Below are 203,446 nucleotides of genomic sequence, written 5' to 3' on the forward strand. Positions count from 1 at the left end.
GATTAGTTTTGATGTACTGATGGGGAAGGCAGATGATGGTTCTGGAGGGCAGAAGGGGTGGAGTGTGGGAGGACAAGTGAGTATTCCAGTGTGAGTACTGGACTGGAGAACTAGAAACCACTTACCAAACAAGTAATAAGGTTTGGAAACCTGAGAGGCAACGAGTGAATGTTTCAGCTGGGCTTTTATTCCAGAGTGGTGATGAGAAAATGGGAAGCAGATGTGCAGGCTGGACCAGAAAGTAGGGCAGCTCCACCCACGGGTGGTACAGTGAGCCAAGGCACTGCCCCTACTCCACCTGAGAGCAAGACAGAGAGAGAGGGGGGAGAGGAACAAGGGAGAACAAAGGAGAACAGCCTGCTGGAACCAGGACATGTTTTTTCTCTCAGGTCCTGTGTCCAAATGTTTCTGGCTAAATATGAAAAACTGGATATTGCCAGAGACTAGGGATGGGTATCGTTTAGGTTTTATCCGATACCAGTACCAAACTGGTACTTTTGAAACGGTGCCGGTGCTTAAACGGTGCTCGAATCGGTGCTTAAAGAATGGAGAACACAAAATTGGTCCAAAAACCTCTCATGTTCAGCTGTTTTTTTTGTAAAAAGATAACAATGTTAGCCTTTTCTGCAGCTATGGGGCATATATGGTATCACTCTTGGCTGGAAGCAGCTTAAACAATGGAAAAAACACAAACTTTGTCCAAAAACCTCTCATGTTTAACTGTTTTCCACTTTTTCTTTGGTCATTTTAGCCTTTTTGGCCAGGGTGAAGGGAGTATCTGCCATCAAACAAGAAGACAGCCGCATGTAGCTATGATGATGTTTGCTAGTTCACCTTACATACATTAATGTAATAACGTGGTTAGCCTACTCAACGTAAATTACACACGAACAACATTAAGCTACTCACGCAGAGAAGAACGGCTGCTGCATCATCATCATCCTCATCATTTCTGCTACACTGGCAGGGCTAGGGGCCAGGACTCTACTCTTCGGGTTTTTGGGGGATGTTGCAAACTCCGGGTCCAATAACAGGCCATAATGGCACCGGATACCCTACCAGAGACCATAAAAGACTTAAAGAACACCTAATATGGTGAAGATCTGTAGTCTCTGTGTGGGTATAGTGTTTGTTTGCTCTGCTGATGCATTTTAATGGAATCATCTACAACACTGTCTAAACATCTTTCTCAGAAGTTCTCTGCTGTGGTGATAACATGTTTTATTTCTTATGCATTTTGATTTGATGAATCCAAACATGACAAATAAAATAACTCACTGTCATTTCCAATATATTTAACTTTTTACACCAATGGACACTGTTTACATGATTTCTAAACCTAAATTGTAAATATATGTGTTCTCACTTGTGCCTCAGGTGGAGGTATTTGGCTCAGCTCACTTTGAAAAACAAGCTGAGACAATATTCATACTGTCAGTGATGTGCAGTTGGGCATGGGTTGCACTCACACAAGGTATGTCCACAGAAAAGAGGTTATCAACTAAACTGTTCAGTAAGACCCATTAGATTTAGATTTAAAATAATACTGTGTAATTCCACATCATTATTAAACCTGTATACTGGGCCACCTTTACAGGTCACACAACAAATTGAAACATAAACAATCTATTTTAAACCACACCATGAACCAGCAAGCATAAGTACAACCATAGACCCACAATACACTTAGAGAAATGTAGCCACAGCTATAAAAGTGCTAAAATATGTCTTAAAGTTGAAATTCTACAAAGCAGGAGAGACATTTTCTGTAGAAGTGCAAATAACAACACAAAAGCTGGGGTCACTTACTATGACCCCTCTGTATGGCCTCTCCATAACTGAAAACACCGCAGCTGTTTATGGCCATTTCTTCACCTTTCTTCATGATGTAATAATTTATAAATTTATAATTTATATAAAAAGAACCTGAGACGTTTCTGCAGGGAAAATAAATATTCAACACAATGATTTTAAAAACATACAAATCAGAATCAAATGTGTAAAGAGGAAGAGTTGGCTCCAGATCTTTGAGTTTGACACCTGTAATATAGGTAGTCTCAGTTTGTGAATGACTGACAGCTCACAGCATAAACAAATAACATCACAGAATAATCAGACATCATCTGAAGCAAAGCATCATAAATACCCACCATCCTGGGTAAGTTCTTTTTTTATTATAAACTTTAAAATACACACATAAAAAAGTTTACAAATACAGTGAAATCACGTACTTCTTACTGATACAGTTGCTGATTTTACAAGCATGGAAGTGCGGATTATTATGTGTGGATACGCATGTGTCTCTTTAGATTCCCCTGTCTCGTAAATCTTTCACCACAAACAGCACAGGAGAACGGTTTCTCCCCTGTGTGAACACCCGTGTGTCTTTTAAGTGTATACTGATGTCTAAATCTCTTCCCACAAACGTCACACCCGAATGGCTTCTCTCCCGTGTGAACTCTCCTGTGGCTCTTCAGAACCCCCTGCTCGGTAAATTTTTCACCACAAATGTCACAACCAAAAGGCCTCTCTCCCGTGTGGACCCGCATGTGTCTCTTAAGATGCGTATTTCGACTGAATGTTTTACCGCAGTCGTCACAGCAAAATGGTTTCTCTCCTGTGTGAACTCCGCTGTGCCGTTTAAGACTCCCCTGCTCTGTAAATCTTTCACCGCAAACATCACAGCCAAATGGTTTTTCTCCCGAGTGGACTCTCATGTGTCTTTTAAGGTTGTACTGAAGTCTAAATTTTTTTCCACAGTCATCACAACTGAAGGGCTTCTCTCCAGTGTGGACTCTGATGTGGATCTTAAAGTGTGTCTTCTGGCTAAACTTTTTACCACAAAATCCACAGTCAAATGGTTTTTCTCCCGTGTGGACGGTCATGTGTATATTAAAATGTGTCTTCCGGCTAAATGTTTTCCCACAAATGCCACATCCAAAGGGCTTCTGTCCTGTGTGGATTCCTCTGTGCCTCTTCAAACTCCCCTGTTCTGTAAAATGTTTACCACAAATGCTACAACTAAATGGTTTCTCTCCCGTGTGAACTCTGGTGTGTGACTTGAGATTTGACTGATGGATAAATCTTTTTCCGCAAACATCGCAAGCAAAGGGCTTTTCTCCAGTGTGAATTCTCATATGACTCTTAAGAACCCCCTGCTGTTTAAATCTTTTGCCACAAAAACTGCAATCAAATGGTTTCTCTCCCGTGTGGACTCTCAGGTGTCTCTTTAGATCCCCTTGTCGGGTGAATCTTTTACCACAAACGCCACAACAAAATGCCTTCTGTCCTGTATGATCTCTCCTGTGTCCCTTTAGATTTTCAGACTGGCTACATTTTCCACCACAAACTTCACTCCCGAGTGCACTGCTCTCCTTCCAGCTGTTATCACTGTCTTCAGCTTCAGGTGCATAATCTGACAAAGGTTCCTGCCAATCTTCATCGTCATTATTACTGACTTCTGTCTCAGAGGAGTCTGAAGTTTTTTCATCAGTTTTTGGTTGTAAATTACTTTTTAAGTCTGTGCCATTGGCTGATTCTGGTCCTCCACAGTCTTCTGCACCAGCTTCAGCTTTTATCTTTTCAGCTGAGCAGCTGGTCGGAGATTCTGCCTCTGTGCAGTTTCCAGTTTGGCTCTGATGACGATCTGAAGACTCGGGTTTCTCTTCATCATCTTCACTCTTCACAGGAACAGCAGTGAACAGGACACCTGTGATTTCAGCCTCTTCCTGTCCAGTATGCGGTCCTTCCTCATGACTGGTCCAGATTTCTTCCTCTTCCTCCTTTATGTGGAGCAGCTCTCGATCCTGCTGGTCCAAACTGGGAGACCATTCAGGAGGAATTTCTTCTTTAACTACAAACAGCTGCTGGACTTCGACAGGAGACACTGAAACAGACAAGTTCAACTGTCACCCCAAATTTTTATTTATTATTTTAAAAAAAGTCTACATTTTTCTAATAATACCAGAAAAACATGATGTGAATAAAACTGTAATGCTGCACGATTATTTATCAGAAAAAACTCAAATCAAATACAATTTTAAACCATTTTAATTAAAAAAAAATAAAAATAAAAAGTTATCAGAGGGCACAGATAAGGCAAGAGCATTGTTTGTTTGTAAAAGGTGTGCCACAGTTTTTTATGACTGCAGATTCGTCTACAGGACAAGAAGGACTTCAGGGAAATGTGACAGGAATGCTCATCCTTGGTGTCTGTAACCGAGTCTCCCTCAGCCATTCTTTTCTACTTGGACAGTTTCCCTTTCCTTCCCTCACTTTTTCTCTGCTGTGGTAGAAAAACATTAATAAATAAAGTGTAACCACAACAGCTCCAGATAATTCTTTGGTTTTATGTCTCACCAGCTGGTCTGTCAACCCAAGTCCACTATTTGACCTGGATTAGTGATTGACTCTCTTGAATTTACCTTCTTCTAAATGCCAACAAGACAAAGACCATGATTACAGCTCCTCCTGAATTATATCCTAAAATCTGTGGACTCTGTGGACTCTTTTAAAAAGCAGTTAAAACTTTTTCTGGTTTTTATACAATCTTCACTTCACATACATACATACATATTTGTTTGTTTGCTGTTTCAGCACTTCATTTTCTTATTTCTTTTACTTTATTTAGTTGTACATCACTTTGTGACCGCTAAACCCACATGACACACACTGGACAGGTTATGGTTATCGGCTGACTGGGGAACATCTCTGGGGAGAGGAGTGGTCTGGAAATCTGGGCTGCTGATGTTGTCCCAAAAAATGATCATCTGTCAGAATCGATGCCTGTATTTAAACTGCTGTAAATTACTTGTTGGCTTAAAATCTGAGACAAATTTGTCAAACATATACATATTTTTCATAATGATTAGGTACAGGATATAGGTATTTTGCAAAGTGACTTTTATATATTTTTTTCTTTATCCAGCTAAAAAGTCTCATTGACATTAAAAATTCCATTTTTAAGTTGCAATTTTATAGATAGATAGATAGATAGATGTCCCTTCATGAATCTCGTTGACTGCAGTCAGTTTACTAATAGCAGCAAAGCACTGCACATAAAATCACACAGAAACAACTCTGTTGTGTGCCCACTCTAAAACAGTCCGGGTTGCACTAAACCGTCTCTTTAAATTCAATCTTTTTCGGTCCGTCATTACAAAGTTATTATAATTATATAATAAGCGAGTCTATTCTTTGGACATACTGTATAAGAAGACCAACTTTTATTATGAGTCGGGGGTTTTCCAGCCACTCTTACCCCATCCTAGAAACACTGAATCTCATTAATGCGACTTCTCTTACCAGGTTGGTTTAAAGCATCATCATCCTGCTGCTGCAGCTGCTGCCCTCCAGTCTGCAGACTGTCTGTGTTTCGCTGCTGAACACAATCCACTTCCTTCATGATGCCCGTGTTTGTTCTCTAAAATCAACTGTAGGCTCCTTAAAGATGAACCGGGCCTGCGCAGAATCGATCACCGATCAGCGTGAAGGTCATGCTGATCGAACCTCCGTCAGCCTTCACCCATCCATGTATTACAGGAACCCGGAGAGACCCGAACAGGGCAGCAGCTGTCATCGGTGATTTTACGAAAGATTTGTTTACGTCTGCTCTGTTCTGAGCAGGCATCTACACGGACGCCCTTCTTCTTCTGCTTCTTTGGGAGTTTAAAGGCACCGGACATCAGTTAATATCGCTTTACTGCCTCTTACTGTCCTTCTCTAAATCTAAGTGTCCAAAATTACATTTCTAAAATAATTACCCTCTAATTCTGCAAACAATATGTTAAAATACTGTCACATATCTAAGACAGTCAGCATTACACCCAGTCAAAAGCCACCCTTTTCTCTTTTATACGTGGGGATTTCATTTTTTATTGTCACAAAATATTATGCAAACAACTTATTCCTCCAAGTTGTCCAAAAAATTCTGCTGCTCTTGTAAATAAGATAATTCTCAGTGGAATTACCTGCATGGAAGAAAAAATGAATTAAATAAAAACTTAAACTCCGAGTCATTTACTGTTGTAACAAGTCTGTCTGTAACATTAACCTGTTTGCTGGCAGGTTTTTTATTCTCTTTGATACTCATTCAATACCTCATTCATAAAATCGTCATCAAAGCAGCAGAGCAGAATGAATTTATCTGCAACTTTTAGTTTAATACTTTTGTGTGCGCTGCATGAAGTACGGTCAATCAAAAAGGATTTATAACACATAAATGTCCAATTTCAATAAAAGTATGTCTGTTTATATTTTACTATACCTTTATTGGGCTCCTTGAGGATGAATCACAGCATCAGTGTAGTGTGGCATAGAAGCAATCAGCTTGCAGCTGTCACAGTGTGCAAACTGTGTGTAATGTTTAGGTTTTCAAAGAACCCAGAATGGAAGACACAAGAGGCAGAATGTTTAAAAAGTAAGACATTTATTTTCAGCGCATTCAAAACCGAGTCCCAAAGGACAGGAAAAAATTAATCCAACACGCAGTGAAAGACATCAGTGTGAGCAGGCTACACAACAAAAAGGGGAGTGGACCCAGCAGCATAAGCAGCCCCTTTTCAAGATTGCACACATGAGCCTGATCTAAACCAGTTTTCTACCCTTAATTATTTCTGCCTTGCTCTTCTCTCTCTGCTCCATTCCACATCTAAAAACCTCTTCTTTATTTATTGGAACATAAGCAGAATAATACATAAACAAACTCAATATCAGGCAATTCCAGTTCACCACTGAAAGTATAATTACACATTGTTTGTAAATTAAAAACCATGAGTGTCCTCCCTCGTGGTTGGCCTAAAAAAAGTTACATTCATGTATATAGAATTATAGAATTTTGTGATTATGATTATCATATTGTTTATTAAAAGTGTATCTTCTATATTTGAGGATTACCCATTCGAGTATTTTGAAAAGACCAGAAATCTACATCTACTTCTGGAACTGTACATTTATTTATGATGATATTTCCAAACATTTGTGTAACGGTCTTACACTCATAAAACAAGTGTACTGTTGTTTCAGTGTTCCTTTTGCAAATACAATAATTCTCTACCATTAATTGAAGGAAATAAGCATTATTTCCTTAGATTTTAGAATTAGAAGCAAATCTTATTATGCCAACTAATCTTTAATATTGTTTTAAAATAATGTTTTTGTTTTAAAATAATGTTTATTACTTTACTGAATTTTTATAATTTTGATCAACTATTTGCTGATTAGAAACTAAATCCAATTAAAAAAAATAAAATACAAATCCAATATAATGAAAACCTACCCAGATAGAAAAACTGCCTCTAAGATTTCAGGATGTATTGAGGAATAAAGGCTGACCACCTTTATGATACCAAATATTAATTTCAAGCTCATTCTAATTTTACTAAATCTGTTTTTGCCTTATTTACTGTATCTATGTGTATGTTTGTATACGTTTTAAACAATTACTGCACCTGTTTTCCATTTTTCCAAGCAAGATATAATTACATGGGGTTTGGCTCGAGACTTTTGAACAATACTGTATTTAATGTAATCAGTGTTGTAGCTGCATTTCTTTTTATTTGTGGAAGCTTTCATTTTATTTTACATTGACTGTGACTTTGCAGTGACTTAAATCTTCAGGAGACTCATGACGACAGCTTTTCGTCACACACACGCAATGAAAACCAATCAAAATGTCCCACATAAAGAGGGACGCAACTTTTAAACACCTTGAGACATTTTTAACCGGTTCTACAAAAATGAAACCGTTTTTCCCTTTAAAAAAGGAATTTTTACAATTTAGGAAAAAAATGTCTCCTATCCTTAATAGAAAGGAAATAACCCTCCAAGGTCAATGGAAAAAAAAAAACATCATTACATCAATTTTAAAAAATAAATAAATACACAATATAGCAATTAAATGTATCATTAGTTAATTAAATGGAAAAACAATAGTAGATATTTTAATTATGTCATGGTTCATGTGTTGCTGTCCATCTTGAAATAATTGAAACTTTCACTGCGGCTGATCAACCGACCATAACCTGGTTAATCTAATCAATTAATAAAACATTTAATCATGTCATTTTTGCACTCTCGTCGCTCCACAGCGGTGGTCTCACCGCCGAGGACAGGAAAGGTGTCCGCGCAGATGCCTGTTCGAAACACAGCAGAGGGCAATAAATGTTGTGAGGAATCATTTGAGTGTCCCGTTTCAATCTGTATCTTCTCCGATGACGTATTCATGGATGAAGTCGGACAGAAACGTAAGCGGCGTGATTGTGAAAGGTGGTCGGCGGTGATCGATTCTGCCCAGGCCCGGTTTCAGCTCCGCCGAGCCTGCAGTTTATTTTAAAGAAGAGAGCAAAGACACGGACACCATCATGAACGAGGTGGATTATCTCCATCAGCTGAATGCCGACAGTCTGGCTGAGGAGAAGCCCGAGATTAAACGGCAGCAGGATGCTGAAACGAGCCAAAGCGCCGGTGAGAATAAAAACACATTTAATGTTTGATCGGGTTAACTGTTAGCTCGCTGTGGGGTTTGTGAAAAGGTGTTTCACATCGGAAACATCGGTTATCGTTGATCTGTATAAGTGCCCAAAAATAAACACATAAATAAAATCTCAGAGCTTTTTATTTCATCCGTGGATCTCAAATGTGAATATTAACGTTTAATAGAATTATTGTGGCGGATTTTTTTAAACGGCGGAACTTAAAGTTGAGGGTAAAGTGCGGCGTCCGGACGATTTGCCAGCGCGCACACAAGAGTTGTCTTTGTAGTTCGACCGTTTTTAAATGCTCATTAAGCGTTAATAACGTGTTAATTGGGTAAGGTCCTGTATATTGCAGCTAATCGTTCATATAGAGCATCATTAAAATTGCGTGTACTGGTGAAAGTAAAGCGCTTTTGGCTGAGTTTAAAACAGAAATCTGAACATAAGTTGCTCTGGACCAGAGTATGCAAACATCACGAGATGAGAAATGCGTTATTTGTCCCGTATTTAAGAAATGTTTTTGTTCTCAGCAGTTAAAATAATGATGAAATCTACTATTAATAATAATACCAATAAGCAGAGTTAGCTTTCCCATCGTCTGGTCTGCACCTTCCTCACTCTGCTAAATAATTTTACATCCCTGGTGGGGATCAAATTTTACCCCCCTCCCTGTAGAGATCACCCTGCGTGGTGATCAGAGTGTTCTCTAAATAAAAGAGAAATAAGGCAAATTCAGACCATCAGGAAACTCAGAAATCCCGTGTGCCAGACACTTTCTAGAGCGGTAACATCAGTCCTTACAGGGTGACGTGAGGTTGGTTGTTTCATCTTGTTGGAGTGCAGCTTTCCAGAAATCACACATGCAGTTTCTTAATGTTGCATGATGGTCCAGTTGCTGCAATAAGCTGACAGAGAGGAGCAGACACAATCCTGTGTAAGAATAGCATTTAATTGTTAATTGTTAGTGTTAGTAACAAACAGAGCACTCACAGTGAAAGATTGAACTGGTCATTGTGCGGAATCTAAAACTGACCTCACAGCTCCAGCAACAAAATAAGAAACACTTTTAATCCATTACTGTAAAAGTGGAAAGTAGCAGATGAGCCTGCCGCTCGTCCACACTGCTCCACCTCGGTCTGCAGGTCCTCACCGCTTGTTTCATATTAAATGTTGGTGCTATGGCACGGCTGGCCAACGTGGCACTAAGTGGAAGAGGGATTTTAGTCTTCCATATATTGTTACATTTGATTGGATCACCTTTGTTTGAAGAGGAAAACACGAGACAGAGAATATTAAGCTGTTAATTTCTTTAAAAATACACTTCAGTATTTTTGTAAAAGCTCTGCTTATGTTTCACAATTATGCTACAAACCTTACACTAACAGTGATAATAATCACTAATTATAATTATAATCACTAATAATAAATGATCCGTCAGGCTTCAGAGTGTGAAGGATTCCTATGGTCACAACTCGCACCTTGAGAATAATCATGCATACATTCATAATGCAATTTGAATCTGGCAAATGCCTTTTAGTCAGACACATGTATTGTATTATAAAGGGTGATATAATGTGGTATGAAAGATTTCCTATATCAGTCCTGCTTGGAGCTGAACCAGCCTGCTAAAGAAGATGCTCCACTGCATGTCCTTTCAGTGGTGCAGAGGGTCGTCAGGACTATCCATGATGGATAACCATTTGTCCGTGACGTCCGCTTCACCACAGTCTCAAGTGTCCACAGACTCAGCCTTCACAATACACTTTGATATCTTTAAAACATGATTGGATTTGGGAATTTGGGATTTAAAAGGCTAGTCAGTGCAGAGAAGCTAATCCTTTCTTTAAAGGATGAAGATGAAGAGTGCAGGAGGGGGACAGATGGAGGATCGCTAATCAGGAAGTGCAGAGGATTAGTAAGGAGGAAGTAAGAGCAGCTGTGAAGAGTATTGGTCCTGATGACAAGGGCTGCCACGATTAGCCAAATAGTCACGATTATGTCGACTATCAAAATCGTCAACAACTAATTTAATAGTCGCTGCGTCGTTTGAAGCTTTGTAAGATCCAGAAAGACCTGCTCGATCGCTGGCCGGATGGTCGATGATATACAAGTCACTTAGATAACTTAAAATGTTACTGTTTGCCTTTTTTCAGTGTTTAATTTGTTTCTGAGTAAATCTGTTTGACTGAGATTAAAGTTATAGTTTTCACACAGGTGAATAAACGCAAACAGAAAACTGATTAAACAGAAATGTGAGATGGTCGAGAATTTAATCTAGTGTCCTGTTATATTTTAGAGAGCAAGGAGCAGACGGCTGAGTTTATTAAAGTCCACTGAGACAATCTGCAAATTTCATTAAAAGTTTAATCTTGTCTAATTATCATCTTGTCTTTATTTTTAGTTAGCACATACCTTAAACACTTCAAGCTGTAAGCTAATGAGAGCTATATAAGAGCAGATGCTGCTGGTGCAATAAGCTGTACGCTTTATGTCCAATGGATCTGATTAGTCGACTAATCGCAAAAATAATCGGTGACTAGTCGACTATCAAAATAATCGTTTGTGGCAGCCCTACTGATGACACACCCGTGGAGGTATGGAGGTGCCTAAGAGGGAAGGCAGACTTTTTAACACAGTCCTGGAGAGTGAGAGGATGTCTGAGGAATGGAGAAGTGTATTGGAACTGATCTTCAAGAACAAGGAGACATGCAGAGCTGTAGAAACTACACAGGGATAAAGCTGATGGGCCACACCATGAGGATATTTGAAGATGTTTGCAGATGACATTGTGATCTGTAGTAAGGAGCAGGTGGAGGAGACCCTGGAGAGGTGGAGGTATGCTCTGGAGAGAAGAGGAATAAAATCAGTAGAAGAGAGAATACATGTGTTTGAATGGGAACAAGGCAGGTGTAACAGTGGGATGGAGACAGATGATCTGCTGTGGCAACCCCTAAAGGAAAAGAAGATAAATGTGAAGAAGATTGGCCCTTTCTGGTCCCTGTTGGTACTCCCATTGTGTCATTTTGCATCAGCTGAAGGTTTCTGATAATAACAAATTACTACAATTCAGCCCAGCATGATTTTTTTAGCATCACACTGAGTCAGGATATTTCTAAATTTGACAACGTCACACAGATTTTAAAAAACAATCCTACAGATTTGTTAAAAACGTGACTAAAAGGACCTACTGTAAAAAAATAACGGTAATGCAATCGAAAGGGAGTAAATAATTAGACACCAATGAATGAATATATATCTGTATATCAGGGTTTTTATGGGTGTGTTATGCTGCTGTAGAATTTTAATGTCAGTCTTTTCTGTCCATGTGTTTTTCAGTGTTACCTGAAGACATCCGGCAGCTGCTGGTGATTAAAGAAGTTCCTCAAGATTGGAGCCCCAGGCGGGACCTGCAAGCCGCCGAGTTCCTCCACATAAAGCAGGAGCAGGAGGAACCCTGGAGCAGTGAGGAGGGACAGCAGATCAATAGGCTGGAGGAGGCCGATTTCAGCAGGTTACCGTTCACTATTGTTACTGTGAAGACTGAAGATGATGACGATGAAGAGAAGCCTCAGTGCTCATATCGTCATCAAAGCCAAACAGAAGAATCCACACAGACAGAGCCGCCTATCAGCTGCTTAGCTAAACAGATCAAGACGGAAATTGAGGAAGATGCATATGGACGACTGGAATCAGCCTGGAGCCCAGATCTAAATTGTCATTTATTAGTAAATAATAAGAAAAAGGCTTTAGACTCTTCCGAGACTGAAGTCAGTTATGAAGATGAGGAGGAGGAGGAGGATGTTTGGCAGGAACCTCTGTCAGATTCTGGACCTGAAACTGAAGTGGGTGGTATAGCGTGGAAGGAGAGTGTTGCAACTGAGCCTCAGTTTGTCGGTGATGTTTGCGTTAAAACATTTACACAACCAGAATCTCAGAAGCGACAACGCCGAGGAGAGAAATCACTGGCTTGTGCTGTTTGCGGTAAAACCTTCAGCTGCAATACACATCTTAAGAGACACATGACCGTCCACACGGGAGAGAAACCCTTTAGCTGTGAAGCTTGTGGAAAAAGATTTGGACTTGAGTTTACTCTTAAAACGCACATGAGAGTCCACACAGGAGAGAAGCCATTTGGTTGTGAAGACTGTGGAAAAACATTTAGTCGTAACACTCATCTTAAGAATCACATGCGAGTACACACACAGGAGAAACCATTTAGTTGTGAATCTTGTGGGAAGACATTTAAATTTAAGTATAGTTTTAAAGTACACATGAGGGTCCACACAGGCGAGAGACCTTTTGGCTGTAGTGTTTGTGGTAAAGGGTTTACAGAACATGAAGGTCTGAAAAGACACATGAGAATCCACACAGGAGAGAAACCATTTGGTTGTGATATATGTGGGAAAAGATTTGGACACCAGAATGCTCTTAAAAGACACACCAGCGTCCACACAGGTGAGAAACCATTTGGATGCGATATATGTGGAAAACGATTTAACCGCAGCACACGATTTAAGGAGCACTTAAGAGGCCACACGGGAGAGAAACTGTTCGGCTGTGATGAGTGTGGGAAAACATTTAGTTCCAATACACGACTTAAGAGACACATGAGCATCCACAGGAGAGACAAACAGTTTTTGTGTGGCGTTTGTGGTGAAAAATGTTCAACATCTGAACAGCTGAAGCAGCATGAAAGTTCGCACATGTTACTGCAGATAGATACTGTAACGCTGTAGCTTTTGTTGTGAAGTGTATTTGTATTATTAACAAGCTTTACTTTTCCGTCCTCATGTTTGTCTTCATTGTACTTAAAAAATAAACCAAAAAATATCCCTGAATACAAAATTTGTGGTTTTGTCCTTGCCTATATAAATAATATATATATATATATGTTTCCATACATATATATAAAATATATGGAAACATATATGTAGAAAACTGAAGCTATCTCAAGTATGAAGTAATCTTTTTTAAAAACTGGGCAATAAATCTTTGTAACTATATTAAGTTACCCTTTTTACTGTTTTAACACGTTTTTGCTTTTACAGTAAAGTCATTCATCATTAAATGAATTATGATTTTTAATATCAATGAAACTTTAAACAACCTAAACAACAAAAAATGAGCCTAATTCCAAAAAATTAAAATGGTGCAAATTTGTCCAGTGAAATTACGCGATTGTTATGAGCAGGAGCATTACAAATCGGTGAGCCTCAAAAAACGTTTAAACCACAGCCAACAGGCTCACAGTGGTTGGCCCCTCTTGCCCCAGTGTAGAGCCAGCCCCACCTACCATACACCCAGGGGCGGTCCTAACCTGTTTGGTGCCCTCGGCGAACAGTCCCTCTGTCCCACTGTTTACTATCATAGCCAAGTGGCTAACAAAGGTAAACAGAAGTTTTCCCAATCTCTACTAATTAATGTTATCTTGATTCAGGATACATACTAAAATCCTTTAATTTTCTCAAAAATCGACAGTGTGCCTTATGTATAAGTTCTGGTTGTGCTTACTGGCCGCGAACCGATTTTATGTGGTACACAGCGCTCAGAAACCTTTCAAAAAATATTTTGGTACGACTTTGGTAAGCTACGAAACTGCACTGCTTGATGGATTGTTGGATCATTACGGCTACCGAGGAGCCTCGCGGAGTGATACGTACTCTGCTTCAACATAATATTACCGTACTGTGTGTGTATAAGGACCACAAATGGCACCTGTTAAGAGACACGGTTACAAAGAGGATTTCAAACTCCAAGCTGTCAGTCACGCAGTAGAACTTGGGAACAGAGCAGCTGCGAAATCTGTCTTTGTTATTATGCTCAGCGTCTTTTAGTTTACATTTTGACTGCACAATTGTGAGCTTTTTGTTATGCACAAAAACAACATTGTTTTATTTGCTGATAATTTATTTCTGAGTAATTTTTTCTTGTACATCTGTGCTGTATGTTAATAAAAGTGCTTATGTGAGATTTGGGACACAGCTTTGACTAAGAGCTCTCTTTTTGTTCTTACTTTATGCCTTTAAAAAATATCAAGATGTATATCATATATCGCCAACCAGCTAAAGAACATCGAGATATGAATTTTGGGTCATATCGCCCAGTCCTAGTATAGGGTCTCTGCCTTTCAATGTAAAGCGCCTCTGGACAACAGATGTGATTTGTTGCTATAGTTACTGTTAAATTTAATCATTGATGTCCATTCAGGACTGGAAGTTTTATATTTCTTAATATCCATCTATACTCAATGTGAATTCCATACGTTTAACAGAGCTGTTTGACTGATCACCTAATGTGTGACAAAAGAAGCCGCTGTGATGCTATTGACAGTCTGCGCTCTCTCACCTGTCTGTAAAAGTTGGCCTTGTCTCTCTCACTCGTTTCCCAGTCCAGTGACACCTCTCTCCTCTGTTGCAGAAGTTCCAGCCCGTGCTCTCCCTGTGTTCTGTGTGCCCGACCGTTTCTCCGTCCCCTGGTTTCCCACGGCACCTGTGCAGAGTTTCTGTTTATCACCGTGCTCTTGTTTAAGTTGACTCCTCTCATTGATAAATCTTGTAAATAATTGATAACCAGCATAGTAGGCGCTTCTCCAACGTATCAAAATATAATTTATTTTGGGGCGATCATGGCTCAAGAGTTGGGAGTTCGCCTTGTAATCGGAAGGTTGCCAGTTCAAGCCCCGGCTTGGACAGTCTCGGTCGTTGTGTCCTTGGTCAAGACACTTCACCCGTTGCCTACTGCTGGTGGTCAGAGGGCCCGGTGGCTCCAGTGTCCGGCAGCCTCGCCTCTGTCAGTGCGCCCCAGGGTGGCTGTGGCTACAATGTAGCTTGCCACCACCGGTGTGTGTGAATGGGTGGATGACAGGTTGTGTAAAGCGCTTTGGGGTCCTTAGGGACTAGTAAAGCGCTATACAAATACAGGCCATTTACCATTTATTCTCCCTCTGACAGTTAAAACCATACACATTGTCTAAAATATAGATAGAGTGTGCAGCCTCAACTATTAGAAAAATGTAATGACCATCTTTATCTATGTCAGAATTCAAAATTATACCATTAAATCTTCCAAAATCTGAGTTGAACTGCTTGCAAAACAAAAAAATAGCCTTATGTTTAACACTGTTTCTTAAACCTCTTGCATTTAAAGGAATAACAGACAGAGACATAAGAATAGTAACAAAAATTAAAAGTGACAAATAAGAAAAAGCTTAGACCAAGTAAATGAAGAAAAGTTGAAATGGGAACCTGGTCACTTAACCCTTTAAAGCCGGTCAGAGCAGGCACCCAGGTAGCACTGCATGAAACCGGAAGAGTTGTACTTACATCTTATGCCATCAGCTTGTCCTCGGTCACAGTTTCCTTCCACATATAGCTTTGCAAAAACTGCATAAAAACCACTTGCAGCAACAAAAACATAATATTCCAGAAACACGCGTTGCCGATCCGATCAGCTGTTCGTAACACTTCCTACGTCCATCAGCGCGAACTATCGCATGTCGGCCATGACCTGCCCGAAACCGGAAGTGACGTCATTTTGCGGAATTGTAGGGTTTTTTTTACCATCAAGGCCTCATGAGCCTATACTGATGTTTTTAAAAGTTATGTTTGACTTTATGACTTTCTGTGGCGTTTATGGGATGCTTAGGACTCATATTGCACTGCTGGAAATAGTTTATTTTGATGCATATGCTGGGGTTTTTTGGAAATCTGCATTATAATATTTATTTTCGTTTTTCCTGCAGTATATAAAAAATAAAACTATGAAGACACTTAAAATAAATTTCCTGTGGTGGGAAACTATTTTGTGCAACTTTTTTGTATTTACAGTTTTGAGGGATACGCCTCTTAAATTTCTCTAACTAGAAATATATGTTAAAAAACAAAAAAACAAAAACGATTTTAAATGTTTTTGTAGTTTATTGCACTTTTTTTGCAATTTGTGTAATTACTATGCACTTAATGCATACATATCATTAAAATTTGGGCTATAATGGTTGTATTGATGTAAATCAACTTGAAATGCTCCCAAAAATGGCACTACAACATGTAAAAATATAATATAAGCTCTGGCAGACTTGGTTCTATGGCAGGTCTTAAAGGGTTAAGAGAGTCCTATATAAGATGAGAACTGCAACCCCTGAGTAAGGAAATTGTGAACTTGAATAATAATAATAGGAATACAATAATCTAAGAAAATAGAACCAATGTGGTAAAAAAATTTTAAAAAATTAAACGCTTCTAAAAGCATTTAAAGGTAGCTTTTAGAAATTTTCTTGCTCCATTTAAATGTCAAAAGGGAGTTTTTCCTTCAACATTAACGCCGTCATCACGATTAGTTCAATTTTTAAGAAATTAAAGAAATATCAACAGAGCACCTATTTATAAAGACTTAAAGTTTCATTTTTAAAACTAATTGGCCCCTTTCTGTCGTGTTTTCTGCATTATAAGCCTTATAATAATAATATTAATAATAATTATCATTATTATTGTTGTTGTTGTTATTATGAGTATGACTATTATTATTATATACACTGTTTCTTATATTTTGTTATCATTCATATGTTCTTGTCTATAATTTCTGCATGAAAAATAATTAAACGTTTAAAAATACATTTTAAAAGTGGCTGTTATGTTTTTTTCCTATTAAAAAAAAAGGTGCCTCCGCAAATGCCTGCCCAAAACACCCCAATAAATACATTTCACAACAACACTGAAAAATGAGCGCCCTGTCCAACTATTGATGAGGTCGTATAGAAGTCATCGATCTTCTGATCGAGTCGCCTGGTTCAATTCAAACGAGCTTACAGTTGATTTTAAAGACGAGAACAATGAATGAAACGGATTATCGTCAACGTAACGGCACCGTGAGTCAGCCTTATGAACGAAAGCCGCAGATCAAACCGCATCAGCTGCAGGATGCTGATCCCAACCAAACTACCGGTGAGAAAATCACAGATTTAACGTGAGATGTTTCTCCGGAAGGAAACGGCTTCCTAGCTGCTAGCTCGTTGTACTGGTGGGCGAAATAAACTTTTCACCTACAAACCGGCCTTTTTAAATGATGTAAATGTGCCACAAATCGATGTTAAAACGACTTAAAAACGGCGGAACCCATCGGTGGTCCTGTGTAGTACCCGGGCGTTTTAGACGGGGCACACAACAACAGCGTTAATATTGTAGTTCAACGTAAGTAAAAGGGCGATTTGATTTGATTCAAGGTGTTTTAATGTCTAATATTTTTACTCGTCTTAATAAATATAGATTTTAGTGAGATGGTTTTATGCAGGATAAAGCCAGCTCACTTATATATCCATCTATCCATCCATTGGCTTCCGCTTATCCTTTTCAGGGTTGGGGGGGGGGGGGGGGGGGGGGGGGGTGCTGGAGCCTATCCCAGCTGTCATAGGGCGAGAGGCGGGGTACACCCTGGACAGGTCGCCAGTCTGTCTCAGGGCTAACACACAGGGACAGACAACCATTTGCACTCACACCTATGCAGTTTATTTGCTTAAACTGCCCTGTCCTGTTCTTAATAAACACCTATTACTGTACCTACATTGTATTCAATTTAGTGCTTTTTGGCCACTTAAATTATCTTTATAGAACTGTTTGGTTGTATTTGGTGAAATTTCTGCTTCCCTTTTGGTCAGGTTGCTCCTGAAAACACAAAAAACATAATAAGAAATCATAATAAAAAGTAAAATAGAAAGTCAGCTTGGTAAAAACTGATTCCAGTTTGTCCCTTCTGGCTCAAAATAACTTGATATTATTCACCAGAGACAGATTACACCCCAACAAGTCATTTGTTGCAACAGTGGCTCCTATTAAAAGCAGTAAGAGCAGCAAAAAGGTGGAAGAAGGGATCTTTATTTTAAACAAAAGAAACAACAAGCTCTTAAGATGAATTTAGAATTTTTTTTACTGACATCTAGCTGGTGATAAATTAGCAGATGATCACATGATTAGGGGCGGTGATGAAGGGGTTGCTGTATTTTTTTGTTGACCTCTATTTATTGTAATTGTTTCAAGGGCTTGTTTTGTTTTTGTTACTGTTTGCTGTTTTTTAATAACCTGTCTCATACAATAGTCATTATTCTAACCCTTTTTATTCACATTTTAATGACAGGTTATTCTTGTTCTTATCTGCTATTTTATTTATCTGTGTTTTATATGGTTATTGTGTTGTGATATTTGTAAAATAAATAATAATCCCCCAGAATGGAGCCCCTCTGATGACCAGTGGTCCCAAGAGCCCCTGCGCATAAAGGAGGAGCGTGAGGAACTGTGCACCACTCAAACAGCAGAACACTTTAAAGGGCAGGAGGATGCTGATACCAGCAGGCTCCCGTTCACTGCTGCTCCTGTGAAGAGTGAAGATGGTGAAGAGAAACCTAATTCTTCAGAGCTTCACTGTCATCAAACGAGTAAACAAATAAAAACTGAGACTGATGGAGACGACTGTGGAGGACCAGAATCAGCCAGAAACCTTGATACAAAAAGTACTTTACAACCTAATGAAGTGGAAAATGATTCGGACTCCTCTGAGACTGAACTCAGTAACGATGGTGATGAATGGCAGGGACCTTTGTCAGATTTTAGACCTGAAACTGAAGACAGTGACAATGACTGGGAGGCAAGCAGGTCACCTGAGTCAGGTGTAAATTGTCACGCGAGATGTGACACTACAAAAAAAACCTTTAGCTGCTCTGAGTGTGGAAAACGTTTTCTCCACAGGCAGTCTCTCCACAGACACATGAGAATCCACACTGGAGAGAAACCTTTTTGTTGTGCCGTTTGTGGCGAGAAATTTAGCAGGAAGACACATTTTAAGACGCACATGAGAGTTCACACAGGCGAAAAACCCTTTGATTGTGGTTTTTGTGGTAAAAGGTTCAGCCAGAAGTCAAATTTTAAGGAACACTTACGAGTCCACACAGGAGAGACTCCATTTGGCTGTGATGCTTGCGGGAAAAGATTTAGAGTTAATTTTACTCTTAAAAGACACATGCGAGTCCACACAGGAGAAAAACCGTTTGTTTGTGTTGACTGTGGAAAGACATTCAGTTCCAATACGCACCTTAAGACACACACGAGAGTCCACACGGGAGAGAAACCATTCAGCTGTGGTGTTTGCGGCGAGAGATTTGCACAGCAAGGGGTTCTGAAGAGTCACACACGAGTTCACACAGGAGAGAAACCTTTCGGATGTGGTCTGTGTGGAAAGAGATTTAGACAGCAGAATACTCTCAAGAGACACATGAGCGTCCACACGGGAGAGAAGCCGTTCTCCTGTGGCGTCTGCGGCGAAAGATATACCAGACAGGGAAGTTTGAAGAGACACATGAGTGTACACACAACTGCAGCTTCAACAACTGAATCACATGCCTGTCAGTTTGTGCCTGAACATCTCGAACCTTTTGGGTTATAAACACTTGACTTCTGTAGCTGTTTTCTGGCCTTTGATGGACCGGGCACCTTTCAGTCTGTCTCACTGATTTTTGATCGAATGTATAAACACTGCATGACAATCTGTCTGCTGGCTGCGCTAAATATGAAGTACTAATTTTACTGAACAGTTTTTATTACACATTTCTCATTACTAATGCATTATAAAGTAATACCTGCACAAAACCTAAAAAAAAGGACATGCAGAAATGATTATTTTTAGTAGATATTTTGAAGTATTTGCCCAAAACAACGAAAAGTAGGTGACTGACAGCCTGTAGAGCAGCGGTGTCCAACCTTTTTTGCGCCACGGACCGATTTATGCCCGACAATATTTTCACGGACCGGCCTTTAAGGTGTCGCGGATAAATACAACAAAATAAAACTAGTACCGGTACCGAAAAAAGTGATAAAAAGTTATTCATAACACACGTGAAAAGACCCAGGAAAACCGAGTAAACGATAAAAACAATAACAAAATAACACTGAAAACCGATAAAAACCCTGAAAACCATACATTTCACACCTGAGCCTCAACTCTCGCGGCCCGGTACCAAACAACTCACGGACCGGTACCGGTCCAAGGCCCGGGGGTTGGGGACCGCTGCTGTAGAGCACTTCACAGACGATGTTCTTGTGACTAGTATTTCTGATTTGTAGTTTGCTCTTCATGTGTAAAATATGCTGCTCTGTTGCCAGTAGACCTGTCTGTCTGTGCCTGGTGATATGCTGCCCACTGCCTCTTTATGTAAAAGTGCTCGTAGCTAGACTGGGCTGACTTATTGATCCTGATTGCAAATGTTAGTTTAATAAATCCTAAATATGCTGAGTTTTTTTTCCTCATAGTGCAGGCCTCTGGAATTTCAGTCTTGTTGCTTCCTTCACAATTAACTGTCTTAAAGATGGAATAAAAACTGTTTCTTCCTTATTTGCAGATTACCACACATTTAATTTTTTTTTACACTAATAATAATTGAACAATGTTTTTGGATTTGTTTGTGGTTATAGAGCATTAGCAGTATGAATAAGGAGTTTTTTTTAATTTGGATGATTTTTCATTGCACTTAAATGAGCACACTGGTTGTCTGACAGTGAATAGAAAATACAATATGTATTTTCTATTTCTCTTTTTTGCAGTTTATTTGCTTAAACTGTCCTCCACCCATGAGGTGTGTTTGTAATAAAGCCTGAAATTAAAGTTTAGTGAAATGCACGTCTATTACCAGGTCAACAGGGGTCACCATCAGCCCCAATAACAGTCCAGGAAAGGCAATAGAGTCCAAAGAAGACAGAAACTGTGGATCTACAAATGTGAACATCTAGATGTCTGAAACTGTACATATACAGTATTTTTCAAATAACATTGTTCTTGCAAATATAAGAGATGATGTTAAAATGGCTGGCTTTAAAGAATAATTCTGGTTGGATTTTAAATGTTATTAATTGTTAATTTTGTTTGTATGACAACAAACACATCTCTTCTTTCTGTTTACATTAATACTCATGTAAAACACCTACAGTGAATCTAGATATTGCCACACAAAGATTCAAGGAAAAAGATGAGAACTTGGCAGTGTGACATTACAGGGTGTGGTGGCTGACCACGTAGCACGTTGCCAACACACTTCTGACTAATAACTAATAATAGCAGACCTCCTCTGGCAGGAAAAACATCAGCAATGATCCTGGAGAATTTAGCTGTTGCTGTCCATCAAGCTGCGAAGGTTATGAGGTCATTTCCAAAGAAGGCTGTCATTGTACAATTAAAAATATTATTCTCTTATTCATAAGTGAAAAATATTCAAGGTAAATGTTAATGTTCGCAGCAGTTTCATCCCAAGTGCAGTGCTCAGAGAACAAAAAACTCTACAGGCCTCAGCATGTTAAATCTTCACACTGAACATGGTTGGTTTGGAAGTGTTGCCAGCAGAACATCTCAGCTGTCTGAAAAGAACATGTCAACATGGCTTAGGCATGCGATGCTGCCTCTGAACAAACAACAAGTGGAGATGTTTGTGTATAATGCAGTGTGATATTAGGTGAAAACCAGATATATCAGTACTAACAACTCATACCATCTGTCAGCTCACCGCGATGGGTGGGAGAAGATTTCGACTTGGACACCTTCCAGTCACTGAGTCAACCACAAACTCTATCCCGAAGTATTCCAGATTCAACTATGAGGACATCAGTCCAACAGCTAAAACTAAATGGTAAATAGTCTGCTTCTCATGTAGCACTTTTCTACGACGGACCAGTTGCACGAACCAAAACATGTATGTATATTCCAGATATCTGTATTAGAATCATATGATTACAACACATCTACCTCTCCTCCACTTCTTTGAAGTGTCTCCCAGTCCCAGCGCACTTGTTAGCATGTTTTGGTTCGTGCAACTGGTCCGTCGGGTTGTCTCCCCAGAAACATTTCCATTGTGTTTTTTCCTATTTCCGTTGTATTTTGTGTGCTTTTACAGCGTTTTTCTTTTTGCAGCATTTTCCTTTTTGCAAGTGTTTTCTGAAGTTGCAGTCCGTTTGGCCTCTCAGGGCCACCGTAAAAATTTCCACAAATCCAAATATTTCTTCCCTGCTCTGAAGACCGCTGTAATTATAGACACCTGTGCTACAAACCAAGTGCAGCTTTTATTCTGCTGAAGGCAGGATTTATCCATGCATTCATGTTTGCACTAAATTCCGACCCTATAGTCTGAATCTTGCAGCAGAGTTAAGACTCATCAGTGTTTCCCAGTCTTCAGTTTCCTGTTGTTAGCTCACAGGAGTGGCCCCCAATGTGGTCAAGGTTTAATGTGTTGTGCATTCAGAGATCTTCTTCAGCAAACGGTGGTTGTAACAAGTTTTTTTTTATTTATCTGCTGACTTCCTATCAGCTCAAAGCAGTCTGGTGCTTCTCCTCTGATCTCTAACACCTACAAAGATTTACAAACAACCACATTCAAAGTCACTTAAATCCTCTCCCCCAGCCTGATGCATCAACCTGAACTTCAGCAGGTCGTTTTGCCCATGTCAGCATGCCTAAATGGATCGAGCCGGTGCAATGTGACTGGCTGATTATTAGATATTTGTGTTTCAGAGCAGTTGAGCAAGTGTGCCTAATAAAGTGGCCTGTGAGTATATATGTGCCCCTTTGTTGTTCTCCTTTGAAGGACGCAGAGTATAAACGTGTCTGAAGGTCCGATCCACACTCCAGAGCAGTTAGTGGTGGTAATGCATCGGTTCCTTGTTTGCACACCACCAGTAAAAATCATAGATGGGGTGAAGGTGTCTGCGCAGGTGCCTGTTTAAAACACAGAAGACCTCTGTTTTGGTGATCCGTGGTGATCGATTCTGCGCATGCCTGGTTCATCTTTAAGGAGCCTGCAGCTTATTTAAGGAAGAAAACAAACATGAACGAAGTGGATTATCATCGAGAGCACAAGACCGAGAGTCTGGATTTAGAAGAAAAGTCCGAGGTTAAACTCCGTCAGCTGCAGGATGTGGATAGAAACCAAAGTAAGTAAAGAAGGAAAAATCTCAGCTTTCATGTGGAGGAGACGGATAACTGCGAGCTCCCTGCAGGGCTGGTGAACAGAACTCCTCAGCTTCTCTTAATATGAGTCGCTCCTTAAATCCCACACAGAAGACGAACTACAAAAAGCTCATCTTAAACACTTTGCCCCGCGTGTTTTATCCCCACTGTGTGTAAACACAGTCTGTGTAAACAGTATCTAAGTATCAAAGTTGGAAATATAAAGGTAAAAAATCTACACTGTCTACAATAAAATGTGGGTCACGTTGAGATTAGTTGCTCATCGGTGCCAAAAACATAGTCAAGAGGATTTATGCAGTGGTTATAAAAATAATAATAATTTAAAAATGACCTGTTCTGCAGTATCGTGTACTGCATACATCATAATCCACTCTTTTTAGCTACTTAAAATCTCACTGTAGAACTATTTTGCTCTTGAAAGAGAATTTCTTAAAAATATTAACTGGAAAAATAATTTAAAAATAATGTAAAGGTCACATTGCCAAAAACTGATTGCAGCTTCTTTTTGACTCAAAATGATTTGATACCATTTGTGAGAGATCTGTTTGACAGATGATAAGCCAACAAGTCACAACAGCTTTAATCCTACAGGCTGGGACGGCACTTCCTCTTTTTTCTTTGATAAAGGATGCTTCAATGTATGCTCTGCTATAGGAGATAATAAGGAAGTAATAAACTAAAGAATTGAGAGAATCCATCCAGGTGTTGACCTTGAAATATAATATTATAATTTAAACATCAAAATGTGAAATTACTCGAGTGCGAGGCAGTTTGCTGATATGTTGTTTTCCTTGTCATTGTATTTATATATGCTGATTAAGATACACTTCTGGGGCCTATACTACAAAACACCCTGAGTTTACCCAGGATGTCTTTTCCTTATCTGGCCTGCAGTCAGACTAAGAGGTCATACAAAAGCGGTTATCAGCTTGATAAGTAAGCACAGGGTTTCTTAATCTCGCTGAGTAGGTAAAAGAGGTAGCGTTGCTGCTTTTGACCAATCAGAAACCTGAAGAGGTCTAGTGTTTTTTTTAAATAAAGTAAATAGAATTATAATATTAGATGTTGTGACAAAGTGGCTAGGACACAATTCATTTGCCATTTGTCACTTGCATATATTGTTATTTTGTGTTCTGTTATCCTATAGTCTATCATAATGCTTTAATGTAAACACTTGGCTCTACATACTATCCCGGGTCGGTTTGTGGTAGCATTGGTTATATTCATTTCATCTGTGCAAATGTACTTAAAACTAAATGTCACTTTATCATTAATTGATTTGGATCTTTCATTTGTTTATGTAGTTTGGTTACACTTACCATTGTCTGTTCCTTTGAGCAGGTCCTATGTGTAAAACAGGTGTGTGGGAAGGGCCGCCCCAGTACTTCCTGATTTTATAGGATATGATGTCACTGATTATGTCAATTGGGTGTAACCAAATGAAGGGGTGTTTCTTTTGTGTAAAATTGTTTATTTCATTTAAAATAACCTCATGAGTCAGATTAAGTGAAGATTGACTTTTCAAACTGTTTAGTTGGGTGGATGAGTTTGTTAAGTGGAAAAACAAACTCATTCACCCAACTAACCCTGTTTCTTTGTCTAGACTGTGTTATTTAGTCTACCCTTTTTTTCCCAAAGGTTAATGAGATCCAGGTGTGAGTGGAATTCTATATAAAGCAGGTGAGAGGTTCTTATGTTTTTGTGATACAAATTGTTGAAAGGCGACACCAGAAAATAAAGAACATTTAAAAGAAACTTGAACAGTCTGCAGATGCTGTCTTACTATCACTTTCCATGCTGCTTATTTTACGCTACTTCACAGATGTATTAGGCGTATGTGTTTTGTCATTTGTGTTTTAATTATTAGTAAAGTGTGAGAAGAAAATCACTTTCCAGTAATAAAAGAAGTTATATGAAGTGAATTTGTCATTAGGACAAAATAGAGATTTCTTTTTAAAGGCAAGAAAAAATACAGCGTGTGTAATTTAACAAACGTGTCACTAAACGTGTTTTAGGAGCATGAAAAAAACCTGGAATAAAGAAGCTCTTAAGAGTCAGTGTGTTTGTAGATGCTCATCAGAGGAAGACGAAGACTTCAGATGCTCTTCAAAAAATCTTTAGAGCTTCTTACTGTCCCCTTGTTTTAATAAAAAAAAGAAGAAGAAGATACTTTTAACTGGAAACATAAAACACAAAAATCGAAAATACTTATTTAAAAACACCTCTGTATGCATTGCTTATCATGCCTATTAAAAACATAATATATTGGCTCTTTTAACCAAAGTTACAGTCCATAATGTGCATGCGTGTTTCATCGGTGCCTGCAGATGTTCAGCAGCTGCTGGTGATTAAAGAAGAGGTTCCATGGAGCCCGAGTCTGGACCAGCAGGAAGCAGAGCATCTCTACATAAAGGAGGAACAGCGGAAACTCTGCAGAAGTCAGGAGGAAGACCTGGAGGAGACCAATATCACCAACTTCCTTGTAAAGAGTGAAGATGATGAAAAGAAATATATGTCCTTGGAGCTTCAGCCAAGCCAAACTGAACACATCTCAGAGGCTGAAGCTCCAAACAGCAACTCAGCCAAAGGGAGGAATCCAGAAGAGGATGGAGGTATACAGCTGTCAGATGCTAAGTTACACACTGTGGAGAAACCATTTGGTTGTGACAGCTGTGATAAAGCATTTAGTTGCAACATGCATCTCATAAGGCACATGAGAGTCCACACAGGAGAGAGACCTTTTGTTTGTGACGTTTGTGGCGAAAGATTTCCACAACAGGAGGTTCTGAAGAGACACACGATAGTTCACACGGGAGAGAAACCGTTTGGTTGTGACATTTGTGGCAAAACATTTAGACATCAGAATACTCTTAAGAGACACACGAGTGTCCACACGGGACAGAAACCATTCGAGTGTTCTTTTTGTGGTCAAAAGTTTAGCCAAAAGACTCATCTCAAACAACACTTTAGAGTTCACACAGGAGAGAAACCATTTGGCTGTAACGACTGCAATAAAATGTTTCGTCGCCATGCGCATCTCAAGAGGCACACGAGCATCCACACTGGAGAGAAACCATTTAGCTGTGGAGTTTGTAGCGAAAGATTCACCAGACAGGGAAATCTGAAAAGACATATGAGGGTCCATACGTGATAGAATTTTGTTTGTTTATTTGTTTTTTAACAATAACATAGTATTTTTATACCTTTTTATTATTATTTTTTAATCTGTTGCTTCATTTCTTCTATATTTGTTACAAATTCAGAAATACAATGAGAGCTGGATTAGGTGTCAATGAATAGAACCACCTTAGAGAGAAAAAGGTGAAACTTCATCATCAAGGGTCAGACTTTTCTCGCCAGGATCAGCATTTAGGACCAGGTTTTTTTGAAATACTGTGCTTTAAAAAAAAACTAAGGTGGAGTTATTTGGCAACTGGAGTATTAAACATGTTGAAACACGCCAAAGACAGCTTTTCAGGAGAACCACCTCATACCACCTGTGAAGCATGGCGGTGGACATTTTATGATTCAGGGTCATCATCACTGTACGTGTTCAGAGGATGTGATTTCATCCAAGTTAGTTAGACAGGAGTTTAATGATGGTCCTGATCACACTATTAAACCCCACAGGTGATGCTTTAAAAATGCAGAAATTGTGGCTTCAAAGCCCAGATGCAGTTTGGAGAGTTTTGTGTAAGAGAGTGGTAAAATGCTTTTTTGCAGGCTGATGTAAGAGGATTGTGGATAATTATGCTAACAGCAACAAGAAAGAAATTACTTCTTTTAAAACTACTGTCTGAGAATAATTATGTCTTTATTTTTGCACAAACTGCTGTTTTGTGGCTGAATAAATGACCGGAAAAGCTGGTTGTGGTGTTGCACTCTTTGTCTGTAACAACAGAGTGCAGTGATTCATTGACATGTGTCAAGAGACATGAAAATGCAGTTTATAAGCAAGAACAGAGTTTGTACAATTCTAAAAAGCTTGAAAGTTGATATTTGGTGTGATGATGGGTGTGTTTGTTCTTCAGCACACTCTGAACTCTCTGAGGAAGCTTCCTGTTATTTTTAAGTAGTCTTCAGGAATCGTAAAACTAAAACTTTTGCGAGATCTCACAAAACAAACTCGGAATCTCGCAAGCCGCAGTCTTCGAAGCCGACCGGGAGGTCGAGGCACGATGTGCCGGGAGAGCGGTGTTTCTCCCGGCTGTAGTAGGTTTCAACCTCCCGTTAGCTTCGAGCTAGTGGGTGTTAGATCTCCGAAAACGTCGGAGCACTTTTGCAAATATGATGTCTTGTAAACCGAGCAGGTATCTGACGTTTACACAACTACATTCACGCCTCAAAATATCTTAAAAGTGTATTTTGTGACCCAGAAAGAGTAATATTACAACTAAGTAGCTGCCGCCATTGTTGGAATTCAACTTTTGCGAGATCTCGCAAAAGTTTTGCGAGATCTCGCAAAAGTCCGTCTTAATTTTTTTTCTCCCATGTCCCCTGCGGGGCTCCGTATGATTGGAACGTGATGAATGTAAAAGCAAAGAATTACCCGATTTTTTTTTTTATCTAATTTTTGTTTCTAAGAAAAATGAGAGCCACATATGAGGATATTCATTTAAAATTTTGATAGAACAGTAGCAGTATAATGTCCTCGTAAGTGGGTATCAGGCCCTTGTAGAGCAAAATTGAGTATTTTGCTCTAAATAACCCAAAATGTGATTACCTCATATGTGGACGCCAGGTCCTAGGAGGTTAACTCTTCTTTTGATAGTCATTTGTATAGTTGTATAGTTTTCCTTCCTCTTAACCGTTAGCTTAATTAATGTAAGCTGTTCCTTGGATTCCCTTCACTGGGCACGAATAGCCTGTTTCCTTTCGAGCATTTATAGTTTGAATTTTTGACCTAACTAAACTTTAGCTTTAGTTAGGTCAAAAGCTTCTTTTTGCCCACCCGTCCCATGTGGAACATGTATTCATCTTTATGTGTGGTTTTATAACTTTTAAGTGCTTTGCAAATATTTGATATTATTACATCCAATGAAGGTTATATGACTTGACCTCACATGCTGATAAACTTGTTAAAACAACATCCGGGTAGCGTTGGAAAATGTTAACAAGCTCCTCCGGTCTCTAGGCTACAGGATTTTGAGTTCTGCCAATATTTTGCACTTACCTTTAAGATCTAACTAGTCCTAATAACAGCTTTAATTAAAAAAAAAAAAACAACCCACCTGTTTTGTTGAGGACAGTCTCACCAAAACACTGAAAAACTGAAGAAGAAGAATCACATCCTGTTACTGTAACAAAAAGGTAAGTCTGAGAACATTCTGATGCGTTACAGGAACACACCTTTAATAAAACACTTTGAGAGACAACATGCAAATACAGCAGTACATGTAGTAGTGTTCTCGTCAACAGGCAGCTGAATCTGAAAGTCATTTACATTACAGTACATACATTTTACAAACAGGATTGGCTGAAATGTATATTATGTTACAAAGTAGTATTTTTCAGTGAACCTGCCAGTAGCACATAGTAAAAGAAGAAAAACATTCGTTTAGTGATGCTACATAGGAACTAGGGTTGGGCGATATGTAAAAATTTTCCAACCGGCAATCGTCAGTCCAACAATCGCCGATGGGCCATATATTCGTGCATGCGCAGCCGTCTTGATGGGCGGGGCTATGTAATCATGCACGTTTACAACACAGAAGAAGTTCAAACATGGATGAACTAATTTCCAAAAAAACAAAGCAAAAAAACGCTGTCAGCGTTAATGCGGCTTAAACGCCGTCATCACGATTAAACTTTTTAACGCTCTCGACCCATCTGGAGTGCAGAATGAACAAAATTAGGACAAACTGCCGAAATGCGTTGACAGAGACATTTCAGGGATTTTGACTCAGTCTGCGCCTCCAGATGGGTTAATTGTTAATCACGTTAGTTATGATGAAGGAGTGTTAACGTTGACAGCACTAAAAGTTGCCAATTTGGGATTTCTTTGGCTTTAAACCAGATGAAAGAGGTAAACCAAAGGATGTAACCAAAGCGGTGTGCCACTTGTGCAGACGTATAGTTCGAGCAAAATACTCAAACACGACTAACTTGCATGAGCATGCACGTGTCCACCATCCGGCTGAGTATGCTAGGCTATCAACAGCTTCTACAGCTCCATCAACAAGCACTTGGGCGTTCTCTGAGGTGGGGGCATTAACTCGCAGATGAAAGAGGGTGCTGTTAAAACAGCGCTATTATTTTTTTTTTCTGTTGACTGCTTCTATTAGCTCCGTCATTATTAGCAAACTTACTCATGGGCAAACAAATAAATAAAACTAGTCGATATATTCGTCCAATTGCCCAACCCTAATAGGGACTACCATAGTAATCGACCATAACAGTTTTTAAATGATGTTTTCTGTTCAGATTAGTTTCATTCAGACTCACTGCTTAAACATCAAAACACATTATAAAAAAGTCTTTGTACGAGCACAAGTATTGGTGTGGACTGACATACAACAGAGCCCAACAGAGAGTTAATACGTAGCGCAGGCTTAAATTAAGTGTTTTTAGTAACAGTACAGTTGTTTTCTACTTGAGTTCTTTAAATAACAAAACCTGAGGTTAGCTTAGGGAAACTAAAGAAGCCTCAGCATTAGTATTTCATTAAACATCCAGCAGATGAAGCAAATATAATTTTGTTTAAAATATTCTGAACTACGCACTAAAGAAAGCTTAAAAAACGTAAACGTTACAGGACAATAAAAAAAAATGCTGTGGTTCTTGCAGACTTGCCTCCACACGGCAAATAGTCTTTTACAACAAACCGAGCAGCCTTGACGTTTTCATTCTGCGTGGACTCTCATGTGTGAGTTAAGATGCGTCTTACGATTAAATCTCTTGCCGCATTTGTTGCAGTGAAAGGGTTTCTCTCCCGTGTGGAGCCTCATGTGCTCCTTAAGATGCGTCTTTTGGTTGAACCTCTGGCCGCACTCGTCGCATCCAAACGGTTTCTCTCCCGTGTGGACTCTCAAGTGAGTCTTAAGATCTGTGTTTCGGTAAAACCTTTTACCGCAGTCCTTGCAACCGAAAGGTTTCTCTCCAGTGTGGACTCTCATGTGGGTCTTAAGGTGCGTCTTTCGTTTAAACGTTTTATCACATTCACTACATTGAAAGGGTTTCTCTCCTGTGTGCACTCGCATGTGTGCCTTAAGATGCGTCTGCTGGTTAAACCTTTGCCCACAGTCTTCGCAGGCAAGCGGTTTCTCTCCGGTGTGGACTCGCATGTGAGTTGTCAGATTTCCCTGCTGGCTGAACCTTTTACCGCACTCCTCGCAAACAAACGGTTTCTCTCCGGTGTGAATTCTCATGTGCGTCTTAAGGTGTATCTTTTGGTTGAATCTCTGTCCACAGCTACTACAGCTAAAGGGTTTCTCACCTGTGTGGACCCTCATGTGTGTCCTGAGATCTGACGTTCGGTTAAATCCTTTACCGCAATAGTCGCAACTGAATGCCTTCCCCCCGTTGTGCATTTTCTTGTGCCTCTTAAATTCTGATTTTCGGTAAAATACTTCACTACACAACTCGCAGATAAACTGTTTCACACCTGTTGGGGCCACCACCTGGGAATCTACGTTTTGCTTTACCTCGCAGCTGTTATCAACCAAACAGCTGGAAGGAGTTTGTCCTGAATGGCATGTCAGCTGTTTCTGAAGACACTGCTTGTAGATAAACTGCTGACCCCACAAAGTGCAGCTTAAGAATTTTTTTGCCGCATTACAGTCCCCATCCATATTTAAGTCTGACTCCAGTGCACTGCCCTCCTTCCAGCCGCCATCGCTGTCTTCGTTTTCAGGTCCAGACTCATCAGTAGTCTCAGAATAGTCTGAAACCTTTTCATCAGTATCAGGTTTAAACTCACTTTGAAGATCCGGGTCACTGCTCGGTTCTGGTCCATCGCTCTCAGGCTCTGTATCTCTGTTGTCCTCAGCTTGGCTTTGATGAAAGGGTAAGAACTGAGGTTTTTCTTCATCATCTTCAGTTTTCACAGGAACTGCAGTGATTATGACCTTAATGATATCCGCCTCCTCCAGACCACTACTCTGCTGTTCCTCGTGGCTGGTCAAGATTTCCTCCTGTTCCTCCTTTATGTGGAGGGTCTCCGGGTTCATGCTGGTCCAGACTGGGGTTTCACTCATGAGGAACTTCTGTAATCACTGACAGCTATTAAACATCTGCAGGAAAAACAAAAACAAGTTAGGGATGTAACTGTGTCGACAGCTAAATCCAGCTGAAGAGCAGATTCTCAGCTTTAATTCAACAGGCTGAACAAAAATGTAGCATTAACCATAAAAAAGTAAAGCCAATTTTATGCAGAACGCTTTTATTCCTTTTGTTTTTCTTATTTTTTTAATGAATGGCCAATAGGCAAACTAAGGCTAGATTATCTATCTATATCTATCTACATTACGTCTTAAGAAACACCCCTGAATGCAATATGATGCTCATGCTTCTTTCCCTGCACATCAATTTTGAAGGCTTTTTGACTTTTCCTAACACTGATGATCAGGATAAACGGCAGCAGATTAGAATCAAGCATAACATTTGTACATTTTCTAAATCATCAAATTAATACACGCAGTTTCCTGTAACAAAGCAAGTCACAGTTTTCACTTTAGTCAGTGATTTTAGTAAAGCACGGCTTAACAAATTGCACACATAAAACATGCTGTAAAGAAAAGAATCAGTGAAAATGTGGTGATTCCAGCTGATTTAAATCAAACCTGCTCGCTCCTAGCAGTTTTCGTTTTTATTCTATCAGCTTCAGACTCATTTGAGAGTACAGATTAAATATAAAAACTGACTTCAAGCATAGGCTCAGTCTAAGTACAAATTTAATATGAGATCAGCAAGTACAGTTTACATGGCCTGTTTTAGGATCATGCCAGTAAAACAATGAAATTGTAAAACTGTTTGCTACCAACAGGAAAAAAACAGGCAAGAAATAAAATTGCATTTATTTCTTTAGAACCTTCTACTGTTCACACACAGAGATCCAAGGGATCTTCCAGGAATGATGATGCTATTTCATGGTGAATTGAGGCAGAGATTTCATACGTGCTGATCTCTAATCTGGAGGGTTAGGGGTATGAAATACAAAATCCTGCTTTGTGGTACCTGCTGCAGACCTCTGGGGAATCAGTGGGAGGGTCTAAAGATTTTCAGTAGCTTCTAAAGTCTTTGTGTTTCCCTGATGAGCACCAGTAATAAAAATAGATCCGCAACAGCAAACAATTTTATTGTTCTATAAGCATCATCTGATCTTAACCTACAATTTACTTGCTTGTACATAAGCCTATGTTTGAATTCTGTTTTTTATAAAGTAAGAAGAGTATAGAGTAAAGAATTATAATATTCTTTACTCTCAAACCCTAAACAGCACAAAATCTGCAGCCAGCAGAATAAAAACAAATTGTTGGGAGCAGGTTATGTTCAGATTTTCAGTTTAAAATAATGTGGAAGTGCCGTGTTTTTATACCTTTATAAAAAGATGAATATTTTACACTGCTGGAAACACATAGTACAAACTAGGAATAAACTAGGCTAAATCACCAGATTAATGACTTCTTGTCCTTTATAGAGAAGTTCTACAATATCCTTGGATATGTAATCATTTCTGAGGTGCCATTTTTCTTCATTTGTTTGTATTTTCATATGTTTATTAATAATCGTTAAAGTACGATAATACTGGATAATACTGGATTTGCTGCAGTCTAAAAAAAACAAACAAAATCATGATTTTTTGGGGGGGGGGGATCGGCCTCAACAGGATGTCAATGTTTCTGCACTTCCGGTTCAGACAAAGAGCTGGAAACCGTCCGACTCGCCAGCTGCTCTCTTCCCCCCCTGCGGCTGCGGCCTTCTGCGGCCCCCAATTCAGGCTCAGCTCATCTAATTCGGGCCTATATAATCCATAAAAGCGCCCAAATACTGCATTTCATCGCAGTTTTTGTCACAGACTGAATAAAAAAAGATTTTTTACTGTAAAAATAACTTGGCTGTGTGCGCGCTGTAAACCGTCCGGGTATCCGCTTCAATCCTCGCTATTGGGTTCCGCCTTTTTCATTCGCGTTAATACTTCATTATTAACTAATAAATAGCCAAACTATGGTCTTTTGTCATTTGTTTGCCGTTTGGGATTGACAAGAGATGAGATGCTCCGTTTTTGTGTAACTCGTTTCTTCATCCACCCCCTACGATGAGCTAGCAGCTAGCCGTTTCCTCCCGGAGAGTCACTGCGCGTTAAATCTGATTTTTCTTACCAGCGCTCTCGTTTTTAATCGATCTCCTGGTGCTGATAGACTTCGAGGGGTTTAATTTCTGGGTTTAATTCATAAGACCGTCTCTGTGTTGCGGTATTGAAGATCCACTTCGTTTATTGTCTCCTTTTTGCTGCTCTTCTTTGGTGAACAGTGCACGGGGAGCTGACTTCAGGTGCGTTAGCACCACCTTCTGGATTGGAGTATGAACTGAAACCTTTGGCGCCGGTTAAAAGGCGTACAAGTGGGATGGTATGTCACTCAGTATGACAAAACATATCTTGAAGTAAAAGTTCATTTAAAATAACGATAACCTCAAATATAAATGAGTGTAAATTTAAATAAAACATATTAAACAATTAACAACAAAGAAAACATTCTTTCATTTTTTTTAGCTGATGGCTTTGTGCCAAACTAATGCATTTACACATCATGTGTTGACACACAGCTATTCTCAATGCATATCAGCAAGGTGGCATAGCACGTTTAGAGGCCCTATGTCATATCAGATCTTAAGTTAAAGAATAGATAAGAGACATGTGTAATTTAGTTTAAAAGACTGGTTTCAAAAAGTTGGAAACAATCATTCAGTGCCTGTTGGGGCACAAATTTCTGGCTGTCATGCAGCCAAAATCAGCATAACTCTAATTTTATATTCCAAAAGATTTAGGATCAAAATAAACAAACCGTGCTCATTATGCAGAATCATGATATTATGCATTAATTAATATTTAATTTTGAATGTTTATAGAGCTAATATATTTTGGTACTTAGAATTTTGGAGATTTTAGGATAGAAGTAACTAAAGCTTTAAAATAAATATTACGGCGTACAAAATTTAGTGGAGAAAACAGAACAACATGGAAAAGGTGGTGCAAGACTCCTGATGAAGGTTTCTTCCTGTTAAAAGGAGTTTTTCCTTCCCACTGTCACCAGGTGTTTGCTCACAGGGGGTCATTTCATTGTTGTACTTTCTAGTTTTATTGTAGTGTCCTTACCTTAAAATAAAGCACCTCGAGGTGACTGTTGTTGTCATTTGGTGCTATATAAATAAAATTGGACTGCATGTTATTAAGTCATAGGCTATTCTGTGCAATCAGACATGATACTGACTTTATACAAGGGGGCGGGGCAGCTGAAGCCTGATTAATGTCTGAAAAGCTCTCAAATACTGTCTGGGTCACAGTGGAACAATGGTTGGCAGTGTTGCCTCACAGCAAACAGCTCCTGGGTTTGAATCTGCCTGCTGCTTGGGGAGTTTGCATGTTCTCCTTGTGCTTGCATGACTTCTTCCCACAGTCCAGAGACATGCTTGCTGGGTAAACTGGCTGTGAGTGTGAATAGTCTCTCTGTGTGAGGCTTGTGATAGACTGGTGACCAGTCCAGGCCTCTGGGATAAGCTCCAGAACTCCTCATGACCCGGGATTAGAAAATGCAGTTAAGAAAACAAACCGATAAATAAATTCTCCATTTTATAATTAGTAACAGTAAATGATCATTTCTAGAACCTTCCTCTTGATCTTTGGTAGAAAAAAAATTAATCAAAGCTATAAAATAAAGTGTGACCAAACTCTCAAGTTATGACAGAAAGACTCACAAACTCACTGAGATATGGATTTAATTTTTTTAAAAATCACAATCAATCATTGCACCGTATATAAACCAGAAGTCCCCTTCCCCTCGACAGTTTGCAGAAATGCTGGAAATATTGCATTGCCTTTTCTGCACTGATTCAATAACACAGAAGGCTAATTTTTAAATACACATGTTCCCTGATGTGACGGTTTTTGGTTTGGTTACCTTCCTTCCACTTCAAACTTGTAGCATTGTTAATAAAATACAATAAAATCCCCTTTAAGCTTGAAGACAGTACATCCATGTAGTCGAGGGCAGAGCCCCCCACGGTCAGTTCAGAGATAGAAGCTGATGAGTCAGAGATGAAGGAGTCTGGCAGTAAAGTTCAGTTCTTACAGTAATTAACTAAACTGCTGTTTCACATTGAAGGCACTGAAAGTCCAGTAGAGGCCACAAAGTGTAGTTAAGTGTTAAAAAAAAGAAATTAAAATATGTTTAAAACAAGAGAATAAATTACGTCCCTTAAACTAAATACTTAATTTGTTTGTGAGCTTTAAAGTCACAGTCAGTGAATTATTTCCCTTTTCATTCCACAGTAAACTCACACAGAAAAAAAGAAAACACATAAAAATGGGCCGTGGTCACTGCCAGCAGTGCTCTGGCCGCTCGCTTAGGGCGGGGACGGGATATTTTAAGCACGTTGCCAACTCGAGAGCGCTCTCGCTGCGTCAAACAATAATAACTTGAGCTTTGCCAGAGACCGATTGTATGATACGATCTAAAGTTCTCAGAGTAAACATTTGTTTTGGTGGTTTGCTGGTTTAAAAATAAATACATAACAAGACAGACGGGACAATTTCCAGTTCAGCTTGTAGCAGCAGCAGAAAGGTTCACAGGAAAGCCAAATTTACCATAAATCACCACAGATTGTCTGCAGAGATAATGAAATAATTTTAGAACAATCAGAAACTTTTACAATAGCAAATCAGTTCCCTCTTTAACTAGACAAGAATCTGTGCTCATCTATTCAAAGAGAGGAAATAACACTTAAAAAAATTAGCATATCTGGAGTGTTTCAACTCCAACTAAAGCTGATCAATTCTGCCGATTCCCAGATTTACAGTCATGATTTTGAACTCTACCAGAGGAGCACAGTTCAAAGTAAATCTCAGTTTATTCTCTGTTTGAAATGAACCACGTTAGCTTCCTTTCTTCTTATTGGTTGCCCCTCATAAACAGGTGGTTTAACCAGCAGGTAAGTGAAACACTGGAAGAGCCCGTGTATGACAGAAGATGAGGAGGAGGAGGAGGAGGAGGCGAAGAGCTCTCCTCTGAGGTTGTTGAAAGCATCTTAACAGTCTGACAGTATCTTAGAGATTGTGACTCACATCTTACACCGTTTGATTTACCGTCACAGGATTGCGTGGCCCAGACCAGCGGGCCCTTTAATCTTTTAAATTAACATAATAAGATCCATTTTCCTACCAGTCACCAAAATAATGCTTCCCAGGACAGAAAGGTTCCTTTAAAAAGAGGCAAAACAAATACTAGTCCCATAACTGTGACCTCTCTGCTGAACAATAACAGCAGCTGTCTTTTAGAAATCAAATTTATCATCATTTCCTTCATGAAAATAAATCATCTGCTGGTTTTTATTTCAGAAACTTGTGTCATTTCGAGACGGGCACAGTCCCACGTTTCTGCACATCCCGTCTCCGCTGGTGATCCGCGTGCAGGTGGAGCGATGAAATTTCCCATCATCCTCGTTTAGTTGCGCATGTAGAGCCGTATGAGGCTGGCTTTGTGCAGCTGCTGCCACAGATTCATCTCCATACGCAGGTCGTGGTTGGCGAAGAAGCCCACAGGGTGATAGTTTTTGTCGTAATAGTGGTCAGAGTATTTCTTGTAGTCTGGGGTCATGAAGCCGTACGCACTTACCTAGAATCAAAAGACAGATTAGGAATCTGGTGACTGTAAACTGCAAAATGCCAGTTTTGGTTCAATTTGACCCACTGGGCTCATTTTCATTTTCTCAGGCTGGAAAACAGGTTTAACGTGCAATTAACCGGATATGGAATCTGCATGTATAAGGCTCGCTGCCGCCACAGTAAAGATCAAAAACAGAACTGTGGAGGCTTTTTGACACACAGCAATTTAACAGAAATGCAGCGCATGCTTCTGCAGCTCAGCTGCTCAAAGTCAAAACATTCTCACGCTATCGGGCAAGTTCGGCCTTGTCTCGTGATAAGTAAACAACAGACTGTTGGAAACGTACCTGATCACAGGTGTGCAGCGCCGCCAGCAGCATCGTGGCACCGGTTGATGGACGGTAGATGTCTTTGAATCTGGTTTTCAGAGTGCTGGATCTGAGGAATCTGAAACAAAAAGATCACAAAACATGAGTAAGCCTGCGCTGTGAGCCTTTCAGGAACTGAAGCTTGAAGTTTCTCTCACACACACACACACACACACACACACACACACACACACACACGCACACGGTGACCTCTGTGGCCCAGCGTGGCTGCGTGGGGATCTTCCCTCAGCAGCTCTCTCTGGTTTCAGTCGCTGCTTCTCCTTTTGAAACACGAGCTCTGCTTTCACGAGTGAGAATTTGCTCACCTGTTTCTGAGGTAACGGATGAAATCAGGATGGTACATCTTCAACTTCTCCGCTGACACGTCCTCACCAAAGTACTTCACTGGACTGTGAAGGAAATACAGCATTACTATAAAAACACCACAACTGCTGGAGAGCACAAGTATTATTCAAAGATCACTGATGAGCAGTGACGCTTCTGACACATTTGATCTTGTGACATAAACAAATACAGACTAGTCAGGTTTAATCTGCTGGATTGTCTGCAGGAAATATCATCTGCTTCATCTCAGCAATCATATTTCTAAAAAGTAAGACTCCGTTTCTGCAGCTCTGCACAAACATAGCTGGTTGTGCAAGTCTTGAGTTGCAGACATGCAGGCAAAAAACAAGTTTGCACAATTTAAATGAGCTTGAAAGTCAATATTAGTTATGACCACACTTATTCTTCAACACAGTCTGAGCTCTGCGATTCAGCTTTTTTCTTTCAGTCGTCTTTAGGAATACTTCTCCAGGCTTCTTGACGGACATTCAAAGCTCTTCTTTGGATGTTTTCTGCCTTTGCTCTGCTCTCTGGTGAGATGACTGTTCCTCTAAACAAGGTCAGGGGCAACAATTGGACTGAAAATGAGTGAAAAAGCAGCTTGTGTCCAAAGAAAAACTTTGATAAAACTTCATAAAGTGTGGAGAACATCTGCTAGTGGCAGTGGACTAACCCAGACGCTTCCACTCCTCGGGCCTTGATGCTGATAATGATCAAATTAAAAACGGTTAACGCAGAAGAAAACAGGCCTGAAGCTGCAGTCTGTAAAGTGTCGCTTACTTTTTGCCCTTCTCACGCCCCCTGTCCACCAGGGTGTGCGTCGCCGCCGCTTTCATCAGCAGGTAATCTCGGTCGTGATCTGGCAGGAAAATGTACCGCGTTTCCTGTTTGAGAGGAGGGAGCAGCCGAGCGTGACAACACCGTTTTAACATCGTCACTTAATAAAGACGGATGTTTATTTCCGACCTCACCTTAGACACGGGGGGTCGTCTGTACCCGACACCTGCGTAGCTCAACATGGAATTCATCAGCGTGTTTGTGGAGAACGTGTAGTGGGTGGTCCGAGACCCCACGTCCTCCTCAAAGCCCTTGATGATTGCCCCGTTGGTCCTGAAGACCACAACAATCCAGAGACACATAGTAAATAGAATCAGCATTTATTTTATTTTCATTATTAATGAAAGGAAGCAGGAAGGACGGCGTCAGAACCTGAAGACATAGTGATGGCTGTCGATCTCCTTCCCTTTCTGGGAGTTCTTCAGTATCCCTCCATTCCCCACCACTGCACAGCGACTGCACGCCGACTTATTGCCAGGAGCCTTCCAGTTGTCCAACATCTGCCAGTTAGCAGGAGAGTTGAGGACAGAGAGTGTTTCCACCAGTGCTGTTGGCACAAAAGAACTGATTAGATCTGGTAAGATTTGTTTAATATAGGCGGCACGGTGGTTAGCACTGTTGCCGCACAGCAAGAAGGTCCTGAGTTCAATTCCACCATCAGTCCGGGGTCTTTCTGTGTGGATGTTCTCCCCGTGTTTGCGTGGGTTCCCTCCGGGTACTCCGGCTTCCTCCCACCGTCCAAAGACATGCAGTTTGTGGGGATAGGTTAACTGGATAATCCAAATTGCCACTAGGTGTGAATGTGTGAGTGAATGACAGTGCGAATGGTTGTCTGTCTCTGTGTGTTGGCCCTGCGACAGACTGGCAACCTGTCCAGGGTGTACCCCGCCTCTCGCCCTATGACAGCTGGGATAGGCTCCAACGGTCCCCCTGACCCCCGAAAAGGATAAGTGGAAGCGAATGGATGGATGGATTTTCCTGAAAGAACAGGAAAAAAAAATCCCAGAGGCTCCATGTGGGCACACAGACAGGAAGCTGCTTTTATCTCTATGATAAACGTCTTTGCTGTGATGAGTCCAGCATGTCCTCAATGAAATTATCCAGAAGTACTTGTAGTCCTACGTCTGGCTCTTATGGGATAGTTAGAGGAGGATATTTTCCTGCCAGAGAGTTATTGTGGATTATTCATCCTGAACAATTGTTTAATGTATTGATGTACATTTACGGTGTATTACTGTATTTACATTTTCAGTTTTGTGTTTTTTGTCTGTTTTATATAATAAATAACTATAAGACACTCCTTTTTCAAAATAAAATTTAAATGCTTTTATTTTCAGGACCAGGGTATGTCAATGTATGTTTCAATAAAACAAACAAACAAACAAAAAGCCAGGACACATACGCACCTCATTTTGAACTGGGGCAAATCCAGCTTTACATTAAAAATAATTAGTTGAATTTGACCTCTTTTGACCGATTATCTTTTCCTTGTTTTCCCATTATGTGCTGTTAGAACGGTGGATGTTACAAAGTTACAAATGATGATGTCAGTCTAAGTATGAGGCAAAAGCTCAGGTTTGACAGTTTTATTAAAATTCTTTGATGTCACAGCGTGGATGTGTTTATATGGAACTGGGTGGGTGGTGTGTGGGTGCACCAAGGCCCAGCATAAGATGAACAAGATTATTTTGAATCATGGACTCATGCAAAGCTGCTTTAATAAAGTCTAAGAATAAAAATCTGGACACAGAGGTGAGGATAGAAAAAAAGATTAGTTTGGTTGGGTAGAGAAAAATTGCAGAGTCTTGATGGCTGCGTTCCATCATGAACGTTAAACTAAAACGTTCATGATGGATTTGAACTTTTGAGAGTTCAAAAGGAGCAATCAATGAAATGAAAGGAAAACATTTTAGATAAAATCAAAATCTCACTGTCGTAATCGATCCCTCCCCAACCATGTGCTCCAGGGTAATGGCTCAGACGCCGGTGCTGTTCGGGTGTCACGTGTTTGGCCCACTGCAAAACTGGAATACTTTCCAGAAATCGCTCTCCGAATTCAGTTTTCCCCACCCGACCTCGGATGCTGTCTGGACAGCCCTGTGTGGAGCAGACACCAACATAACTGTTATCAGACCTCATGCAGACACTCCTACCTCCAGACCTAAATGCAGTTACTGCACGTCCCTCACGATCATTACGAAGCCAACATCATTACTTTCACTCGGCAGGAAGTTCAACCTCAATATTGACCTCCTAATAAGAGTCTCACTGGGCGTAATTACCCGGTAATTACAGAGCGGAGAGAGAACAGGGCTAACGACAGGACAGGTGCTGGAGGTTTCATCCAGCATGAGGCAGGAAGTAACACACAGAGGCAGACAGTGCTGATGAAAACAAAAACCTTACAAGTATATACACATGTAGACAAGGAAGTAGATGTTAGTGGAGGAGAAATATTCTGTTTGAGTGAAAGACAAGAGTGGAAATAACAGATAAGAAAATACATGCAGATGTTGTAAGAGAAGGGTACTCAAAGAAAATCTAACCACTGAAAGTGAGCGGGTGATAGTCAGTGCCTCATACTGCACGCTGCAGCCAATCATGCACAGTCACATCGCTCTTTATTCATATACTTTAAACACTTCAACACACATGCTCGCGCGCACAAGCTTTTCACTCTTTGTTCAGTAACTTGTAACAGTTAGTGGATGATAAAGGTATCGCCTGAGCAACAGACGCCTGCTTTCTTATCAATTCAGGCGTCTTAATAAACTTGACTCACTAAATATATCAGCTCGGCTGCTGGGTAACCCTCAACAGACGCTATTAGAGACCAAAATGACAGCGTAGGGTCGTCTATACAGCTACAGATATCTATATCACAACAACAGTAGCCTCAGAGGGAAAATGAAGTAACCTGAGTCGGATCAAAAGCATTAATGTCAACAGATAAAAACCAAAGAAAAAAATAAAACATTCAAACACCAAAATGCACCGTTGATAAGAAAACATGACTGAACAGGTTTCGCAATTTCAGAAAGGCATTTGTCAGTGATGATCTATGTTCTCTGGAACATGACAGTAAACTGTAACAGAAACAACAGGTAGGTGTGTGTAACACCTACATGCTAATAAATAATAATAATTTACATAGCGCTTTTCTAGGCACCCAAAGTGCTTTACAATACCACTATTCATTCACTCTCACATTCACACACTGGTGGAGGCAAACCACAGTTGTAGCCACAGCTGCCCTGGGGCAGACTGACAGAAGCTGCCATCGGCCCCATCAGTAGGCGGTAGGTGAAGGTGAAGTGTCTTGCCCAGGACAGAGAGAGCAGAGAGAGCTGGGGGATCAAACCGGCAACCTTCCAGTTACAGATGAGCTTCCCAACCCCCTGAACCACAGTCACATAGTGCATCCGTAGCATGATAGTGCTCTTTATGTCAGGCACACCTCCTGTGCTGTAACATGTTTAAGTTAAAGCCAATAATATCCAACCTTTACCTCTAAAATGAATGCAGTGGCATAAAAATAACTAAAGAAATGCATCAACTAGTTTATCTCGATCGCGTCTTCTCTCGCTGCCTGTCTCTGCAGTCCGTTGATGTTAGTCGTGTTATTTATGGCCTGAAACTTGCAGTTCAGTATTTAGATTCTCAACAATAACAACAGCTTTGGTTTGTATTCTTGCTTCTGGTATAAATGGCTCCTTTGTTTTCATTTTTCCTCTGGGGTAGCACACCACGGTTTTAGTCTTTGTTAAATTTATCATTAACTACAATGTCTGCACAGATCATCATTTATGGTAAATGGCCTGTATTTGTATAGCGCTTTACAAGCTTTTAAGCTACATTGTAGCCACAGCTGCCCTGGGGCGCACTGACAGAGGCGATTTATGATATGGCCTCATCATTAAAGTCTTACATGCAATGTCCATAACAGTCAGAGTTGATCATTAATCTGTTTTACACTCCATCCTCATGACACCATGAGTTTGTGCTCATAGTGAGGAAATGCAGAAGTCAGGCTCCATAAAAACAAAAATAAACATGAAACATATTTCTACTAAACATTTACTGGAAAAAACAGATCCACCCAGTAACCATGGCAGCCGCCCTATGACATCTCAGCCCTGAATAAAAGCAGATGTGTGACTTTGCTGCAGGGACGATAAACCAAGTCATGTGATGGGCACCGCTGGTTTACAGGGTTCAAATTACAACTTTTATTACCCGCATCAGTCAGTCACCATAACGACGATGTTTACCTTTATTATTTGTGTGGATTTGTGAATATGAAAGTCTGATATATTGTCTGTTGCCAAGGAGCCTAATTGTTGTTTATTTAAAACATGAATGAGCCACAGTATCAGAATACTTTATTAATCCCAAAGGAAATCATGGTTTGTGTGGTTTTTGGATCGATCCCCAGCTCGTACTGTCTACGTGACAAAATATCCTTGCGCAAGATCGCGAGTCTTGAGCTTCACCTTGCACATACAGGGTGGGAAGGAAGTACCAGCACATTTACCATTGACTGAAAACAACATGACACTCATTTGGTAGAGTATGAGCTTCTATTTGTGGCCAAATTGCATACTGTCCATGTCAACTGAACATGAGAAAATATTTTTGTGTATCAGTGCATGTGGTTTCACTTCCTGTCATTCTGAGGTCTTTGATTGTGCTGTTCTGCATGTTGTCCAGTTCTTTTGAGTGTTTTTGCAGGGCTACATGCAAACATTACATCCTCTACAATATGCACAACAGCACAGTAAAGAGAGAAGAAACACAACAAGAAACAAATGTAGAGGAAGTTGTACAAATCGAGACATCGACACAGTTGTCTCGATTTGTCACATTACAGTCAGAGGACAAACTGCACAGACATATATGTCACATGTCACAGAGAAAACAGCCTGTAAAATACAGACAGATTAGATTTCAGATTCCTGGGTTAAAAACAGCAAACATTTCTTTGACAGCTGCTGAAATCAGGTAAACGTTTTGCTCTCAGGGGGTTTCATTTTCAGCAGCAGATGAAATCAAGCACAGTTAAGGAGAACTCACCGTCTGTGGAGGGACGTCTTCGCTCATGTATGAGTCTCCTATGAAGGGAGGGTCCGTAGGTTTGGCTGGCCGAGCAGGCTTCACTGTAGGCCGTTTGGTATTGATCCTGGTTTTATTATTGGCATCATCAGATCTGGACTTGGATGTCTCCTTATCCAGGTCTTGCGTTTGCACTTTGTGATGCTTTAGGAACAAATTCCCCACATCCCTGTCTGGATGCGAGCTGGGCACTGGGGGCAGGAAGGTGAAGTGGGCATTGTTGCTCGGCCCGTTGAGAGGCTCCTCAGATGAGATGCTGCGGGAGACAGAAGAGTTACCGACACATCATATGTAACTAGGGCTGCCACGATTAGTCGACTAGTCACGATTATTAAAATCGTCGACGACTAATTTAATAGTCGACGCGTCGTTTGAAGCTTTGTAAGATCCCAAAAGACGCAGGAATAAGAAGTAGGATTTAAGAGTGTAATAACGGACTGAAACAGAAGATGGCAGCACTGCATGTACAAGGATGCCAGTTGCCGCTAAACCCCGAAGAAGAAGAAGAAGCTGTGTCCCAGAATTCATAGCGCGGCCCAGCTCAGTTTCCAACTAACTAAAACTAACTAGCGGCAGCTAGTTAGTTTTAATATTACTCTTATTATTCTTTCTGGGTCACAAAATAAACGATTAACATATTTTCAGGCGAGAATGTAGCTGTGTAAACGTCAAATATCTGCTCAGTTTATCAAGACACCACATATTTTCAAAAGCTCTCCGACGTTTTCGGAGACGTCTGTTACCCGCTAGCTGATAGCTAGCCGGGGGCTAGGCTAACTAGAGCCGTGAGAACACCGGACTCCCGGTAAATCGTTTTCAAATCCACCGCCGTCTTTCGCTACTCAGGTTAAATATATATAAGTCACTTAGATAACTTAAAAATGTTATTGTTCGGCTTTTTTTTTAGTATTTTATTGGTTCCTGATTAAATTGGTTTGGCTGAGATTTTTACACAGCTGAATAAACGTCAAGCAGATTAAACTCCATAGAAACAATCTGCAAATGTCATCAAAATTTAATAAACTCATCTTGTCTTTATTTTGTAGTTAGCACATACCTTAAACACTTAAAGCTGTAAGCTAATGATAGTTATATAAGAGCAGATGCTGCTGGTGCAATAAGCTGTACGTTTTACGTCCAATGGATGATGATCTGATTAGTCGACTAATCACAAAAATAATCAGTGACTAGTCGACTATCAGAATAATCGTTTGTGGCAGCCCTATATGTAACACTTACCAAGCAAGAGTCAAAGGACAGCTCCACATTATTTTCAACTTCCAACTAATGTGCCTATTGTGGCTTAAGAGAGCGCAACCCAGAATAAAATATGAAAATCTAAAATTCAAATACATCAGCTATGAAATTAAGTGGTGTGAGGGTTATCTTATGATACGAGCTGCTTCTATGTGTGCATTTTAAATAGTTTTCTTTGAAAATGTCATGAGCATGGATAAAGGGAAATATTACGTGCATGAGCATGTTTTTTTCCATTTAACGCACAAAACGGGAAGTCGCATGTTCGAGTGCTTGGAATGTTTGTTTTTTTTTCATATTTAAGATAATCCTGGAAGTGAAACCAAGGCAAAAATGCCCACATCGAAAAAAACAAATAAAAAATACTCAGTTGGTGAATCTCGTACGGGGCGATCCGATTACTCCATTTTAGTCCAATTTTCCCAGCTGAGCTTGCAAGCTGCTTGGCAACCACCTCCTCCACCCCTGCGCCTCACTAACTGCCACATTACAGTCAGAGGACAAACTGCAAACTCCTCCAACAGAATAAAGTTAAGTTAAAGGGATTTTTTTCATTAGTGCGGCCGGAGCGCTGTGTGGCGCCTTTGTTGAAACCACAATGATACAAGTGGAAGGGAGGGGGATAAGTGCCGGTTACAGAAAACTCCTCGTACCACTTGTGATCTCAGAGTTTAACCCTTCGCACCAGTTTCACTGCACCATCTGATACAGCTCTGCATGTGGACTGTTGTCTGAACCTGACAGTGTTCAGGGAGGGAAAGCCGCCTTTTCTTCAGTTTCTTCCCTCTTTTACAAGGTCGTCACTGGACCAAATTCTTAGGCAGTGTCAATTTCAGGATGGAAAATGCAAGAGCAGCTGAGGCTGGAAAATACGACCCAGATGACCGATTCAAGAGGTATGTAGCACCATATTTTCAGTGCACAATATTGGTAAATACCTGATTTTCACATAAAGGTGAATTAACTGGTCGTGTTTAGTTTCTTTTCAGGTGTTAAAGTCCCCTTTTGTCCAATCGTGTGCATGTCCGGGGCAGCTGAGAGCAGATAAGGCAATCCTGTTTAATAACTCACTCACTCATCATCAGAGTTTCCTGTTTTTAACAACAGGATTAAACTGAAGCTTTATGCTTCTTCAAAAAGATAAAAATGCATAAATTTAGTTCAGATTGGAAAGCGTCAGTTTTTATTTTCACAGATCCAGTTTTGACCGGGAAAAGAACGCCGTCATGCACACAAAATATTTTTAAAGATAAAGAACTTTAAAACATCATTAGCAGCAACAACATCTGTAACTCTAAAGACTTGCAGTTAAAAAAAAAAGATCATACGATATTTGAATGGTGCAGATGTTGTGGGAATCACTGTTATAATGCTCCTCGTGCTGGTAGGAACACCAGTACATCAAAACATTGGGACATGGGAGTAAACCTGGGATGTGTCTGTGCTTGCTGCTTAATGTTTAACTTCTTAATACGCTTCTTGGACCTTGAATGAGAAGCTTTTTCTCTAACAACACAGACAGGTCTGAGTCTCTAGATTTCTATTTGTATTCTTCTTAATGCAAATATTAAAAAGACAAGTTTTTCAGGGCTTCCACGTACCCGGGATATCCGGTGACAGACATCCTGGCGTCCGCTGACCCTCGTTTAAGAGCGCCGAAGAATTTGTAAAACTAAAAAACAGCAATAAAAATTTGTTTTTAGAGTTATTCCTTTGAGATTATATGAGTATTATAAATGTCTTCTTGCACTTTTTATGGCCTTATTGCTGTGAGTGTTTCACCTGTTTTTAACAGTAGTTTTGTGACAAGTTTGATAAGGGCCACGCCCAAAAGAAGCTCAAAGACCCCGATGAAGTCCAAAGGTTGGTTCCTTTCTGCTACTCGTACTCAGCAGCATTAAATGTGTTACATATTTAACTGCCCCGCTAGCATTTCTGATGCATCCTCATAACAGTTTGTGTACTTACGATTTTATTACTGGTCATCGTGGGCATCACTTTATGGCCGTGTTCTCTGAATGGTTTACAGATGCAGGGGAAAAGTGTGGTTTTTAAAATGTGCTGCACCTTTACCCTGGAATAAAATGCGAGGGGATCTGAAACTGAGCCCAACTCTTTGTTAATGTTTTTTGCTTTTAAATGTCTTGGATAGTTTTTGAGAATTCAGGGCCGGCGATGTAAACGAAAGCCTTGGTTAAGTCCACAGATGTCTGCGAGGCTTCTCGGCTTCCTGTGTTGCTTTTAATTCTTCAGCATCGTCATGACTGAATGAACGCACATACTGACATGATTTTATCTCACGTCCTTTCTTGCGCCCGCATGGTTCGAGACATGAGAATCAAGTTTAACGAATTAAGGATTCAGTCTAATATCCGGCTGCTTTCATAGCGTTTATTTGGGAGAATAAACCTGCTTGAATATGCAAGCATTGCTTTCAGTTTCTGTACTTTAACTGCTCACATGTGCATAATTTCCATCACGTACATCCCAAACGTGTCATCGGTCCCTCATTTCCCTCCTGAGAGCATCGAACATGTTTGCAGACCAACATTTATACTCATTCATGTTCATATCATAGAGTTTATATAAACTCACTGGTGTCTTTCTTCATCAGAGGTATTGTTGCCTTGCTGATTGTAGCATTTTCTTTTAAAGAAAGTGTCAGGTGCACATGTTATAAATATTGGGTTGCCTTCCTGAAATCCACACCTGGCAGTTCGGTCCTTATTCAAGTCATCGGGTGACACTCAGTAACTTTTCCCTCTCAGGCCTGAGCTGCAACTTTGAGTTTTGTCCCCCTTTATTCTGATCTTCAGCAGGTGAAACACGATGAGCTGAATCTAACTGTACTCCTGTGTGCCCCAAAAGCGTAAAGATGATGCACAAAAATGTCTACAAGTCAAAGAAGATTCATATCTTATCATATCTGAGATTCAAAGTAAAGGTCTGAACTCACCCGCTCGCCCTCTGTATGAAGTCGTAGAGAGGCACCAGAGGCCTCTCCAGGGTCAAAGCCAGAATGTAGACGATAAGGACGCACGAGACCGTGAGCACGGCAAAAAGCAGCCTCCTGTGCAGCCCCATCCCAATCATGGTGCTTGTGACTCCGGCTGACAGGCTGCGTCTCCTCGCCCTGCCCTCCACTCAGCTCCCAGGAACATGAGGAGCGAGAGGATGTGAACGCTGTGCCACTCTACAGCTATGAGTGTCGACGGCGGGGGATTTACCCACGACAGGATCTGGGCTCTCCTCTGAGCTTCTCTCAACACAGCTACAGCGAGAGGCAGATAGAAAGAGAGAGTTGGAACGAGGGGAAAGACTCAGGAGGGGAAACTTTATCTTCCAGCGTCAACAGAGTGCCAAATAATCCCTTTTTAATGAAGTCTTTGCCTTCATGCCCCTGAACACAAAGCTCAGGGTCACGATCTTCATCTCCTTTTACATCCTGCTCTTACTTATCTACTTTCTGCTCTTACAGTCTTCTTACAGACAAGAGAGGAAACAGAGGAAACACTACAGCTTCACACATTAAAAATATGCTGAGCAAAGTTTAAAAGGGAAAATAAAGAGGCTGGGAGGGGGGCGGGGGGGATGACGATAGCTTCAGCTGAAAAATACAGGAAGCCAGAAATGTTACCTTACAGGAAACTGACATCTTTAGTGCAACTCAACATGTTTCTCCAACTCTTAGAAGAAGTTGCATTAGCACTAAATGTCTCTCAAGTCCAGAGCTGCTGTTCTTAAAAGTCCAGAAACTGATAAATACGTCCACTGATGACTGTGTGTGTGTGTGTGTGTGTGTGTGTGTGTGTGTGTGAGAGAGATAGGCATGTGGGAGTGCTGGGTCTCTAAATGGGGAATGGAAAGAATGTGATAAACTCCAGCATCTCTGATAGCAGTTATAACAGAGCGAATTAGCTCTTCCACACCCCAAAAACTGGAGTTTTTTTTTTTTTTTTTTTTTACACAGTAAAACATGGCAAAAGTCATCCAGTAATTCATAACATGTCTGACAGAGCAAAATATCAAAGAGGAAACAAAAAGAATCAGCCTGTGTCAAATCATGACTCAATCTGCCTTCCTTTAATGAGAGGACTCGGACAAACCTCTTCAAAAAAACCTCTGAGTACTTTTGAGAAATGAAGAACATGAAGCTTCACTCACCAGCAGCTGAGCTCCTGTTTCCTTTAAGTATTTCCTTTCTGCTGCTCACAGTGGAGACATATTCCTCTAACTTAGCTCTCTATTGCTCATCTACTGTGAAGCGCTTGTGCTGCCTGCCTTGCACTGTATGGGCGGGGCCATTGTGAAATGAGCAACAGCTGCTGGCAATTGGTCAACCCCCTGAACTCCAGAGCACGAGAGGAGGGGAGGGAGCCCACTGCGGGCAGCAGTAAAGTTAGTGAGACATGAGCAGCTCAGAGGGAAACAGATTAGCTTGTCCACACTGACAAAAGCCCTGATGTACGAGCTCTCATGCAGCGTGTCTTAACATTTGATTCCTGTGGTTGGTGAAAATGTGTCACGAGTTAGTTGTGTGTTACATGTACAGAAGTGAGAAAAGCCCCATTTGAGTCACATCTATTTCTCTGCTTGGATCTCTTGCAGTGAAGAAAATCTCACGAGGCTCCTCATCCACGTTTATTTAGGATATTTGAAGTGCAGCCATAATGAATCAGAGTGTCTGGTAATCAGACTCCCTGACACGGCCTGTGTGATTTTGTTGCTCGTTTGTGGTTCAAGTTACTCCTCTGACTTCTCCATCTTCATGTTGCGTTTGTCTTCGTGGAGTTACTTTACTTGTTTCCTTGTAAGAACTTGTTTCCTTGTTACAGGAAACAAGAACTTGTTTCCTGTAACAAGGAAACAAGAACTTGTTTCCTGTAACAAGGAAACAAGAACTTGTTTCCTGTAACAAGGAAACAAGTTCCTAGAAGGAGTTCCAAGAACTTGTTTCCTGTAACAAGGAAACAAGAACTTGTTTCCTGTAACAAGGAAACAAGAACTTGTTTCCTGTAACAAGGAAACAAGTTCTTGTTTCCTGGTCTGCTCTTGTCCTTTTTCTCCAGTATCTTCTTGTTTTCCTAGTTTTGTACCTTTCGTGAATCAGTTTTTTAAAATAAAGCTCGCTTTTTGTTTTGCACTCTCCAACCAAATCGACTCTCACAAACACTCGGGCATGGATGTGAGTTAGTATATATCAGTTGTATTTTGGATTACCTTTTTTTTTTACTCAGAAGCGTTATTTTAAAGCTCTAGTTACTAGAATACTAATATCTGATGGTTTATTATTATAGATAAAGTTATCAAGGATTATATAAGTCATTAAAAACATCTCCAGAAGCCACATTTAAGTGATATGCATGTATATGGTTCTGCATTAGTACTCTTACTTTTGCTAAAAGCTAAAACTTTTGCCCTACTTAAATATGGAAAATCCCACCCACCCCCTCCTCCTCCTGAGATGGGTGGAGATAAGCAAGAAGCTCCACCTTTAAGCTGACAATATAAAACTAAATACAATAAGTGGAAAAACAACTCTGCACTACTACACGTCATTTCAGTCACAGCCGCTGTGGTCTGCTGACCATCATCACCTGACACACACTTATTTTCTGAGAGGATTAATTGTTATTAGTTATTGCATAACTGTACTAATGAAATAGTGGGAATATTTCTCTACAGAATCTCAGCCAGCATAAATCCGCAGGACGTCGGCTGCAAAGGGCCTGGACTGGATTGGCTTAAACCAGGGGGACATCTGAAAACGCCAAGACCTTCTTTAGTGTTGCCTCAGAGTGTGGGAGGGTGAGAGCTGGCCGTATCAGTTCAGTCACTTGCACAAACGTCCTTGTTTGATTCGATATCACAGCTGCAGACACTTCTGGGCAGATAATGGGCATTCCTGACCGATGAACTCTTCTAGCCTCGGTCTGTTTGACTGAAGCAGGGGCTAAAATTGCTACAGCAGGTTTAAAGCAGAAACATTATAAGTGTAAGAGATGTGGCACTGAAAGAAAACTGTAACAATAAGTGTTCACACATGAGTTACATAATGCTTTGTGTTTCAGAATACTTCCCTGAGTAATTTTGTTTGTTCCTGTTTAGTTTCTGCTTTAAAATGTTTCCTTACACTTGATTTTTTTTCTCCTTTATACTTAAAATGACAGCTCTGGTGTTAGATTATTATTATTATTATTATTATTATTATTATTATTGGTATCAGGGTCAGAATATAAGAAATATAGAGCAAGCATTACAATCCAAACACTTGACGGTTTCAGTAAACTCCTCAGTTTAAACTACAACTATTTTTATTTTTGTCAAAATTTAATCTTAGTTACATTTTTATGTAACTAAAATTAAGCCAAGCTAAGTGAGAAACAACAGTCAACATGCTTCTCACAGTTTGAGTTGAGCTGGTTGGAGCAGTGATGCATCGTTCCAGCTGAAACGACTGAAAAATCTCCCAGTTGGCTTTTAATGAGAGGGAATGGGAGGGGTGGTAACAGCTGGAATACTGGAAGAATTAAATTCTGTAATTAAACGTTCAGAAAGCGTCAATAAATCATTTCAGGCTCCAAACAAGCAATTTAACCTCATTATGTGGACTCCATAGTGTCTGAGACTGAAGGCTTCTTCGTCTCCTACTCATGAGTTATGGAGAGCGAGGGACGACGGGAGGGCGGAGGACAGAAACAAGTAAACATTTGTCTTATTTCCTACAGCGAGAAGAAACGAGGAACACGGCGTGTTTTCCAAACATTCTTTGCCTTTTATTCTCTTCACAGTTTTTCAAAGAATCACAATGAATAATCATAAAAAATAGACTAAAACAAAATAAACTAGTGCATTCAGAGCTATAGATGTCGTAATGCTGGACAGGAGAGAGCTGGAATGCTTCGTATAATGTTGCAGTGAATGTGTGTGTGGGGGGGGGGTCAATTTAGGTCACAATGGGGAGGAGAGGAAGCACACAAACACACACACATGCAAACACACAAAAGAAAGGCTCACTGGCACTTGTAGGACGGGCATGCGTGAGGAATGCCAACTCACATCGCCGCCCCTGTCGCCGAGTCCAGCTGCCCCCGCGCCTGCTCTGCCGACGGCCGCAGTGGCGGGATCAGCTTCGAGGCCTCCGCGCTGACTCACAGTGAAACTCGGGGAGCGTGTGACACATCAGCCACCCATGTGGGATTTTTTTATTATTATTATCTGTGCTAAGCAAAGAGGGTTAACATTGATTCAGGTTTAATGGTTAACCGTGTGGTCAAACTAACCCGACTGTAAACCAGCAGCGTCCCGGTGGATTACGTTTCACACATTGGGGCTCGGACGACTTGGAGGTCAGAAAAAACCTGACATACTGTATTTAGATCGACTAAAAATGGAGCGGTTAAGGTCTCACCGTCACACTTAGTAACCACGTAAATGTTCCTCACAGAAGGAATAAAATATTTCGTCTTGAGAAGGTTTGAGAAAAGCTTCCTTCACAACCTCGACCTTTCTGTGGACATATTACACCACGAAGGTCGTGTACGAGTCCTAAAATAAATAAAGCAAGATGAAAGAATAAATATTTTCTCATCTGGGGTCTAATTCTGAGACTGTGGGGGCTTTTGCAGTCACATCATGCTGTACCTAAATAACAGGCCTTACTTCCATGTTTAGAGTTTCTCTCTGCAGCACCCCTCCCCTACTCAGTCTACAAACCGATAGAGCCCCTCCCCCCGATGACTTTCTGTGACTTTTTTTACACATATTACGCATGTTTGAGTCATGGTCTGTCACAGCGCCGCCTTTGAAGCTCTGGTCACATGATTTGTGCCCCCTTAAATCCACCTAACCACCCTGCTCGGACCCAGCTCTGCTTTCCTAACCCTATAAACATTTTCTATGCACTTTCCTCCTCCGCTTCACCCAACATCTACCTCAGTCCCTCTTCCCTCTCTTTTCTCTTCCCTACATTCAGAAGCCACTCTGCAATCATCTGACCACGAGCTCTCCTCAGCTCAGTTTCCTTTAAGTTGCCTACACGTCTCATCGCTCTTTCTAACAACATCCTACACGCTCTCTATCTAACGTCTGAAATCTGTCTTAGCAAATCTCATCAAATCGCTTCGTTAGGTCTAAAGTTTGGTCGAAGACCCATTAAAAACAAACTGCTCAGAGCTGGGCTGCAGTGAGAAGTGGGGGGGAGGTATGGGTCCTGTAATTAGTGCTGGCCTTGAGGGGACGCTGGGACAAAAATGCATGACTCAACAGAAAAAAAAGGCAGAAGCTCTGCGTCAGCTCTCGTGCTCGTGGCTGATCTCAGGCCTTGGTTGTGAGCGGCCCTCCAGAAGAAAGAAGAACAACCCCCACTGTGTCCCACGTCACACCGGTGCAGGCCTGAGAAACATCTGGAACTGTTCGGTGAAGCACATCTGTGGGGAACATTTCTGCTCCCCAGACAGGAAGAGGAAAGAGGAGGAACATTCACCAAAAAAAGAAGAAGAAGAAGAAGGAACAGGAAGTTCACCTGGTCTGTGGCATTTAAATGAGGACGTTCAAACACAACATGCTCCTTTGTGACTGTCGGGGGAACGGAGCGAGGGGGGGGATGCAGTGCTTTTACCAATTTTAGTATTTTTAAAGTGAGGTAGGGCAAAATTCTGAAAAACTTCAACTTTCAAAGGGTCCACAGGTCCTGTCTCGCTGCAGGAAAAACAAACAAACAAAAGAAAAAGCAGCATCACGATGGTTGGACCGCGGCGTGTCGGGGACGCTGATGAAAAGGTCCACAGAGAGATGAAACTGGACATCCTGTCAGTCACTTCTCCAGCAGCTGCTTCCTCTGCTGCTCCCACAGGGCCTCCAGGTGATCCGCCCTCTTCAGGGCGGCCTATCAGAGGAGAGAGCGTTGTTTAGACACGTCTGTCAGTCATTCACTGTGCTTTCATATCATTCACGCCCCGACAGGCAGACTGCACGTCCCGTCCTACCTCGTGCTGCTTCCGAAGATTGTTGACGGTTTCTTCCTTCTTCAAGATGGCCGATTTCACTCTGGTAACGCACAGACGAGAGGACGTTAATAAAACATTGCTGGGTCGTAGGTTTGGATTTGCTCATTTCACTTCCCAACAATGGGAGCTGAAACATGTTAAACTGGTAAAAGATGCTTTCTGTAAATATGTGCAAGAGTGTTGGGGGTGTTGAAAGGTTTTTAATTTCTTTTTGGCCCCCATTTGAAGAAGCTTTCCTTCTCTGCGGGCTGTAAATACAGATGTGTTTTTAATCATCTGCCTGTTTAAATAAAGGTTAAACGACTCGCTGCACCACCTTGTGGTATGAAGTGGGATTACACAAACGTACAGCCCCAACGACAGTTCAGCTCCTGCTGATACCTCTTCAACACAAACACAAAATTGTGGGTATAAAGTCACAGGAGCTGTTTCTTCACATTCACACACACACACACACACACACACACACACACACACACACACACACACACACACACACTACAACTACACGTTTAGCTGAAATATCTTAAAAAAAGAAAAAAAATCATTATCAGCTTTCAATTTTAATTTGTTACAAAAATGGAATATTTAGGAATAATACTTAATCCGAATATTGATGAGATTATGACTGATAATGTAGGAAAACTACTTACTAGGATTAAAACTGGGGCAAGCTGCACTTGACATTATGGGGCAAAGTAAATACAATAAAGATGGCAGTAGCTCCTCTGATTAATTATTTCATTGGAATGATACCAATTTGTATTTCATCACAAATTTTATTAGGATATGATAATATGATAAAACGCTTCCTTTGGGATGGTGGTGGACCTCGGATCAATCTTGGTAGACTGTACCAACTGAGAAAAGAAGGGGGTCTATCCCTACACAACATAAAACATTACAGCATGTCATTTGAAATGTCCAAGCTGTGTAAACACTGGGCAGCAACAAATTCAAACCTGGACTGGGTCATAATGGAACGTGGGACAATCTGTCCCCATACTTTCAAAAACATGCAGCCCTGTGACACAACCCAAAAATAGAAAAGGTAAACAAAAGATAAGATTAATAAGTGATTTATATGAAGATAACGCACTCATGTCTTTTAAAGATCTGACAGTAAAGTTTAACTTGGAAGAACCCGGCCATTTGTGGTGATACTAACAAATGAGAGACTGTCTGAAAGATCAAATAAAGTTGTCTCAGGAGAAAAATCTCCTTCTACTTCCACCCTCACTTACAAAGGCATTAAAATGGTATAATTTATGTCACTGGGTTAAAAACAACACATGTAAAAGTCTTAAAAGTATTTGGGAAAAAGATCTGGATTGTTCCTTTGACGAGGAACATGAGATTCAATCGTCTCTGAAAATGGGTTTTACATTAGGGAAGCTAAGCTAGGTAAATGTATCCAATATAAAATTCTCAACAGGTACTATTACACACCAACGAGACTTTATAAAATGGGAATTAGTAAAGATGTCCTGTGTTGGAAGTGCCAAGAAGGAAAAGGTACGCTAGTACGTGCTTTATGGGAATGTCCACTGGTCTCCTCAATATGGGAAAATGTTTGAAAATATATAAAGAGCTGGGTGAAATTTAAATGACCGAGATTACCGAGATTGAGCCTATTGGGGGACATATGTGAGGTGCCACAGTTAGACAAAGCAGGCTTCAGAGTGTTAAACACTGTGTTCGTCTTATTTTAACACTTTGGAAAGAACCTCGGACTCCAACCCTGAAAGTGTGGAAGGAGAAAATGACTGAAAATGCCGCATGTGAGAAAATGCTGGGAAGACTGAGCAGCAAGACAGAGACTGTAACAGAACGATGGGACAGCTTCGGCTCACTGTGAGATACAGTCTGAATAAGAATTAAGGGACTTGTGTGTGCAACAGTTTATTTATAATTAACCCCTCACTGAGTGTGGTTTTTGTTGTTTTGTATTGTTATGTTATGTTTGTTTAAATGTTCAAAAATAATAAAAACTTTAATTACAAAAAGAAAAGAAAAAATCTGTAATTTCAACAGCATTTCTTAGTTTTTCTACATAATAAAGAAACGTTGCTGCAGTAAATGAAAGATCTACAGAAGCAGTTGTGGTGCGTCAGTGTCAGACTGAACTTAGAAAACAGAAAGTTTCCATTAATTCACTGATCTTTGTTTTCTTACTGTGGACACACTGTAACGAGCAGAAGCTTCTATAGCCAACAGTGAAAAGCTGGAGCTTTTCTCCAATTTAATTGTTTGTCTCGTGTTTATTTACTTTGGAGTACTTCACATTTTTCAAAGCCATCCGGTCTTTACTGGGATGATTCTGGCCCCCGGGCCTTATGTTTGACACCCCTGGTTTACATGTGTCACGATCTGGTCTGCATATTTAAACCTCAGTAAAGAAAAGAAAGCAGAGCTCTTAATATGTTCCTCAAACTCAAAAAAATCATTAAAAGCATCAAAGATGATCCTGACTGTGTATCAGACCCTCACCGTCACACATCGGGAATATTTTCCTAAAGCTACACTGCCAGGTGCTTTGGGAATGTGTTTAAGTGGCTAATCTGTGTGTCTGATACATGCTGTCACAGTGAAGTTTGCTGATATTAAACACAGCCTAAGCTTCAAATAATGAGGCCAGTGTATGTACGCAGGCTTTACACAGCATTTCCTATTCTGTTGAACTCCACCCACACTCTGAGTCTTGTGAGGCACAGGAAATGAGAAGACAGTCTGCTTAACGGTGGTTTCAGATTGAGAATGAACTGAGCTGCTGCACTTTACTATGTTTGCCTTCCTCGTGACATTTCCTGACATTAAGAATAAACTGAAATGCGAGCCTTGTTAAATAATATGCTGATAATTTAGGAAATCGTGCTGCCTTTGTAAGCCAGCCAGCTCCAGTTTCCCAGGAATCCCTTGACTTGAATCATCCTGTTACTTTAATGACCTGACCCTGCACCAGTGTTGGATGTCACCAGTGCTGCAGCCAAGTTGAACATCTGGAAAATTGCCACAGTGCCTGAATGTTTATTAATCAGATTCAGTGTCACAGAGCCGGCCTTCTGCTCAGGAGACAAACGTTTCTGAGCCGCACTGAACGTCGCGTTCACGTTAATCAGGTCACCTTCAGAATTGCTCCAACCCTCTGTCCTTCTCGTGTTTCGCATCTCTTACAAACTGGCAGACATTCAGTGGAGCTGCTTAAGGTTCCACCTTTTATTAAGTCTGAGCTTCGCTTTCGAGCCGCGTGCCAACATTCCTCGTTGCACCTTCAACAGGGTGAATCTGTAAGCAGGCCTCTGACAAGACCTGCTGAATGTTTGGACACTGCTGCTGACCTAAATCCACAGGCAGACAGCTGGAGGTGGTGACTCACTCACAGCTTTGGCTTCAAAATGGTTACACACATAAAGCTAATGTCAGAACAGATCATTTAAAAATTACAGGTGGTGACCAGTGGTACCGCTCAGCCTCCCAGTACAGGTCGGTTTAACATCAGACGATATTTTCACAGACCAGCATTTAAGGTGTCGTGGATAAACACAACAAAATAAAATGATACGACCGAGACAAAAACTGTGGTATGTTGTAAATATAATAATAAACGCAAATTCACTGTATAATTGTGTAACTTTATTAGCAGCGTCCAACAACATTGAGAGTAACGTCGTCCTCTCTTAACGATAAAAACCCTGAAAACCATCAATTTCCCACCCGAGCCTCAACTCTCGCGGCCCGGTACCAAACGACTCACGGACCGGGCCCGGGGGCCACTGTCACCTCGTTCTCCACTTATCACATTCACAAGATTTCCAGGAGACCTGACCTCTGACCTTAACCTTGAGCTCACTGAGATTCAAACTTGTCTGAGATTTTTATTACGCGCACTCAGGAATCAGGTTGGATTTTCCCAGTAAATCCAAAGGATGTAATATTTGTTGTTTCTCATTAGTTCCCAGTCTCAACAATGGTCCATACAAGTTAAAGGTTGTGTTAGTAAAGAATTAGACCTGATATCTGAAGCTTAATTGTGTTTTTAGGGGTTTAAAACTGAAAAATAATACAATTCACTTTTAAAATTGACCATTTTACTTAAATCATTTTGTCCCTTCCAGCTTACCGTTGGTGGACTTCTGCCAGTTCTTCCTCTTTCTCCCGCGTGACCCTCTCCGCCTCCAGCCGCATCCTCGCTCGGACTTCCGACACCTCCACCTTCAACCTGTGATTCTCCTCCTCCGTCATCACCAAGCGGTCGGCAAACTCCTGCCTTATCACCTCCGCCAGGTTGCGGCGCTCTTCCGCCAACTTGTCCCTGGCCTGATGAGGGAAGTTGGAGGAATTCTACTGGATATGTCTGAACATATTTTCTATTTCTGCGTCTACTTTCCACTGGCTAGTAAACGTATAACACGGCAAATAATCTCAAATCACTTGTAAGCTGCAGTTTTAGTTTCTCTCTCTGAATGACGCTCCTTACCTGCGCGATCTCTTCAGTTTCCTGTTCTTTCTGTCTAAGTGCGGCCTGCAGTCTGATCAGCTCTCCCTCCGTCTCCATTTGCTGCTTCCTCAGTTCCTGCTGCTTCGCCACCGCCGTCCGCTCAGAGCGCTCCAGCTCCCTCAGCTCGGTCTCGTACTTTTCCCTCACGCGCTTTAGCCTGTAAAAGGAAAGCAGAACACAAATGTGACGTTTAATATAGTTGTTGAAAACAAACTAAAGAAATGCCCAATGCTGTCCTATTAAAGCACATCCACATTGACACAGAGGGAGTCACAGCTACTAAATGGGCCTTGGATACAAATGTAGGTAAAAGGGCACCTTTGAAAGTTTCTCCTCCACACAATCCAGTAGATGATTTTTTAATGGTAAACCCAACCTCAATGGGCATAATATCAGCCTTGTACAGCTCAATTTCCAATTTACAAGGCTCTTCAGTAGCTGTTATCAAATCTAAATGGGAAAAGGACCTTACCTTTCGTATTACGGATGAACTGTGGGACTCTATCCTTGGCCAGGTTCACAATATATCAATGTGTGCTCGACATACACTTATCCAATTTAAGATAGTTCATCGGGGGCATTGGTCCAGGGATAGACTGGCACACATATACCCAGGGGTGGACCCAGCCTGTATAAGGTGTGGGGGTGCTCCTGGTACATTGTTTCATATGTACTGGTCCTGCCCTTCTTTGTCCACCTTTTGGAAATCTGTTTTCCATACCATGTCTGAAGTCCTGCAGCATCAAATTGAACCAGAGCCACTCTGTGCTGTTTGGTGCGGTCCAGAATCTGAATCTGTCCAACTCCAGACTCAAAACATTAAACTTTTCATTATTGTCGGCCAGGCGAGCTATACTGCTGAAGTGGAAAGACTCTTCTCCCCCCTCACACACGCAATGGCTACAAGATGTAATGTCTTGTATGGATTTAGAAAAAATTAGATATACAGTTCGTGGGTCTAAAAATACATTTTATAAACTGCAGTCCCCCTTTCTGGACTTCTTTGAAAGGCCCACAACTACTGTTACTGAGTAGTCCAAGGAACCCCCCACCCCCCCTCTTGTTTTTGTTTTTTTTTCTTTTATGAGTCTGTTTGTTGTTTTTTGCTTTTGTTTGTTTTTTTCTGTTTGTTTTTTGGTTTAGTTGGCAGCAGGCTGCCAATTATTTGTTGTTTTAGGGGTTAGGGTGGGAACAAGATGGAAATTTTGGAATATTCTGAAGCATTTTGTGTTATTGTATACATTGTATTGGAACCTTTGTCTAATAAAAAGACCTTTGAAAGGAAGAAAGTTTCACTAAATGATGACCCTTCATCTTCACATCTATGATAAAAAACACAGAGATAAATCTGCCACCAACAGCAGAAACTGTAGTGAAGCTTCACTGGGCAACAACACGATTGGTTGTTATATTTTTTTGTATCGTATTTGTCACACTGTCTAAATTAGGCACACACACAGACACACCTGTTCTCCGCTGCCCTCTCACACTCCTCTTTGTCCTTGCTGGTCTCCTCCTCCAGCGTCCAGATGGCGAGCTCTATCTCTTTGTCGCGTTCTCTTCGCAGTTCTTCTTTTAGCTCGCGCTCACGGGTCAGCAGCCACGCTTCCTGTGGACGCACAGAAACACGCATGTTAGTCTACACACACGGTACTGAATTCCAACGCTGTCAGTTCAGCCTCATCTGTCATCGCGCCCTTTTTCATTCTTTTCCCGCTGTCAGTGTTTCCGCTTTCTCTGAGAAACAGTTTCATGTTTTGCTACAAATCCACAGTTTGATTTGAGAAGAAAGCTGGAGGGTAGAGGTCAGCTGGAAACCTGTCACATCCCTGTGTTGTGACATAAAAAGGAAAAAAAACAAGCTCTGCTTTTCTCCTATTCACACGAGTGACACACATTTCAACATTTCTATCTGAAACTGATACACAAACTGGAAAAAGGAAAGGGAAGAGATAACACTCCCAGGCAAACAAGCAAGAGAAGGTAACCCAGATATCTACATGTCAGTTAGTCGAACACTTCCCACTGACACAGTATACAGCAGCCACACTTCAATCTGAAGAAAAGAAGAAGCGAATGCGAGCAGACAAACCTCTTTCTTCTTGTAGTTTTCTTCCCACGTCTGCTTTTCGATGTCCAGACGCTCCTGTAACGCCTTCATTTCCACCTAAACGCACAAACGACACTCAGCGTGAGACTTTCCGATGGATGCTCGTGATGCTGACAGGACGCAGACTTATTTCCGGCTCTTGACGCGGCTCTGCAGTGTTCCCAGTCCTCACCTGATGTCTCCTCTCCTGCTCCTCCCTGGTCTTGTCCAGCTCTTCTTTGAGGGCTCGTCCAGCCAGAGAGCTGTTCTCCTCCAACTGCCGCCGCAGATCCTCCAGCTCAGCGCGCTGCCTGTGACACAAACACAAACCAGTGCGTTGGAGATGGACAGAAACATCAACACTCATCCCATATGCCAAAAAACCGTTGACTCATTAAGGACGTGTTATATGTAAAGATGTAAAGATCCATTAAAATAGCTCGTGCAGAGAAACCCGACCTTTGACCTTACCTTGCAGCCAGCTGGGCCAGCCTCTCTTTCTCATCAGCGACCTCCTTGTAGAGACGCCTGCGCTGCTGCTGCAGAGACACCTCCTCCTCCTGAAGCTGCTTCTCATACCTGAGACACAGACACGCAAACACAGACGATGACTAAATCTGCACAAAAGCCTGTAAAACAAGCAGGCGTCTAATTAAGAAACAGCTGCTAACGTGGACTGCTGTGTGCCATGATGTGAGTAACATGAAAAGCCAGAATCTTTTTTTGTCTCTCATCTGAACCATGTGAACACTTCTAAAAATATTCATCAGCAACATGCAGAGTAAACTTTAATGATGGAAGGTCATCTTCACGTCAGCTGGACTTCACTTTAAATTTAAAACCTGCGTAAGTAAATAAAATTCACTGATCTGAATGTCTGAGTTTATTTTAATATTTTAATTAATGTAAAATGGAAACAAAAGTCTCATTTTTGTACCAAATGAAAGCCCATTGATCCAAGTTTGCATTTTCCATCATCTTCAGGACTTCCAGCACTGACTCCCTGCATGAGCAAAGGGCTGACTGAGGGCTTTTTTTGCAGCATTGAGATATTAGATTAGCTAATGTATCTCATTAATCCATTTAAAACTATAAAAACAGGAAAGGATTAGTGGAAGTATCAATGCCTTAATGATGCTGTTGCATTAGCAGCGCTTTCCTGCATATAAAAGCACCGGTGCCATGAAAGAGGTTTTGTCCTTTCACCAAAAGGAAATCACGAGGACTGAAGCTAAAGAAGGTTTTACCTTTTTTTTTTTTAAAAATGGGGTCAAATGTATCCAAATATAGAACACGTGTTAGTCAGCTGGTTGTAGCACAAGCACAAGAAGAAAAGAGCATTTTGGATGGTTTTTTTGTGCCTCAGATCTTCTCTAATCCAAGGTTTGAATGTCACACTGAGTGTCACCCCCATAAATGCCTGATCTAAAAGTTTATAAAACATTGTGTGCTGGAAATTCATGCAGTCTTGAAAACTGATTCCAAGACAGTTTAATGCTGATGCTAGCTGTTTCTGTTGCATCTCTTACTGTGACATGCCCACCTCTGTTTGGCTAGCTCCCGCTCTCTCTGGCACTGCTCCTCCTTCTCCTTCTCCAGCTGCTGACGGAGGTCCTCGCACTGCCGGACGTAGCGCTGGGCGGCCCGGTCGTCCGCCTGCAGCAGCTCCGCCTCGTGGAGCGTCCGCAGCTTCTTCAGCTCCTGTTTGTGTTTAGAGATCAGCTTCTGGATCTCGGGCTCGAGGCCTGAGAGGAGGAAGAAAAGATGTTCGAGCTTTAGATGGACGGGGTCTGCACGATATTTAAAGCTCACAGGACAAACTTTTAATATTCTTTAATCAAAAACCTGAACGTGTTAGTGAAGTAGAAGCAAACGCAGGAGAGAAATGCCTCTGAGATACAGTTCTACATCCTCGGGCCTGCCACAAACTCCTCATCAGCTCTGTGATGTTTCATGGAAGCGGCCCACAGCAGACCGAGCAGAGGAACAGCACGGCTCATAATCTAAGCTACACACAGACTAACTGCTGTGTTTGCACTACTTAGTTTATTTACCAGCATTAGTCTGGTAACTGTCAAGCACATAACACAGCTATGATTATGACTAAGTAAATGAAAGGCCACACCTTGGACCCAGCAGACAGCAGATCATTTTACCAGAGGCTGTGTGAGACTACTGACAAAGAGCAAGACATCTTTATTAGAAGAAGCACTCTGAGGTTCCTTGACATTAAACGATCTACTTAAATCAGTATTACCTTTTTAATTAGCCTCCATAAAGCTAATTGTCCGACATGAACCACTGCAGAGCTCAGCAGTGAAAAAGACTGTGTTATATTACAAATATAGATGCAAGGCATTACAAGCTAATATTTACCACACCTCTCTAAATAAATAAAGAGAAAATAATTATATTCCCAGACTCAAATCAAAACCAGAACATGAATGAACTCAAATAGTTTCTACCAGTTTTGAGGCTGCTGTGGCCTTCAGGGTCAAAGTGGAGCGCCCTCTGTTGGTATCTTGTTAAACAGCATAATAGACTGATTGCATTCGTTTGCATCAAAGTGCTGCTTTCACTACACTGTTTGCTCATGTTTTTGCTGTCATATTGTGCACTTGTGATATAACAGGTGCTAAACAGGAGGAATCTCTGAAGTGCGTAGCAACATTAACCTGCAAAGTTCAGGGACGTGAAAAGTAGGGGTGGGGGAAAAAATCGATACTGTGTAGCATGGTGATATTTTGTTTGCTAATAATGTATCGATACAGGGACAGCAGAAATCGATATTTTGTTACCAAAAAGGTTTTTGTGCTCTGACTTCAGAGCATGTTGATCCTTTTTCTGAGCAAGAATCCTGACATTCCTTCACTGTCCAAATGTGTTTAACTTGTTTTTGGCAGCAATAAACATGACAATTTACTTATTTTAATTTAAGACATGTTTTATTTTAATTAAGTTTAAAACTTTTTTATTTAATGTAAAATTATATTTTGTTTTAATTTACTTTCAAATTCTTCAGTTGCTGAAGGGGCTGCATAGTTTTCATAAACTGCATAGTTCAGAATAGCTATAATTGTACCAGATGGTTGATTCAGTTAAGTTGGACTAGACTGTAATACAAACCGTTCAGTTTGTCAACAATAAAACTGAAATGAGAGAAAGACTGAGTGTGAGACTTTGATATTAGAGAAAATGAATATTGATAAAGTTTACCTTTATGTACAGAATCTGAATATCGCAAAATATTTTAAAAAATTGCAATAATATCGTATCGTGCGTTAAGTATTGTGATAATATCGTATCGTGGGATGTATGGTGATTCCCACCTCTAATGAAAAGTGAAGAGACTTTATCAGCACAGAGGAAAAGCTGAAGGCCTGTTAAGACTAAACCAAAACAGAGCTTTTACATATATGAATATATCCACACATGTTGTTCGTCCTGTCTTCCTCCTGTCAGCCTCAACCGGTAAGTTGAAAAGGGATTTTTTCCTTCCCACTGTTGCCAAAGTGCTTGGTCATGTAAGGGTCATCTGATGGTTGTGGTTTCTCTTAATAATTACCTTCATTATTAAGAGCTTTGAGGCGACTGTTGTTGTGATTTGGTGCTATATCAATAAAACGGACTAAATGGAAATAAATCCCATGACAGGAAACTGTGTTTCAGATCTCATATGAAATCTGAATGAGTAAAAGGTGATATGTGAATCTGAGAGCGTGGAATCAGAAATATTTATTTTCTTGATATAAAGTGAACAAAAGTGTTGATAAAAACAAAACGTCTTCCTGGAGCAGGTGGCGTTCTTCATCTTTCCCTTGTGTGTTTAAAGCTGCTGTAAGCTCAGATTTCCAGCCTCTGTCTGCGCTACCTTTGACTGTGATCTCTTTGATCTTCTTGGTTTTCTCATCGATCCATTTCTCCCGTCGGATCTTCTCCGTGGCACTCATCAGGTCTTTTAACTTCTTGATCTCCTGTTGAGCGAGGGAGTCGGGAAGGGGAGAGGGTAAAATTATGGTATCAAAGTTAAGCGCCACCAAAATGATGAAGATCTTTAATACACAAGCAGCACAGTATCTGTCTTTCTGAACAAAGTAGGGTGCTTTTAGGTGACTTTGACACTGGGACAGCGATGGTGAAAGGTAATAAAAGGAAAAGTAGGGTTAAAATCTTTGGCAAAGAAAAACTTAAATAACATAAAGAAGTGTAAGCTTTTTCATCTGAATGTAGAGATAAATGAAAGAGACTCACATGCAAACAGACTGGCCAAGAGAAACAGTGTGTGGAAAAACGAAATGACAAATGATGGAAGAATGAAGGAAATGACTGTTCCAAAGATGACTAAGTTAGAAGAGGGGAAAAAGTTACCTCGCACAAGGGACCGAGAATTTGCCACACCTAAAAGCAGGAAACAAAACACGTGTACAGACGAGAAAGAAAGACAGTAAAGAAGAAGGAGGAGGGGAAATAGAGAGAAAAGAGAAAATTAAACAAAAGCAGCACCGCAAGAAAGCACGACATAGTCACGCAGGAGGCAAAGCAGAGGCAGGAGATATCTGCACAAGTGCTTGCAACCTCTCTCACCATTTCATGCTGCTCCTGCATCTGTGCGATCTTCTTGGTGTACTTCTGGTCCACCTGCTTCAGCTCTCCCACCACTCCTTCACAGCGCTCGCTCAGAGCCTTTTTATCGTTGATGAGCTGAAGAAACATCAAACATTTTTCAGATGTGATGTTTAACCCTTTAAGACCTACCAGAGAACCAAGTCCGCCAGAGCTTATATTATATTTTTACATGCTGTGGAGCCATTTTTGGGAGCATTTCAAGTTGCTATACATCAATACAACCATTACAGCCCAGATTTTAATAATATGTCTGCATTAAGTGCATAGTAATTACATAAATTGCAAAAAAGTTCAATAAACTACAAAAAAATTGAAAATCGTTTTTGTTTTTTTAACATATATTTCTAGTTAGAGAAATTTAAGAGGCTTATCCCTCAAAACTGTAAATACAAAAAAGTTGCACAAAATAGTTTCCCACCACAGGAAATTTATTTTGAGTGTCTTCATAGTTTTATTTTTGAAATACACCAATTTTTATATACTGCAGGAAAAACGAAAATAAATATTATAATGCAAAATTGCAAAAAAGCAGCATATGCATCAAAATAAACTATTTCCAGCAGTGCAATATGAGTCCTAAGCATCCCAGAAACCACACAGAAAGTCATAAAGTCAAACATAACTTTTAAAAACACCAGTATAGGCTCATGAGGCCCTGATGGTAAAAAACTACATTTCTGCAAAATGACGTCACTTCCGGTTTCGGGCAGGTCATGGCGGACATGCGATAGTTCGCGCTGATGGACGTAGGAAGTGTTATGAACAGCTGATCGGATCGGCAAAAGCGTGTTTCTGGAATATTATGTTTGTGTTGCTGCAAGTGCTTTTTATGCAGTTTTTGCAAAGCTATATGTGGAAGGAAACTGTGACCGAGGACAAGCTGATGGCAGAAGATGTAAGTACAACTCCTCCGGTTTCATATGCAAAAAAAATTATTGCGTTAGCTCACGTGGTTGCAGAGCTACCGGGATTTAAAAATAGTTACGCAAAACGGAGCGTGCTGCTCTGACCGGTTTTAAAGGGTTAAAAAAACACTGAAACATCGAAGACTGTCGAGACAAGCCCGTCTTGTTTACCAACTCTTTGCATGTGTGCTGTATTGCTTCATCATCGTCTGCACCAACATCAACCTTTATTGGCCCGATTATACAAACAAGGTTTGAAAATATTCGAGTAGAAACCAATAAAATGGAACAGATATGGAAACGATTTATTTTATAGCTGCAAATATGAAGGCGAACCACGTAAATTAATAACAAAGACGAAACGAGTGCGTACCTGATCGATGAAGGTGAGGTGTCTCTGGATGGTGGATTCGTATTGTTCCTTCTGGAGCTGGAAGTTCCTGCTCAGCTCCCTCTCCGTCTCCTTCACGTGTCTTATCGTCAGCTCCCTCTGCTGGGCCTGACAGACATGACGCGAGCTGTAAGCACGACCGTCTAAAGCAGCTAAAAGCAGCGACAAGTGTTAATCTCTCCTACCAGAGCGGTCTGCAGCATGTTGACAGTGCGTTTCTTTTCCTCCAGCTCCAGTTTGATCCTCATCATGGAGCCGGTGAGTTCGGCAGCAGTGGCCGACGCCTGCTCAACACCGGCCAGCTCCTCCTCAGACAAAACAGCCTGAAAGCACAGCAAAGCCACCATGTCACCTTTCAGTTTTAGATAACACAACCAGGGACAGACTCACAGAACATCTATCCATAAATTTAAAGGGCTGGCTTAACTGGATGGTCCTCAGCAATTATATGGAAAAACACCTGCACACAGTCACAGTCTGTTTATTCTCAGCCCACAGATATTTATGGTTATTTTTTAACCAGTATACCTAACTGTGCTTCCTTTACTTAAACATAATACATGTTTTGTTCTGTTAAATATTCTAAATCAAACCTTTTAAGAACCCAAACTGGTCAGAAACGTTCAAATCTGCGTCAGTTTGCTAAATTAAGTACATTGTGGCTCTTTAGCCAATAAACTCTGACCTCTCGGTGTGATCCTGAGGTGACAGAGCGTGGCCTCTCCTGCTCTGACTTCTCCATCTCATCCAGGAAGCTCATGATACTCTGCAGCTTGGCCTCAGAGAGCAGGGCGCCCCCATCTGGCAGCGCAGGGTGGTGGCTCAGCTGGCCGTGACGCTCCAGGTTATCAGTGGTCAAAGAGTTGGAGTCCCCGTCCTTTAATTACAGCCACAGCGTCATTGTTAGTTCACAATATTTCTTACAAGAAAAAACATAAAAATTAGTGCAACGTAAGGCGCTGACCTCATCGATCCAGGCGTATTTCTCTTTGCGGTAGCACTTCGGCTCTGACAGCCTCTCCGGCTCCTCCTCCAACAGCTTTAGGGTGTCCAGCAGCTCATTGAGGGTGGTTTTAGACTGAGCCCTGCTGGACGAGGCTCCCTGCCTCTGGTCCTCCACGCTCACCGACCTCTGCAAGATCTCCTGGAGCACAAAGAGAGCAAATGTGTTTAAAAATGATCAGATGCAAGAATTAGCAACAGAAAATGCACGGTAAAACAAGGAATATTGGAAATTTTCATTTTTACCTGGGAACACTGAGAACCTCTGCGATTGGACAGAGCTGGGGACACAGCTCTGAAGCTGAGCTCACCCAAGTCAGCTACAACATTTAAATTAGAGTCTGTGGAAACAAAGACGCTATTTATGTTAAATGCAACGTAGTTCAATTTCGTTTCAGTCTTTAATAAAGTCTTTTGGGACCGAGACACACATCGCAGACCTGTGTTCTTCGTTTTAACATCTGTGGGCGACATCGGGTTGTTGTTGTTGCTCGGTGAAGCTGCACTTTTGTTGGTCAGGGAAATCTTGGGCGTTTTTCTACGTCCTCCCACACCAGTCTGCCTCGAGTTTTCCAACTCCACCTCCAGAGTGTGCTGCGTCTCTGCGGCCTGCTGCACTTTTATGTGCTGCAGTCCCTGTGTCACACCACCAGAGGGAGACAAAGGACAACTTTTAAACAGAGGGAGACTTTTACATCACGACTATACAAATAGTATTTTCATTTAAAACATCACTTAAACACTCAAGTAGGGATTACCACAAAGCACGTACATCAGGCGTGTTTGTTTTGGTAGCTGTGGGGCGGATCAGGCGAGCTTTCTCCTTACGGATCGGCTTCCTCTCACTCGTCCGATGTGGCTCCTGGGAATTGTCTTCCTCTGCTCTGTCCTCCTGCAAACCCAAACATATTTATTTAACATATCAATACAAGGAAGACAAAGAATCGATTACCTGGAGAGCTAAGCAGGTACCTGGGAGCACTGAGAGCCTCTGTGATTGGACAAAGCTGGGGAAATGGCTCTGAAGGTCAGATCACCCAAGTCAGCCACAACATTCAGATTAGAGTCTGTGGAAACAAACAATAAATCAATAAACATATTACTGCTACTTTATTCATGCTTACTCATAACACTCTCCTGGCAATCAGACAAGACTGTAGGCAGCTGTAATATTTGCATTATAGCGCTGAATAACAACAACCAGGACTCTTATACGCTGTATATTTTTAAAGACTACATTGGATTTTCCACTGAATATAAATTACTTCCTATAATATTTGTTAATGAAAAATAATGAGACATTGTGTCCTAAAATGAGCTGCAAACACATTAACAGTAATTATGTGGTAGTCAGCAGGTGGAGGAGTATCTACTAATTGGAAAGATGGCGGTTCAACCCCTGCTGCTCGAGAACCGTGATAGTGAAAGATACCGAGCCGTGCTCATCAGAGTGTGAACTCAGATGTAGGAAAAAGGCCTTTTATGAACATGTGTATGAATGAGACATGTTAGTAGAAAAGCACTATATAAGAAATCTTCCACTGCAAAGTGAAACAATGTGGACCTGTGTTCTTCGTCTTAACATCTGTGGGCGACATCGGGCTGTTGTTGCTCGGCGAGGCTGGACTTTTGTTGGTTGGGGAAATCTTGGGCAGTTTCTTTCGGCCTGCCACGGCGGTCTGCCTCGGGTTTTCAGGCTCCGCCTCTGCTGCGTGCTGTGTGTCTGCTGCAGCCTTGTGAGCTCTTTTCTGCTGCAGCTCCTGTAACAGACCAGCAGGGGGAGATTAACGTAATGCTGATGAGAAAACTGTGCAGCACTCAGACACAAAGTGACGATCAACGTCTTTACAAAGTAGACTTGGATCCACAAAGCCTCCTTTCATATATCGACACGGTGCTCTTAGTTTTGCACAGTTGCATAACACCCAACAGCAAACAGCAGGCCGGAAAAAACGAATCTAGTGCCAAAAATCCAATAACTGAGGCTGGCTATAAAAACAACTCAGTCCACAGACTCCAACTTTAAAATGTCCAAGTTTACAGCAAAAGCACTAATGTTGAGTCCTAAACCAATGGGTGACCTCACAGTGGCGACATCCATCTTTGACATACAGTCTGTGGGTAAAATGAAAATCTTTACTACGAAGGTCCAACAAAACATGTTTCACAACTGCATTATAAAAGATAACATCCAAGATTAAAGCTATCTGAGGCTGTTCTGCTTCAGTCTAGGGCTGCCACGATTAGTCGACTAGTCGCGATTACGTCGACTATCAGAATCGTCGACGACTGATTTAATAATCGACACGTCGTTTGAAACTTTGTAAGATCACAAAAGCTGCAGGAATAAGTAGTAGGATTTAAGAGTGTAATAACGGACTGAACAGAAGATGGCAGCACTGCATGTACAAGGATGCCAGCTGCCGTTAAACCCCGAAGAAGAAGAAGCTGTCCCAGAATTCATAGCGCAGCCCAGCTCAGTTTCCAACAATGGCGGCAGCTAGTTAGTTTTCATATTATTCTTATTATTCTTTCTGGGTCACAAAATAAACGTTTAACATATTTTCAGGCGAGAATGTAGCTGTGTAAACCTCAAATATCTGCTCAGTTTATCAAGACACCACATATTTTCAAAAGCGCTCCGACGTTTTCGGAGACGTCTGTTAGCCACTAGCTCGATAGCTAGCCGGGGGCTAGGCTCACTAGAGCCGTGAGAACACCGGACTCCGGCAAATCGTTTTCAAACCCACTGCTGTCTTTCACTACTCAGGTTAAACATATATAAGTCACTTAGATAACTTGAAAATGTTATTGTTTGGCTTTTTTCAGTATTTTATTTGTTCCTGAGTAAATCGGTTTGGCTGAGATTAAAGTTATAGTTTTTACACAGCTGAATAAACGTCAAGCAGACAGCTGATCATCAGAAGTGTGAGATGCTGGAGAATATACTCTGGTGTCCTGTTATATTTTAGATAGCAAGGAGCAGACGGCTGAGTTTATTAAACTTCACCGAAACAATCTGCAAGTTTCATTAAAATTTAATAAACTATCATCTTGTCTTTATTTTTAGTTAGCACATACCTTAAACACTTAAAGCTGTAAGCTAATGATAGTTATATAAGAGCAGATGCTGCTGGTGCAATAAGCTGTATGTTTTACGTCCAATGGATGATGATCTGATTAGTTGACTAATCGCAAAAATAATCGGTGACTAGTCGACTATCAAAATAATCGTTTGTGGCAGCCCTACTTCAGTCTCATAACTTTATGGAACCACATGCTGTGTAATCAGAGGTGAGCACCTGGATGGCAGCGAGGCGGGCAAGACGAGCCTTCTCCTCACGAATCCGTTTCCTGTCTTCGTCCTTCTTCTGCTGCTGCTCCAGGCGCCTCTCCTCCTCTGTTCTCTCCTCCCACTCCTTCGACGGGAGAGATGCAGATCGTTTCAGCGCAGCCGCGAAACAAGGAGAAAGACAAACCCAGTTAATATTACGCCGAATAAAAGGGGAGCTGTGAGACAGCCTGCGGGGGCACATAGATACCTTTCTTTTACTGTCAAGGATGCGTTTGAGCACTGCCTGGTTAGCGTGTCGCCTCTTGGCATGGTGTCTGTACCAGCGCTGAATAGTGACCGCCGCATGATTCACCTGCTGAATGAACCTGCAAATACACAAGAGAAGTGCTTGTGGTTTTTTTGACAAACTTCAGTTTTACCACTGCTTTCAGGTCGCCCAGACTAAAAACAACAGAGCAGCTCACACAGTGGAAACACTGTCATGTGGGTCTGACCTTTCAGCCTCCTCCTCCGTCACCTCCCTCCTCCGTAGCAGGACAGGGCTGCCGCGCTGAACTGACACTGGGGATTTGTTGTTGGAGGCGGGGGAGGTGGTGGAGAAATTCTTCTGGGACTTAGTGAGGGAGCCGCTCTCCAGCGACACCTCGTCGTTCGCTGTGGCTTTCAGGATGTTACTGAAAGAAAAACGGAAAATAAAAAACTGCCCGGCGATTTAATCGTGACTGTAAATGTGAAGATGATCGACGACTTGTCACTGAAGCTGTGTGAGGGAGCGGCTCTTTGATTTCAGAACATACTTGAAAGAAGGTTTCTGGTTGGAGCTCTTAGGTGTGAGCGGCTTCTCCGAGTAGTTATTGTGTAAGATGGTGGTGACGGAGTTACCCACAGCTCCCTTGTTGCTCCTGTGCAAAAACAACAAAACCAAAACAGGACAATCAGACTCTCATCAGCTCATCTTTCCCCACTTCATCCTCCCGCAGGCATTAAAATAACTAAGACATATTCTTATCCAATTACAATCTCAGCCCACGCACGATTTTTTTTCCTGACATATTTCATGGAAGAAATATTCTGTGTGGGCGGAATTCTGAGGAAATATCAGCTGCTGTGATCAACAGGTATGAAATACGAGAAGCGGCTAAACATTGAGAATTCGGCAATGCAAGGAGACACCTGGACTGTGTGTGTGTGTGTGTGTGTGTGTGTGGGAGACGAGGCCCACCTGTTGTTGGCAGTGAAGCTGGCAGCCAGAGCGATGCCAGGCTCTCGTTTCTTCAGGCTGGTGGGCGAGTCCACGCTGCCGGTGCTGCGGGAGCTCGAGTGCGGGGGGAAAGCTCTCGGCTGGTCGTCCTTAACGGTGGAAAACAAACAGTCGTTACTGAAATACTGCAAAACACGACAATCTGGAAAGTGTGTATTATTGGAAAGACACAAAGAGTTTGTTAAACATTGTTACTGGTTACTTCAGCTGCCAAATAACTGAAATGTATCTGAATTTTTCAAGATTCAAGTGTCTCCGGCCTTTGATCTTGTCCTCACAGTGCGCCTCAGTGCTTCGTCTCACTCGTCAGCTTTTTATCGGCACTCTTTGTGTTCATCACGTCTTCAGCATTCAAACATTTCCAGACGAGAAATGTTTGAATGCTTCAGAGAAGAATCCCTGTCTTGCCGTTGTGGAGTTTTAGCAGTACTGTACGTTGTAGTTTTTTATGAATACATCAGTTGGAAAACTTGACAAACTTGTCAAAATAAAACTTTTGCAGAAGAGAAACCTGCAGCGAGCCGCGGTAAATAATTCCTCTATGAAAGGTGTAAATATGACGACAGAGTGGGAATGAGATCGAAGGTAAATACCAGGATGTTCCATGTGGTTCTGTCTGGCGAGGTCTTGCTCAGGCTCGCCAACTTCTTGCGTCCGTCGGAGCTGCTGTCAAACAGGGCCAAGTAGTCCTCCCTCTGCTCCTCGCTGAGGAAAACAAAGTCAGACCACAAACACAGACAGATGATATCAGAAAGAACATCTGCATGGAAGGATACCACAGAGAACAGAGTGTTATGAAGTAGTGCTCACATTACTTTATCATGTAACGTGACGCATTACTGCTACTGTTACCGCGATTTTCTTTTTATTTCTGTTTGGACAAAATAAAAAAACATAGTAATGTAGCTACGGGTGTGCCATCATGTGCAAATTAGAACAAAATCAGTTAAATCTGGCACGAATGTACACTCGTAGACTCAACTTCCCAAAATAATGAGATCAGGCTATTAATACCTGGTTAAGAATGCTAGTCGGCTGAGAGCTGTAATGTTTAAAGAGTGAACTGAGCTGCGGTTCTGGTTCTACTACTTGCAGCTTTACTTGATTTTGCTTTTTTTTGCTATTTTTAAAAGACTCAAATGTTACCCGTAAGCCAAAAAATGTGGCTGAAAGCATCATTAAATGTGTCTGAAAGCACTATCTGGGTGCAGCACGGGGGCTTAGCAGTGACACAAAGCAGAAACTTGAGCTGTGGCTTTCAGCGGGAGCTTCTGTGATAAATGTTGTAATGACAGCTGCAGAAACGCGTCTCATCCTCACTCTTGTAGCCCCAAGTGCTGGAATTCAATATGCAGCAACTGACCATCTGCTGGGGGGAGTATGGGCTGGGTTATGGATCCCATGTAAACGCATGCATATGCTGATCCCACGGCTCATCGTGCAGCCTTCGAATAGCTTTATGCACCAAGCTGTCCGTCGTGAGGCGCAGATGTAGGGTGACCTCCTGTCTGGCCCGGCCTCTGCTGGTGTTTCCGTCTGTGTAAGTGTATAAATGAGCGTGTGTGTCTGTGAGGGAGGGGCTGAAGCCAGCTGGCCCAATGAAAAGAAATCTGACAACACTATTCAGGCTGCACATTCCTTTACTTTTTGCTTTAGGAGGAGGAAGCAGCCGAGAGGGAGAGGGCTGGCGAGTGACCCGATGACAGCCCGAAAAGGACTCTGGAGACTTTTGGAGGGTGAGGGGAGTGCTTAGTATGTCTTTACATTTAAAGCCCCTCAGCTTTGCATCCTCAGAGGCAGGAAGGGGAGGGCGGCAGCTGCCACACAATGCAACCACAGCATGCACACACACTTCTTCTCCTTTCACTGTGTCCTTGTGGAAGGGGGTAACCTGACCCCAGAGGTACCAGCCCTCCCCCTCTAATGAGGGACAAAGCGAGTCTATGCACCCTGCAACCCCCAGCAACAGCCACCCGGCACCCCTCCGCTCTTTATCATGCAAGAGCCGGCGCGCCAAAATTCCCATTGTCCGAGCTGCCGGAGCTTCAGGGCCGCCAGCTGTTGCTCGCTGAAGAGAGACACTTTGGTTTAAAGAGCAAAGGTGAAAGAGACACACACGGCTTCGAGCCTGCACATTATCGAAGATGCACGCATTCTTTTTGACTACAAACAACTTGTGCGTTAGTGGAATGATGCTTGATGAGCTAACAGAGCCCAATAGCAGGTTTTCCCAGGCTGATTAGCAGAGCGTGTGTCTCAGTACAAAGCGTTCTGTATAAACTGCAAATTGTCAATGTCAGAGATAAGGAAATAGAAATTCAGGGCTGCAAATGTCAGACAGTCACAGTGTGCTATTACCGACAGGTTTGTAATAAGGAGCAGGAGCTTATCCAGATAACTCCAGGTTTAACGCACTTCTGACTGGGGTGCATTGCTCCGGTTCACAGTATTACTGAGATAAGAAATCATCAAACATCAAATCATAATCAGTTCTCCAGAAAACAGCATCACCACTCTTGGAAGGTCCCTCAGACGTCTTTTTCTTTCTCTGCGTTCTTTGGTGAAGCTTTGCTTTTTTCTGCTGCTACAATTTTATTTTCTCTATCCTTTAATATAGAATACCAGATAAGTAAAGGTAACTAAAGTACTTGTTAATCATGTATGTAGGCTCTATTTAATTCTGTTTTTGTATTTATTCTTCACCCACAGACTGTTCAACATCACTGTCACTGCAGATGAAAGAATACAATCTAAGACTGTGTGCACATCTAAACATTAATTTAAAAGAGTACGCAACTGTCTTTATCTTAATGATGGAGCTGTGATACCAATAATTCCATCCATCTCCATCCATCCATCTTCATCCGCTTTATCCGGGGCCGGGTCGCGGGGGCAGCAGCCTAAGTAAAGAGGCCCAGACCTCCCTCTCCCCAGCCACCTCCTCCAGCTCATCCGGGGGAACACCAAGGCGTTCCCAGGCCAGCCGAGAGATATAATCTCTCCAGCGTGTCCTGGGTCTGCCCCGGGGCCTCCTCCCGGTGGGACATGCCTGGAACACCTCACCCAGGAGGCGCCCAGGGGGCATCCTTACCAGATGCCCAAACCACCTCAGCTGGCTCCTTTCGATGTGGAGCAGCAGCGGCTCTACTCTGAGCCCCTCCCGGATGGCCGAACTTCTCACCCTATCTCTAAGGGAGATGCCAGCCACCCTTCGGAGGAAGCTCATTTCCGCCGCTTGTATCCGCGATCTCGTCCTTTCGGTCACTACCCACAGCTCGTGGCCATAGGTGAGGGTAGGGACGTAGATCGACCGGTAAATTGAGAGCTTCGCTTTTACACTCAGCTCCCTCTTCACCACGACGGACCGGTGCAGCGTCTGCATTACTGCAGCTGCAGCCCCAATCCGTCTGTCGATCTCCGGCTCCCTTCTCCCATCACTCGTGAACAAGATCCCGAGATACTTGAACTCCTCCACTTGGGGCAGGACCTCATCCCCGACCCGGAGTGGGCACTCCACCCTTTTCCGGCTGAGAACCATGGCCTCAGATTTGGAGGTGCTGATCCTCATTCCCGCTGCGTCACACTCGGCTGCGAACCGCTCCAGTGCGAGCTGGAGGCCCTCACCCGATGATGCCAACAGAACCACATCATCCGCAAAGATCAGAGATGAGATCCTGAGGCCACCAAAGCGAAAGCCCTCCGCCACTTGGCTGCGCCTAGAAATCCTGTCCATAAAAATTATGAACAGAACCGGTGACAAAGGGCAGCCCTGGCGGAGCCCATCACCCACCGGGAACGAGTCCGACTTATTGCCGGCAATGCGAACCAAGCTCTTGCAACGGTTGTATAGGGATCGAATGGCCCGTAGCAATGGGCCAGACACCCCATACTCCCGCAACACCTCCCACAGGACACCCCGAGGGACACGGTCGAATGCCTTCTCCAAGTCCACAAAACACATGTAGACTGGTTGGGCAAACTCCCATGCACCCTCAAGTATCCTCGAGAGGATGAAGAGCTGGTCCAGTGTTCCGCGACCAGGACGAAAACCGCATTGTTCCTCCTGCATCAGAGGTTCGACTAGCGGACAAACTCTCCTTTCCAGCACCCTGGCATAGACTTTCCCGGGGAGGCTGACAAATTGAATTATTGACCAATAATTCAATTTGTTAATTTACAAATTCAGCTTTTCTTCCTGGCTTCAAATAGACTGAATTGTATTAGGATAGCAGCTCTTTGTGTAAAGCTCACACACATTCAAGCAGCACTCACTATACTTTCCCTCTTGCACACACTCACATTCTGCTGCTTTACCTGCAGCAGTTGTGTTACTTTCAGTCTGTATCGTGTTTAACCTCCACATATTTTTCCAATAGTTTATCTTCATTTGTTAAAATCAGTCGCTCTGTTGCCAACGTCGTCCCTTTCATGTGAACGCGCTCACAGACAGATTGATAAAAGCTGGGTTGATTTATGACATTAATAATCACAATCACGTGACTGCTGATGTCAGCAGAAGTGCAAGTAAAAGACATCTTGGCTATGTTGAACGTGCTTCATTGTACAGAGCCCAGATTCTATGTTTGTACCTGATGTTGGCCTGCTGGTTGACCTGCGTGGTGCTGTTGGACCGCCTCAAGTTCTTGATGGATCGCGAGCTGCCAAAGCATGTGTCGCTCTGCAGAATAAAGAGCATTCCAGACATTATGTGAAGAATTCCGAAACAAGCATTTCCACATTCTGATTTAATTATCTGTGACTCACTAAAGTGTTGCGTTTGCCTCTGCTATCGCCCGCCACAGAGACCGAAACAGAGCGAGAGAAGTATTTCCCCGGCGACGCACTGCTGGGCCTTTTGGACATAGACAGCTGGGAGCCTGACAAGCTGAGATCCAGGGCGTCTCCTGAGACACCTGATGGGATGGACGAAGGGCTGCGTGTCGTATGCATCCTTTAAAAACCTGGAACAGAGTTGAATCGACACGGTCGGCCACAAATGCCATTTCCCTGAGGATTCAATGTGTGAAACCACAACAATAGAGGAAATAACAGCCATTTTTTCCTCTGGCCGCTTTGTTTCCCGTGGTAACCAACAACAACACCACGCACTACTTTTACACCAGCTCAAAAACAGAGAGAGATGTGAAAACTAACGAATGATCCTGGCGGACAGCTGCATAGTGGTAATATTGCATTGATAACATGAATTTTATCATTAAAATGCACTCCTACTCCAGGATTACTACACAGGAGAAAAGCGCTTACAACAAAGAAGTAAAATACTACTGTTGCTTCTTTCCATAATCCTAACAACTGACAGCTTTACATTTGAGCAGATTGAATCCAGAAAAATAGACTCATATTGCTAAATAATATTGAACAAGCACTTAGATATCTCAGGCTCTTAATCAAGGGTGGGCAAAGTTTTTCCCAGAGAGCCATTAATTAGTTGAGTTTGCATCATTACACTACAAAAAAGGGAATGATTTAGAGGTGTATTTAACTCAATGATAAAAAACAAAACAAAAAAAACAACAGTTTGCATGGTTAATATTTGGTAAGACTGCCTTTATTGTTCAGCACAGCCTGAACTCTCTTCCAAGCATCTTCAGGAATAGTTCTCTGGGTTTCAAAGCTCTTCTGTAGATGTTCACTGCTTTTTCTTTCTCTGTCAAAATGATCTGACGATGCTTCAGTAGTGCTGATGTCCAGGCTCTGTGGAGACTGAGCCATGATAGTGTGTGTTTTTCTTTCCATATCCCTTGGGGATAAATAAAGTCTCTCTGACTGTGATTCTGAGTCTGATATGCTTTTACTGCAAAATGAAGCAACTGCCAATCAGGCTTTTTCCAGAAGCTACTGCATAATTCTATCAATTTTGACAGTCCACTGGCTGAAATGCACTCCCAAAGAAAAAAATTGAACGACCTTAAGAAAGCCTGGAGAACTATTGTTCAAGACTACTTTAAAAACGGCAAGACATTCTGAGTCATTGGAGCAAAATATTAAGAAATGAGTGGGATGGAGTTTATCACAACTCTTCTCTTTCAGTAATTGCTTTAAAGCAACCGTATCTACCTGCTTCGTGGATGAATAACTCAGCAGTTAAAAAAAGAATCCAACAAACAAACAAAATGACTTTACTTAAGTCATTTTATGACATTTTATGATAGCTGCTCCCCACCTGCACTGTTTGAGAAGCACTGGACTGAAGGAAGGTCAACATACCGAAACACCTTCCACAACAAAGTCGCGCAGTTATCTTAATTTTTATGAAAAATATTTCCAAACTTTGGAATCTGAAAATCTTCCGTGATGCTCCCAAATCTTTAATTACACCTCCAATCAACCTGTGCTTCCTGCCACAGGTGCTCACCTGAGACTCTTCACCTGACGTCAGCTGCAATGCCCCCCAACAAATGAAGAATAACACCAGTCACGTTAGTTTTAAATAAAACGTCGTGCTATAAATAACGCGACAGTATCGGTACCGTGAATTATTTTTTGACCTTTTATTTATTTAGACTGGTTCGGCCCACTTAGCCATAAATAAGGCATGTTTGAGGCGTGAAGCTACCGTGAATGTTTACCTTTCCGAGCAGCTCTCCTACAACATGCTCGCTCCCGACACTCCGGCAGGTGTACCTTTGTTAACTACATTAGCCAAACGCCTATTCTCAACCACAGAAGTCTCTATTGGTCGTTACAAACGAGAAAGTGAAGCAAAACAAACCTCCAGCACGCTAACGTTAGTTATACTAAGCTAACGCAGTTATTACAGCTGCGTAAGCTTGGTCTCCCCGCTGGCTAAACCTGTGAAAATCGGTGTGTTTGTCTGTTTTACCCTTTAAAAGCATTAAAACACAATAAGCTATCAATTCACTGCTTCTGATTTGCAAATCAAATCTGTAAAGCTCTGATGTAGCTCAGCTGGAGAGAAATAAAAACGGCTGTTATTTAACTCAAGTCTGGTCAGAGCTAACTGTTCACTCATTTAACGTTGTCCCATCAACCTGCCAAAAACGCCCGTCGTAAAACAATAACGTCAGCGTCAAGTACTTACTTTAAAAGCTGGATGGCACCATAGCTGGAGAGCCTGAGGACGCCTCACTGATAGTTAATCCCCAACACAATCCTCTGATAACCAGTGAAAGTAGTCCGTTGACTCACAGCACAAATATAACGCTTTAACATCATCGCTGTGGCAACACTGACAATCGCCTCCCTTCGACGTTTCTGATTGGCGGAAACCAAACTAAAGCTTCCTCATTCTTGCACCTGATTGGTAGTTCAGAGGCGTCTGTATGCTGCGCATATTTCAGGGGGCTTGGAGGGGGCGCGTCTCAAACCACGGTTAGGTTGACATTGCAAAAAAGGAGACGTGAAGGATAAAGCAAGATTTTCTCTAAATTATTATAAAATAATCCGCACATAGCACCGTTATACACTTTAAGAGTGAGCTGACCCAACTTGATTTAGCATTACATAAAGTTTTCCTTTAATACAGCTCCAGAATAAAGGCTTCATTCTTAATATTCATTACATGCTACTAACTTTGTTTGTATTGCTGACCGGAAAGGCAAGAGACCTGGCACAAAGTCTTCAACAACTAATAAGCAATTATTAAATGTTAACTATAAATTTACCTTCTAGGAACTTGTGGTTATGATGGCTAATATAACAGGTTACCCTCAGCAGTCTGGTTTACATAATAAGAGCGTGAGAAAGAAGCCAGACATTCAAGTTGAGCTGAAATGTGTCTATAATTTGTATATAAAATTCAATGCCTGTACAGTTAGAGCAAGAATGTGCAGCGTTCACACCAAGAGAATTTATCACTTCATACTAAAAGACTCAGACCATTTTTTTCCCAATCTATTTTATTTGGCACTAAATCTCCAAATCGATCATTCTTTGCATTCAAGGAAAATAGAAGAAATAAAACTGTGCAATATCTTTAAAATTAAGTGAGCATGTTCCCATGCTAACATGTCTTTATTATCTTTGATTTACTGGTTTTCCGCCTGATGCTTCATACTGTGTGTGTGAGTGATTGTCATGGCTTCTAATCACTCTGTATATGATGAAAGTTTAAAATAAAGATTGTGGACATGCTGGGAAATACCTCATCTGTATTAGGCCCTTCATTTATTCATTAACTTGTTCCCTAATTGCACGTGGCACAATTAAGTAATAGAAATTTAACAACTGTAATTATTTACAATATTTACATCGTATAAAGGCACATTTAATAACAACGTATCCAATAATGTGGCAGCCAACTCTAGAAACATTTCTGCTCTCTATCTCCTTTTAAACTCCACAGCTGCCCTCCACACATCAGCGCTCTGTCCCAGCCTGATCTCCTCTGGTAAAGACTCGAGCTCCGGCAGGGGTGGACGGTCTTTCAGCTCCAGATGGTTCTCTAAGGTGGACCTGATGCTGCACACAGCAGGGAGGGAGGACATGAAGAAAACAACTGTTAGCACTGCATCCATTGTTGTCATCCTTAAGCATTCCCATTCACTTCCCACCCAGCTGCTGCTGCTGCAGCCTCAGACCTGTGGCTGAGGGGACACAACTTAAGCTGCTTTCCTGTGACAGATGGCTGCCTGGAGGGGTCACGCTGTTGTCCCTGGAAGTCAAAAGGCTCCAAATCCCAGGGGGGGAGACCGCCACACTTTACTCTCATTAAAGCTGTCTACAATCAATGGATTCCTTTAGACTGGGGTGGTAATCTTACGCTAACAAAAGGCACACTTTTGAAAAAAGTCCAAAAATAGCTGTTGGGTATTCTCAGCTGTAAAAACATCAATAATGCTATTGTTTTTGTGCTGTTTTACCATTTGGTGTGTTACCTCATACAACAACTAATCTCACAAATGGTGCATTTGTGATGTGTACGCTCTTACTCCCAGTGTGGCTGGTAAGCCTGGTCAGGCACAGCGCTGCTCGTCTTCAGCAGAAGAATTTCATGCAGCTCCAAAGCGAAGGTGTCGACGTCTGTGACAGCGAGGAAGGCCTTCAGGTCTTTCTTCTGCTCTTCCGAAAGCTTCTCCTGGAACTCAGACGGCAGTTTCTGAAACGGATCCTGCAACACGATCATGAATTAGATGGAGCCTTCTGCTTGATTTCAGGTATCAAGAGTTTTTAAAGAGAAAATAATTCTCTGTTTTTATTGGGGTGAGATTCTGGGCGCCTGCCGTGTCAGACGGCACACTTTCCACAGATTACAGCCGCGAAAAATTCACTCTCCATGGTGTGGTTTGGGGTCAGTCCCTGGCAGCCAGCAGGGGTCACGAGTAACAGTACTGACTCGAAAACAAATTGTGTGGTCACCATGGGTGGAGTTTCGTGGCTCTTTAATGAGCGCTGGTGAAGCCGCACACTGCAGAACGAGCACACCGAGAACATTCCTTGAATTTTAAGATTTTCTTCACACTTACTTGCTTCCTGTTGAGCATCAGCTCTGATTTCCAGCAAGTCAGAAGCTGCCAGGTGAATATGCTGTGCTCCAGTTTGCTTTGGCCAAGACCCTGAATAGAAACAGAAGTTTGAAATGTTGTTTTCACCTCTCAGTCACAGCTCAAGTATACTTCAGATTTACAGAACAGATTTATGTCAAAATTCAAACAATAATTGGAGTTTTCAAAGACAGAAACATAAAAACATTCTTTGCGTAGCGGACAAAGCTGCAGATCTGCAACATTATACCTTGGCTACGGTGCTTGAAATCTGCGAGCCCATCTGCAGTGAATCAGTGAGGTAGGACAAAAGCTGACCCTGGGGCTCTCCGCCTGTTTTCCCGAGGAATCGGAGGCCGATCTCCACCACAAACACAGCATCGCAAACATCCGTGTAAGAGCGCAGCACCGTTTTCATGGCACTGCTCACCGAACCCTTCAGCGGTTCCTGCAAGACAGACGCTGTCAGTGGGCCCGAGGAGCAAAACGTCAGGGGAGGAATTTAACTTGAACAAAGTGGCCTCACAGGAACTAGTGAGAACATTCCTCAGCTGGCATTTGTCAGTTCCAGATAACAACAGCAGTGTGTAAAATGGTTTTACCTGAGGAATCTTTTTTTTGACTTCAGTTAGAACCACGGAGAAATCCTGCAGGTGTCGGTTCAGGTACCTCGAGGTGTCCTGATTTAGACCAAAGAGGACAAAAGGTCAGTAGAGAGTTCGGCTTTACCTGACATCCACGTGCATTTTAGATTATTACCGCTTTGATAAGTGGTTTTCCAGCCAGGAAGCGGCGTGCCAGTTGGGTCTGGATGATTGGCAGGTCATAGCTGCTGTCAGTCTCGCCCCCTTTCTTCAAAGTGTACTGGCAATGGGCTAAAACCAGGGGCAGCAGCTCTCTCTCTGGGTGGCACAGTGTCAGCTGGGTTTCTGATATCCTCTCCAAAGGAACGCTGTACTCACTGAGGAAAAACAGGAGAAGATTTTAACAGTTAGAGAGGCCAGAGGGGCTCTAACAGGATGTTACATCAGTTACTGGTGACAAAATGTAGTTTTTTATCATTCTGAAGCATGAAGTACACAGCAACACATGCATCACTTTGCAAGTTATTTTCCTGCTAATGTCCAAAATCTAGCAGCAATTTACAAGAATTTTGTTCGTTTATTTTTATTGATTGTAAATAGTTATCTGGAATCTTGTTAGATTTCTAATTCATCTCAGTGCGATCCCTACAAAAGATTATTTGCCAATTATGCTTCACCTGTAATTTAACAGTTATTTAATTAAGGAAGCTGAGAAGAAAACAGCACTTTGATTTAGTCTTGTGGCCTACGAGCCTCTGCAGCCGATGTTGGACTGACCTGTCCTCAGCGCCGCTCATTCGCCTGGCCTCTCTCACCAGGCTGTTGTGAGTCTCCGACAGGAAGTCGACCAGAGTTTGGAGAACGGACCCCGGGCCGTGTCGGCTCGGAGTCAGAAACTCCCCAGAGCTGTCGGCCGTCACCTCCCTCTCACACAGGTTCACATCCACACCCAAGTCTGCTGCTGTACACGCACAGAAGTCAGAAGAATGAAACAACACACAGCGGCTCAGCTGAATAAAAACATCTTTCTTTCTTTAAGTCGAATTTATTTTCGACACGTAGCTCTGACATCTTCCCAAAGCAACTGAATCTTTCTGCCAAGAAACACAGCGTTCCCTCATCATCTGTGCATTTTATTGTTTCATTTGAAAGGAGTCACACATGTGCACATTAACCAGAATCATATGAAGACTGAAGACTTCACATTCTTCCCAATAAGCAGTGCCACCAGGACTCTCTGGAGCTGGATGTTCTTTGGCCCCACCAGCTTGCGTGAACTATAAGTCTCCTAATACTGGACTGTTTGTCCTTCACAGCTGTCAGAATGAGCCCAGGTGATGATTTTGGAAAACCGATTACGCAGACAGAAATCTCCTTCTCGTTCATGAGTCACTTTAGTAACTGATGCCCCGAAAATATTAAGTAACTCTTGCAATATGTGTTAGGATGCCTGGGTCGTTGACCCAGGGTTTTGAGTTTATTGTATTATTTATCTTTTCTATTCTTTGGTTTCTCCGTTAGAGTCATGTCTTATGGTTTGTCTCTGTGTAATTCTTAGTTGCTGTCTCCCCTGTTTGCTATATCCCCGTCAGTCAGTGTCTGTGTCTGCCCTGGTCCCACGTCTCTGTTCCCTCTGTTGCAGTGCGCACGTGTTAGTCTGTGTCTTTAGTTCAGTCGGTGTCATGTTTCCTGTTTTATTTTGAAGGTCTTTGTCTGATATTAATGTGTCTGGTTTCGCTTCCCCTTGTCTCGTTAGGCCTGATTTGCCCCAGCTGTGTTTCCCTCCTGTTACTCATTCCCTGATTGCTCCCTCTGTGTATTTAAGCCCTGTGTTTCTCAGGTCGTGTCCAAATTCATGGGCTGCATCCTCCTGAGGACCCGGCCTTCGCGGTCTACGTGGGCCGGGTCCTCAGGAGGTCGGGTAGGCCGGAAGTAAACGGCTATGGAATTGGACGGTCTAGCCTTCTTGATCTACTCCCGCCCTTAATTCAGAGTATTTCCGGTTGTCAGCGCCACGGCACGAAAATCGAAAATGGACCCCGAAATCTTTCTCCGTTTTTTGTGTTCATTTCTAATTATCAACGAGCTAACCCACATTCTCGCCTGAAAATATGTTTAAAGTTTATTTTGTGGCCCAGAAAGATTAATAAGAGTAATTTTAAAACTTAGTAGCGGCCGCCATTGCCGGAAACTGGCTGGGCCGCGCTATGAATTCTGGGATATGGTGGGCCAAGAAGGACACACCCGACCCATCCTTCAAATTCGGGGAAAAGGAGGACGCATTTGTCGGCTGCATTCGGAGGAGTCTACGAATTTGGACAGCCTTCGGCGCGTCGCTGTGATGTAATCGGTCTACAAATGCGGCCTCAGGAGGAAGCAGCCCATGAATTTGGATCGCGACACCTCTGTGTCCGGTGTCGTGATCTACCGTTTATCTAGCTGTGTGTTCTGTCAGTCTTCTGGTGTAAGTTTATTTTGATATTTCCAGTTATGTTATATTTGAGTTTAACATTAAAGCTGTTTTGAGTTCAAGTTTTGCCTGCGAGTGTCTGCACACAGCCGTTCCATAACAATACGAACTCTAAACCCAAACCATGCTGACATCAAATATCACAACTGTACCTGAGGTTTTCATTTTCCAAAATAAAAGTCAAAATGTAATGTTTCCACCGTTTAACTAAATATTATGAAAGCAAACACTGAAGACTTCGCCCTGTTTATATTAAACACTGTGCTGGAACTGAAAACTGCTCTGACACTCAATAAACACTCCAACAATCACTTCACTTCTTTTTAGTAATCATGTGACTGAGCTTTAAATATGTTTAAATATGTGCCAGTGTGTGATTATTTTTCTATTATGAAGCACATCTGGACCTAGTTGCATCTTTATGTTTACTCTAAATGAGACTTTGCTTGATAAAGTGTTATTTTTTATATATAAAATTGGTGGATATGCATTCAGTTTATAATATAATATAAAATAAACGACACTGATAATCATCAGATGGAGATTCGTTGCTTGGGTTTAAAGCAGACATGCAGATGCTTACAGTTGTTTGCCACCTCTGCTTTGAGGGAGTTCCACACTCTGATGAATCTGCCCACTCTCTCACTCAGCATCTTCTTCTGGTACCCTAGTGAGGATGACACAAGAATTCAGTTTGCGTCTGTGTTATGTTGCTGCTGGTGTTGATCAGTCACAGATGAAAGGCCGATGTACCTGCTGGTATCTGCTGTAACCTCTGCGCAATCGTCTGCGGTGTGGAGTGTGACGCCAGAGGAAACACCCTCAGCAGGTCAGACTGTAAAGCAGCCAGCTCGGGAAGGTGACGTAACTGCCGCACACAGTGAATCTGGGAAAAACACACAAAGCCAGCGTCAGCTTTTCTTCTGCAAGTTAATGTCTCCACCAGCCTCAGAGAATGTTATTATCCCCCGAGACAAGGAGGTTATGCAGTCGATTCTGTTTGTTAGCCAGGTGATAAATAATAAATACATGGATATGCACGAAGCTTCTCTGGATATGGGGCTTGGCCCAATAGGACGCATTTAGAGACATCATCCATCCTCCACTATTACTCTCGTTTTCTTCTACTTGTTTTCTTTTTTCTTTCTCAACAGGTGATCCAGGTGATCGATATATGTATTTTTTTTTTCTGCTTATTCTGTTGGTTTTTGTTTTTTGCCCTTCTCCCCCGTCCCTCTTCTCAACTGTTCTTCTTTCCCTCTTTCTTTCTCCCTTTTCTTTCCCCCAGTCAAGTCTGTCCCGTATTCAGCAAGTGAAAATAAAATAAATAATAAAAGGTGAATCAAATGGACCATTACGGCAAAGCTGGGATGGTCAATTTGGTAAAGAAAATCCGTTGGGCATCTTTCTTCGCCTTTAGACAATAATTCTGATGGCAAAAGAGCCAAACGGGACAGGCAAAAAAAAAAAAAAAAAAAAATAGAGACATCCTCCTGATGTTCCCAACAAAACACTACAAAATCATCCGTATCCAGATATGCTTTTGGATTCAGAGACTTAATAGTGTGGGGGGATTTTCAGCCTTTGCAGAAGTATGCTCTTGTTGTTGCTGTCCTTAACGTTTTGGCATATGCTTTCTTTTCCCCCTTTGCCCCGCCTTAAGCTGCTTCACACAGTTCTTCCAATTAAAAAAGAGTTTTGGGTTTTTTTTTACTTCCCATTGTCGCTAACTGCTGCTCAAAGACAACTGTTGGGTTTCTCTCTGTAATGCTGTCAGGTCTTTACCTCAGATCTTTGCACAGAGATCAGGCTATGATTTAACATCCTAACAGCAAACATGGGAAATACTGCGTAAAGCCTGTTAATGCAATGGGCATTAATAGTCACTGCTTGCTTTCCTGTGTATGTTCTCAGTCATCCAGGCCATTGTGGTGTTAAGCATTTGATCTGAAGATAACTGGACTTTTTTCAGGGTTCACCTCTCATCTGAAAGTCCTCTCCACTGTTTGCATAGTGTAGCCTGAGTCTGAGCAAAGCCATAAATCGAAGAGACTGAAAGAGTACAAGGGCTTTACAGTTTAGAGTAACAGGAGGAAGAGGAGGCCTGACATTGTTTATTCAGTGTAGAACTAACCGCTGAATATGCAACGCCCTCAAAGCGTAGTCACATTGTTTTGACTCTTAGCTTGATGCTGACATGCTGACTCAATAATATAGCAAACTACTGTTTTGCTGTCTTATTAAAAGCGGTCTTGTTCCTCCGGTGCTGTTTGCTGTGGTCTTGTGCCCTCTCCCTCTGTGTTTGTGCACATCTTGTCTCTGTTTGTGTGTCAGATCATCAGCTAAACTACTGTGACAGACAAGCGTTCAGGATCACTTCTGATATTTTCTTCTTAGTTGAATTTTTCTGATATTGAGCACAATTTCTCTGACACTCCTCAGCAGATTTCAGTGAAATTTAGGGGAGAGTTGTGCCATCCTCACAGTACCTGATCTGTTAAGGTAAAATCTGTGAAATGTGGTGCACATCGGCCTGATGATGGCTGATACCTTCTTAAGAAACAAGCTGAGGAGACGTAAAGCACTCTGCCCCTGTTTTTCTTCCACCAACTGAGAAAAACGCTCCACTGTGACGATCTCGGGTAGAGTCCAGAAGGACGAGCGGTGTGTCGGGCAGTTAGAGGAGGAGGACAGCATTTTCCCAGGATCCCCAAAGAGGAGATTCAGCAAAGGGCTTCCAGCAAGTCCATCATCAGCTCCAATTCTGTTCTGAGCTTCAGTCAGATTTTTCTGCAAATCCTGAAAACAGGCAGAAGAAACAAAACTTTATCAATCTGAAGCACAAAATGTCTGTTCATGTCTTTGAAAAACATCGTGTTCCTCACCTGAAGCACTGGGCTGATGGCAGAATCACAAACAAGGTTCTCCCACTGCTCCCGTCTCTGTCTGGAGGACAGATCGGGTCTTGCATTGCGGGAACCTTTGTTGACGTTCAGCACAGTTAAAACACGTTTGTTCTACAGCGACATTACAAGCAGCATGTTAACAATCACGGTCGAGTCAGTATCACCTGCAGGGAATCGTGCCAGGATCAGATGAACTGTAATCGCTGTGTTGTCCATGTTCTGATCCAGAGTCTTCCCCAAAACCTTCATGTCCTTTTCAAGGTGTTGCCACAGGAATTTAAAGACATCATTCGGTGTGGGGTGGATCAATGCACCGACTTCCTACAAACACCCCCGCCAAAAAACAGGAGTATTATCACATGATGCAAGCCTTTGAAACCACAGATATGCAAAGCCACGCTCAGGTAAATTCTCACTCTCTGATTTTTTATGGCACCCTGCAGCATGGCGAGGTGCGTGAGCAGCCGCAGGACGCAGGACTGAGCGTACGTCATCTGCCTTTCTGGGGCTTCAGAGCGCTGATGAGCTTCTCCTAAAATGTGTCCTGTACGTGTCTGATCTCTGACATGTCGCAGAAACATGGAGGAAAGCAGATATTAGATATATAGAGAGATATTTGACAAATACTGTAACAAGTTTGCTTAACCGAACAAAGAAATACCCGTGCACTGTGTGCTGTGTAAATCCAGACACTGGGACATGTCCTACTCCACCGATTGGCATCCCACAGTGACATCTCGATGTAACCACTGGTCTTCCACACTATGGGACAGCACATGAATTTTGGTTAATTTTGTTTTTGCTTTGTTGAATCTGAAATATTTTACTTGTTAAATAATTTGCTTTTAATTCAAACATTAAGGAAAGAGTAATAGTTCATACCTCTCCCACAAAACACACATGCCCGTTGGCACACGCTGAAATGAGAAAAAAGAGGAAAAAAAAGACAGATTTGAAAGAGTCAGTAACAAAAATAACAAACTTCAGAATGTGAATCACTCACTGTAGGTCTGTAGTTTCTTCTCGCCTGTCAACCACCGTCTGGCTTCATTTGTGTGATCATCCGGCATGGTCGGCAGGAAGGCGTTCTGCCGGGAAGAAGGAAACTGAGTTAATTTTATCGCCTTCCTCAGAATTTTATCATTTAGCTAAATTTATGGACACAAATGTATGACCTCACGAGACAATTTAAAAATCTGCAGTTACTTTTCCCTTAAAGAACAAAATCAAAAACAACAACATCCTACATTCAACATGATGAAACTTAACTGAATCTTTTATTTCCTGGTTTTATAAAATTCAAAAGTCATTCTCAGGTATTGTATACAATATTCCAATGGTGGACGCTCACATTAAACATGGTTCAAGTTTCCACAATAAGGTCACTGTAAGTGCAAATAATCCCTGAGAGCTGAAGGCTCAGGATTCATGCTGCTCTGTTTTTTCAGCCTGTGCCTCTAGAGCAGCGGTCTCCAACCTTTTTTGCGCCACGGACCGGTTTATGCCCGACAATATTTTCATGGACCGGCCTTTAAGGTGTCGTGGATAAATACAACAAAATAAAACTAGTACCGGTACTGAAAAAAAAAGATTTATTCATAACACACGTGAAAAGACCCAGGAAAACAGAGTTAACAATAAAAACGATAACAAAATAACGCTGAAAACCGATAAAAACCCTGAAAACTATACATTTCACACATGAGCCTCAACTCTCGCGGCCCGGTACCAAACGACTCACCGACCGGTACCGGTCCGAGGCCCGGGGGTTGGGGACCGCTGCTCTAGAGGAAGGCAGAGTGAATATTCCAGATAGAGTCAAGGCTTAGCATCAAATAAATAATGATTATTTTGAGCCTTGAGTCATGCAAAGCTACTAAGTGACTGTAAGAAGTGTCTTACTGTGACGTTCTCAGGCTGGAAGGCTATCTGACGAAGAGGAACGAGCAGAGGACTTTCACTGAGGAGCACAGAGACCAGATGGACCAGCAGCTCCAGGAGGGTTTGCCTCTGAGCTGGCAGGTTCTGGCTTATATGGAGACGTGAATGTGGTCCGCCAATGTGACTGGAAAGAAGTGAAGTGCAGAAATTCCTGAATTCCCCTGATTTGATGTTTTTTCCAAGGAGCTCTTCCAGCCTTGCTGTGTCCTGTAAATTCAGAGTGCAACACATCAGAAAACTGTAGATGGACATTAAATATACAACGTTTTTTTAGTCAGACACATAAATGATTAAGTCAGACATTTACCTGTTTGGAGGGATGTATTTTGACATCAGGTGACTTGTAGCGACAGGTGACCTGTCTGAACAAGGCCAGGGCCAGGAGGCTGATCTGAGAACCTTCAAGTTTCTGTAGAGAAAGACAAAACAAATATTAGGTTAAACAAGTGAACAAGCTAAAGGTAGGAGCTTGTTTTAAATGTAGAATTTAAAAACACACGAAAAAACAGTCAACAAATCATCCTAAATCTCTTTTGTTAAATGTTAAGTGCCTATAAATGCTAAAAATTTGAGTTAATATGAAATGTTTATGTTCCTTCAATGATTAACTGATTATTTCCTTTCAAACACTCTTTTAAATGACCTCGCTGACCCCTGGTGGTCATAGGGAGACATGACACATCTGCAGACAGCATTAAAGCTCTTTCCTCTTCTGAACTGTGCACACTGCCCCAAAAAAGAAGACAACAAAAGATCCTCATCCACCTCCTGGCATCTTCCTCACCTTTAGCTCTGTCACAAAGGTGTCAGAGGTGTTCTCCAGAAGAACTCGAGCTACAGCGTCTCTCATGGCTCGATAAGAAGCCCCGCAGCAAAGGAAATTATCCACGCTAGTCGGAATCAAACTCTGTAAGGAAAAAAAGATTTCACTGTTTGATTTTGAAATACTGTAACCTAGCCTCTGGTGGATGGATGGGTGGATGGATGGATGGATGAATGAATGAATGAATGAATGGATGGATGGATGGGTGGATGGATGGGTGGGTGGATGGATGGATGGATGGATGGATGGATGGATGGATGAATGGATGGATGAATGGATGGATGGATGGGTGGGTGGGTGGATGAATGAATGAATGGATGAATGAATGAATGAATGGATGGATGGATGGATGGGTGGATGGATGGGTGGGTGGATGGATGGATGGATGGATGGATGGATGGATGGATGAATGGATGGATGGATGGATGGATGGATGGGTGGGTGGGTGGATGAATGAATGAATGGATGGATGGGTGGATGGATGGATGGGTGGATGGGTGGATGGGTGGATGAATGGATGGATGGATGGATGGGTGGATGGATGGATGGATGAATGGAGGGATGGATGGATGAATGGATGGATGGATGGATGGATGGGTGGGTGGGTGGATGAATGAATGAATGGATGGATGGGTGGATGGATGGATGGGTGGATGGGTGGATGGGTGGATGGATGGATGGGTGGATGAATGGATGGATGGATGGATGGGTGGATGGATGGATGGATGAATGGAGGGATGGATGGATGAATGGATGGATGGGTGGATGGGTGGATGGATGGATGGGTGGATGAATGGATGGATGGATGGATGGATGGATGGGTGGAAGAATGGATGGATGAATGGATGGATAGATGAATGGATGGATGAATGGATGGATGGATGGATGGATGGATGGATGGATGGATGGATGGATGAAGGAGCTCTGTCATTTTAGATATTTTCTTACCTGAAGTCGAAGCACCTCTGCAGGGAAGATCCACCTTGAGGCCGGACTGTTCATCAGGGACAGGATGCGCTCGATGCCAGAGCGTCTGTGGAGGGCTCGCAGCAGGTAAACCTTGAGCCAATCATTACCGCTGTACTCACACACACCCCTCACCTGTCTCAGGTACTGATTAGCCTCCATTTCTCCACCTTTGAATGCAAGACGAAACACTCAATACCTGCCTGGGATAACTGACTTACAGCTGATCTGAGCTCACAGCACCACAGTATTGGATTCAACATTTCAGGCATGCACGCATGCATACATATATGTGACTCAAAGTGTAGCCCACCTTGAGCTGTGGCTCTCTCCAGCAGCTCTGCAGCGGTGCTCAAACAGATTCTGAGCCTGGCGGTGTTGAGCAGGAACTCTGCCGGGTCTTCCTGTCTGTCTGGAGTCTGTTTCCTGGCGATCCTGCTCAGGAAGCTGATATCGCTTTGTGTTTGCTGTTCTACGCTCTTCTCCACGTCTCTCGCTTTGAAGCACAACAGAGAATCCTGAGTGGCAAACAGACAGTTTAGGCTGAAAATGAGTGCAAAATGTGAATTTTGATTTCTGGGAAATGAAGGATTATGTACAAAAACTCAAAGTTGAATTCTCTGATCATGTGAAACAATTCACTTCTGTTAAATTACATGAACTTAATATACAAACATAAACAACCCAGGTGAAAATTGTAATGCAAAGAGCACTAAAGGGGAAGGAGAGTCTGTCTGTTTTCACCTGGAAGCAGTTGACGAACAGCAGGTAGAGTTCAGTGCGGTCTTCTATATCTAGAAGATTTTCCTCCAGGTTCTTCAGGTAGGTGTGAATGTGAGACTTCACCTGGGCAAAGCTAACACATATACTCAATGAGCCAGGAAAAGATTCTTCCCAGATCTCCACATACAGGATGTTCAATGAAACCTCTTTGAGCCTTGGTTTTTCTTTCACACTCTAGTTTTCCTGCCATGTTTCTACAGCGTCAGCTCTAATTGACCCCGACCTCACCTGTACTGCAGCAGCAGCTTCGGCAGCACAGATCGGACCACCGGACTGTTATCCACACACTCTAGGAAGGGAGTGAGCTCTCTGGTCTTGTACACGTCTCCTGCAGCACACAAAGGCACAACAGAGAATGCCTCACTGCCACAGCATCATCGGTTATCTGATTAATATCACTGAGTAATTTGCTCACTGACCGGTAGCGAACACAAGTAAAGAGAAGAGCAGCTCCACGACCCCTTCTTCTGGGCTCTGACCCTCCGACAGGCAGAACCTGGACACCACCTCCAGGAAGAAGGCGTTACAGCAGCGTCTGATGGCCGCCTGCTGTTCTAGTGATTTCCTGAGCCACACAAATTCATACAGTTAGCCATTAATCAGAAGAAAGCTTTCAGCATCACTGAATTAAGACTGACTATGAGAGTGAACATGAAATTATGGCATCCAGGGTCAAACTACGTCGCTCAAAGAACAGATGTTTAACCGAAGGATTATTTGTTTGTATACCTGGAGTACGTGGTCGTTGTTTAGTTTTCATCTTAGGACATTTGTGGCTGGATTCTGATTGGCTGTGGCCCAGGTGGGGCAAGCACAGCGGTGACAGGTGCTCCCAGTTAGAGAGTTATAAATGTGAAACCTCACTATGACCACCTTAAAATACCCCTCAGTGGTATTTTAAGGTGGTCCATTAAACTATTATTGCACAGACTGATCGGTACATGACCCACTGTAGATTCTACTTTATTTTTCCCCACTCACTTGATGGGGGGAGAAACAGTGGGGTTGAAGTTGGATGGCAGTTCCTTCTTGCATTTAGGGCAGCGCCTGTGGGCCTGAATGCAGCGCTGGAGACACGGCAGACAGATAACATGCTGACACGGCAGGACGGACGGCTCTTTGAACTCAGAGAGGCAAACCGGGCAAGAAATGCCAAACCTGCACAGAAACATGATCAGGTAAGATTTATTATTTAATTATTTAATTTAAGAGTCACACCATCAATGCAACAGAAATACTGCTGTGAGATTAGGCCTAAAATCAAGTGTTGAACTGAAGTCTGGAGCCTGACCTCAGGTCCCTGCTGATGCACTCCTCGTGGAAAGAATTGAGGATGCGGATCAGCTGCTTCAGTGTGTCCACGCTTTTTACATCAGGAGACTCTTGCATCAGCTGTTAGAAGATCAGAAGTGGAAACATGGTTTTTTTTGAGTCATCAACAGTTAGTTTTTTGTTTCTTCCTATCCAGCACCCTCCTCTCTCACATCAACCCTCTGCATGTCCTCCATCACCACATTCATAAATCTCCGTCTAAAGCTCCATCTTCAACAATCTTTGTCAAATATATCCACTATCCCTCCTCTGCACATGTCCACAACACCTCAGCCTTGCCTCTCTACCTTTGTCGACCCGCTGATGTACTCCCGCCTAAGCTCAGCAACATCTGCCATATGTATGTATTAAATAATTAGTTGCAGTTTTGTCAGAGCGAGACATTTTTCCTGCATCAGGTGTTAAATTCCAGGTCACGTTCAACCTCTGCATTTCTCTGATCTTTTACTTTCTGTTACAGCTTTTAAACTGTTTAAAAGAAACTATTAAATCAATAAAGCCATTAAGTCTCATGATCTGTTCCTTCACACAGCAAAGGTCAAAATGAGAGAAGTGTTCATGCTGTTATCTGCTCACACAGAAGGCGCAGAAACCATTTTTACATACGTTCAGGTGAAGGTTGCAGTGTTTGAGAGCCAAATCTTTCAATCTTGAGTCGTCCTGTTTAACTTTATAGGTGACATGCTGGATGAAAGATGCAACGACCAGCATCCCATGCCACAGTGACCTGAAAAGGCAGATGAGAATAAAAATGGACCCAAGAAACACTGAAATGTTTTCTTTTCCTTCTCTAGATCTTGTCCCCTTGACTCACCTGATAGAGTCCAGGTGTTGTAGACTGGCAGGGCCACACAGGGCGCTGTATTTCTGACCGAATGCTCTATCCAAACACGGCTGCAGCAACTCCACCCTGCGCATAAAGGACTCACACTCGTCCAGGGAAGTCACAGTCAGACGTTTGGTCTCCTCGACACAGATACCCAGAGCTACGATGTCCTCCACCTGCCAGAAATAAAATACTTAAGAACACAGAACAGATAAGTGTGACAAGAATGTTTCAAATGTAGCCAAAAAGATGATCCTCACCATTTCTTCCAGCTCCCAGTTTGGCCCCTGCTGAGCGACATGATTGGCTAGCTGGGGCTGCAGCAGAAATATGTGGCAGAGGGTGTCCAGTCTGGGTGCAAAATGCTTTGAAGCTGCCATTATCCAAGCAGGAGAGACGTCAGCTTTGGTGCCTGTGGACGTCTGAAGCTCACACACGCAGCCCAGCATGGCCTCGGTGAACACCTGCATGTGACACGTATGATTAGCGCCACTGTGAAAGCATCAGAGCGGGCTCCTTTCTCATTGCTGCTGAAACAAAACAAAAGCTGTTGCAGGCCCTCTTTCTCTTCCTCAAAATTAATTTAAAGTTCATGGTTGTTTTCATGACTTTTTTAAACTATGATCTTCACATTCACCACCTTACATACAGTATATTGCTTGTTTAACCCTTTAAGACCTACCATAGAACCAAGTCCGCCAGAGCTTATATTATATTTTTACATGCTGTGGAGCCATTTTTGGGAGCATTTCAAGTTGCTATACATCAATACAACCATTACAGCCTAAATTTTAATAATATGTCTGCATTAAGTGCATAGTAATTACATAAATTGCAAAAAAGTGCCATAAACTACAAAAAAATTTAAAATCGTTTTTGTTTTTTAACATATTTTTCTAGTTAGAGAAATTTAAGAGGCTTATCCCTCAAAACTGTAAATACAAAAAAGTTGCACAAAATAGTTTCCCACCACAGGAAATTTATTTTGAGTGTCTTCATAGTTTTATTTTTGAAATACACCAATTTTTATACACTGCAGGAAAAACGAAAATAAATGTTATAATGCAAATTTGCAAAAAAGCAGCATATGCATCAAAATAAACTATTTCCAGCAGTGCAATATGAGTCCTAAGCATCCCAGAAACCACACAGAAAGTCATAAAGTCAAACATAACTTTTAAAAACACCAGTATAGGCTCATGAGGCCTTGATGGTAAAAAATTTCATTTCTGCAAAATGACGTCACATCCGGTTTCGGGCAGGTCATGGCGGACATGCGATAGTTTGTGCTGATGGACGTAGGAAGTGTTACAAACAGCTGATCGGATCAGCAAAGCGTGTTTCTGGAATATTATGTTTTTGTTGCTGCAAGTGCTTTTTATGCAGTTTTTGCAAAGTTATATGTGGAAGGAAACTGTGACCGAGGACAAGCTGATGGCATAAGATGTAAGTACAACTCCTCCGGTTTCATATGCAAAAAAAATTATTGCGCTAGCTCACGTGGTTGCAGAGCTACCGGGATTTAAAAATAGTTACGCAAAACAGAGCGTGCTGCTCCGACCGGCTTTAAAGGGTTAATGGCAAGAAGCTCTTATTGTGATAAAAACATGATTGGCAAAAATGACTTTTGATTTTGCAAAAACGTAAATAACTCCAAGACTATTTTACCCAAAACATGTTTTACTGAAATATGACTGATAATATTTGTACCTTAAGCTCCTCCTTTGACTTGATCTTCAAAGAAAGCAGCAGGAAGTCATGCAGATAGCGGCGGGCGTAATCCAAACGGTCCCCATCTGAGAGTTTCTGGAGGTGACTGCCGAGCCTGCTGCTGTTGAAGGTGCTCACAAACTGGAGAATCCTCTCTGCACCACCCTCTTTTGTTACTGAAGAGCGACAGACAGACAGACAGATGTCCATTTCAACGCGCTCTACCTCTACCTCATTTGTTTGATTGGTTTTTGAGTTTGTCATTAACCTGGCATAAATTCAGATTCTTCCCACAGAGTCTCGAGGTGCAGGCTGACCAGCCAGCTGAACGGGGCCGAGCAGGGCTGCTCTACACCATCCAGCATGAAGGGGTGCTGCACAAGCACCTCCTGATCAGACTCACTGGAAAATATTATAATTAGAGACAAAAATTGCTTTATGTTCACAAAATGCAGTTTTTATTACAGAGATGAACCAAACAGATGAACCACTCTGAGGTGACACGATTAAACGTGAATATCTCTGTGATGTATTAGACAATAAGAAAATAGTTGGTTTTAATAAAATGAATGTGTTAGATGTAAGAGAACCGGACAGGTGTAAGGACTTTAGGAAGTTAGACCGGCTCCAGATTTCTCAGAAAGTGCAAAGCTTTCACAGTGGAGCATGTGGTGTAACACCAAAAGATGAACAGCAACTGTTAGAGAGGTGGTGGTAATGTTCACTCACAGAAGAGGTAATGCAAAGTACCTTTGTTTTTGGAGAGGTGTTAGGTGTAAAACCTGCGAGTCTCCCAGGATGTCCAACCACAGCTGTATCAGGCCCCGACTGGTCCTGTCATCAGAGAGCAGATCCAGATTCGCATACCGGTCCATAACTTCCAACATGCTGGCCAGGATCGGTGTCACGGCGGACTGAAGACAGCGCCACAGGGTGTGTCTTAAATCCAAAGATATGACGAGTTTATTTTATATGTATTCCTTAAAATGTCTCAGAGAACTGCACTGACAATAGAAATGAGCACAAAATAACGTAAAATGTGTTGTTTTGTCATTTTTACTTGAACATTTTCTGAAACAGTTGTTTATCAAAACAAGTATTTTTTTGTTTATACATAAAACAGAAAATCATAGCATATGAGTGCCTAATTTGTACAAGTGCATGAACAAATAATAAAAATGTCCAATTCTATCTGGAGCACCTCAACTCCAAAAACTGATCAATTTATAAATATCTGTTTTTACTGGATTTACTGCAATTATGGATTCATACTGCATAGACAGGGATAAAGTCAAATACTTTGACTGAGTTAATGATGCCTCACAGGATCTTGTGAGGTTTGTTATCACATCTGCAGGAGACTTTTACCTCAGAGTCCCTCCCTCTTGCAGAGCGTGGCGTTTCTTGGCCTCTGAGCACACCCACTCTTTAGGAGCGCGCATCGTTTCTTCTCTTTGTGCCAACGCCTCAACCAGTCTGCTCAACAACAACCTCTGAAAGTGAGCTTTAAACAGAGAGCAGTTTGATTAGAAAGAAATGAAGAATCTAAGATTAGTCGAGTCATATAAGTCATCAAAGCATTTCAAAATGCTGCATATTTAGAGCATCTTTTGTTGTCAGGCATTGAAAGCGTACGTCAGCAATATATAAATAGAGATCAGCATTGGATATTTACCTCCTGTGTGGTTTTCACCAGCTCCTAGAAGGTTCAGAAGGACGTGCATCCTCGCCATACTTCTTGGAGCCACGCCGTCGGGGTCCCTCAGCAAACCCACTGCTTTCTGGATGCAGGACCTCACTAAAGACAATCTGTCAAGCTGAGCTCTGTCGCTCTGTAAGCAAAGAGAATTATATTATTTTTTCAAGTGTAAACATTTAAACATAATAAAACATGGTTTCATTATCATCTCATTTCACATTAACTCACATGTCTGTCTTCTTTAGAGGCCTCTCCTCCCCTCAAGGTTTCTATATCATCGTGGTTTGCTAATGAAGATTAAAAATACTGTTTATGTAACAAGAAAATGAGGCTTAAATTGCCTTTTGAAGGCAAAACTAACCAAAACTATATATTTATTAAAAATCTAGTTAAGAGCTTAAATTTACTTTTTAGATTAAATAAATAAATAACAGTATATTAAAACCAAACACCTGTGACGGCACTCAGACTTCTTAAAGCTGGCCGGTGAGATGTTAGTAACTATAAGTAATTCACCCACTTTCTCCTGTTGCATTTAACATCAAACATCAAACGTCTCAGTAACAGTTTGATAAATCACAGAAAAATTGCAGAAACTTAAATGAATGAAACTGTAAAAAATAAAAGGTACTGTTGTTAAGAGAGCTAGCCTAGCTAGCTAATTAGGTTAAATGAGCAAGAAATATAAACAATAGCATCTTTCATCCTTTGTTATTTTGTGGGTACTTTGGGTTAAAACATATGTAGAGTATGTAATGATGATTAATAAGCTCCAGGTAGCGTGAAAACAGGTTTTTATTTCCTTGACGTACTCTCTGTCATTACAGAGCAGAGATCTAAAACCATCTGTTTGGATACAGTATAATACTTCCTGCACAGTGTTTACCTGTGAGGGCAGGTTTGAGCAGGCTGCTAATCAGAGTTCCACAGAAAGCCGACAGGTTCAGGCTCATGTCCTCCGAATCTCTCAGGTCGTCAATATGCACCGAGTGCCAAACTCCTTTGATTGATAAAACATTATGTTATTATTGTAATACATCAAGCATATTGGTGCAATCATGAAAATAATTGTGGTGGAACAATAACTGTTGTCCCACTCGGTCCTCACCTCCTTGGAAACCAATGTACTGGGAATGACTTGGGATCCTTGAAACCTTCACAATGAAAATCACCCAACAAGTTTGATCCTCCAGTGACATCAGAGAATTCATGGTGCAGTATCTGTTGGCAGACAAATACAACGCAAATGCCTTCAATGTCCCGTTTCTCACCGACCCTGCTTTAAATCAGATCTGTTCACGAGTTTGAGGTCGAGACCTACTTTGCTGATGCAATGAGCTCGCTGCTGCAGCGGGATTCCTCGAGGTCCATTTGGATTAGCAGAATATGAAGAGAGTGGCCAGCGTTTTGAAGGAAACCCCTAATACAGACAGATGAGCAGGAGCAAGATTAATCCGCATCAGCGTCTCTGATACCGCTGCAAAGAAAATGCTCCTCTGAACTAAACCGGTAAGCACCTGCAAAGCCAAACTTGCTCATTTCTGCATCACTGTCTGTGTTTAGACACTGCAACATTGAAACTCTGCCATCATCAACTAAAACTTGAAATTACACTGTTTATATTTTCAATTACAATAATAACTTGGGTTTCACTTTAGCTCTGTGAGAGACTGGCTACCTGTCCAGGTCCAGCACCCCGCCTCTCGCCCTATGGCAGCCTGGATTTAATCAATATCTGACATTTTTAATGTTTTACACATGTAGACTTTACTTTGGCAGGCTGATCAGATATTTTAACAACAACTGCACATCCATTTACAATAACAATACCATCTGTGATTGCTGCACAATCCTCCTCGATCTTAAAAAAAAAAAAAACGAGGAGCACTGCTAGTAGAGCTTATTAAGGGGAATTACAGCAAGAAGAAAACTCGAAAGGTTTCGACTAAAATCTTTGGAGCAGCTCATCAGCTCGCATTAGCTCTCCAGAGAAGAACAATGATGTCAACAAGCACCACAACAGTTATCTGGGCAGCAAGTCAGCCAGTAGAAAGATATAGAATTTACAAGGGATAAGCTGGTTAGCAGCAACATCCTTTGAGTGTCTAATTTCTCTACCAGCTGGCTCGTTAGCCAGGCACTGTTGTGGTGTTTGCTGATATCATTAAGGTGTTTCCCCAGAGAGGATATCCCAGAAACAAACTCCTGGACTGTAGTCCTTGTTCTGGACTCGAGACAAGCTTAAGGACAGTTCCAATCAGACCCTGCGGCAGATGGAGAATTGGTGCATATGTTACAATTCCAATACTGCAGAGTAGCACAGGGAATACCAACTGTGGTCCAAAATGATTGAAGCTCAGTGGCAGGTCGAGACTCATTGGAGAGCAGCTTTATTTTGCACAAAGATCTCATTGAAAAACAACTCGTTAAAACGCTGTAAACCCTGCTTTATTTGAAAAATCATTACCGTATTTTATTGCAGAAAGAGACTTCAGTGTCGAACTGGTGGAGAGACAGTAGCAGGATCCTGTCTGTGTGCAGTCCTAGAGCGTGGGCTACAACCTTGACATCTGATTTGGTTAACAAGCTGGAGAATGTAGTAACCTATGCAGAACAAAGCACACAGTGCAGTAAACAGACTGTAAGGAATATGAAGAACAAACTAGAGGTTTGTTTTGCGCCTTACCTCCAGAAACTTGCTGGAGTCCTGATACACCTTCAAGCAATCTTCCAGAAAATCCCGAAGTGAGTGGTGATGCTGTTGCTGGAAGTACAATCTCTGGAGTTTGTCTATTTCTTGCTTTGCTAAATCTGAATACTTGAGCCTCACCACGGCATCAGGAGTGGCACAGTTTAACAAGAGACCTTTGGCTAAATCCAAGACTTCATCCTCCTCATTTTGTCTTGCAGATTCAAAATCACTTTCTGCGTCCATCATCGCTTCACTTTCTGGCATCACTTTGTTTTCATTACATACCTCAATGGATTCATCATCATTCTTTTCACATGTCTCAGTTACTTGATCTGTTTCCATTGCATCACCCACCTGATCATCTTCCAGCTGAATTACATCTTTCTGCGTGCTTGTCTCAAGTGTTTTGTTTCGTTCTCCCTGTTGCTGCGGTCCTTCTTGAGTGCCTTGTGCTTCTTGAGTGTCTTCCACTCTTAGTGCTCTCTTTTCCAGGGCTTGCAACAGAGCGCTGGCACAGGCATCACCATGGAAGCCAATAAAAATGTCAGATTGTTTGAAATCTGACGCCTCGCCGGAGAACTCCTTCACCCACTCTCTCAGTTTGTCAAGAACTGTGTGCTGCCACGGCTCTAGATCGGTGCTCCTATCCACTCTGTGTTTTTCCAGCCTGTTGATAAGGGGCACTGGAAAGTGCTCATACACCTTCTTCTGGTCCTCCACTACCACCAGTCTGAAGTTTGTATGAACACGACATTTGACCCTATGGGAGCCAAGACCCAGATCAACGTACTGCTGCTTACTGAGGTAAACATAGTACTGGTTCAAGGCATCGTAGAGGCTTTCATAGAGATTCTGCATGTTGAGGAGGATGACAGTACGTCCAGTCTCCATGCATGTTTTCACTCGGTTCACATTACGGCAGATTTGGGCATATTCCTGGTCCTTTGGGAATCCTGAACCAAAAATGATTTCTGGCTGTGGATAGTCTCCTTTGGCAAACACTTGTTGCTGAAGGATATGGAGAGCTGCATTGTTGATGGTCAGTAAAAGGAGGTACCGGCTCTCCTCAGTGGTGCCATGATCAAGATTCTTTTTCACCATTTGCAGGGTGCTTGGTCTTGGAATTTCTTTAAGGTCTTGGAGAATCTCTTGGAAAAATATGACAGGGTCAAAACCTTCTGGCTGTCCACTGAAGTTACGTAAGATGGCCTCTACCATCTGCTCACCATCCGGCTCATGCTGTGTAGTTTTGACTGCAGCAAAGAGCATTTTGACAAGGCTGTAATAATCCCTCAGGCCAAAGAACTGATTCTTGGAGGTCTCCTTACAGATGCTCAGAAAGGCCTTTGCCAAAGCTGGGAAGAGGTGTTTGATTTTCAGGAGAATTGGGTTGGAGGATGAACAAATGCCTTTGGCAGTTTCAACAAGTTCATCCTCACTTGGATCCCATCTGGAAACAAATATCCCTCTGTTCATCTTGGCTGGATCCAGAGCCCAGTTGGAGATGCCAACAAAGCCGACCTTCATGTGTGGATCTGGCTTGTCATTGTCGATGCAACCATCCTCCAAGAGAGGATGAAGGGTTTTCAATGGCATCTGAGGAGAATCTTCTGCTAGTCCTATCTCATCAAGCACTACCACTGACACATACTCGTCCATGTTTTTATCCTTCTGGAAGCGAGCACAGTTCCTGAATGTTCCTATGATGCCCTCTGGACTTGAGTGAGGGCTGCACTGGAAGGAGACCATATGAACTTGCTTGAGATTCTTGAATAGCTCGCAGTGGGAATTCTGTCCCTGCATGGCATCAGCAACCACAGTTTTTGCAAGTGACTTGGAGCTGCCTGGCTTGCCAACCAGAAAGAGTGGGATCCTGAGCTCAACACAAACCACCATGAGAAACACATTCTCTTTAAGTGCAACATTTTTGGCTATAGTCTCCCTGGTTTGTATGTTCTGAAGGAAGAAGTCTTGACAGGAAGAAATCTCTGTCTGCAGTGCATCTGAAGAGCGGTAACAATCCGGGAAGTACCCGCAAATGTTATCCAGGTACTTCTCTTTGGTCACCAGAGATGGGTAGTAGCAGACTCCAACTGCAAGAATCAGGCACTTTAGTGTTTTATCATCCTCACTGAGACGGGCGCAGTTGCTGAGAAGGACATTGCTGTGCTGGTAAAACCAAATTAGCACTTTCATGGACCTCTCCACATCTCTGAGACTCACAAAGCTGCACTCGTTTTTACGACTTCTCATGTATTTCTGGGAGGCTGCTAACACATTTGAAATGATGCTCTTGCATGATAGTGGCAAATGATGGTCAGCAACTTTCTTCTGGACAATCTGTTGGATATAGGAAAGCTCAGTTGAATCACTCAGCTGACCAAAATCCCACACCAAAGAAGCCATGCTAGGAGGCAGAGGGTGAACTCTGTAGACCAGCTGCCTTAGAGGGACTTTGCCAAGGCGGTCTTCTGTTTCATCAGCCTTCACTCGGTATCCCAATCCAGCACGTTCCAAGCGTTTCACCATTTCACGTGAGTGCTTCCTGTAAGGATTGCAGGCAGCTATTACTTTTAAACCACTGTCAGCTTTCAAAGGTTGTCCTCTCACTGTTCGGTCACACAGGATTTCCTTGATGGCAAAAATGGCCTCTGTGGTGTTGGCTTCATCAAAGAATAAAATGGTGTCTAGATTGTGCTTCACACGGTTCTGGTGAGCAAGTGCCTCGGCCTCCTTCACCTTCCTGTAGATCATTTCTGCAGTGGTTCCACCATGCACCTTAACAAGTACCATGTTCTCGACTGATCTTCCCTCCCTTTGTAGAGTACAAAGGAAACGAACCAATCTGGTTTTTCCACAGCCAGTCTCACCCATGATGACCACAGGAATTTCACATCGGAATCTCATATGTATGGCCAACATCTTCATCACATTGTCAGCAGTGAGCTCATAGGTAGGGTCTGGATCAAATCGCTTGTCTGCAATTCCTTTCTTTGCTCCAACAACGCAAGAAATCCTTTTGATTTTGTCTGCCCGGGGTAACTGATCAAAGTCCTCAGTGAGAGATATCCTCTGCCGCTGCAAACCTTGAAAAAGCTCTTGTGACATCACATCGGGTATGAGGACTGCATTGCTGCGAGGATCAACTGCATTGAGTGTGTTTTGCCAACATCTTTGTACGTTAAAGCCAAGGAAAGACATTGACATGTGGTCCGCATTGAAGAAAATGTATGGATGAGACTCATTTTCCCAGCGCTTACGAATTGTCAGACGGGCCAGAAGTTCCTCTTCCTGACTGTTCTCCATGAGTGGCATGGGACTTTCATCGGACATGTCCAGAGATGGTGAGGCAAAATCTCTTGCCATTAGAATCATGAACTTTACGATGAACCCTTTGAAACCAGGAAGCTGGTCAGCAAGAAATTCTCGATCGCAGAAAACTGAGTTCTCACAGTCTTTCAGCTGCACATTGAGGAACCAGGAGAAGTTCTTCAGCTCACCCCAGGATGGATCTTGCATCCCACAGTAGGACAGGAAGAGATTGAGACAGTCACTGGGATCCCCCATTCTGGAACCCTCCTGGTAGTTAAAATGATCCAGATCCTGTTTCGCCTTGTAACGCCTTAAGTACTGATAGGGTCTTTGAATTCCCTCACTGCAAAACTCCTGACCATCCATCAGTGGATGGTCTCTTAATGACCTTCGATTGGCCAATAACTGCATCACCTCTCTTGGAGGCCTACAACGAATGGTGGGCAAAACATCAAGAAGTCCAAGCTTCGTCTGCATGAAAAAATCAAACATTAAAGAAAAAATTAAATCAACAGGAGATTCACAAAATGTTCACAAATTGGCAAAAGATTTATTTGAACCTTTTAAAAGTTTACAGATATAATAAGCTTGCAGATTTAGGGCACTGAATTAAAATATACTGGACTCAAAGACAATGTTGGATTAGTTACTCAAAAAATGTATTGCACATTACTTGTTACTTTAATTATAAAGCAATATAATACTTAATTACTTGGTAGGGAAAGTAATTTGTTACACTACCACATTACTGTTGCGACTCCTCCGGTTGCAAAGCATCCAGCTATATAAAAGTCTAAACAACCCTCTTAAAGGCAATATCAATATCATTTACACATGATGGTTTTGTTTGAGTTGTTTACCATCTAAAATATTTTAGCATTCAAAGTTAAATCCATTTATAAAAACAAATCTAGTTAAAAAGATGAGTTTTTCTTAAAGACACATGAAATGTGACGAGTTCTGAAGTTCTATTCAATGAGGGTCTAAAAAGCTCATTACCTCTTGTTGTTGATTTGGGGGGAACGCATATGTTTTCAGGACCTCAACTGTGATTAAGTGAGCCACATTTCTTCTCCACAGCATGCCATGGCTGTCGTTCAAACAACCCAGAACTAACAGGTGGAACAAGAGCTCCTCCAAACCTGAACGAACCTGAGAGGTGTCCAAAGTGAAAAAACAAGACAGACCGTCAAAGTCAAGCACAAGCAGCAGCAGAACAAATGGCCTGCAGCTGTAAATGCTTGCATACTTACTCCAGCAGTGTCAATGTGCAGAATGACGGGATCCTGCTCTCTCAAAGGCTCCAGTTTCTCTGACAGACTCCTAATCAGTGAGTCTATGTCAACGCTTGGCTCAATCAGCTTGAGGCTGATATGTTTTGCTCTGGGAGATATCTGCTGGAACTTCTCAAACAAACGATCAATGTAAAGTGATTTCCCTAAGAAAAGAAAAGATGCCAACATTTAAATATTGTAACTGAACTGCATTTTAAACGGATTTTAATGCAAGGAGGGGTCGTCCTTACCGACTGCAGGGCGCTCAGATGACACGATCCAGACTGAGAGCTTGTCTGGAGAAACCAGTGTGACGGGGTTTTGCTGAAGCGTGTTTTCTGTGAAGTGGTGATGTAGATATTTCCTGGCATTCTCCGCTGTTATACCCACACCAGCCTGCACTTTATCATTGCTGAAGAAAGAGGGCACGTATCTGTGCTGGTGCACAACCGGACTCACTATGACCAGACGATAATGCGGGCCGGCACTTCTCTCAAGACTGTCGAAGATCTCCCCTAAAGCTACACTGACATCATATCCCAGCAGCCCTGGATTCACCAGAGAGTATATCTTCTGGCAGTTTTGTCTGGAGCCTTGACTCAGAGCACGGCGCAGAAAGATCTCCACCTCCTCTTCTGTGGTTTCCTCTCTGCAGACTAGAACCTCATCAACAGACGGCAGAGGCTGCTCTGGACTCTCCATGTACAAAGAGAGGGTGGTGGTAAAAACCTCTCCAATGGGGCACAGAACGAGATTGGGCTTTCCTTCCTGGAGAACTGACAGAAGGTTTCTGATCGTGTGCTGCTGGTTCATCTCAGAGAGGCATGAGAGGACTTCGGCTAGTGTCAAGATATCCAGCGACTCACTCAGGTAAAGACTCATGTCTTTTTTGAATTGCTGCCAGAGATTCTCAAGACTGTCCTCTTCATCTTCTTCATCATCCGAAGAAAACTCCATCAAGTCGGAAGCCTCTTTCATGTCCACTTCAGCCTGTTGCGCTGGCATCACATCTTTTGAAGGTTCGTAATACATGTCGTCGTCATCAGATGAAACATCTTCTAACTCCTCAGCGTTCCAGCTCATTCTTGCTGCATTACTGTAGGCGTGTCTGACATCATTTGGCGTGCACTTGGGTTTTATGGGAAACAGTAAGTGCCATAACTGCTGAGGAACAGACGCCTGGCGTTGACACACTTTGTGTATCCAGTGGCACAAATAAACCATCTGCTCCGAGGTGTAGTGGTTCAGCAAGCCAAAGCGGGAGCGCATGCTGCTGATGAAGGAACGCCATTCCTTCTGGCACGTATCCATGGACTGCGCGAGGTTTTGCAGCTGCGCTGTCACCTCACCGTAGTATGTCATCTGTTTACCTTTCAGGGACAAGAAGGTGACTCTGATGCATGGCTGCTGCTGTTGTTGGCAGCACTCGACCTCAGCGTGCCAGTCTCTGAAGAGCATGTTCCCAGATGTTTGCATCTGAAGAAGGATGGTGCCCAGTCTCTGAACTCCCTCAAAAACCTACGAGGACATGACAGCAGGGTTTTGCAGTTAATACTATCCTAAACCACAGACACCGGGTCTACAGCTAAAACGTTTAACTCTCTTTAGCTTAGCTTCTAGTGTCAGTGGACAGAACTGCATCTATTGCACAAAAAACTAGTGATGGTGTCAGATATGATGACTTATCGTCATGCTAACCAAGAGTACATTAAAAGGGTCTGCTTTTTTAGGGTCTATGGTGGAGTCAAAGCTTTAATTTGAAGACACAACAGGTACACGAGTCTGACAAATAAGATGAAACACAATAAAGAAGCTGAGAACCTTCCAGTGAGTTTCCTTTGCTAAGAAGAGTCATAATGTAACCGTTTAAAAGCCGCTGACCTCTGTGAACCTGTTGACTTGCTCTCTGCCGTGCTCCCCTTTGGATGACATGAGCATGAGTTTGTTTTGTAGCTCGAGCAGATCCTCCAGCTTGTAGCTCTTCTCCTCTCTGCTGCTTCTCACTGTGACCTTCACCATGTTTTGAAGACATCTCTGCAAAGGAATCGGAAAAAACTGACTAATAAGAATTTGAAAATCACTTCAGTTTGTAAGCCCCGTATTCTGTTTGTCAAAGGAACACTGTGCACTCACCCTCTGTGTGTTTTTATCAGACCATTTTATGTGATAAACTCCATTAGCATTAATAGAGGAAGCCAAGGAGAGGGAGGACTGCTCGACAGAGCCGTGAGTCTCCTTCAGTGCTTTTAGCCAGCTCAGTAAGCGGGTAGACTCGCTCTGAAAAACAAACCAAACACTATTATAGCTGCTTTGCAACATCAGCCAGGATGTAGGCGTAAAAATAAGAGAGAAGATGTAAACACCAGTTTTTACCAGTTTGTCAGGGAGCTTCTCATCTCTACTTTGGGCGTCCCACACCTGCTGAGCACACCTCATGAATTCATTAAAGCCAGCTTGAGGGGAGAGGGAGTAGAGCAGAGGGGCATAGCCCATCACAGCATCATGGAAGCAGGCCACCTGATCGATCTCTGTGTCGTTCTCTCCAGCAGATATGGAAGCCAGATCCACGTAAACCTTCACATCGCTCATGTCTGTTGACAGGAGAACAAAGTGAGGATGGAAGCATCTTCTGCAAGGCCACAAGATTATTTATAACCAAAAAAAGGGGACGCTTTGTGTTTTTCATGAGATCACCTTACTTTTAAGGTTCTCTTTGACCCAGGAGACAAGAGTTTGGCTCGCTAGAAACTCTTCCAGACAGGCGGTGTGCTGCTTGGTGACCTTGGAGAGTTGCTGTCTGGCACGAAACAGGTCGTCACTCAGAGAGCTCAGAGCCCTGTGCTTAAAGCTGTCCTCTTGCTGTGAAAGGTACGAATATCGTCAAAGAATGAAACATTATTTAGTTAATATCAATATAAATGTTTGGGCTTCTGTGTAACTTATGTTTTATCCAACAAATATCACTTTTTTTAGTATTTAGTTTTACAGTAGGAGTCAAGATAGCTGTGAGGAGAGCTTTGCACACATTTAGCACATGCAGTTGCTCCTTGATGGTTCAGTTGTGCAGAAGTTAAATAAAGAAGCGCGACTCAGCTACTGTAAACATGCACATTGTGGCAAGATCTGCTCAGTGAGCTTAAATACAGTAATTACATTAATACACGAAGGTCAGCAGGTCCAGAAATGTTCTCTCTGCTTTTCAAAGATCAAGCAGCAAATAGATATAAGTAAAAGCTGTTGGGAGGAGACTGTATCAGCAGGCCTGTGTGATGAAAGTGCTACGTGAGGCCCCGCCTTCTTGAGACAAAAAAGAAAAAGAAAAGTGCCATGACACAGAGAAGGTGAACAAATGGCATCTGCACATGTGCACGTGTGCAGGAGGAGCTGTGATGATGTCTGGGGGTTTTGCTACTGCCACTGTTCCTGCAGAGACACACAGTCTCATCTAGTTCAAGCTCAGAGGGAAATACATTTGTTTTTTCAGCAGGAGAATGAGCCAAAAAACACGTCCAGGCTCTGTAAGGGCTCGAAGCTGAGTCCCTCCAGGCTGATGTCTGACTGAAACTCCAGGTTACAACGTTAGAAACTGTTAAAAACAAATTCTAGAAAATGTAGCGTATATTTTTTCTCCTACACAAATCTATTAAACGTCTTCAGTTTTGGTTGCCGCGTCAACGAGACTTTGAGAACATAGTAATATTCATAAAGTTTTACCAGTTGACTGAGTGCTTCGATCTCAGTGAAGTTTCCAGAAAGCCCCATTTTTCCTGCGACCTTCAGCACGGCGCTGGCTGCAGCTGCCGCCTCGTGGAGCTGTCTATACTTCTGGATCTGATCGAGTCTCATCTTCATCCAGTTGACCTCAGGTTTGGACCCTCCTGCCTCAGAAAACATCTCCAACATCAGATCCAGCTCTGTTTTTATGATTTTCCCATCACCCTGGTCCCCAGACTCAAGCAAAACCCGATCGAGCTGCCTAAAAGTGATATTTGCTTCTGCAATGCTCACGGCGAGGTCAGCAAACTCGGAGAGCAGGGGGTTCCAGATGTTGTCGCAGACCTGTGTTAGGTTCACTGAAACCGGAGCTTGGAAGGGACTTCTGGCTGCCAAAGATGCAGCTCCTTTGACCCACGAGGACAGAATCAGGTTGCTGTCTCGCAGTTTGTGCATCTCTGTGGCCATTTTCAAGACATTCATACTGGTTTTGTACCAGAGGACGCGTGGAGAGCCGGCACTCTTTAATTTGCCTTCAGCATCAAAGGGCTGAACAAGCATCAGTTTGTTCAGGCTCACAGCGTGGAGATCTGCACTGTGCTGCTCCTCCAGGGCCAACATCTCAGGAACTATTTACATAAGAACCATGTTAGTGTGGAGAAGCCATTAAACCACCACACAGCAAAAAATATTTAAAATGATGAAATGAACGACATTCAGCTCACCTGTGATGCTTTCTGTAACCTTTGCTATCATCTTTATGAGAGCTTCAATCTGCTGTTTCCTCTGCAAGAACGTGTTCACATCTTTCTCTCTCTGAGCTAAAACCTCGTCTGCACTGACAGGAACCTTCTCAGATTTAGCGTTTGTCTTGTCTGTGGAAAACACGATGCAGCTCATATTAATCAAGACAGTTTGCAAGCATGAGCTAAAGAGGCAAACAGAGAAAATTAGTTTGGGTGTTCTAACTAACTTTGCATCCCTCTTGTACTTAAATCTTCTGAATATCTCATTTATATAAAGGACAGGATGTGTGAGATTATTAAAAACAGAATGAAGGAATAGCAGACTCTGATGGTTCTCACATTGCTGGAAAAGCTTTTTAAACTGCTCCCGGTGTTTCAGGCAGGTCTGCAGGTCTCCCAGAGCCACGTCTCCTTGAAGCAGAGACCCCACCAGAGAGTGTACGGCCTCCACACAGCTGTGGACCACCTGCGCTGCGGTGTCGTCCACCTGGATCGCCTTCCAGTCACCTGGACCAAAGCAGCAACACCGCAGCCATCACGAAACCCGAACAGCAGCGAGTAAAAATTTAAAGAAGACGTAAATGAGCAAATAAAAAACGTACCCTTCAACAGGAGATGGCTCACGGCGGACTGAGGGTCGAGCAGCTGAACCACCACGCTGTCTCTGAACCGTGCAGCTGACTCGACCACCACAGCAGACACAACAGCAGCAGGAAGTGCTGATCTGACCTTAGAGGTCAGACTTCGCATCAGGTCTCCCTCCTTCCTTCTCTAAAAACAGAACACATGTTTACTCTCCTACTTTATAATGTATGCTACATACAGTGTAGTAGGGCTGCCACGATTAGTCGACTAGTCACGATTACGTCGACTATGAAAATCGTCGACGACTGATTTAATAGTCGATGCGTCGTTTGAAGCTTTGTAAGATCCCAAAAGACGCAGGAATAAGTAGTAGGATTTAAGAGTGTAATAACGGACTGAAACAGAAGATGGCAGCACTGCATGTACAAGGATGCCAGCTGCCGTTAAACCCTGAAGAAGAAGAAGCTGTGTCCCAGACTTCATAGCGCAGTTGTCAACAATGGCGGCAGCTAGTTAGTTTTAATATTACTCTTATTATTCTTTCTGGGTCACAAAATAAACGTTTAACATATTTTCAGGCGAGAATGTAACTGTGTAAACCTCAAATATCTGCTCAGTTTATCAAGACACCACATATTTTCAAAAGCGCTCCGACGTTTTCGGAGACGTCTGTTAGCCACTAGCTCGATAGCTAGCCGGGGGCTAGGCTAACTAGAGCCGTGAGAACACCGGACTCCCGGCTAATCGTTTTCAAACCCACCGCCATCTTTCGCTACTCAGGTTAAACATGATATATAAGTCACTTAGATAACTTAAAACTGTTATTGTTTGGCTTTTTTTTTTTTGTATTTTATTTGTTCCTGAGTAAATCGGTTTGGCTGAGATTAAAGTGATAGTTTTTACACAGCTGAATAAACGTCAAGCAGACAGCTGATTATCAGAAGTGTGAGATGCTTGAGAATTTACTCCTGTGTCCTGTTATATTTTAGATAGCAAGGAGTTTATTAAACTTCACCGAAACAATCTGCAAATTTCATTAAAATTTAATAAACTATCATCTTGTCTTTATTTTTAGTTAGCACATACCTTAAACACTTAAAGCTGTAAGCTAATGATAGTTATATAAGAGCAGATGCTGCTGGTGCAATAAGCTGTAGTTTTACATCCAATGGATGATGATCTGATTAGTCGACTATCAAAATAATCGTTTGTGGCAGCCCAACAGTGTAGCATACATTATCAATACTGACGTTAATGTGAATGGGAGAATTTTTCCAGTGAGTGGTGTTAAAGTCCAAACGCCACACATTTATTCAAAGCTGACATTTTACATTCACATAAAAAGAATTTTACTGGAGAAAAATTACAAATTTTGAGAGAGAAAAGTTTATTATAACCAAAAGTGAACCTTTTAGTTAACTTAAACAAAAAATATGTATCTTAAGTTTTAGTCTTTTTTTAATAGGGTCACATTTGCAAAGACAGCAATGGCCAGATTTCCTAAATGGGGCAAAATGCAGTGTGTGCACGATCTCCAAATAAAGCTCACAGGCAATGTTATAGGCAATATCAAGTGCAAAAAACATGCTTTTTTCAGCATTAAATATCGGTGCCGTTAGCAGTAAACTGCATGTCGTAAATAGTAATGTCAGCAAATAATTTTCACCTTTGTTTTAAATTTCCCCGCCCTATTTTTGGTGTCCTGATAGAGGAACTCTCTGAAATGCATAAACAGCAGAGTCAGGTGCAAAAATCTCTAATGTTCTCTCTTACACACAACCCTGTGACTGAGCTTAAATGGTTTGTACTCAGTAAATCAGGCCCTTAGTCTGAGGAGCCTGTGCAGACATGGACGTCTACACTACTGTGAGTGAAGTTTGGGTGTGTAGTTCCTGCTCCGAACTCCTTAAATCTTTTCCTGACTACGGTTACAATGTATAAATTATATATCATATTATATAGTGAAACTAATATGTAATAAACTAACAATAAAAATGAACAAGAAACCAGCTAAACCAGTCTGAAAATAAATAAAAATGAATTTAAAATATAAAACTCTAATAACTGAGAGAAGCTCACAAAAACTCGTTCAGATGAATCAGTTTTGTAGCTCAGAGATCATCATTAAAAACACAAAAGCTCAATCTTACATTTGACCTGCTAAAAGCTAACTGACCTAGCTCGGCACCATAGAATAAAAAGTTACGTTTAAAATCATATCTATCAACTAGGGATGCACCGATACCGATACTGGTATCGGGTATCGGGGCCGATACTGTAAAATGTGTGTGTACTCATACTCGTAAAAGTTAACCGATACCATGAACCGATACTAACTTATTTCATTAGTCAGAGGGTGGCTTGTCATTTCTGTTGTAGTTTTTTAGATTGGCCACTAGGGGGACATCCCGCACTAAACAGGCACAGGGTTAGGCGAGTGAGACTGGCAGCTCCAGATAAAAAAGAGAAACTGGAGGCTGCTGTAGCTAGGCTAAACAAAATGTCAGCAGTGTGGAACAGCCCACTTTAACTCAGGTTTTGGAAAAGCGATGAAAAATGTGAAGAGAAAATCCACGGGCAGTTAAAATAACAGAGGCTCTGACTCATTTTATCGCTCTGGATGACCAGCCAATGCCGGCCGTGGAAAACATAGGATTGCACCGTCTTCTCAGCATACTCGAGCTGCAATATGAAATTCCCAACCGCCCATACATCAGGGAGGTAATGGTGCCAAAACTTTCTGAAGAGGTAAAGACAAGCAGTGTGTGCGTGATGATCCACGGGCAGATGAGGAGTTTGTTCGTCAATGCCGAATACTTTTGTTATTTTGTTTGTTTGTTTACAATATGGACACTCTGCAATAATTTAAAAGTTTATTTTATTCGCAAACCTAATTTGTATTTATTTGATTCCAAACAGAAGTGTTTATTTATTATTCTGAAGTATCGGTTTTTGTACTCTGTATCGGCAAGTACTCAGATCCAAGTATTGGTATCGTATCGGTTTGAAAAAATTGGTATCGTTGCATCCCTACTATCAACTGATTTGTTAAACCAGCTCTCTGTTACATTATTTGTTGTTCTGAGGTTTTTGAGTGTAATGTAGGGAAAAGACAAGTCAAAGCTCGAGACACAGACTGTGGGAGAGAGCGAGGGGTCACCTGGACGTGAAAGTACGGTTGCTTTTCTACATTGTGACCCTGGTGATCATTTCCTCACTTAAAACACTTAAAAGTGCATCTTAATCTCTACGCGTTTGATAAAGAAAAATAAAGTCTATAACTTTGGAAGTGCTCTTTAAAGGTTTTAAAAGCGAGTATTGAAACTGTGCTCTGACTCATTTATTAATTCAGTGTACCTGGCAGATTGCCTTGATCGCAGAGCGACACAGCTCGTCCAAACAGGCCTGTATGACTTCATGGCTTTTACTTAATGCAGTCTGGGACAACTCGAGGCAGCAGAGCATGACTTTGTCCTCGTCACTTATCTGTAAATTAAAACAGCTCAGGTGAGTTCAGAGGGAAAACATCTACATGCTGAACCGACACCAGTCTGAAAGAATAGAGCTCAGGTGTTTCTGAAACGAGACCAGTAATGTTGGTGTGACACCGATCGGTGCACGGGTCCTGACCTTGGACACCCTCTTCCTCAGGTCTTTTTCCAGGCTCTGCCTCCAGCGGGATGAAACTTCCTCAGAAGAGCACTCGACCTTCAGCAGCGCGTCCCACATCTGATAATTCATCACAGGCATTAAACGAGGTGAACTGAGTGGTTAGAGGCAGGGCTGATGGGTAACTCTGATTATCTAATCAGAATAAATTACTAATATCAGCCCAGATTACATTTAAATAAGTGCAAAGAGTTTATAGTTACATTATCGAGGATCCCTTTTTTTACATTTCAGTTATGTGTTTAGAATGTGCAATTATTGACCAACAAAAAATACATTTAAAAATCATTATTAGTAACGCAGTTTGATTTTATCAGCTGTGCTTGCTACATGCCTCGATTTCCTTTGGATAGCTGAGTGATTCTGATGATTTCAGGAGCGGGTTTGGAAGCAGTTCGTCTCTCTTCTCTCTGATTCGGTCCTGCGTTGCAAACAAGTCCTTCAGAAGCTGCTGCTTTAAGGTCTCAAACTCATCTTCTTTGGACTAGAAGACATAAAACAAAGATAACAAATTTAAGATAACAGACCACACTGAGGCATTATGGGAAATATAACATGTAGGGTTTTACCTCTTTTCTCAGTTTAGCCTCCAAAATCGCTGCCACCTTCAGCACCAGCTGGTAGGACAGGACGATGGCCTGGTACCACGGGACGATTTGCACTAAGCGGCACGTGTTCTTTGCAACATCGATGCTGCTCGCGAACGCATGTTTGATGGTTTCACTTTCAATAATTCTGCAGAGACAAAGTTAAAGTTACAAAAAGCACAACACCAGAATGTATGAAGCACATTTCAGGTGTCATTACCTGTCCTTCTCTCTGTCTACCTTCAGCAGGATGTGGGTAAAGCACTTCTGAGCGTGCTGCATGTAGGAAGAACAAAGGTGATCACAGACTGTATTAAAGATGGAACAAGGTCATTTTGCAAGTTTATATTAGTTAGTTGGTTTTTTCACCTTTAAATTCTCTTCGTCTTTCTTTAAATCTGGTCTTTCACCACATTTTCTCAGTCTGTACAACAGACTCTGGATCAGCTGTTCTGCAGATACTCCTGTCAGGTCTGAAAACTCAGGAAGGTCCTCAAATGCCACCAGAGATAACCAGCTCACCAGGAGCAGAGGCATCTCTGTAGCCAGTGATAAGTGCTCCTGGATCAGAGAGAGCATCCTCCTGTGGACGGAAAATGAAATAATTCAGTAAATCTGATCGACACTTCAGAGAAATAAAGAAAGCTATGATGGGTTTGAGACAGATTCACCTTCTTTTGTCAGAGTAGAACTTGACATTCTCTCTGAATCCACTGAAATTGATGCCTTGTAGTCCAGACCAGTTCTCTTCTTCAACAGTGGGACCCAGTTTCATTGCATCAGCTCCAGGCTGTCTGAGTCTGAAGAGGAGAGGAACGAGCAGGACGACCTCGGCCACCATGTACTGGACACAGCGGTTTATCAGACCCAGCACCGTGCTGAGGGGGGAAACCGAACCATGTGAGGATACAAGCTCAAATGTCAACACCTCAATCAATGACTGCTTAACTTCTCATAAGTTTGCAAGTGTGAACTGCATGTAATCTGCATTAAAACATACATAAAGTCAGAGCTATGTTTATAAATAATAAACAGAATTAAATTCCTGATAATTATATTTGCTGGATGCTAAAGAGACTTTCTTCATTAATGAGTAACTACATTCTTAGCGACAACTTTAGACATTACTGCTATGATATTTCTAGTTTTGTCTTAAAGCTTAAAACCTACTGTTGTGTGAATGTGAAACAACTCTGCAACCCCTCCAGGTTTTTGTTGTCCAGTGCCGACTGTGAGACCAGGAGACACAGCTCAGCCCAGCCTTTAACTCCAAGGTTAATGCTACAACTTTGGGTAACCATGAAAACAGAAAGCCCCAGAACGAGAGGACTAGTGTCCCTGCAGGAGCTCGGGAGCTTCTCCTTCGGCTCTCCTTTTAAGATCTGGAGCAAGTTCTCTGAAATCAGCTCTGACACCTGAAAATCAAATCATGTATCAATGGTGGTTTATAGAAGCAACTGTAGATAATTCAGATTTTTTTTCTCTTTTCGCTGAACACACCTTGACCTGAGGAGGATGTGAATAATCTGGGTATGCCATCCTAGTGTGAGCAGAACCAAGGCTCTCTATAAAATACCTCAAATTTTGACACAAGCTCTCAGTGCTCTGTTTATCTGACGGAGTCCATTTCTGGAAGATTCTGTTCAGCAGAGTTGTAGCTGAGGACTGCCAGGCATTTGAAATCTCCACACCCTTTGTGTTCTTCCAGCCAAATATTTTGTGCAAAAAACCTTTTTCATCATAACGGCTAATGAGTCCTTCATAAAGATGCATCTCTGCATAAAACACAGGCAGGTTTGGGATCAGTTTATGTGGAAATCCAGGAAACAGAATTGGACAAATAACATAATAACAGTCTCAAGCTCAGTGTTTGTCTTACCCTTAATACTTGGGTCTGAAGGAATGCAAATATGTCTTGTGGCAGTTCCTAAAATCTCTTTGACTCGTTGCTTTACACCATACCAATAAGTCACCCGGTTGCCTCTTCGCAAGCTGCTTTCTTCAACAGAGAGGCGTGCTTCCACCAGATAACCTTCCTGCTTTAGTCCACTAAAGATAAAATATTGAAGATTTGAGTGAAAGGGATATTCATGCCAAATTTTTATCTATCTAGATAAAAACACAAAATCCTCTGGAGCAAAAAAGAACTTATCCAGGTGGAATGCAGGAAAAAACAATATAATAAAATAAAATATATTAACAGCTATATTCAAATGCTTGACAATCTACACAAGCTACTCTCCAAATACACTGCATTGATAAGTATTTGCTCATCTTTCTTCACATATGTACTTGGATTGGCATTCTATTGTTAATCCACAGGATTTAAAATGATGTCGGCTAGGGCTGCCACAAACCATTATTTTGATAGTCAACTAGTCACCGATTACTTTTGCGATTAGATCATGCATCCATTGGACGTAAAACGTACAGCTTACTGCACCAGCATTCATCTGCTCTTATATAACTATCATTAGCTTACAGCTTTAAGTGTTTAAGGTAAGGGCTAACTAAAAATAAAGACAAGATGATATTTTATTAAATTTTAATGAAACTTGCAGATTGTTTTGGTGAAGTTTAATAAACTCCTTGCTATCTAAAATATAACAGGACACCGGAGTAAATTCTCGAGCATCTCACACTTCTGATAATCAGCTGTCTGCTTGACGTTTATTCAGCTGTGCAAAAACTATAACTTTAATCTCAGCCAAACCGATTTACTCAGGAACCAATAAAATACTAAAAAAAAGCCAAACAATATCATTTTGAAGTTATCTAAGTGACTTATATATGTTTAACCTGAGTAGCGAAAGACGGCGGTGGGTTTGAAAACGATTTGCCGGAGTCCGGTGTTCTCACGGCTCTAATAAGCCTAGCCCCCGGCTAGCTATCGAGCTAGTGGCTAACAGACGTCTCCGAAAACGTCGGAGCGCTTTTGAAAATATGTGGTGTCTTGATAAACTGAGCAGATATTTGAGGTTTACACAGCTACATTCTCGTCTGAAAATATGTTAAACGTTTATTTTGTGACCCAGAAAGAATAATAAGAGTAATATTAAAACTAACTAGCTGCCGCCATTGTTGGAAACTGAGCTGGGCCGCGCTATGAATTCTGGGACACAGCTTCTTCTTCTTCGGGAATTAACGGCAGCTGGCATCCTTGTACATGCAGTGCTGCCATCTTCTGTTTCAGTCCGTTATTACACTCTTAAATCCTACTACTTATTCCTGCGTCTTTTGGGATCTTACAAAGCTTCAAACGACGCGTCGACTATTAAATCAGTCGTTGACGATTTTGATAGTCGACATAATCGTGACTAGTCGACTAATCGTAGCAGCCCTAATGTCGGCCCACCCTTTGCAGCTGTAACAGCTTGAACTCTTCTGGGAAGGCTTTCCACAAGGTTTAGGAGTTTTTATAGGAATTTTTGACCATTCTTCCAGGAGTGCATTTGTGAAGTCAGACAGTGACGTTGGACAAGAAGGCCTGGCCTAGCAGTCTCTGCCCAAAGGCGTTTGGATTGCGGACTCTTCCCGGGCCAATCTCATTTTTCCCCACTTCATCAGTGCATGTGATGCTTTGCATTGTGTTTTGTTACGTAAGGCTTGGGTGCAGCTGGTGAAGCTCTCTACGCACTGTTCTGGAGCTAATCTAAAGGCCACACATAGTTTGGAGGTCTGTAGCAAATAACTCTGCAGAAAGTTGGTGACCTCTGCCCACTATGAACCTCACTATGCATTGACCTCGTTCTGTGATTTTACGTGCCCTACCACACAGCTTTCCTCCATTGTCATGTCAAAAAAACAGAAAGAGGCTAAAATGCCCCAATGTATATTTTTTTTAAAAATTGGTTAATTGGGGGTTTGATCAAACCACAGAAATCCTTCCACACCAAACCAGGAAAGAAATTCTTTATGGATCTATGTTAGTACAGGAACTTTGATGTATAAAGTAAAAAGGCCAAACACAAAATAGAATCACACCATCATCCTAAGCAGCAGAAAAAAACTGTGGAACCATAGGAGCTTTGCTATTAACCTCTTGTGTATGTTACTGTCCTAAAATCTAACATAAAGAACAATAAAAAATACAACATGTAATACATCATAGATACTTACACAAAATGTGTTATTACAAGGGGCGGGAAATACCCTTGTTCATTTTGAAGCTGAAGCCTGTCGTGTTCTTGGTTGAATCTAAACGCTTTGTCCAGCACAGCGTAGATGTGAAAGGTGAACATAGGCACTCCGGGTGGAGGTCTCACTGGGCTTCGATCACTGTGAGTGAAAAAGATAAACGTTCAAATGTGAGTTTAGCTCCAGAGTTTAAATAAACAGTTAAAATCAGTCTTACCGTGTGCTTTGGCATGTTTTTTCTGCCGTGTTAGTGGCTGCCACAGTGGACTGTTTGTCACTCCCTCCCACTCCAGCCACAGCTTTGGCATAAGACTTCTGTTTGGCACCTTCTTCAGTTTGAGATGCAACACCTGAACCTTCTGCAGAGGGATTCTCCTGTTTAGGCTTTGACTCCTTCTCGCTTCTTTGCTCCTTGGTTGGCTCTGATGATGCTCCTCCTTCTGGATTTTGCTCTGATGGAGTCTGAACTGAGCTGTCTCCTTGCAGCTTGGGTCCAGGTGTGTGCTTGTTTTGATCTTCTTGCACCTCAGCAGCTTTCTCTGTGGCGGGTTGAATTTTTTCACCCTTTCCCTCGTCTTGTTTTGGCACAGGAAAGTCTGTCTGTGTTTCCTGATTCTTCTGAGTAACAACTCGAGTCTGTGTGAATTTTTCTAAGCCTTTGAGCTTCCTTGTTTGAGTCTGAGCTTGCACCATCTTAGGATCTTTCTGTGGTTGTTCGCCGCTGTGTTCCCCTTTTTGCAGGTTGTCTTGAGTCTGGGGAACCTCGGGCTGTGTTTTTAAAGACTTGCTGTCCTGAGTTTGGCTGCTTTCAGTCTCCATAGCCTTATTCTGATCCTTCTGTGTGTTTTCACTTTTGACATCTGCCTCTCCTTTAGCATTTTTTCTTCTTTGATTTCTCCTTCTTCTCCTCTCCTTCTCTCGACTGTTCCTGCCGGGGTTTCCAGCTCCATGTTCCTGGAACACACATTAATTCATATATTTCACGACGGCTCAAACACCACTAACAGGCCCCTGAAAGCTGTTTGTTGTGACTGCATTTCTACCGTATTTGTCTTCCGGGGTCTTTTGGTTGCAGAATCCTCAGCTACCTTGGTTTGCACCTGCTGCCCCCTGGCACAGTGGGGGTGTCCTCCCCCCTCCTCCATCTGTAGGGACACCTTTCTCAGGTGAGCCCCTGCTCTGCGGGAACTGTCTTTAAATATAAAAATACAGGCACAGTTACAGCTTTTAATCCCTGTGAGGCTTACTATTCAGGTCAAGGTTGTTGCATTAGAGTTAATAAAGGAGTGGCAAAATTAGTGCAACTGGTCTTCTTCATAAGAGCAGAAATACCTTAAAAATACTGCACACAGCATATCATGGCACACACTCTGCAATGACTTCCTTTATAATCATATAAACACCCTATTAGGTTGCCTCATCTTATCAGCGGTACAACTGAATATGATAACAATTAATTTATGATAAAATGAAGTAGAACAGCAAATGACAGCATCATATTTTGACAAAATAGCATGATAAAGTCTAATACAAGGAGTAAAAACTACCATAAAGTACCAGAGATGCACAAAAACAGGCTGAGAAGCGACTGTGGCATTAAAGGTAATAAGAATACAATAAAAATAATCTAGTACGCTTGTTATTACTTTATAAAAGAACAAGAATGACCGTAAGATCTGAAATAACCAAGTGACATTTATTAAATAAAGACAAAAATACATAAAGTTCATGATGTGCTTGCTTACCTGTTTGTATGTTAGCTTCGCAAGTCGTACACTAAAAATCTGCCAGACAAACATTTACTTAACTTCCTGATGGACCCGCCCACACACAGGGACCGTCCCCAAAGGTTCAGACTCACAAGCCTACCCGCAATCTCCCCATTATTGATCTAACATATACGTTTGTATTTGTAAAATATAACCCGATTTTATAAAAATCCGTTTAGGTCAGTAGTTGGTTAGATAATGCAGTCTTTATAGATTTCTTCGTCTTGTTTATGTAGATAAAATCTTGAGAGTCCCTAAACCGGAAAGCAACCTTTTCAGTTTCGTTTCTGTGTGACTTTCTGCAAAGAAGAAACTTATGCCGCGTTCAGGTGATGATCGGAAGTTTCACTTTCAGTACCAAAACAAAGAAACCCAGCCTCTGACATTATTACTGTGAATTACATTTATCTTTATTATGTTTCATTCTATAGTAAAAACAAAAAAACAAAACTACTTTGTGACAAAAGCACAAGGTTTATTTTGAAGAAAAAGACAAAAATCACATCAAATATGTGTAATATATCCACATTATTCTCACTAAAGGATACTGCTGCTGCTTAGTGGCGGTCCTAGCCTGTTTGGCGCCCTGGACGAACACTCCCTCTGGCGCCCCAGACCTACACCTTAGTTACAGCTTAGTTAGTTTACAGCATTGTGATTGAAATGTGCTCTATTTGGAAGCAGCAGGTCTCCCTCCCCTTTTGATGTGTGAGACTTTAAATCATCAAACTGTGAATTATAAATTTGAAATTGTTATTGATCCCTTTACCCCTGGTCCTAAAGTGTATATTTATTTTCTTACTCTTCCTATATATATTGTTTGTTTACTTGCATTGCTGTAACTGGAGCCTCGTCTCTCTATATACTGGACTGTATGGGAGATGACAATAAAGTTTACTCAGCAGCGAGCAGGCGCACCGAGGGCTCTCGCGCTCACTTTTCGGGTATAGAATTTCGAAAAAACATCGGTGCAAATTATAAGTCTGTATTATAATGTCTGGTGTTTTCGTGTCTGTTGGTTTGTTTTTATTTTGTTTTATTTTGCGAGTTGGTTATTAGATGCCGCTCCAGCCAGCCAGAGACTCCCCCACCACCCCGCCCTCTCCTCCCTGAGCTGCAAGCAGCAGGCGCACCTCGCAAACGAAGGGCGCCCTTACTCCCAGCAAATGGGCGATAGAAAACCGATCGGTGCCTGTGACATTCCCAATATGCGCTGGCATGCTGTTGGGGCAGCAAGAGTACGAGCAATTTTTTATTTTTTTTTTGCCGATGCCCGTGATGCCGCCCCGGGCAACCGCCCATATCAAAAACCGCTACTGCTGCTACTACTACTAATAGTAACTGACGTCACTTTAAAAAAATGAATGGATGAATGGGTATTAATAACCATGGGTAAGTATTGTTCATAACAACTTTTATTTAATGAACCTGTGAACTTCCTGCATGTGTAGATAACTTGATTAAAATCCTGGTTAAGGGTTAAGTGAAGTAGCACTAAGGCTATTAGGCTCAATTAACACACACATACAAACACAAAAGTGATCCAAACAATACTGCGCACCGATAAAACTAAGTAAAGAAGAATCAAAACTGAAACATGCTTTTATTTTGACACCACCGATACTGACTAATTGAAGATTGTTAGAAATCCTCAAGCCTTGTAGCAAATGGGCTTTTATTTTGAAAGAACATAAGAAAACCATGTCATTATCATCATTATTATTATTATTATCATTATTATTATTATTATTATTGACCACAACAAGTTTAAATCCATTTTGTATTCCGTCAAATATGTCGAGATCAAAGTTGATTGAAAACCAAGTTTTCAATCAATTTGTGATGTTGGGGAGACATCTGCTGGTGAAGAAGAGTATAACTCCTCTGGAGGAAAAAGTAATTTTCCATTTATTAAAAATTAGTTAGATGCTATAAGAAGCAGCATGTTTTGATTACTATGGACTGAACAAAACAGAAAGAGTGCCAACACAGGGCACTTTATTTATGTTCTTACTTTTGTGCTTTTGGTCCAACATCTGAGACTTTTTTGTGCAGATTCGTGTGGACTCAGTGTGGGCTTTCTTTGCTGTTATATTAACATGTGTGTTAACTCAAGCGTTAAGGTGTAAATTAAGTTTATTTTACAGTCCCTTCTTCTCAAGTCCAAGTTATAAATGTGTTGGCACAGCTTTAAAGTGAAACTGCACCAGAAAACACATTGAGGTAAAATATAACACAAACATGTAACCCCGTCTCAGCCCGGCATTAACAGTATGATGCTGTATCCTCAGTCCTGTGAGCCGGCAGGTTTCTTGATTCTCCGAATTACGACCCGGCTCCTCCTTCCACTGGGCCGACCTCCAGCACCATCCGCCTCCCCTGGCAGTGACCCTAGGGGTCGGGGTTCACCTCGGAGTGGTGCAGGGCTCCTCCCTAATCTCACATCGTCCACGAAAGCCTCCACTCCATCAAACTTGGTCGTGAGCTCAGCGAGACGCTCCTTCAGGGAGTTGAACTCTTTGTAAAGATCTCCCAGAGCTTCTGACAGAGGCTGGATCCTGAAAGAACACAAAGAAATTAAAGTGTTTTTTCCTCTCAAACAGTTTCAGTTTTATATTTCTTCTCTGCGCCCTCTTTTTTGTCTCTTCTCTTTCACCTCTTGGTTGTGGAAAGCAGTGTCCAAGTACATTAGTCCATGTAAGAAAAAGGCCCTGAAGAGTTCATGGCCTCAGTCGCTACTTTCAAATCATACTGAACACCAAATGTTAATTTAAAACATAATTGTGGTCACATTTAGAAGAAAAGAAACAAGAACATTTGCATTTCGTTTCTACTTTCTATATCTGTGTAAACCTGCTAAAATTAAAGCTGACCTTTTAATGTTACAGTTATTCTTTACATTTCGACTGACGCGCAAAGCCCGCAGACCCAGACTGATGTAACTGTGCCGCAGGAGACTTAGAAAACCTCACCTGCCATAGTCGGGCAGCACAGTGTTGTGGTCATGCAGCAGCAGATCTTTGACCTGCGTCATGATGGCGTATTTCCAGTTGTCTAAAACCAGCGTGAGGTTGGCACATCCTCTGGTGTTCACTCTCTCTGCTGCAGGTGAGCAAGCCAGGAAAACAAACTTTATTACATCAGCAACAACTGTGCTGTACTACATGACTTCATTCACACAGGTATCATGAATTATTGTAACCTTGTAGAAAAAAGTAAAAGAAGTAAAAAAAAAGGGAGGGAAGAGTGGCGGGGAAGTCAGTGCAGAGCTGCAACTAATAATAGTTTTCTTTTTTTTTAAACTTTCTTTTTATTGTTTTTCTTTAAACACTATACAACAAAACAAAACAACAACAAAAAGATAAATACAACAAGTAGGATAACAAACAAACAAACAAACAAACAAAACAAACAAACAAAAAAACCCATGTTGGATCTCTTTGTTTCTACAGTTTGATCATTTCTCATTATCAATGTGTTGGTCTTTATCCTGTTGGGTTTATGTACTCAGTCCATTTCTCCCACTTTTTATGGTATTGATCGTCCTGAGTCCTTATTCTGTAGGTCAATTGTTCCATGGTTTGTATTTCATCTATAATTTTGATCCATTCGTCCTGTGATGGTGGGTCTATCTTGTTCCATTTTCTTGTAATTGCCTTTTTACAGGCAGCAAGCATAATTTTCAATATGTATCTATCTTCTTTCATCACATTTCCCGTAATGACACCAAAGTATAATAATGTACAAGTCTTAGATACAGCATAACCCAGAATTTTACCTATAACTAAATGAATATCTTCCCAAAATTTCTAATAATAGTTTTCATAGACTTTGGATGAGTTTCTCTATAAACTGGCTGGTGTGTAAAACTTGCCATGGGTGTAGATTTTAGTGGAGACGCGGCTCTCCCGGGATTATAAAACATGTTTGAAAATGAAGCAGACGAAGGTCTTTTCTCTTCAACAGCACTTCTTTTTTTAAAATAACATATAAACTTTAAGTTCACAGAACCAATGAATCTGAGCAACAATAACAGAGAACGAGCTCCAGCGCTACAAATTTCTTTTTTCTTAAAAGGTCTGAGTCACTGCTTCTTCAGAATAGAAAGGTTTTTGATAACTAATCCTTAACATTAGTTAGGTAGATGAGATTCTTCTTAAAAACACACAGAATCACAAAGATGCTTGAAATCCTGTTGAAAAACACCTGAGCTGCTGAATATAGCTCATTTACAACTTCCAGCAGGTTACTTCAAAACTGAAAACAGGAAAGCCTCTTGATGTGTAAACCTTCAGATAAATAAATTAACATTCACTCAGTATTACCAGGACAAACATTAAATGAGGAAAACTAAGAATAATTATTTGAAAACACTTCTGGTAACATTTATTCTAAGCATTTGGGTTTTATAAGAAATGTATTTATTTATTTGAAATTTATTTATTTGAAATGTATTTAGTCAGATTAAAAAAACAAAAACAAACAAAAAAGTAAAATGAGCTAAAGCTCTGCTGAAAGAATGACTTTTAAAAAAGACAGGAAACAAATCTTTTTGGCTAAATGCATAAATTACAGTAACTCAACGACCAGATTTGTATGTAAAAAGAGTTTATTTGAAACTGTAAACATTTTCAGATGCTTAACTATAAATATCTGAATTCAGTTTCCTTTAAATACTAATATTCTATATTTTAATGGTTACTTGTGCTCCAAAGTGTGATCAGGTTATGCTTAAAATTCTATGGAAAATATAACAAGCAGCAGATTCTCAAAAAGCTCCCTGTAACGTCGAGCTGATAACACTGAGCTGTTAAACTTGCCTTCATTCCTGTAATCCCACTCCGGTCTCCAGCTTGTTTTCTGTCTCTGAGCGATGCACAGAGCTGCAGACAACACAATCAGAACTCCAGCGATTCTCATCCTGATGAAAAAAAGCCCAACAACACACAAATGAACCCCTGAGAGCTCTCAGTCACCGAGTGCGAAGCCGTGAAGGAAAACAGCAGTCGAAGTAGTTAACGTGTAGGAAACCCACCTGTTCTGGCAGTCAGAGGTAAAACAAAGAGATCTGGATCAAACTGATGCTTTTTAATCTGAGGCAGAGGGAGGGTCTTCAGTCCTCACTCCCATCAGCCGGAGCATCATATATCAGGATTTCACAGCGGAGGGAAACCTGCTTTCTATCTCTGTTAACTCTCAAGCTTGAGGGGTTAAAATAACAGAAGAACAGAGGGTTGCATAACCTCAAGCTTAGAAACAATATTTAATGAGGCAGAAAATGTTGAGAGCAGGGAAACAAAACAGCATATGTAAAAATGTAAAAGCTGGAATATGATCTCAGTCCTTTGAGAGCTTCAGCGGAGCTCTTTGATGTTTTAAGGTCAGCTTAAAAATTCCTGCTCTTCATCTGCCGTCCATGTGAGCTCACAGGAGGCCAGCCAGACCCGGATCGCTTCCACAGGGTCTAATCATGGCAATTAAACAGTCACTTTATTAGCATTTTATCTGCATGTACCACTTCATATCATGGGAATTTACTGAGAGATGCCTTCATGGTGACATAAATATTTTAATGTGGAAATATTAAACCAGTTGATACCTAGTTATAAAATAACGTCTACAAAACAAATGTAAGACTAAATTATAAAGGCTGTTGTCCACAGGCCAGCAGACTCATGTTAATTCTTCACGAGCGCCACAGAGCAAGACATGGCTATCTTCCCAGGTCTGCCTTCAGGAGCGGCTCCCAGCGAGGTTCTCCTGCCCGACTTCACTGACGGTTTTCCAGCAGTCACCAGTCATGCAGAAGTTTCAAAGGCCGGAGCTAGAAGGTAAAGCTTTCCATTCACCAGTATTTTACCATATGACCATGAGCTCTGAAAGAACGATGTCACAAACGAATTTCAAATTATTTTTCTCTGAAAATGTATGGTGTCACCGTTTCTTCATCTCAGGAGTCAGCTGAGGTGGTTCAGCATCTGATCAGGATGTAATACTTGGAGAAAACCTGTCATCTGGCCTGGAAGCACATCAGGATCACTGAGGTGTAAGTGGAAAATGTTGCAGAGGCAAAAGATGCCCGAAAGGCTCTGGATAAGCCTGGTGCCGCTGAAAAAATGAAGCATAGATTCATCCTCCAGAGATCGATTTATGTTGAAACGGGCAGACCAACAAAGCAAAGACAGCATTTTTCCATCAACTCCTTTTTTATTGTTTCAAATCCAGGTCAACAGCATACAACTTTCAGGGTCCTCAGTTAGCTCTGTGGAAAGTGAGGAACAGCTGCAAGTCCAAGAGCATGCTTGCTCAGCAAACGGCCCCCGGGTCAATACAAAAGGAAAAGGTCACCGCTGTCTGTCAGCATGACATCAGAGAAATCACGCTCAGGAGGGGCGATAATGATACCACCGGGCAAAAAGAAAAGAACTCAATCTACAACTAAAAATATATCCTCACTCCATCAATGGAATTACCGTCTTACAAAGAAGCACACGTCTCATAAATAGCAGGAATCTGGCGCCCGCGACTCGTCCTCTGACCTGAAGAGCCCTATTTTCAAAAGCTGCAGTTCAACTCTACAGTACTGATGACTGATTTCATTAACGTGGACCATTGTTGGGGCAAAAAAAAGTGGGGTGGGGGAAAAAGAAACACCCAAACTAAACCTATAAGGTGGCAACAAAAGATGGACGGAGCTTATGGCCATACAAGCGCTGCCTTAAACCTGCATTCTCTGTAATGGCCAGCAGGGGGCGACTCAGAAAGATCTCAAACCTGATTAAGCAGTTTTCTGCTGATTGTTTGAGGTCTTCTTGAACACGTGATGCTCATTTAGGAAATTTTGTTTGTTATTAGAGTCACAAACAGATTACACAAGTCCCTTTCAGTTTCCAAATGCAAATGTTGCAGCAGAGGAGACCCTCAGCTGGGACTTAAATATTGTGGCTAGGTCTGGTTATGTACAGTCTGAAGATGGTGTGCATTAGCTACTGTGCAGCTTTATGGTGTTTGTGTCCCTTTTTAATGCATTAAACAGGTCAAAACTTCTAGAAGTACTAGAAAAATGCAAAGTCGTGAAAGCTAACGTTGGCCACATGTGTCAAACTCCCCAAAATTCCCTTTAAACAACACTATTAACAAAAAACATCAGTTGGTTTTGTTTTTTGCTTAGATGTTAGAAAAGATTTGAGCACCGCATGTTCACCAGAACAAAAGAGGGTTTTTCTCTTATGATGCTATGTCTTGGTCCCAATATTTGATGCAGAAATAAAACTGAAGACTATCGTCATAAATCAGCGATGGTCAGATTTTTAAGGGTATTTTTAACAGGTACTGGGAATTTTCCGAGCACCACAAACTTCCCTTTACTTCCACAGATCCTCTTTTACAGCCGACATCTCTGCCGGTGTAAGCAGGTAAAATACAGGTGGACTGATTTCAGAAATCACTAATACACCTGAAGCTTTTCCTGCTATAATACTGCAAAGTAATTTGCTGTAAATTGGATGAACAGACTCTGGGTTTAACGTGGATTTTGGGAGGTGGTGCCATCTAGTTTGCAGGTTTAAATTGGGTGTTTTTCCCTCCCCTCCATGTTCACCTGCGACCCCTCGCACACGGAGTGATTAAGAAGAAAAGAAAACCTGCAGGGGACCATCAGTGGAGGAACATCAGTTCTGCCCTGGCTGGCAGGCAGGGAGGTGAAAGTGGCGAGCACCGGTTGTTTCTAAAGCACCTCACGAATGATACTCGGCGAGTCGGTGAAGAGAACGATGAAGGCGGGTGGTTGTCCTGGGGATGTAGTTTAACAGAGACACAGAACATACAGCTGATAAAATAAGAAGCTACATATTGTGCCTGCTCGAGTTCAAACCACCAAATTCAAACGCTACAAAAAACTAGCAACACAAAAAACTTTAGGCTCATTCAAAAAAAGGGCGATCATCACCAACGTGTTCGATCAGAGGAGGGCGTCTTTTCAAATTTAATACTGAAAATAGAAACTCTATTTAAGTGGGATTACTCTGCAGCTCGTAGCGTTTCCAGGTCTGAGCTTTGACTGATGATTGTACTTTAAGGGGCTCATCAAAGAGACCTATGAAAACCTGACGGAGCCGAGCCCACTGTGAAGATTCAAAATGTTAAAGTATACGCTACAATCTGATAAAAAACCAAAAAGAAAAATGCTTAATTAAATTAACAGTATCAACTCTTAAATGTATTTATACACAGCAAGATTTTCCAGAAGACATTGTGACAGTGAGCGGGGCACTGGTGTGAGAAAAAATCCAAACACTCGAGTCTTCGCTGTTGTCCTGAGTCACAGCAGGATTTGTTTGAGCCGAGGAGGGCGGCGGGATTATTCGAGTGAAAGGGGGCCTCAGCCACAGAGTGCTTTATCTAAAATGTATTCTGCCTCTCAGAAAAGCAACAATGTGAAGGGATACAAACCAAAAAAAAAACTCTGATTCAACTTTATTTTGACTCAGTGAAATTGATGTAAACGAGCAAATCCCTCTGCGCGTCACAGCAGCCTGTGAGGTGGGAAGGGCAGAGGCGTCGACGTGAGGCGAGAAAAGAAAAGATCGCTGACGCCGTCAGAGTCTCGCAGCTGGTCCTGGTGCAGTGACTGAGCTCGATCGGTGAAGGGTGTGGAAGCAGGGCCGAGGGCGAAGGGTTTTAACTGCGGGGCAGGCTGCACATTTCACAGTGCTCAGTGCCGGGCTGGTTCATGAAGGTACAGTGGAGGCAGGACCACATGGCGGAGGAGGAGGCAGGAACCGAGGGGCCGCCCATGGCCCCGTAATCCAGAGAGCTGGAGGGCTGCCCGCCCACTGTACCTGGAAGGACAGCAGAGGAAAAACAGGATATTACCACAGTGAAGAGTAGAAGGGGTTTTATGCAGCAGCCTCTCTGGGAAGATATGCCGCCATCTTTTCTCTGATCGACTGCTGAGTGGACCTACACCTTTATGAGCGTTCCCACTACAGGAAGCTACTCTGTAGGGACTTCTTTCATGGTGATTTTCAGGGGGTGATTGGTTAATCCAATCATGCTCGTGGTGGCACCAGCAGTCTATTTAAACTAGTATTAAAATAAAACTTTCTACAGATGTTTAGATGCATTTCACATTTCCTGCACAAAGGCAGAGTAAGACACAGTCAACATCCTCCTAGAAACACATCTGTCCTCTCACTCTTAATGCCGGGCTCACACTGTGCGATTTTGTCAGTCTCAAACTGTACGATTGACTCGCAGGGGTTAGAAGTTCGTAGGTCACGATGCAGGTCTCACACTATACGACCCGATGCTCTGATGCGACCCGAGTGCTCACACTGTGCGTCCATAAAATGAAGGTTATAACAGAAATTCTGTCGCTCGCTCTCCCTCTCTGTCTTTCACTCACACAGACACACACCACCATCATCAACTTTGCTAAATTGCTAATGAAAAACATGATCAGTCAGCTGCGATTGAGCAGCAATGTCTATCCAACTATTTTCACGGTTGTTGTGGTCGTGATCATTTTGTGAGGCCACATGGAAAAGGCTCGGATGAGCTTTCCAAAGTTCTACAAGTGCCTCCATCACTGTCCAGATCACACGCTGCACTGCCGTGCTGCGCCGTCTTTTTCGCTGATATTTGTGTTTGCGCGTGCGCAGTGTGAGAAACTGCGGTGACACCCTCACGACCAAGTGATTGATGATCGGGAGCTGGTCGTGAGGTGTTAATCGCTTCTCGTTACCCCACGTATACTACACGATGCACGACGCACGATGAAGGCCAAAATCAGGTCGATTAAGCATCTTATAATTAACTTATCACTTGAAATAAGGTTGAAAAAGCTACCACCATCTTTGCTGTTTCTTCTCCTACAGACTTCCATTCAGGATTCTTTCAGTAATGAGTGGATATAAGTGAGTGGATATCACATCCGGATATAACATCTGTTTGGTTCTTTACTCCCTGTTTTTAAACCGAAACCTAAGTCTTGTCTATAGATGTTAAAACAGTTAACAAGAACACCAAGATAACGAGTTACAAGCTAACTTAGTATTAACAGGGAGTGACCTTAGACACAGCTTGTAACACACTGATGGAAACCTGGAAAATTACAGGTGGTAACGATGGAGAGGTCACAAGCAGGCAGAGTTTATTTCTGTGGTCTACTAAGTTAAATAATCCCCAATAATCTGCTTACTAATGAGCTCAAATCAGCAGCACACAGCATCTGAGTGATTTTCCACTTTATAGAAATGTCTGCAGCTTCTTTCCTCCTGCTGCAGTTCAAAGTCAGTCCAGAGACACATTCGTTTTTTAACCGTAGTAAATTATTCATATTTATTAGTAATATTTAATACCAACCATATCAAACACACGTGTGCAGTCATGGTTTATTTGAGGCGCTCTTTAGAAAGAGCATGTAAGCTTAATAATGAGGTGCAGTTTAACATGGTGGAGTCTATTTGCAGGAAAAGAGACTCACCGGGGAGGCAGCTGTTGCTATATATTTATGGTTATGTGCAGATGAGAACCTTATGAAATGTACCATCAAGACGCCAAGTTTAGAGGCCCTCAAAAACAGAATTTAAATCTGTGGTTCATATAAAAGCTGACTTACTGCACAGCTGCTCGATGGTGGCCCACTGCTCAGACTTCTTCCAGGTCTGTGCCAGATCCTCATTAGAAGTCTTCACTGCTTCAAGTAGCAGCCCGATGCTGTCCTGCAGATACAAACACAAGCTTTCATCTATCTGCTGAAAATTATTCAAGGTGCTGAGGAGTTAAAAGCAAAAACAGTACACCGGAGAGTTTATGTTTGGCAAGTCTGTGCTTTATGTAGGACATCCAAATCTGATCAAGCGGTTCGTTACAGAAAAACAATGTTTGCGACCGTCGCGATGGGCCGGTTTGAAAATGAGCAGAAAGGTCTGAGTGAAAACATCCTTGGAGGAGTAACTACTTCCAGACTGGAGAAGAATGCGGTCCAACCCATCGTCTGCATTACAAATGGGAAACAAATGAAAAGCTGGACGCGTCAAGGCTTTGAACTTACTCTCAGAGGCATGACTTCATTGGTGACGAGGAAGAGGAGAAGATGAAAGTCTGACACGATGTTCAGGAATGATGTGGAGGTGCACTGGGACAGGTATGTGGCTAAACTGTGAAAATCCTGCAAACAAACCAGAAAAACAAATGAATTATTAAACCACACCTTCACAGTCAGTCACTCCGGCATGTCCACAGTTTCCAGCATGGCTGCACTCTGCGATTTTACCACAACACGGGAGATGAAGAGTGTTTTCAGCTATTGGATTTTGTTGTTCCCTGCTTGCCCACAACCTCCACTGTGGGTTGTCTGGAATGCCAGATTTGTGATGGATTCTTCAGTGTCTCTGCTATCTGTAGAGGACAGCCACACTACGGACGCACGAGCGACTGTCTTTATGCATTAGCGTGAAAACAGTACAAAGACGAAGGGGATGAGAGATCAGTTAAATTTCCAAACTGGGACCATCTATCCTCCCCTTAAACCAAATACTTTGATGACCTTTTTATACCTTGTTGAATCGGGTGAGGGAAATACAAACTCATGCTGACAGTACTTACCTGTGTCTCTCCAAGAATATCCCGGTTTTCAATGGGAAAGCGTTGCGTAGAAGAAAAGGTATACTGGGGGTCCTTTGGAAAAGTTGTGGTTATCTGCGAAGAAAATAATATTTCTCTATACAAGTTTTCTGGAAATTTAGTGTCAGAATATATGTCTGTGAAGGTTCTCAGTCATCCAGGTCATCGTAGTCAAAGGAGCTTGCAAAGAAAAGCGTCTGGACTTCTGAAGAAGCTTCTCGGATGAGAGGTGAAACGTCTACAAGCAACTTAAAGAAGCCCAGACGCTTTTCTTTGCAAGCTCCTTTGTGTCAGAATATAGTTTGCTGCACTAAAGAAACAAAAAGTATTATTAAAAATACTCACATCTATAATAAGATACTCCACGGGAAGAGGTCGAGCTAGAAACGTGACATCATTTCCAAATTTGTCTTTGTCCTGTTGGATGTGAAAATCAGACAAATCCATCTCAACATCTGGATGAGCTGATAAGTAACATCTAACCCCAAAATAAGTACCTAATATTTATTTTTTTCTTAAACGTGCACACTTCATCACATCAGAGCTTTTTTATACGGCACCTCACCTTATAGAAGACGTCTGGTACGTACTGCTCAGGGCTCGACTCTTTAGCGTAGCCCAGCTCGGGAGCGTCTTTGCAGGGCAGTAGGCACTCGTCTCTCACCAGAGCCATGCACTGATTGGACACCTGATATCCTTCAAAGTGCACCTGGTTATCTGGACCACCTGCACATAAAACAGCACAGAGAAATATAAATAAATAATAATAACCACTCGCTGAAAAACAAAAATATTATTTCCATTGCAAATAAATTAGGGATGGTGATGATTTTAAAACTAGTCTTGCAAAAGCAACTGCCAGTCACTAACAAAGGCCCACGTTAGGAGAGCTGTGCAGCAACCACGAGACTATCAAGAGAGCCAGAGACAGCAGTGACATGTGATGTGCTGTATAAAGTGGATCAGGTGATCAGGGATCCTGAGATAAGCCAACCATCAATAATCCACAGGTTCCCCTGAGAACCTTAAGCGTTTCACCCGTTCTCAGTAGATGTTGCTGACTGAATGCTCTATTTTTTAGTCACCTTAGCAGCTCAAGCTGAACTAAACAAAGTGATTTTGAGCTGTTTAAGTTCTCCTTAAATAGCTTTCTATTCATCCACGAATATATAAATAAGCTGATTAGTTTACCACAAAATGTAATCTTTGACAAAGCCAGAATAAAGTCAATCTTAACAAGCAAGGACAACCTGATGAGAAGTTAAAAATATCAACAGGGAAATCATGCACACTGCAATAACACTATAGTGTGTAAAACACTGAGTGTGTAAAGTCTGTTCAGCATTACACATGGAAGTGATTTACAAACAGTAAAACAGATGGACTTCGCCCCTGCTCGCTGCGAGATGTGTAGCCATGACATCAGCTTTGGCTGCCGGGGCCTCACTCATGCAAATAAAAGTGTTGAGGTCACTGCTGGGTGTTTTCTTGGAACAAATACAAAAGGGGGTGAAAACATTTATCCCTGATCCTGCACAACGTCTGACTCCTCTGGCTTCAAATGGACGCACATGTTTTAAGTCGTAGTTGAACACTTGACAGACCTTACAGTAAAGCTGTAAACTGAACACCTAAACCAGTTTTCTTTAAGGTTGTAAGAGTTCTATGGATATATGAAAGGAGAGGCTACAACATGCTGAGTGTTGCATTCTGGGATGTGCAGATTAATGAATGATTTAAGTCTGTTTAGATCAGGGGTGGGGAACTCCAGGCCTCAAGGGCCGGTCTCCTGCAGGTTTTAGATCTCACCCAGAGTCAGCACACCTGAATCAAATTAGTTCATTACCAGGCCTCTGGAGAACTTCAAGACACATGGAGGAGGTCATTTAGCCATTTAAATCAGCTGTGTTGGATCAAGGACACATCTAAAACCTGCAGGACACCGACCCTCGAGGCCTGGAGTTGGACACCCTGTATTAGACTGACCCAAATAAATTGTCAAGCAGGTTTCTAGGCTTGAGGTATCTGTGATTGAACCACACTTAACTATACCCAGAGTTGCACCAAATCACTTTTTTTTAGCCTGCTGAAGTGTGACCTGCAGATACTGAATGTTTTTCTAAGGTCTATAACCGACAGCAGATACAAACAAAAAGAAATGATTAAACTTCACGACTTCGCCCAAACTGCAGTACGCTACTGGCTCTGACGGAAACAGCTCAAAAATAAAGGGCTCTGCTATTTGAAAAACATACAAATACAAATAAAAATCCAGTTGCTTGAGTTGCTGTGTGCCCACCTTTACCTGAAATATTTTTCTACAGGTGTGGTAGATTTATATGACCAAAAAAAGGTTATCTACCTGAATAATTGTCCAGTATGTTTATAACTTCAGCAGATAAGAGGACATCGACCCCCTTCTGCTTTTCACTACATAATTTTCCATGTTAACGACGAGTTAGGGTGTGACGTGAGGATTTGATGCCACTGTGTTCCCATTGGAAAAGCCAAAAGGACATTTTGGGAAGAGATGCTTTTTTGTGGTTTATGATTAAGCAACCATGCCTGCATTGATAAAGTAATGAAGAAAATGTTCCCGTGTTTCTCATTCATAAACCACTCACAAGAAAAAGAAACAGTACCAACCTGTCGCGACCACAGTCACAAATTTGGATCCAAAGTGTCCGTCTCGAGAAAGTCTGCAGGGGTTTGAATGTTCATTCTGGAAGTATCCCGCTGTGATGCACTCCTCCGCGCTCAGGTAATACGAGTCCTAACACAAGTAAGGACATTAAGGATATACAGAGGAAAACACCACAATTAAGACTAACAGATCATCTTTGAGTCAGATGGATCCTCACGCTGTTTCTCGAGTAGCGGACGGTGCCTATCCTCGTATCCTCAGACAGCAGGTCCGTGAAGATCCACCCCACCTGCAGAACAAGCAAACACTTAAATAATTACCAACTTTTGTCCACTCATAAGATTATCTGCTCGAATATTCAGCGATTTTACATGATGTAACAAAGCTATAAGTTAAACTCAATTCTCAAAGTTTCATCTTTTTATCCAAATGGAACAAAAACAAGATAAACAAAAACCACAACACACCAGGTGATACTCAAAAAAACACACACATGCAAGGATTAACATTACTGCATACGCCCGATTCTTGAAGTTTAAAAATATTTTTGTGCTTCTTCAACCTTTCAAAATAAATTTGTATTTCTCAATACTCCAAATATCCCTGCATGATTTTCTCCCACCACACTAACACATCATTAAAGCAACAGCATGCGTCTCCCCACCGCTGTTCCCATTTTACATGTGACGGTCACCGTGCTTCACAGTACCAAACACATGATGTGTGAGCCACTAAACAGTGGTGACAGATGACTGACAGCTCCAAACACCGAGCTACACCTGATTGGACATACGCCTGCCTGTGCTGTGCCCTCTGAGATATCCAAGCTCCATAGAAAGCTTTCTTTTAACTTACCACCACGATTAGGATACAAAAATAAGTAAGTAAGTAAGTAAAACTTTATTTATATAGCACCTTTCAAGATAAAAAATCACAAAGTGCTTCACAGAAGCTAAAACCTAAAAATAAAAATCAACCAAAAGCAAGTTTAAAAAGATGAGTTTTTAGCTGTTTTTTTAAAAGCGACCACTGAGTCCACAGATCTCAGGCTCACAGGGAGAGAGTTCCACAATCTGGGGGCCACAGATCCAAAAGCTTTGTCGCCTTTTGTTTTCAGCCTCGTGTGATGGACAGCAAGCAAGCCCTGGTCACATGACCTCAGGGACCTGCTGGGAATGTATGGATGTAAAAGTTCACTTATATATGTTGGTGTTTGTCCATGCAGAGCCCTGAAAGTCAAGGTCAAAACCTTAAACTGGATTCTGAATTTAACGGGGAGCCAGTGCAGCTGAATCAGCAGGGGTGTGACATGGGAAAACTTGGAGGACTTGGTCAGAAGCTTTGCAGCAGCGTTCTGAACGACTTGCAGACGCTCCAAAGAGGCTTTACATAAACAAGTAAACAAAGAATTACAATAATCCAGACGAGATGAAACTAATGCATGAATGACAATTTCTAATTCAGAGCGCGATACAATGGGACTCAGCTTAGCAATGTTTCTCAAGTGATAAAAACAGGAGTGAACCAAAGATTTTACATGGGCATCCAAAGTCAGAGCACAATATGAGCTAAAAACAGTGCAGAGAAAGGTATTTTTGAAACTGTCATTAAAAATAATCCTTTTCATGACTTTCATTATTTTATTGCCATGTTTTTAATCTTAGGCTGACCTCTGACAGGCCTTACAGATATGTTATTTAATTAAAGAGATTTTCATAGAAAATCTGCAGCTTTAACTGAAGAAGTGTTGGAGTCCAGAGGGTGGGTGGGGATAGAGATCGCAATAGCCAAACTAACTCGACTTCTGGGGGACAATTGTGGTCGGGCATGTTATGTACTGCCTGTTTTGAGTACACCCTTAAGTTTCATGTCAGATTTTTCTCCCTGGTCATCCATGCCCCACTTGCAGCAACAGGCTAATCAGGGTCATTTAGGTGTCTTGAGCTCTCTGACAGACTCCAACTCGACACTGACAGTAGTCCCTTTAGTAGCTGGAAGGCCACTCTACCAGGAGGAGAACAAGTACTGAGCACAGTAAAGCTGCAAAGCAGAACAAGGACGTCTGCCAGCTGCAGCCTAAGTGGTGGAGTTGGAATCCATTCACTGGATTAAGGTCTAACTGTAGAGGCATCTATTTTTTGTATATATGTGCATACATATAGTTCTGCCTGTATGCAAACATGAAAGCAATGTGAGGTCAAACAGAGCACTGAGGGGAGATCAAACCCAACCTTGCACATGCCCAGTTTGGCAGCAATCTCGTCCACGGCTGCAGCTTTGGGATCATCCAACAGTTCCAGGCTGTTCTGGGTGGCATTCTGAAACACAGCATCGTTTTAAATGCAGTTAATGCTCAGTGAGGACTTTAACCTTATTGAGCAAATAAACTCTGACACAATTTCACTTGCAGAGCAGAATCGGGCATTAATACGCTCAGTGAGAACGTCCCACCTGTGGGGGTTCGTAGATGGCGGCCACTTCCGCTCTGATGCCCAGGGGGATGTCTTTGTGCTCCGTGTATCTGCCGTACAAGTAGCCCATCCTCTGACTGCCCGTCTTCCTCCAGAAGTCCAAGAAGCGGTCAGCAATGGTGTGGTTCTCAAACATGATGTTGTCTACATGTCTGTATTTCTGGGGGGGGAAAAGAAAAACTACATTCACATACACGGTGTGATACTCAGGACTGTTGTTTGGTTTTTTTAGACATGGATCAAGTTTCTTTGAAGATGTGGAAGCAGCCGCTCAGGAGGAGTCTGCATGCTAGAATATACTTGGGGATTAAATTCCCAGTGTTGCTCAGCACTTTGTACTGAAGCGAACTGTAATGCACACCTGCCATTTAATGCGCCTGCACCAAACTTTTACTGTGATCTAAATTATTAACAGGGACAGGAAACATTAAAAATGTGTGCAGTATTAAGCAAATAGGCACATTTTCAGTAAAACAGCTGCAGAGTAATCCAATCCATTCATTTTCTAAACCACTTCAGGGTTCTGGAGCTCATTCCATCTTTCATATGGTGAAATATGGAGTACTCCCAGGCAGTGTTGGTCAAATTACTTGAAAAAAGTAATCAGTAACTAATTACTGATAATAAATAAATCCTTTAATTAGAGTCTGAATCAATAAATCACGGTTTTAGTAACGCAGTAACGCAGCGTTCCTACGGGAAAGCAACGGTAATCTAATTACCGTTTTTGCAATAGTAATCCCTTACTTTACTCGTTACTTGAAAAAAGTAATCGGATTACAGTAACGCGTTACAAGTAAAGCGTTACTGCCCATCTCTACTCCCAGGACAGGATGTTCGCTTCAAGTATTTTCGGTGTCGTATTTGCTGATAAAAGAAGTAAACGAATATTTCTCCCACACTTGTTACCGTGACATACCTGTCTGTTCAGTGTGATGGCACTCGGCTGGCACTTGGTGCAGATGCCTTCTGGCCAGGGAGGGTGACCCTCGCAGCCTGACTTTATCTTACAGCTGATGTTCTCCAGAGCAGCAAACTTCCCCCTGCAGGAGATCAGAACAGTGTCAGAGTCTGAAATTATGAGCAACCAAACTGGAAAATTAAAAACAGCTCCTCACTTATCAGCGCCGCCCGTCAGCTTGCGAAGGTATGCGTGGAATGACATGTGCTTCACTGGTGGGTCGAGGTGATTCAGGTAGTCTTCGTCAAAAGGCTGGAATCAGAAGAAACATGCTTTATAGCCCTAACATTCATCATTTAAGAAACAAAGCACAGGAATGAAATATCTCACCTCTAGCGGTACACAGTGCACACACTTCCCAAGGGCACCGTGGCGACATCTGGAACAAGAAAAGAATGATTAGGTATCCAACATCTGCACTGAGGTCAGATGTGTGCAGCTGGTCCTCTTCCTTACAGCTGCGGATCTCTGTTTCTGTAGATCTTGCCATCTTGCTTGGCCAGATACTGATCGATCTCATCTTCCTGGACCTGGGGCGCTGAGAAGGACCGAGGGATCATGGAGGACGAAGAAGAGGACGAGACGGATGGTAGCGACGAAGATGTGTGAGGGGTGGCCGTGTCCATAACCTCCCCGGAGGAGGTGGAGGATTCTGAAGGGAACAAAAACAACATGTCCCCATGCCTACAAAACACGAGAGAGAAGAAGAAGATGATTAAAGCTGTGGAGGTCGACAAAGACGACAGTATTTCTGGAAACCAACACTCCCCGGAGAGGCAAGAGGGAAATTCAGGCTCTAATTAAAGGTTAAAGTCTGTTTGTTTCTACTTACTTGATCTTGAGAATGCTGAGGGTTTTGTTCTGGGATACGAGCTCTCCGGTTTTGTTGCGGTTCAGATAAACCGAAAACCCATTAGAGTTGAACCCAAATTCTTTGGCCACCTGTGGGAGAAGCAGATACCGGATTTTGACAAGAACATCGATACGACACACATTTCATATCGCCTGGAACAAAAACATTGGTAGCCATCAAGACACTTTAAATTCATCATTAAGCATAAATGTCAAAGCCGTGTGCTGCCGGGAGGGAATTCTTATCACATGTGCTGGTTCTTGTGTAAAGACAGTTTGCTCTTGAAAAGATACCAATCACTCAAAGCAGATTAGCAAAGAGCGTCAGCCTGGAGGAACACCTCTTTATGGTTGTGCCAAAACATTTTAAGAAAAGCACTCTGAGCGGATCGAACAGGAGGGTCTCCCTCGTAGCACTTTTACATCACATCATGTAACTGTAATACACTCAGCGGGATGCTGATCATTTCCCTGTGTGGGCCTTTTTTCCACATACACGCATTTTCAGATCTGATAAAGAGGCTTTAGACAGAACCAAAGGAAACTTCCACAAATCCAAATAGTTGACTCTAACTTGTACTGATGGTAAAAAAAAAAACCAAAAACAAAAACTTACATATTGGGTTGTGTGAAAAAAGAAGTTGTTTTTGGTATTCTGTGTCATTCTATAAACACTGTTTTACCTGAGACATGTTGCGCTGCATATTTTGCACCTTGTTACGTTTACTAGTTACAGACAGAGGAGAAAAATACTGGCTTCAAATCTGATTAGTCTTACATGAAATATACTGAACTGATAACTGGATTTCACTAGAATTTTGCTAAACGCCAATATTTTATTTCCTCACTTTGAGGAAGAAAGTGGCATTGATCCGGTGCACTCTAGAACTCTACACCTATGTCTGAAAAGTACTTCATTCAACAACCACCTAAAAGCTATTTTCTCAGGAGAAAGAATGCTCAGCAGAACTTTCCCTCCTCTAACATCTAAACCAGTTGATGACGTCTTTAAAGTCCACACTAATAAAATTAGCAGAGAACAGAAGAGCAGTGAGAAGCATGGAGGTTGTCTGGGGATCACTTTTCTCATGACACACCAAAAGAACAGCGTAAGATCTCTTCACTATGGGAAAAGTACACAATCAGACACTGTTTTCAGCTCCTGTCTGGCTCATAGCTGCACTTCAGTGTGGAGTGAAAACTTTCCATTGAATTGCAAGTTACACAGTCCTGCCTTAACAAATGCATTTTTGATGAGGTGCTGCTGCAGTGCTCTGTCTGCGTTATATGCTTCTATTTTAGGCTTTTCATAGACAGTGATTAAAATGCAAATGTAATTATTTCCCATCCTCGTGTGTAAAATTGAAGCATAACAGAGAAAATTTACCCAGAAACAGAGTGGCTCTTAAGTCCTTTGCTAAGTGAGACTTGTATAACTTGGGAGGAATACCATTTGTCAGCTTTACTAGAAGTCTTACGTTGCCTTATTCTTACCTCACACTGTATTTTACCACGTTTGTTGTCAATTTGCTAAAACTTCCTATCTTTGCTTTGCAGATTCTCGTCACCTGAACACCTGATATTTTACAAATAGAGCAGATCACTTCATTTTTTATTGTAATTTCACCGGCTTCTGTCCTTTTTGGTAAAGAAGGTCTTTAGATTTAAAGTTCTAAGTTACAGTTCATGTTTGCAGGTCTTCAAATTCACATCTCTGAAGCCTGTTTGTGTCAGCCAAACTTCTTGAAACACGAAAGGGCGTTCACAGTCCTGCAGAGTTGGACTGACATCAGATTAGGAGTTGTCCAAATCTGATGTGAGTCCAGCTCAGCAGTGATTCACCACTGGTGCAAATGTTGGGTTCAACATTACCAGACAGCTGTAAATGGATACAGGAATTTCCTGTATTTTATGCACTAGATTTGGGGAAGTGGATTAAATTATTAACAGGCCTTCAGTAAAATTCAAGTCCTATAAAAAAATAGATTCTCTGCTTTTATCTGTGCCTTCTGTGATGTGAAGCAATGCCTGGACTCTAAAACATCAAACACAATCCACAAAAACGCACAGGAGCGGTGGAGGAGCGACCTGCTCTGTTACTTCCTACACAGCTTCATGCATGTACAGGCACAAGAGGAGGAAAAATAACAAAACAAAGCCCACACACAACACATAACACTCCTGTACTGATTGAAAGATAAAACATTTTCTAATCAGTTTTCTTTGTGGAAAAAATAAGAGGCCTCCACAGGTTTTCAGTGTACTGTGGAAATAACGTACAGAAGGCTTGGATCCAGTTCTGGTGTGGAGGAAAGCAGAGAGTGGGAAATTCTTTGCTTTTTTGCCAGCAGACGACCGATGTGACACAACAGATAAACATCAGCTACTGATGTGGATAAATGCCATCTTACTTGCTGATATGCCAATATCAGCTAATGACTATATTTGGTTCATATGTCAGTACATCCTTATGATTGACAGTATTAACATGACTAGCATATCATAGCCCTTTGGTTTAAAAAGACCTGTTTTGAAGCATCAAGAATAACATTCCTGCTGTTTTGGCCACAAGTAACTGCATGTGATGGTCTAATAACCACTGAGAGAGCTGATAATCTCCCCTTTTGAAACATGGTGTCACCAAAAGGTCAAAACAAAAAGTTGTTTTTTCCCCAGATTTCTATTGGATCAAAGTCTTTTTGCAACTATATGGTGGCTTTCAGATAGCCTTTCATTCTTCCAGCCAGAAAACTGTGACCATTTTATTTTATGTCTATTATTCTTGCTTAATTTTACAATGCATAGCAATTTAAATCAATGTGGCACCACTGTACCCTGAAGGCAGCAAACATGGGTAATCTTTGTGAGCTGGAGATGAAGTGAGGGAGGGCGTGCAGATTAGGATGCTACTCTGAATTTTGTGACTTTTCAACTGCATGAGGACACGGTGTTACTACTTCCAGGAAAATAAATAGTAACGATGAGCTGACAAAGCCTTGAGGTGAAGGAGTGCTGGTGCCTGGCAGTTTATGGAAACACAGGCTACAGAAAATACCTGTTTCCCCTCCTTTACATCTGAAAAACCTGAGGACAACTGTTTTGAGCTCACTCTCCCTAATCTTCTCCCACGCCTTCGGAAACCCAAAGAGGTCATAAGCAGAACAGAATATGATGGCCCAGGCTTAGATGTTATTGTGTTTGTAACTGCTGGACAACTATTCACAGATCATTTTTCATTATCTTATGCAAACATCAAATAAAGCATACTATCTACAGTTGAATTAAAACTATAATGTGTTTAGAAGTCTTTAAATAAACTGTTTTCTTAGCTATTCAGTGGGTTTGTCAGCAGGGATCCTTATAAAAAGGCAGAATGGGGCTTAGGGAAGAAGACAGCAGCCATGACTAATTAAAATCCTGCATTGTTCAGAAGTCAGCCACCACCTTCATTTAAAGGCTGAACTGACCCCCTTATACTGGAGTGCCAGGCCAAACTGATAAATCCTGAGGCTGGAAACCAGCCCTTAGAGCACAAAAGAAAACAAGATGATTGAGTGCTGTTATATTTAACACATTACCTTCTTTAAAAAAGCAGCAGCTGTCTCCCTCTTTGTAGAAGGAATTTTTTTCATCCCTTCTGGGGACTGCACCCTGATGATCTAAAGGAGGGACAGAAATAAACCCACAATTCAGCCGTTACAGTACAAGCCCGAATCCATTGTAGCATTTCAAACACCTGTCAGTCAAAACCAGGACGCAGCAGCCCCCTTTCTGCCCCCTCCGGTGTCAGTGTCGGGGTATTATGACAACCGTGACAGTGCAGAAAGAAAAGTGGGGTTATCGTTAGCTCATCAATCTCTGGTTTTTAGCTGCAACATGACGATGTTGACATTGAACTACTCTGGAAAGCTGTCAGTGTGTACTGGCTCATTCACAGACTAACTAAATATCACTTTCGTGGTGAATGTGCAACATCACAGCTCCCATCGTTACCGAGCTATTCGTGTTACTGTCATGCTAATGAGCTGAAAGAATATGCCAGTCATTTTAAGCCGGCCGTTATTGTCGCTCTCCCGTTAGCCAACAATGACTCTTTTCATTCGGATGTCGTCAGCTAGCCTACTAGCTATCATATTAGCCGGCTAGCTAAACAGGCCCTGGTCACTCTTAGCTCATGTTAGCTGGCTAATGCTAGCCAAGCTAATTCTGCTGCCTCATCACTCAGGAGTCCGGCTAACAGGCTAGCTAACGTTAGCCGGAGCCCACCCGCCGCTGTACTTACAATATTATCGGCCATGCTGCTCGGGTAGGTGCGCCCGGTAGATTTGGCTTTGTTAGTGGACAGACAGGGTCAAAACAAATATCCCGTAACGCTGTTGTATGTGTGTGTGTGTGTGTGTCAGCGAAACTCCATCCCGCAACTCAAACACCGGGTGTTGCACACATTAGCGCCCCCATCGATCCCACAGCGGAGCGACCACGGTCGAAACAAAGAAACTGAGCTGGAGGGTTCCACTTTTATTATTCTTTCTTTTTCTCCCGTCAGTGCCTGCCTCCCACCTGAGCCCCCCCGAGTCAGATCCTTTTTAGTATTAAATATGATGAAAGATGGGATAAAAAAATCTTCTTTTCACACTGAACACTTTCAGAGATAGAGGCTCACAACCGCATGTTTGAGCCCTCCTTGTAAGTAAGTGCACAACATTATCTTAATTTTATTCTGCTTTCTGAATTCTTAACAATAACTAACATTTTTCATTTAAAAAAATCACTATCATAAAATATGATGCATTGTTTTAACATGTGGGAGATGTGATGGACTGAGTAGTCAGTAATCAGATAATTTATATTCTGCTTATTTTTTGCTGTTTTATGTTGCAGTTACTTTTAGTTTTTTTTATTTGTAGGTTCAAAGGAGGGTGATTTTATGTTACTTACTGTACTTTCTGCAGTGTTTTGTACTTTTTAAACCATCAGTGTGGTCACTCTTACACTTACTCACACTAGCTGTATTTGGGAATAATAATTTATGATACCAAACCTCTCTCATTCATGTATGTAAAACTGCTATTTTAAATGTGATATGAAAATGTTTTACATTTCCCAGAGCATCACTACAGAAGAAACAGCATTTATTGAAATAAATTAATTAAAGAAAATCAATGTGTTTTTAATTAATTTGATGATTCCTGGCACCGAGCCTCGTATTTGACATGTATTGTGTACAATCTAAATCCAAAAAAGTTCATTATAACAACACATGTAGTTTTACACGCTGTTCATTTATTATTGTTTAGGCTTGTTTTAAGTACCTGCCCCCTGTTTAAGTGTGGATGTCTTCATTATGAAGTTAAAGTGACACATGTAGGTCTTAGATGTTCCTTCAACATCAAGGGAACAAACCACAGTACCTGCGTGACATTATGTACTTTGCATATGCAGAATATTTGTGAGGCCACAGAAAAGACAGAAATGCCTTAGAATTAGAAAACCGGTGTTATCAGTAAATCCCTACAAGACTCATGAGGAACTCATTTATATGAGGTACCTTGTGGCTTGAGCTCTGTCAGCGGACCTCATAGCTCAGCCACATATAGAGGAACTATTTGCTACACTTATGAATGTCACACTGTTGTTATAAATTCTGCTTGTTATGTTTTTGATTCTGAAATGTGCTTTATGAATGAAGATTGTGAGTTGTAACAAAACAATCAAAATTAATCTAATGTGTGCAATAATTTGGTTTCATTGATGCTGTTGTGGCAGCCTTTAGGATTACAAATTATGAGACACCATTCCCTTGGGGTCGGTTGCTTCAGTGAGAGCATCCGGGATAAAAATCAAACATGTGGAGCGAGCAGCTGTGAGTGAGCAGCCGAAAGTAGCTGAACTTTATTCTTAATAAAAGCAGGATGTTCATCGGATCATCTCCCCAGCACAAAGAGAAATATGATGATAAAACATGATGAAATCAATCTTTCAAGTCTATAGAAGCTCTTTTACAGTGTTAATTCAGAATAAAGAGCCTTTCTTTTTCTCTTTTAATCAAAAGTGTTGCCGGACTTTTCAAAAAATCTAATTAAGATTCAGAAAAACTGGATTTTTTTTAAGTGAATGTATCCATTTTTATTTGTATTTATTTAGTTTGACAAGACGACTTTTGGTATTTTTCTCTGTTGTACAGTTTCAGTTCCTTGTTGCAGGATAACATAAAAACTGACTGAACTACAATTACGCACGGTAACCACTGGGGCATTGCTCAGTACCAACAAACATGCCAAACTTCACCCTGAGAAATGGCCTATTTTGTACTAAAGAAGAGCAGAAAAAGCGGCATGAACGAAGCGGATGATTTTCGACAGCACAGCAATCCAAATCCTGAAGAAAAGCAGGAGATGGAATTGCTCGGAGCCCTAAAGCTGCAGGACGAAATAAACCGAAGCGCAGGTGAGAGAAATCACGGATGTTTGATTTTATGGCGCAAACTGCTGGCGTGATGCTAGCCTGTTGTAGGGGTGGCTGAGATTTCTACAGCAACAAGTCTTACTGTCAGTAGCGGTTTTAGATACGGGCGACACGAGCGGTTGCCCGGGGCGGCATCGTGGTGGGGGGCGGCATCACGGGCATCGGTAAAAAAAAAAAAAAAAACGTGCACATGACATGAGCGCGCACGCAGAAGTGAAACCAATTGGCTGTGGTCAGTGTGGCGTGAGATTTACATGACAGGGAAGTCTGCTGAGGCACGCTGTGCTCCACACGGGAGAGAAACCATTTAGTTGTGATATTTGTGATAAAAATTTTTATCGAAGGGCACACCTTAAGAGACATGCACCCGCTTGCAGGAGCATTCACGCTATTGTGTGCGACAAAACAAAGAAACCGTTTGCTTGTGATGAATGTGGGAAACGTTATAAGAGAAACACGCACCTTAGGAGACACATGGTTGTCCACACGGGGGAAAAACCTTTTTCCTGTAGTGCCTGTCATAAAAAATTTTCACGACAGGAAAATCTGAAGAAGCACATGAAAGTCCACATATAAGAAAAACTGCACAAAGTGTCTTTAACTGTGTGGTTTGTGTTGGTAAGCGACACGCAGGAAAACAAACGATCGGTTTTCCCTGATTTGGAGAAATAAATATGTTTTTGTTAGTTTTTTATAATGTTTAAAGAAGAAATGTGAGGTATTTTTCTACCTTCCTATTAAAAAAATACCAGCTTTGTTTTGTCATATCTAAATAAGTTTGTATTTTAATATTTTAATGCTATAATACTATAATACTGGGTCAGACCAGAGGTTGTAATGGCAGAAATTAATTATTTAAATAGCTGTGCTTAAGGTGAGATCAGAAGTATCAGTAATGTGTTGATTTGTTGACACAGATTCCAATCGTGGGATCCAGAATCCAGACAAGTTTACAGATTTTATGTAATGTGTTTTTGTTTTTTTCTGGATTTTTCTAGATGATATTCTGTTTCTCTCCATTAAAATGAAAATTGCCATAAAACTTTTGCATGGAACAATCAGTGAGCTCATTACTGCTTCTGATGTTTGTTCTGATGTAGAGCAGTGGTCCAACTATGAATAATTATAGAAGGTGTAGTTTGGAAAATGTATTTGGAGTACAAATTTTATGATTACAACATTACAACTGCATGTATGAACTTAAAGCTGGGGTCACTTTCTTGAACTGTATATAAATAAAAAAATAATATAAAATTTATATAGCACCTTTCTAGACAGAGTCACAAAGTACTGCACATAAGATATCAGATAATAAATGGTAAAACAAACAATATAAAACAGGCAAAAATTAATCAAAAGCAGTTTTAAAAAGGTGAGTTTTGAGTTGTTTTTTTAAAACAACTACTGAGTCCACAGTCCTTAAGGTTTGGGAGAGAGAGTTCCACAATCTAGGGGCCACAGTGGCAAAATCTTTATCACCCTTAGGTCTCATCTTAGTCTTTTTTATAGCAAGTAAGCCCTGATCAGATGACCACCGGGACCTGCCAGGGACATAGGGCTGTAGCAGATCAGAGATGTAGACTGGTGCCAGTCCATGCAAGGCTCTAAATGTCAAGACCAGGATCTTAAAATGAACTCTAAATTCCACAGGAAGCCAGTGTACCTGAGATAGCAATGGTGTCACATGTGAATAGCTGCAGCGTTTTGCACAGCCTGCAGACAATCCATATATAAATAAAATTAAGCCATCCCGGCAAGAAAAGATTAATTTGGTGTGGTGTGAAGACCATGCACTGCATTTTTTCCTTTTCATATTTTTGTTACTTTATTTATTATTTTTTTATGTTTTCAGTGGTTTAAAGCGGAGTTAAAAAAAATGTCACTATTAACAGCGACATCTGGTGGATAACTGAAGGCACTACAACTTAAACATTGACGCGGCTTACTGTTTCAATCTCAGGTCATCAATAAAAGTTCTGAAAAGACTGCGTGTCCGTTTTTAATTTCTAATTAATAAATACATCGTTGTCATACACTGAAATAAATTTTTTGTTGTTAACTTCAGTTAACAAGTTGTTGAGTCTTCAGTGTCGTCTCTGAATTAAATAGCTGGTAACAAAATGGTAAAAAGACACGACATATGCAGACCCACACACCAACAATACTCCGCAAACACTTTCCAGTTTAAACTTATTTAACAGATTTAGAGAAGTTTCACTTATTTCTTAGTCTTGTCTGGTCTTATAACAGTGTTTAAAAAGATTAAGTTTGATTTATCAGCTATTTCTGGGACTGTTTAATAAACAGTGTTTATTAACAGACGCTTCAAACCGAAGAAAGTCGCAGTGAAGGGCTGATGACGTGAAAAGTCACTGGTCACGTGGCAGTGGTTTTTAAAGAACCTCGCTTCAGGTCAAGTTTCGGTATCAAAGGTGTCCGTGCGGATGCCTGTGCTAATTTATGAGAACGTGCGCTCTGTTTGTGTCCGGCTCTGATAACACAGTCACGTGGAGAAGAATGTAATCGGCATGTGTTTGTGCGGTGTTCGGTTCTGTCGAGGCCGAGCTTCTCCCAGACAAACCTGCAGTTTATTCTGGAGACGAGACAGAAGACAGCATGCAGGAGGTGGATTATTATCGGGAGCAGGGTGGAGAAAGTCTGGATTTAGAAGAAAAACCTGATATTAAAACCCTCGGAGTCCAGCCGGAGCAGGACGCTAATGTAAACCAAACCTCTGGTAAGAATAATCAGATTTCATTGCGGCAAACGATTACCCTCATCGGCGAAGTCAAATTTTCTTGCTCCTCTATTGTCGACATTACGGTGCTGCTAATGCAGAAACACAATGAAAGCAGTCATTTTTATATTATTTACAAAAGTAACTTTACTTTAGACCAGTACAGGTTTAGACACATAGAATACATTATAATTAATAATTTTACGCATCATAATAAAATATCAAACATTTTAATGCTGTCTGAAGAAAAGGTCACACAAAATTAAGATAAGATAAGATAAGACTTTATTGATCCCACGGCGGGGAAATCTTTGTGTTACCTCATCTCAGGTACAGATAGCAGAAGGAAAATACCAAAAATACAAATAAAATACGAACAAATATAAAATAAGTAAGATAATACACTATATACAACGATAGCATACACAGTATGTGATTATGGATATGGTTGTGGAAATATGCAAGAGAAGTGGATTTGAAGTTGTCCACACATTTATCCACAGTTACTGCCATATAATACTGCTATATATTAAAAACAAAATTATTTTGTAAAAACAAAATAAAGGCACAGCCAGCAAATAATCAGTCGAATGAGTTTAAATTACCACATTGTTATATTATTTTTGAACTGTAATTTCAGAAAATCCTTCATATGTTTCTGTAATTTTTAATTTAATTACATTTTTAAAAATTGATTAATGTTCAAGTTTAGCACGTGTCAGTCCATGGTAACTGTAAAATGTGATATTTCATGATATAATTTTTCACAATCGTTACTTCAGTTCTTTGAGAGGTGACACAAAGTTTCTACTGGATTCCTTCCCAGGTACACCCCAGTCTACATATGGTAAATGGCATCTCTGCAAACTGTACAGTGTTAGAAAACAAAACAAAATGCACTCAAATTACATTGTCATAGTGTATGCTATGGAAAAAGCATTTGCCCCCTTATTTTATTTTATTTTATTTTATTTTTGTATATTTGTCACATTTACACGTTTCAGATCAAAAACAAGGGAAAAATATCCAAACCTACCTGGCCCTGTGTGAAAAGTGTAAAAAAATCATGAATTAACTGATTAATCACATTTTTTGGAAAGCTGAGTTCAATTTCAGTGGCCACACTGAGGCCTGATTATTGCCTGTTAAATCAAGTTCCCTTACATCTAGCATAAAACTCAAGCTCAAGAGCACTTGAGCAGTGATCCAAAACACATCAGTACTGTACGTCCATCTCCGAATGGCTCAAAGAAGCAAAACAAAACGGAGCCTCTGCAGTGGTCAAAGTCCAGGCTCAAATCTGACTAAGATGCTTTTGCCAAAGGTTGCACAATTAGTTTAGGGGACAATTGTTTTTTCATATATAACAAATCATGAATTCACACACTTAGTATAGAAAGTACAACAACGATATCGCTCTTTGATAGCCTAGCTTGAATTTCTATCATAGCGAGAACATTACTAACCCATTTACATGAAACATAACAGGAAGAACTACACAATCACAATAAGTTAGGGCTGCAAGAATCCAGCCTTTCCGAGACCACACATACACCTTTTCTTTGGAAATTTGGTGATATTGAGTGCCAGTCTGATACCTATCCATCCATCTATTCTTGGGAACGCCAAGACATTCCGAAGCGAGCCGAGAGATGTAATCTCTCCAGCGTGTCCTGGGCCTACTCCAGGGTCTCCACCTGAGAGAACATGTCGGGCACGCCTCACCTGACTTTGATGAATCATATTTTATTCTTTTTCATTCTGAGCATTCTGGACTGATCATTAAAGAGATGCTGTGCTACTTCTGTATTTCCTTCAACAACTGTGACATCAGGCCTATAAACACGTTTTTCTGTAGGACCACCGTAAATGCATTACAAGGCTCTTTTCTCCATATTTTAAAATATGTTAATATTTCTTATTTTGTCTTTTTTCTTTTTAGATAATGGGACAGCTCTGTGCTGATGTAGAATTCATATAAACATCACACAATTTACCTACATGTTTCATTGTTTCCTGCAGATATCCCACAGCTGTTGGTTATTAAAAAAGAAGAAGTTTCACCTGAATGGATCCAAACTCTGGAGCAGCAATACCCAAACCTCCACATAGAGGAAGAGCAGGAGGAAACCTGGAGCACTCAGGAGGAAAAGCCACCTAATGGGCTCCTCATCACTGGTGTTCCTGTGAAGAGTGAAGATGGTGATGATGATGATTTGAAACCTCAGTTGTCAGAGCTGCATCAAAGCCAAAGTTTTAAAAAAGAGGTTAAAGTTGAAGTTAAAAAAGAGGAAGAGGACGAGCCTCCAATCAGCAGCTCAGCTAATCACATAAAAACAGAAACAGGTGGAGCACCAGAAACGACCACAAACTTAGATCCACGCAGAGATTCAGAGCCTAATACTGATAAACAAGCTTCAGCTGCTTTTGAGGCAGAAGTCAGTGTTGATGGCAACAACAGTGATGATGATGCTACTGATGATGATGATGAATGGGAGGAACCTTTGTCCAACTGTCGACCTAAAACTAAAGACAGAGACAGTACTCGGAAGGAGTCGTTTTCAAATCCTGCTAAAACATCCTTCAGCTGCTCCGAGTGCGGTAAAGACTTTCTCTCCAAGCAGTCTCTTCAGAGTCACGTGACAAGTCATTCAGGACGAACACCTTCCAGCCATCTGCTTAATAAGAAATGCTCCAGGGTGAAGCAGAAAGCAGATTCAAAGACAAGCGTAGGCAAAGCAGAGAAACGATACGTCTGCAATGACTGTGGACACAGATTCAGACATCGCTTTAATCTTAAAAGACACATGAGAGTTCACACAGGAGAGAAGCCTTTTAGTTGTGACATTTGTGGTAGAAGATTTAAACAACAGTGCAGTCTCAAAAGACACACCAGACGCCACAAAGGGGAGAAATCATTTAATTGTGATGTTTGTGATAAAAGATTTAATGTAAAGGATGATCTCAGGCAACACATGAAATGCCACACAGGAGAGAAACCGTTTGGCTGTCAGCTTTGTGGGAAAACCTACAGAGCTCAATGTGGGCTTAAGAGGCATATGATAGTCCACTCAGGAGAGAGACCATTCCACTGTGATATTTGTGGTAAAACATTTAATGAAAAGAAGTCGCTTAGTAAACATGGAATAATTCACACAGGAGAGAAACCATTCGGTTGTGATGTTTGTGGTAAAAAATTTAGACATCAGTGTAACGTCAAAACACATATGAGAATCCACACTGGAGAGAAACCATTTGGTTGCAATAAGTGTGAACGGAAATTTAACCAAAGTGTACTTCTTAAGAAACACATGAAAGTTCACACCGAGGAGAGTTCTTTATGAGGGACTGGTTAGCCAAAACTCCTGTTTGGAGGTGACGGGGTGTAGATATGTAAAAGTAACTGATATCATAACATTGACCTTCTTCGTTAGTCCAGGCTTAGGTGAAAAGGTGGTGTTTGACATGTTATCTCATCCTTCTTTCATATAAAATCAACCATTTGAGCACTACCTGCCTGCTTAAATCAGAGACTTCAGGGGAATGGTATAAAATCAATATTCTTGTGAACAGGTAAGTTAATACACTGCTTAAGTCTTAAGTCACATATATACAATTGGAGCTGGGTATCGATGATTTCTACAATCCTCGATTTGATTCACTTCAATTTTGAGACAGTCAGAAATATTATAACTTTGATCATTTATCAGTGACGCTTGTGAGACTTCATCAGAGGTGTAAGCCTCAGAGCAGATGCCTTTGTGTCAAAGTAACTGATGATGAAACACAGAAAAAGGAGATTTTCCTGGCCTGGCTTTTTATAGCAGATAACCTTAAAAATATTATAATACTGAGTTTTGCTTTGTGTTTAATCATGATGATCGCTCAGTTTTGTAAGTTATCCTCTCGTTATTCTTCCTGCATTGTCAGTGTTTCGTGGTCAGCGGTAGTTTCTTGTCTCTGTGCTTTCTTGCTATCTTTTGGGTTATTTCCTCTTTTGCTTTGATAGTCGTCTCTTGTGGCTTTGACTTTTGCTACGCCTCTGTTATTGTCTGATTGACTTCACCGGTGTCCTATTTCCCTGAGCTGTTTCCCTTGTAGCCTTGTTCAGATTGTCTGGAGATAGACTGCAGATATAAAATGCTGGGATTCATTTGTGTCAAAGTTGGCTGACTGCCTGAGCTACCGGAGGTTTCTTTCTGTAAAAGGGAGTTTTTCCTTGACCCCTATGTGTGCTTGCTAATAGGGGTCATATGATAGTTGGGGTTTCCTTTGTATTGTTTTAAGGTCTTTACCTCACAATATAAAGGACCTTGAGGCAACAGTTGTTGTGATTTGGTACATGAAGAAAATCTCTGCATATGATTGTTCACATATGGGCATTTTCTGCCATAAGACCAGGTTACATGATACATTTGCATTTGCTTATTTTTAAATGATTTTTCACACAGTTTAGAGGATTAAGTATCATCTTGCAAATAATATATAAAATATATTTTTATTTGTGTACAAAAAACATAAAAGAAGTACTGACAGTAATTTAGGCTCTCATGTTAGAGCGGTGGTAAACAGCACTGCCTCACAGTAACAGGGTTTGTGTGGGCTCTGGGCATCCCACAGTCAAAAGACATGCTTGGATTAGAATACCTGGTTATTCCAAACTGGATATGAGTGTGAGAATGAATGGTTGTCTTTCTGTGTTGGTCCATCATGTTTCAGTTACCGTATGTTTTTTACTTTAGTCCAGTTTGGACAAAGGAGAGTTTTTTCCTCATTATGTGGAAGAGGAAGAGTGTGAGGGGAGCAGTACTCAGTCCTACTGACAGTCATTCAAAACATGTTTTGAATGACTTAAGGAATTTCTTGCAAAATCTACCCTCTATTATATTTTATTATGTTCCTAGAGCCCAGCAAACTACAAACTAACACTATGCTGTGTAAAATAAAGACTGAATGCAGTGACTTCTGAATCTCACAAATCCATATTTTTATTGACAAAAGAACCCAACAAAATACATCAAATGTTTGACCTGAGATGAAAAACATTCACTCAGTTTGGCTTTTATGGCAGCAGCACATCTCAAAAAGGCTGCGAGAGGGACACAAGAGGCTGGGAAAGCAAGAGGGACTAAAAATAAACAGCTGGAGGAATTTGTCATGACTAATTACAGCAACAGGTCGACAACATGACTGGAATAAAAAAAAAAAAGGTTCACCAGTCTGCAAAAAACAACAAGAAACATCTAAAAGTTGTGGAACAGTTTCAGAATAACTATCAATGTAAAACTGAAGACTAATCTAAACATCAACACCACCTATCATCAAAAGATTCAGAGGATCTGGAGAATTAATATTGGATCGCTCTGATCATGACAATAAGACCCATCCTTCTCTTTTTTGTTGTTGTTCTGTTTTTATTTACATTTTATAAAGTGATCCAATTGTAAATATGCACATGCTGACATATTTACAATGGCAATGTAACACCTACCATTTTCACTCTACTTAAACAATAAAAAAAAGATCAAACATCAGTAAAAATGCATGCTAATGCAAAAAAAAAAAGAAAAGAATAAAAATACAAAAAATATGAATCAAATATACAAAAATATGTATTCAATTCAAATCTGCAAAGCGGTTGCCTTGCACAGCAGCACACCACACCCAGCGCTGCTGCCACGCTCTGAAAGCTCTGTGGAAGTCCTCTTCTCCCAGTGAATCCAGTACTATCAGTGACGCCTGCTGGAGCTCTTCCACTGTGTCAAAAAAATGTCCCCTCAACTTGGCGTTGATTTTGGGGAAGAGGAAGAAGTCGCAGGGGGCCAAATCTGGTGAGTGCTGTGGGTGAAGAATGAGATTTGTGTTGGTGTAGCAGAAATAATGGCACTCTTTCAGCGCGTCGTGGGCGGGTGTGTCGTCGTGATGGAGCAGCCAGTCGCCTTTCTGCCACAGTTCAGGTCGTTTGGCCTCGATGTTCTTCCTGAGACGCGTCATAACGCTGAGGTAGAACGGGGCATCGACCGCCTGACCGTCGGGAACAAATTCCCGATGCACCACCCCGTGAATGTCAAAGAAGACGATGAGCTTGACCTTGAACTTGCTCCTTGTCGGATTCGCCTTCCTTGCTTTTCCAGGCTTGCAGCCGTACACCCAGCTTTCATCGCCAGTTATGATCCGGGACATGAACGTTGGGTCATCTCGCGTCTGTTGACGGAACTCCTCGCAGGCTTGTAAACGATATTGCTTCAGCTCGGGAGTCAGTAGCCTGGGCACAAACTTGTTAGCCACTTGGTGCAGGTTCAAAGTGGACGTCAGGATCGCCTGGACCGTTCCGAATGACACGTTGAGAATGGCAGAAATCTCCCCCATAGAGAGCCGTAAATCCTGGTGCACAACTTGATCGATTTCTCGGATATTCCTGGGAGTTGTGCTCGTGCTGCGTCGCCCTGACCTCATTTCATCATCGACGGATGTTCTGCCATTTTTGAAACGCAAATACCAATCTTTGCATCTTGATCGGCTCATTGCTTTGCTGCCGTAAACTTGCTGAAGCATTTGGAAGGTTTTCTTCACAGATATCTTGGTTTTCACGCAGAATCTGATTCTTTCTCTCTGTTCAAGTTTGAAGCGTTGCAGTGCATTGCGGGACGCAACACTGAATATTGGCATGGGAAAGGTTCTGGGAGCTGTTGCACGTGTGTCCTCCTCCTGCAGTCCATCCTGGCCAATGCAGCGTTCCTGCTCTTCTTCCTTGAAGAAGTCTGAGTCTTCAATCGGGCCCCATCCATGGGAAACTTCTTCATCAAACAGATGATGGACACCTGCAAGGTACACACAGATGGATGAGCATATTTTAAAAAGCCAAAATGCTGAGTGTATGGGGACACTGGTTTCCAGTATCCTGCAGAATGGACTCTAACCTAAAGCCCATCTCACAGAGTTACATCATCCAATCTAATCACAGCCAACTCAGTTAAAACGAAGAGAAACTAAAATAAAACAAATCAAATTAGTGAGGCGACTGTATTCAATGGATTTCATCACTTGTTCTTAAACCTCGCCCTAAAAATACCCTCCATATTTAATAACATTACTGAAGTGAAACTAACAAAATATAAAACCTGATTCCTCACAGAGAAAAAATGTTGGTGCAGTTTCATAGTTCAATTGAATTTTTTACCTGAGCTGCATGTCTCAGTCTCCTCCTCGTCCTTATATTCATTTTTAACATGATGACACAGTGCGTGCACTTTCTCTTCATCTTCACTCTTCACCGCAGCAGCAGCGAGCGGGAAATCAGTGATGTCAACTTCCTCCTCCTCTTCCTTCTTTATGCTGAGGAGCTGTGGGACTTGCTGCTTCATATCAGGGCTCCAGTCATCTGATTCTTCTTTGATTGGCAACAACTGCTGAATATCTGAAAGGTACAAACATCACAAACGTATGAGCAACAATGCAACGAGAAACACAATGAAATTCTTCTGTGTGGCCCTGAAACACAATCAAAGTTTCTTTACTCATTAGGAAAACGAGTTATCGCCGTTAGTTATCGTTTCGTGCACTGACTGGAGCGTCAAACTGGACGTTTGTGTCATTAGCAAAGCTGCCTGCATGATGTTTCTTTGGCAAACACCAAGATACAGGACAAGATCACGTGTATGCTGATGGTTTTGCATCACTTCATCTCAGCAACTATTAAAAATAAAATACTTTGTTTTAAAAAGAAGCCTTCAGAAAAATATAAATGTTAAGTTAATTCCTGAACTTGGTAAGTTTTTTGGAAGAAATGAGGTTCGGTCTGGAATAGATGATGATGAAAGTAGTGATAGAATTAAAAGAATCACTTTGTACATTTGTAATGACTTAAGTTTAGGGAACATCTAAGTGCTAAAAACAGGCTTACCCATGGTTGAAGACATCTTTCCTCTCGTCCTGCGGTTCTGACTGACTTCTGGTGACTTCTCAGGTTTTTAACCTCTCCTGATGCCTCAGAGAGTTGTCGACCCACCCATTCACCCATTTGGGTTTGTTCGGTCGAGGTGTGAAATGCTCTGAGTCGTCTGGGATGCCCTGCAGGTATCTGATAAGAGGGGCAGGGTCCAGCTTCCTGGAACAATAGCAGTTACTCCAGCATAACTGTCGTTACTTCTTTCACTCGTCTTCACACCACAGCCGTGACCTGAAAGTGAACACTTAAATGTTAATGTGATCACTGGAACAAAGGTTCCTCGTTATCTGCTAAAGAGGCTGTTGAAGCCGTTTGTATCAGTGTCCTAGTTTCCAGATCTGCAGAGGGTTGAACGTAACTGGACATTACATTGAATGCAAATATTTCCTGTCCACTATAACTAGTCCAAGTACTAATGTAATCCTTAAATCATTTACACAAAAGCAATATTTCATTTCCTCAGCTACGTGTTAATGTGAGCAGGAAGTTGTTTTAGACAACAGAATGAATGAAAACTCACCATCGTCTGTTGATCGACAGGTCAACCTTAAAAACCGCCAACCTCTTGTGGTGCCTGATGTCACATGTGCTGATTAGAGCTTCTAAAACATAATTTAATTAATCTGTTAAATAATTTTGAGAATTTGGGTCTACACTGTGCTGAAACGAGGCAACTGGACTTGAGTTTCTGAAGCCCTTCAACTCAGATCTCAAAGGCTCTACAGCTGGTGCAGGGCGGCAGTCATTCATCTGATCGGGTCGTTGAGAGTCGTTGAGAGTCGTTGATTCACTCATTTTGCCTTTGTGTTCAACTCTGACACACCCGACAGCAGTGGGAGACATTAAAGGCACATGAGTGAAGCTTAACAGGCCATAATGGTCCAGTTGTTGTGCTCTGATGTGCTTTTACATTCAGGTGCAGATGGAGTTTTGGGTCCTGACCTCAGCTTTTGTTGCCAAGTCAAGTTTAAAGAAACAGCCCCCGTTAACCAAACCGTCCACAGTTAGACGAGTAAAAGACATTTAGAAAGATTTTAAAAGTGTCCAATGTTGTCCTGATGTGAAAGGCAGTTTGTTTCACACACTCAACAAATGATCCTTCACCCTCAGTCAACAGGAAGCAATAATCCTGAGGAGCTGAAATGGGTTTATTTAATCATTAAGGCAAATGTGGTATCATTTTAATGTATATCAATCAAGTACATTTTACGCACCACTGTTTACAATCTTTACACACCAAAAATACCGAAGATTTACATGTACATACATTAAATTAGTTAAAGTCAGCAGTCACAGTATTTTAATGCACAGCATCTGCAGACCTTGGTGATCTCGTGAAAAGGTCAGACAGGTAAGAAGGTGCTAAACTGTGCAGCCCTTAAAAGAATCAGCAAAATAATTTCTGAAGCTGATTGGCAGCCAGTACAGGAGATATGTGGTCTTGCTTCCATGTTCCAGATAATAACTGTGCTTTTTGAGTGAACAGTGACAGACTCACACCTGAAGAAAGACTGTTGAAATAGTCGAGTCCAGATGAAGGTAACTCCACGAATCTTCACCCACACCGGGGGGCGTTTTGCTCCAGCTGTTGTTATAATGACTCTATTAGAGTAAATACACTTTAACACTGTTGATTTTACACTGGGAAGTTTACTGTGTAAAATCTTGGCAATAAATGGTCATTTTGAGATTGGTCTGTAGTTGATAAGCAGAGAAGCATCAAGTTTGGGGTTTTTTTAACAGTGGGTGAATAACAGCACTTTTACAAAAACAGGGACCTGACCAGAAAGCATTGATAATTTAGTCTAACAATGAAAAACAAAATCTGTGTAAATACATGCAGCAGGCTACAGACTTTATTATTTGACTTTAACCTTTTAATCTTGTTACTTCAAGGTATTGAAAAAGAGAAAATCAGAAAAGTGATTCAGTTACAGACAAGTTGCTTCATATACAAATATTACATAATTATTACTTTTTGACAAACAGCTAATATTTTACTGTAATATAGACAAAGACTCTATATCCACGGTCACTTTAAATATTATTTAAACAGAAAAAACATCTCTTTTGTTTGCAAAGTTTTCTTTATTGACTTTAAAAAGTTTGTTTTAAGAAGTTCACACATTTGAACAATAAATGGCGCTGCAGGGTAACTCTGCAAGTTAAATTTAAAGCACACCTGTAAGTTGTGCATAAGAAGAATTTCTGCAACAATGATCTCTATTACTGTATGAATGATTTGTTACAAATTTTTTGCAACAATTTTTTTTTTTTAGGATTTTGCTTTTATGTCATAGTCATGTGGATATATGGAGTACTGCTGTACACATGTAGCCGTGGTTTGACAGGAATTGTCAACGTACCAAAAATTCACAGCTCTGTGCAAAGTTATTCTCCAAAATGTGCCCAATAACAAAATAAGGCCTAGCAGCAAGTGGTGAGTTAATCAAATCCAGTGGATAATTTCCAAAGTTACTCCCAACTCATCAAGGAAAGACTGTCAGAGGAAACGCAAATGGGAATTTTATTCTTAGAATTCAGAAGATAATGGCTTGATGTGACAATTAAGACAGCCAAAGCCTGATGTCCCCTTCAGTAATACTGCAGAGTACATAGGCTATATTCACAGTGCTCACTATCTCTTCCACTCAGAGTGGATCCACTCAGATTGGCCACAAGTGAAATTTGTCATTGTTCACATGGGTACTTGACTGTTGTCTTCAGATAGACGTCAAAAACTGCAAACCAATTCGTTGAGACAATTTCTAGCTAAATTTCAAGCCTCTTTCATTAAGCCAAAGTGAATGGGTAGATGTTAAATATAATAAAGCACAGCTGTAGCTGTGGACATTTAACAACCTTTAAATGTTGGCTTCAACTCCACAAATTTCAATATGAGTGACATCAAAGAATTCATACAGCAACAATATCAAACACCATCTGTTTCCAGACTAGATCAGTCACCAGCGACTCACTCGCTCTCACACACACATATATTCATGAAAACAAACAGGACTCGGAGGTCAGCCAGAAACATGACGTGCAGCCAGCCTTTTAAGAGGAGGAGGGGCTGATTAAAAAGATTATGGTAAGCAGGGTAAAAACTGTGAATATTAATAGTGAAATCAACAAACTCACAGAGAGATGATGTGTTATGGTGAGAGGGGATATTAAACGAGGAAGGTGTGCCATCTTTTTATCTGTTTGTCTACAGATTCTCACATTGTGTTTTTTTCATGCTGAAACACCACAAACAGCAGTCCTCAGGTAGGCGAGCTTTAAAAATAAGTTGTAATGTCTGTAGAACAGAGCTGGTAAACAGAAGAGACATAGGTCAGACCTTCCCAAAGTGTGGGGCCCGCCCCCTGGGGGGGGGGGGGGGGCACAGAGCCATTGCAGGGGGGGCGCGGCATGAAAAGGGAGAAAAAAACCCCAAAAACAACGCTTGGACGCTGCTAGCACGGGGCGCCCACACAAACGCAAAGCAAGAGATGAAGCATCGCTGAATATGTTTCCAAACCAACTTCATTCTAAACCAAAGACTAGAAAATATGTTGAAGCAAATCTTCCCTTTGGTTTCACCTGCACAAGTGCCGAGGTAGGTCTCCCTGCAGGATTGGTTTTCCCTTCGTCAGGAGCACAGCTGGGCTCTTCAAATCACGGACAAACAGGATCCCACATTCTTGATTTTTAGTTCACAAACACTTGTTGTAATGACTAACTACTCCTGACATTTTGGAGATGTTAGCTCTTTATACAGTAAAGTTACAGCGGGATACAAATAACATCAGGCTGATCCTGCCATGATTTGTTTCCCCTGTCTAAATCGTGGACTAACAGTATCTCAGTTATTTATGTTTTTGAACCCATTTTGCACAGAGAGGCATTTTAAAAAAAAAATGTATTGATAGCAATGTTGAATATTATTACACAGAAAAAAAAAAAAACTACAGTAAAATAATTACACTGTGACGCCAACTGCGTGTTTATATGTAAGCCTGTAAAACCTGAAGATAGAGACAAAATGTTAATCTGACTATCTGCCATTCTGCAATTTCTCTCATGTAAACAATAACATGGCATACAGCTGACGTGAAAAAAGGAAAATACCTTTAACGTTGCACAACGAACTCTGTATTCCTTGTCCACACGTAAACGCAAAAAAGGAGTTTTGAAAAATCTCAGTTTTCGGTGATTCAAAACGCCGTTTACGTGGACGAAACAGCTGCGTTTTCAAAAATACCCGTGTAGGTGCGGACGTAGCGTAAAAGAGTTCGTAGTTTATTTTCTTACTACCTGCAGATTACTTGTATTTGCTTAATTGTTTACTAAATGTTTGACGTGTGAAATAAACCGCAATGGAGCAAAATATGGGTGTGTTTGGTTGGAGGATGTGTTAGCGTGTGTTAGTGTTAGCGTGCGTGTTTGTGTGTACGCGTGCGGGGGGGGGTGGGGGGTGGGCAGATGTCCTGACTGGGTCCTACGTTAGCACTTAGATCCCTCCAGAGTTTTGTGCACACGGTTTAGGTAAAAATGAAAAAGGTTGAGGTTTTACATTTAGTTCAGTATTACCTGTTGCCTGTGTCCTTGTCTTTTGGGAAAATACTTTACACAAGTAATCGCTCAAAAAGGATTTTTTTTTTTTTTTTTTTTACTGTGCTGCAATTGATTTGTGCCATTAATTAGTGTCAACTAATTTTTATTCAATCTCCACACAGGATATGCTTGTGAAGATGGAATATGGGGGAGAGCAGAAGTGCGTTGAAGTTCCACAAAGTGACGAATGAAGGACATGCATATTGTATTTTGTATTTATTGAAATAAGTGATGAGAATGCTGTTATTTGCATTTACCAGCTCACCTATGTCAGACCTTTTGATAAACGAAATTCTAATGAAAGTGACATCTTTAGAAAATGTTTTGAAATTGTGGTGCACAGTTCAGAATAAATATTTTTCAAAAACCATTGCGTCTTTTTAGTAAATGTTTATTTCCAAAAGAAATTTCTAGAAGTTCAGAACAGTAAAATTCCCGCTTTTTAGAATTAATTAGAAGATAACTCTTACATAGTTAAACTAAAATACTCTTTGAGAGTTAATATATAAACTCTTAACACCAAGTGTTAAATTATCAACTCCAGACAGATTTGGTGTTTAACACTAAATCAGAGTTAACGTACCAACTCTCCAAAAAGAGTTAAATTAACACTCTCTGGTGTGGACCCATATAGACACTTTAAAAGTGTTGAAATCAAATCTGACAGTGTTAATTTGGACATGCTGGATTTGCTGTGTACTGTTTATCTACTGTTTAAACAACAGTGCCAGTGCTTAGCATACCATCCACCTACGGTAAGTGTACAGTACAGTGCAAAAGTCATGAGTTACCCCTCATTTCTTTACAATTTGTTAGGAAGATGGGAGGTGTTTGTGCCAAAACAGTCTGAAATTCTTTATGAAATTACAATTTCTTTAAGTAGTCTTCGGGAATACTTCTCCGTGTTTCTTGAAGGATATCCCAAAACTCTTCTTTTTTTGCCTTTTTTTTAAATGACAGAAAAATGTAATCGTGGCTTTAAACTCTTACTAGGACCTGTTGCCACTGATTTCCAGTCCAGTTCTTGAGTATTTTGCAACTTGTCATTGAGAAAGGCTCATTGTCAGCCACCCACACAGACTTCATTGGACAGTAGATGGATCAACCAAAGTATCAGATGCACAAGACTGTACTGTACTGTACACACACACACACACGCACACACACACACACACACACACACACACACACACACACACACAGATTAAATCAAGGCGCTAATCAAAGTCTGAGGCTAGGTAATTTTTCATTTTTCTAATTACTTATGCATGACTCTAACGTTTTTCATCCCAGTAACCTCAGGGTGGTGTATTGAGATACGAGGCTCTTCCCCGAGCCTGCTCACAGCAGAGAAACACACACACACAGTCGTGTTTTCATATATTTGTGGGGACATCTATTTAACCCAATTGTATATTTGATACTAAAACCACATTTCAAGTCTCAAAAATGCTTTTAAACTCGTGGGGACAGGGATTTTGTCCCCCCATAAGGGCCGTTGGTCCCCAAAAATATAGTAAACTTCCAATTATTGGTCCCCACAAAGATTAAAGGGAGCTGAGTTAAGGAGGAGAGAGAAGGAAATTAATAGGTGGCAGGATAGAGTTAACAATGAGTAATCCACCACTTTGCTGGCCAGCAGCAACTGAAGACCCCAGTGAAAGTGGGGAAAGTCTCTCTATGTTCTGACTTAATGGTTGTTTCATCCAAAGCGAAAAATAGAAGATCTGGGAGTCAAATAAAGTTAAAAGCTGGTCAAATAGACCATAAAAGATAAGGCAAGCAAATGCAAACAGAAGGAAAAAATAATCTAGACATACTGTGCACAATCTTATTTCTATTCATAAGTGCTGCAGTGGAGCATTATGATTAAAAAAAAAGGAAATCAGAGACATTTCTATCATCAGAAGGAGACACACAAAGAAAAGGAAAGGTAAAAGGGCAAGCTTTACAGGAGCAGTAAAAAACTACAAAATAGGCTGTCCACCTATTGTGGGTGAAATCACTTGTACTTGTTCGGGAAAAAACATGGCTTTTGTTCAGTATTTCCACAGAGAAAAGCAGCATGAATTTCAATAATGTCATCAAATTCTAGGTCCAATGTCCTGCAGTCACCCAAGTCACTAAAACTGAAAAGGCACCAGCTTCTACAACAGGATAATGATCCACAGGATAAATCAAAATGTGAAATTAACTACTTCAATAAAAGCAAACTGAAGCTTCGAAGTGGCACACACAGCTACCTGACTTTGACATTGTTTGAACTACAGAAAAATGAAGGAGAAATCTAGAAAATGCTTTTCAAAGTTCTTCCTAATTAAAAAAAAAGCTCAAATTGACAATGTATATAAAGATAGCACCTTCCTTTCATGCAAGATTATTCTGGTATCAAGGTTTTTTCTAAAACAGCACATGAAAACTTCTAAGAACGTTTCTCATAAATAGCTGTAATTAAGAGTTTCTGGAGATTTTTCTATAATTTTATAATAATGTTATTACTGCAGGAGCAACTCTTGCGTAAGTGCTGTGCTTAGTCGCCTAGTGCCTGAGCTTGGATCATACCAAAATTAGGGGGATTTACGACTGTGCACTATGAATATTGTGTGTAGTTTTTTGTTTTATACAGTTGTCATTCAGGCATCTCACTATGAAACAAATTACAAAAGAACCAATCTGACAATCCTTTGACAGGGGTGAGGTTTCCTGTGTTGAGTCTGAAAAAAACAACCCAGGCTTAAGCTCAGTAAGCCCCCCCCCCCCCCCCCCACTCTGCCGATGGTTAGTAGTAGTGCCGTTTTATCTCCCAATTTTACTGAAATTTGGCGAGTTATTATTTATTTGTAATTCGTAATTTTATATCTCTTGGAGATATATATTTTTATATTCTTATAAATACACCATGGGGGGCTTGGGGTGAAACAGCATTTCGGTTGGTATATGTATGATTTCTATACATTTTACATCAGATGAAAACTTTGGTTGTAAGATTCAGATAATTATTTAATAAAAGCTAGACAGAATAAGAAAGATAAGTATGTCTTTGTGCCTTCCTTTCCCTGTTAATGCCTTACCTGGCCCCCTGGCAAAACTTTGCTAGACCCGCCCCTGCACAGTTACAGCTGTCAGCTACTTAGAAAAGGATCCTGGTGTTATTTGTCTCTCAGAAATAGTTCATACAGATGATTTACAAGATGGTAGTGAGACCTCATGTGACGTATGGCTGGGAGACAGGAGAAAGATGCTGGGATTTTTGTTGAGTGATGAGGAAGGATAAGATGTGGAGATGAGTGAGTTGAGTGAGAGAGGTAAGATGTTTGAGGATGAGGATAGAGCTGCCAGGCAGGAGGGGAAAAAAAGGAAGAACTCAGAGAGGGTTCATGGATGTAGTGTAGGAGGACATGCAGAGGGTTTGTGTAACAGAAGAGTGGGATGGAGGCAGGTATCCCAAAGAAGCAGTCAAAAGAATATATACCCGAGAAGACCTCTGAATAAGATCTATTGTAGGTTTTTTGTGTTAAAAGGTCTTGTACACTCCGTTATATTGCACAGAAAAAGGTTTAAATGAAGCTTTCTTACATAAAAAAAGTTGATAAGAAAGGTATCACTTCAAGTGCCTGTCAAAAAGACAGCACGCACTATAAATACTTTAGAAAATCATAAACGAGTGGCCGGTTTGAGTCCGTTTCCAGCTGCTATCACACATGCATGGATTAATTAACGAACAGAGGCGTGACTGCACGGACTGAACTGCGAGATAATCTGCGCATGCGTCGCTCGTTCCAAGTTTCTTTTGGAAAAAGGATCAAATGCGCTGCGGGCACCATGAACACAGTGGAATATCTTCAACAACAGAACCACGAAAGTCTTCTTTCTGAGAAAATGAAATTCCACGCAGTCCTTCAACAGGACAAAGAAGGTGTAAACCAAACTGCTGGTGAGAATAATCCGATTTAACGTGGAGAGTTTATCGGACAGGAAACGGCTGCTTAGCGGCCGGTAGCTCGTTTTAGGGGGTCGATGAACTGTTCACGTAGGAACGGAGCTTCCTTTTATGTCTTAACCTGAAGACGTTCACAAATGCAATCAAGCGACTTTGGTAATGATAGTTGTTGTTAATAGTTATTAATGACATTTACGGATTTAAAAGAGCGGAAGTCAGTGGGAGGGTTCGGTGTTGCACCCGGACTGTTTAAAGGGTGCACACAAGTGTAGTTCAAGGCAGCGTTTGGTCGCGTTTGTGCTTTAATTACTTAAAAAAAAATAATGCTGAACTGGGCAGGCGTTCTTAGTGTGATGGATAACAGCTGTGCAGGCCAGCCTTCCCTGGCTCTGTCCCCTGAACCCACTGCTCCATCCCTCCTCTGCAGCTGAGACACAAACCACATCCCACTGCAGAGACAAACCCTGTATCCCATAAGCTGACTTTTTTTCAACATCTCTACATGCAGCTCCAAATTCTGTCTATTTATGTGGACGTTTTAAATCTGAGAACAAAACATAATTAATTTACCCCAAACCATGATTTACCTTTACAGATGTGATATTTTAGCCCAAAGCTAAACGTAGCTGTGTGTTATGTTTGAAGTTTGAGAATGTTTTTGATTTGATTTTAACATCTTGGCTGACGGAAGGATTAGCTCTAAATATTTACTTGTGGAGCTGTAGAAATGTAAGTCATACCACGACAGCTAACCACGTGCTTCCAGCCTAATTATTACTTCTTAATAGGAAAACTGCAATACTGTTATTTGTTTGTTTATGGGGCGATCGTGGCTCAAGAGTTGGGAGTTCGCCTTGTAATCGGAAGGTTGCCGGTTCGAGCCCCGACTTGGACAGTCTCGGTCGTTGTGTCCTTGGGCAAGACACTTCACCCGTTGCCTACTGGTGGTGGTCAGAGGGCCCGGTGGCACCAGTGTCCGGCAGCCTCGCCTCTGTCAGTGCGCCCCAGGGTGGCTGTGGCTACAATGTAGCTGCCATCACCAGTGTGTGAATGTGTGTGTGAATGGGTGGATGACTGGATATGTAAAGCGCTTTGGGGTCCTTAGGGACTAGTAAAAGCGCTATATAAATACAGGCCATTTACCATTTTCATTTACCATTTATTTGTTTATTTATAAGGAATCCCATTAGCTTCCACAACAGTGGTTGCTAGTCTTCCTGGGGCCCAAACCATCAAATACCACCAAATAAAATGTTACACAATGAGTTGGATGCAAAATGTCCACATAATTTGGCTCTTACTTCCACAATAAAGTTTTACAATTCTGAAAATGTAAACATGTAAATATTAAAAATTACAAAAAAAACAACACTCAAACAAAATACACAATTTCCATTCCAAGTGACATTACCCTCTTACAATTTTTACAAATAAATTAAAAAATGCCTAAATAGGCTTTTAGGTGATTTTTAAAATTATGAATAGAAGCCAATTCTCTAATTGCATAAGGCAACTTATTCCACTGAAAAGATGCTCTAAATATAACAGAGTTTTTCAAAAAGTTACTTTTAACTCGAGGAGTTACTAAATTGTGGTTAGTTGAGAATCGTGTAGCATGATTATGTCATGTTATGTTATCAGTTTGCTTATGATGATGTTCTCTCTTACTTTCCCGAAATACATTTTTGAAACATTTATACTTTTGTTTATAAGCAGCATCCACTGCCTTTAATATTTATTCCAATATTTGTAAAACTGCATGTTTCTTAATAGCTTAATTTCCACCATGTGTGTCTCATGCACCCATGGCTTCATGATGTAGTGGTTTGGCTGTCATGATTCCCATCTTGAGGCTGGAAGGAGACAAACCTTAGAGCACCAACTAGTGTGCTCTTAGTACTTTTACCAAACCCAGGTAAACTGCAAACTCCACTGTGGAGACCCTTCGGGAAATAAAGGAGTAGCAGAGAAAAAAAGAATGTCTTTTTAAATTGAGGAGCAAAAAGTTAATTACACAACTGTCCATGTCTGTGTGTGTTTCAGTATTGCCCCCTGATGTCCAGAAGGTTTTGGTGATTAAAGAAGAAATTCCCTTTGACTGGAGCTTCGGTGTGGACCATCAGCACCAGGAGATTCTCCAAATAAAGGAGGAACAGGAAGAACTCCTGACCAGTCTGGGGGGAGAGCAGCTTAACAGGTCGGAGGAAGCTGATAACACCAGGTTCTCATTCGCTGTTGCCACTGTGAAGACTGAAAATGATGATGAGAAAACTCAGACTTCAGACCTCCGCCAGAACCAACATGACTACAACAGAGAGACTAATCGGATAAAAGCAGAAACTGATGGAGAGGACTATCCAGGAGCAGAACCAGCTGGAAACCCAAATCTAAAGAGTTGTGCAGAGCTGAAAGCAAATGGAAACGCTTCTGATTCTTCTGAAACTGACATCAGTGATGATGATGATTGGCAGGAACCTTTATCTTCTCCTGCACCTGAAACAAAAACCAGCGATGGAGATCAGAAGGAGACGCCTGTGCCTCACTTTCCTGACAGTGTTAACACTGAAAGGTTTACGCAGCAGCCTTACATAAGACTCTACCCACAAAAGAAGCCGTTCAGCTGTGATATTTGTGGTAAAAAGTTCAGTCGCAAAATGCACGTTAAAACACACATGAGGACCCACACGGGAGAAAGACCCTTTGGTTGTGACGTCTGTGGTGAGAAGTTTGCACAGCAGGGGAACTTGCGGAGTCACCTGAGAGTGCACACGGGGGAGAAACCATTCAGCTGCGACGTCTGCGGTAAAAAGTATAGACAGCAGGGTGTTCTGAGGACGCACATGAGAACTCACACGGGGGAAAAACCGTTCGGGTGTAAGTTTTGTGGAAAGCAATTTAGCCAACAGACTCATCTCAAGGCACACATCAGAATCCACACTGGAGAGAAACCTTATCAGTGTAACTTCTGTGCCAGCAGCTTCAGCCAGAAGAAGCATTTTGATGAGCACACCAGACGTCACACCGGAGAAAAACCGTTCGGGTGCGATTTTTGTGGAAAACGGTTCTACCGGCAGGAGTATCTGAAGAGTCACGTTACGATCCACACAGGAGAGAGACCATTTGGCTGTGATGTTTGTGGAAAAACCTTCAATCGAAAGACACGATTTAAGGCTCACATGACGCTTCACAAGTGATAGAAGCTGCATTATTTCAGGGTTCATTGTGAAAGATACATTACCCAAGTGCCTTGGTAAGGACCACACAGAGTTTTTAAATATTTAAATTTTTTTAAATGCCTTCAATCTGATTTTGATGAGTCCTACAAATGTATTGAATTGTCAAGTCAGCTTTTAAGAAGTTGCTTTGCAGGAACTGCAGTTAATGGAGTGTTGTTTAAAAAGTGTTTTGGCAGTAAATTTGAATCAAGCTTCTGTTAATGTTGCTTTCTGGAGAAAGTACATGTATATTTCAGAGATTTGCTTTACAAAAGTAAATGAAAGCCCTTTGTACCTTCCGGAGTCATGTACAGCTGTGTCCATAAATATTTGGATAGTAGAAGATGTCTTTGTACACCAGCACAGTGGATTTTAAATCAATCGATATGCGATTGGAGGTTGACTTTCACCTTTAATTCAAGAGGTTTTACAAAAAAACGTTTAGGAATCATCACCATTTTATACTTGGTGCCCTATTTTCAGAGGCTCAACACTGGACAACTTAACATAAATGTAATTCTAAGTATTGTTTTTAATACTTGGATGAAAATACTTCTGAGTTGAATTTGTTGAAATATGAAGAAACACTGAATGCAGCAATTAATTGTCTTACATTGATTTATTTTATATATACATGTTTTAGGTTTTTTACTTGCCTGCGTGCAATAAATAAGGAATTAAGAAAGAAAAAACAAGTCTTTGTGTGTCTGTTTTTACACTGAAACGTACTTCAGAGTGCTCAGGATGTGCTCTCAGTGAGTATGCCCCTCCTTGGGTTGGTTGGGTTTGTCAACCAAGTTGGGCTGTGGTGGTCAAATGTGCTCAGGTACAATATTTAATTGTCAAGTCAAGCACATACCTTGCTTTTATCAGCTTCATTGTATTTGAAGCTTGAGTGGAATGCAACTGATTAAAAATAACATCTGACTGAAATTAATTTGGAAATTTAATTTCACTGTGTGGAGGAAATCTTTGCTGAGGAGACATTAAGATATGTAAATGAAAGCAATTTATCTTCTTTTCTCATGAATGGCAGTATTCATTTTCAATGAACATAAGTACAATGATAAAAAAAATTATCCAGAAAAGGAACTAATTTCTGCGAGGAGCCAGTTGAGGTGGTTCACCATCTGACTGGGATGCCTCCTAGGTGAGCGCTTCAGGCACATCCCACCGGAGGACGCCAGCTGAGGGACTCTCAGCTGGCTTGGGAACACCTCGGTGTCCCCCAGATGAACTGGAGGAGGTCTGAGCATCACTGCTAAGGCTGCTACCCCCATGACCCTGACTAGGGCTGGGCGATATGACCCAAAATTCATATCTCGATATTTTTTACCTGGACGGCGATATAAGATATATATCTCGATATTTTTTAAGCCATAAAGTAAGAACAAAAAGAGAGTTCTTAGTCAAAGCTGTGTCCCAGATGTCACACAGGCACTTTTATTAACATAGAGCATAGATGTACATAAAATTTACTCAAAAATAAATTATGAGCATTTATTAAATAATAATGTTGCATAAATAAAAGAAAACAATGTTGTTTTTGCGCATAACAAAAAGCTCACAATTGTGCATTCAAAATGTAAACTAAAAGACGCAGAGCATAGTAACAAAGACAGATTTCACAGCTGCTCTGTTCCCAACTTCTACTGTGTGACTCACAGCCTGGAGTTTGAAATCCTCTTCGTAACCACGTCTCTTAACAGGTGCCATTTATGGTCCTTATACACAGTAGGGTAATATTACGTTGAAGCACAGTACGTATCACTCCGCGAGGCTCCTCGGTAGCCGTAATGCTCTGACAATCCATCAAGCGGTGCAGCACCGTAGCTTACCAAAGTCGTACTAAAACATTTTTGACAGATTGCTGAGCGCTGTGTACCACATAAAATCGGTTCGCGGCCATCAAGCACAACCAGAATTCATACATAAGGCGCGCTGTCAACTTTTGAGAAAATGAAAGGATTTTAGGCTGTGCAGCGCCTCTGGGCTGCATGGCGTTAGCGTGGTTAGCTCGTTAGCGTGGTTAGCTCGTTAGCGTGGTTAGCTAGCTAACACGTTGACGGCGTCCAGCCCCACGCACGGGGCGATGCGCAGTAACTCGTTAACGGAGATTTGCCGTGTACATCTTGTCGCTTCCTGCAGGTGAAGCGATGGGGGAGGAGGGGGATTTGTGTTCAGTGAAGGAGGGGCGAGGCCGAGTAATGTTGCATAAAGACAAAAGTGGACGAAAGAGAGGCAAACTTGCGGCTCCACAAGTATAGTTATAAAGTAACATAGACTATATCGATATAAAGGATATTGTCACATCTTATATCTCGTATAAAAATATATCGATATTTTTTAAAAACTCGATATATCGCCCAGCTCTAACCCTGACATGGGTAAAGGGAGAAAAAAATAGATGCATGGAATTTGCAAGGCCTACCCAGTAAAATAATGATTTTGAACAATTCCTAAGTTAAATAGACGTCCTCTTAGTCCACCAATCTGTAGCTACCAATGTGCTGTATATCAGAAGATGCCTTTCTGAAAACAATGAGGATAAATATCATAAATATAGATGTGTCTTTTTTGTACTGTTGTGAAATCTTTTGGTAAATAAAACCAGAAATAAAAGGAAGTGACAGAAAAGGTGTTGTTTCCAGCCACTGTGTGTGTACATGGTGAATGGAGAAATAAGGGCCGTTACCTTTACAGAGGCAAACAGTGAAGTAAGAGTTTCTCAGATTTTCAAATGAGATATTTTATGTAAAGAACAGCATATACACTGTTTTTCTTTCTCTGTTTTTGGATGATAAATTAATTCAAAAACAGGAAACGTCAGAGGACAGCCACACCCCTCTTATTCATGGTAGGATACATTTGAATTGGTATGAGTAGTACTTTCAGAAAATGTACAAGACACATGCTTTTCTTTTAGCAGGCCAGCAGAGGGCGACATCTGTCTGAACAACAGGGGAGGTTGTGGCTTCCAATAAAACATATATGGAGAAAAGAACTGATTAGTCGGATTAATAAAAAAGAAGTCACATTTTGATCAGTGTTAATCAGTGGATAATGTTTATGGAAATAATGGAGACTGATACATCACACAAATTAAAATTAGTGACAGAAATATCACATCGGCCTGATTTTACTGTAACGGATGGAAACTAGTTTTGCTCTATAGACATGAATGGAAAGAGTAAGAACTGTTTGGATCACAGATGTCCAAGTTGTTTCAGCTGTTGAGTTAAAAGTAAGTAAATTCTCATTAGTTGGGCTACTAATTAGAACTAATAAAAATAAATGGCAAGATTGGAAAGAATAAATGGGAAATAAATAGATTGGATAGGGCCTATTTTAATATATTATTTAAAACTCTTAATTAAAACCCCGAAGCTTTAATAGCTGTATCATTGCTAAAAATAAAACGATCTGTCCGTTCCTGAAGACGTTCACAAATGCAATCAAGCGACTTCCTTTTAATCCTGTTAATTCAAACTTCTACCAGGAATAACATTTTTGTATTGAGTGACTACCGCTAAAATTTTGAACGTGTCTATAAAAACTGAAAAAATTACCAAATGCTGCAAACAACATGATTGTAAATATGTAATTTGTTCATAGCTAAACATTTAACATTTGTGGTCTTTTTTACTTAAAAATGAATACAACTAAAAAACACAATAAAAAATGAATTTAACTGTTATTTTACAGTATTTATAATATTAGAATTTATTTTGTTTCTTTATTATTTATTTAATATATAATATTATTTTACAATACTTATTTTTCTAGTAATATGATATATTTAAAACATATTTATATTTTAATATTTGCCTTTGACATGTACGTTTATGTGGTGTAACTGTTTACTGCTGCTGCTGCAAGGCCTGTAGTTACTATGGTGACGGAGACTAAAGGTGTCCGTGCCGATGCCTGCTCAAAAACCAGCGGCGACGACAACAAATCTTTTAACAAAAGGATTCAGGAGAGTGGATTCCCTGTTGGAATCTGCATCCCGCTCTTATATAATACATCCGCGGATGTAGAAGCAGGACAGAAAATGAAGCCAGCGCTTCTTTAACTGTGAGCGGAGGTGATCGGTCCTGCGCAGGCCTGGTTCATCTCAAATGAGCCTCCAGTTTATTTTAAAGAACAGAACAAATGCGGGCACTATGGACGAAGAGGAATGTTGTCAGCAGCACGGCACTGAAAGTGTTCGTTTTAAAGACAACCCGGACAGTAAACCGCTGGGAGTCCATCAGCAGCTGGATGTAAAGCAGACAGATGGTAAGGATCATCACAGATTTCATGTGGAGTGTTTCTACTGGTGAAAAGGCGGACGTTAGGGCTTAGTAAAGAAGAAGAGTCACATAAAAAGCTTCTGTAAAGCGGAATATGTTCACAAATACCAAAAACAGTTTTTCACTTTATTTTTCCTTTTTTTTAAACGCTGTAAAAGACGGAACTGAACGGCAACTGTACAGAGCAGCACCCGGACGGTTTACAGTGGGTACACAACAGGGTTATTTTGTAGTTCAGCCTCAGTGCAAGCCAAAGTTTGGGATATGTTTTTACTTAATTAAAAGCTCAAAGAGACTCTAACATAATGGATGCCTGACTGCAAACTGTCAGTGTGTCTTTAATATGTTATAAGGCGTGTAATGCAAATATAAGAATTTCATAAGTATGAACTCATGTACTTGTTCTACTGAGATTATACTGCCTTTAATTGTTTAAGTGTGCCCCTGTATGACACGATAGATTATGAATGTTTACATCAAAAACCTGCAGTCTCTTATTTATGTTCCATTTATAGTTTAACCTCCAACAGGACATTTTCTGTGGAGCAAAGGTGCAGACATCAGAACTTAGTATCACTGATGTGTCAGGTGTGTGGGGACTTTGAATCTGTAAATATGTTTTGTTAGTCTTCACATTTTATAATTGATCAATATTTCTAGAAATAATTCAGGCCTGGTGTTTATATTGTAGGCAAGAATGTTTTTAGACTAACTGCAGCTCTTTAATCTCGGACTAAATTCAGTCTGCTTCTAAGCGTCCATAAAGGCTCTACTAAAGGTGGCTTCATATCTTAAATATTTGTGTGCAGCATAAATATACTTCTGAACAAATAAGAGGCTGTTGTTGTTTTTATTTGCAAAAGACGTCTTTAACCAAAACCATGTTCTTCTAAAAAAACCCAAAACAAAACATAACAAAAGGTTAAAGCAGAAATATATTGGAAGTGCTGTAGAGACAAAAAACTGGCAGAGAGAGAGAAGGCTGGAGTGGATGGATTACTCAAGAGTGAACACTTAGAACAAAATCCAGATTTTATTTCCTGTTTTCTGCTGACTGTTTTTTTTTTTTGTTTGTTTTTTCAATTTTAGGTGGTGTGACCCAAAAGTTGTGCCACTGCACTTTTAGGACCCTGGTGGTTTCACAGTATATTGTAGTACTAGTATTATAATTCAAATTATTTCTTCTTGCATGGGCCTTTATATAGAAATTAATCCACACCAAAACAGACATTGGTAATCACCTGAAAACAAGGCAAAGTCTATAAAACATCAGCAGCTCACACACTGCAGGGCATTCATCCATCCACCAGGGCATTGCAGACATTCTTCTTCCTAGCCACACTTTCCAATTCCTCATGTGGGATCCTAATGATCTTTAATAGATTGTTAACTGCTGAGAGTCTCTGCTCTCTTTTTTTCATTCTCCACCCCCTTTACTATTCTTGGATGTAGCTCATTTGAATCTGCAATTATTAGTGCTAAAAATGTCTGCACCTCACCAGCCTTTGTGGGATTTTTGCCATGCTGAAAAAGTTATTAATGGATAATTGCATTTTTTTCTGCATCATATGATTTGACCAATGTATGAGGTTGATACAGATCACCTCTCAGTGTGCTTCTCAGTGCTTCAAGTGGGCAGTTATTCTTTTTATTACTGATAAACCAGTTAAACTCTCTTTTTTCTGTTTGCTTGTGTAGTGAAATCAGAAGTGTCATAGCATGCGTGGAATTGCCTAGCACTAAGTAAGCAATTCTTCTTCTGTATAGCTATAATAACAATTTTTTCTTATTCTTTTCCAGATAGATTGTAAAATTAGAAAACAGCCACATTCTTTTGTGGTTCTGGTAGTAGTGTCAAATCAGATATCAGTCATGTACCGTCACAGTCACACATGAGCTTCCTGTGTGACTTGGTTATTAACTGTATAACTATAACTACTTTTTTTAGTTATTAATTTCATTCCATTTACTTCGTTATCACTACCATTTTTACCAATTTTACTTTACTTACCACTAGTATAGATAGATAGATCTTTATTGTCACTGTTACCAGAACAATGAAACACAGTTTGGCATCTCTCTCTTTGCAGTTGTAGTTTTTTGTTCATAATGCTCATGTCTGTGTTATTTTTCCATGCAGATATCTCACAACTGTTGGCAATTAAAGAGGTTCCCCCTGAATGGAGCCCCACCTCAGATCCGCAAGACCCAGAGGTAATCCAAATAAAAGAGGAGCAGGAGGAGCTCTGGACCAGACAGGTGGGAGAGCAGCTAAATGGGGTGCAGGTGGTGGATATCTCCAGGTTTCCAGGCCATACTGTCAGTGTGAAACATGAAGACAGTGACGAGAAATCCGAGTATTCACAAACTTCTCAAAGAAAAACTAAATGCAACAGAGAAGCAGAGGCTTTAAATGCCCCCCCAGCTAAAGGAATAAAAATGGAAACTGATGGTGATGACTGTGGAGGACCGGAATCAGCTAGAAGTCCAGATCAAGATATTTATGTACATCCAAATGGTGATGAAAAGGCTTCCAGCTTATCGGAGACTGAAGTCAGTATTAAGGATGATGATGATGACTATTATTGGCAGGAGCCTTTATCAGACTCTGGACCTTACACTGAAGACAGTGACAGTGACTGGAAGGAAACCAGGACACCTGAATTAGGTGTAAATAGTGACAAAGGACAAGACAGTTCTAAAGTATCTGAATGTAATAAAACTTTTCTTTGCAAACAGTCACATCAGGGAGAGAGGGGAAGAATGTCTTCCTCTGGTTTGGCTAAAAAGAAATGCTTTACAGTATCACAAAATGATGATTCATCAGTGGCAGTATGCACCGGAGAGAAACCATTTGGCTGTGACGTTTGTGGACAAAGGTTTAACCAAAAAACACATCTAAACACTCACATGCGAATTCACACGGGAGAGAAACCCTTCTGTTGTGATTTTTGTGGACAGCGCTTTAACCAGAAAACACATCTTAAGATCCACATGAGAATTCACACGGGAGAGAAACCTTTTGGTTGTGATAATTGTGGCAAAAGATTTAGACACCAATGCACTCTGAAAATACACATGGCAGCTCACACTGGGGAGAAACCATTTACCTGTGACGACTGTGGTAAAAGATTCAGTCATCAGAAAATTCTAAAGGCGCACATGACAATTCACACAGGAGAGAAACCATTTCACTGTGATGAATGCGGTAAAAGTTTTAGCCAACAGGGAATTCTGAAGGCGCATATGACAGTCCACACAGGAGAGAAACCATTTGGTTGCAGTAGATGTGATAAAAAGTTTAGACTACATAGTGATCTCACAGCGCATATGAGAGTCCACACAGGAGAGAAACCATTTAGTTGTGATAAGTGTGGTAAAAGATTTAGCCAAAAGGGATGTCTGCAGAGACACCTTAGACTCCACACGGGAGAAAAGCCGTTTAGTTGTGATGACTGCGGAAAACAATTTAAGCGAAAGACACACCTTAAAGCACACATGACAGTTCACACAGGGGAGAAACCATTTGGCTGTAATGTCTGCGGCGTAACATTTTCACGACAGGGAACCCTGAAGAGACACATGAGGGTCCACACACGATAGAAACTGTAAAGTAACAGGGTTTTGTCCAAAATATTTGTAAAGTGTGTTGATGCAGATGAGAGCAGTGGATTTCCTTTATGGCACCGTGATAACTGAGAGTGTAGGTTGATACCTCTCAGACAGGTCTACTGTATTGCACTGTCTCTCTTCTGAAGCTTAAACAAAAATGCATAAGGGAGAAATATCCTAGAGAATGATGAGGTAAATGATGATGCTGACAAAATGTTGACATCCATGGAAAGAAGTAAATTCTCCCCAGTCACGTGTGATGGTAGAGTGGAACAACTTTTACAAGTTAAGAATGCATTGCTCAAAAAGTTAAAGAAATACTTTTTAATCAGAGTATAGAATCAAGTCAGTTAAGCCACTGGGATATTAACCCGGTCAGTCAAGTAGCAGAGGGGGTTATTAGTCAGTGTTAATGAAATTAACAACAGGTGCACCAGGAGGGCGATGATGAGACAACCCCCAAAACAGGAATGACTTTTTTCCCTCCTTTTATCTCATTTTTTTTCACTATTTTGGGATTTGGTAAGGGTCAGTGTCACTACACTTAGCAGATGATTCCTGGACCCTACAGAGGTTACATAGGTAGTCCGACTCCTCCAGGATGGCACATCAATACTTGCCATTGTCATAAGGTTTGAGATTCCAGGAGACAGGCAGTTACTCTGGGAGAGCTGGACAAGGCTGTAGGAAGTCCTTAAACCATCAGCAGGACTGGTATCTGCTCCTTTGCGCAAGGAGGAACAGGATGAGCACTGCCAGAGCTACAAAATGATCTTCAGCAGGACACTGGTGTAAATGTCTCTAAACAAACCATCACAAACAGACTTCATCAGGGTAGCCTGAAGTCCTCTTGGGCCCTATGCTCACCGTGGTGCCTGATTGGCAGTTGCCATCGAATACCAGAATTGGCAGGTCCACACTGGTGCCCTGGTGCCCTTGGCAAAATGGACCAATCTGTAGCATCTTTTTTTCACTTTAATTTTTGAGGTGTCTTTGAATTAAGCCCCTTAAGATAATTTTCATTTCCTCAAACAATGAGGCAGCCTTTCATTCCTATCTCATTACTCCAGTCCATATCAGTATTAAATATCCATTATGATTTTTTCCCATTGACATCTGACGCGTTTTCATAGTAGTCAATTCATGTTTTTGAGCAGTCCATTTAGTAACACAAATAAGATTAATACTGGGTTCAGCCCCTTGTCACCTTCGATTTGATAAGTGGTTAAGAAAAAGGATAAATGTACTGTCTGTGAAGGCTCTCAGTCATCTAGGTCATCATATTCTAAAGACCTTGGAAAGAAAAGCGTCTCAACTTCTTTAAGTTGTGAGAAGCTTCTTCAGTTCTAAGGTCAAAGGTATATGACCTTAGAACTGAAGAAGCTTCTCGGATGAGAGGTGAAACGTCTTCAAGCAACTTAAAGAAGTCCAGATGCTTTTTTTCTCAAGCTCCTTACACGATAGATGGACTACATATTTAGTTAATATATAGATCAAATATAATAATAATGCTATTACTTTTAATAACAGGAAAGCACATAAGAATAGGCTGGATGGAGAACAAATAACAGCAGGAAAGTGTAGCTCGGTTGCTAAAAATAAAGTGTTATATTGAGAAAAAGTGTACTTTCAGCGTTGATCAAAATGTATAATACTCCTTCCTTTAGCCTTATACACATTTTGTTATTTACCAGTATTATGATTCTTATTATTGCTCCCAGATTTATTTTTTACTATGCAATGTAACCACTCATGATGGCTCTAAAGGTAAATTTGCCTGATAAATATTTTGTATAAGACAACTGTGTTTCTAATTTCCTTTGACTTGATGGACTGAAGCTGATGTAGACTTGAGGTCCACAAATAAAATTTCTTAACATTTGATAACTTGTCTTTGTACTGTTTTCATGTAATCCCCGGTTCTTAAGCAAATATTGCAATACTGTCCTCATTCATGTTAAAATAAAAAGAAACATAAATCACACTAAAACTGTGAATAAAATAAAACACCATTCTTTGAACAGACTCATGTTTTATGTGTATTATTTGCATAAGCTAAGGTGAATATATTATGTCAAACAATGTAAGAACAGTTAAATCAACATGGAGAAAGAAATGTTATCACTATCCAAGTGTCTGCTCAACGGTAATCAGAGCCGCTCAGCCTGGCAGTGATTAGAAAAATGAATTTAATTTCATCAGATTACTTGTGGTTTTCTGCGCCCTGATTGGCTGTAGACCATTGTCAATCAATCTCGTGCTGTCTCCAGTCCAGTACAGAATGCGTTCAGCTTGTCAAATTTACATACATCTTCGATCGCTAGCAGTGTGGCTCTGTGCTGTATGTTTGTAAGTTTTCTCCCCAACAAACAACAATGTCGACAAAACGTTTTGCACCGTCAAAGGCAGATGACGATGCCAAACATCGCATAAAAAGTCGGACTTCTGGACACGCTAAAGGAAAGTAGAAGTTACCGTATTTTCCGGATTATAAGGCACATTAAGCGAAACAAAACAGTCACATAAGTCAAACTTTACCCAACTCATTCTTCTTGCTTCCTCCACTACTGCACCATTGATTCATTAATGCTGAATGGTTTTAAAAATAAAGCTGACTACTTTATGGATTTCACCTATCGCGGGTTATTTTTGAACGCAACTCCAGCGATAAACGAGGGACCACTGTACAAACTAATTATTCTTTTTACTCACAGTGTCACCAAAGAATTAGTTATCCAGTGCTGTATTAAAGCACAAGAAGGATAACTGAGTATACTACAAGACACTTAAAGTGTACTTGAATACCCCCAAGTACTTTTAATGTTTTACTATATCCAAGTGAACCAAGAATAGCCTACATTACAAAAATATCAATTGAAATTACATTAGCCGTCATTTCTTCCAATAAATACACTAATAACCTCTAAAAAGTATATTCACTACATAATAACAATAATAGGCTGACCAATAAAGTGAAATATAAAGTGGATGTTGGGGTTCTGGCTTCTTGTTAACTGGGTCACTGATTTTCTTGACATTCTTCCTTTTATGTTAGCATCATGTTAATGTTTTCCCAGAGTTTCCTGTCAGTAACCTCAGATCTCAGTTTTCTCTTCCCCTCTCTCCACTTCTTTGTTTGTAACTACCAGCACAATCCTCGTGTTCTCACCCGTGTCCACTCTGTGTAAATAGTAAATGGTAATGGACTGATTCTTATATAGCGCTTTTCTACTCTCTCGGAGTACTCAAAGCGCTCTATACAACACGCCACATTCACCCAATCACACCCATTCTCACCAGCACTTTTATCTATACTTGGTGCTATCTAACTACATTCACACACATTCATACTCCGATGGATGCATCGGAGAGCAACTTGGGGTTAGTATCTTGCCCAAGGATACTTGACATGCAGACTGGAGGAGCCAAGGATCGAACCACCAACCTTCCGATCAGTAGGTGACCTGCTCTACCTCCTGAGCTACAGCCACCCCACAAATAGTGTCGCTTCACAGCATTTTATCTGTATGCCAGGCTTTATATAAGAAGGGTCTGTTTTTGTCTTTCTGCTCCTCTGGACTTCATATTCATGTGGATTTCGGATTCTCAGGATGGCTTTTTGTGATTTAATGTGCATTTATTCCTGTTACCAGTAAATTTATAGCAGTCGATTCAAATATTTTCAAGTCCACATCTCAGTCCTGCATGTGCAGAATTATTACTTGTATCTGCGCTACCATAAATATAAATTGATACATGTGAATACAGGTAAACAGTAATACTTAAATGTGCTTTAGTGTAACTTTCCCCCTGCGTGTACCTGCTGTAAACACGTGCATAACAGGGCTAATTCCAAGCTAAATCCTCCACAAAAGAATCTGAATAGAAAAAATAACACACTGTTTTTTATTTTCCTCTTTTTATGCTTTATTTTTATCCCTCGTCCTGTAGAGAGGACAACGCTCCACTACACATCTCTTCAGATCTGTACTGAAACATCCATCCCACTCATCCCTCCACCATCTGTTTCACTACTACAGTGCATCCACCAGCTTTACATCATCAAAGCTTGTCAGCATCGTCTTGATTAGATTAATGTTTTGAAAGACACAAGTTTGGGGTATGGGCCAAAAAGATGACAGTGATAGAGAGGACTGTGGAGTTGAAATAAAACAAACATAAGACCGAATGATGGACAGTGAGGAAAAATGTACAACCTACTCTACATGAGACTAAAAATAATGAGCTTAAAAACACAAATACACAAACACACACACAGGGAACAGTAGTGTTGTGTGCAAGTATTAGAAATAAACAAGTATTAAATATACAATACATAGATTCATATACACTGATGTATATGGGAGATATACAAATAGGGATAATGTTAACAGAGAACAAAAGTGTGGAAAATGATGGAGACATGCACACTCTGCTAGTCGAAGGGAAGAAACTGGTTTCCTCAACATTTACAATCTGCTAAAGTGAGATTAAAGCGGTTTATTTCTTAGTTTGTGTTGTGAAAATAAGGTGAGAGGTTGTTCTTCACATGCGTCAACTAACAGAAGACTTCCAGATACCATGAGGGTGAAGATTTGTGCAATCCTGGTGAAGATGGGTGCAGTTAAAGGTCAAAACAGAGGGAAAAGAGGGATATCTGATTAACGCTTATCCCATCGAAATGTTACGCTCAGCAATAGCAACTGGTGTCTGCTCTCTACAGAAGTCAGGTTTAGAATTTTATAGGTTCGGCAACGATGGAAAAAGCCTCTGAGATGACGAGAGAGGCGCCGAAGCACATGAAATGGGAACCCACCCACTTCACGGGTCTGTCACTTAAACTCAAATTGAGGCCGCCTTGCTTGCATAAGTTTCGTTTTGTTTTTTGTCCGCGAGGACGACAGGACAGAAGAAAAAGGAAGGAGAGAGACAGAGATAGTGAAAGATAGGAGGAGAGCGGCCGGGCGACGGCGCGGGTCTACTGCGAGAAGTGGTGAGATTTTAAAAAGAACGGATGCTAAACATAAGCAGATGTGTGTGAGCTGCAGAATCACAGAAAGAATCCAGAGTTAGAAAAGAGAGAGGTTTTTTTTGTGTGGCTTTTTTTCTCTTTTTCCATTTTTTTGTGTTGGTTACAGTTCATGGTTCAGTAGTTCCACATAAAGATAGGAGATGGATCCTGAGGCAGATGGTTTGAAGTGCATGAAGGTGGTCTGTAATCCTCAGGGGATTGCAGGGAGATGTGGGAAGGCTCAGATGATACCATACTGGGCCAGCTCATGCAGCTCCAGGTGATTGAAGGCCTCCCATGGGCAAATGACAGTGATGTCTGCAAAAAGACAGCACAGATGTGAACTTGTTCAGGTCCCTGCAGAGCACTGAAGCCAATGGTTTCAACCGTAGCATACACTTACCTGTGCCTAAGCCCTCCATCCCGGGGATATCATCTCCAAATCTGCAAAGAGGAGCATTGCAATAATTACAAATCACTTGATTTGATTTATTTGGTTTTTAACAAGACCCCGAAGAAGAAAAGTATTCACAGCATACCCCTGGATTCCCTTCTTTGGAGGCTTGCTCTTGAACTGACGAGTCTGCCTCTGCTTGAACTTGGGGGGTCCCTTGCGTGGGGTGGCGGGGCCTCCGCTGACACGGGTGGCCGACTTGATCTCAGCTTTGGGTGGCTCAAGATTCATTTTGAGCAGTTATGTATGAGGATGTGCGTGCAGGCTGTTAGCGTTAGACGCCTCTCTGAAGTCTTGGTGGTGAAGTCTTTATTTTTGGAAACAAAGGGAAAAAAGCAATTAAAAACACAGAAATAAAGAGAAACTCTCACTAGGTTATTATCTGCAAATCCTTTTAGTGTCTAGCAGCGAATGATCTAAAACTCTCTAACCGTGTCTCAGATAGCAGGCGGCTCCTGTCACCTCTGTTTGACATTACCATCTATAATCCTATTACTGATCTGATGAGCACCTGCCAGGACTTACACGCTCATATTTCCCAGCACCTGAATGTGGTGGACCACATTGCAGCTTGTCCTGCTGGGATGACCCAATTACCCATAATCCCTGGCTCAAGTTAATAAGTGCGCTCTCCTTCTCTGTTTAGAGCTGATTGTGAACTTGTAATCTTGTTAAAGCAAGGACACCGCTGCAGAAACGCTGAGCTGTGCACTGAAGGTCTAAACGATTAAATCCGCTCACCATGTCCCAACGACACAGACAACCCTGAACAGGTCTTAACCATTAATGTGGTTATACCAAGGTTATTACAGCTAACGCACGATGCTAACTAAAAACAAACAAAGAAACAAACAAAGAAACAAACAAAGAAACAAACGAAAAGAAACAAAGAAACAAACAAAGAAACAAAGAAACAAAGAAAAAACAAACAAAGAAACAAAGAAAGAAACAAAGAAACAAACGAAAAGAAACAAAGAAAAAAACAACGAAACAAACAAAGAAACAAAAAACAAAAAACAAAGAAACAAAGAAACAAAGAAAGAAACAAAGAAAGAAACAAAGAAACAAACGAAAAGAAACAAAGAAAGAAACAAAGAAAGAAACAAAGAAACAAAGAAACAAATAAAGAAACAAACAAACAAACAAACAAACAAATGTCCTGAGTTTTAGTTTTTCCAGTTTGGTCAAAGTTGCCATCACAGCGTGTCTGAGGAGGCTTTAATGGAAATGTTTGTGTTTCAGCTGTAATTTCTATTCTGAATTTTGCCTGGAGAAACACGCTGTGTATTTAAACAATAAAACTGGCAAAACAAACTAAGAAAAACTAAACCAAAAAAAAAGTAAATATTTTTAGACAATTAAAAAAAACTAAATTAAGATATAGAAAGTAAATTAAAGAAAGAAAGCAAAGTATGTGTGGGTTAAATATACTCACATATACACACTCAGAGATCTGCTTTTGTTTGGGCCACAGTTTTAATATCAAGAATTTTAAAATGAAACTTTTTTGACAACTTTAAACGGGCCAAACCGAAGTGAACGTGCTTGTTGTGAGATCATTTTGAAATTTGTCCAGGTTGCTGATAAATGTATCTGTCAGATAAATAAATGAAGCAAGAACTTGTACATGAAACAACAAGTTGTTATATCCAGGTTTGGAGTAAGTTTGCACTGCAGGCAGTTTTTAGATACACTATAAAAATAACTGATAACTGAGTGTTAAACAGCATCGGTCTATAGACTGCAGAATTGTTGATTAACAGACGTCAGAAACATCTGCACTAATTTACTCTGTCATGTTTAATCACATCACAAACGACACAATAAATTGCTGTTTACCTTTTTATACCCAAGCGGGACGATTTCTGGAGCTCTAAACTCTTTTATCTGGATTATTTTCTCCTAATAAAGGAAAAAATGTTAACACCCATGTTCTTCACTGAGACACACGGAGCTGCAGAAGAGCAACAAAGTTTCCCACCGACGGTGTCTGAATATCAGCACTGATCGGTGATGATGGTCTACTCACCGGCTGCTTGGGTGAAGAACAGCCAGACGAGTGGGTGTGAGCGCAGCGCTGATCCGTCTAGCAGATGAGTGGACTTCTATGCTAGGCTTGCTGTGAGGGCCAGTCGGGGCTTGTGGTCCCTCTTATAGCCGACACAGATTACAGAGGCGCCGCCTCCCTTCTTGACTGTCAACAGTTCACATGTTTGAGGTTTAGATTAAACTGTAATGTGGTGGAGCATAACTGTGTAACATTTACAGTCAACTTCCAACATTTCAGTGAGAAATTTCACTGTGAAATTATACAATTGTTGATATTATTATTGTCTTACAGATGTTTTCTCATATTTTGTAACCATACATTGAATTTAAGTATTTTCCAGAAACTACACTACAGAAATATTTTTAAAAAGATAACATACTGGGAAAAATTATCTGTTTTTTATTGATTTTATTGATATTTTGCACTTTTTCAAAGCACTATATTTATCTGGCAGCTGTGGTTTCTAAAGCTGATATTCTTGTACACAACATAAACGAACTAAAATTATTGATGACCTCTGATCTACACTCGCCAAGTTCTTTTTCACAATATGTGTAAATCAGCCCTGTGCCATAAATACTGATGCTTTCAGAAGGACATGCATAAGACCGCCTGTTGTTACAAACATCGCTGTTAGTGTTTTAATGCTTTCCTTTAAGGATCACGTTAGAAAAATGAAGATAATACAGAAATGTAGTTCCTTCAGTTTCCATTTGCAAATTTAAAGCAGAAGTAAACATGTTTACAGCCTGCTACAAAGCTTTGGCCTCTCTGAATAGTTTCTCTCTTTTTGTAACTCACCTGATTGATGTTGTTAAACTCATACATGAGGCCACGTTGATGAACACATTCAGTGGTAGCAGTCAGCTATGGCCTTTCTCTTTCTGAGCATTTCTGTGGTAATTATCTAATAAATAATTATCTAATAAATAATATGTTTCGAAGTTCGTCCTTCAGTTTTGGTCAGTGATTTTCTAGTATTTTATTAGCTTGTTACTTAGGAACAGTTAGCAGGTAAATATGTCTGTGCGCTGCACCTGTTTAGCATGTCCCTCTATAGTAACACCTGGTTCCCAAAACCCTGTGATGCTATTAAAGCTGCCGACGAGTCACGTTACTGTGGCTATGTCCATGATTTAAACCCAGGCCACAGTCGCCTCCTGCACCTCCTAAACTGAATGCTTTCATTGCTTAAACCTGATCAAGTAATGAGTGAGTGAGGCTTTTTCCACCAGAGCCAGACAGCGTGCAACGATGGATGCTGTTTGGGATTTTGGATTAAGTTAAATAAGAAAAGTGTCCTTTATATAGCTGGAGAAAAATAGCAGTTAATAGGACAGAATATCAGAAAATTGATCAAATTAGGAAAATTGTTGCAGTCTTGATGCAGCATTTTTGTTTGCACCTCACTAAATGGCTTAAAATGATAAAGGCTGCAATGCGCAATTTCGCGCGCGCGCAGCTTAGAGGGAACATTGATTTGAACTCATCTGCAGTTAACATTTAATTCTTTCAAGTTATCAGTTTTATGACTGACAAGTTTAACTAGAACGTTTTCCACCCACACCGTGAATCTGACTACGTTTGGTGCCTAAATCATTCTCGATGAGTTCTTGAGCTACAGGCAGTCTGCCTTTATCAAACTACAGAAAGGTCCAATTTTATGCCAGTTTGAAAGAAACTGAAACAAGAAAACTGTTTAGCGCTAACTCGTGACTCCTTGCAGCTTACTGTTCACAGAACGTTCCCCACTGCGATGATGCAAAGTGGCATGTTGCAGCCTTGGCATCAGCCAATAATCTGTCTGTAATCACGTCAGAGTCATCGCTCTACATATGATCAGTGAAACGTCTCATTCTTAATCCGCTGCATAACCTAGATCAAAGCATAACTCTGCCCGCTGTATGGCTGGCTGCAGCACTGAACCTTGAGTAATCAGGACTTATAGTGATTCACTATTACTGGACTAATGCTGACTCAGTGAGATCAGGGTCACCTCAGATACTGGTCCAGAGGGACTGGGAGAAGGCCAACTAAAGACGTCATCAAGGTGGCAGGACCGAACGTGATCGGCTTCTTCTCTGACACAACCATCATTATTACCTAAGAAGGGATCTAAATCTCATTAACATCATGAGAACAATGCAGTGTTTTACATACTTACTGTAAATATCCATTAAGAACAAAGTTTAATTTCCTGAAGCCACAAAGATTTTGTGTTTATTCAATATTGGGACTATAATCACATTAGAATATAAGCAACACTTGGACCTGGTTGGATAAAAATATATGATGATGAAATAAACAAGTTAGGTACATACATATCATTTCCCCAGTACAGCAGACAGTCTTATGCATATGTAGCTCCTCCTAGTGGCCACAGGGGCTATTAAAGTTTTTCAGGCTTGAACTTGCACGTGTGGTTGTGTGCACCAATTCTCGGCATAAAAATAAAGCACTCTGAATCTGACAATAAATAAAAATATTTATTTAACAAGCATTGGATTAAAACTGATTTCTAATATCATTTAAATAAAGTCAAATACAGAGAGGCAAAGTGTTGTTCGGATGCTTCAAATGTGCAAATGCTGTAAAGACACGATGCAAACCAATCAAACGCCAAACTGCACGTGACAACAATTCAGACATCCTGAAGTTTAAAACATTGCTCCTCTTGTCAGCTCGTGATGCTGTGCACATTATAACTATTACTTGAAAACATCCACTAGAAAGGGACAAAAACTCATCACAACTTCAAAAAGCTGCAGTTTCAGACCCTGAAAGCTCGAGCTTTTTATTTCTTCACTGGACTAGTTTGTTTTATGTTTATTCACAGTAACGATGTGAAGAGAATCGTTTCATGTAGAGAATCGTTGGACTGTGTTATGATGCAATGTTATGCTTTATAAGCAGACCACTGGCTGGGACAACTTTAGACTGTTGGAAACTAAAGTTGTGGCAGCTTTTTATCTGAGTGAGGCCTCAATAATCAGACTTCACTGAATTCTCCAAATACTAAGGAAATGTGCTTTAATACTTCATCACCTCCTTTAACAGAAGACACACTTTATTAAAAGAAATAATACCTTCCAACAACTCATATGACCCACATAAGAAAATCTTGCACTGAGCTGAAGCATCTCTTCAGCACCAAGAGAAATGTAGACAGCCGAGACAATAACCTTTCCTATTTCAAATATTTGGTAATAAAGTGCTATTTTTACTGGATTGTCTTTGGTCAGCCTGCACGACCAGCAAAGAAATCTAAGAGGACCTGTTTGTAGTCCAGGTTCATGATTCTGTAGTTTTGCTTCAGTAACATCTGCCCTGTGTTGCTAAGCAGCACCGTCAGGCGGAGACACAGAACACAGAAAATATTAGACCACAACTGAACTGGACCAACAAACAAGGTTCTAACAGAAAAAGAACATTTCACACTGTGACTTTCATGAACTCTACTTCCTTAAGAAAAAAACCAAACATGTCAAGATCTAAAAGGGTCAGACTGGCATCTGTTTTCTGCACACTCAGAGGAAGCTGTAACCTTAGATAACTTAAAAACACTCAAAGTTTGGAGAAAGACTTCCTGACTCAACTCTTTTACAATGAGTTGCTTTCATTTTCAGATGAAGTAGTTTGATAATCCTAATAAGCTTCTCCAGCCTTTGCAAATGTAAGTGTTTGTGTTTTTTCTTTCATGGTTGAGGTTTCTTGACATCCTGACAGATCTGCACTGTCTAAATGAAATAAAGGCCAAAGCAGGTCTGAACAGATTCCAGTAAAAATCAAAGAGTATTTTTATCCTGAATATTTATGATTTCTAGCCACCTGCCAGATGGCGACTCTTTTTTTTCCTGCTTTTTAGAAGCAAATATTAGATAAGTGCAACATAACAATGACCACCAAAGACCCAAAGTCTTATCTGTTAACGTCTGCCAGCTTTCTAAAATGAGACATATACTGTAGGCCCCACAGGATGAAGGAGGAGTGAAAATGTGGAGGTGCACTGTGTGCTGCAAAATCTCAGCACTGGCAGCACTGCGGTCAATGCCACTGACTGCGACGGTCACGTCTTTTTTAAGAGTCTGATCTCCATCTTCAGGTAAGTTTTAAGGTTCTCATCGAGGACGTTCTCCTCAATAGCAGCGAGCGCCCGCTCGCTTCCATCGTTGTAGTACTCCAGCAGCTGCTCTGCGTGTTCGATCCACACGCAGTTGTGACAGCCACTCATGCAGCAGTGCGTGGGAGGCGGCGGGGAACCCTGGGCGGGGGTCCAAGTGGAGACGGAGTCACGCTTTTGCTCTGTGTCGGCGGGCTCAGAACAGTCCGTCAGAACAGGAGGAGCAGCAGGCGAATCTGGTCCTGCAGGGAGGTGGTGAACAATCCCGCTGTGAAGATGACTCGTCCATAACTGCTGAGGACAGTGAGAGGACCGGTGAAAATCATGTGAAACATGGTGAGGACATCAATCTGTCTTTACATTTTAGTCTCTTAAATACTAATAATAATGATACTATAAATATTAAATATTAATAATCTCTTCATATTTCAGGTGTGTGTATGTAAAGATACTTAAATTAGAAATAGGGTTATACAGTGTCTATAAGAGACTGTAAAGATTTTAGTGAAACTGTGCATGGTGGTGGATTCAGTAAGTTAAAATCAAGCTATTCTGTGTACATGTACAGTAAGTACACTTTCATATACGAGTATAATTACTGAAGAAAGGAAAAAAAGCCTGACGATGAAAGCAGGACCGAACATTTGTTCCCGGGGCTCTGTAACGTCTTGATCCTAGTATGGTCTCAATAATAATAATAATAATAATAATAATAAGGATGATAATAATAATAGTAGACTGAATTCTCAAGGCTCTCCATTTTCTATCTGCTCTTTACAGGGTTTAAAGGTTTGATCCTGGTGTGTAAATCCCTCCAGTTTGTGTCGCGTATCTCGGTTCGGCAGTCTAAGGAGAGCTCCCTTTCTCAAGTAACGTCCTTCAGCTCTCCTGGGAGGGACACCGGGGCTTTCCCAACCCAAACGAGTGACCGTGTCAAGTTGCTCCAGTGTTAAAAACATAACGGACATCATCAGCTGTTAAACGAACCGTTAGCTTAGCCACCAACCTTTCGTAATGACGCCGACGACCTCACGGCTTTAACACCCGCACACAGCATCGCAGAGTCGGGCAGGACGGGCGGTTATGCGTCGGTGTGGTTCATTTTCTAGAGTGAATGTTTAACTAAGCTGTTCCTTCCCGGAGTTTAAAACTTCCACCATGTTAGCTGCTGTGACAGCTAAAGCGGCATTGCTTCCCATTTTTCAACTCTGACCTTTTGAGGCTGGTTGTAAATAAAAGCGGTGATTGGCCAATATAAAGCATATCACCCAATCAAATCGGGGCTTTGTAAAAATTAAACCAATTGAGAGCATTGATTAGGTTTTTGGGCGGGACATAAAAAATATTTCCCTCATCTGGCCAGCAGGTGTCAGTATTCTACAATACAAACAAACAGCAGAAACGGCAGTAAAGCCAGACAAATATTAAAGACACATTAAAAGTCAAAAATAATATTTGTCTTCACAAGACGGGATGATTACTATTAATACTACAGTATTCATTTTATAGTTATAGTGTTTGATCACTTACTGTACTAGAAATGCCATATTTGCTTTGAGAGTGTTGATGAAGAAGTATAGAGAAGGTCAGGAGCTTCACTGCATTTTGGTGAATCAGAGAAAGCCGTGGTACAGGAAGTCAAGAGTGGCAGAAAAGTATGTGAGGGTTGTGCAGGACATATAGAGGGACAGTAGTAAGATGTGTGGTAGGAATGACAGATGGGTTCAAGGTGGGGGTGAGATTACATCAGGGATTGGCTATGAGTCTCTTCTTGTTTGCATTGGTGACAGGTTGAGAAATGACATCAGGTAGGAATTTCCGTGGACTGTGATACTTGTAGATGACACTGTGATCTATAGTGAGAGAAGGGACCAGGTGGAAGAGAGCCTGGAGAGGTGGAGGTATAGTTTGAAAAGAGAAACCAGAATACATATGTGTGAATGAGAAGGAGACAGGTGGAAGTGGATGAGCAAACAGTGTGCAAGAGAGGGGAAGAAGACAGTACAGGCAGAATGGAGTGATTGAGTTATGACAGAACAATAGCATCAAAAGTGAAAGTGAAGGTTTACAAGATAGTAGTGAGGCTTGCTATGGTGTACGGTTTGTGGCACTGACCAAACAACAGCTGGGGGCAGCAGAGCTGAAGATGCTCATTGGGAGTGACTAGAATGGATAAGATTAGACGTGGATACATCAAAGGGACAGGTCAGGTTGAGCAGTTCGGAGACAAAGCTAGAGAGGCGAGGCTGAGATGGTCGACATCAGCAGAGGAGGGATAGTGGATACACATAGTGTTCCCCTTTGGTGGTGAAATCATGCACGCACATTAATGTCACATATATTAAAATAATCAGTCACGGAGGAGCTTGTTTCTGCGATGAGTACTTCAAGTATACTTACCTTTATTTAAAAAACAAATCAGCTGTTTCTGACAGTAAGAAGAGATTAGATGGTTTAGAAGTAGTCACTGTAACACTGGTTCATCTTTACTGGCTTTTACTGCCGTGCACCACTTTTAAAGGTAAACACACTGAACCAACTGACAGAAAGCATGTGGCCAATCAGGCCAGACAGTTTCTATTCAGCCGCGACATTTTGATGAGGGTTACGTGTTCTTTTCAATGCACTGTGCACTTTACCCACACACAGTTATCTCTTTCCTTCTATGGATTAAGAGCGGGCCCATTTAAACAAACAAAGGAGGGGGAGATTTTCCATTTAACTTCATGTCTCTGTTTGGCCTTGTGTTTTAGTGGAGTTTAAGATCAAGGATCAGGAGGTTATGATCCTCAGGCTAAAAACAGAAATGTATTAAGAAGAAACTCCTAAAAATACGAAGTGTGTCATTGGAAACTGGAGTCTGAAAATTTTTGCCTCAGTTGCTCCTGAGACAGACTAAATGATCTCAGTAGCTGGCCGTCTGTTAACTGCTAGGCTATACTGGAAGACATAAAACAATGCAGTATCCAAAATTTCTGCAGGGGATTCATGTGTAGATACAAAGATTTTAATTGATGTTTAAATGGAAAAACATGAGATTTTTCTTGATGTAAAACACTTTTTGGGACCCTGTAGTGGGACCTCTGAAATGTATCCTTACACTTTGCATTATGTCACAGCTGTTGGTTATTTGTCTGGTATTTGATTCAGACTGATTGTATATTTTTCATTCTGAATGAAGTGGACATGATACACACTGATTTGTTTTTACCAAAATGCTTTAAGAATAAAGTCAAATGATCCTTTTACTTGAAGACAGGAGCAAAGTGTCTCGGCTGTTTAAAGAGCTTGAATAAAGAGAACACCTGGACTCGGTGGTCCTGAGGGGTCGCTGACCTACTGCTGATCATATGACTCAGCACATGAACCAAGGTGTAAAAAAAGGGATGGGTTATTTTCATCACAGGGGGTTAAGGGTGAAACCACCGTGGGACTTTACCCCACCCTATCATGTGATCTATTGGATCATCTGGGGCAAGGTGACCCTCAGGACAACCTTCAAAGGGGACAACCCTCACTAGGGGACTACCTGGGACTCTCCACCTTTTGTTTTGAATTGAACTGTGGATGAAAACATCTTTACAAGCTCAACGAAGTCCAGTTGCTTTCTTTTCTCAAGCTCTTAAGACTTCCATCACCTGGATGACTGAGAATCTACACAGACTAAGCACCTCGGTTGCTTTCCAGGGCGATATTTTGTCAAACACTTCATTCAGCTCTCTTACAGCCTTTGTGCTGTGCTCTGGCCTTTTGTGTCACACCTTTGTAGCATTAGATCATTTGTCATTCCAGTATTTATTCCACCTGAGCAGCACTCTGCAAATATCAAGCTTTTAAACTGTGTTTTCCAGCACAATTCTTCTGTAAGATTTTCCTGTTTGTTGCTCATTTTTAGTTCCTGTTAGATTCATGCGTGTGACCCGTTCATGGACACTGCCCTTCGCCTGCCTCTTGTTTGGATTATTGGCCTTACCGACTGACTTTTTTTGTTACTGTACTAAAAGGCTCAAATGCTTTCTCCACAAAGTATTTTCAGTGACCCAGATTTAGGTGAATTACGGCTCAGTGGCCTGAAAGAGCTTTGCAGCCACAGTAAAGCAGATTTGGTCGGTGAAACGTCTCCACACGTGAAGACAAACCTTCTGATGTCGTTGTTCTCTGCATGGCCGTGGTTTAACTGTTTGACCAGTTCCCTGATGCATGGAGGATATGTCTGTGTGTGTGTGTAGTGTGAGTCTGAGGTCCCCACAGACTTCAGTGTTTGCAGTCCACATCCATGGTAACGTGTGTGGAAACACAGCCGCTGCTCAGCCTGCCATGAGATACCAGGTGTGTGGTGGGGCATGTTATCTCAGCAGAAGTCCCCTCTGTGACTTATCCCGAGGAGAGGCGCTCCCTCAGCCGCCGTCACGCTGCATGAAAACTCAAACATTTATTAAGGGCTGCCAATGTTCATTTAAAAGAAGAGCAAACAGACGAGAGTAACAATTAGTCTTTGAATGGGAGCTGTTTACACACCCAATGTTTAAATGGTTCAGTTTGATCATAACGGTTTTAAGGTTTCCATAAAAAGAGTCCACCCCACAAAGGTTTTGTTATCAGGAAGTGTGCCCGACAGTTTGTGATCTTCCCAAAATAAAAGAACATACTAATTAATGCAGTCACATCATGATGCACATAGAAAGATGCCTTTTACATTACACGGGGTCATCTGATCAGCTGCTACTGTAATATAGAAATGCAGAAAGATAAGCAAAGAGGCAAAAATGATCACAAAGACAGTGACACACGTGATTACCACAGTGATACACAACAACCAAAAAGAGACAAATGAAACACCGAGACACAAAAAAGTAACAGCGACGGTTACTATGGCTACAGTGGCATAAAAGGTGACAAAAAGTGTAAAACAATCACAAAAAGACCCCAAATGACCACAAACAAACACAATCTCTAAATAATGACAGACACAGTTCCCACAGTGATATAAAAACACAAGTAAAACACTCAAACTGTTGAAATTGAAACTATCTGAAACTATCAGACTCACCATAGTGACACAAAGTAACCACAAAGAAACAAAACAATCCCTTAATGACAACATATATAAAAATAGAGGTTACAAATTAATGATACAAAACAAACAAAGAGACACAATCACCAAGACATGGAAAACAACTGAAAATAGATCCAGTCACCAGTCAATTACAGGACCGCACAGAGTCAGACACCCACACACATCCACACCCACAGCTGTATTAGCATCACCATTAAACGTGCATGTCTTTGCACTGTGGGGTGAAACAGGGACACACACAGCTAATCACTACACGTGCTGCCACAAAACTAAACACAAAAGCCTTTTAAACTGTGTTGACTGAATGCAGTCTGTGCACAGGCGTATACACACATGACAACAAATACTAATAAATAAAACACAAAATTTTGTTTTTACATGAACTCAAATAAAGGTTTGATTCATTTGTGGAATGCAAACTCATGGTTAAGATGATCAGGGAGCTTTGAGAACCTTTTAAGTATGCCAGGCATTTGAGTGCAGTGCAGGCCAAGGGGGCGGTTTTCTCCAAGAGCGCCACCAGCTTCTCTCCTCAGGAACAGCCTCACCCCTATTTTTGATTTAGGAAAAGTTTCACATGGCCCCAAAGTGCAGTCTCAGCATTCCTCTGGGCTTTCTGGGAATTCCCTGAGGTGCTGCAAAGATGAGTCTTGAGTTATTTTACTACAACAAAGTTTCTCTGCGTGTAGGACGTTTTCATTAGCAGGGATTCGATGTTTAATATCCAAACAGAAGCAAAATGTGCGTTCAGTTTTTGGATTAAGGGCCCAAAGGACCAAAAAACAAATCAGCAGTAAAACTGGTGTGCACATTTTTTGTTTGGGTTTATTTTATTGGAAGTTTCTTAATTTAACAGCTGACAAGTGTTCAGTGAAATTAGATAGAGTTAAAGGATAAAAGCCTCAAACTTTAGATCATTTTGACTTTTTAGAAACTGCTTTGACACAAACAACACGCAGCTTTGCAGCGGCTGCAGGCTTTCTGCAGGATTAGCTTTATCACAGATAATCCCAGCGAAAGCCTGGCTGCACAAAAGGTCTGGGAGTATTTCTAACAACTTGTTGCACATTCACACGCGCTGTGCTGTCACCCTAAGTATGGGAAATATTTCCCAGGCACACAACAACAACGATAAAAGTGCGAGAAATGTGATAAGACATAAAACAACCACAGACTAACTTCTAAGTGATAGCAAGGAGACGTAAAATAGCCATAAAAAAGCACAAAAACCCACAAAGAAGAATAAAATCAGCACAAGTTGAGTCTCAAAACAAGAACTAAGAGACTCAAAATGAAGGTAAAGGGACCAAAACAAGCACATGTCTTGAGTTTATGAACTTTCTAGTTTGGTTTTATGTAATTATCTTCTGGTATCTTCTTAGATTACGCTGTCTTTAGCTCCATGTTTTCCTTTTCCTCCATTCCTGGTCATGGTTTTTGATATATTTATCTTTATGTATTTTTCCTGGTTGGTGCTGTTCTCAGTTCCTGGTTGTTAACGGTTCACTTCCATTCTCCCATGCCAGCTCCTTTGTTTTGGGTTCTTTTGTGTCTGTGTTTTCCCGTTGAGTTATCACGTTTCACTTCCTGTATTATTTTGTCAGTTGTCTTTTGTGCCTTGTGTTCAGTTTTCTTCTCCGTTGTTCTCCACAGCTGCGATCACTTTCTTTTGTAGCTCCGTGTGAATAACAAGCTTAACTTTTCCCATTTCTGTGTCAGTGCATTAGTTAACACTGGCTGTAATGTTTCTGGTTGTTCTGTGTTCCTGCTTCTATGGTTCCTCCTGGATTTTGTCATCTGCTGGATTCTGTTATCCTTTCAACAAGGCTCAAAATGACAGGAAAGAGACTAAAAGAAGTCACAAAGGCACAGAAAAGACTCATAATGACCACAGAGAAACTCAGACTGGCAGCAAAGTGTTGATGATCATTTCTGTCATGCTGTCTGACCTCAGATATGAGGCACGCATATTTTCCTCTGGTGCAGAATAGGTTTATTTGGTGATGCACCTCTGATAGGGCAGCACTGTATGACTGAAGAAACAGTTTGTTGCTGCTGGTGTGTTAACAGTCTGGGCAAACAGGCACGAGTGGCACTGATAACTCCCGCTGTTTTGTGAGTCGGCGACGATGAGCTCAGTCAGGTAGCATGGAGGTGTTTCGGTGCTCAGGTGTCCTTCCTCGAGGTCCTGATGGCTGACTCACAGCACCAGCTTTGTCCTGAGTGCACAAAGACCACACTGTTCACTCACTCGTGGAGCTGCTGCTTCCATAAAATCACAAGGAAGTGAACAGTGAACGGTCAGAAGTGGCAGAAAAATATTTGTGTGAGTCAGTTTAGCAGGAAAACAAATGAAGTGTTGAATTGCATTTAAGAGTATTTTTGAATAAGAAATCAGTGTAAATTATTGCTGTTGGTGATGGAAAAAATGACATCACAGCACAAACTGGTTGTTGACCTAATCCGATTACATCATCTTTATTGCACATTATCTTTCATTTATGACAAAACTACCTGATAATGTCTGATAATCAGGATCCAGAATAGAAATGTACATATCGCAGTCATGACTACTAATATGTAACAGGAAGTTTAGAGTCATCTGTTATCTGAAATGTAAGCAAGGCTTGGTTTGCAGCTCACAGTCCAGTCCAGTGTCTTTGCTTGGGTAGCTTGTATCCATGGCAACATTATTGTTTATAAGTTTATTTTAGAGGTTACTTCTGTGCAGATCAGTAAGCTTAACATTTCCCCAAATATTAGAGTTTTAAAGGCTTAAACTAGCGTTGACAAGTCCATCCATCCATCCTCCTGCTGCTCTTCATCCCATGAGGGCAACAGGGCAGCGACATCATTTCTCCAGTGCCTGTGGATCGACCCTGGGCACTCCTTGCAGTAGAACATGCCTGAAACACCTCATCTATCAGGTGTCTGTGTGTTATGTTAGGCAGTAACTTAAAAAAGGTGATCTATGGAAAATATGATTGTAAAAACTGTCTTTGAAATCTGTAAATCAGCTGAAACAATCACATTTGCTTATATTGTTGATCCCCTCACATCACAAAAACACACCACACTGCACTTATGTTGTCTGAACTTTGTAGCACAATGAGGGGTTTTTCCCTCGGAGGACGAGGCAGTAACAAAGTAAACAAGAGCGAGGCGGCGGAGGAAGTGTCTAATTAAGCCCAAATGAGGAAGGAGCTCCTTCAGCTGAAAAGAGCTTTTCAGAAATGCAGTCAGAAGATAAACCTCAAGCTTAACGAGCTGTTTTTGCTGCTACAGTTTCAGCAGGTGCATCAACCCGGGTGATCGTGTAATTTCATTATTGAAAACTTTGAACATGTGCAGTGCATACATGAGGAGGAGGAGACTATATGTGTGGTAGAGGGTCGTGCACACTGTGTGTTACAGTATAACAAGTGCTTTCTCCAGAAAGAGTCAGCTGCTGTAGTCACATTTATTTTATTACACTGCTGTGCTTTAAAGTGTGTTTACTGAATGCTTTTTGGACAATTGCAGCAGCTAAAAGTAAAGAAAAACAAACCTTATTAATCTTATTCTGGGCCTTCGTGTAGCCCTTTCATTCATCCCCTGTATCCAACTTTAGATTTTGGCTTTTGGTTCATACTCTGACCTCAATATTTTAAACTTTGGCCATTTGTAGCAGTTATGATGAGATGATGAGATAGCCTTTATTTGTCAGTTGCAGGTCTTTTGCCCACAACCGAGATGACAGACCGAGACCTTGCCGACCGTACATACAATACACAAACATCACACTGGGGAGATAGGTCAGGCTAGGTAACATCGAAATGTGCAACACAAAAGGATAATACAGGAATGCACAGATATCGACACACCATAGCACAATAAACACAGACAGCAACATGGGAAAGAGTTCCAGTGTGTACATCTGATCTGGGACCGCTGCAATCTTTCGACTGCGCCTCCAGCTGACCCGATGTCCACATCAGAGGGGAGGTAAGCGTTGGAGGTGGCGTTGGATCCGGGTAGGGAGGGTATGCCACTGTAAAACAAATGTATACGTAATGCTTTTAAAGCTTTCGGTATTTTACAATCTATTTCTTTTAAGAGAATCTAAGAGAATCTAAGACTGGTGTGTTCTGTGAAAGCCAATAGAGCCACATTAGCGGTGTGAGTTAAGTTTTCTTGTATGAGCAATCAAATGTTGCATTGACCCTTTAAGTTAGATTTCCTATAAATCACAGTCAAAATCCATCATTAAAACATTAACATCAGGACATGACATCACTCGATGTCCTGGTCCATCACACAGTCAGTTCAGTGCCAGTCTGATCTGCCTTTTATGAATTAGTTAGAAGAAGAATTTTACTCATTATGACCTCCAATTTTATGTTTTGTATTGTTCTGTTTTTCTATCGTGTTATTGTAACATTTGTAACCAGGGTTATACATGTTTACTATGAACACCCACCACTGTAGTACAATATAAATGCTAAAAATCAGGGAATAGCTTAACTGTAAATCCAGCTTCTTTGAAAAGTCTGTAGTTTTCTTTCCCAGGTGAACTTAAATAGTGTCGATGCTCATTCTTTGAATCTGACAGATTGGACTGAACTTCCAGACTGTGGTATAACTCTGTGTTTTCACCTCAGGTGCGCCAGCTGGTAAATCATTCGCTGCCGCTGAGGTCACATGAAGGTCAGTGATGGTTGAGCAAAAGCAAACTGAATTCTTTTAGTGTTTGTCAGGGAAGCACAGGTACACCGACCAACCAGGTGCCTTAAATATTAACACTTGGGCCACCAGCACAGTTCACTATCGCTAAAGGAGACGGCTATTAGCTCTGCACGTTTCAGCTGGTAGAGGTGCCTTTCTTGATGCAACTATCTCGATAGGAACAGCAGTGAAAATGTTCATGATAGGCTTGGTTTAATCTTTTTTTATTATAGTGTTAACATAACAGTGTATTTGAACGCTGACATGAGGCCACCGGGTGATGTCCTGCTCTGTTTGGTTTAGTGAGAGGGGCTGGAAGGCAGCAGAGCGGTGGGAGATATTTTGAGGTGCTTTGAGTGGAGCTGTGAAGTGGCAGAGTTTGGGTCTGGCTGCCAAGTACACCGAGCCGAGTCTATCAGTCATTCCTGGAACAAACGAAGGACAAAGTCAAATTACTTTTATGTTACATATTGACTACGTCTGGGAGGAAGCTGACCTTAGTGTTGGTGTTTTGCATCATTACAGACATTATTTAATGTTGACAGAGACTTGCCTCATTGCTTTTATTACCAGTGACAGTTACGTGACGCAATTTATCAGACTGCATCTAAAACTGATTTTCATCCTCTTAATATTAAATATAATGGACTCTGCAGCCTCTGATCAAGCTGTTATTGCGGTCTATTTTTTTAAAATTTAGTTTTATGTATTTGAAGTTGTTAATTAACTTTTGTGTCTACAAAGGTTGGTAAAAAAGCCTTTATGTTTCAGACCTGCTCCAGCTGGAATAAGTTCCCTTTAAAATATGGGTTTCTTGTCATTTTTTGCTTGCTTTGTATGTTTTTTGGCAGCAAAAAACAAATCTATGTAGAGGTGATGAGTGGGGTCATGTTAACAATCCATTCAAATTTGGCTCACATCCTCTGAGGTATTCAAGGTTAAATTAATGATAAATTGGTCAAAAATTGAGAAAAAAGCCTTATATCATCTTACGAGTGTGGTATGTACAGAAAGTGCCATATAAAGAATAAGAATATCATGCCACATTTGACCTCTGACCTCTTCTTTAAGGTCAAATTGTCATAAAATGTCTTTACTCTTTAAAATTCTGCTCAAAATTCTTCCATCTTTGTTTCTATTTGGAACATTAAGGAAATAATACAATATATTATACATTATAGTCCACATCCAAATATTATGTAACATATGACCTTTGACCTCACTTTTAAATTTCACACCTGCCTTTTTATCAAGTTGATCCCAAAATATCTTTGAATAAAGTCTTGTGAAGAGAAAGAGAAGAAGTTTCCTGGTTAGTCAGAAATATACTGTAGTTTATAATAAGCTCAAGTTATTCATGTGCAGCTATTTACAAATCAACACTAATTATCTATGACATGTTAGAGTTATCTGAGTTTTGCTGCAACTTCCTAAATTACATTTAGAAAACCAAAGAAAAGAAAAATAAATACAAAATTTCATGCAACACTGTTGCCTGTCTTCCTTCTCTCACCCCAACCAATCACAGCAGATGGCCCCGCCCCTCCCTGAGCCTGGTTCTGCTGGAGGTTTCTTCCTGTTAAAAGGGAGTTTTTCCTTCCCGCTGTCGCCAAAGTGCTGCTCATAGGGGGTCATATGATTGTTGGGTTTTTCTCTGTATCTATGAAGCGCCTTGAGGCGACTTTTGTTGTGATTTGGCGCTTTATAAATAAAATTGAATTGAATTGAATTAAACGTAAATAAAAGGGAGCGGGGTGCGCTGGTGAAGATTTGCGCTTCAACTTCAAATATTTGCTCTTTGTCTTTTCTTTTCTCAAACATGTTTTGTTTGAATAAGAAATTAAACACTAACTTTCTATTTTATGTTAAGTGAACAAATTACCAGGCCTGCTTTGTATGAAGTTTGATGTTATTTGTGTTGTGACCCTGTCTTTGTTTTTTCCTGTCTTTGCTCTGTTATATTCAATGTTATGTATCATTTTATTGCTGCCTGTTCTATAAATGTTTGTTTGGACCCCATGAAAATGAAATATAAGATCTCAAGGGAATTTATCGAGACAGAATAAATGTAATGACTTACAAGAGCTCTTATTTTGATTAATAATACGCTCACTCAAACAAATCCCAAAGATGCTTAGTGCTGCAACGTTTGCCTGTGTGTGAGTATCAGCTGTTAGGGTGTTTGAGTTGGTTATCTGCTAATGCACCCCTTGGAAAGTGTGCCTCACCTCATGACGCTGCCTTTCACACTGTGTAAACAGTCCATTACTGTCTGTCACATCCTCTGTGTTTACAGAACCTAAGTGGCATTTATGGATATTAAAGGCTCAGCTGCTCAGTTTATTTCCAGGCTCAATAACAAGCTGTGTTTGTGTTTGACTGATTGGACAGACTGCTCCGTGTCTCACATACCTGCTCTGCCAGTAGCTCACAGTCTGTTTCACTCCTGCCGTAGATGTTCTCACATTGTCGAATATTGTCATGTTTTATGCACCACTTTTTAATAAAGGAAGGAAAGACCAAACATGTCGAGCTGAGGGTAAATCATTCCATTACTCTTTAAGTAATCCTTGAAAACAGGTCTCACCCCTGGATGCTCCACAGGTGTTAAGAACTAGCTCTTAACCAGCCCTTAAGTGGTATTTATGCTCTGTCTGAATTGCATGTTGCATGCACCACAACAGTGATTTGATATTCAAGAGCTGCATTTCTGCTTCTAGTCCTTTCCCCCCCCACCAAACAAGAAGGAGACTAAAATGCAAACTCGCGCTATAAATAGAAAGATTTTAAAACTGATTCAATTTTCAAAAATCCACAAAAAATAACAAACAGTTTAAATTAGCAAAAAAATCAAATAAATAAATAAATAAAAATAATCAAGAAATGGGAATGAGAAAACAGACACATTGAAGAAATACACAGAGTAAGGAAGGATGATATAAATATAGTATATAAGTGTATCCATTCAACTTGAGAGCAGGCAGGCAAGGGCTGTATCCCAATTCAGGGTCTGCAGCCTTAAAGGCCGCATTTTAAGGCCGATTACGTCACAGCGTCGCGACGAAGGCTGTCCCAATTCGAAGGCTGCTCGAAATGCGGCCCTCAAATGCGTCCTTCATTTCCCTGAATTTTAAGGACGTGGCGGTGTAGACTTCGTGGCCCAACATATCCCAGAATGCATAGCACGGCGGTGGGTGTGGATAATTTTGCCGAAAAAGAAAAAAAAACGGCGGATGAGGGGCGCCTGAAGAGTAAACTTTAAGTAAGTACTGAATATTATGTCACTTATTTATGTGCAAATGTTTAATAACGAAGAACATTAAAACATTACTGTTGGCCACATGTCGGCAAAGTCATGTGACATTAGTGACGTTTGTACTAACTTGGTTTTAAAGCCTTTACTTTAAAATATACGCCGTTCAATAGCTGAGCTTAATCAGAGAATGATCAAAGCTCATGTAGAAACAAACAAACAAATGAACAAAAGATTTTCTCCTTCATTTCTGTCAAACAAAGCTGTATGAAACGTTTCCAACTGTTAGTATCATGGTTGCTAGGCAACCTGGGCAGCGCAACGGAGGCTAGACCGTCCCATTTCACAAGCCTCGCACTTCCGGCCTTAGCGGTCTTTAAGTACGCGGCCCTTGAGGATCGTTGAGGCTGCGTACTTTAAGGCTGCAGACCCTGAATTGGGATACAGCCAAGGATTAAGGAGGGAAACAGACAAGGACAGGAAGTAAAACAAAGCTAACCAATTACCAAAATAAATCAGGAAGTAGCAAACAAAAGATACAATATATATGTAAAAATAAGAGTAGAAGTGGGTAAAATCTTTGATGTGGGCAGCAGTGAACAGTTATACAATACAAGCATAAACACAAAAAGAAAGATCACGTGCAATAAAATACAACAATGATTTAATAATTTGTGCAGTTATAATATCAAAGTCGACCACAACGCTGATAAAATTCGTGACAGAACAAGCGAACAGGGATCAAACAACACATTTGCGTAGCGCAGAGCAGACCGGATAAAAGTCAAACTAATTAGTTTCAAAAGCCAAAGTAAACAATAATAACCAAGAGCATTATTTTCTGATCCTCTATCCAGCACACGGCTGCATGAAATGTGCTACAGGATGACTGCATGGATGATCTCCCATTGTGCCAAACCACTGAACACTGAACACGTAACACAACATTTGTCTTTGTACTTTAAACGTTAAACTGCTCTTCTGTCATGAACCGAGGTTTGTGCAAGGGCCGGACCCAAAAGTGGACTCAATACACTCACTGAGAATTAGGTACAAGACTTTATTTACAGAAAGAATGGGAACAAGGATAAACAAGAGCAAAGCAGGAGCCGGTGGGAACGGGCACAGCTTATAGGGAAGGCGTCCCGAGAGGCTGCGATCGGGTCCACTGGAGCTCTGCAGCAGAGGGAGAGGTGGTTACTGGCAGGTAAGGGACTAGGTGAGCAGGGAGAATACGTTGGCTTACATGCAGGGCCAGACTGAAGAGTAACTGGAAAGTAACTGGATGATGGTTTCCTTAATGAGAGCTGATGACGGAGGTGGAACGAGAAAGCCAGCGCTGGAGGAAGCAAAGGTGGGATGGTGCAGAGACCTGTACACCAGGAAGCAGAGATACAGACAAAGACAGGGCGAGGGCTAGGGTTGCCAACCGTCCCTTAAAAAACGGAATCGTCCCGTATTTAGAAACAAAAGTACACGTCCCGTATTGAGCTAATAAGGGACGCACTTTGTCCCGTAATACAGTGAGAATCAAAAGTAGTCTATAAGTTTTAATGTAATTAACGCTTTGTTTGAAAACATAATTCCCAGCCCCGCCCCTGCTTTGTGACCAATGAGCTGACAGCACACTTATGACAATTCGAGTATGACAATTCAGATTACCGCTCATCTCATTGGTTGAGGAAAGGTCGCTTGCGGAGACAATACCGGAAGACAACAGATGACCACAACAAAAAGCATGGCCAACAGGGAAACAAACGCCGACACTGCGGTGCAAGTCTCAGACGACAGTACACCTGAAGCTGGGCAAACACTGCGATTTTCAAACTGCACGATTGGCTCGCATGGGTTATAAGTTCGTAGGTCACGATGCAGGTCTCACACTATACCGCCCGATGCTCTGATGCGACCTGAGTCACACTGTGCCTCCATAAAATGAAGGTTATAACAGAAAATCTGTCGCTCGCTCTCCCTCTTTGTCTTTCACTCACACAGACACACACCACCATCAACTTTGCTAAATTACTAATGACAAACATGATCAGGCAGCTGTGATTGAGCAGCGATGTAAATCCAACTATTTTCACGGTTGTTGTGGTCGTGATAATTTGGTGATGCCACATCGAAAAGGCTCGGATGAGCTTTCCAAAGTTCTACAAGTTGTGCCTCCATCGCTTGAGTCCAGATCACACGCTGCACAGCCGTGCTGCTCCGTCTTTTTCACCGACGTTTACGTGTTTGCGCGTGCGCAGTGTGAGCGGCTGCGGTGACACCCTCACGAGCGATTGATGATCGGGAGCTGGTCATGAGGTGTTAATCGCTTCTCGTTACCCCACGTATACTACACGATGCACGATGAAGGCCAAAATCGGGCCGATCACCAAATTGGTCGCACGACTCAAAAATCGGCTCAAAATGGGCCAAAAATCGCACAGTGTGAGCCCAGCATTAGACCAGCAATGTTTGTTCCTCTCAGAGAAAGAAAAAAAGGCTGCAAAAGTGCAGGGAAGAATGGGAAAAGGAAAACACCTGGCTGGAAAAGTGCACGATAACACCTATAAAGCGCACTGCACTGTGTGCCGGCGCACTTTTTCCATAGGCGTGCTTCTAATGGTGGGCACATGAAGAACATGAGGGGCGTGAAAGCTCGGGGAACCCTTAACCACTTTTTGTCTACCAGGCCACGGCAGAACCAGATATGGTAAACACTGGTTTGTTTGTTTTTAAACCCTCTGGTTAAGGTTAAAATGAGCATGTGCAGTGAATATCAGCGCTATGTGGCCAGAAGTGTGATAATATAATTTATTTTGTGTAATAAACAACTGCAAGGATAGATGATTACAACAAATAGATGAGTAATACATAAAAGTAATACATAGATGAATAATGATGATGAGTTATGACGCGTAACCATGGGAACAAGTGGGTTTACAAACGGGAGCAAAAGCTGAAATAATGCCTCTGCTGAAGCCAATTGCACTAAATGCACTAAATGTGCACTGTTACAAGAATATTTTTCTTTCTATTGTTTTCTATTAATTTATATAATTTTAAGTTAAGCAGGACAGAGTTCTTTTAAAGAAAGATTTACTTTTATTATCAAAAGTTAAGCATGACAGGCTTCTGTTTAAGAAAGAGACCTG

General features: G+C 41.3%; 12 protein-coding genes and 1 long non-coding RNA gene across 17 annotated transcripts; 4 read left to right on the plus strand and 9 right to left on the minus strand.

Moving 5' to 3' along the window:
* The first annotated feature begins 8,355 nt into the window (after positions 1–8,355).
* LOC146512186 (uncharacterized) lies at positions 8,356–13,475 on the plus strand. The gene is made up of 2 exons (XM_085170514.1): positions 8,356–8,463; positions 11,811–13,475. The coding sequence occupies exons 1-2, from the start codon at positions 8,361–8,363 to the stop codon at positions 13,208–13,210; spliced, it is 1,503 nt and encodes a 500-aa protein (XP_085026640.1). The 5' UTR covers positions 8,356–8,360; the 3' UTR covers positions 13,211–13,475.
* Positions 8,457–16,381, minus strand: LOC146512187 (uncharacterized). Its single transcript, XR_014875733.1, has 4 exons — positions 15,797–16,381; positions 14,820–14,963; positions 9,276–11,928; positions 8,457–9,180 (listed from the first exon to the last, which is right to left on the minus strand). It is a non-coding gene; the product is annotated as an uncharacterized LOC146512187 (long non-coding RNA).
* A 969-nt stretch (positions 16,382–17,350) lies between these two features.
* LOC146512188 (uncharacterized) lies at positions 17,351–22,136 on the plus strand. The gene is made up of 2 exons (XM_085170985.1): positions 17,351–17,413; positions 18,600–22,136. Exons 1-2 carry the CDS (start codon positions 17,351–17,353, stop codon positions 19,899–19,901), a joined length of 1,365 nt encoding a protein of 454 aa, XP_085027111.1. The 3' UTR covers positions 19,902–22,136.
* A 1,114-nt stretch (positions 22,137–23,250) lies between these two features.
* On the plus strand, positions 23,251–29,204 carry LOC146512189 (uncharacterized; the record flags this gene model as incomplete). The annotated part of the gene is made up of 2 exons (XM_085170986.1): positions 23,251–23,412; positions 25,756–29,204. Coding segments are annotated over 2 exons (1,023 nt in total), but the record flags the coding sequence as incomplete, so codon positions are not given.
* Positions 28,797–34,014, minus strand: LOC146512190 (uncharacterized). Its single transcript, XM_085170523.1, has 2 exons — positions 33,785–34,014; positions 28,797–31,696 (listed from the first exon to the last, which is right to left on the minus strand). Exon 2 carries the CDS (start codon positions 31,658–31,660, stop codon positions 30,308–30,310), a length of 1,353 nt encoding a protein of 450 aa, XP_085026649.1. The 5' UTR covers positions 31,661–31,696; positions 33,785–34,014; the 3' UTR covers positions 28,797–30,307.
* Positions 34,015–35,382: 1,368 nt separating this feature from the next.
* Positions 35,383–49,700, minus strand: st6galnac (ST6 (alpha-N-acetyl-neuraminyl-2,3-beta-galactosyl-1,3)-N-acetylgalactosaminide alpha-2,6-sialyltransferase). 2 transcript variants are annotated; one of them, XM_085170521.1, is made up of 10 exons: positions 49,368–49,700; positions 48,160–48,474; positions 43,908–44,202; positions 40,766–40,931; positions 39,207–39,381; positions 38,969–39,107; positions 38,778–38,881; positions 37,979–38,062; positions 37,632–37,731; positions 35,383–37,294 (listed from the first exon to the last, which is right to left on the minus strand). In XM_085170521.1, the coding sequence occupies exons 2-10, from the start codon at positions 48,294–48,296 to the stop codon at positions 37,124–37,126; spliced, it is 1,371 nt and encodes a 456-aa protein (XP_085026647.1). In that variant the 5' UTR covers positions 48,297–48,474; positions 49,368–49,700; the 3' UTR covers positions 35,383–37,123. The 2 variants fall into 2 exon arrangements, with proteins under 2 accessions (XP_085026647.1, XP_085026648.1); XM_085170522.1 differs by lacking the exon at positions 49,368–49,700 and having other exon boundaries at positions 48,160–49,347.
* A 2,257-nt stretch (positions 49,701–51,957) lies between these two features.
* cep131 (centrosomal protein 131) lies at positions 51,958–79,493 on the minus strand. Of its 3 annotated transcripts, none has more exons than XM_085170465.1 (30): positions 79,342–79,493; positions 77,043–77,239; positions 76,868–76,956; positions 72,872–72,983; positions 72,240–72,367; positions 71,815–71,919; positions 71,512–71,691; positions 71,265–71,382; positions 71,025–71,141; positions 69,287–69,482; positions 68,695–68,789; positions 68,495–68,614; positions 68,163–68,358; positions 67,969–68,063; positions 67,685–67,864; positions 67,406–67,597; positions 66,906–67,043; positions 66,703–66,828; positions 65,383–65,499; positions 65,167–65,196; positions 64,670–64,772; positions 62,342–62,543; positions 61,270–61,377; positions 60,992–61,109; positions 60,802–60,876; positions 60,176–60,318; positions 58,689–58,866; positions 58,332–58,528; positions 54,191–54,251; positions 51,958–54,090 (listed from the first exon to the last, which is right to left on the minus strand). In XM_085170465.1, the coding sequence occupies exons 2-30, from the start codon at positions 77,226–77,228 to the stop codon at positions 54,019–54,021; spliced, it is 3,777 nt and encodes a 1,258-aa protein (XP_085026591.1). In that variant the 5' UTR covers positions 77,229–77,239; positions 79,342–79,493; the 3' UTR covers positions 51,958–54,018. The 3 variants fall into 3 exon arrangements, with proteins under 3 accessions (XP_085026591.1, XP_085026592.1, XP_085026593.1); XM_085170466.1 differs by having other exon boundaries at positions 77,043–77,285; positions 79,342–79,486; XM_085170467.1 differs by lacking the exon at positions 65,167–65,196.
* A 125-nt stretch (positions 79,494–79,618) lies between these two features.
* Positions 79,619–120,350, minus strand: rnf213b (ring finger protein 213b). The gene is made up of 65 exons (XM_085170457.1): positions 120,244–120,350; positions 119,542–119,690; positions 118,716–119,452; positions 118,481–118,639; positions 116,241–116,410; positions 115,862–116,136; positions 115,532–115,776; positions 115,033–115,239; positions 114,731–114,944; positions 114,582–114,637; positions 114,344–114,509; positions 114,109–114,258; positions 113,736–113,834; positions 113,463–113,591; positions 110,123–110,291; positions 109,860–110,027; positions 109,500–109,649; positions 108,775–109,403; positions 107,760–107,919; positions 107,434–107,651; positions 107,194–107,337; positions 106,942–107,094; positions 105,312–106,578; positions 105,040–105,224; positions 104,786–104,938; positions 100,469–104,257; positions 100,250–100,386; positions 99,104–99,202; positions 98,891–99,003; positions 98,669–98,782; positions 98,011–98,069; positions 97,759–97,915; positions 97,452–97,587; positions 96,834–97,022; positions 96,352–96,485; positions 96,084–96,259; positions 94,634–94,837; positions 94,362–94,549; positions 94,154–94,274; positions 93,507–93,607; positions 93,197–93,373; positions 92,635–92,780; positions 92,444–92,543; positions 92,177–92,288; positions 91,746–91,950; positions 91,415–91,602; positions 90,428–90,550; positions 89,951–90,052; positions 89,605–89,850; positions 88,706–88,790; positions 88,585–88,619; positions 88,364–88,464; positions 88,119–88,263; positions 87,867–88,023; positions 87,682–87,776; positions 87,347–87,595; positions 85,550–85,682; positions 85,380–85,463; positions 83,104–83,287; positions 82,502–82,703; positions 82,345–82,422; positions 81,993–82,190; positions 81,725–81,814; positions 81,191–81,369; positions 79,619–80,720 (listed from the first exon to the last, which is right to left on the minus strand). The coding sequence occupies exons 2-65, from the start codon at positions 119,641–119,643 to the stop codon at positions 80,582–80,584; spliced, it is 15,375 nt and encodes a 5,124-aa protein (XP_085026583.1). The 5' UTR covers positions 119,644–119,690; positions 120,244–120,350; the 3' UTR covers positions 79,619–80,581.
* Positions 120,351–121,181: 831 nt separating this feature from the next.
* Positions 121,182–126,336, minus strand: LOC146512194 (uncharacterized). The gene is made up of 3 exons (XM_085170539.1): positions 125,088–126,336; positions 123,240–123,369; positions 121,182–122,825 (listed from the first exon to the last, which is right to left on the minus strand). The coding sequence occupies exons 1-3, from the start codon at positions 125,185–125,187 to the stop codon at positions 122,555–122,557; spliced, it is 501 nt and encodes a 166-aa protein (XP_085026665.1). The 5' UTR covers positions 125,188–126,336; the 3' UTR covers positions 121,182–122,554.
* A 1,164-nt stretch (positions 126,337–127,500) lies between these two features.
* Positions 127,501–143,312, minus strand: nploc4 (NPL4 homolog, ubiquitin recognition factor). The gene is made up of 17 exons (XM_085170489.1): positions 143,106–143,312; positions 142,402–142,482; positions 138,804–138,913; positions 138,428–138,655; positions 138,302–138,350; positions 138,129–138,223; positions 137,930–138,053; positions 136,991–137,170; positions 136,771–136,857; positions 134,757–134,828; positions 134,542–134,668; positions 132,461–132,621; positions 132,241–132,312; positions 131,878–131,970; positions 131,324–131,440; positions 130,889–130,991; positions 127,501–129,107 (listed from the first exon to the last, which is right to left on the minus strand). The coding sequence occupies exons 1-17, from the start codon at positions 143,118–143,120 to the stop codon at positions 128,947–128,949; spliced, it is 1,875 nt and encodes a 624-aa protein (XP_085026615.1). The 5' UTR covers positions 143,121–143,312; the 3' UTR covers positions 127,501–128,946.
* A 4,359-nt stretch (positions 143,313–147,671) lies between these two features.
* LOC146512196 (uncharacterized) lies at positions 147,672–176,952 on the plus strand. The gene is made up of 6 exons (XM_085170987.1): positions 147,672–148,025; positions 150,048–151,365; positions 164,298–164,506; positions 166,556–167,704; positions 171,823–172,008; positions 174,163–176,952. Exons 1-6 carry the CDS (start codon positions 147,905–147,907, stop codon positions 175,623–175,625), a joined length of 4,446 nt encoding a protein of 1,481 aa, XP_085027113.1. The 5' UTR covers positions 147,672–147,904; the 3' UTR covers positions 175,626–176,952.
* Positions 176,953–179,536: 2,584 nt separating this feature from the next.
* pde6gb (phosphodiesterase 6G, cGMP-specific, rod, gamma, paralog b) lies at positions 179,537–183,250 on the minus strand. Its single transcript, XM_085170538.1, has 4 exons — positions 183,129–183,250; positions 181,185–181,406; positions 181,049–181,089; positions 179,537–180,963 (listed from the first exon to the last, which is right to left on the minus strand). Exons 2-4 carry the CDS (start codon positions 181,328–181,330, stop codon positions 180,887–180,889), a joined length of 264 nt encoding a protein of 87 aa, XP_085026664.1. The 5' UTR covers positions 181,331–181,406; positions 183,129–183,250; the 3' UTR covers positions 179,537–180,886.
* Positions 183,251–186,518: 3,268 nt separating this feature from the next.
* On the minus strand, positions 186,519–188,506 carry oxld1 (oxidoreductase-like domain containing 1). Of its 2 annotated transcripts, none has more exons than XM_085171140.1 (2): positions 188,276–188,506; positions 186,519–187,563 (listed from the first exon to the last, which is right to left on the minus strand). In XM_085171140.1, exons 1-2 carry the CDS (start codon positions 188,324–188,326, stop codon positions 187,216–187,218), a joined length of 399 nt encoding a protein of 132 aa, XP_085027266.1. In that variant the 5' UTR covers positions 188,327–188,506; the 3' UTR covers positions 186,519–187,215. The 2 variants fall into 2 exon arrangements, with proteins under 2 accessions (XP_085027266.1, XP_085027267.1); XM_085171141.1 differs by having other exon boundaries at positions 186,519–187,560; positions 188,276–188,504.
* Positions 188,507–203,446: the final 14,940 nt, after the last annotated feature.

The sequence above is a fragment of the Neolamprologus multifasciatus genome, chromosome 8 (genome assembly GCF_963576455.1).
Source record: "Neolamprologus multifasciatus chromosome 8, fNeoMul1.2, whole genome shotgun sequence".
Classification (NCBI taxonomy): Eukaryota; Metazoa; Chordata; class Actinopteri; order Cichliformes; family Cichlidae; genus Neolamprologus; species Neolamprologus multifasciatus.

Excerpts from the sequence above, each read along its gene's own strand:
- LOC146512186 (XM_085170514.1), top strand. The coding sequence starts at position 8,361 with ATGAACGAGGTGGATTATCTCCATCAGCTGAATGCCGACAGTCTGGCT. Across the intron at positions 8,464-11,810 it reads TGAAACGAGCCAAAGCGCCG|TGTTACCTGAAGACATCCGG; the intron begins GTGAGAATAAAA and ends TGTGTTTTTCAG.
- LOC146512188 (XM_085170985.1), top strand. The coding sequence starts at position 17,351 with ATGAACGAAAGCCGCAGATCAAACCGCATCAGCTGCAGGATGCTGATC. Across the intron at positions 17,414-18,599 it reads TGATCCCAACCAAACTACCG|GTTATTCTTGTTCTTATCTG; the intron begins GTGAGAAAATCA and ends TTTTAATGACAG.
- LOC146512190 (XM_085170523.1), bottom strand. The coding sequence starts at position 31,660 with ATGAGTGAAACCCCAGTCTGGACCAGCATGAACCCGGAGACCCTCCAC.
- st6galnac (XM_085170521.1), bottom strand. The coding sequence starts at position 48,296 with ATGATTGGGATGGGGCTGCACAGGAGGCTGCTTTTTGCCGTGCTCACG. Across the intron at positions 44,203-48,159 it reads TTCATACAGAGGGCGAGCGG|CATCTCATCTGAGGAGCCTC; the intron begins GTGAGTTCAGAC and ends TGTCTCCCGCAG. Across the intron at positions 39,108-39,206 it reads AGCCATCACTATGTCTTCAG|GACCAACGGGGCAATCATCA; the intron begins GTTCTGACGCCG and ends TGTGGTCTTCAG.
- cep131 (XM_085170465.1), bottom strand. The coding sequence starts at position 77,228 with ATGCATACGACACGCAGCCCTTCGTCCATCCCATCAGGTGTCTCAGGA. Across the intron at positions 71,920-72,239 it reads AGCTTCACTGCCAACAACAG|GAGCAACAAGGGAGCTGTGG; the intron begins GTGGGCCTCGTC and ends GTTTTTGCACAG. Across the intron at positions 67,865-67,968 it reads GAGGTTCTCAGTGTTCCCAG|GAGATCTTGCAGAGGTCGGT; the intron begins GTAAAAATGAAA and ends TTTGTGCTCCAG.
- rnf213b (XM_085170457.1), bottom strand. The coding sequence starts at position 119,643 with ATGGAGGAGGGGGGAGGACACCCCCACTGTGCCAGGGGGCAGCAGGTG. Across the intron at positions 119,453-119,541 it reads GACCCCGGAAGACAAATACG|GAACATGGAGCTGGAAACCC; the intron begins GTAGAAATGCAG and ends TGTGTGTTCCAG. Across the intron at positions 107,652-107,759 it reads GGTCAAAGAGAACCTTAAAA|ACATGAGCGATGTGAAGGTT; the intron begins GTAAGGTGATCT and ends TCCTGTCAACAG.
- LOC146512194 (XM_085170539.1), bottom strand. The coding sequence starts at position 125,187 with ATGAGAATCGCTGGAGTTCTGATTGTGTTGTCTGCAGCTCTGTGCATC. Across the intron at positions 123,370-125,087 it reads GTGGGATTACAGGAATGAAG|CAGAGAGAGTGAACACCAGA; the intron begins GCAAGTTTAACA and ends GCTCACCTGCAG. Across the intron at positions 122,826-123,239 it reads GTGCTGCCCGACTATGGCAG|GATCCAGCCTCTGTCAGAAG; the intron begins GTGAGGTTTTCT and ends GTGTTCTTTCAG.
- nploc4 (XM_085170489.1), bottom strand. Across the intron at positions 134,669-134,756 it reads TCCGCTACTCGAGAAACAGC|GACTCGTATTACCTGAGCGC; the intron begins GTGAGGATCCAT and ends TACTTGTGTTAG. Across the intron at positions 129,108-130,888 it reads CACCATCGAGCAGCTGTGCA|GTACAGTGGGCGGGCAGCCC; the intron begins GTAAGTCAGCTT and ends CTGTCCTTCCAG.
- LOC146512196 (XM_085170987.1), top strand. The coding sequence starts at position 147,905 with ATGCAGGAGGTGGATTATTATCGGGAGCAGGGTGGAGAAAGTCTGGAT. Across the intron at positions 151,366-164,297 it reads CACACCGAGGAGAGTTCTTT|AGGCGTGACTGCACGGACTG; the intron begins ATGAGGGACTGG and ends ATTAACGAACAG. Across the intron at positions 172,009-174,162 it reads GGATGTAAAGCAGACAGATG|ATATCTCACAACTGTTGGCA; the intron begins GTAAGGATCATC and ends TTTTCCATGCAG.
- pde6gb (XM_085170538.1), bottom strand. The coding sequence starts at position 181,330 with ATGAATCTTGAGCCACCCAAAGCTGAGATCAAGTCGGCCACCCGTGTC. Across the intron at positions 181,090-181,184 it reads CCAAAGAAGGGAATCCAGGG|ATTTGGAGATGATATCCCCG; the intron begins GTATGCTGTGAA and ends TCCTCTTTGCAG. Across the intron at positions 180,964-181,048 it reads GATGGAGGGCTTAGGCACAG|ACATCACTGTCATTTGCCCA; the intron begins GTAAGTGTATGC and ends GTCTTTTTGCAG.
- oxld1 (XM_085171140.1), bottom strand. The coding sequence starts at position 188,326 with ATGCTGTGTGCGGGTGTTAAAGCCGTGAGGTCGTCGGCGTCATTACGA. Across the intron at positions 187,564-188,275 it reads CGTCGGCGTCATTACGAAAG|CAGTTATGGACGAGTCATCT; the intron begins GTTGGTGGCTAA and ends CACTGTCCTCAG.